This window comes from Lissotriton helveticus, chromosome 11, assembly GCF_964261635.1.
Source record: "Lissotriton helveticus chromosome 11, aLisHel1.1, whole genome shotgun sequence".
Classification (NCBI taxonomy): Eukaryota; Metazoa; Chordata; class Amphibia; order Caudata; family Salamandridae; genus Lissotriton; species Lissotriton helveticus.
In genome coordinates this window covers 352417144-352705501 of record NC_136072.1, presented here as the reverse complement: position 1 = coordinate 352705501, position 288358 = coordinate 352417144, and the positions used below count along the sequence as shown (strand labels likewise).

At 45.5% G+C, this 288358-nt stretch overlaps 1 protein-coding gene across 1 annotated transcript; it reads right to left on the bottom strand.

Annotated features, from left to right (window-relative positions):
• Window positions 1-57402: 57402 nt before the first annotated feature.
• NRROS (negative regulator of reactive oxygen species) lies at window positions 57403-167743 on the bottom strand. The gene is made up of 3 exons (XM_078665759.1): window positions 167571-167743; window positions 80140-80263; window positions 57403-60450 (listed from the first exon to the last, which is right to left on the bottom strand). The coding sequence occupies exons 2-3, from the start codon at window positions 80245-80247 to the stop codon at window positions 58480-58482; spliced, it is 2079 nt and encodes a 692-aa protein (XP_078521885.1). The 5' UTR covers window positions 80248-80263; window positions 167571-167743; the 3' UTR covers window positions 57403-58479.
• Window positions 167744-288358: the final 120615 nt, after the last annotated feature.

The window sequence follows — 288358 nt, the reverse complement described above, 5'->3', positions numbered from 1 at the left end:
TTATACCTTTGTGGGGGCCTCTTCTTGTACAAGTTCTTAATGCGAGTTGCAGTGCCGGATTCCTTCCCACTTGGGTAGAGTCTACCATTATTCCCATCTTCAAAAAAGGAGATAGGAATGATCCGGGCGGCTACAGATCGATCTTGCTGCTGGATTCCATCACGAAGGTAGCGGGCTGGGTTATATTAGAGCGCTTATTGGACTGGGCTGATGAAAATTCAATCCAATCTGATTTGCAATACGACTTTCGAGCGGATTAGGGACAGTAGAACAGGGTTTGAATCTCTCCCTACTGGTGAGAAAATACACGAGGGCCAAGAAAGGGAATTTGTTTTTAGCTTTTGTTGACCTCTCAGCCGCTTTCGACTGTGTGGTCCATTAGAAACTATGGAAATTGCGTGGAGATCTGGGGGTGGATGTGAATATTATTTATTTTCTTAAATGTTTTTATCGTGATGCCAAGGCACACATTCGCTACGGCCTGAAGGGCGAGTGTTCGGCCGCATTCCCGATTAGGAGTGGAGTCAGGCAGGGCTGTGTCCTGGCCCCACTCCTTTTTAATCTGTATATAAACGGGCTTGAGGAAGCCTTGTGTAAAGATAACCAGGACTTTCCTCAGGCAGATGGCCATCCAATACTAGCCCTATTGTATGCGGATGACGCTGTTTTAATGTCACGTACACAGGTGGGATTGCAACGAGTCATGGATAGCTTTACCCTTTTTATGAAAGAGTTGGGATTAAGGGTCAACTCCACAAAAACTTTTATTATGCGCTGTGGCAGAGGTTTTAAGATAAACAAAGATATATTTATTGCAGGACAAAGGATTGAGGCCACTAAAAAATTCTCCTATCTGGGTATTCTTTTTTCACAGAATGATTCTTGGGTACAAGCAGTAGCTGCGAAAAAATTAACCCTTTTACGCACTACGTCTGCACTCACTATCTTTGCCAAGAAACTTGGCAAACACCCTCCTGAGGAATTAATTAAGATATATAAGGCTAAAGGTGTTTCTGCAGCTCTCTACAGGAGTGGGGTATGAGGGTTTGTCGATCTCTCCCCCATACAGGCAGTTGAAAACTCCTTTCTAAAATATATTTTAGCCGTACCTAGTGGTACCTCAGGGTGTGTCTGCCATGCTGAACTGGGTACACCGTTTATCTCCGATTTAATTAGGATAGAGCCTGTGCTATTGTGGCACAGGTTATGGACGAAATACAAAACCAAATTGAATAGAGACATTCTCTTAGACATCATGAAATTAGAAGGAGCAATGAGGATTCCCTGGCTGAGATATGTTCAATATTTCTTTAAGTATCTAGGTCACCTACAGTACTTTTTAAATCCTTCCTCCATGAATACAGTAATTAGAAAGGACTTGAGAAAAGAGTGTTTAACACTGCTGGATACCCTAAGAATGACCTCAGAGGTTTTAAAGCCCACTGTCTTGCACAATCAACTTATTTTAACTACTTTTAACATTCAACCCTATTTATCTTTCGTCCCCGGTGCCTATGACATGTTTTTATTGACCCGTTTTAGGCTGGGGACTTTCCATCGTTTAGTTACTTTTCCTGTTATGAATGATTGGACTCACGATCTCAGGCCCTGCCCTTGTGATTGCAATCGCAATGGAGCGCACACCGGTAGCCTCTCCTCCGGATCGCCCCTAGGGACTCTGGTACATGGAGTTCTTGAGTGTCTGGGGATACACGTGAAAAGAATACTGGTACTGGCACTGGCCAACAAACTGTAAGAACTGTGTGTGAAGCGAGTAACACTGAACCACATCAACCATGATGCATGAGGTAATTCGGCTGTGACGTGTCAGCAGGGTGCTCCAAATCCCTTTGACTGTTTAAGATGGCTCCCGTGGGCCGTGAGCTGACGAGCTCTGTGAGCACCTGCGCGCTGAGAGTGGCACTAACCATGAGGAAACTGCGGCAGCACGTCCAGCGACCTATGGACATTTTCCCCACTGATGAAAGAGGAATCTAGAAACACGTGTCTGGGGATACACTTGAAAAGAATACTGGTACTGGCACTGGCCAACAAACTGTAAGAACTGTGTGTGAAGCGAGTAACACTGAACCACATCAACCATGATGCATGAGGTAATTCAGCTGTGACGTGTCAGCAGGGTGCTCCAAATCCCTTTGACTGTTTAAGATGGCGCCCGTGGGCCGTGAGCTGACGAACCTATGAACATTTTCCCCACTGATGAAAGAGGAATCTAGAAACACGTGTCTGGGGATACACTTGAAAAGAATACTGGTACTGGCACTGGCCAACAAACTGTAAGAACTGTGTGTGAAGCGAGTAACACTGAACCACATCAACCATGATGCATGAGGTAATTCAGCTGTGACGTGTCAGCAGGGTGCTCCAAATCCCTTTGACTGTTTAAGATGGCTCCCGTGGGCCGTGAGCTGACGAGCTCTGTGAGCACCTGCGCGCTGAGAGTGGCACTAACCCTGAGGAAACTGCGGCAGCACATCCAGCGACCTATGAACATTTTTCCCACTGATGAAAAAGGAATCTAGAAACACGTGTCTGGGGATACACTTGAAAAGAATACTGGTACTGGCACTGGCCAACAAACTGTAAGAACTGTGTGTGAAGCGAGTAACACTGAACCACATCAACCATGATGCATGAGGTAATTCAGCTGTGACGTGTCAGCAGGGTGCTCCAAATCCCTTTGACTGTTTAAGATGGCTCCCGTGGGCCGTGAGCTGACGAGCTCTGTGAGCACCTGCGCGCTGAGAGTGGCACTAACCCTGAGGAAACTGCGGCAGCACGTCCAGCGACCTATGAACATTTTCCCCACTGATGAAAGAGGAATCTAGAAACACGTGTCTGGGGATACACTTGAAAAGAATACTGGTACTGGCACTGGCCAACAAACTGTAAGAACTGTGTGTGAAGCGAGTAACACTGAACCACATCAACCATGATGCATAAGGTAATTCAGCTGTGACGTGTCAGCAGGGTGCTCCAAATCCCTTTGACTGTTTAAGATGGCTCCCGTGGGCCGTGAGCTGACGAGCTCTGTGAGCACCTGCGCGCTGAGAGTGGCACTAACCCTGAGGAAACTGCGGCAGCACGTCCAGCGACCTATGAACATTTTCCCCACTGATGAAAGAGGAATCTAGAAACACGTGTCTGGGGATACACTTGAAAAGAATACTGGTACTGGCACTGGCCAACAAACTGTAAGAACTGTGTGTGAAGCGAGTAACACTGAACCACATCAACCATGATGCATAAGGTAATTCAGCTGTGACGTGTCAGCAGGGTGCTCCAAATCCCTTTGACTGTTTAAGATGGCTCCCGTGGGCCGTGAGCTGACGAGCTCTGTGAGCACCTGCGCGCTGAGAGTGGCACTAACCCTGAGGAAACTGCGGCAGCACGTCCAGCGACCTATGAACATTTTCCCCACTGATGAAAGAGGAATCTAGAAACACGTGTCTGGGGATACACTTGAAAAGAATACTGGTACTGGCACTGGCCAACAAACTGTAAGAACTGTGTGTGAAGCGAGTAACACTGAACCACATCAACCATGATGCATGAGGTAATTCAGCTGTGACGTGTCAGCAGGGTGCTCCAAATGCCTTTGACTGTTTAAGATGGCTCCCGTGGGCCATGAGCTGACGAGCTCTGTGAGCACCTGCGCGCTGAGAGTGGCACTAACCCTGAGGAAACTGCGGCAGCACGTCCAGCGACCTATGAACATTTTCCTCACTGATGAAAGAGGAATCTAGAAACACGTGTCTGGGGATACACTTGAAAAGAATACTGGTACTGGCACTGGCCAACAAACTGTAAGAACTGTGTGTGAAGCGAGTAACACTGAACCACATCAACCATGATGCATGAGGTAATTCAGCTGTGACGTGTCAGCAGGGTGCTCCAAATCCCTTTGACTGTTTAAGATGGCTCCCGTGGGCCGTGAGCTGACGAGTTCTGTGAGCACCTGCGCGCTGAGAGTGGCACTAACCCTGAGGAAACTGCGGCAGCACGTCCAGCGACCTATGAACATTTTCCCCACTGATGAAAGAGGAATCTAGAAACACGTGTCTGGGGATACACTTGAAAAGAATACTGGTACTGGCACTGGCCAACAAACTGTAAGAACTGTGTGTGAAGCGAGTAACACTGAACCACATCAACCATGATGCATGAGGTAATTCAGCTGTGACGTGTCAGCAGGGTGCTCCAAATCCCTTTGACTGTTTAAGATGGCTCCCGTGGGCCGTGATCTGACGAGCTCTGTGAGCACCTGCGCGCTGAGAGTGGCACTAACCCTGAGGAAACTGCGGCAGCACGTCCAGCGACCTATGAACATTTTCCCCACTGATGAAAGAGGAATCTAGAAACACGTGTCTGGGGATACACTTGAAAAGAATACTGGTACTGGCACTGGCCAACAAACTGTAAGAACTGTGTGTGAAGCGAGTGACACTGAACCACATCAAACATGATGCATGAGGTAATTCAGCTGTGACGTGTCAGCAGGGTGCTCCAAATCCCTTTGACTGTTTAAGATGGCTCCCGTGGGCCGTGAGCTGACGAGCTCTGTGAGCACCTGCGCGCTGAGAGTGGCACTAACCCTGAGGAAACTGCGGCAGCACGTCCAGCGACCTATGAACATTTTCCCCACTGATGAAAGAGGAATCTAGAAACACGTGTCTGGGGATACACTTGAAAAGAATACTGGTACTGGCACTGGCCAACAAACTGTAAGAACTGTGTGTGAAGCGAGTAACACTGAACCACATCAACCATGATGCATGAGGTAATTCAGCTGTGACGTGTCAGCAGGGTGCTCCAAATCCCTTTGACTGTTTAAGATGGCTCCCGTGGGCCGTGAGCTGACGAGCTCTGTGAGCACCTGCACGCTGAGAGTGGCACTAACCCTGAGGAAACTGCGGCAGCACGTCCAGCGACCTATGAACATTTTCCCCACTGATGAAAGAGGAATCTAGAAACACGTGTCTGGGGATACACTTGAAAAGAATACTGGTACTGGCACTGGCCAACAAACTGTAAGAACTGTGTGTGAAGCGAGTAACACTGAACCACATCAACCATGATGCATGAGGTAATTCAGCTGTGACGTGTCAGCAGGGTGCTCCAAATCCCTTTGACTGTTTAAGATGGCTCCCGTGGGCCGTGAGCTGACGAGCTCTGTGAGCACCTGCGCGCTGAGAGTGGCACTAACCCTGAGGAAACTGCGGCAGTACGTCCAGCGACCAATGAACATTTTCCCCACTGATGAAAGAGGAATCTAGAAACACGTGTCTGGGGATACACTTGAAAAGAATACTGGTACTGGCACTGGCCAACAAACTGTAAGAACTGTGTGTGAAGCGAGTAACACTGAACCACATCAACCATGATGCATGAGGTAATTCAGCTGTGACGTGTCAGCAGGGTGCTCCAAATCCCTTTGACTGTTTAAGATGGCTCCAGTGGGCCGTGAGCTGACGAGCTCTGTGAGCACCTGCGTGCTGAGAGTGGCACTAACCCTGAGGAAACTGCGGCAGCACGTCCAGCGACCTATGAACATTTTCCCCACTGATGAAAGAGGAATCTAGAAACACGTGTCTGGGGATACACTTGAAAAGAATACTGGTACTGGCACTGGCCAACAAACTGTAAGAACTGTGTGTGAAGCGAGTAACACTGAACCACATCAACCATGATGCATGAGGTAATTCAGCTGTGACGTGTCAGCAGGGTGCTCCAAATCCCTTTGACTGTTTAAGATGGCTCCCGTGGGCCGTGAGCTGACGAGTTCTGTGAGCACCTGCGCGCTGAGAGTGGCACTAACCCTGAGGAAACTGCGGCAGCACGTCCAGCGACCTATGAACATTTTCCCCACTGATGAAAGAGGAATCTAGAAACACGTGTCTGGGGATACACTTGAAAAGAATACTGGTACTGGCACTGGCCAACAAACTGTAAGAACTGTGTGTGAAGCGAGTAACACTGAACCACATCAACCATGATGCATGAGGTAATTCAGCTGTGACGTGTCAGCAGGGTGCTCCAAATCCCTTTGACTGTTTAAGATGGCTCCCATGGGCCGTGATCTGACGAGCTCTGTGAGCACCTGCGCGCTGAGAGTGGCACTAACCCTGAGGAAACTGCGGCAGCACGTCCAGCGACCTATGAACATTTTCCCCACTGATGAAAGAGGAATCTAGAAACACGTGTCTGGGGATACACTTGAAAAGAATACTGGTACTGGCACTGGCCAACAAACTGTAAGAACTGTGTGTGAAGCGAGTAACACTGAACCACATCAACCATGATGCATGAGGTAATTCAGCTGTGACGTGTCAGCAGGGTGCTCCAAATCCCTTTGACTGTTTAAGATGGCTCCCGTGAGCTGACGAGCTCTGTGAGCACCTGCGCGCTGAGAGTGGCACTAACCCTGAGGAAACTGCGGCAGCACGTCCAGCGACCTATGAACATTTTCCCCACTGATGAAAGAGGAATCTAGAAACACGTGTCTGGGGATACACTTGAAAAGAATACTGGTACTGGCACTGGCCAACAAACTGTAAGAACTGTGTGTGAAGCGAGTAACACTGAACCACATCAACCATGATGCATGAGGTAATTCAGCTGTGACGTGTCAGCAGGGTGCTCCAAATCCCTTTGACTGTTTAAGATGGCTCCCGTGGGCCGTGAGCTGACGAGCTCTGTGAGCACCTGCGCGCTGAGAGTGGCACTAACCCTGAGGAAACTGCGGCAGCACGTCCAGCGACCTATGAACATTTTCCCCACTGATGAAAGAGGAATCTAGAAACACGTGTCTGGGGATACACTTGAAAAGAATACTGGTACTGGCACTTGCCAACAAACTGTAAGAACTGTGTGTGAAGCGAGTAACACTGAACCACATCAACCATGATGCATGAGGTAATTCAGCTGTGACGTGTCAGCAGGGTGCTCCAAATCCCTTTGACTGTTTAAGATAGCTCCCGTGGGCCGTGAGCTGACGAGCTCTGTGAGCACCTGCGCGCTGAGAGTGGCACTAACCCTGAGGAAACTGCGGCAGCACGTCCAGCGACCTATGAACATTTTCCCCACTGATGAAAGAGGAATCTAGAAACACGTGTCTGGGGATACACTTGAAAAGAATACTGGTACTGGCACTGGCCAACAAACTGTAAGAACTGTGTGTGAAGCGAGTAACACTGAACCACATCAACCATGATGCATGAGGTAATTCAGCTGTGACGTGTCAGCAGGGTGCTCCAAATCCCTTTGACTGTTTAAGATGGCTCCCGTGGGCCGTGAGCTGACGAGCTCTGTGAGCACCTGCGCGCTGAGAGTGGCACTAACCCTGAGGAAACTGCGGCAGCACGTCCAGCGACCTATGAACATTTTCCCCACTGATGAAAGAGGAATCTAGAAACACGGGTCTGGGCATACACTTGAAAAGAATACTGGTACTGGCACTGGCCAACAAACTGTAAGAACTGTGTGTGAAGCGAGTAACACTGAACCACATCAACCATGATGCATAAGGTAATTCAGCTCTGACGTGTCAGCAGGGTGCTCCAAATCCCTTTGACTGTTTAAGATGGCTCCCGTGGGCCGTGAGCTGACGAGCTCTGCGAGCACCTGCGCGCTGAGAGTGGCACTAACCCTGAGGAATCTGCGGCAGCACGTCCAGCGACCTATGAAAATTTTTCCCACTGATGAAAGAGGAATCTAGAAACACGTGTCTGGGGATACACTTGAAAAGAATACTGGTACTGGCACTGGCCAACAAACTGTAAGAACTGTGTGTGAAGCGAGTAACACTGAACCACATCAACCATGATGCATGAGGTAATTCAGCTGTGACGTGTCAGCAGGGTGCTGCAAATGGCTTTGACTGTTTAAGATGGCTCCCATGGGCCGTGAGCTGACGAGCTCTGTGAGCACCTGCGCGCTGAGAGTGGCACTAACCCTGAGGAAACTGCGGCAGCACGTCCAGCGACCTATGAACATTTTCCCCACTGATGAAAGAGGAATCTAGAAACACGTGTCTGGGGATACACTTGAAAAGAATACTGGTGCTGGCACTGGCCAACAAACTGTAAGAACTGTGTGTGAAGCAAGTAACACTGAACCACATAAACCATGATGCATGAGGTAATTCAGCTGTCACGTGTCAGCAGGGTGCTCCAAATCCCTTTGACTGTTTAAGATGGCTCCCGTGGGCCGTGAGCTGACGAGCTCTGTGAGCACCTGCGCGCTGAGAGTGGCACTAACCCTGAGGAAACTGCGGCAGCACGTCCAGCGACCTATGAACATTTTCCCCACTGATGAAAGAGGAATCTAGAAACACGTGTCTGGGGATACACTTGAAAAGAATACTGGTACTGGCACTGGCCAACAAACTGTAAGAACTGTGTGTGAAGCGAGTAACACTGAACCACATCAACCATGATGCATGAGGTAATTCAGCTGTGACGTGTCAGCAGGGTGCTCCAAATCCCTTTGACTGTTTAAGATGGCTCCCATGGGCCGTGATCTGACGAGCTCTGTGAGCACCTGCGCGCTGAGAGTGGCACTAACCCTGAGGAAACTGCAGTAGCACGTCCAGCGACCTATGAACATTTTCCCACTGATGAAAGAGGAATCTAGAAACACGTGTCTGGGGATACACTTGAAAAGAATACTGGTACTGGCACTTGCCAACAAACTGTAAGAACTGTGTGTGAAGCGAGTAACACTGAACCACATCAACCATGATGCATGAGGTAATTCAGCTGTGACGTGTCAGCAGGGTGCTCCAAATCCCTTTGACTGTTTAAGATAGCTCCCGTGGGCCGTGAGCTGACGAGCTCTGTGAGCACCTGCGCGCTGAGAGTGGCACTAACCCTGAGGAAACTGCGGCAGCACGTTCAGCGACCTATGAACATTTTCGCCACTGATGAAAGAGGAATCTAGAAACACGTGTCTGGGGATACACTTGAAAAGAACACTGGTACTGGCACTGGCCAACAAACTGTAAGAACTGTGTGTGAAGCGAGTAACACTGAACCACATCAACCATGATGCATGAGGTAATTCAGCTGTGACGTGTCAGCAGGGTGCTCCAAATCCCTTTGACTGTTTAAGATGGCTCCCGTGGGCCGTGAGCTGACGAGCTCTGTGAGCACCTGCGCGCTGAGAGTGGCACTAACCCTGAGGAAACTGCGGCAGCACGTCCAGCGACCTATGAACATTTTCCCCACTGATGAAAGAGGAATCTAGAAACACGGGTCTGGGGATACACTTGAAAAGAATACTGGTACTGGCACTGGCCAACAAACTGTAAGAACTGTGTGTGAAGCGAGTAAAACTGAACCACATCAACCATGATGCATAAGGTAATTCAGCTCTGACGTGTCAGCAGGGTGCTCCAAATCCCTTTGACTGTTTAAGATGGCTCCCGTGGGCCGTGAGCTGACGAGCTCTGTGAGCACCTGCGCGCTGAGTGGCACTAACCCTGAGGAATCTGCGGCAGCACGTCCAGCGACCTATGAACACTTTCCCCACTGATGAAAGAGGAATCTAGAAACACGTGTCTGGGGATACACTTGAAAAGAATACTGGTACTGGCGCTGGCCAACAAACTGTAAGAACTGTGTGTGAAGCGAGTAACACTGAACCACATCAACCATGATGCATGAGGTAATTCAGCTGTGACGTGTCAGCAGGGTGCTGCAAATGCCTTTGACTGTTTAAGATGGCTCCCGTGGGCCGTGAGCTGACGAGCTCTGTGAGCACCTGCGCACTGAGAGTGGCACTAACCCTGAGGAAACTGCGGCAGCACGTCCAGCGACCTATGAAAATTTTCCCCACTGATGAAAGAGGAATCTAGAAACACGTGTCTGGGGATACACTTGAAAAGAATACTGGTACTGGCCTAAAAACTGTAAGAACTGTGTGTGAAGCGAGTAACACTGAACCACATCAACCATGATGCATGAGATAATTCAGCTGTGACGTGTCAGCAGGGTGCTCCAAATCCCTTTGACTGTTTAAGATGGCTCCCGTGGGCCGTGAGCTGACGAGCTCTGTGAGCACCTGCGCGCTGAGAGTGGCACTAACCCTGAGGAAACTGCAGCAGCACGTCCAGTGACCTATGAACATTTTCCCCACTGATGAAAGAGGAATCTAGAAACACGTGTCTGGGGATACACTTGAAAAGAATACTGGTACTGGAACTGGCCAACAAACTGTAAGAACTGTGTGTGAAGCGAGTAACACTGAACCACATCAACCATGATGCATGAGGTAATTCAGCTGTGACGTGTCAGCAGGGTGCTCCAAATCCCTTTGACTGTTTAAGATGGCTCCCGTGGAACGTGAGCTGACGAGCTCTGTGAGCACCTGCGCGCTGAGAGTGGCACTAACCCTGAGGAAACTGCGGCAGCACGTCCAGCGACCTATGAACATTTTCCCCACTGATGAAAGAGGAATCTAGAAACACGTGTCTGGGGATACACTTGAAAAGAATACTGGTACTGGCACTGGCCAACAAACTGTAAGAACTGTGTGTGAAGCGAGTAACACTGAACCACATCAACCATGATGCATGAGGTAATTCAGCTGTGACGTGTCAGCAGGGTGCTCCAAATCCCTTTGACTGTTTAAGATGGCTCCCGTGGGCCGTGAGCTGACGAGCTCTGTGAGCACCTGCGCACTGAGAGTGGCACTAACCCTGAGGAAACTGCGGCAGCACGTCCAGCGACCTATGAAAATTTTCCCCACTGATGAAAGAGGAATTAGAAACACGTGTCTGGGGATACACTTGAAAAGAATACTGGTACTGGCCTAAAAACTGTAAGAACTGTGTGTGAAGCGAGTAACACTGAACCACATCAACCATGATGCATGAGATAATTCAGCTGTGACGTGTCAGCAGGGTGCTCCAAATCCCTTTGACTGTTTAAGATGGCTCCCGTGGGCCGTGAGCTGACGAGCTCTGTGAGCACCTGCGCGCTGAGAGTGGCACTAACCCTGAGGAAACTGCAGCAGCACGTCCAGTGACCTATGAACATTTTCCCCACTGATGAAAGAGGAATCTAGAAACACGTGTCTGGGGATACACTTGAAAAGAATACTGGTACTGGAACTGGCCATTAAACTGTAAGAACTGTGTGTGAAGCGAGTAACACTGAACCACATCAACCATGATGCATGAGGTAATTCAGCTGTGACGTGTCAGCAGGGTGCTCCAAATCCCTTTGACTGTTTAAGATGGCTCCCGTGGACCGTGAGCTGACGAGCTCTGTGAGCACCTGCGCGCTGAGAGTGGCACTAACCCTGAGGAAACTGCGGCAGCACGTCCAGCGACCTATGAACATTTTCCCCACTGATGAAAGAGGAATCTAGAAACACGTGTCTGGGGATACACTTGAAAAGAATACTGGTACTGGCACTGGCCAACAAACTGTAAGAACTGTGTGTGAAGCGAGTAACACTGAACCACATCAACCATGATGCATGAGGTAATTCAGCTGTGACGTGTCAGCAGGGTGCTCCAAATCCCTTTGACTGTTTAAGATGGCTCCCGTGGGCCGTGAGCTGACGAGCTCTGTGAGCACCTGCGCGCTGAGAGTGGCACTAACCCTGAGGAAACTGCGGCAGCACGTCCAGCGACCTATGAACATTTTCCCCACTGATGAAAGAGGAATCTAAAAACACGTGTCTGGGGATACACTTGAAAAGAATACTGGTACTGGCACTGGCCAACAAACTGTAAGAACTGTGTGTGAAGCGAGTAACACTGAACCACATCAACCATGATGCATGAGGTAATTCAGCTGTGACGTGTCAGCAGGGTGCTCCAAATCCCTTTGACTGTTTAGATGGCTCCCGTGGGCCGTGAGCTGACGAGCTCTGTGAGCACCTGCGCGCTGAGAGTGGCACTAACCCTGAGGAAACTGCGGCAGCACGTCCAGCGACCTATGAAAATTTTCCCCACTGATGAAAGAGGAATCTAGAAACACGTGTCTGGGGATACACTTGAAAAGAATACTGGTACTGGCACTGGCCAACAAACTGTAAGAAGTGTGTGTGAAGCGAGTAACACTGAACCACATCAACCATGATGCATGAGGTAATTCAGCTGTGACGTGTCAGCAGGGTGCTCCAAATCCCTTTGACTGTTTAAGATGGCTCCCGTGGGCCGTGAGCTGACGAGCTCTGTGAGCACCTGCGCGCTGAGAGTGGCACTAATCCTGAGGAAACTGCGGCAGCACGTCCAGCGACCTATGAACATTTTCCCCACTGATGAAAGAGGAATCTAGAAACACGTATCTGGGGATACACTTGAAAAGAATACTGGTACTGGCACTGGCCAACTAACTGTAAGAACTGTGTGTGAAGCGAGTAACACTGAACCACATCAACCATGATGCATGAGGTAATTCAGCTGTGACGTGTCAGCAGGGTGCTCCAAATCCCTTTGACTGTTTAAGATGGCTCCCGTGGGCCGTGAGCTGACGAGCTCTGTGAGCACCTGCGCGCTGAGAGTAGCACTAACCCTGAGGAAACTGCGGCAGCACGTCCAGCGACCTATGAACATTTTCCCCACTGATGAAAGAGGAATCTAGAAACACGTGTCTGGGGATACACTTGAAAAGAATACTGGTACTGGCACTGGCCAACAAACTGTAAGAACTGTGTGTGAAGCGAGTAACACTGAACCACATCAACCATGATGCATGAGGTAATTCAGCTGTGATGTGTCAGCAGGGTGCTCCAAATCCCTTTGACTGTTTAAGATGGCTCCTGTGGGCCGTGAGCTGACGAGCTCTGTGAGCACCTGCGTGCTGAGAGTGGCACTAACCCTGAGGAAACTGCGGCAGCACGTCCAGCGACCTATGAACATTTTCCCCACTGATGAAAGAGGAATCTAGAAACACGTGTCTGGGGATACACTTGAAAAGAATACTGGTACTGGCACTGGCCAACAAACTGTAAGAACTGTGTGTGAAGCGAGTAACACTGAACCACATCAACCATGATGCGTGAGGTAATTCAGCTGTGACGTGTCAGCAGGGTGCTCCAAATCCCTTTGACTGTTTAAGATGGCTCCCGTGGGCCGTGAGCTGACGAGCTCTGTGAGCACCTGCGCGCTGAGAGTGGCACTAACCCTGAGGAAAATGCGGCAGCACGTCCAGAGACCTATGAACATTTTCCCCACTGATGAAAGAGGAATCTAGAAACACGTGTCTGGGGATACACTTGAAAAGAATACTGGTACTGGCACTGGCCAACAAACTGTAGGAACTGTGTGTGAAGCGAGTAACACTGAACCACATCAACCATGATGCATGAGGTAATTCAGCTGTGACGTGTCAGCAGGATGCTCCAAATCCCTTTGACTGTTTAAGATGGCTCCCGTGGGCCGTGAGCTGACGAGCTCTGTGAGCATCTGCGTGCTGAGAGTGGCACTAACACTGAGGAAACTGCGGCAGCAAGTCCAGCGACCTATGAACATTTTCCCCACTGATGAAAGAGGAATCTAGAAACACGTGTCTGGGGATACACTTGAAAAGAATACTGGTACTGGCACTGGCCAACAAACTGTAAGAACTGTGTGTGAAGCGAGTAACACTGAACCACATCAACCATGATGCATGAGGTAATTCAGCTGTGACGTGTCAGCAGGGTGCTCCAAATCCCTTTGACTGTTTAAGATGGCTCCCGTGGGCCGTGAGCTGACGAGCTCTGTGAGCACCTGCGCGCTGAGAGTGGCACTAACCCTGAGGAAACTGCGGCAGCACGTCCAGCGACCTATGAACATTTTCCCCACTGATGAAAGAGGAATCTAGAAACACGTGTCTGGGGATACACTTGAAAAGAATACTGGTACTGGCACTGGCCAACAAACTGTAAGAACTCTGTGTGAAGCTAGTAACACTGAACCACATCAACCATGATGCATGAGGTAATTCAGCTGTGACGTGTCAGCAGGGTGCTCCAAATCCCTTTGACTGTTTAAGATGGCTCCCGTGGGCCGTGAGCTGACGAGCTCTGTGAGCACCTGCGCGCTGAGAGTGGCACTAACCCTGAGGAAACTGCGGCAGCACATCCAGCGACCTATGAACATTTTCCCCACTGATGAAAGAGGAATCTAGAAACACGTGTCTGGGGATACACTTGAAAAGAATACTGGTACTGGCACTGGCCAACAAACTGTAAGAACTGTGTGTGAAGCGAGTAACACTGAACCACATCAACCATGATGCATGAGGTAATTCAGCTGTGACGTGTCAGCAGGGTGCTCCAAATCCCTTTGACTGTTTAAGATGGCTCCCGTGGGCCGTGAGCTGACGAGTTCTGTGAGCACCTGCGCGCTGAGAGTGGCACTAACCCTGAGGAAACTGCGGCAGCACGTCCAGCGACCTATGAACATTTTCCCCACTGATGAAAGAGGAATCTAGAAACACGTGTCTGGGGATACACTTGAAAAGAATACTGGTACTGGCACTGGCCAACAAACTGTAAGAACTGTGTGTGAAGCGAGTAACACTGAACCACATCAACCATGATGCATGAGGTAATTCAGCTGTGACGTGTCAGCAGGGTGCTCCAAATCCCTTTGACTGTTTAAGATGGCTCCCGTGGGCCGTGAGCTGACGAGCTCTGTGAGCACCTGCGCGCTGAGAGTGGCACTAACCCTGAGGAAACTGCGGCAGCACGTCCAGCGACCTATGAACATTTTCCCCACTGATGAAAGAGGAATCTAGAAACACGTGTCTGGGGATACACTTGAAAAGAATACTGGTACTGGCACTGGCCAACAAACTGTAAGAACTGTGTGTGAAGCGAGTAACACTGAACCACATCAACCATGATGCATGAGGTAATTCAGCTGTGACGTGTCAGCAGGGTGCTCCAAATCCCTTTGACTGTTTAAGATGGCTCCCATGGGCCGTGATCTGACGAGCTCTGTGAGCACCTGCGCGCTGAGAGTGGCACTAACCCTGAGGAAACTGCAGTAGCACGTCCAGCGACCTATGAACATTTTCCCACTGATGAAAGAGGAATCTAGAAACACGTGTCTGGGGATACACTTGAAAAGAATACTGGTACTGGCACTTGCCAACAAACTGTAAGAACTGTGTGTGAAGCGAGTAACACTGAACCACATCAACCATGATGCATGAGGTAATTCAGCTGTGACGTGTCAGCAGGGTGCTCCAAATCCCTTTGACTGTTTAAGATAGCTCCCGTGGGCCGTGAGCTGACGAGCTCTGTGAGCACCTGCGCGCTGAGAGTGGCACTAACCCTGAGGAAACTGCGGCAGCACGTTCAGCGACCTATGAACATTTTCGCCACTGATGAAAGAGGAATCTAGAAACACGTGTCTGGGGATACACTTGAAAAGAACACTGGTACTGGCACTGGCCAACAAACTGTAAGAACTGTGTGTGAAGCGAGTAACACTGAACCACATCAACCATGATGCATGAGGTAATTCAGCTGTGACGTGTCAGCAGGGTGCTCCAAATCCCTTTGACTGTTTAAGATGGCTCCCGTGGGCCGTGAGCTGACGAGCTCTGTGAGCACCTGCGCGCTGAGAGTGGCACTAACCCTGAGGAAACTGCGGCAGCACGTCCAGCGACCTATGAACATTTTCCCCACTGATGAAAGAGGAATCTAGAAACACGGGTCTGGGGATACACTTGAAAAGAATACTGGTACTGGCACTGGCCAACAAACTGTAAGAACTGTGTGTGAAGCGAGTAACACTGAACCACATCAACCATGATGCATAAGGTAATTCAGCTCTGACGTGTCAGCAGGGTGCTCCAAATCCCTTTGACTGTTTAAGATGGCTCCCGTGGGCCGTGAGCTGACGAGCTCTGTGAGCACCTGCGCGCTGAGTGGCACTAACCCTGAGGAATCTGCGGCAGCACGTCCAGCGACCTATGAACATTTTCCCCACTGATGAAAGAGGAATCTAGAAACACGTGTCTGGGGATACACTTGAAAAGAATACTGGTACTGGCGCTGGCCAACAAACTGTAAGAACTGTGTGTGAAGCGAGTAACACTGAACCACATCAACCATGATGCATGAGGTAATTCAGCTGTGACGTGTCAGCAGGGTGCTGCAAATGCCTTTGACTGTTTAAGATGGCTCCCGTGGGCCGTGAGCTGACGAGCTCTGTGAGCACCTGCGCGCTGAGAGTGGCACTAACCCTGAGGAAACTGCGGCAGCACGTCCAGCGACCTATGAACATTTTCCCCACTGATGAAAGAGGAATCTAGAAACACGTGTCTGGGGATACACTTGAAAAGAATACTGGTACTGGCACTGGCCAACAAACTGTAAGAACTGTGTGTGAAGCGAGTAACACTGAACCACATCAACCATGATGCATGAGGTAATTCAGCTGTGACGTGTCAGCAGGGTGCTCCAAATCCCTTTGACTGTTTAAGATGGCTCCCGTGGGCCGTGAGCTGACGAGCTCTGTGAGCACCTGCGCACTGAGAGTGGCACTAACCCTGAGGAAACTGCGGCAGCACGTCCAGCGACCTATGAAAATTTTCCCCACTGATGAAAGAGGAATCTAGAAACACGTGTCTGGGGATACACTTGAAAAGAATACTGGTACTGGCCTAAAAACTGTAAGAACTGTGTGTGAAGCGAGTAACACTGAACCACATCAACCATGATGCATGAGATAATTCAGCTGTGACGTGTCAGCAGGGTGCTCCAAATCCCTTTGACTGTTTAAGATGGCTCCCGTGGGCCGTGAGCTGACGAGCTCTGTGAGCACCTGCGCGCTGAGAGTGGCACTAACCCTGAGGAAACTGCAGCAGCACGTCCAGTGACCTATGAACATTTTCCCCACTGATGAAAGAGGAATCTAGAAACACGTGTCTGGGGATAGACTTGAAAAGAATACTGGTACTGGAACTGGCCAACAAACTGTAAGAACTGTGTGTGAAGCGAGTAACACTGAACCACATCAACCATGATGCATGAGGTAATTCAGCTGTGACGTGTCAGCAGGGTGCTCCAAATCCCTTTGACTGTTTAAGATGGCTCCCGTGGAACGTGAGCTGACGAGCTCTGTGAGCACCTGCGCGCTGAGAGTGGCACTAACCCTGAGGAAACTGCGGCAGCACGTCCAGCGACCTATGAACATTTTCCCCACTGATGAAAGAGGAATCTAGAAACACGTGTCTGGGGATACACTTGAAAAGAATACTGGTACTGGCACTGGCCAACAAACTGTAAGAACTGTGTGTGAAGCGAGTAACACTGAACCACATCAACCATGATGCATGAGGTAATTCAGCTGTGACGTGTCAGCAGGGTGCTCCAAATCCCTTTGACTGTTTAAGATGGCTCCCGTGGGCCGTGAGCTGACGAGCTCTGTGAGCACCTGCGCACTGAGAGTGGCACTAACCCTGAGGAAACTGCGGCAGCACGTCCAGCGACCTATGAAAATTTTCCCCACTGATGAAAGAGGAATCTAGAAACACGTGTCTGGGGATACACTTGAAAAGAATACTGGTACTGGCCTAAAAACTGTAAGAACTGTGTGTGAAGCGAGTAACACTGAACCACATCAACCATGATGCATGAGATAATTCAGCTGTGACGTGTCAGCAGGGTGCTCCAAATCCCTTTGACTGTTTAAGATGGCTCCCGTGGGCCGTGAGCTGACGAGCTCTGTGAGCACCTGCGCGCTGAGAGTGGCACTAACCCTGAGGAAACTGCAGCAGCACGTCCAGTGACCTATGAACATTTTCCCCACTGATGAAAGAGGAATCTAGAAACACGTGTCTGGGGATACACTTGAAAAGAATACTGGTACTGGAACTGGCCATTAAACTGTAAGAACTGTGTGTGAAGCGAGTAACACTGAACCACATCAACCATGATGCATGAGGTAATTCAGCTGTGACGTGTCAGCAGGGTGCTCCAAATCCCTTTGACTGTTTAAGATGGCTCCCGTGGACCGTGAGCTGACGAGCTCTGTGAGCACCTGCGCGCTGAGAGTGGCACTAACCCTGAGGAAACTGCGGCAGCACGTCCAGCGACCTATGAACATTTTCCCCACTGATGAAAGAGGAATCTAGAAACACGTGTCTGGGGATACACTTGAAAAGAATACTGGTACTGGCACTGGCCAACAAACTGTAAGAACTGTGTGTGAAGCGAGTAACACTGAACCACATCAACCATGATGCATGAGGTAATTCAGCTGTGACGTGTCAGCAGGGTGCTCCAAATCCCTTTGACTGTTTAAGATGGCTCCCGTGGGCCGTGAGCTGACGAGCTCTGTGAGCACCTGCGCGCTGAGAGTGGCACTAACCCTGAGGAAACTGCGGCAGCACGTCCAGCGACCTATGAACATTTTCCCCACTGATGAAAGAGGAATCTAAAAACACGTGTCTGGGGATACACTTGAAAAGAATACTGGTACTGGCACTGGCCAACAAACTGTAAGAACTGTGTGTGAAGCGAGTAACACTGAACCACATCAACCATGATGCATGAGGTAATTCAGCTGTGACGTGTCAGCAGGGTGCTCCAAATCCCTTTGACTGTTTAGATGGCTCCCGTGGGCCGTGAGCTGACGAGCTCTGTGAGCACCTGCGCGCTGAGAGTGGCACTAACCCTGAGGAAACTGCGGCAGCACGTCCAGCGACCTATGAAAATTTTCCCCACTGATGAAAGAGGAATCTAGAAACACGTGTCTGGGGATACACTTGAAAAGAATACTGGTACTGGCACTGGCCAACAAACTGTAAGAAGTGTGTGTGAAGCGAGTAACACTGAACCACATCAACCATGATGCATGAGGTAATTCAGCTGTGACGTGTCAGCAGGGTGCTCCAAATCCCTTTGACTGTTTAAGATGGCTCCCGTGGGCCGTGAGCTGACGAGCTCTGTGAGCACCTGCGCGCTGAGAGTGGCACTAATCCTGAGGAAACTGCGGCAGCACGTCCAGCGACCTATGAACATTTTCCCCACTGATGAAAGAGGAATCTAGAAACACGTATCTGGGGATACACTTGAAAAGAATACTGGTACTGGCACTGGCCAACTAACTGTAAGAACTGTGTGTGAAGCGAGTAACACTGAACCACATCAACCATGATGCATGAGGTAATTCAGCTGTGACGTGTCAGCAGGGTGCTCCAAATCCCTTTGACTGTTTAAGATGGCTCCCGTGGGCCGTGAGCTGACGAGCTCTGTGAGCACCTGCGCGCTGAGAGTAGCACTAACCCTGAGGAAACTGCGGCAGCACGTCCAGCGACCTATGAACATTTTCCCCACTGATGAAAGAGGAATCTAGAAACACGTGTCTGGGGATACACTTGAAAAGAATACTGGTACTGGCACTGGCCAACAAACTGTAAGAACTGTGTGTGAAGCGAGTAACACTGAACCACATCAACCATGATGCATGAGGTAATTCAGCTGTGATGTGTCAGCAGGGTGCTCCAAATCCCTTTGACTGTTTAAGATGGCTCCTGTGGGCCGTGAGCTGACGAGCTCTGTGAGCACCTGCGTGCTGAGAGTGGCACTAACCCTGAGGAAACTGCGGCAGCACGTCCAGCGACCTATGAACATTTTCCCCACTGATGAAAGAGGAATCTAGAAACACGTGTCTGGGGATACACTTGAAAAGAATACTGGTACTGGCACTGGCCAACAAACTGTAAGAACTGTGTGTGAAGCGAGTAACACTGAACCACATCAACCATGATGCGTGAGGTAATTCAGCTGTGACGTGTCAGCAGGGTGCTCCAAATCCCTTTGACTGTTTAAGATGGCTCCCGTGGGCCGTGAGCTGACGAGCTCTGTGAGCACCTGCGCGCTGAGAGTGGCACTAACCCTGAGGAAAATGCGGCAGCACGTCCAGAGACCTATGAACATTTTCCCCACTGATGAAAGAGGAATCTAGAAACACGTGTCTGGGGATACACTTGAAAAGAATACTGGTACTGGCACTGGCCAACAAACTGTAGGAACTGTGTGTGAAGCGAGTAACACTGAACCACATCAACCATGATGCATGAGGTAATTCAGCTGTGACGTGTCAGCAGGATGCTCCAAATCCCTTTGACTGTTTAAGATGGCTCCCGTGGGCCGTGAGCTGACGAGCTCTGTGAGCACCTGCGCGCTGAGAGTGGCACTAACCCTGAGGAAACTGCGGCAGCACGTCCAGCGACCTATGAACATTTTCCCCACTGATGAAAGAGGAATCTAGAAACACGTGTCTGGGGATACACTTGAAAAGAATACTGGTACTGGCACTGGCCAACAAACTGTAAGAACTGTGTGTGAAGCGAGTAACACTGAACCACATCAACCATGATGCATGAGGTAATTCAGCTGTGACGTGTCAGCAGGGTGCTCCAAATCCCTTTGACTGTTTAAGATGGCTCCCATGGGCCGTGATCTGACGAGCTCTGTGAGCACCTGCGCGCTGAGAGTGGCACTAACCCTGAGGAAACTGCAGTAGCACGTCCAGCGACCTATGAACATTTTCCCACTGATGAAAGAGGAATCTAGAAACACGTGTCTGGGGATACACTTGAAAAGAATACTGGTACTGGCACTTGCCAACAAACTGTAAGAACTGTGTGTGAAGCGAGTAACACTGAACCACATCAACCATGATGCATGAGGTAATTCAGCTGTGACGTGTCAGCAGGGTGCTCCAAATCCCTTTGACTGTTTAAGATAGCTCCCGTGGGCCGTGAGCTGACGAGCTCTGTGAGCACCTGCGCGCTGAGAGTGGCACTAACCCTGAGGAAACTGCGGCAGCACGTTCAGCGACCTATGAACATTTTCGCCACTGATGAAAGAGGAATCTAGAAACACGTGTCTGGGGATACACTTGAAAAGAACACTGGTACTGGCACTGGCCAACAAACTGTAAGAACTGTGTGTGAAGCGAGTAACACTGAACCACATCAACCATGATGCATGAGGTAATTCAGCTGTGACGTGTCAGCAGGGTGCTCCAAATCCCTTTGACTGTTTAAGATGGCTCCCGTGGGCCGTGAGCTGACGAGCTCTGTGAGCACCTGCGCGCTGAGAGTGGCACTAACCCTGAGGAAACTGCGGCAGCACGTCCAGCGACCTATGAACATTTTCCCCACTGATGAAAGAGGAATCTAGAAACACGGGTCTGGGGATACACTTGAAAAGAATACTGGTACTGGCACTGGCCAACAAACTGTAAGAACTGTGTGTGAAGCGAGTAACACTGAACCACATCAACCATGATGCATAAGGTAATTCAGCTCTGACGTGTCAGCAGGGTGCTCCAAATCCCTTTGACTGTTTAAGATGGCTCCCGTGGGCCGTGAGCTGACGAGCTCTGTGAGCACCTGCGCGCTGAGTGGCACTAACCCTGAGGAATCTGCGGCAGCACGTCCAGCGACCTATGAACATTTTCCCCACTGATGAAAGAGGAATCTAGAAACACGTGTCTGGGGATACACTTGAAAAGAATACTGGTACTGGCGCTGGCCAACAAACTGTAAGAACTGTGTGTGAAGCGAGTAACACTGAACCACATCAACCATGATGCATGAGGTAATTCAGCTGTGACGTGTCAGCAGGGTGCTGCAAATGCCTTTGACTGTTTAAGATGGCTCCCGTGGGCCGTGAGCTGACGAGCTCTGTGAGCACCTGCGCGCTGAGAGTGGCACTAACCCTGAGGAAACTGCGGCAGCACGTCCAGCGACCTATGAACATTTTCCCCACTGATGAAAGAGGAATCTAGAAACACGTGTCTGGGGATACACTTGAAAAGAATACTGGTACTGGCACTGGCCAACAAACTGTAAGAACTGTGTGTGAAGCGAGTAACACTGAACCACATCAACCATGATGCATGAGGTAATTCAGCTGTGACGTGTCAGCAGGGTGCTCCAAATCCCTTTGACTGTTTAAGATGGCTCCCGTGGGCCGTGAGCTGACGAGCTCTGTGAGCACCTGCGCACTGAGAGTGGCACTAACCCTGAGGAAACTGCGGCAGCACGTCCAGCGACCTATGAAAATTTTCCCCACTGATGAAAGAGGAATCTAGAAACACGTGTCTGGGGATACACTTGAAAAGAATACTGGTACTGGCCTAAAAACTGTAAGAACTGTGTGTGAAGCGAGTAACACTGAACCACATCAACCATGATGCATGAGATAATTCAGCTGTGACGTGTCAGCAGGGTGCTCCAAATCCCTTTGACTGTTTAAGATGGCTCCCGTGGGCCGTGAGCTGACGAGCTCTGTGAGCACCTGCGCGCTGAGAGTGGCACTAACCCTGAGGAAACTGCAGCAGCACGTCCAGTGACCTATGAACATTTTCCCCACTGATGAAAGAGGAATCTAGAAACACGTGTCTGGGGATAGACTTGAAAAGAATACTGGTACTGGAACTGGCCAACAAACTGTAAGAACTGTGTGTGAAGCGAGTAACACTGAACCACATCAACCATGATGCATGAGGTAATTCAGCTGTGACGTGTCAGCAGGGTGCTCCAAATCCCTTTGACTGTTTAAGATGGCTCCCGTGGAACGTGAGCTGACGAGCTCTGTGAGCACCTGCGCGCTGAGAGTGGCACTAACCCTGAGGAAACTGCGGCAGCACGTCCAGCGACCTATGAACATTTTCCCCACTGATGAAAGAGGAATCTAGAAACACGTGTCTGGGGATACACTTGAAAAGAATACTGGTACTGGCACTGGCCAACAAACTGTAAGAACTGTGTGTGAAGCGAGTAACACTGAACCACATCAACCATGATGCATGAGGTAATTCAGCTGTGACGTGTCAGCAGGGTGCTCCAAATCCCTTTGACTGTTTAAGATGGCTCCCGTGGGCCGTGAGCTGACGAGCTCTGTGAGCACCTGCGCACTGAGAGTGGCACTAACCCTGAGGAAACTGCGGCAGCACGTCCAGCGACCTATGAAAATTTTCCCCACTGATGAAAGAGGAATCTAGAAACACGTGTCTGGGGATACACTTGAAAAGAATACTGGTACTGGCCTAAAAACTGTAAGAACTGTGTGTGAAGCGAGTAACACTGAACCACATCAACCATGATGCATGAGATAATTCAGCTGTGACGTGTCAGCAGGGTGCTCCAAATCCCTTTGACTGTTTAAGATGGCTCCCGTGGGCCGTGAGCTGACGAGCTCTGTGAGCACCTGCGCGCTGAGAGTGGCACTAACCCTGAGGAAACTGCAGCAGCACGTCCAGTGACCTATGAACATTTTCCCCACTGATGAAAGAGGAATCTAGAAACACGTGTCTGGGGATACACTTGAAAAGAATACTGGTACTGGAACTGGCCATTAAACTGTAAGAACTGTGTGTGAAGCGAGTAACACTGAACCACATCAACCATGATGCATGAGGTAATTCAGCTGTGACGTGTCAGCAGGGTGCTCCAAATCCCTTTGACTGTTTAAGATGGCTCCCGTGGACCGTGAGCTGACGAGCTCTGTGAGCACCTGCGCGCTGAGAGTGGCACTAACCCTGAGGAAACTGCGGCAGCACGTCCAGCGACCTATGAACATTTTCCCCACTGATGAAAGAGGAATCTAGAAACACGTGTCTGGGGATACACTTGAAAAGAATACTGGTACTGGCACTGGCCAACAAACTGTAAGAACTGTGTGTGAAGCGAGTAACACTGAACCACATCAACCATGATGCATGAGGTAATTCAGCTGTGACGTGTCAGCAGGGTGCTCCAAATCCCTTTGACTGTTTAAGATGGCTCCCGTGGGCCGTGAGCTGACGAGCTCTGTGAGCACCTGCGCGCTGAGAGTGGCACTAACCCTGAGGAAACTGCGGCAGCACGTCCAGCGACCTATGAACATTTTCCCCACTGATGAAAGAGGAATCTAAAAACACGTGTCTGGGGATACACTTGAAAAGAATACTGGTACTGGCACTGGCCAACAAACTGTAAGAACTGTGTGTGAAGCGAGTAACACTGAACCACATCAACCATGATGCATGAGGTAATTCAGCTGTGACGTGTCAGCAGGGTGCTCCAAATCCCTTTGACTGTTTAGATGGCTCCCGTGGGCCGTGAGCTGACGAGCTCTGTGAGCACCTGCGCGCTGAGAGTGGCACTAACCCTGAGGAAACTGCGGCAGCACGTCCAGCGACCTATGAAAATTTTCCCCACTGATGAAAGAGGAATCTAGAAACACGTGTCTGGGGATACACTTGAAAAGAATACTGGTACTGGCACTGGCCAACAAACTGTAAGAAGTGTGTGTGAAGCGAGTAACACTGAACCACATCAACCATGATGCATGAGGTAATTCAGCTGTGACGTGTCAGCAGGGTGCTCCAAATCCCTTTGACTGTTTAAGATGGCTCCCGTGGGCCGTGAGCTGACGAGCTCTGTGAGCACCTGCGCGCTGAGAGTGGCACTAATCCTGAGGAAACTGCGGCAGCACGTCCAGCGACCTATGAACATTTTCCCCACTGATGAAAGAGGAATCTAGAAACACGTATCTGGGGATACACTTGAAAAGAATACTGGTACTGGCACTGGCCAACTAACTGTAAGAACTGTGTGTGAAGCGAGTAACACTGAACCACATCAACCATGATGCATGAGGTAATTCAGCTGTGACGTGTCAGCAGGGTGCTCCAAATCCCTTTGACTGTTTAAGATGGCTCCCGTGGGCCGTGAGCTGACGAGCTCTGTGAGCACCTGCGCGCTGAGAGTAGCACTAACCCTGAGGAAACTGCGGCAGCACGTCCAGCGACCTATGAACATTTTCCCCACTGATGAAAGAGGAATCTAGAAACACGTGTCTGGGGATACACTTGAAAAGAATACTGGTACTGGCACTGGCCAACAAACTGTAAGAACTGTGTGTGAAGCGAGTAACACTGAACCACATCAACCATGATGCATGAGGTAATTCAGCTGTGATGTGTCAGCAGGGTGCTCCAAATCCCTTTGACTGTTTAAGATGGCTCCTGTGGGCCGTGAGCTGACGAGCTCTGTGAGCACCTGCGTGCTGAGAGTGGCACTAACCCTGAGGAAACTGCGGCAGCACGTCCAGCGACCTATGAACATTTTCCCCACTGATGAAAGAGGAATCTAGAAACACGTGTCTGGGGATACACTTGAAAAGAATACTGGTACTGGCACTGGCCAACAAACTGTAAGAACTGTGTGTGAAGCGAGTAACACTGAACCACATCAACCATGATGCGTGAGGTAATTCAGCTGTGACGTGTCAGCAGGGTGCTCCAAATCCCTTTGACTGTTTAAGATGGCTCCCGTGGGCCGTGAGCTGACGAGCTCTGTGAGCACCTGCGCGCTGAGAGTGGCACTAACCCTGAGGAAAATGCGGCAGCACGTCCAGAGACCTATGAACATTTTCCCCACTGATGAAAGAGGAATCTAGAAACACGTGTCTGGGGATACACTTGAAAAGAATACTGGTACTGGCACTGGCCAACAAACTGTAGGAACTGTGTGTGAAGCGAGTAACACTGAACCACATCAACCATGATGCATGAGGTAATTCAGCTGTGACGTGTCAGCAGGATGCTCCAAATCCCTTTGACTGTTTAAGATGGCTCCCGTGGGCCGTGAGCTGACGAGCTCTGTGAGCATCTGCGTGCTGAGAGTGGCACTAACACTGAGGAAACTGCGGCAGCAAGTCCAGCGACCTATGAACATTTTCCCCACTGATGAAAGAGGAATCTAGAAACACGTGTCTGGGGATACACTTGAAAAGAATACTGGTACTGGCACTGGCCAACAAACTGTAAGAACTGTGTGTGAAGCGAGTAACACTGAACCACATCAACCATGATGCATGAGGTAATTCAGCTGTGACGTGTCAGCAGGGTGCTCCAAATCCCTTTGACTGTTTAAGATGGCTCCCGTGGGCCGTGAGCTGACGAGCTCTGTGAGCACCTGCGCGCTGAGAGTGGCACTAACCCTGAGGAAACTGCGGCAGCACGTCCAGCGACCTATGAACATTTTCCCCACTGATGAAAGAGGAATCTAGAAACACGTGTCTGGGGATACACTTGAAAAGAATACTGGTACTGGCACTGGCCAACAAACTGTAAGAACTCTGTGTGAAGCTAGTAACACTGAACCACATCAACCATGATGCATGAGGTAATTCAGCTGTGACGTGTCAGCAGGGTGCTCCAAATCCCTTTGACTGTTTAAGATGGCTCCCGTGGGCCGTGAGCTGACGAGCTCTGTGAGTACCTGCGCGCTGAGAGTGGCACTAACCCTGAGGAAACTGCGGCAGCACATCCAGCGACCTATGAACATTTTCCCCACTGATGAAAGAGGAATCTAGAAACACGTGTCTGGGGATACACTTGAAAAGAATACTGGTACTGGCACTGGCCAACAAACTGTAAGAACTGTGTGTGAAGCGAGTAACACTGAACCACATCAACCATGATGCATGAGGTAATTCAGCTGTGACATGTCAGCAGGGTGCTCCAAATCCCTTTGACTGTTTAAGATGGCTCCCGTGGGCCGTGAGCTGACGAGTTCTGTGAGCACCTGCGCGCTGAGAGTGGCACTAACCCTGAGGAAACTGCGGCAGCACGTCCAGCGACCTATGAACATTTTCCCCACTGATGAAAGAGGAATCTAGAAACACGTGTCTGGGGATACACTTGAAAAGAATACTGGTACTGGCACTGGCCAACAAACTGTAAGAACTGTGTGTGAAGCGAGTAACACTGAACCACATCAACCATGATGCATGAGGTAATTCAGCTGTGACGTGTCAGCAGGGTGCTCCAAATCCCTTTGACTGTTTAAGATGGCTCCCGTGGGCCGTGAGCTGACGAGCTCTGTGAGCACCTGCGCGCTGAGAGTGGCACTAACCCTGAGGAAACTGCGGCAGCACGTCCAGCGACCTATGAACATTTTCCCCACTGATGAAAGAGGAATCTAGAAACACGTGTCTGGGGATACACTTGAAAAGAATACTGGTACTGGCACTGGCCAACAAACTGTAAGAACTGTGTGTGAAGCGAGTAACACTGAACCACATCAACCATGATGCATGAGGTAATTCAGCTGTGACGTGTCAGCAGGATGCTCCAAATGCCTTTGACTGTTTAAGATGGCTCCCGTGGGCCGTGAGCTGACGAGCTCTGTGAGCACCTGCGCGCTGAGAGTGGCACTAACCCTGAGGAAACTGCGGCAGCACGTCCAGCGACCTATGAACATTTTCCCCACTGATGAAAGAGGAATCTAGAAACACGTGTCTGGGGATACACTTGAAAAGAATACTGGTACTGGCACTGGCCAACAAACTGTAAGAACTGTGTGTGAAGCGAGTAACACTGAACCACATCAACCATGATGCATGAGGTAATTCAGCTGTGACGTGTCAGCAGGGTGCTCCAAATCCCTTTGACTGTTTAAGATGGCTCCCGTGGGCCGTGAGCTGACGATCTCTGTGAGCACCTGCGCGCTGAGAGTGGCACTAACCCTGAGGAAACTGCGGCAGCACGTCCAGCGACCAATGAACATTTTCCCCACTGATGAAAGAGGAATCTAGAAACATGTGTCTGGGGATACACTTGAAAAGAATACTGGTACTGGCACTGGCCAACAAACTGTAAGAACTGTGTGTGAAGCGAGTAACACTGAACCACATCAACCATGATGCATGAGGTAATTCAGCTGTGACGTGTCAGCAGGGTGCTCCAAATCCCTTTGACTGTTTAAGATGGCTCCCGTGGGCCGTGAGCTGACGAGCTCTGTGAGCACCTGCGCGCTGAGAGTGGCACTAACCCTGAGGAAACTGCGGCAGCACATCCAGCGACCTATGAACATTTTCCCCACTGATGAAAGAGGAATCTAGAAACACGTGTCTGGGGATACACTTGAAAAGAATACTGGTACTGGCACTGGCCAACAAACTGTAAGAACTGTGTGTGAAGCGAGTAACACTGAACCACATCAACCATGATGCATGAGGTAATTCAGCTGTGACGTGTCAGCAGGGTGCTCCAAATCCCTTTGACTGTTTAAGATGGCTCCCGTGGGCCGTGAGCTGACGAGTTCTGTGAGCACCTGCGCGCTGAGAGTGGCACTAACCCTGAGGAAACTGCGGCAGCACGTCCAGCGACCTATGAACATTTTCCCCACTGATGAAAGAGGAATCTAGAAACACGTGTCTGGGGATACACTTGAAAAGAATACTGGTACTGGCACTGGCCAACAAACTGTAAGAACTGTGTGTGAAGCGAGTAACACTGAACCACATCAACCATGATGCATGAGGTAATTCAGCTGTGACGTGTCAGCAGGGTGCTCCAAATCCCTTTGACTGTTTAAGATGGCTCCCATGGGCCGTGATCTGACGAGCTCTGTGAGCACCTGCGCGCTGAGAGTGGCACTAACCCTGAGGAAACTGCGGCAGCACGTCCAGCGACCTATGAACATTTTCCCCACTGATGAAAGAGGAATCTAGAAACACGTGTCTGGGGATACACTTGAAAAGAATACTGGTACTGGCACTGGCCAACAAACTGTAAGAACTGTGTGTGAAGCGAGTAACACTGAACCACATCAACCATGATGCATGAGGTAATTCAGCTGTGACGTGTCAGCAGGGTGCTCCAAATCCCTTTGACTGTTTAAGATGGCTCCCGTGGGCCGTGAGCTGACGATCTCTGTGAGCACCTGCGCGCTGAGAGTGGCACTAACCCTGAGGAAACTGCGGCAGCACGTCCAGCGACCAATGAACATTTTCCCCACTGATGAAAGAGGAATCTAGAAACATGTGTCTGGGGATACACTTGAAAAGAATACTGGTACTGGCACTGGCCAACAAACTGTAAGAACTGTGTGTGAAGCGAGTAACACTGAACCACATCAACCATGATGCATGAGGTAATTCAGCTGTGACGTGTCAGCAGGGTGCTCCAAATCCCTTTGACTGTTTAAGATGGCTCCCGTGGGCCGTGAGCTGACGAGCTCTGTGAGCACCTGCGCGCTGAGAGTGGCACTAACCCTGAGGAAACTGCGGCAGCACATCCAGCGACCTATGAACATTTTCCCCACTGATGAAAGAGGAATCTAGAAACACGTGTCTGGGGATACACTTGAAAAGAATACTGGTACTGGCACTGGCCAACAAACTGTAAGAACTGTGTGTGAAGCGAGTAACACTGAACCACATCAACCATGATGCATGAGGTAATTCAGCTGTGACGTGTCAGCAGGGTGCTCCAAATCCCTTTGACTGTTTAAGATGGCTCCCGTGGGCCGTGAGCTGACGAGTTCTGTGAGCACCTGCGCGCTGAGAGTGGCACTAACCCTGAGGAAACTGCGGCAGCACGTCCAGCGACCTATGAACATTTTCCCCACTGATGAAAGAGGAATCTAGAAACACGTGTCTGGGGATACACTTGAAAAGAATACTGGTACTGGCACTGGCCAACAAACTGTAAGAACTGTGTGTGAAGCGAGTAACACTGAACCACATCAACCATGATGCATGAGGTAATTCAGCTGTGACGTGTCAGCAGGGTGCTCCAAATCCCTTTGACTGTTTAAGATGGCTCCCATGGGCCGTGATCTGACGAGCTCTGTGAGCACCTGCGCGCTGAGAGTGGCACTAACCCTGAGGAAACTGCGGCAGCACGTCCAGCGACCTATGAACATTTTCCCCACTGATGAAAGAGGAATCTAGAAACACGTGTCTGGGGATACACTTGAAAAGAATACTGGTACTGGCACTGGCCAACAAACTGTAAGAACTGTGTGTGAAGCGAGTAACACTGAACCACATCAACCATGATGCATGAGGTAATTCAGCTGTGACGTGTCAGCAGGGTGCTCCAAATCCCTTTGACTGTTTAAGATGGCTCCCGTGGGCCGTGAGCTGACGAGCTCTGTGAGCACCTGCGCGCTGAGAGTGGCACTAACCCTGAGGAAACTGCGGCAGCACGTCCAGCGACCTATGAACATTTTCCCCACTGATGAAAGAGGAATCTAGAAACACGTGTCTGGGGATACACTTGAAAAGAATACTGGTACTGGCACTGGCCAACAAACTGTAAGAACTGTGTGTGAAGCGAGTAATACTGAACCACATCAACCATGATGCATGAGGTAATTCAGCTGTGACGTGTCAGCAGGGTGCTCCAAATCCCTTTGACTGTTTAAGATGGCTCCCGTGGGCCGTGAGCTGACGAGCTCTGTGAGCACCTGCGCACTGAGAGTGGCACTAACCCTGAGGAAACTGCGGCAGCACGTCCAGCGACCTATGAACATTTTCCCCACTGATGAAAGAGGAATCTAGAAACACGTGTCTGGGGATACACTTGAAAAGAATACTGGTACTGGCACTTGCCAACAAACTGTTAGAACTGTGTGTGAAGCGAGTAACACTGAACCACATCAACCATGATGCATGAGGTAATTCAGCTGTGACGTGTCAGCAGGGTGCTCCAAATCCCTTTGACTGTTTAAGATAGCTGCCGTGAGCTGACGAGCTCTGTGAGCACCTGCGCGCTGAGAGTGGCACTAACCCTGAGGAAACTGCGGCAGCACGTCCAGCGACCTATGAACATTTTCCCCACTGATGAAAGAGGAATCTAGAAACACGTGTCTGGGGATACACTTGAAAAGAATACTGGTACTGGCACTGGCCAACAAACTGTAAGAACTGTGTGTGAAGCGAGTAACACTGAACCACATCAACCATGATGCATGAGGTAATTCAGCTGTGACGTGTCAGCAGGGTGCTTCAAATCCCTTTGACTGTTTAAGATGGCTCCCGTGGGCCGTGAGCTGACGAGCTCTGTGAGCACCTGCACGCTGAGAGTGGCACTAACCCTGAGGAAACTGCGGCAGAACGTCCAGCGACCTATGAACATTTTCCCCACTGATGAAAGAGGAATCTAGAAACACGGGTCTGGGGATACACTTGAAAAGAATACTGGTACTGGCACTGGCCAACAAACTGTAAGAACTGTGTGTGAAGCGAGTAACACTGAACCACATCAACCATGATGCATAAGGTAATTCAGCTCTGATGTGTCAGCAGGGTGCTCCAAATCCCTTTGACTGTTTAAGATGGCTCCCGTGGGCCGTGAGCTGACGAGCTCTGTGAGCACCTGCGCGCTGAGAGTGGCACTAACCCTGAGGAAACTGCGGCAGCACGTCCAGCGACCTATGAACATTTTCCCCACTGATGAAAGAGGAATCTAGAAACACGTGTCTGGGGATACACTTGAAAAGAATACTGATACTGGCACTGGCCAACAAACTGTAAGAACTGTGTGTGAAGCGAGTAACACTGAACCACATCAACCATGATGCATGAGGTAATTCAGCTGTGACGTGTCAGCAGGGTGCTGCAAATGCCTTTGACTGTTTAAGATGGCTCCCGTGGGCCGTGAGCTGACGAGCTCTGTGAGCACCTGCGCGCTGAGAGTGGCACTAACCCTGAGGAAACTGCGGCAGCACGTCCAGCGACCTATGAACATTTTCCCCACTGATGAAAGAGGAATCTAGAAACACGTGTCTGGGGATACACTTGAAAAGAATACTGGTACTGGCACTGGCCAACAAACTGTAAGAACTGTGTGTGAAGCGAGTAACACTGAACCACATAAACCATGATGCATGAGGTAATTCAGCTGTGACGTGTCAGCAGGGTGCTCCAAATCCCTTTGACTGTTTAAGATGGCTCCCGTGGGCCGTGAGCTGACGAGCTCTGTGAGCACCTGCGCGCTGAGAGTGGCACTAACCCTGAGGAAACTGCGGCAGCACGTCCAGCGACCTATGAACATTTTCCCCACTGATGAAAGAGGAATCTAGAAACACGTGTCTGGGGATACACTTGAAAAGAATACTGGTACTGGCCAACAAACTGTAAGAACTGTGTGTGAAGCGAGTAACACTGAACCACATCAACCATGATGCATGAGGTAATTCAGCTGTGACGTGTCAGCAGGGTGCTCCAAATCCCTTTGACTGTTTAAGATGGCTCCCGTGGGCCGTGAGCTGACGAGCTCTGTGAGCACCTGCGCGCTGAGAGTGGCACTAACCCTGAGGAAACTGCGGCAGCACGTCCAGTGACCAATGAACATTTTCCCCACTGATGAAAGAGGAATCTAGAAACACGTGTCTGGGGATACACTTGAAAAGAATACTGGTACTGGCACTGGCCAACAAACTGTAAGAACTGTGTGTGAAGCGAGTAACACTGAACCACATCAACCATGATGCATGAGGTAATTCAGCTGTGACGTGTCAGCAGGGTGCTCCAAATCCCTTTGACTGTTTAAGATGGCTCCCGTGGGCCGTGAGCTGACGAGCTCTGTGAGCACCTGCGCGCTGAGAGTGGCACTAACCCTGAGGAAACTGCGGCAGCACGTCCAGCGACCTATGAACATTTTCCCCACTGATGAAAGAGGAATCTAGAAACACGTGTCTGGGGATACACTTGAAAAGAATACTGGTACTGGCACTGGCCAACAAACTGTAAGAACTGTGTGTGAAGCGAGTAACACTGAACCACATCAACCATGATGCATGAGGTAATTCAGCTGTGACGTGTCAGCAGGGTGCTCCAAATCCCTTTGACTGTTTAAGATGGCTCCCGTGGGCCGTGAGCTGACGAGTTCTGTGAGCACCTGCGCGCTGAGAGTGGCACTAACCCTGAGGAAACTGCGGCAGCACGTCCAGCGACCTATGAACATTTTCCCCACTGATGAAAGAGGAATCTAGAAACACGTGTCTGGGGATACACTTGAAAAGAATACTGGTACTGGCACTGGCCAACAAACTGTAAGAACTGTGTGTGAAGCGAGTAACACTGAACCACATCAACCATGATGCATGAGGTAATTCAGCTGTGACGTGTCAGCAGGGTGCTCCAAATCCCTTTGACTGTTTAAGATGGCTCCCGTGGGCCGTGAGCTGACGAGCTCTGTGAGCACTTGCGCGCTGAGAGTGGCACTAACCCTGAGGAAACTGCGGCAGCACGTCCAGCGTCCTATGAACATTTTCCCCACTGATGAAAGAGGAATCTAGAAACACGTGTCTGGGGATACACTTGAAAAGAATACTGGTACTGGCACTTGCCAACAAACTGTAAGAACTGTGTGTGAAGCGAGTAACACTGAACCACATCAACCATGATGCATGAGGTAATTCAGCTGTGACGTGTCAGCAGGGTGCTCCAAATCCCTTTGACTGTTTAAGATAGCTCCCGTGGGCCGTGAGCTGACGAGCTCTGTGAGCACCTGCGCGCTGAGAGTGGCACTAACCCTGAGGAAACTGCGGCAGCACGTCCAGCGACCTATGAACATTTTCCCCACTGATGAAAGAGGAATCTAGAAACACGTGTCTGGGGATACACTTGAAAAGAATACTGGTACTGGCACTGGCCAACAAACTGTAAGAACTGTGTGTGAAGCGAGTAACACTGAACCACATCAACCATGATGCATGAGGTAATTCAGCTGTGACGTGTCAGCAGGGTGCTTCAAATCCCTTTGACTGTTTAAGATGGCTCCCGTGGGCCGTGAGCTGACGAGCTCTGTGAGCACCTGCGCGCTGAGAGTGGCACTAACCCTGAGGAAACTGCGGCAGCACGTCCAGCGACCTATGAACATTTTCCCCACTGATGAAAGAGGAATCTAGAAACACGGGTCTGGGGATACACTTGAAAAGAATACTGGTACTGGCACTGGCCAACAAACTGTAAGAACTGTGTGTGAAGCGAGTAACACTGAACCACATCAACCATGATGCATAAGGTAATTCAGCTCTGATGTGTCAGCAGGGTGCTCCAAATCCCTTTGACTGTTTAAGATGGCTCCCGTGGGCCGTGAGCTGACGAGCTCTGTGAGCACCTGCGCGCTGAGAGTGGCACTAACCCTGAGGAAACTGCGGCAGCACGTCCAGCGACCTATGAACATTTTCCCCACTGATGAAAGAGGAATCTAGAAACACGTGTCTGGGGATACACTTGAAAAGAATACTGATACTGGCACTGGCCAACAAACTGTAAGAACTGTGTGTGAAGCGAGTAACACTGAACCACATCAACCATGATGCATGAGGTAATTCAGCTGTGACGTGTCAGCAGGGTGCTGCAAATGCCTTTGACTGTTTAAGATGGCTCCCGTGGGCCGTGAGCTGACGAGCTCTGTGAGCACCTGCGCGCTGAGAGTGGCACTAACCCTGAGGAAACTGCGGCAGCACGTCCAGCGACCTATGAACATTTTCCCCACTGATGAAAGAGGAATCTAGAAACACGTGTCTGGGGATACACTTGAAAAGAATACTGGTACTGGCACTGGCCAACAAACTGTAAGAACTGTGTGTGAAGCGAGTAACACTGAACCACATAAACCATGATGCATGAGGTAATTCAGCTGTGACGTGTCAGCAGGGTGCTCCAAATCCCTTTGACTGTTTAAGATGGCTCCCGTGGGCCGTGAGCTGACGAGCTCTGTGAGCACCTGCGCGCTGAGAGTGGCACTAACCCTGAGGAAACTGCGGCAGCACGTCCAGCGACCTATGAACATTTTCCCCACTGATGAAAGAGGAATCTAGAAACACGTGTCTGGGGATACACTTGAAAAGAATACTGGTACTGGCCAACAAACTGTAAGAACTGTGTGTGAAGCGAGTAACACTGAACCACATCAACCATGATGCATGAGGTAATTCAGCTGTGACGTGTCAGCAGGGTGCTCCAAATCCCTTTGACTGTTTAAGATGGCTCCCGTGGGCCGTGAGCTGACGAGCTCTGTGAGCACCTGCGCGCTGAGAGTGGCACTAACCCTGAGGAAACTGCGGCAGCACGTCCAGTGACCTATGAACATTTTCCCCACTGATGAAAGAGGAATCTAGAAACACGTGTCTGGGGATACACTTGAAAAGAATACTGGTATTGGCACTGGCCAACAAACTGTAAGAACTGTGTGTGAAGCGAGTAACACTGAACCACATCAACCATGATGCATGAGGTAATTCAGCTGTGACGTGTCAGCAGGGTGCTCCAAATCCCTTTGACTGTTTAAGATGGCTCCCGTGGGCCGTGAGCTGACGAGCTCTGTGAGCACCTGCGCGCTGAGAGTGGCACTAACCCTGAGGAAACTGCGGCAGCACGTCCAGCGACCTATGAACATTTTCCCCACTGATGAAAGAGGAATCTAGAAACACGTGTCTGGGGATACACTTGAAAAGAATACTGGTACTGGCACTGGCCAACAAACTGTAAGAATTGTGTGTGAAGCGAGTAACACTGAACCACATCAACCATGATGCATGAGGTAATTCAGCTGTGACGTGTCAGCAGGGTGCTCCAAATCCCTTTGACTGTTTAAGATGGCTCCCGTGGGCCGTGAGCTGACGAGTTCTGTGAGCACCTGCGCGCTGAGAGTGGCACTAACCCTGAGGAAACTGCGGCAGCACGTCCAGCGACCTATGAACATTTTCCCCACTGATGAAAGAGGAATCTAGAAACACGTGTCTGGGGATACACTTGAAAAGAATACTGGTACTGGCACTGGCCAACAAACTGTAAGAACTGTGTGTGAAGCGAGTAACACTGACCCACATCAACCATGATGCATGAGGTAATTCAGCTGTGACGTGTCAGCAGGGTGCTCCACATCCCTTTGACTGTTTAAGATGACTCCCGTGGGCCGTGGTCTGACGAGCTCTGTGAGCACCTCCCCGCTGAGAGTGGCACTAACCCTGAGGAAACTGCGGCAGCACGTCCAGCGACCTATGAACATTTTCCCCACTGATGAAAGAGGAATCTAGAAACACGTGTCTGGGGATACACTTGAAAAGAATACTGGTACTGGCACTGGCCAACAAACTGTAAGAACTGTGTGTGAAGCGAGTAACACTGAACCACATCAACCATGATGCTTGAGGTAATTCAGCTGTGACGTGTCAGCAGGGTGCTCCAAATCCCTTTGACTGTTTAAGATGGCTCCCGTGGGCCGTGAGCTGACGAGCTCTGTGAGCACCTGCGCGCTGAGAGTGGCACTAACCCTGAGGAAACTGCGGCAGCACGTCCAGCGACCTATGAACATTTTCCCCACTGATGAAAGAGGAATCTAGAAACACGTGTCTGGGGATACACTTGAAAAGAATACTGGTACTGGCACTGGCCAACAAACTGTGAGAACTGTGTGTGAAGCGAGTAACACTGAACCACATCAATCATGATGCATGAGGAATTCAGCTGTGACGTGTCAGCAGGGTGCTCCAAATCCCTTTGACTGTTTAAGATGGCTCCCGTGGGCCGTGAGCTGACGAGCTCTGTGAGCACCTGCGTGCTGAGAGTGGCACTAACCCTGAGGAAACTGCGGCAGCACGTCCAGCGACCTATGAACATTTTCCCCACTGATGAAAGAGGAATCTAGAAACACGTGTCTGGGGATACACTTGAAAAGAATACTGGTACTGGCACTGGCCAACAAACTGTAAGAACTGTGTGTGAAGCGAGTAACACTGAACCACATCAACCATGATGCATGAGGTAATTCAGCTGTGACGTGTCAGCAGGGTGCTCCAAATCCCTTTGACTGTTTAAGATGGCTCCCATGGGCCGTGATCTGACGAGCTCTGTGAGCACCTGCGCGCTGAGAGTGGCACTAACCCTGAGGAAACTGCGGCAGCACGTCCAGCGACCTATGAACATTTTCCCCACTGATGAAAGAGGAATCTAGAAACACGTGTCTGGGGATACACTTGAAAAGAATACTGGTACTGGCACTGGCCAACAAACTGTAAGAACTGTGTGTGAAGCGAGTAACACTGAACCACATCAACCATGATGCATGAGGTAATTCAGCTGTGACGTGTCAGCAGGGTGCTCCAAATCCCTTTGACTGTTTAAGATGGCTCCCGTGGGCCGTGAGCTGACGAGCTCTGTGAGCACCTGCGCGCTGAGAGTGGCACTAACCCTGAGGAAACTGCGGCAGCACGTCCAGCGACCTATGAACATTTTCCCCACTGATGAAAGAGGAATCTAGAAACACGTGTCTGGGGATACACTTGAAAAGAATACTGGTACTGGCACTGGCCAACAAACTGTAAGAACTGTGTGTGAAGCGAGTAACACTGAACCACATCAACCATGATGCATGAGGTAATTCAGCTGTGACGTGTCAGCAGGGTGCTCCAAATCCCTTTGACTGTTTAAGATGGCTCCCGTGGGCCGTGAGCTGACGAGCTCTGTGAGCACCTGCGCACTGAGAGTGGCACTAACCCTGAGGAAACTGCGGCAGCACGTCCAGCGACCTATGAACATTTTCCCCACTGATGAAAGAGGAATCTAGAAACACGTGTCTGGGGATACACTTGAAAAGAATACTGGTACTGGCACTTGCCAACAAACTGTAAGAACTGTGTGTGAAGCGAGTAACACTGAACCACATCAACCATGATGCATGAGGTAATTCAGCTGTGACGTGTCAGCAGGGTGCTCCAAATCCCTTTGACTGTTTAAGATAGGTCCCGTGGGCCGTGAGCTGACGAGCTCTGTGAGCACCTGCGCGCTGAGAGTGGCACTAACCCTGAGGAAACTGCGGCAGCACGTCCAGCGACCTATGAACATTTTCCCCACTGATGAAAGAGGAATCTAGAAACACGTGTCTGGGGATACACTTGAAAAGAATACTGGTACTGGCACTGGCCAACAAACTGTAAGAACTGTGTGTGAAGCGAGTAACACTGAACCACATCAACCATGATGCATGAGGTAATTCAGCTGTGACGTGTCAGCAGGGTGCTTCAAATCCCTTTGACTGTTTAAGATGGCTCCCGTGGGCCGTGAGCTGACGAGCTCTGTGAGCACCTGCGCGCTGAGAGTGGCACTAACCCTGAGGAAACTGCGGCAGCACGTCCAGCGACCTATGAACATTTTCCCCACTGATGAAAGAGGAATCTAGAAACACGGGTCTGGGGATACACTTGAAAAGAATACTGGTACTGGCACTGGCCAACAAACTGTAAGAACTGTGTGTGAAGCGAGTAACACTGAACCACATCAACCATGATGCATAAGGTAATTCAGCTCTGATGTGACAGCAGGGTGCTCCAAATCCCTTTGACTGTTTAAGATGGCTCCCGTGGGCCGTGAGCTGACGAGCTCTGTGAGCACCTGCGCGCTGAGAGTGGCACTAACCCTGAGGAAACTGCGGCAGCACATCCAGCGACCTATGAACATTTTCCCCACTGATGAAAGAGGAATCTAGAAACACGTGTCTGGGGATACACTTGAAAAGAATACTGATACTGGCACTGGCCAACAAACTGTAAGAACTGTGTGTGAAGCGAGTAACACTGAACCACATCAACCATGATGCATGAGGTAATTCAGCTGTGACGTGTCAGCAGGGTGCTGCAAATGCCTTTGACTGTTTAAGATGGCTCCCGTGGGCCGTGAGCTGACGAGCTCTGTGAGCACCTGCGCGCTGAGAGTGGCACTAACCCTGAGGAAACTGCGGCAGCACGTCCAGCGACCTATGAACATTTTCCCCACTGATGAAAGAGGAATCTAGAAACACGTGTCTGGGGATACACTTGAAAAGAATACTGGTACTGGCACTGGCCAACAAACTGTAAGAACTGTGTGTGAAGCGAGTAACACTGAACCACATAAACCATGATGCATGAGGTAATTCAGCTGTGACGTGTCAGCAGGGTGCTCCAAATCCCTTTGACTGTTTAAGATGGCTCCCGTGGGCCGTGAGCTGACGAGCTCTGTGAGCACCTGCGCGCTGAGAGTGGCACTAACCCTGAGGAAACTGCGGCAGCACGTCCAGCGACCTATGAACATTTTCCCCACTGATGAAAGAGGAATCTAGAAACACGTGTCTGGGGATACACTTGAAAAGAATACTGGTACTGGCCAACAAACTGTAAGAACTGTGTGTGAAGCGAGTAACACTGAACCACATCAACCATGATGCATGAGCTAATTCAGCTGTGACGTGTCAGCAGGGTGCTCCAAATCCCTTTGACTGTTTAAGATGGCTCCCGTGGGCCGTGAGCTGACGAGCTCTGTGAGCACCTGTGCGCTGAGAGTGGCACTAACCCTGAGGAAACTGCGGCAGCACGTCCAGCGACCTATGAACATTTTCCCCACTGATGAAAGAGGAATCTAGAAACTCGTGTATGGGGATACACTTGAAAAGAATACTGGTACTGGCACTGGCCAACAAACTGTAAGAACTGTGTGTGAAGCGAGTAACACTGAACCACATCAACCATGATGCATGAGGTAATTCAGCTGTGACGTGTCAGCAGGGTGCTCCAAATCCCTCTGACTGTTTAAGATGGCTCCCGTGGGCCGTGAGCTGACGAGTTCTGTGAGCACCTGCGCGCTGAGAGTGGCACTAACCCTGAGGAAACTGCGGCAGCACGTCCAGCGACCTATGAACATTTTCCCCACTGATGAAAGAGGAATCTAGAAACACGTGTCTGGGGATACACTTGAAAAGAATACTGGTACTGGCACTGGCCAACAAACTGTAAGAACTGTGTGTGAAGCGAGTAACACTGAACCACATCAACCATGATGCATGAGGTAATTCAGCTGTGACGTGTCAGCAGGGTGCTCCAAATCCCTTTGACTGTTTAAGATGGCTCCCATGGGCCGTGATCTGACGAGCTCTGTGAGCACCTGCGCGCTGAGAGTGGCACTAACCCTGAGGAAACTGCGGCAGCACGTCCAGCGACCTATGAACATTTTCCCCACTGATGAAAGAGGAATCTAGAAACACGTGTCTGGGGATACACTTGAAAAGAATACTGGTACTGGCACTGGCCAACAAACTGTAAGAACTGTGTGTGAAGCGAGTAACACTGAACCACATCAACCATGATGCATGAGGTAATTCAGCTGTGACGTGTCAGCAGGGTGCTCCAAATCCCTTTGACTGTTTAAGATGGCTCCCGTGGGCCGTGAGCTGACGAGCTCTGTGAGCACCTGCGCGCTGAGAGTGGCACTAACCCTGAGGAAACTGCGGCAGCACGTCCAGCGACCTATGAACATTTTCCCCACTGATGAAAGAGGAATCTAGAAACACGTGTCTGGGGATACACTTGAAAATAATACTGATACTGGCACTGGTCCAACAAACTGTAAGAACTGTGTGTGAAGCGAGTAACACTGAACCACATCAACCATGATGCATGAGGTAATTCAGCTGTGACGTGTCAGCAGGGTGCTGCAAATGCCTTTGACTGTTTAAGATGGCTCCCGTGGGCCGTGAGCTGACGAGCTCTGTGAGCACCTACGCGCTGAGAGTGGCACTAACCCTGAGGAAACTGCGGCAGCACGTCCAGCGACCTATGAACATTTTCCCCACTGATGAAAGAGGAATCTAGAAACACGTGTCTGGGGATACACTTGAAAAGAATACTGGTACTGGCCAACAAACTGTAAGAACTGTGTGTGAAGCGAGTAACACTGAACCACATCAACCATGATGCATGAGGTAATTCAGCTGTGACGTGTCAGCAGGGTGCTCCAAATCCCTTTGACTGTTTAAGATGGCTCCCGTGGGCCGTGAGCTGACGAGCTCTGTGAGCACCTGCGCGCTGAGAGTGGCACTAACCCTGAGGAAACTGCGGCAGCACGTCCAGCGACCTATGAACATTTTCCCCACTGATGAAAGAGGAATCTAGAAACACGTGTCTGGGGATACACTTGAAAAGAATACTGGTACTGGCACTGGCCAACAAACTGTGAGAACTGTGTGTGAAGCGAGTAACACTGAACCACATCAACCATGATGCATGAGGTAATTCAGCTGTGACGTGTCAGCAGGGTGCTCCAAATCCCTTTGACTGTTTAAGATGGCTCCCGTGGGCCGTGAGCTGATGAGCTCTGTGAGCACCTGCGCGCTGAGAGTGGCACTAACCCTGAGGAAACTGCGGCAGCACGTCCAGCGACCTATGAACATTTTCCCCACTGATGAAAGAGGAATCTAGAAACACGTGTCTGGGGATACACTTGAAAAGAATACTGGTACTGGCACTGGCCAACAAACTGTAAGAACTGTGTGTGAAGCGAGTAACACTGAACCACATCAACCATGATGCATGAGGTAATTCAGCTGTGACGTGTCAGCAGGGTGCTCCAAATACCTTTGACTGTTTAGATGGCTCCCTTGGGCCGTGAGCTGACGAGCTCTGTGAGCACCTGCGCGCTGAGAGTGGCACTAACCCTGAGGAAACTGCGGCAGCACGTCCAGCGACCTATGAACATTTTCCCCACTGATGAAAGAGGAATCTAGAAACACGTGTCTGGGGATACACTTGAAAAGAATACTGGTACTGGCACTGGCCAACAAACTGTAAGAACTGTGTGTGAAGCGAGTAACACTGAACCACATCAACCATGATGCATGAGGTAATTCAGCTGTGACGTGTCAGCAGGGTGCTCCAAATCCCTTTGACTGTTTAAGATGGCTCCCGTGGGCCGTGAGCTGACGAGCTCTGTGAGCACCTGCGCGCTGAGAGTGGCACTAATCCTGAGGAAACTGCGGCAGCACGTCCAGCGACCTATGAACATTTTCCCCACTGATGAAAGAGGAATCTAGAAACACGTATCTGGGGATACACTTGAAAAGAATACTGGTACTGGCACTGGCCAACTAACTGTAAGAACTGTGTGTGAAGCGAGTAACACTGAACCACATCAACCATGATGCATGAGGTAATTCAGCTGTGACGTGTCAGCAGGGTGCTCCAAATCCCTTTGACTGTTTAAGATGGCTCCCGTGGGCCGTGAGCTGACGAGCTCTGTGAGCACCTGCGCGCTGAGAGTAGCACTAACCCTGAAGAAACTGCGGCAGCACGTCCAGCGACCTATGAACATTTTCCCCACTGATGAAAGAGGAATCTAGAAACACGTGTCTGGGGATACACTTGAAAAGAATACTGGTACTGGCACTGGCCAACAAACTGTAAGAACTGTGTGTGAAGCGAGTAACACTGAACCACATCAACCATGATGCATGAGGTAATTCAGCTGTGACGTGTCAGCAGGGTGCTCCAAATTCCTTTGACTGTTTAAGATGGCTCCCGTGGGCCGTGAGCTGACGAGCTCTGTGAGCACCTGCGTGCTGAGAGTGGCACTAACCCTGAGGAAACTGCGGCAGCACGTCCAGCGACCTATGAACATTTTCCCCACTGATGAAAGAGGAATCTAGAAACACGTGTCTGGGGATACACTTGAAAAGAATACTGGTACTGGCACTGGCCAACAAACTGTAAGAACTGTGTGTGAAGCGAGTAACACTGAACCACATCAACCATGATGTGTGAGGTAATTCAGCTGTGACGTGTCAGCAGGGTGCTCCAAATCTCTTTGACTGTTTAAGATGGCTCCCGTGGGCCGTGAGCTGACGAGCTCTGTGAGCACCTGCGCGCTGAGAGTGGCACTAACCCTGAGGAAAATGCGGCAGCACATCCAGCGACCTATGACCATTTTCCCCACTGATGAAAGAGGAATCTAGAAACACGTGTCTGGGGATACACTTGAAAAGAATACTGGTACTGGCACTGGCCAACAAACTGTAAGAACTGTGTGTGAAGCGAGTAACACTGAACCACATCAACCATGATGCATGAGGTAATTCAGCTGTGACGTGTCAGCAGGGTGCTCCAAATCCCTTGGACTGTTTAAGATGGCTCCCGTGGGCTGTGAGCTTACGAGCTCTGTGAGCACCTGCGCGCTGAGAGTGGCACTAACCCTGAGGAAACTGCGGCAGCACGTCCAGCGACCTATGAACATTTTCCCCACTGATGAAAGAGGAATCTAGAAACACGTGTCTGGGGATACACTTGAAAAGAATACTGGTACTGGCACTGGCCAACAAACTGTAAGAACTGTGTGTGAAGCGAGTAACACTGAACCACATCAACCATGATGCATGAGGTAATTCAGCTGTGACGTGTCAGCAGGATGCTCCAAATCCCTTTGACTGTTTAAGATGGCTCCCGTGGGCCGTGAGCTGATGAGCTCTGTGAGCACCTGCGTGCTGAGAGTGGCACTAACACTGAGGAAACTGCGGCAGCACGTCCAGCGACCTATGAACATTTTCCCCACTGATGAAAGAAGAATCTAGAAACACGTGTCTGGGGATACACTTGAAAAGAATACTGGTACTGGCACTGGCCAACAAACTGTAAGAACTGTGTGTGAAGCGAGTAACACTGAACCACATCAACTATGATGCATGAGGTAATTCAGCTGTGACGTGTCAGCAGGGTGCTCCAAATCCCTTTGACTGTTTAAGATGGCTCCCGTGGGCCGTGAGCTGACGAGCTCTGTGAGCACCTGCGCGCTGAGAGTGGCACTAACCCTGAGGAAACTGCGGCAGCACGTCCAGCGACCTATGAACATTTTCCCCACTGATGAAAGAGGAATCTAGAAACACGTGTCTGGGGATACACTTGAAAAGAATACTGGTACTGGCACTGGCCAACAAACTGTAAGAACTGTGTGTGAAGCTAGTAACACTGAACCACATCATCCATGATGCATGAGGTAATTCAGCTGTGACGTGTCAGCAGGGTGCTCCAAATCCCTTTGACTGTTTAAGATGGCTCCCGTGGGCCGTGAGCTGACGAGCTCTGTGAGCACCTGCGCGCTGAGAGTGGCACTAACCCTGAGGAAACTGCGGCAGCACGTCCAGCGACCTATGAACATTTTCCCCACTGATGAAAGAGCAATCTAGAAACACGTGTCTGGGGATACACTTGAAAAGAATACTGGTACTGGCACTGGCCAACAAACTGTAAGAACTGTGTGTGAAGCGAGTAACACTGAACCACATCAACCATGATGCATGAGGTAATTCAGCTGTGACGTGTCAGCAGGGTGCTCCAAATCCCTTTGACTGTTTAAGATGGCTCCCGTGGGCCGTGAGCTGACGAGCTCTGTGAGCACCTGCGCGCTGAGAGTGGCACTAACCCTGAGGAAACCGCGGCAGCACGTCCAGCGACCTATGAACATTTTCCCCACTGATGAAAGAGGAATCTAGAAACACGTGTCTGGGGATACACTTGAAAAGAATACTGGTACTGGCACTGGCCAACAAACTGTAAGAACTGTGTGTGAAGCGAGTAACACTGAACCACATCAACCATGATGCATGAGGTAATTCAGCTGTGACGTGTCAGCAGGGTGCTCCAAATCCCTTTGCCTGCCCTTGTGATTATTCTTCCCCCCAAACTACGATTCATGTTATTTTATTCTGTAAATTCTATTCTATCGAAAGGCAATTGATTTTAGTCCCCATTTTAAAGAGGTCTGGATTACGTCAATGTCGCCCGGCTCTATTGTCTCTACAGTTATTAGTGAATGAAAGTAGTGTTCTTAGAATCTTAGCCTTTTTGAAAAAAGTGCTTTATCTCAGGAAATTTATGATTACTTGAATGCTCGTTTTGCACAGTAATGATGGTTACAATTTTATGACTGTCACAATGTAATTCTTTTAATTGTTAATATTCGTATTGTTTTTTAATCATGAATTTTCTGATGAAATTGTTTTCGCATGTTATTATTGTGTGCTTTTATGATTGTTACTTAACAATCCAATAAAGCTTTTCTTGAACTTGAATAAATACAAGCAACGCATAACTTACCTCAGCACTGGCGAGGCCCTCTCTCTAGGAGGAGGATGTGCCTTTCTTTCCTAGAAGTCACAGCCCTTGGTGGGGCAGAATATTTCCTTATGTGGACTGTCTCTACACTGGGGTTCTGTCTCCTAGCTGTTTCCCACGAGGCAATGTATGCATCACTCTGAATAAGTCCATGCCTGTGCTGTTACTCAGCGGCATCGTGGACCCCTTGCTTTAGCAGCTAGAGTGGGGGCTGCCACCGGACCCAATGCCCTGGTAAAACGACCCACTAAAAGGTTTATTAGTTTAGTTTTGGATTCTGCCGCCAAAAAGCTCATAAAGCGCATTAAGGAGATACCAGACCAAGAATGCGACTAGGGGCGAGGGTTACTGTGTGCACCAAGTTTATTTAAGGAGACAAAGAAAGAAATGATGAAAACATCGAAAATGGAGAAGCAGCAAACAGAAAAAGGAGAGAGGAGAGTAGAGGGAAAAGAAGATTGGGGGTAGACAGTAGAAAGGTCGTGATACAGGGTAGAAAGCATAAATGAAGTATGAAAGTAGTAAAATATGACCAAGTCAGGAAGAAAGGAAATGTGAAAGAGTAAAGGAAAGAAGGATGGGCTGAAAAGAAAAAAAGAAGATAACATTGGATGGATGGATTGATAGATCAAAGGGTATTTAATAGAATGGTGGACGGAAGGATGTGTGAAAGGATGCATAAATGTGTGAACGTATGTCTAGAATTGTGAAACGATGGATGTATGTGCGAATTGATGGAAGGATGGAAAGTTGAAAGGATGCATGAATGAAGGGGGGATGAAAGGGTGTGAAAATGAACGAATAGACGGGTGAATGTAGGGTGAATACTGAATAGAGCTATTCTGGGAAGGGCCGCTTTGCTCACTCTCTGTCATTCAGGGCTGGAGTATGCTTTTGCTTTTTGGAGGGTCCATAGGGGGTTGGTGCAAGTTTTATTTTGAGGTGAGGCCTTCTTGAAGCGGTTTATTTACGCAGAGGCAGGTTTTGTATCGGGAGGCTAAGTGCTCATCATTTCGAAGTTTCATGGTCACTCAAGGGATGTTTACAAGTCAGGTGCATGGCTGGGCCCAGTCATGACTCATTGCAAATGTAATGTGACCGTTACCTCACCTCAGTAACCTGTCTCACCCACGCGCACATTTGTACTTGTTCAAGGGCCGTGTCAACATCCTGAGTGGTGAACCTGGACGCATAACGTCGGAATTCACTCGAACAGCAGTACAAATTAATTAAGGTCCATTACTTTGCCTCTTAACATTCATTTTCGTGTCGGCACATTTGATAAAGAAAAACTGCATGATGACGAACATTTTGCAAATAAAAGACAAAGAAAAGCACTTGATCTGCATAGCTGCAGCATTAACCATTAAAGAAAGCAACACAGAGCACCATAGCTCGGGTCAACGCAGATCCCAGAATCATAGGAGTCCAGAGCCTCGGGGGTCATACAAATAGTGAAACACAGTAGTATTCTAATGCACTTAACATGGAGGGACTGAGCCATCAGGGCTGGACTTTTAACATTCACCTTCATCTACATCACACTGTTGCACGACACCTGCTCCGCTGTAGTCAGGCGTTGAAGCACAACCAGGCGGCATTCGGCTGCCTGGTTGGACCCCGATGATGAAGCATGACACCAACCAGGTTGGTGTGTGAGGGGTTTATTAACAAAACCAATTGAGTCCAGCCACCAGGCCATCAGCCATAAGTGACCAAGTGACCAAACACAGTGGGCCAGTCCACATTGATTCTATATATTACATTTGGGGACAGGACGCGCCCCTAAAAACCCTAGCTCTCTCTTGTGATTAATTGTACCTAGCTGATTGTCATCCTCTGCGGGGATTTTTACTGTTTCTTTCTCCATCTTTTGGGTTTGGTTAATATCTTCTCTGCTGTGATGGCAGCAGCTGGAATGTCTCAACCTGTCTCATGGCAGTTCGGGCTGGACTGTTCCCATGAGGCACAGGGTCAGACTGATTTGCATATGGCCATGTCTGAACTGGAGTGGCAGAGTGGGCTAAAGAACCGTGATGGATTAAACCCAGATCTGTTGACTGGGTGTGAGTGTTTGATTGGTTCAGATACTCTGTCCATCGCCACCCCCTTTTGTACCACTTTGTTCGCCATAAGTTGCCAGGGTATGCTCAGACGTGAGTCCCTTGCTCACTTTGCCACTGAATTCAAGCAAGCCGGACTGAAGACGGCTGAAATGCCAGAAACCGGTCCTCGGAAGCTTGTTTCCGGTCCAGGGACGGCATGGCTTGGCTGTTCGGGCTGAACTGTTTTCATGAGGCACAGGGTCAGACTGATTTGCATATGGCCATGTCTGAACTGGGGTGGCAGAGTGGGCTAAAGAACGGTGATGGATTAAACCCAGATCTGTTGACTGGGTGTGAGTGTTTGATTGGTTCAGATGCTCCGTCCATCGCCACCCACTTTTGTACCACTTCATTTTTACATGAGGTTGGGGAGCCTAGTATTCCATGGAAAGAGTGGGCGAACATTTTTGAGTCCTACTTAATAGCCAACGGGGGTGAAAAGTTTAGTCTAGTCAGAAAACAACATATTCTTCTCTGTAATTTAGGTGCTCATGGGAGGAGAGTTTATGATTCTCTTCCTGAACCAGTAATTGCAGAGGAGGATATAGTTGATGAGCTGGATGTATACAGAATTATTTTCCTCAAGTTGGAGAAGCAGTTTGGTGATAAGATTAACATTGCGTTGGAATGTCATCAATCTTTCTGCTGCTTGCAAGGTAAGCAGGTAAGTGTGTTGAACTAAGTTGCTGCACTCAGAGGGTTGAGCAGTTTATGTGACTTTCAGGAATTGAACGACTCACTCATTAGAGATCAGTTATTACAGAAACAACCTGATTTGCATGAAACTGTGGAAATTGTTAAGTCCATTGAACATACAGCTGAATGCCTAAAAGAAATCAGATCCTCTTCCTCTGCAGATCAGGTATTAGAAATAAGGGAGGTGACATCTGAAGATGAGGCATTTAAAATAAGAAATATAAGTGTAACTAAATCTAAGTTTGATGGGGAGAACAATAAGTTAAAATGTTTGAGCTGTGGTAGTAATAACCATCTTAACAATTCTCCATTCTGTCAGGCCAGAACTGCTACATGCAGGAAGTGCAATAGAAAACGTCAATTTGCCAGAGTGTGTAGAGATCTTGCCAGTAAAGACAAGCGCTGTGACAACAAAGACCCTGATGAGATCACACAATCTTTCAAGAAAATTATTTTACAAGTAAAGGATCTGAGCGTGGTTCATTCAGCTAGTTATCCGGAATGTAATATTAATATGGTTGGTAACTGTGTTAAAGTTTATGTGGATTCATGCTCTCCTAATACTTTCATACATTTTTCTGAATTTAACAAAATGAAAGTGGCAAGGGAGGGGGACCTACAGGTTCTGGACATTGCTACCAATGGGTACCATAGATATCCTATTCCCCTCAAGTGTATGCTCAAACACCTCATTAACTTCAAGAATAGCTGAACGGTGGGCAAGGTGTACATAGTTCAAGAGGGGTACAATTTGTTGGCTTGGAACCATCAGAAGGAGCTAGGAATAAAACTGGATCCTAATATTCCTGAGCAAGTTTTGATCGTCAGACAGTCTATTACAGATGACAAATAGGGCTTGTTGAAAAATTTCCAACACAAAATTAAGCTAAAGTCTGACTCTAAACCTGCTGTTTATTACACCAGATCTATTCCCCATCTCATAAAAGAACATTTTGAGAAGGAACTCAATAGATTGAAAGGCAGGGGATCGTTGAACCTATTGAGAGTTTGGATTGTTTGGCACCCATTGTTATAGGCAAGAAAAACCATGGTAACAATATTAGGCTTTGTGTGGACCTTTAGGACCTCAACTGAAGCATATGGATTGCTAATCCATTGTGCATTGCACAATGTTACAATAAATGTAACGTGGGTAAGGTTACAAAAAGGCTCACTCTGGTACCAGGAGATAAGGCTTTATTAGTGGTCTCCACTGCTCCATATCACAAATAGCTTTTGCCTCACAAGAACAAACCTAACATTCTATGTCTAGCTCCAGACCTAACTGTAGGAACATTCTAAGGTGCTAAGGGGAGGAGAGGAGAGGGAATGTACCAAGTGGGTATATAACCAGAGCACAACAGATAGCTCACCTGTTGGCATCTCAGTTCCGCAGTTATGGGTGCCAACATCTGTCTCTTGTTGAAAGTACTCTGGGAGATTTTCTGGAAGAGGACTTTAGTCTGATCCAGGTGACAGCAGTCATTTTTCTGGCTTATCATTATCATGTTTTTTAGAGACAAAGAAGCTAATTTCACAATTATGCCCCTTGGGCGGGCCCCTGGTCTCATCATATACAGTAAGGCAGCCACCATGTCCAATGTCAGGGCTTGCATATGGGTGGTGACCATATTGGAGATGTTGTTGTGGACGTCAGTGAGGCATGTCTGCAGGTTCTCCTTTGCCAGGGGAATTGGGGCACCCTTTTTCGGTGTCATCTTCTCAGAAGTGTTCTCCAGCCCAGTGATCCCAGACACATCTCTCTTGTCCACTCCAGTAGTTGACCAGTCCCTTTTGCTTCCTTGGCTTCTTGGGTGACATAACAAGAGGTGACAGCATCTCACCTTAGAGGATGCTGATACATTTCACAAGGAAAAGCCCAGGTGCTGTTATGGGGCGGCAATGTATCTCTTTCTGCTCCGCTCTGCTTTACCCTCCGAGTACTGCCAGGTGAGGGGCCAGTCCCCAGGGCAAATCAGGAGACAGTTCCTCTCCTTCCTCTGTGACTGGGAGTATTAAATGGCAGATCCTCCCCATATGTACCACCCCGATCCTCAGGTACAAGGCTACCTGCAGTTGGGCTGCAGTCCAAAGCAAGCTGCAGGATCTGGAAGAGCATGTTGGCTAACCTCAGTTTTTACCTAGTCACCAGTGTTAGGGCTCAGCAGGCCCTTCCCTGCATCTGGCAGTCTCCTCCTATGGCCCCCACACCACATTAGTAACACTGCAGAAATTGAGGACAGCCTTATTCTGGAGCCTGCGTCTTCTGTCAAGATGGCTAGCATCTACTTGTGAGCCAAGTGATGATAAGCGGTTTGCGCCTCCTCCACCAAAGTCGTTACCTCTCAGCCACTTGGCTTACTGCGGGCACCGCTGGACAGGCTCACGTTCCCTGGGTTCCCACTGTTCCTGCCATTATTTTGGAAGGCAAGAGGGGCCTAGGTGAGGAAAGCCATGCTGGAGCTCATCAGGAAGACATCATGCACATCCCCCCAGAGGTCACATTTATCTTTATAGTCTTTATTTGATGTATAGGTGATGAATGATCTTGCAACACACAGCTAAAGCTGTGTATAGCAAGACCTGAGTGCAAAAAATGTCAAATTATTCTTGTTACACTTGCTTTCCTGGCCAGGCAATCTAGCCTAGGAAGGTATGATTTGAACCAATGAATTCCTTTGATAGTACAGTATTAGGAAATATAGGGTTTTCCCAGTTCCATTATAGCCCGATATTGAGCAATGTCACCAATGTCACCAAATAAGAAGTGCATAAAAGACATTTGGCAGTCACTAATAATACATAATTGATACATAATATTACACACTTGTCAGTGCGGAACAAAATATAGATAGATAGATAGATAGATAGAAAGATAGATAGATAGATAGATAGATAGATAGATAGATAGCAAATGGTAAAGTGACATTATGTCATTTGAGATGCCATCAGTGACGTCATCAATGATGTGATTTAACATGTCATAAGTGATGTAGACTTTAGTCACAAGCAATGCTTGACATGGGACAGGTTAAAGTTAGCTCTGTAATTTATAACTGATGGATTTGAGTTTGCTTTTTGTTTTTCTAACTTTAAACTTAATATTTCTGAGTATAACATCACTTTAACCTTTATTTTTTTAATTGAAATTCAAGGGTCTTTTTAGCTTAAGCTAACCCCACACCCAGAAAAAAGAGTTCCTACTCTATTCACCTTAATGGGACCACCCTCAAAAAGAGTTCACATGACATGCACTTTTAGGGCAAGAGGTTGATAGGCATACATTTACCACTGATAACATACCTTCTTCAGAGCCTATGGCTAATCCTCCATGCTAAAATACACAACACACATTTGTGAGATGAGCACAATGGCATACAACCTTAGAGCCATGCTTACAACTCCAGTGTGAGTTAATCCACCTCTACACATTGGTGATGTTTCACAAACATGCCAGAGGTAATGGAAGTGGCATTACATACTCTTTGACCTTAGTGACATCACAGAAAGTGACATTGCATAAAAAGGGTGCTCACTGGGTAGTGCATGGGTGCCCTCATGCAACCGCCCATGGGTTTGATGTCAAAATAGTTTGACTACTCAATGCAGACATAGTTAGGGGAAATGTTTTAATTTCTCCTTGTTTTCCAACTTTGCACATGTGATGCATTGCACAGCACGAATGCAAAGAGGGAAAAGCCTTCAGCATTGTTTTTGTACAGGTAAGAAACCCTTTTAGTATAAAACCTAAGCTTCAGAGAACACACATTCCCTTGCATTACAGCGCAAGAGTATGCTTGTTTGTGTTTGTGGCTGCCAAAAAGTACACCAGTGGACAGGGAGAGGAACAATGCACCATATCTTATAACATATGGTGCATTTTGTACCTTTCCTATTGATGCAATGCAGCGCAGCATCTTTGGTGCAGCACTGCCTTGTATCAAAGTATAGTAAATATGGACCCCAGTCTCGCAGAATGTCACTCACTACTTGTCACTGACTCGCACTCACTTTCACTCACATATGGACATATGCTCACATACACACACTCTTTCACACTTAAACATACTCTTACACAACATACAGTTAAAAACATTTGTACTTACCACAGCTGCCACCAATGCGTGTTTCTTTTTTATTACACTAATAGTGAATAATAAAATATTATTCACTCCGAGTATGAAAAAAACCAGACAGAAAATAAGGAATGCATGGACACCCCTGTGTTCTTGGCACTGATGTTGCCACCTGTAAGACTACGGTTCACAAAGGCAGTGCCAGGGGTTTCAAGGGCCAAGCCAGGGGTTACAGCTGGAACCCCTTAATGACGTCCATGCTCCTAAATTCTAAATTATTCTGCAATTTACAATACCTCAAAATCTTCAGCAAAGTTCTGGGAATAAACATCCACACCTTGTAAATGTCCTCGTTACATAAAATATGTCTACAGCATTGTATTACAATTGTTTAACAGGCCCGTGTTCAGACATCCACTGGTGGATAATCTATTGTCAGCAGACGTTTTGGCGTTTCTCATAGACTTTTTGCAAGAGGATTTGGCTTTAAGGGAATTCATCCCAAACTTTACCGGTTTCTAAACGGGGCAGTATCAAACTTTCAACATGCACTCGAGGGGTTGTAGTTCGGGAACATCAAAACAGAATATATAAGGGTAACAATATCATGACTAGCATATTGAGGGATGAAATATTGAAAAGTAAGTTTATGTAAATTATCTATACATAACTTCATAAATATATATATATATATATATATATATATATATATATATTACCTACTGGCGGTCGCCAGTAGGTAGTTATAGTTAGGATTGATTTCCATAGGGAAATTGCAACATTCTATTGGGAATAACTTTGGCGCCGGTTGAAGAATCTGCCTGAATTTTTCCTCAACTTTGCCTCGCGGCTCTCCGCTCCTTCCCTGAAAGTTTGGGGGGGATTCGTCAATCGGGGGCTGAGATAAAAGGGGGGTCCCAAAACGTGTTTTCCCCATGTTAATTTCCATAGGGCGGTCGGACTCACTTTTAGCTCGAACGGCTGAATGGATTTTCACCAAACTTGGCAAAATTGTAGGGACTGGTAGCCCGATGTGCCTTTGCTATGTCTCAAGATATGTGCTCCAGAGGATTTTGAGTAATTTGGGTTTAAAAAAATATATATATCTATAAGCGTGCCCCGGTACGCGCTCCGGGGAGCGCACCGGGCGCGCTACGCGAATTGCGCACGGAAAGCTGATTGGCTCTCTGGTGTCTGTAAACATTCGAAACAGTCCGCAGCGGCCGCCATCTTGTGTCTCGGTAGGATCGAGACACAAGAGGTGGAAAAAAACAAAGGGGGAAATGACCAAAAGGGGGCAGGGTACACCCCCCCTGACCCCCTAGGTTTGATGTGGGGGAACGCCCGGTACGCGCCCCGGGGTGCGTACCGGTACGCGTACTCTGCAGAAAAAAGATTGACAGAGATTCTTTAAAACTATAGGTTTATTTTTATAAATTAAAGGTAGTTCTAAAAAGAAGTTTTTTTTATTCTTTTTATTGTTTTATATTTTTTTATTGTTTTTTGGAACATTTTTTATTTTTTTTGGCTTTTCTGAAGTTTTATATTTTTTTGTATTTTTTAAGGGGAGAAACAAAAAATAGGGAATTCTAAAGGGCTCAACAGGAGCAACAAAAAAGGTGGGAAAAATCAATGTTTCTTTGGGCACTTGTGGTTATCCCAAGCAAGGTTAATAAGTGTGATGCTTTGCTGTCCATAGCATATTGTTTTGCCACAGAAAATACAAACCATTTTTAAATTGTGAAACTTTCTCTGTATGGTGGAGCACATTTCCCTAACTTCCGGTCCCGATGGGGTGGGATCATTAGTTTGGGAGGTGCTGGCAAAAGATTGGACAGGGTTTCTGGCCAGTTCCCTGACCTCTGCCCTAGCATAGTTATTTGGATGCCTGCGTAGCATATGCCTGATCATGGTGTGGTTGCCAAAGGAGTACTTTTTGTTGGGATTCCCCTTTGACAGCTCCTGATGACATATTAAGCAGGTTGCCTTAGGCGCATTTCCTTTTTTCTTGTCATTGGGGATTGAAAAAAACTGCCAGATGATGTGCTCTTTAGGTTTGTAGGTAATATTGTCCTCTCGGACGAATCTCCTCTCCTCCTCCTCCTCCTCATCCTCCTCCTCTTCTTGATCTCCACCACTGTGAAGTTGTGGTGGTCCTTGTGGTGGTGGTGGTGGTGGTGGTGGTGGACCAGAAGCTCCAGCAGCTGCAGCTAATGTAGCCATTTTCTACTGAAATAACTGCAGGTCTTCCTCTCTCAAAGCACAAAGGTAGAATGAGGAAAAAAGGTGGGGTCTTTTATCATTTGGAAAAGAAAACTGTTCTGAACCAATGAAAAGTGTTATTTTTAGGTCACATGACCTGGCCTTACATCATTAGGAAACCAAAAGTGAAATGAACCAATAAAAAGTTTTATTTTCAGGTCACATGACCCGACGCGCTTACGCAACGCGCCCCGGGGCGCGTAGCGTAAGCGCGTCAGGACGTTGCGCGATCGTATGCGCTCGCGTGCTTCCGGGTGCGCTTACGCAGTGCGTCATATGACGCATCAAGCGGCTACGCGAAACGTCACAATGTTGTTTTCGTTCGCGGGAATAGCGCTAACGGGACGCTCCCCGGTACGCGCCCCCCGGGGCGCGCCGTAACATTGCGCTTACCCGTGCGTTCACCGGTACGTGCCCCGGGAGCTCTCCGGGGCTATTAAAAAAACATTGAAATTCACTGAAAAAACCATAGGTTTCACACCAGTTATAGTTAGGAATTAGCATTTAAAACACCTATTAAATTCACTGAAAAAACCATAGGTTTCACACCAGTTATAGTTAGCTGGAAATTTTACTCGCATAAAACCATTGAAATTCCCAAGTTATAGTTAGTTGGACTCACTATAACTTGCGCGTGCAATGCACTGCTGATGACGTCACATATTACATCACTCATGACATGGTCAGTGACATCACTCATGACATCACTGATGACACCATCCAGTGAATGTGTGTCTTTCTGAAAATTAAATATTAGTGAGTAATGTTTAAATATTTAAATATATGTATTAGTGTTTCACTTTGTGTTTTAGTGGCTGCATGGGTTGGTGAGTAGCTACATGTGTATGTATATGGGTTATTAGATGTTTTTCTTAGTATCAGTATGAGTGTTTGTATGGTTTGGTGGGGGTATTACTTAGCACATAGATGCATGAATGACTGACTCTCTCTTTGTATGTGTTTTGAAGACAGCATATGTGCAGGACTGTATGGGTGGATGAGTGTGTATATGTGTGTGTTACTGAGTGAATGACTGTCTCACTAGTGTCTTTATCAGTAACTACATATGTTTTAATCTAGTATATGTAAATATTGATGTATATAAGTGAGTATATGTGAGAGTGAGGGATTCTAAGAGTTCCTGTTTAAATTAGTATATGTTTCTAGAAGTGATTGTTTAAGAGAGTAAGTATGTGTAAGTTTCCTTAGAAGTAAAGTGGTAGTGTGTGTATAGCTGTATATGCAAATAAATGGATGCTGAATAGTTTATTTGCATGTGTGAGTATGTGTGTGAGTAACTTTTGGATGACTGTCGGCGTGTAACAGGATGTATAGGTGTATCACTACATATGATGAGTGAGTATATGTATGAGTGACTACATACAACTGTTGGTGAATGAGTAGATGTGTATAAAGATGGTTGAATTACTGAAGTGGTTGTTGTAACTGATATGGGTATCTTCATTTTTTTGAAAATTGTATTTTTTTTATTTTTGAATATGTGTTCAAGGGTTACATTACAGTGAAAGGAGGTCTGTCACTCTGTCACAAGGATGGTGTCATCAGTGATGTCATGAGTGATGTCACTGACCATGTCATGAGTGATGTAATATGTGACGTCATCAGCAGTGCATTGCACGCGCAAGTTATAGTGAGTCCAACTAACTATAATGTGGGAATTTCAATGGTTTTATGCGAGTAAAATTTCCAGCTAACTATAACTGGTGTGAAACCTATGGTTTTTTCAATGAATATATATATATATATATATATATATATATATATATATATATATATATCTTCATGTATAAATGTGGAGATAGGGAAGGGATAGTAAATTATACTTCCCTCGGTTCACTTTCGTCTTTGATATTTTGTCTGTCAATATTCTGGTCAACATATTGTGATCCTTCGATATTCTGCCTTCGATATTCCCTAACAAAATCCCTCCTGGGTTTACACAATTTCATTCAATGCACCTATCCGTGCACACGCAGTAACTCTATGATGTTATCATTGATGTCATTTGAGATGTTATCAGTGAAGTCATCAATTATTTCATTTAACATGTCATGGGTAATGTTATATGAGAGAAGATAAGCATTGCATGGCAGGGACAGAAGTTATAATTAGTCCACTCTACTGTAACTGGCGAACTTTGTGCTTTTTCTTTTTTTTAAATGTTGAAAACAGACGGTGGCACTGGAGTCCACAAACACACCTGAAGCCAAAGCAACCAGAAAATGATAAGCTTAAAATGGTAGTTCATGCAAATCCTGAAAAGCTTCATGTCCTGAAGAGTTTGAAGGCAGTAAGTATACTTTGCGCTTTTTCTTTTTGACATGTTTTAGATATATAGGATCTCACAGGTGCTCAACTATTTTGCCTCATATTGTGTTTCTTTCTTCTGATGTTGGTGGTGATGACTGTTGGAGGTCATGCACTGCTTTAGTGTATCCTTATTAGTAAATGCTGTAAAAAGTGAAAGGGATGAAGTGATAATGGACTGGTTTATTTCTGGTAATTTCATTATGGACTTTGACATGTTCTTGTTACAATCCTTGAGTTCATCTTCCTTCACAGTATGAGCTTAGTTGGGTATTTGACAGGCCGCTATGTACCAGCCGCAGCACATGCAGGTAAGAGTGGTGGGGCTGGGTGGGAGGAATTCAACGGATGATGACGAGGGGAAATGAATTATTTATTTAATTTCCCCCGTTGTCTGTCTAAAAAACCCCACCCATCCAGCACCAGTGCCCAACCGCTCTTCCCTGCACGTGCCGCGACTGTCGCTGTGTAATCTACAGCAACTCTACAGTGGTAAGTTGTGATTTGAAGGTATATATGTAACATACAGTTACACAAATATGGGCATTTGCAGGAAACTAACATAATGAAATAGGAACGTCCTCAAGGCCATCACAAGTGGAGGACTGGGAGGACTTTATTTCTCAAGACCCACCATTTTACAGGATTCCTTATACATACTGGAAAATTAGCTTTAAAGTATGCTGGCATTTATCAAGGGTGAAGCAGATAGATGCCGACAAACCACTAGAAGCCGTGTTTTCTCTTTCCCTTAAGAATACCTTTTTATATGTAGAATTAAGTGCTCCTGCCACCTGGCATAAGTGGAAAAATCATCAAGGGGAACTCACATGAAGTTTTGGACCCAGTCCCCACAAAACACTTCTGAGCGTCCATGTCTATGTAAACACATGGATTCTTACCTCACTAAGCACCGCAAAATCAGGGGCTATGTTAAAACCCTATGACTTGAGGGAAACTAAAAAGGTAAACAAGGGAAACAAATACACCTTTCATAAGTAAAGATCTTTAAATGCTTTTTAGTTGGGGCTTACTGTTTCCTTCTCTTGGGAAGCCACATATATAATTACCCTAACATGCCAAAAATAGAAAATGTAAAAATAATAGTCTGACTAACGTAGGGTACTAATGGAAAATGCTCTTGTTTGTGCAGGAAGTGTTAAATCTTGAGGACAATCACCTAGTCAAATGTTCTCCACACTTGGGATTGGACGGCGAAATAAATTCTGCAACACATTCATCTTGGATTTAGCATTTCCTTCACAAACAAAGATTTTTTATTTCTACTCAAATCTTAATCAGGCCCTTGGTATCAAACCCTATTGACACATGTTTCTTCATCAAGTGAACAGAGCCAGTGTCTGGATACATTACATGGTAATGGCAGGGGGGATTCAGTTTTGACTTTTGATATGTATGTGGGCAGCGGACAGAGAGAGGGTTTGGGTTTGGAAGAGTAGGGAGGAGTGCATGCCAATGTTAGATGAGGAAGACTTACAATCAATGGTAGCAGAGCAGAGCAATGATGGGGAGCATTGTAAGACACACTGTAGAGGTGCGTAGGACACAAGAGGGAGGAGAGTGGGGCTTTTGTGAGGGGTGAAGAACCTCAAAAAGGGGGCAGTGCAAGTTATCAGTAAATGGAGGGCTTGGATAGGACACGAAATGGAGGATGGTGTTGAAGCAATGAGGAGAATGGCATGCGATGGACAGTGGAAGGAGACAGCATTGAGTCACTGCATAAGATACAAAGGTAGCAGTGGATGGTCAGACTGGCACTAAAGGAAAAAGTAAGAAAGACACTGAGGCACAGGATGGCTCTTAGAGGTCTCCCCATTAAGTACTAGTGTCCAGTGTCAAACTGTTTCAGGTGTCATATATTTATTTATGTTATATTCCACATTTTAATACTAAATGTGCTAACCCATGAGTCCTTTAATAGACCATGTTAAAATGTTAAAAGCAACAATAGACGATTCTGTATTTCACAGCCTGTAATACTTGGCCAAGGGTGCCTTGAGCTAAGGGAATGTGTTAGAAGACCATCATATAAGCAAGCTAGTTTCAGATGACAGCCTTTGCAATATACTGTATTTCATGAATGGGAGCTTGCAAATCATATGTGATAAATCACTCCTTTTATTCCCTCCTACATTTCGGATGACCACTGAAAAATCTCACTATATTTAACTAGGTTAATCATTCCCCCCTTCACAGCACCGCATCACATTTGCATGCTACACATTTGCAAATTCAACCTCACTCAGCATTGAAAGTCTGGTCTGTGACCTTATGGTTCTATTTCAGAACTATATAAAGTCAGTAGCTTCTAGAAGTCCTGCACCGTCGTTTCACAACTTTGAGTATGCTGTCTTTGAATGTGAGAAAGACAATGACTAAAGCAACCACTAGAGTTAGACTGGTTGGAAGAATGAGCACTAGATACATCAAGGTAGTGTCTGTCATCTTCCACCGGCAACTCTGCACAATGTTCTCTGGTAGCTGCATAACTGGCAAAATATTAGAAGAATGGTTGCAGGTCACTAACCAATTGTCAGCTATATGTACAGTCCTGAGATTCATGAGGAAATTCCACCAGGTCATCTTGCAACAATCATAAGGGTTCTGGCTGAGGTAGAGTGTGTGCAGGCTTTTTCCAAGCTTCTGTTGAGCCATTTGCAGTGGGAAGGACTGAAGGTTATTGCTTCGGACATTTAGAGTGCGTAGTTGCAAGTTACTCAGAGATTGGGGAAGGTGTGCTAAGGAATTCTCAGACAGGTCTAGAAATAGGAGGTTTTGGAACCTAGAGAAATCAATGTCTATGCTGTTGGATGAGAGGCCTGTATTACTTAAAGATAAATATTGCAGTGTTGAAGCCACATCTTGCAGTGGGCGTGTACCCAATATTAGTGCCCCATAGTTATTAGAAAGGTCTAAATGGGTGAGTGAAGTTCCAGTAAAAGCATGGGTTACTACCAGACCACACCCCGCAAGGTAAAGATGCTTCAGTGATATAACGTTCCTGAAGTCAGTGCAAGCCTGATCCTCGCCCTTGTCAGCCTGGACTATCTTCGGACAGAGGTCCAGATGATTGTAGCTGAGGTCAACTGTAGTTATGTGCTTCATGTGATTAAAAAGTTGTGCTGGTAGCCTATTTAACCTGTTGGTGCTTACATTCAAGGTTCGAAGATTTGGCAAGACATTTTTTGAGTTTGGGTCCACCTGGACTTTTTTAAGCTGGTTCTGGCTGAGATCCAACTCAACTAGTGACCCAGGGGGATTCAGTTCAGTTAAATGGATACTTTGAAAACAGTTCTGGTTAAGCTTCAATTGAGACAATGAAGTCATCATTGCCAGGAATCCTTCAGGAAGATACCAGAACTCATTTCTGCCCATGTCAAGTAAGTTCAGAGAAGATACATTCCCCAGTGTAATATCTTCCCAAATATTGACAGCTGTTACGTTGGTGATATTGTTGCTAATGACAATGAATTTCACTGTGCCATCCTGCATAAATGTGGCATTAGAGAGTTTTTCATAAAAATTCATCCGGTTATCTGATAGGAGAAGAGAGCGTAGTTTGTTGCGTTTAGGCAGTAGTGGGAAAAAAAACAGTTGGTTGCTGGACAGATCCAGTGTCTCCAAATCAAACTCATTGCTTGATTCATCTGACAGAAACCACTCAATGCTGTTGTAACTGGCGTTTAACACCCGCAGCTGAGTAAGGCTGAAGCCCACAATACAGGTTATTTGGTTGTAGGCCAGATTTAGCCTCTGCAGCCTCTGCATGGCCGTGAATGTTCCTGCCTCTATCTCATATATGTAATTTCTCTCCAAACTGAGCTCCCTCAGGTCAACCAGATCAGCAAACGTCATTGCATCCAACCTCATGAGAACATTCCTGGCCAGTGATAAGGTCTCCAATGTGGACAGGTTCTGGAGCAGTGTAGTCGCCATATCCTCAGTGAGATAGTTCCCAGACAGATCCAAATTCCTTAGAGTTGGGACACCACGAAGAGCAGCAGCTGTCACAGTGTAGTTTACAAAAACACAATTGCCTTTTAGGTTTAGGACTGAAAGCCTTCTGCTGACCAGGAAGGTCCTCGGCTCAATGAGTTCTAGTTTGTTCTGGCTCAAGCTAAGGCTCCACATTCTGCCATAGTGCTGCAAGGAAGAATCTGTAAGAGTCCGCACCTCATTAAAGTCTAAGAATAGCTCCTCTGTGTTAAATGGAAGGTCCTGCGGGACTGCTATAAGATTCTTCCTATTGCAATCTGCTGCTCTGTGGACCTAGGAAAAAAGAGACTTATTAGTTGCTTATAGGTACTGCAGAGTAGATAATAGTATATAGACAAATCTGCAACATGCCTTTAGTGATTGACACAATTGTTCAATCTCTACTGAACTTATTTCTTTAAGCACACCCAGCCTTTTTGCAAAGTTCATTCAATTAACATTTTTTCTCTTCTTCCCAAATTCTTTCAGATGCTTTCATAGTATTCTGCCTCATTTAAGTTCAGTAGTTCTTTCCTTGGTACCAATAGAACTCTAGCTAATGACTTGCAAATATGAAATCTGTAGGATGGACTGTCACACCGAAAATGAAATGCTAAGAAAACCCCAGAACTGGACTGGCTACTCACACATGGACATGGGAAGCTTGAGTGCTCTGGATTTAAGATCATTAAATACTCTTACAGATGTGTGTAGGGCAATGGGGTACTTATCTGTGACTTGCTTTTTGCTGCAAACTCCGTATCTTGTTTTTCAGAATTCACAAGTGGAAGTGTTATGTACGATATAGATCCCGGTAGCATGCACAAATTGTAGGTGTAGTCATGTTACCCAACCTGCATGGCCCCTGCAGCTGACAACACATATGCAGGCAGAAAGAAGTGCAGAGCTGGAGCATGGACAGAAATCCAGGTCAGAAGTAAGCAGCAAGCAGAGGTTGACCATCACAGTAGCTTGTCGTGACCAGTCCTACTGCATTTCCAGTAATTATTTATTTATTTATTTATTTATTTTATTTACGCTGTTGATTACTTAAGTCCAGCCCTGAAAATAGTTAGAAATGTGTTCTGGAGTATCCATCAGAAGGTGTGTAAATCACAGGTTCTTAGAAATGCGCTTGAAAAACTTTTGTCAGTACGTGAAAAAAGCCTTCTTATTCGTATAAAATTCACATTTTGCGCAGAACAGGCATCGCTGTACATACTTGTAAAAAGGGTAAATTACACCTTGCAGCTGAACTTACACTTCAAAATGACTATGAATCATTCTCCTTGTATACAGTACTTTGGTGGCAATCACTGAAGTAGTGCTGCATGATATGTACTGTTTTGTGTGCTGCTTGAGGGTGCAATTTATTTTTGTCACCATGCAGCCTGTCACCTTAAAAACAGTCCGAGACCTGAAGACTGCTGGGCTCAGCAGACCACCATGTCTCGGACTGCTTTTAGATAAAGCAGTTTTTTTTAAATGCATCTCGTTTTCCTTAAAGGAAAACGGAATGCAATTTTTTTTAAATGAAACATTTTTGTTGCCTTTATTAAGGGTAGGTAGTAGTCCCTGGGGCTACTGCCTGCCCCTAAAAAATATTTCCCCCTGCATTTGCAAAGGGGAACGCGTCCCCTGGGGACCCCTTCCCATTTGCAAGTGAATTACCATCCTCTTGAAGGGGAAGGCAGTCGCAAAACATTCAAACATGGGGTAGAGAGTCGCTATTAGGAAGGAACGCCCTTTAAACGCCCTTTCCGAATAGCGAGTCGCGATTCCTATTTAGCGATTTGTAGGAATTGTACATGGCCCTATTCATTTTTGCATGCGCAATCGGTTCGCTAACCCGTTTGCCATGAAATTTAGGGTCGTACATCTGGCCCCATGTTTCCCAAGAAGGAAGATCTGCTGTTGGTTCGGCATTTGCGTTGGGAAGGCCAGAGCTTCTTACCTTCTGTACATAATCATGGGGTTCTAATTGTTTGGATAAACTATAGGATTCTGTGAAAGATTAGAGTAACATTTTGATATTCCCTAAAAATATTACTATACATACTGGCACATGCATCAACCAAATTAGCTCCCGGTAAAATAGCGAATCGGTAAAACAGGCCATTACCGAACACAAAACCTGAATTACCAATGCATCAACCCAAATACCGAAATAAAGAAAGAATCGTAAAAAAAAAAACCTCGGTAAATTACCGAATCGCAAAATAGCAAATCGGTAATACCGAGAAAAACATCAGCCCCGGGAAATACCGAATTGCTATTAAAAAATTGCAACGAAATGCATCAAAATTCGCAAATACCGAAATTCACCCAAATCGCTTTTAGCATGAGCAAAATAAGGGGAATCTCAACCAGGAGGTAAAGTTTTACCTACAGGTGGATTCAATCAGAAAACCCTCAAATATGCCTCTGGAGACCCTGTATGTCTTTCAAAATGGCTGCCCTCTATGTGCTTGCTAGGAGGATGAGAATCAATGCTGCAGCACAGCGCAGGTGGAGGATCCAGGAAAGGGTATTCAGGGTGCGCATCACATTGCTGGGCTAGACTGAGGAACTAAACTATGACAAGTACAGACTGAATCGTGCCATGATCATGCGCCTCATTGCTGACCTGGAACCACTACTGCAGCATCAGACCTGTAGGGCCAGTGCCATCCCTGCCCACGTCCAAGTCCTATGCAGCCTGCACCTGCTGGCGTCTGGAAGTTTCCAGGGGGTCGTAGTATTTGCCGGAGGCGTATCGCAAAGCGCACTATCACGCTTCTTCTGAAAATTCCTAGATGCCATGCTGACAATGATACATACCCACATCACCTTCCCCACAACCCCACAGCAGTTGAACAGCACCAAACAGGACTTCTACCAGGTGGCACAATTTCTCCATGTCATTGGATGCGTTGACTGCACGCATGTCCCCATCTACCTAGGCACTGTGATTGGCCTGGGGGGATGGGCATGGGTATACAACACGCTGCGTATCAGCACAGGCATGCACCTTACCTTGTTCTCCAGTCACAGCGCCGGAAGTGTCCAATTGGGTGACCCACGACTGCCTCAGGCTCAATGGTACCCTCAACGAGGTCCTCCAGGGCTGTGTTAGGAGTGACTGTGGATGTCGCCCCTCCTGTGGCAGCTGCATCCTTCACCCTTTCAGCAATCCTCTCCTTCGCCCTTTTTCTGAGGTCATACCACCTCTTCTTCAGGTCGTCTATGCTGCGGTGCGCGACTCCAACCACATTCACCCTCTCCTTGATGCGTAGCCAGATCTTGCGCTTCTCCGCCTCAGGCACCTTTAGTAACAGCTTACCAAACAGCTTGTCATGCTTGCTGCTCTGATGTATGACGGTACGACACGTACCGTCACAACGCGTTCTCTTACAACACGTCCCTTACAACGCAAGTCGTTACAACGACTTGCGTTGGAGGCGCGGATTTAGAATAGTATAATTTGCTATTCTAACACCAGTCCCCGTGGACACTAGGGAAGGTGTTGGAATAGTAAATTTACTATTCTTAATCCTGTAGCACCCTCCAGCGCAAGTCGTGGTTACGACTTGCGTTGTAACGGACGCGTTCTAAAAGCCACGCGGAGTAAAATCCGCGTGGTAAAGGATGTTTCCCTTGCTGCTCACCCCCTCAATCAGAAGTTCCAGTTACTTGTCAGAAAACTTCCTCTTCCTCTTTCTGGGCGTGTCTGTGTTTTGGGGTGCATCCTTCTCCATCCTGGATTGCAGTGGTGTTGCTGGTTTGTGGGAATAGTGTTTCTCTGCTCAGCTCCTGTGCTCTGCCTCCTCCTCTGAGCTCCTCAGGGCACTGAATGAAGCATGGGCTGGATGACTACCTGGTTGTGATGTCATCAACCTGCTTCCAAAAGCGTCTCTTTTTTTGCGAATTCGCTAATACCGAAATCGCAAATACCGATTCGGTATTTGCTAATTCGGTATTAGCTAATCTTTATTTTGCACTCTCGCTTTCGTGGTTTCGGTATATTTTAACGATTTTTTGCGATTTGGTAAATAATACCGAATCTGTTGATGCATCGCGGAAAACGATTCCTCATTTGCAGTTCCTTATTTATCGCCAATAAGGACTGGTTTTACCGAATTTTGATGGATGGACCCATATGTCTTTAGGAGGAAGGAATATTTGCTCTAATCATTAGATTTGTTGCAACCTTACATGATCTTGCTGCGTCTTGTGAGTTCAATAAATATACCGCCTAACTAACAAGGCATCAGTTGTATGATTTAGCCAAAAACTTTCAAGGTCTTACGAGAGTATACCAATGTCATTAATAATGACATACAAAAGTATTGCATCCACTACATCGTCTACCACAATATCATCATGAAAAGTATATATTTGCTAAACAGGTGTGCCCCCTGAATATCGATACATAATATTGTGTTACGGAAACATCAAGGACAAAATATAGAAACCAAAATTTCAAAAGGTTGGTATAGAATTTCGATACCTATCTACACATATGTGTACCTTGACAAGAAATATATCTACAAGGTGCATAGATGTGGAGTTAGTAATAGTAAATCTGTACTTCTTTTATATGCACTTACCTTTTGATATTTTGGTCATTGATATTTTGTTCACGATATTCTTATATCATGATATTTCTATGCTCGATATTTAATAGAACAATCTGTTATTCATAACTGCACATCAATTTACACTACTTTTTTTTTTTAAGTTTTAAAAAACCTTTATTTACGTTCATAATCATAATACACAGCGTGTAGCCTACAACCCGGGGGCCGGCAGCAAATTTTATACTGTTGTTCCAACGTATCTGGTCACTTCTTACATAGCCAATTAGCCGACACCCCGGAGGTTCGGCGGCCTTCAATTACCCTGTAATTCAACTGTCTACGTTATAGCAGCAGATCTGTAATGTCGGGGTCGGTTTGCCCTCCCAGCTTGCGGGGGTGCCATGGGTTGTTGCTGCCCACGGGGCTACCTCACTAATATGCTTGCCTGTAGTAGTTGCTAGTACCTCTAACTATAAAACTATAAAAACTATCCCCAACTACCCCCCTCCCTCAACATGCCAGACTCGTACCATCTCAGCCCATCCTCATACACCTAACCCTAACTACAGTCTTCCCCCTTCCGTCCCAGGGGAAACCTATCTATACGTGTGTTCTGTCCTTATGACATCCACGCCAACATAATTCTACTCTCCCTACACGTCATTGCCTTAGTGTAAGCCACTGGAAAGTAGGATTACCCTCTGTCTCCCACCTCACTTATTTATTATGCTTCGCTACCCCCAGACTTCCTACCCGCCTTCTCCATCCCAAGGAGCCCTCTATATTTCCCCTTGTTCTAGACCTATCTCCTCTTCTATCAAGCCCTGTCCATCCCAACTCCGTCCCGACGCTTCCTCCTTCCTTTCTGCATTGTACTAGTCCTGTTCTCCACTCGCTGCACCCTGTGTGGTTGCCTCATCACCCCCGCTTGCATATGTTTCCTGTATAGACTCCAGAAGTCTTTGGGTCGGACCTTAGGTGGGAGTAACTCACTATAAATTTCCGACTGCGTGCTGCAATACAGCATATCCCTCGCCCACCTCTTCGTCGTAGGTAATGGGCCCCTCATCCAGCACACAGCCACCCCCCGCCTATCTATCAGTAGGCCCATGTCCACTAGTCGTCGCTGTGCCGCTGGTAATGGCCTGGAGTACCCCAGTAGAGCCAGTGCCGGATTAGGTGGCATCTCCATTCCCAGGATCACACTCATTTCCTGGAACACTTCTTTCCAAAATGTATTAACACCAGGGCAACTCCAAGCCATATGCATGAAGTCTGCCTCCTGCTCATGACAACAACGCTCACATTCAGCAGTCTGTCGAAGCCCATGCCTATGTAGTCGCTCTGGAGTGTAATAGACCCGTTGCAAATATTTAAAGTGGACCAGCCTGTGCCTTCCATTGAGAGACAGCCTTCTAGTGTTCGTACAGCAGTATTCCCACATTTTGTCATCTATTTGCATTTGTAGATCGCGCTGCCACGCAATCCTAGCCTTGGAGGGTTGTTGCCCCCGTTGTTTAACTCCTAGTCTAGTTAGGTTTGTAACTAACTTATGAGGGGCCGCCGTCTTAATTACATAAGTGAGCTCCAGTACCTCCGGAGGCTCCGCCAGCTCTGCGCCCAATAATTCTAGGAGGGCACTGCGCACCCTGTGAAATTGGAATTGTAGCAATAATGTGACTTCGACTCCCGAGGAGCAGATCTGCTCCCAGGTTTTAACCACTCCATCAATAAATAAGTCTCCCATCTTTGCGACGCCTAGTTTGTTCAAGGCTAGCGTGACACCTTTCTCCTTCAGAGGGGCAAGCCATATCGCCCATTCTATCGGCATAAGTGGGGAATACAGCAGCACACCGTCTTTCTCCTGCAGAAGCGCATGCCACGCATGATTCGTGGCTTTAATCGAGTCAAGTTTACCAACACTGCGATCAGACAGGTAGAACACAATGGCTGGCAATGGAGCAGGTCCCGCAAACAGGCGCTCGAGAATCATATGGAGAACGGTAGAATCCCTGTGTATCTATGTATGCAGATGAGCCGCCTGTGCAACTCGATAATATCTTTCCATATCCGGTGCCCCCAGTCCGCCCATCTCATAAGGCAGCATTAGAGTTTTCCACTGTACTCTTGGTTGTTTACCGCCCCAAGGGAGCTTAATAAGCACCTGAGTCAAGTTTTTGAAAAATACCTTAGAGAGTACTATTGGAATGTTAGTGAAGAGGAACAGAAACCGTGGCAACACTACCATCTTCATGATAGCTATCCTACCCATTAGTGATAAGGGTAACTTGCACCACGCGTCCACATCATCGACCAGTTTCGCAAAAGCCACCCCGTCATTTTCCCGTATTAAAACGTCCGGGTCCGTATGGAGCTGGATCCCCAGGTATCTGACCAGTTCCGTTGTCCATTGCAACGGGTACTCCATGTCAAACTGTAGTGTCACAGGCGTTAATGGGAACGCAACCGATTTGGTCCAGTTCACCTTCAGACCTGAGAGAGCTCCAAACCGTACAACTTCTCTGAGGACAGAGGAAAGGTTCGTTTCCTGGTCACGGACATATAACAGTGTGTCATCCTCATAGGTAGAGATACCGATCCGGTATGTTGGAAAGTTAATCCCCTCTTGTCTATGGTATTCCCTAATTGCGCATGCTAAATGCTCCGCGACCAGCGCATACAGCAAGGGCGAGAGAGGGCAACCCTGTCTCGTACCTCTACTGATGTTGAACGCTTCCATGACATTATCTCCCAAGCGTAATCTCGCCGTGGGTTTATAGAATAAGGCTCCTATCATCTGCAAAAAGGGTTCCCCCAGCCCCAGTTTACGAAGTACCCTCAGCATGAAGGGCCACTCCACCGAGTCGAAGGCTTTCTCCATGTCAAGGAAAATTGCTAGAGCTTTGTTTTCCTGACGTACATCTTGCATGGTCCCTAGCACCGTGCGTATATTATAGGTGAGGTTTCTTGCAGGTATGAATCCTGCTTGTTCCGGAGCAACTAGTTCTGGGATAAGTAACGCCAGACGCGTGGCTAGTACTTTTGCATACAGTTTCGCATCTACATTCAGCAGCGAGAGTGGCCTGTAGGAACCACACAGATTAGCTGGTTTCCCAGGTTTCATAATCGTGACAAGCAGGGCTTCCCTCATAGATTTAGGCATGCTACCCTCCGTACAGATGTCATCGAAAAGTGTAGATAGATGTGGGACTAGTTTATCTTTAAAGGCTTTATAAAAGCCCACCGTCAATCCATCTACTCCTGGTGCGCTACCAGAGCGCATCCCGTCTAGAGCCTCCACGATCTCATCAGGGTGTATGAGCATCATCAAGAATTCCCTTTGAGAATTGGTCAACAGTGGCATTTTAATGTAGCTTAGATAATCATCTATTTCCTCCTCTACCCGGACAGATCTGGACTCATAGGTCCAGCATAGTAGTTTCGAAACTCCTCAAGTATTTTCGGACCCTCTGTGAGTACGTCCCCCGTGGACCCCATCAGCTCATCCACTACCAGAGGCCGTCTTTCATTCCGCAGCATTCTAGCCAGCAGAGAGCTGGGTCGCTCCCCCTCGCCGTATGTGCGTGCTGTGGCATATTTGCCCAAGTGTTTAACTTCCCTGTCCGCCTCCTCATTATATTCAGTTATTAGTACTTTAATCTGCTCTGCCGTGTCAGGATCAGTGTTACCCTGCTGTTGACTTTCTAGTGTCGCTAATTGAGATTCAAGATACTTCAGTCGTTGTCTAATAGCTTTGAGCACGCTGGAGTGTTTAGACATTGCTATACCACGGATGTAAACTTTAAATGTGTCCCAAATGGTTTGGAAACTATCAACTGTACCAATATTTGTTTCAAAGAAGATGTCTATGTGTTCCGCCATTTCTCCTCTGAACACTTCATCCAGTAACGAGTAAGGGGGAAAGCGCCATGTAAATGGGGGGATTCTTTTTATCGGTGTTTCCAATACCAGTAGTAGGGGGGAGTGGTCTGAAAGGGTGCGTGGTAATATCATGCAGTCCCTGATACTCTTGACAGCAGATTGAGATGCCACCCAGTAGTCTATTCTAGTGTGGATGTCATGGTCGGCCGAGTAGTGTGTATATCCACCTTTCATGGGGTTCCTCTGCCTCCAGACATCCACCAAGTCCAATTTAACAAGTTCTGCCTTCAGTTGTAAGGCCGCAGCCGCTGGCCGCCGCGCTGGCCCCGCTGACCTGTCTACTTCCGGGTCAAATACTAAATTAAAATCGCCCCCTCATAAAATCCTAGAGCAAACATAGGGTCTACACAGCGTTGCCAGCTCCTCGTAAAACTCCGGAGGGTCGTAGTTGGGGACATAAACATTAACCAAAATAAGGTTGTGGCCCTTACCAACACACCTGGCTATCAAGTATCGGCCTTCTGAGTCCGCTCTTAGTGTAGTCAATTGCAGTTTTGACCTAAGATTGACCCACACCAGTACCCCTCTGGCATGTGTAGTAAACCCCGCAGCCACACTATTTCCCTTCAGACCCCTGGCTGTAAGCATTCTGCTTGTTATTGGGAGATGCGTCTCCTGGAGAAGCGCTAAATCGACGTTGTGCCTGTGCAAGTAAGATAGAACTTTCCTAAGCTTGCGGTAATCGTTAGGACCTCTCACAATCCAAGTCAATGTTCTCAGTGACTCAAAGGCTCTTTCATATCTCACATCACTGCAATCATCCATCTGTAAAGGTAGGTAATATGGTCATCCAATGTATATTCCCCAGCCCTAGGTGTCACCCTCCTCTGATCGTCAGCCAACTGAGCTGTAATAGGAGAATAAAAACTGAGTAAAGTTTCGTCTGGCGTAACAAACAACTTCCATTTCCCCAAAATAGGCCCCCCGCCCCACCCCAACCTTCCCCTCCCACAGCCGACCTCCCCCAACCTAGCCTGGCAGTACCCTGTCTCATCCCCCACCCGCTCCTCCCGGGAGCCAACTTGAACAACCCCTAAACTGGCCTCCACAGGAACCGTTATAGCCAAAAGCGCTAGGGCAGAGGTCGCCAGCACTAAAACACAACAGTACTTCTGCATTACAGTTCTCATATTCGCCCCAACTCTGTCACCCTCTGAGTGTTCATTAACGGGAGGCATAGGCCAAAACAGGATGAAGTCTCTAAGGGTCTCGCCCTTCGCTGTCCCCCCCCCCCAAGGCGCACATATCGTTTACACTGTTCGAGTATCAGCTGATTTAGTGCATATTTTAACACCATGCCCACAAACAGTCTGTTATCTGCTCCTGCCTGCAATCCGGCCCATACATATTAAAAAGGTCTCACCCATCCGTGATGCCTCATGTCTATCGCCGGCCTCTCCGTACCCAAAGTTCGGCAGTTCTGGACCACCATAGTTCACTTCGAGACAAGTCTCAGTAGAGACAGCGTGGCTCAGTCACTAGTCGGCCAATCAGCGTGCAGTTCTGAGTAGCGCCCAGCAGGTTATTCCTGTTCGTCCAATTGGCTGTGCTCACCCTGCTCCTCATCCTGACCCCTGGGGCTACTTCTCTGCTCCTTGGACCATATCTTTAATGATTTCTGAAGTTCTCTTGGGTCTGTAAAGAAGTGTGAGTGACCTCGTCTATTTATCCGCAGGTTCGCCGGATACAACATGGCGTAGTCCAATCCTAGTTCCCGGAGTTGCTTCTTGTATGGGGCGAAGTGTCGCCTCTCCTCCTGCACCTTCGCAGGGAAGTCAGGGTACAGAGAGACCTCCATGCCTTCGAACTGTAGCTTCCCTTTGTCTCTTGCAGCCTTCAACGCCGCGTCCCGATCCCGGTAGTTCAAGAGCTTCGCTATTATCGGCCACGGAGGTGCGCCCACGCGCGGTCGAGGGCCCAGAGTGCGGTGTGCTCTTTCCACTATAAACATCGGCGAGAATACCTCCTCTCCCAGTAGCGTGGTCAAAAGTTTCTCAACGAAGAGTTCCATCTTCCCCGTCTGCGTCGTCTCCGCTATCCCCGTAATGCGGATGTTCGAGTGCCTCGAGCGAGCCTCCAAATCCTCCGACTTGACTTGTATAACTTGAAGTAGCCTAGTGAACTGCTTGCGGTTTTTGTCCCATTCAGACTGTGCTTCTTCCACTTCCGTGATCCGTCTCTCTGGCATGTCCAGTCTCTCCGTGTGCTTGTCTACTCGCTCTGACATGCGGTCCATTCGGTATGTGAGGGCATCTATCTTCGAGCCAATGGACGCCATACTATATTGTAGTCCTTGCTCCATGGTCACCAACACATCCTTTATATCCGCATATAATGAGCCCTCTTGAGCTCTGCCTGACGGGGATGGCTCGGGGACCTGAGTGTCTGGTGGTTTAGATCGTCGCTGGTCAAAAGCCAATTTGGTTTGTGTTTTATCGTTTTTGCCCATGGCGAAACTTCAGTGTCCAAATCTATCTGCCACCCAGCACGTGCACAGCAACTGAGTTTTACCACCGCCCTGCAGCTACCAAGAACACGTAGTCGGCTCCCTCAGCGCAACGTGGATCTCTCACACCCCCACACTCCAGAGCAATCCACCAGTGAATGAGCCTCACACGGTTCCTTTTCACTGTATGTCCTGTTGAATCCCAATGAGCGTACCCCACGCTTGTAGATGCCTCTATGCTATCTCGTTCTCCCACTGCCGACCCAGGGGTGGAGTCCGGACCAGCTGAAAGGAGGCCCTTCGCAATATCGTCAGGGAAGAGGCTATCCCAATGTGGTAGCACACTCGTAGCTCTGAGTGTCCGCGGCTTCACAGTGGTCAATAATATCATTGTATCTGTATATAGTATCCAGAATGCACTTCCCCCTCGCGGCCTTCTCCGGCCCTCGTTTGCAGCACAATTTCACAGGTCTGAACCCCCACCACGCACTCAGCAGTGTCCGTTGCGTTAGCAGAGACAACCCGGTGGATACTGTCCACAGGGGTGTTCCTCAGTGCGATCCAGCAGGACGCTCCCCAGCTGCGGGATTCTACTTGTGCCTGTCCGCTCTGACAGTCTGTATTTCGACTCAGCAGGTATAGGCATCCATGCGGGTGCTCGCACCACACTATAGTCCGCGGGGGGGATGCTGGCCCCACTAGGTGTGCCGCAGCTGCCCACTCCTCCAGTCGATCACCTTTCAGAAGGCTGCACCGTCCGATGTATCACTCCTCCAGGTTCTTCCCGCCGCGTAGCACAAGCTGCAGTGGGGGTGGGGGTGGGGGGGGGTGGGAGCGCTCGTTACAACAAGTTGGCACTTGGTGTCAGTGCGATGGCTCCAAATGTAGGTCTTTAGTGTGCCTAAATCCAAACTAGTACCCTTAGGGCTGCCCCTCGTAAGTACAGCTCGCTGTCAATCTGCCGCTGTTGCTACGCCGCCATTACTCCATCCGGGATCCACGCCGACCTACGGGTTGTGAGTCCCCCGCCTCCGCACTCCAGCGCCGTGCAGCGTGTCACTCCCTTACTGGGCTGTGGCTCATGCGGTCTCCCCCTCACCTGGCGTCGTCTCTCTCCGCGACACTGCCCAAACTCGGATCCGGTCGCCGCACCATCAGGTACGGGTCTGCAGCTCTCCTGTCTGCCGCAAGCAGTGTTATGTACGGCGGCCCACAGCTTAGGCGAGTCTGCGGATCAAGGCCTGGCCCGCCAGTAGTCTTCCGAGTGTCGCGACAGCTCCGTACCTTGTCTGGTGTCGGCGGGGCGCCCGTCAGATGTTCTCCTCCATCACAAGAGCTCGCGCCCACACCGCAGGGGGGAAATTCCTCCGTTAAAGCAGGATATTTTTCAGGATTTTGGTGGCAACAGCGGAGCTCAGCTCCCACGCGTCCTACATCGGCGCTGGCTAGCTCCGCCCCCCCCCATCAATTTACACTACTTACCTAGCAACAGAGTGGTTAGATTAATGTAATGAATGCACTTATATTGTCAAGCGATATAACACATGGTATGTAGTAGAGGTTTACCTGTCAAAGAACACACTCTATTGATGTAGTCAAGAGTTTAGAACAATCTGAGGGATCCGAGAAAACTCCTGTTTCAGCAAGATGGTCATCTTGGGTGTATTGTGGAGCGGAGTCAGGATCAGAAAGGATGCAACATGTTTTAACAGTGTATGTAAAGGGTGAAAGAATGAAGGATGTATGCGACATGGAGATCATTCACAATGGAAAAAATGCTAAAAGTTTTCCAGGCGTGAAAGCTAAATATCAGGCTTGTTATTTCTTTATGCTTTTTGCTACCGTTTGCAAGACAATGTTTGTGATGGAGCCGTGATATGTGCTACTGATGATGTTGATAGGTTATGAGAGTGTGGGAATGTGTAGTGCTCACTGTTATGGGCTTGGCCATATGTGAGGAAGTGTGTGAGGATCTTCATGTTAAGGGGAAGACTGGAGACAAGACTGACAATCTACTGTCTGATTTGGGCTCAGCTTTACAGTAGAGTCAGTAATCACATTTCATGCAATGTGGAGTGATGCTTAGTTCATGTCACGTGATATCTCTCTTGGACAACATGGATGTTTGAATATTTTGGTTAAGAGATTGTAAATAAAGATATGTGTATTAAAAGAAAAAGTATAAGTGTCTCTCACATGGGTAATGAACACTAAGGAGGAGGCACCAAGGCAGTTTAAGGTTTTGAGGCATGCTAGACAGATAGCAAAGATGAGGAGTAAGTGCTAAGTAAGTAGGAAGCCTATGCGTGTAAAGGTTAAGGGGTTCAGGGATGCCATCAGGGCCAGACTGGCGTTTCCCCGGTGGGCCTGAAGGGTGGGGTCCCGTTTTGTACTGGTGGGGGCCGTTTTTGTTGGTGGGGGGTGGGTTTTGCAGCAGTGCTGCAAAATCAGCCCCTTGTAACAAAAGCACAACCAGATTCACCCCCTGCACCACCATGAGGCCAAGCACACATAATTGCCAGGGTTGATTTGCGATCCCAGACCACCACTGGATGCCATTGGGTTCAGAAGTGGGAGAATAGAAGTCAAGCACTGTGCCTGGAATGGGCCATTTGGCTTATGTGTCGCGTGCCAAGTATAATGAAGGCATACCTGAGTCCATAGGGTCTCCTTTATGGTTACCTCCTTTCTAGTTAAAAGGAAAGGCAAGCCGAACAGGTGGTTGGATTTGTGCAGTCTAAACAAGTTTGTTTGACTTACCTGCCATATCCTTCCCCTAATAACCATTGCCTCCCGTGGAGATGCGAGTCTTTTTCAAAATATGAATTATAGTAGATGTACCTTCAGGTGGAGCTGTAGCAGCAGTCACAGCACATTACTGCCTTTATTATCCCACATTGTATCTTTACATTTTTCTGAATCCCTGTTAGTTTGTTCTTACCATCACCTGTTTGAAGCGGCTGCTGTTCCACATATCTAGGAATTTCATTTTGCTGGTGTCATTCGAACATAATATATAAGTGTGTGTGCAAACTTCGAAAGAAAATAATGGTGGGTTGGATAAAGTGATGTCTATTTTGGAAGAAAGAGGGATTATTCAGAGAAAGGAAGGGTGTGTTTTTGTCCGAAGAATTTAGATTTTTTAGAGCATGTGATGGTGTCCAGCGATAGGGTGGGTTGTCAACAATGATTGGTGTATAAAATGTGTGTTCTCCTCCACCACCGAGTGGAGAACAGATGACATCTTTTTTGAGGTTTATATGACTTTTATGCCAAATGTTTAAAGAACTTTGCAGGTGAGGCAGGATATCTTAAATAGTTTATGCGCAGCGTAGAATGTATCTTTAAATAGCTAAAGGCATGACTGGCATGAATATGTGAAGAGTTAAATTACATTGTGCCTGTACTGTAGTCATTTGTTGCTGGGCTGTAGTGTTGTATCATGGTAGATGCCAGCACATATGGTCTAGGGCGGTACTGATTCTGGTGCAGGAAAGGTCTGAGTACATACTGGTTTTTACATCAACAACTTGGAGACCTTCTCGTTCATTGAGAGGAAATACTGTTTATGTTGGGACAGTTGAAAGGTTCAGATGCCACCTGTTTGAGGGACATTTCATATGTGCACAGATGATAAACCACTCACATTGAGCAACGCTGTGTTGACAACATAGAGGAATCCAAAGCTTTGTTAAATGAAGCTGATAGTTGAAGCATGGCCACCATAGCAGAATGCTGGAGTTGGGTTGCAGCCATACTGGAAGACAGCTCATTAACTATCCAGTGAGAATGATGTACTCATGTGGTGTGATACACTTCTCCCTCGCCTGTTTCCGAGGCCCAAGGTAGCAGTATTAGCCCAATAGCGACATTTAGGCGTAACCCTAACTCAGAAAATAAGCCATGTAGTTTACTAGAGGTCTTTTCTGGATGGTAAGCCTTTGTATTTAGAAATCTCTATAATGGCACACTTTTTTCCACTCATTGAATGGTCACTGTTTCGTATGTTCATTATTCTGCGATCTGCTATTGGATTAAAAGGATGAATCTGCAACGTATCAAATACATTTTTCCATGTTTTTCTAAAGTGGAGAGTTACAATTAGTCAATGGCACCCTTGCATCCCAATGCATGTTGGGTTGGGCATGCAACAGCTCTACTTCTGAGGGTCAATTTATCACTTGCATCTCGGTGGTTTAACCTCTGGGCCTGATCCATCTGTTTAGGTCTTTCGATGATCGAGAAGCGTTAAAGGCATTAGCTAGCCTTCCTCATAAGAATCCAAACGGATGGTTCAGACACACTAGTTTACACAATGAAGCTGAGTTCGAAGTGAAAAATAATGGCGTATGCACCTGTGGGTCGGAAGACAGTGCATGATGAGCCACATATTGAGGAGAACAACAGCATGTAGCAAGGACTGGATGTATTGCTAGACTAGGATTGCAATCTATTTGTGCAGACTGCAGGAGCGCAAATGCAGGAACTGGAAGACACATGTGAGTGAAGCATAAATGCTACGAAACCTCAGAGCCCTCGCCTTCAAGATAAGGGAGACCCCAAACCTATTCCACTAGCTGCCTTCTCCCTGGTTTTCTTCCTACCACAATGTGCACATTTTTGAAAAACAGATGCTCAAAAATAATTTAACAATTTTGTAAAAATCTGGTAACCACTATTTTTTCTTCAAAATTAACCTTTTCTATCTAGGTGAGTTTTGTTTAGCTTGATCCCATGCTACTTTTGTAGAGGATAAAAGTGGCATGGGGTGAAATCAAAACTTCGAAGTCTTGATATTTGACATCCTGTTATGTAGGCTTTAAAGGAAAAACTTTGGGCCCGCACTAATTCTTTTTCAAATTAGGAACTTCTGAGAAAATTTGCCAGCCTTTGGCCATTCCGGTTTTGTGGGTTTTCCAGATTTTAATAATTTATCTTTTAATGTAAAAGTTCTCAGAGTAACTATTATTGATCATAGGCAAGCCAATATGGGATTTGGCGTTTTGAAAGAAGTGCATATTTATTTATTTATTTTATTATTTATTTAGACGTTTTTTATAGCGCTAGCTGGACCCGGGGGCATCAGAGCGCTTCACAGCATATACAGTAATGAGCAAACATATGGTACAGGGGAATGGTAGAACATGAGGGTTCAAGCAGGAAAGGGAACAAGCGTGTGGGCGAAGGGGCAGAGGAGAAGAGGGTGCATGCCAAGTCTAATGCTCATCCGAGTGTAATAGACAATCAAACTGCTTATGCATAAAAAAAAGGTAAACGTTTTCTCGATCCGAATAAGTGTCGTCAGTCACGAGTTTTGAGGTAAGGTGGAGTGTCGACTAAGGAGTTACCTGGGCTCTATCGGTACGCTCGAGATCGGTCGAGGAAGAGGGCTTTGAGTAGGCTCTTGAATTTTGGAAACGAGTGGGTTGTTCTGATGTGTCCAGATTTTTGGAGCATTACCGGCAAAAGATTTGGCTGAGGTTTTATGCTTGTGAATTCTTGGTGGGATGGGTAGTAGAGAGTTGGAGCTCCTGAGATTTCTTGACTGGCCTGCCCTTTTGAGTTTGTCTGCCAGGTATTCCGGTTTGCCTGTGTGCAGGGCTTTGTGAGTGAGGCAGGCTGTTCTGAAGCTGGCTCGCAACTCAACTGGGAGCCATCTGAGTTCTCTCAGAGCTGGCGAAATGTGATCGAATTTCTTAATTCCAGGGACCATTCTGGCAGCTGCATTGAGGGTTGTCTTCAGGGGGGTGAGGGGGGTTTTTGCTGGCCCCGTCAAGGTAGCGATCCCGTAGTCTATTCTGGAGAGGACCAGTGGTTGGGTGGCTTGTTGAAGGTTCTTGGGTGGGAGGAAGGGTCTAATTTTGTAAAGTAGTTTTAGGTTGAGAAAGGCACTTTTGGCAGATCTTGTGATGTGTTTCTTCATGTCCAGTTTTTGTTTCCTGGGTGATCCCCACAGATTTTACCGAATCCGCTAAGGTGGGGTTGCCATTGAGGGCGTCAATGGCTTTGAGCCATTTTTCAATTTGTGGGTTTTCGTCTTTGTTGGAAATGAGGAGTATTTCCGTTTTTTCTTGGTTGAGTTTCAGGTGATTGTTTGTGAGCCAGTGTTGAACCTCCTTGAGCGTGTTGTTAAGTCTTTGGATATCGTCAATTGAGGTGGTTTCCAGATAGAGTTGCGTGTCGTCTGCATATAAATGAAAGGGGATGTTGGATTTCCTGAGTAGAGAGGTAAGGGGTTCCATGTAGATGATGAAGAGCTGGGGGAGAGTACTGATCCTTGAGGAACACCTCTGATGACGGGGTGTAGGTCGAACTCAAAGTTTTTGATTTTTATTCTTTGTGAACGGTTGTGGAGAAAGGAAGAGAACAGTGGCAGACCGTCTCTTGAAGACCGGCCCTTTCTTGTAGAACCTTTATGAGTAATTTGTGGTCAACTGTATCGAATGCGGACGATAAATCTAGGAGGATGAGCAGGAAGCATTGATCCGAGTCGAGTGACTTGAGTAGGTTGTCTCTGACGTTGAGGATTGCTGATTCTGTACTGCATCCCTTTCTGAAGCCTGATTGATGGGGATCTAGTAGATTGATGTTATCCAGGTGTTGGGTCAACTGTGGGAGTACACATCTTTCCATGATTTGGATAGAAAAGGTAGGTTCGATACAGGTCTGAAGTTGTTCAGATCAGCAGTGTCTAGACCTGTTTTTTTTAGCAGTCGAGTGACTTGTCCTACTTTGAGGCAGTCAGGTACGGTTCCGGAGCTCAGTGAACTGTTGAGGATCTTGCACCATAGTGGGGCAAGGACGAGCTTCAGGTCGTTGGTCAGTTGAGGAGGAAGCTGATCCAGGGCATGAGATGAAGGCTTGGCATTGGAGATTAGTTTGACTATCTCTGCTTCCTGGATTGGAGAGAAGTGGGACCACTGTTTTGGAGAGTTCTGGGGGTTCTAACAGGAGTTTCGGACGCTTTGTCAAGAAATAAAGTGGATACCATTAAACTTCAGCCATTAAATCCACTATGTCACACCAAGCAATATCAGATTTGATCTTCTATTAAATATCCTGCTGACGTTGCTTAGATGAGCAATATCTGTTCTTCATTAATGCCCACTTTCTCGTCAACTTCTTCAGTCATGTATTCAGGTTGTCGGGTCAATTGCCCATTCATATAACTGATCTTTTTGTGCAGTTTGAAAGCCACAGTTATTTCTGACATGACCCGTCCTTGTTTCTGCCATTAGTACCAAGATTTCCTACTGGGTGTTTTGGGGATATTAATCCATCATAGATGTGGGGAATGAATAGCAATAACTTAAGTTTCAAACAGGACTCTTCTCATAAAGCAAGAGATAGGTAGTTCACTGTCCATTTGGGTCGGAGGCCACAGAGTCAAAATACGGTGTAGTCAGAGCTGCCCATACCTGTTAATAGGGTACATTAGAGTGTACCTATGTGCACTGTTCTAGAACATATTTCTACCAGATATTCTGGGACACATCAGCAAAGGAAACCTGTCTTGGTCTTCTTTCAGTTTAATAGTTGTGGGGCACTTGGAAGATCTGAATCAATGGTTCCTCATTTTTGTTGACCAACTGTCATTGATATTGTACCACTGGTCTTTGTAGTAGGTCTTTCTTGTTGTTCTTCAGATTCCATTATTGTAGTACTATGGCAGGACAGCAGTAGTTTTTAAAAAGCTAAGCTAATCAGGCCACAACAATACTGCACTTCACTTGAATGGGAGCTTGCGGTTGAGGTGTTCTGCTGAGAATCTCAAACTCTGAGACAGGCAAAGAAATGAAGATGTCAGGGAGGTCGCCCCTGCTGAAATAACTATAATTTGCAGGCTCGCCATCCACTGTTATGTTATGTTACGTATATTTTTAGAGAGCACATACACCAGATGGTTTCATGGCACTAGGGTAACAGAAACTGATAGTTTACTTGAATGCTCCGCTGCTTATTACCTTACATATTACATCACTCATGACAAGTTCTATGACATTATCGGTAACATCAACGTCATATCTGATATGGCATCATTGATGACAACACCGTGCATGGCGTGGGTGCAAACTATAGTCACTTCAGTTAATTATGACGGGTGAATTTAGGTCTTTTTTTTCGTTGAAAATGTAACGACTTTAGATGACATTTCCAGCTAACTATAAAGCCATGTTAACCTTTGTATTTTTCAGTGAATGTCTATACACACATACATACACACACACACAGATTTAATGAATTGAAAAATATTTAAAATAAATGTAATAATAAGCTCAATTTAAAAAAAGAAATTCTCCTTTAAATGAAACAATTTGTTAAATCAATTAAATATGTAACCTTCAGCTAATGTAACAAAATATAAAATAAAAGTGATAGTGAGGAATATTTTAAAATTATAGTAAACAAAAACATATTTATATATATATACATTTAGTATAATGTATTAATTTTATTATTGAAAACACATCAAATTGAAACGTTAATTTGCTACAAAATTGTATTTTAATATTGGCATGTTAATATTTAATATTTAAATTAATTTACATTAATGTTGTACATTAGAATATATATAAAAAAATTAACTGTATTAAATGTTTTCTATAAGTAAAATTACACATAAGTGTAGTAGCAAATATACATGTGAATATACACACATATATTTACCTTTCCAAATTGGACCCATAATGTTTCCCTTTGAGATCCAACCTCAGTTTTGTACCGAACCTCACAGAATCTGGTAGTCCCTTTCTCTCCTTTTCATTTTTGATGCCCAGCTTATTGATAAGTATGCTAGGGAACATGTGTGTTCCCAGCTAGATTCAAGCCCTCATCAGAGCTTTAAAGGCTACAGAATCGATCAAATGTTTTCTAGCCTCTATCATAGCAAATGGAATCCTCCCATCAATCCATATGTCTAAGCTCACCTTCTCTGTTACAATATCTCCTCCAAGAGCTCTCTGTAATTTCAACCTTCGATAAATCAACCCACCTTATTCTTGAAAGTTTAAAAAACAAGTATTGATGAACACTCACCAGTTTGCAGGGACCCTGGTAACCTGGCAGGACTGCCATCACCTTGCTCCTCCATGCCACAGCCAAAAAGGTGAGACCCAGGGAGAAGCAGAAAGAGACAATCTCCATTTCAGAAGTGATGCACCTGTCAGGAATAAAGACAAATAAAAGACGATTAGATATGCTCACATGCATAGGCAATGACAAAGGAAATCTAGATCTCTACTGGTCAGGACAGACCAATCTTACAGAACAGCAGCCAGACCCTCCAGCATTTCGCGATTCACGAAAAAATTGCGAAATCAGCTGGCAAGCGCTACGGACGCGATATTTGCCAAACTGCCCGCGAAAAAAACTCTCCCGGTAGGCATGAAAAAATGATGCTATTTTATTGGCTGTGCGCCCATACGTCACCCCGTGAAACGGCGCTTTACAGCCATATTAGCTGCTTGCTTCCACGATTATTTTCAATAGTTATAATTAAAAGAGGAGTGAGAAAAGCAAAGTATTGCTTCTCTTGTCTCCAGCTTGCAGGCTCGACTGGAAATAATTAGGATTCCAGAGCCGGGATGGGAGGGGCGCGCAGATAAGGAAAATTACTGTCTTTTCCTTCTTGCGCACAGAATACACTGACTGTGTCTGCTCTGCCGCTTCAACTGCCCTCCCCCTTTCTTTCTTCCTCCATTTTCTTCCCTCTCTTTGTCTAGCAGCTTCTCTTACTGAAATCCCTGACTTCAGAAACTGTTCTCCCCCTGTCTTTTCTACGTTCGTTGATTTGTTCCTTTGTGAAATGGATCCAAAAAAGAAAAACATTGTAATTGCCATCTTTTTGTGATATTTTATAATTCCAAAGCAGTGCTTGAAATGGATAAATAGAAGTGCAGGTATTCTGTAACAGAGTACCTGCTTGTTTCCGAGAAGTGCCGGTACTCTCTCTCTCAATATCAAAAAGTGCCGGGTACTTCCTACTGGACAAGACCGGCCCAATGAAAGCAATGTTCCAAAGTGTAGCTGCGGGAATAAAAGGTTCAAAACATGAAAAATAACTGAATAAAGCCAAACAGAGTGATAGCAAAGTGGGCAGATCGTAGAGTGGCGCAAATGTGTTTTGGGTATGAATAAAATCAGAGCTTGCCAGTGAAGCTCTACTTTTGTTTACTTGTCTTTCTTTGAATAGCGTGTTTTCCCCGGGGCGGGGAACTAGTGCACGAGTGCTGGACGCACTGCAACAAGTGGATTGGAAAACAAAATGTGTAATGCGTCTCGGTGTTTAGGGAATTGGTCTTTTTACTATACTGCTTACATTCTGTACGGATATAAGCAATGGACATTGAAATGGGTCCATTCCGTGCCCTGTAGTCATGTCCTTAACTTTTCAGGCAAAAGCACTCACTGATTTCTGAATAGTGAGTGTAAAAGCGTTAAAGTAACCATGTTTTTCCTGCTTACATTTCACATGCTTTACTTAATTTTGTATTCCTTATGAGTATTTGCGTTTTCTGCAAATCTTCTTGGGGGCATTGCAACTTACCTTGGCAGTCACAAACTCCCTGACCTCCTGATTTTGGTGCTGGTCATCTTGTTCCCCTCCCGCCGCCGCTGTTTCCTACTCTGCGGCCGCAGTGAGGAGGGGGACTACACCCCCCAGGCTCCTTTGCGGCGGAAGCCGCCGACACTGTGATTTCCGCGCCCGGAGGCGCTTAAAAACATCGGACAGCCCCCGCATCGCGGGAACGCGCGCGGGCTAAGCCCGGGCAAAGGGCGGGCCCTCTTAGGCCCTCACAGGCCAGAGGAGGCCGGGCTGGGCCCCCCCTCTGACATCGCCACTACCAGGGGGTGAGCCATTATCATCAACATTAATACGACTTTGCTTACGGATTGATATACTTGGTTGACAAGACTGTTTGTTTTAAACTGGGATTAATATATCCTCTGAGATGGCTAAATCCTTAACTAAAGGAAGCTCTGTGGGTGGGGGGGTTGAGACATTGGACGCTTTCCTGAAACGTGCAGAAACAGCTGTGGCCAAAGAAATTGAACTCTTTGAGAGAAGGCTATCGTTTGAACCACTCTGTCAAATACCTTTGCCCGTAGTAACCATAGAGCCCCCCCCAGACACTAATGTTCCCCCTATCCGCCATATTACAAACGGGGCTGCTGTTGATGTTAGTCTGTCTATTGCCTCTAATTCATCTCATGTATCTAGCTTACTAGCCTCTCCCATAGTCACATGTACTAGGCAGTTACGGTCTACCTCAGTTACCAACAATAATGATGCGCCAGGGAAAAGAAAGGCAAGTGACCCCCTTAAAAGTACTTGGCGAAAAGCTAAACAGCCCAGGAACAGTAAAAATAAAGGTATTTCGTCTGGGAGGGGTAGACAGGATGAAAGTATCACAAAACTGACTGTGGAAGATAGAAGGAAGGGAGGTCCAGAGTTAGGTAATCATGTAAATGACAAGACGGGGGAAAATATGGGCCACTTTATTACAATAATGGAAGAACGGTTGAAAGTATTTCTTACCCCAGTCATGGATGAATTGGTGAAAATAGGCGGAAGACTAGATACTATTGAAAAACATCTCCCTAAACAGAAAGTTCCAATGCAAGGGGAAATTCAACATGATACACTCTCTTTAAGTGTAATAACAACGAGGGTAACTGACCTTGTAGACTCCATGATGGTCACTGTACCCCAAGTTATAGTGCCAACTATTCCTGCGTTGGCTGTGGGTGGGGGGGACAGTCAAGGATCAAAACAAGGGCCATTAGGCCAGTCAGGGAGAATAAGCCTTTCTGTTCGGGCCTTTCCTCGCGAAGCACCGCTACACCTCCCCCCAGAAGCCAGTCCTTACTCAATAATTTTGGCAAATGTTCCGAAAACAAAGGATGGTAAAGAGGAACACTGGACCACCCTTAGAAATAAGGCCCTGCAATATTTGAGTGTTAAAACTGTTTTGGATGAACATCTGTTTAACAATTTTAAAATGGTGAGAAGGGTACCCTGGGTGGGGAAAACAAAGAAAACTCTCAGTGGTGACTGTGTAATTGTAAGTTTTGGCTGCCCAATATTGGTTGATCATATTCTGAAGCCGGCAGGCTCACATAGGATAAATCCTGATTATGTTAATGTTTTTCCCTTGGGCTTTTTCTATCCCCCAAAGAATTTCGGAGGGTATGGGGGGACAGGGAAATTACTCAGTTAGCTCCCCTCGCTGGGCCCATTGAACTGACCAATAGGTATGAGGCATTAAGTGGCTTAAATACGAATGATTGACTCTGTGGTGCGGAGACCCTAGACCCAGGATCAACCAGCTCTGTTGATGATCGTAAAGTGCGCTTATCCACAGAACTGGATTTTCAGGATCGATTTCGCACCCAAATGATAGATAAGACTACTCTCTCTCCTGATAGATTTCAAATTTCTCAACCAAATGAGGTGGTTCCTGAAAGAGTTGACCATGAGGTGCAATTTGTAGGAGACGGGTCTTTTGATGAAATGGCTGTTCAGACCTTAAGGTCCACAGAGGTTTATGGAGTTACTAACTCAGCGACATCAAATTGGGGGGTTGTTGAAGCGGGTGACTCTAAGAAGTATAGAGCCAACTTGAATAAGAATAAGATTGCGTTTCTATCTTGGAACATTGCGGGGTTGCGCTCAAAAAGGGGGGACCCAAACTGGGAGGCTACGCTATCTCCTTTTCATATAATTGCACTGCAGGAAACCTGGGACTCCGAAGAAGGTTATCATCTGGACGGTTATCAATCATTTAATAAATTTGCAATACCGTCACCAATGGGGAGATCCAGGGGGGGCTGTTGCTACTACTTAGCCTTAAATTACTGTAAAGAGCTGAGTTAGTGGTGTCAAGCTCCCCAAATATTTTGGCGGTTAGATTGGAAGGTGAAAACTTGCCCAAAATTCTGGTGGTAAACTTTTATAATTCCTTCACCAGGTTTGATGAAATGGAACATTTGAGAGCACTGTCAGTATTTCTGGAGGATTATGATACGGGTAACGAGGTACATTATAATCTTATAATTCTTGGCGATTTTAATATTCATGTTTGTCCCCTTAAGTGTTTGCAGAATGTTGATTATGAAGTTGACCCGTGGGGTGGTACTCATTTTGAGCACACCAGAAGCGGGATGTATCTTGAGAGTCTTTTATCTGAGTTTTATTTGGTTGCCCTATCACAAGGGGATGTTTTGTGTCCTGTCCCGACTTTTGTTGGTCAAGGTCACCAGTCCACTGTGGACTATATCTTTGTCTCATCCCCTCTAATGGATAGCATAGGTTCGTTCAGTGTAATACAAAATGGATTTAGTGATCATAATCCCCTTAGTCTGGATATCAATATCAGGGCTCTTAAAGGGGAAAATGCGCTGGCTCCTATTAAAAATTCAAATATAGTTTCTATATGTCAGGGGAGGAGAATAAGGTGGGAAGCGGTTACCCCTATGGACTTTTTAGAGGATCTGTATAGGTGTAATGCGGAGCAACTGAATGTATGTATAGGAGTAAATTCAGACCCAATTGAAATTCTGGGTGCTTTTAATTGTATAACAACTCATGTAGCAGAAAAGCTATGTAGGAAAAGCAAACCCAGAAAGAAAAAATTGGAAAGTTGGTTTGATCAGGCTTGCAGTAGCACGCGTGTAGCCCTGTTAGAGGCTCTGAAAGAGTGTGATAGGGACCCACATAGGATTGCTGTAGCGAGAAGGGCCTATAAAAATGCCACCAAACAGAGAAAAAATTAGCTAAAAAATATGGCATGGGAAGAACTAACCAAATCGAGCGTTCTGAAAAGCAGCACTCAATTTTGGAAAGTGATAAACAGTCCATTGTTTAATGAGACAGATAATACAAACAAGGACTACCTCATTGCCCCAGAAAAATGGGTGGAGCATTTTAGTGGTCTTTATGCTGAGATAACCACAACTTCCGTTACATCTAGTGACGGTGACGGGGTGAATATACAAGCTGGGAAAATCATTTTCACCGAGGAGGAAATATTAGAGGCAATTGAGTCCACTGCAAATGGGAAAGCTCCAGGCCCGGATGGGGTCCCTGCGGACCTGTACAAGGCGGACCCGAATTACTGGGCAAAGATTTTAACTTCTGTTTTTAATGCAGCTGTTAAGGCTGGCATACCAGCGTCCTGGGGTAGAGCAGTTATTGTCCCAATTTTCAAGAAGGGCTCGAGGGAAGATCCGGCATGTTATCGGCCAATCTCACTCTTAGACTCGGCTACGAAAATTATGGGAAAAGCTGTTTTAAATCGATTATCAGACTGGTTGGAAGAGAATAATGTTGTCTCGGACCTGCAGTATGGGTTTAGAAAAGGAAGAGGTACCGCTAGCCAATGTCTAAATTTACATCTTGTCATAGGGAAATATACAGCCGCAAAGCAGGGGGACATACACCTAGCATTTATGGATCTGTCGACTGCTTTCGATCTTGTAAATCGACAAAAATGATGGACTTCCTTGTGTGACATAAGGCTGGATCCTGTATTAATATCCTTCCTAGCAGAAATCCACAACAATACCAGTGCAGCAGTCCGCTACAACGAGAATAGAAGTCTGACCGATGCATGGCCTGTAGAGCGGGGGGTACGGCAGGGCTGCATTCTGGCGCCCCTGTTGTTCACGCTTTATATAAACAATTTGGGTGATGCTTTAACCCTAGTAAATAAAGATATTCCGAGAGTTTGTTCAAAAAAATTCCAGCTTTACTTTATGCGGATGACGCTGTTTTGCAAGCAAGAACGGCAAGAGGCTTGCAATCTCTTTTAGATTGTTTTATCTATTTTATGGACTCTCTAGACTTAACAACAAATTTAAAAAAACACACGCTATGTCAATTGGTGGAGGGCGGGCAAAGAAGGCGTCTTTTTTCTGTAAAGGTCAGGCTCTCACTAAAGTACCTACATTCCCGTATTTAGGTGTTGTCTTTGATGATAGAAGGTCGTGGGTTGCGCAACGTGCATTGAAAAAGAATATATTAGCGAGAGCAACAGGTGCTCTGTTAGGGTTTGCAAAACGATTGGGTTGTAAGCCCTTACCGGCTCTTGTGAAAATCTACGATGCCAAGTGTGTACCCATGGTCCTTTTACGGGAGTGAAGTCTGAGGTTATTTGAACATGTCTGAGATCCAAACCACAGAAAATGTATTTTTAAGAAAATTGTTGTCGCTCCCTCAAACTGTAGCTGCTTTTAATGTTCATGAAGATCTAGGGGTGGGTTATATTTCAGATCAGATTGCTGTAGCCCCGTTGTTGGGGTGGCTCAGAGTATGGGCGCAGCAAGCTCCGAATTTAAACCAGTTAATTATCCAAGACTGTCTGTCTCTAGACAGGGCCCTGGACATCCCTTGGATCAGTTATATTAAAACTCAAACTGATTTAATGGGTTGCCGCGAACTGTTTACGAATCCTATGGCTTTAAGCAAAACTGCCATTAAAGATGTAAAGGCCCTGTTTCTGAACAGGATACAGTCACAGAGAGAAGAAGAGGAACTGGTGAAACCATCGGTGAGGAGTTTTGTAATGTTGAGTATATGTAAAGACATTCAGCCGTACTTAACTTATATAAACAAGCCGTTCCATCGCTACGTGCTGATAAGGTTTAAGTACAATATGCTCCCATGGTTGTTATCCTACCCAAAAGGCTTTGCGAAAGTTGGGACATTGGGGCATTGCCCATGTGATAATTGTTCTGATCAGAATACCCTTCATATGATCTTTTTTTGCAAGTTTTATGTACCCCATCGTAAAAAATTTATTGTCCCATTGTTTCGGGGCCACAATTTTGAACAAGTCAGACCGGCTCTGACCTTTTTACAAATGCTTGGGTCTCCGGTGGTCTGTTTTGGGGTGGCAAGTTACATTATTGGGGCGATCAGGAGCCGAAACAAAACATTGTTACCTTAATTTTTCTATAGCCCCCCTGTGTCTGGGTGCATTTTGAGTAAGTTTCTGCGGGTGATTAAGTGTTTTTAATTGTATTTATTTTAGCCAAATTTGTAATTTTGTAATGTATTCAGAGGTACCTGTTGTCTGTATATAATCATCTAAAATGTGAAAACTGTTGAATGAAATACTGTACTGTGCTTTGATGGTTTTACATTTTTTAACCGAATAAAGAAACTTTGACTTTGACTTTGAGTATTTGCTTTTTCCAGGAAGATGTTATTTTTTTTTTGTAGGCAGCATATTGCTCTTTTGTAGTGCATCATTTAAATTGAGCCACATGCAGGTGTTTATAGCGGGCACAATTTGGTTATAGTTGAGGCAGTGCGAGTTTCTCTCAACGGGCGTTATGGTGTTTAGTGGGGGAGAGGATGACACACAATGGTCAGAGCTACTGAATTTGGAACTGGGGAACCTGGTTCTGAAGGATGATTATTGCGAGATGTCTGCCCTGTCAGCACTACCTATAAAAGGGAGTCAGTGCACACGACACAAGAGGAAGCTGTACCTCTGCACCCAGGGAGCGATGGGGGTCTGTATGACTTCACCCAGGGAGCAAATGGGGGCTGTGTGACTGCACCCATGGAGCAAAGGGGAGCTGTGCAACTGCACCCGGGTAGCGGTTAAAGTGGTGCCCCGGCAGGGGTGCACTCATGGACACTAGAACATCCCAGGGAGAAATACGCCCTCTCCCACAAGGTTAGTAGGTCAGGAGATTGGAGCTGTGCTTCTGTAGAGCTGCAGAAACTTTAAACATGCCTATTTCAAAGAGGAATACTATGCTAAAACAGGTTCCATTGATTTAGGGCTGAAAATGAATGATTACGAGTAAAATAAAGTGCCTCAATAATGCCGCTAAATTTACAAATTTGTGCCGCTAAATTTACATTTTTGTGCCGCTAAATTTGCACTTTTATGCCGCTATATCCTGGGGGGTCTGGCAGCACAGAATGACCCAGGACTATTTGATTGGTCAATTTGGAAATGAGATCACTCACAAATATTGAGATGTTTTAGGGACAGGCTTGATAAAGGTCTTCTGGCTGAGGAATGTAGCCAAGCATGGTGTAGCAATTTCATTTAGCTTTGTGGACGTCAAAGTGTGTGTGTGTGGACTTGGGCACTGTGTGCTCAGGTTGTGGTGTTATCTAATAGTTGCTGCTTATTAGTCTGTGGCAGAGAGAGTCCACACCAGTTCTTTCCCATAGTGGGTATAAACTAATTAGGGATTTTATTTGTTTTCCTATAATGAGCGTGTAAAGGCAAAGAAGAGAGTAGTCGATTTCAACCCAATTTCCAACCTTTTGACCATAGTAGTTTTTTTATTGCCAACATTCCAGGATTATGGATGAGCAAGGCCTCTGAATGATTTTGAAAGAAAACTGTTTCTATGAATCTTCATATAACTCACATCAAATAGTGAACATGAGTTATTGTATCAAGCAGTTGACACACATCAACCTTTCTTTAAATTTGCAGTTTACCACCGAGCATAGGAGTGTCTTGTAACCAATGTTGAAATCTAAAGAAAGAATTAACATTCAAATAATTTATTGAGTCCCATGGCTGACACCGTATTAAAAGTCACAGAGCCCTTCTTACCTGCATCCCATGTCCTTATTGAAGTAAAGAAAAAGTAATGGAGGGAGCATTGTATGGTCAAGAATATTAAGAGTAATGCTCTCACTAGATTGCAAATCTCTTCCACTGGCTCCATGTCTACAGGTTATTCTGATAAATCTCCAAGTAGACAAATCATAAAACTTTCACCATCAGTCACATGCCAATTACTTTTCATTCTGCCTCATACACCAGGTTGACTGGAAAGTGACCAGACATCAACTTCTAAGGTCCCAAATCAATATTTAAATAAATATTTAATAATCTATTGATGGATGGGGTCTTAATGAAAGCAAACGAAATGGTCCAAAGCCAAAGCCCATGAGGCGTGGAGTATGTTAACACCCACGGAAATTTGAGTAATGCAAAGACCCCATCCATCATTGGATTATTGCAAATTTATCGATTCTCTAAATTTTATTCGATTACACAAGTAACCATAAAAGTACAAACGTACATAAAATAATTAAAATACTTAAAAAGACATTTACACCCGGCAGCATATACAACAAAGATAATAAAACCAATGCGATCATAAAAAAGTAAAACAGCTATGGGCTAAGCACTTCGAAAACAGTCATCGAATATCGGGCCCTCACTGCCGTTTTCAGAAACAATCCAACATGAAAGATGCATTTCTCATTATTTCATTGAAGCAAGGTCTCATAGGCTTCACAAAAATCTGTATTGCAGTGGCAATAAATACATTAAATAAAAATCACACAACAGTAAAAAATGTCTCATCGATTGACCTGATCTCCCGTTGGAAGGACAGGTACAAGAGTCTAGACATCTCCAGAAACCTCCCCATAGTATTAATTCTGATCCTCACTTTCATGTCCTTGTGCAAATATGCGAGAAAGTGCACAAGGGCTTTATCCAATCCTAGGAATATTAAAATGGCCCACAGCTTTGAGCAATTCATGCTATCAAAAGCGGTGGAAAGATCCATAAAGGCCAAATAAATTGGGGACTTCTTAGCTACGGTATACTTAACCTATTAATAAGCTTAACTTAAGGCACCCCACTACTGTGCCAACTTTGGCTCTGAAGCCATAATGATTGGGATAAAGTATGGAGTTCTCTTTGACCCACTCCTTTATACGTTTATATAGGACCCATCCTAAGGTTTTTAGGGTGGCATCGATTAAGGATATGGGCCTATAACAACTAGGCAAAGAGCGATCCGCTTTTTTTAAAAATAGGGACAATTATGGAATTAGACCATGTATGTATGAGGTGCAGGTACAAAGGCAAGGCTATTAAACACATTTAAAAATAGAGGTGCTCAAGACTCAGGGTTATATTTTAGGAAATCTATGGGTACCCCATCTTGCTTCGGAGACTTTCTCTCAACACTCTGATGTAATGCCTCCTCTATTTCTTCAAGGGTAAATAATACTAAAGCAAAGTCAGGCTCAGGCAGAATGTAAACATCTGGTTGATCCAGGGCATATACATTAGTAAAATGTGCCTCCCAGTCCTTGTTAGTGATATTGAAGCTTATCTGAGTCACTTTTACGTTTGATTGTTTCATTTCTTTAACGGCATTACAGAAAACATTATTATTATTGCTAGCCGCTGTAACTACTGAATCCCACTGTCTATTTACCAATTCCGCTTTCCTGACTGAAATAACGTGCTTATATTGCCTACGTACTTCGACCACTATCAGAGGGTTCCTTGATGATGCCTTGAGGGCACATCGCAGCTGAGGACTCGCAACAGAGCACGCCCGATTGAACCATCTGGGCTTGTCTGAAATTGGAATACTTGACACCATAAGCTCTTTTTTAATTTTAATACAAATGTGAGTGAAAGAAGCGACTGTGGGGTTGACATTAACAGTCTCAGCAAGGCATGCCTTAAACAGGGGAAGAATTTCACCAATCCTTTTTTTTAAAGTGCTCAGAAGCTACTGCTCTCCATTTTGGTCTTAGTCCATCACTGGAAGCTGGCAGGCCCAAATCTCCTTACTATATAAAGGTTTGGGAGACATAACAAAAGATACTGCAATGGGGTCATGATCACCATAAAAAGAAGGTATCACTTCACCATGAAGTAAAAAGTCAGCAAGGTCAGAGGAAACAAAAATGTAATTAATTATGGAGGAATGGCCTTTGGCCCTGAAGGTGGAAGGTTGTTCTGTGCCACTATATGTAACTTCCAAGGCATTTTTTAATTCTTGGGCGACCCAAAAAGAGGTCAACTCGCCCTATTGCATCAAAGCTATTTAGATCAGAAATACAATCAGTAAAATTGCAGATTGGGTCCCTGTAATGGAGGGGGAGTGAGATCACTGAATTAAGTTTGCATCAAGGCTATTTAGATCAGAAATACCGTCTGTAAAATTGCAGATTGGGACCCTGCAATGGAGGGGGAGTGAGATAATTGTATTAAGTCTAGCATTAAAATCTCCTATACAAAAACCTGCGAGCTGACTGTTATTCCTAACAAATTTCTGGATTGAGGATATATTCTTAGATAAAGATATACATTTACCATTGGGTAAACCTGTAAAATCGTTGTTATAAAAATTTGTAAAATTAATGTTAAACCTCGTTTTTAACTGTCTGTCAGGTAATTTGCATCAATTATCTGAAGGGCCTTAACACTGCAACCAGCTTTAATGTTTACCCAAGTTGCCTACCCCCCTATCACTCGCCCAAACCTTGATGACGATGCTGGGTTATAACAGCATACAAAACTGGCAATATAAACAGTATTCTTCAACCAGGTCTCCTGGAACATTAATATATCATATTGGCTGACAAAAGAGAGCCAATCCGAGCAAAGCAACTCTGTATGAGAGTAGGGTCTGCTTTCCTATGGTCACCCCACTTTTTGCTTTTTTCTTCACTGGTTTTTGACTTAATGTGGCTGTGGGCCTGCTAATCAGACCCACAGCCCTGCTGTTCTCTCTCTAAATTCAACCCCATGTACTTTAGGTACATCACCAATTGGTATTTGGGTCACTCTTGTGAGTCCCTGTACAGTGTGCCATAGGCATCCAGGGCATAGAGGCACCCAAGGCCTACCAGGGGCTGCAGAATATCTTTTGCCAGCCCTGGCTGGCCTTCCAATTTGACAAAACTGGCTGATCACTCAGCTGGGGCAAGGTGGTGTAATCACCCCTTGCTTAGATATAGTATTCCTATATCTACCTTTACATATAGACACATATGCACCTATAAGTCACTCCTATGGCAGGCCTTTACAATCCTGAAGGCAGAGTGCTTGGTTTTATGTGAGATGGTGCTCTAGCATGAGCTGAGCCTGTCTGCAGCTTTCGGAACCATGTCCTTATAGCTGTTCTATGATATTGCCATACCATATACGCTTAAGTGCATTATGAACCTCGCTGTTAAATGTTATCTCTGGTTTGGCTTTATCGAAATATGTCGTGTAAGGTGTCATACGCTTTGGAATACTACCCCCTCGCCATTCCTGGCGACGGGGGTAGCATTCCACCCTTCTAGAGGGAGACGACATGTTACTTTCCTTAAACGCGGTTAAAATCAACCAGAGCCCCAGCATCACAAAATGGATGCTGCTGCCACAGACACAAGTCTGACCTCCTGCTGCTGGCGCCCTTCCAGCACGGGAGGCTTGGACAAAAGGTTTCCTATCACAGGGAGGTGCTAGCACCATCCCAGACAGGAGATAGTGGATTGAGGCAGGGAGGGATGAAAGAAACAAGACATGCCTGGGGCGCACAAGGCCAGTTCAAACCGGTGCAGGGGCACGCCAGCCCCAGCTCTGGCGCGAAACTGGACAAAGGGAAAGGGGTGTAACCACCCCCTTCCCTGGTCCCACCCATAGGAGGGACCTAACAGGTAAACCAGCCCCTTGATTTGGAATGAAGGTAGGAGCTGCGTCCTAAGACATCAGATTATCCGGACTGAAACTTTGAAACAGAACTCTGGACCTTCTACCATCTACTTTACAAGAAGATACTGAAGAATCTCCCTTGTGGCCAAGGAGTGGCCATCCTACGCAAGCAGGCACCATCAAGCGCTCAATGACTTGCTTTCTCTGATGCTCCCGCCGGAGCCCGACCTCAGAGCCTGACAAGACCTGGACTTCCAGACTTCCTTCAGCCCGATCCACAGCCACAGCAAAGCTGAGACCAGTAGAGGCGACGTGAGACGTGGGACCGGCCATCTTGAAAAGACTGCGAGACGCTTCCTGTGCAGCACCCAAGGCACCCTCGAAGCTGTGCATTGGGGATTGAGAAGCCCTAGCCCCGAGCATTAACTGCACTGAAGCTCACCCCTCCACACTCACCGAGTGCTGTGTGGGGCCCTTTTGCATTTTCCTCCTCGACGCGTCTGTCCAGTCACTTGCCTGTTGGCTAGTGGCCTCTGTGACAACGAAACCCAAAATCTACACTGCTGGTCTGGTTGTTCCAGACTGGCCCTTGCTTTCCTGCGAAGGAGAAGCCCCTCAGTCCTTGCTGGCCTGAGTAAGAAGCCTTCTTCAGTTACTGCGTGGGTTGCCTTTGCCAAGGCTTGTTGACTCCAATCCGGAAGCCGACAGCGAGAACATTTGTGGGACAGTCCTTGCCCAGCTCCTGGTTATCGTCAATGCCTCCTGGTCCGTGTGGCAGCAGAGACAAGCTTCGCGACAACCACCTGATTGCGCCCGACATCGCCTGGTTCCTTCCTGGTTCCACTCTGGTCACTGGCTAGTGACCCAGACTCTGTCCCCTCTGCTTTCAGGTACTCTACATCTTCGATCCACCCTTGGATCCAACCGGACTCTTCTCTCCTGGTCGCCTGCAGCATCTGTTCTCCAAGGCTCTATAGAACTCCACGATGAAACCCTACACACTTTGACACCTATGCACCCGCTTCCTGTGGGTGAGGTAACGCGAGTACTACGGTGCTCGTGTAGAGATTTACATCCCTAGTGTCCTAGTTTTAAGTGGTTAAGTTCTAGTCCAGTCGGAAGACTTCTAAATCTGCAACTTTCTAACTTTTACGCACCATTGACTTCTATTGGTGCACACGTGTGCATTTAGACACTGCACCCGCATCCTGTGGGCTTCCTACGTCCTAACTTCTGTTAGTCCAGTGTAGCCCCAGCGATTTCCAAGGCCCTAGGCCTTAGCATTGTTCGTGACGTGGTTCTTATACCACTATTTTAGGATATGGTTTTACGGGCTACCAGGGCCTATCCATAATTGTGCTGCTTATTGTATGATATTACGTTCTTTGTTTAAACGCTTGTGCTTCTGCCCTCATAAAGAGTACAGAGGTTTATTCTAGTAATAAAAACATATATTTTTATAATATATAACTTGTGTGGTGTCCTTTCATTTGGTATTAAAGGGATAGCATATGGTCAAACAGCTGGCTTCACATGCCCTCTTGAGTTAAGCCTAAGACTGCTTTTGGCCATGCTACAATTAGGATAGCTTGTCTATAAGGTTGACTTACAACCAATCACCATAAGGGTTGTTTGGACTGGTGCAAGGTGCTAACTAGAAAAGTGAACATCATATACCAGGCCAACTTCTCACAAACTCAGAGTGCAAACCAAATATATTCCAACTCAAAATGTTCAATTCGTGATTTTCCAAGTTGCCATTTGTACTTGGTTTGATTATAGCTTGTGATACTGGATCAGTGGTCAAATTACTTATGGCCATAGTTAGGTGGCCTAAAGGGGTAAGCCTTAGTCATTCGAGCCCATCAAGGCCCTCTAAGCTTGGAAATATATAGGGTGGGGGCAAGAGCCCTCGCAGGTGATGGTTTGTAGAAGTAGCCTAAAGGGAGGCAACAGATGTTAGTATCGAGGTCGGATCACTGAAAGAATATCGACTACCACAATATCGAGTACCCAAAATATCGAGGTGAAAATATCTACTACAAAAATATCGAGTTTGTATGTACAAACAGGTAAGTACAAAAATATCGACTACAAAATATCGTTTACAAAAATATCGTTGTAAAAAATATCGACTTTACTAAAAACAATGTTTAATTACATTAATATAAAAAATTAATTACTAAAATATAATTAACAATACTTAAAATAACTTTTAATAATTAAATATTTAATGAAAGTAAAAAAAAAAAATATTTTTAATCATATTTCTTAAAACATATATATATAGTAACAACATTTAATTAAATAATAGGCAATATTGTATATGTACCCCAAAAACCCAAAACTGACCCTGAACCCTAAAAATACCCCTTTACCCAAAAACTAAAAACTGACCCTGAACCCTAAAAATAACCCTTTACCCAAAACTGAAAACTGACCCTGAACCCTAAAAATACCCCTTTACCCAAAAACTGAAAACTGACCCTGAACCCTAAAAATACCCCTTTACCCAAAAACTGAAAACTGACCCTGAACCCTAAAAATACCCCTTTACCCAAAAACTAAAAACTGACCCTGAACCCAAAAAATACCCCTTTACCCAAAAACTGAAAACTGACCCTGAACCCTAAAAATACCCCTTGACCCAAAAACTGAAAACTGACCCTGAACCCTAAAAATACCCCTTTACCCAAAAACTGAAAACTGACCCTGAACCCTAAAAATACCCCTTTACCCAAAAACTGAAAACTGACCCTGAACCCTAAAAATACCCCTTTACCCAAAAACTAAAAACTGACCCTGAACCCAAAAAATACCCCTTTACCCAAAAACTGAAAACTGACCCTGAACCCTAAAAATACCCCTTTACCCAAAAACTGAAAACTGACCCTGAACCCTAAAAATACCCCTTTACCCAAAAACTAAAAACTGACCCTGAACCCTAAAAATACCCCTTTACCCAAAAACTGAAAACTGACCCTGAACCCTAAAAATACCCCTTTACCCAAAAACTGAAAACTGACCCTGAACCCTAAAAATACCCCTTTACCCAAAAACTAAAAACTGACCCTGAACCCTAAAAATACCCCTTTCATTTAACATAATTAGCAATTAATCAATTAAATAAAATTAATTACCAATTACATTTTAATTAATTAACAAACATTTTTTAATTAACAATTAATTAAATATTACTACCAATTATTAAATTAACATATTTAATTAATTATAATTAAATTACTTCCCACCCTATTCCCCTATAAACCCACAACCCGCTAGAGAAAATACATTATTTTAATTGACATAATTAGCAATTAATCAATTAAATAAAATTAATTACCAATTAAATTTTAAATAATTAACATATATTATTTAATTACCAATTAATTAATTATTACTACCAATTAATAAATTTACATATTTAATTAATTATAATTAAATTACTTCCCACCCTATTCCCCTATAAACCCACAACCCGCTAGAGAAAATAAATTATTTTAATTGACATAATTAGCAATTAATCAATTAAATAAAATTAATTACCAATTAAATTTTAAATAATTAACATATATTATTTAATTACCAATTAATTAATTATTACTACCAATTAATAAATTTACATATTTAATTAATTATAATTAAATTACTTCCCACCCTATTCCCCTATAAACCCACAACCCGCTACAGAATTAAATTACACAATAATTAAAAAAATAATTAATTAAAAAAAAAAAAAAAAAAAATTGACACTTTTCACACATATTATAACATAAACACACTATAAATAATTAAATATTATTTAAAAAACTATATTTTTTACTATCTAGATTATATACTTGGATATTTTCACTGTCTATATTATTTACAGTCGATATTACTTCACTTACCTTAAAAACGATATTTTGGCTGTCGATATTCTGTCTAGTCGATATTTTCTCCAAACGATATTTAAAACTCGATATTCTGTCCAGACGATATTTTGGAGTCGATATTATGTCTGTGCACCATCGAGGTCATTAGCGGCCTCCTGACAGCTGAGTAGATTGCGTACAATTGCAGGCCTGCTAAAGTGAATACTAATACAATCACCTTTGATGTTTTTCTCGGAGCGACTCCCACCCCACCCTCGTTACCATCAATACATTTTTACTTTGGGCAAGTCTACAATTTGTATGTTTACTAAGCCAGTCCACACTTTTATTGCGCAGCACCTCCCAGGATTCTCTTTAGCAACCCTCAGAGGCCGTACCCCGGCTAGGACCACAATGTAGGGACAAGATGCAGGTTGAAGATCCAGAATGTCCATGCTTGTGTCGGCCTCACGGCCTATTAAAGAGCTTTCAGGATCGTTATTAGTTTAAATGGCTTTATGTTCCGGTTTACAGGTGGTACTGCAGTTGTCATCGGTCTGGCCTTTCTAAAGGGATTTAGTGTCGATTATTGAGATATTTCCTAGTGAAGTACAAATGGTACTTGAAATATGTCTGATTTGGGAGTTATGGAGGGCCTTAATTTCAGCAAGGGGGTCAGTTCCTTGTGTTGTATTATCGCATCATGTGGAAAGCATAAACGATGCAGTTAAAGGGGTAACACAAGTTCCATTTCCGGAGATCTTATTGACATCCAACACTGCAGGGGGGGGCGAACAGAGTCTAATTTCCTCTCTATGTTTGTAAAACGCCCCATTAATGGTTTAAGCATGTAATCCAAGGTATTACTGATTCGACTGCACAGGACTTCATGTGAGAGAGAGTCATTACTGGGTAGAAGAAAATTAGGGAGTGCACTACCGCTCAAGTCAATATTTTCAGGATTCTGAGATAAAGACTGTTGAGTTTTGTCAGGTTGGGAGGGCTGAAGTGGCTGTGCCCATGTAAGGAGTTGGTTGTTTCCATTTATGGCTCTGTCAGGTTGTTTTCTTTTGTTAACTACCTGTTTATATTGTACTCTTTTCCTTTCTGTTGCTGTATTTTTGGAAGAAAGGTGATCTGCTGTTGAATGGCCGCATGGGACTGGATTGTTGCTAGCTCTAGGGATTGGGAATGGGGTTGGAATAAAGGTTCCACTTACGTTGGTGCAGGGTTTAGCACTAGAAGGTTCAATATCAACCTCCGATGCAGCTGCATTTTTTGCATTTCCCCCAGATACTTTTCTCCTGTAGCAGTCTCCCCTTATTTCCATAATCAAGTGATAGATGTCAGTCAATTCAAGTTCGTTGGTTACAATCCCCACCACTCTCTCCAGCATAGACTCGATAGACACAGAGGGGGGGAACAACACAACTCCCTTCAATCCTCTGTTTCACCATTATAATAAAATTGTTACTCTCATCTTACTAATGAATACGTTTGTGGTAGGATCCGGAGTGACGAGATAGAACCAAGAGGAAGGGACCGGCCTCGTGCAGCCGCAGACAGGTACAGACGGGAGTCCAGCAGGGAAATTATAGGTGCATCCGGGCGCAAGGATTGACGTAGCGGCTCCTGCTGCAAAGGAAACTGGTGCTGGCAGTCCGCCCCAACAGCTGTTCATTTCTACCATGCTGTGGGAGTCTAGCAGGGAAATTATAGGGGCGCAAAGATTTATGCTGAGGCTACTGCCACAAAGGAAACTGGTGCTGGCAGTCCGCCTCACCGGCTGTTCGTCGCTCCCAGTGATGCATTGATTGTAAGAAATATATTTTCCATACATTTTATGCCACTCAAAAGCACTTCTAAGGGTGGTATGCAGTCTCTAAATTCCGACATTTTGTCTTGAATGATCTGCCAACTTGAAGAACAATCTCACTGTGTATTTATTTAAGTATTGATTTGAGAACTTAGAAGTTGAAGTTTGGTCACATTCCGGTCATCCAGATTCTTCTACTCTTGGATTGGTTTGCAGGAACTTTTAGTGTATATACAGATTATTTGAACATTGCACTATCTAGCGCTCTTGACTCTTGAGTGTAGAACATTCCTTTGAAATTCTGAGGATATGTATTGAACGAGCCCTGAAAAAGTGCTATTGGACAAAACTCGTTGGCTGCAGCAAAAATCCAAGATGAAAATGAAATGTTTTAATGAAAGAATTAATGAATAAAAAATATCTTTTGAATAAGAAAAATATTCTGGGGGTGTGTGAATATTGCTGACCAATTACTGCTGTTAATAATCAAGTTGTTACCAACTATGAAATTGTTGGGGTATGGGTGAGAATCACATTTTCTTTGAATTTGAAGGAGATTTTTCTCCTGGCTTTGCAGACAAAGATGGCTGGTCCTCATGACTCGAGCACCACAATGGTTTGAATTACAAGCAACCCTTGTATGTGTTGTGTGTGGTATCTTTGTACCTCAACCTCTTCTTTATAAATAACCTTGTCCCACACTGCATCACGGTCAGCCTGAACTTGTGATGTTGCCACCGTTCTAGCAGGTCCAGATGACCACAAGTGACAGATGTTTTGCAGTCAATTCAGTTTTGTTGGTTACAATCCCCACCACTCTCTCCAGCATAGACTCGATAGACACAGAGGGGGGGAACTACACAACTCCATTCAATCCTCTATTTCACCAGTATAATAAAATTGTTACTCTCACCTGACTAATGAATACCTTTGTCTTAGGATCCCGAGTGACAAGATAGAGCCAAGAGGAAGGGACCGCCCTCATCCGCAGACAGGCATCAGACGGGAGTTCAGCAGGGAAATTATAGGTGCATCCGGGCGCAAGGATTGATGTAGCGGCTCCTGCCGCAAAAGAAACTGGTGCTGGCAGTCCGTGCTCACTGGCCGTTCATCGTTCAGCTGTTGCAAGAGTCCAGCAGGGAAATTATAGGTTCCTCTGGACTCAAGGATTGACGTAGCGGCTACTGCCGCAAAAGTAACTGGTGCTGGCAGCCCGCCCCCCGAGCTGTTCGTTTCTACCCCGCTGTGGGAGTCCAGCAGGGAAATTATAGGGGTGCAAAGATTGATGCTGCAGCTCCTGCCACAAAGGAAACTGGTGCTGGCAGTCCGCCCCCCACCGGCTGTTCGTCGCTCCCAGTGATGCAGTGATTGTAAGAAATATATTTTTCATACATTTTCTGCCACTCAAAAGCACTTCTTCAGGTGATATACAGTCTCTAAATTCCAAATGTACTCTTGAATGACCTGCCAACTTGAAGAACAATCTCACTGTGTATTTATTTAGGTATTGATTTGGGAACTTAGAAGTTGATGTTTGGTCATTTTCCGGTCATCCAGTTTTTTCTACTCTTGGATTGGTTTGCAGGAACTTTTAGTGTATATACAGATTATTTGAACATTACACTATCTAGCGCCCTTGACTCTTGAGTGGAGAACATTACGTTGAAATTCCGAGGATATGTATTGAACGAGCCCTGAAAAAGTGCTATTGGACAAAACTCGATGGCTACAGCAACAATCCAAGATGAAAATGAAATGTTTTAATGAAAGAATTAATGAATACAAAATATCTTTTGAATAAGAAAAATATTCTGGGGGTGTGTGGAAATTGCTGTCCAATTACTGCTGTTAATAATCAAGTTGTTACCAACTATGAAATTGTTGGGGTATGGGTGAGAGTCAAATTTTCTTTGAATTTGAAGGAGATTTTTCTCCTGGCTTTGCAGACAAAGATGGCTGGTCCTCATGACTCGAGCACCACAATGGTTTGAATTACAAGCAACCCTTGTATGTGTTGTGTGTGGTATCTTTGTGCCTCAGCCTCTTCTTTATAAATAATCTTGTCCCACACTGCATCACAGTCAGCCTGAACTTCTGATGTTGCCACAGTTCTAGCACGTCCAGATGACCACAAGTGATAGATGTTGTTCAGTCAATTCAATTTTGTTGGTTACAATCCCTACCACTTTCTCCAGCATAGACTCGATAGACACAGAGGGGGGGGGACTACACAACTCCCTTCAATCCTCTGTTTCACCATTATAATAAAATTGTTACTCTCACCTGACTAATGAATACCTTTGTGGTAGGATCCCGAGTGACGAGATAGAGCCAAGAGGAAGGGACCGCCATCATGCAGCCGCAGACAGGCATCATAAGGGAGTCCAGCAGGGAAATTATAGGTGCATCCGGGTGCAAGGATTGATGAAGCGGCTCCTGCCACAAAGGAAACTGGTGCTGGCAGCCCGCGCCCACTGGCTGTTCATCGTTCAGCTGTTGCAGGAGTCCAGCAGGGAAATTATAGGTTCCTCTGGGCTCAAGGATTGACGTAGCGGCTCCTGCCGCAAAAGTAACTGGTGCTGGCAGCCCGCCCCCACCAGCTGTTTGTTTCTACTCCACTGTGGGAGCCCAGCAGGGAAATTATAGGGGCATAAAGATTGATGCTGCAGCTCCTGCCACAAAGGAAACTGGTGCTGGCAGTCCGCCCCCCACCGGCTGTTCGTCGCTCCCAGTGTTGCAGTGATTGTAAGAAATATATTTTTCATACATTTTTTGCCACTCAAAAGCACTTCTTCGGGTGATATGCAGTCTCTAAATTCCAAATGTACTCTTGAATGACCTGCCAACTTGAAGAACAATCTCACTGTGTATTTATTTAGGTATTGATTTGGGAACTTAGAAGTTGATGTTTGGTCATTTTCCGGTCATCCAGTTTTTTTTACTCTTGGATTGGTTTGCAGGAACTTTTAGTGTATATACAGATTATTTGAACATTACACTATCTAGCGCCCTTGACTCTTGAGTGGAGAACATTCCGTTGAAATTCTGAGGATATGTATTGAACGAGCCCTGAAAAAGTGCTATTGGACAAAACTCGATGGCTACAGCAAAAACCCAAGATGAAAATGAAATGTTTTAATGAAAGAATTAATGAATAAAAAATATCTTTTGAATAAGAAAAATATTCTGGGGGTGTGTGAATATTGCTGTCCAATTACTGCTGTTAATAATCAAGTTGTTACCTACTATGAAATTGTTGGGGTATGGGTGAGAGTCAAATTTTCTTTGAATTTGAAGGAGATTTTTCTCCTGGCTTTGCAGACAAAGATGGCTGGTCCTCATGACTCGAGCACCACAATGGTTTGAATTACAAGCAACCCTTGTATGTTTTGTGTGTGGTATCTTTGTGCATCAGCCTCTTCTTTATAAATAATCTTGTCCCACACTGCATCACAGTCAGCCTGAACTTCTGATGTTGCCACAGTTCTAGCACGTCCAGATGACCACAAGTGATAGATGTTGTTCAGTCAATTCAATTTTGTTGGTTACAATCCCCACCACTCTCTCCAGCATAGACTCGATAGACACAGAGGGGGGGGGACTACACAACTCCCTTCAATCCTCTGTTTCACCATTATAATAAAATTGTTACTCTCACCTGACTAATGAATACCTTTGTGGTAGGATCCCGAGTGACGAGATAGCGCCAAGAGGAAGGGACCGCCATCATGCAGCCGCAGACAGGCATCATAAGGGAGTCCAGCAGGGAAATTATAGGTGCGTCCGGGTGCAAGGATTGATGAAGCGGCTCCTGCCACAAAGGAAACTGGTGCTGGCAGCCCGCGCCCACTGGCTGTTCATCGTTCAGCTGTTGCAGGAGTCCAGCAGGGAAATTATAGGTTCCTCTGGGCTCAAGGATTGACGTAGCGGCTCCTGCCGCAAAAGTAACTGGTGCTGGCAGCCCGCCCCCACCAGCTGTTTGTTTCTACTCCACTGTGGGAGCCCAGCAGGGAAATTATAGGGGCATAAAGATTGATGCTGCAGCTCCTGCCACAAAGGAAACTGGTGCTGGCAGTCCGCCCCCCACCGGCTGTTCGTCGCTCCCAGTGTTGCAGTGATTGTAAGAAATATATTTTTCATACATTTTTTGCCACTCAAAAGCACTTCTTCGGGTGATATGCAGTCTCTAAATTCCAAATGTACTCTTGAATGACCTGCCAACTTGAAGAACAATCTCACTGTGTATTTATTTAGGTATTGATTTGGGAACTTAGAAGTTGATGTTTGGTCATTTTCCGGTCATCCAGTTTTTTTTACTCTTGGATTGGTTTGCAGGAACTTTTAGTGTATATACAGATTATTTGAACATTACACTATCTAGCGCCCTTGACTCTTGAGTGGAGAACATTACGTTGAAATTCCGAGGATATGTATTGAACGAGCCCTGAAAAAGTGCTATTGGACAAAACTCGATGGCTACAGCAAAAATCCAAGATGAAAATGAAATGTTTTAATGAAAGAATTAATGAATACAAAATATCTTTTGAATAAGAAAAATATTCTGGGGGTGTGTGGAAATTGCTGTCCAATTACTGCTGTTAATAATCAAGTTGTTACCAACTATGAAATTGTTGGGGTATGGGTGAGAGTCAAATTTTCTTTGAATTTGAAGGAGATTTTTCTCCTGGCTTTGCAGACAAAGATGGCTGGTCCTCATGACTCGAGCACCACAATGGTTTGAATTACAAGCAACCCTTGTATGTGTTGTGTGTGGTATCTTTGTGCCTCAGCCTCTTCTTTATAAATAATCTTGTCCCACACTGCATCACAGTCAGCCTGAACTTCTGATGTTGCCACAGTTCTAGCACGTCCAGATGACCACAAGTGATAGATGTTGTTCAGTCAATTCAATTTTGTTGGTTACAATCCCTACCACTTTCTCCAGCATAGACTCGATAGACACAGAGGGGGGGGGACTACACAACTCCCTTCAATCCTCTGTTTCACCATTATAATAAAATTGTTACTCTCACCTGACTAATGAATACCTTTGTGGTAGGATCCCGAGTGACGAGATAGAGCCAAGAGGAAGGGACCGCCATCATGCAGCCGCAGACAGGCATCATAAGGGAGTCCAGCAGGGAAATTATAGGTGCATCCGGGTGCAAGGATTGATGAAGCGGCTCCTGCCACAAAGGAAACTGGTGCTGGCAGCCCGCGCCCACTGGCTGTTCATCGTTCAGCTGTTGCAGGAGTCCAGCAGGGAAATTATAGGTTCCTCTGGGCTCAAGGATTGACGTAGCGGCTCCTGCCGCAAAAGTAACTGGTGCTGGCAGCCCGCCCCCACCAGCTGTTTGTTTCTACTCCACTGTGGGAGCCCAGCAGGGAAATTATAGGGGCATAAAGATTGATGCTGCAGCTCCTGCCACAAAGGAAACTGGTGCTGGCAGTCCGCCCCCCACCGGCTGTTCGTCGCTCCCAGTGTTGCAGTGATTGTAAGAAATATATTTTTCATACATTTTTTGCCACTCAAAAGCACTTCTTCGGGTGATATGCAGTCTCTAAATTCCAAATGTACTCTTGAATGACCTGCCAACTTGAAGAACAATCTCACTGTGTATTTATTTAGGTATTGATTTGGGAACTTAGAAGTTGATGTTTGGTCATTTTCCGGTCATCCAGTTTTTTTTACTCTTGGATTGGTTTGCAGGAACTTTTAGTGTATATACAGATTATTTGAACATTACACTATCTAGCGCTCTTGACTCTTGAGTGGAGAACATTCCGTTGAAATTCTGAGGATATGTATTGAACGAGCCCTGAAAAAGTGCTATTGGACAAAACTCGATGGCTACAGCAAAAACCCAAGATGAAAATGAAATGTTTTAATGAAAGAATTAATGAATAAAAAATATCTTTTGAATAAGAAAAATATTCTGGGGGTGTGTGAATATTGCTGTCCAATTACTGCTGTTAATAATCAAGTTGTTACCTACTATGAAATTGTTGGGGTATGGGTGAGAGTCAAATTTTCTTTGAATTTGAAGGAGATTTTTCTCCTGGCTTTGCAGACAAAGATGGCTGGTCCTCATGACTCGAGCACCACAATGGTTTGAATTACAAGCAACCCTTGTATGTTTTGTGTGTGGTATCTTTGTGCATCAGCCTCTTCTTTATAAATAATCTTGTCCCACACTGCATCACAGTCAGCCTGAACTTCTGATGTTGCCACAGTTCTAGCACATCCAGATGACCACAAGTGATAGATGTTGTTCAGTCAATTCAATTTTGTTGGTTACAATCCCCACCACTCTCTCCAGCATAGACTCGATAGACACTGAGGGGGGGGACTACACAACTCCCTTCAATCCTCTGTTTCACCATTATAATAAAATTGTTACTCTCACCTGACTAATGAATACCTTTGTGGTAGGATCCCGAGTGACGAGATAGAGCCAAGAGGAAGGGACCGCCATCATGCAGCCGCAGACAGGCATCATAAGGGAGTCCAGCAGGGAAATTATAGGTGCATCCGAGTGCAAGGATTGATGAAGCGGCTCCTGCCACGAAGGAAACTGGTGCTGGCAGCCCGCGCCCACTGGCTGTTCATCGTTCAGCTGTTGCAGGAGTCCAGCAGGGAAATTATAGGTTCCTCTGGGCTCAAGGATTGACGTAGCGGCTCCTGCCGCAAAAGTAACTGGTGCTGGCAGCCCGCCCCCACCAGCTGTTTGTTTCTACTCCACTGTGGGAGCCCAGCAGGGAAATTATAGGGGCATAAAGATTGATGCTGCAGCTCCTGCCACAAAGGAAACTGGTGCTGGCAGTCCGCCCCCCACCGGCTGTTCGTCGCTCCCAGTGTTGCAGTGATTGTAAGAAATATATTTTTCATACATTTTTTGCCACTCAAAAGCACTTCTTCGGGTGATATGCAGTCTCTAAATTCCAAATGTACTCTTGAATGACCTGCCAACTTGAAGAACAATCTCACTGTGTATTTATTTAGGTATTGATTTGGGAACTTAGAAGTTGATGTTTGGTCATTTTCCGGTCATCCAGTTTTTTTTACTCTTGGATTGGTTTGCAGGAACTTTTAGTGTATATACAGATTATTTGAACATTACACTATCTAGCGCCCTTGACTCTTGAGTGGAGAACATTCCGTTGAAATTCTGAGGATATGTATTGAACGAGCCCTGAAAAAGTGCTATTGGACAAAACTCGATGGCTACAGCAAAAACCCAAGATGAAAATGAAATGTTTTAATGAAAGAATTAATGAATAAAAAATATCTTTTGAATAAGAAAAATATTCTGGGGGTGTGTGAATATTGCTGTCCAATTACTGCTGTTAATAATCAAGTTGTTACCTACTATGAAATTGTTGGGGTATGGGTGAGAGTCAAATTTTCTTTGAATTTGAAGGAGATTTTTCTCCTGGCTTTGCAGACAAAGATGGCTGGTCCTCATGACTCGAGCACCACAATGGTTTGAATTACAAGCAACCCTTGTATGTTTTGTGTGTGGTATCTTTGTGCATCAGCCTCTTCTTTATAAATAATCTTGTCCCACACTGCATCACAGTCAGCCTGAACTTCTGATGTTGCCACAGTTCTAGCACGTCCAGATGACCACAAGTGATAGATGTTGTTCAGTCAATTCAATTTTGTTGGTTACAATCCCCACCACTCTCTCCAGCATAGACTCGATAGACACAGAGGGGGGGGGACTACACAACTCCCTTCAATCCTCTGTTTCACCATTATAATAAAATTGTTACTCTCACCTGACTAATGAATACCTTTGTGGTAGGATCCCGAGTGACGAGATAGCGCCAAGAGGAAGGGACCGCCATCATGCAGCCGCAGACAGGCATCATAAGGGAGTCCAGCAGGGAAATTATAGGTGCGTCCGGGTGCAAGGATTGATGAAGCGGCTCCTGCCACAAAGGAAACTGGTGCTGGCAGCCCGCGCCCACTGGCTGTTCATCGTTCAGCTGTTGCAGGAGTCCAGCAGGGAAATTATAGGTTCCTCTGGGCTCAAGGATTGACGTAGCGGCTCCTGCCGCAAAAGTAACTGGTGCTGGCAGCCCGCCCCCACCAGCTGTTTGTTTCTACTCCACTGTGGGAGCCCAGCAGGGAAATTATAGGGGCATAAAGATTGATGCTGCAGCTCCTGCCACAAAGGAAACTGGTGCTGGCAGTCCGCCCCCCACCGGCTGTTCGTCGCTCCCAGTGTTGCAGTGATTGTAAGAAATATACTTTTCATACATTTTTTGCCACTCAAAAGCACTTCTTCGGGTGATATGCAGTCTCTAAATTCCAAATGTACTCTTGAATGACCTGCCAACTTGAAGAACAATCTCACTGTGTATTTATTTAGGTATTGATTTGGGAACTTAGAAGTTGATGTTTGGTCATTTTCCGGTCATCCAGTTTTTTTTACTCTTGGATTGGTTTGCAGGAACTTTTAGTGTATATACAGATTATTTGAACATTACACTATCTAGCGCCCTTGACTCTTGAGTGGAGAACATTCCGTTGAAATTCTGAGGATATGTATTGAACGAGCCCTGAAAAAGTGCTATTGGACAAAACTCGATGGCTACAGCAAAAACCCAAGATGAAAATGAAATGTTTTAATGAAAGAATTAATGAATAAAAAATATCTTTTGAATAAGAAAAATATTCTGGGTGTGTGAATATTGCTGTCCAATTACTGCTGTTAATAATCAAGTTGTTACCTACTATGAAATTGTTGGGGTATGGGTGAGAGTCAAATTTTCTTTGAATTTGAAGGAGATTTTTCTCCTGGCTTTGCAGACAAAGATGGCTGGTCCTCATGACTCGAGCACCACAATGGTTTGAATTACAAGCAACCCTTGTATGTGTTGTGTGTGGTATCTTTGTGCATCAGCCTCTTCTTTATAAATAATCTTGTCCCACACTGCATCACAGTCAGCCTGAACTTCTGATGTTGCCACAGTTCTAGCACGTCCAGATGACCACAAGTGATAGATGTTGTTCAGTCAATTCAATTTTGTTGGTTACAATCCCCACCACTCTCTCCAGCATAGACTCGATAGACACAGAGGGGGGGGGGGACTACACAACTCCCTTCAATCCTCTGTTTCACCATTATAATAAAATTGTTACTCTCACCTGACTAATGAATACCTTTGTGGTAGGATCCCGAGTGACGAGATAGCGCCAAGAGGAAGGGACCGCCATCATGCAGCCGCAGACAGGCATCATAAGGGAGTCCAGCAGGGAAATTATAGGTGCATCCGGGTGCAAGGATTGATGAAGCGGCTCCTGCCACAAAGGAAACTGGGGCTGGCAGCCCGCGCCCACTGGCTGTTCATCGTTCAGCTGTTGCAGGAGTCCAGCAGGGAAATTATAGGTTCCTCTGGGCTCAAGGATTGACGTAGCGGCTCCTGCCGCAAAAGTAACTGGTGCTGGCAGCCCGCCCCCACCAGCTGTTTGTTTCTACTCCACTGTGGGAGCCCAGCAGGGAAATTATAGGGGCATAAAGATTGATGCTGCAGCTCCTGCCACAAAGGAAACTGGTGCTGGCAGTCCGCCCCCCACCGGCTGTTCGTCGCTCCCAGTGTTGCAGTGATTGTAAGAAATATATTTTTCATACATTTTTTGCCACTCAAAAGCACTTCTTCGGGTGATATGCAGTCTCTAAATTCCAAATGTACTCTTGAATGACCTGCCAACTTGAAGAACAATCTCACTGTGTATTTATTTAGGTATTGATTTGGGAACTTAGAAGTTGATGTTTGGTCATTTTCCGGTCATTCAGTTTTTTTTACTCTTGGATTGGTTTGCAGGAACTTTTAGTGTATATACAGATTATTTGAACATTACACTATCTAGCGCCCTTGACTCTTGAGTGGAGAACATTCCGTTGAAATTCTGAGGATATGTATTGAACGAGCCCTGAAAAAGTGCTATTGGACAAAACTCGATGGCTACAGCAAAAACCCAAGATGAAAATGAAATGTTTTAATGAAAGAATTAATGAATAAAAAATATCTTTTGAATAAGAAAAATATTCTGGGTGTGTGAATATTGCTGTCCAATTACTGCTGTTAATAATCAAGTTGTTACCTACTATGAAATTGTTGGGGTATGGGTGAGAGTCAAATTTTCTTTGAATTTGAAGGAGATTTTTCTCCTGGCTTTGCAGACAAAGATGGCTGGTCCTCATGACTCGAGCACCACAATGGTTTGAATTACAAGCAACCCTTGTATGTGTTGTGTGTGGTATATTTGTGCATCAGCCTCTTCTTTATAAATAATCTTGTCCCACACTGCATCACAGTCAGCCTGAACTTCTGATGTTGCCACAGTTCTAGCACGTCCAGATGACCACAAGTGATAGATGTTGTTCAGTCAATTCAATTTTGTTGGTTACAATCCCCACCACTCTCTCCAGCATAGACTCGATAGACACAGAGGGGGGGGGGGACTACACAACTCCCTTCAATCCTCTGTTTCACCATTATAATAAAATTGTTACTCTCACCTGACTAATGAATACCTTTGTGGTAGGATCCCGAGTGACGAGATAGCGCCAAGAGGAAGGGACCGCCATCATGCAGCCGCAGACAGGCATCATAAGGGAGTCCAGCAGGGAAATTATAGGTGCATCCGGGTGCAAGGATTGATGTAGCGGCTCCTGCCACAAAGGAAACTGGTGCTGGCAGCCCGCGCCCACTGGCTGTACATCGTTCAGCCATTTCAGGAGTCCAGCAGGGAAATTATAGGTTCCTCTGGGCTGAAGGATTGATGTAGCGGCTCCTGCCGCAAAAGTAACTGGTGCTGGCAGCCCGCCCCCACCAGCTGTTTGTTTCTACTCCGCTGTGGGAGCCCAGCTGGGAAATTATAGGGGCGTAAAGATTGATGCTGCAGCTCCTGCCACAAAGGAAGCTGGTGCTGGCAGTCCGCCCCCCCACCGGCTGTTCGTCGCTCCCAGTGATGCAGTGATTGTAAGAAATATATTTTTCATACATTTTCTGCCACTCAAAAGCACTTCTTCTGGTGATATGCAGTCTCTAAATTCCATATGTACTCTTGAATGACCTGCCAACTTGAAGAACAATCTCAGTGTGTATTTATTTAAGTATTGATTTGGGAACTTAGAAGTTGATGTTTGGTCATTTTCCTGTCATCCAGTTTTTTCTACTCTTGCATTGGTTTGCAGGAACTTTTATTGTATATACAGATTATTTGAACATTGCACTATCCAGCGGTCTTGACTCTTTCGCGGAGAACATTCAGTTGAAATTCGGTGGATATGTTTTGAACGAGCCCTGCAGAACTGCTATTTGACAAAACTTGTTGGCTACAGCAAAAATCCAAGATGAAAATGAAATGTTTTAATGAAAGAATTAATGAATACAAATATCTTTTGAACAAGAAAAATATTCTGGGGGTGTGTGCATTTTGCTGTCCAATTACTGCTGTTAATAATCAAGTTGTTACCAACTATGAAATTGTTGGGGTATGGGTGCAGAGTCACATTTTCTTTGATTTTGAAGAAGATTTTTCTCCTGGCTTTGCAGACAAAGATGGCTGGCCCTCATGACTCGAGCACCACAATTGTTTGAATTACTAGCAACCCTTGTATGTGTTGTGTGAGGTATCTTTGAGCCTCAGCCTCTTCTTTATAAATACCCTTGTTACACACTGCATCGCCGTCAGCCTGAACTTGTGATTTTGCCACCATTCTAGCAGGTCCAGATGCCCACAAGTGGCACTTTGTGCATTTAGGTGCTATGCTTAGCTAAACCTTTGAAATTGCTTATTTCCATTTTTACTCATTGAAATTTTGTTGTCTTTTGCTTTAATTAGTATGGGATTTTTCTTGTGTTGTGTTTACATTTTATTTCTGTTTGTGTGCTGCATAAATACTTTATAAATTGCTTTTAAGTTAAACATGCATGCTTTTGTGCCAAGCCACCAGAAAATTAAGCACATGTTAATTTAGTCACTGTGGTTCCCCCTGAGAGGGATTTTGATTGTTGCTTGAGATGGGTCTTTACCCCTTCAATTGAAAACCAAATTTCCTGCAGCAATCATAAAGTAGGAAAACACAGTCCATCCAGGCGAATCTCTGATTCCACTCACTCCTTTCCTTTACACCTGCTATTTCACCGGTTCCTTAAAAACTCAAGAGTGTAGAAAAACACAATAACCACACCTCGATGGCCACAATGCACAGAGAGATACCTCTCATATAGGCAGAAATCAAACACAACAAACTTCTAACCTCACACCCACGGGCGTAGCATGATAACCTTGCAGTTTCTAAGATCATGCCGCTTCTATTGATTTTGGTTGCCATGATGTTCACACGCCCATGTTCTGTTTGTACTTGAATATTTATGTATGCTAAATGTTGCAATTTAAAGCTAAGGCAGGTGGGGCGTGGCTTACACGCCGTGGAAGAATGGCGGCTCCCGTGTGGGCTCCGCTTTGGTGCGGGACTCTTCGTATCTTTTTGAACATCTTCTGCCACCTGTTTGGATGTGCTGTGGTGGGCCTCTACTTCGGATGCTGCGGTGAGTCCGAGGAACGTTTCCTGAAGGACTCTCATCCCACTTTCAGCCTCTTCGTCGTTCCGGTAATTTTACTGACGTTAGGACGCGAGCGGCCGCCATTTTAGGTCGCTGTGCTCGCGTCCTTCCCATTTCTTCAGTTCCTCGACGAAATACCATTGTGGAATGATTTCTTCAGGTTGCAACTAGCTCTTGGGCCTCTTTCATATTATTTGGCATCCTTTCATTGGATTTTAATGCAGTATTTCGTCCTTCATTGACTGTAATATAATGGTTTACTTCTGCCTCAGACGAGGGTGGCCGCCATTTTATGGTCGCTGAGCTCTCGTCTTTTGCTCCCTCCATTTCACCTTGCTGCCTCCGCTGCATCTGAAATTAACCCTGCTATGAACCATAATGCCTAGTGCTGTTGTCTACCTCGATTTGCTCTATAAAGGCATTGGTTTCATGTGTAATGTCATAACCCTCCTCAAGGCTTTCATTAATATGATGCTCCTCATTGACTATTAAATCGCCTCTATTAGCATATTGATATATCCTCTACATATGTTCTACTGACTTTTTGTATGCTGTGCCACCTCACCAAAGTCTTCATTTAACATGATGCTCTTGATATTATGCTAGTGTCGCCTTTTTTCTAACATGCTGTGACTATAGGCGGCTTTGTCTTAGTCGGAAGCTTTACACTGGTCTTGTGTCATATCCCTTCAGTTTGCCTCATGCTGGCATCGACACTTTGAGCTATTGGAGCATCTTCTCGTCAGCTTTTTATATGCTATGTGAATATTTCCTTATCCTTCACTGGGTATTTTTTACATTGTGAAGAATTCGCTGCACGTTCTTGTTGCATCTATCTTCCTGTCATCTTTTTGGTGATTTAACTTACGTTTCACTATGGCAAATGACCTGCACTCTGCTAGATCTTGGGTTACAGGCACCAAACCAAAAAGGCATAAAAATTACCCGCCTTCTCCCATTCATGTTTCTCAAAATCCTGTTTTGGACTCCAAACTTGAAGAAGTTTGCGGCCTTCAACCCTTTATGTCTACAACCAACGAAAAATTGAAACAGATTGAAGATCGATGGATTATTATGGAGGGCAAGGTATTGGAGCTGGAACAACAGGTCAGTGAATTACAGGATATCTCTACAAAGGTGCCTTTATTGAAACAGGAAATCCACAAATTAAAAATTCACACTGAGGACCTTGAAAATCGTAATCGTAGGAATAATCTGCGCCTTTATGGTTTACCCGAAAATATTGAAGGTCCTAACATGGTGTAATTTCTACAAAAATTCCTCCCGGAACTTCTAGGCCTTCAACCTTCATCGACTCCCCTCAACATACAAAGAGCGCATCGTTTGGGTCGCCTCAACTCTAATGCTTCTAAACCACGTGGAATCATAATGCTCTTTCTTGAATTTACTGAGTTGATGCTTGTTTTGAAAGCAGTTAGACTTAAACGTCGTCTCACTTTGTCTATTCATAATATTTTCATCTCCCAGGATATTTCCAATGCAACAAATGCTCGCCGCAAAGAATTCTTTGCACTACGTCCTCAAATGCGTCACCTTAACATCTAATATGGTATTCTTCATCCCTGTGTCTGCAAGATAACTGGTTCCTTTATGGATGCCTTAATTGTTATCATACCCAAACCCGATAAAGACCATTCTTACTTTAAAAATTACTGTCCCATATCGTTAATTAATTATGATTGGAAAATTTTTGCCAAAATCTTTGCCTCCCAACTTGACACTATAATCCCTCTTCTAATCAAAACTGATTAGGTTGATTTTGTAAAAGGCAGGTTGGCATCTGATAATGCTCGGATGTTTGCTAATATTATTTCATATGGCAAAAAATATAAATCTCCCCTTGCAGCCTTGTCTTTAGATGATGAAAAGGCATTTGATTGTATTATTTGGCAATTTATGTTTCAAACTCTCCAATGGTTTGGTTTTGGGCCCTCTTTTATTTCCTATGTAAAACTTTTATACTCTTGTCCTCGGGCCCGCATTTTTGTTAATAATCATTTCTCCAAATCTTTTTCTTTGTCCAGAGGTACAAGGCAGGGTTATCCTCTTTCCCCTTTATTATTTATCCTATGCCTTGAACCATTTTTAGAACGTATCGTATTAATTCCCAAATTGCTGGCTTCAAACATAATTTTGTAGAAACTAAAATATCTGCCTATGCAGATGATATATTGATTTATATGTCCAATCCTGCTGAATCTCTCCCTCATTTTTTGAATGAAGTTTGATTGTATTCTAGTATTTCTGGCTACAAACTCAACCTTTCAAAGACAGAAATCTTACATTTAAATTCTATATGCTATCAATTTATGTTTAGTGACGCTAATTTTGCTTGGTGTCCTCTAAAAATTAAATACCTTGGAATTTGGTTCTCCTCATCTCTAAGTGATACAATTAAATTCACGTTTACTGCATTAATAAATAAAATCCAATCACTCCTCACTATATGGTCCCCCTTGTATCTCCCCCGGTTGGGGCAGGTTAGATACTATTAAAATGATGATTGTACCTCATGTTTTATATACATTATCCCACACAAAATTGGGTGATCTGTTGAACGGGATTATATTCCGGTTTGATTTGCATTATACAAACGAACCGTGTACCCCCCAGGTGGGTTTTCAGCCAACATTTAATGGACGAGGGTGCAATTCTATTATTGATTTTATATTGACTTCAAAATATCACTATAGAAAGGTAACAAGAGAACAGGGGAACCCAATAAACCCTTGTAGGTTTGGGCAGCTAACGTTTGAGGTCAGTGTGTACTACAAGGGGTTTGCTTAAGAGTGACAATCAGTTATAATTAGGAGTAGTATAAAAATATCATCCTCCAGTGAATCAAATTTGATTTTACACTTCAAAGCTAGAATTCATCAAGCAAGGAATGGAAGGAAAAGGAAACATGGAGATAAATGAATTAAATGCAAAAAAGTTATTGCAATTTGACGTCTGCAAAGTGACGTCAAATTGCTTGTCCATGTCAATGGTTGCCGTGCTCACGACATTTTTCGAAATAACTGTGCCTCCATTTGAAGTGTGTACAGAGTCCCATTTGGGCGGATACAATACTACTATTAGGAGTTGTCTCCCTTTGGCTGTTTTTCAGATTATCTTCACTCAGCTGTTTCACACTGCAATTCGTCTCGATCTGATTCTTCGCTTCACACTTCCATCTCTCTTCAGATACAGGGGGTTGTCCCAGCAACGATCTATGATTGTCCTGATGATGGTCTTCTTGACGACAGCAATATAAGACTGAAACGTCGACACTTCCACCATCTCCAAGAAACGTTGCATTGACACCAACAGACGACCATCTTTAATTAATTTCTTTGGTTGTTTGTGAATTTCACCAGGAGTTGATGTTTTTGTTATGAACTTATGAGTTGTTTGAATCCATACCTTTGTTCATAACATTGTTTTTGCTTGATTAATTTTATGTTTCTCCCCATAAGATGCTTTGACACTGAATATAAAATACCTTTTTTGCATTTAATTCATTTATCTCCGTGTTTCCTTTTCCTTCCATTCCTTGCTTGATGAATTCTAGCTTTGAAGTGTGTAATCAAATTTGATTCACTGGAGGATGATATTTTTATACTACTCCTAATTATAACTGATTGTCACTCTTAAGCAAACCCCTTGTAGTACACACTGACCTCAAACTATAGAAAGGTGGCAGATTTTCAAACCATCCAGATGGTGTTGAGTGACCACTATCCAATCTGCTTTTGGTTAGAGCTGGAGACCACAAAGATTGCAGTAGATGGACAAAAACGGTACCAGGTGGAAATTAATCTTGCCAGGGCAAATGGTTATGTAGTAAAGTGGGAAAAAGTCGAACCAACGCTCTTTTTACAAAACTTGATGATGGAATGTAAAAAAGATGTTAAGGTCTGCTTAGATTTAGGAAAAAACGATACTGAGGTTCAAATATCCTTCGGAATGATTGCCCAAAAAATCTAATACTTGTTATTTGTTAACCAGAAAAAGAGGAACAATAGAGTGGGCAGCTGGTTTGATAAGGCATGCTCAGCAGCCCATAAAAACTTAAAGAACGCACTCAAAGAAAAACCCAGAAACAATAGCACAGTAAGATTGACTAGGACTGCGTACAAACAGGCATTGACAAACAAAGACTTAAAATAAGAAAGGAGGCATGGCAGAATTTACATGAGGCTTGCCTTAATAAGAACAACACAATATTCTGGAGGGTGGTAAACTCTCCACTATTTTTCAGGGATGATATCAATGTAATAGACGTGGCAATCACAGAGGACTGCTGGGTGCAATACTTCAGCAGTCTGTATAGCGATAATCATGACACTGGGATGTACGCACAACACGAGTCACAATCAGATACAAGACCTTTCCCGTTGGAAGTGTCCTTCTCATTGAAGGAAATTGAGGACGCTATTCGAGAAAGTCCCTCAAACAAAGCTCCCGGGCCAGACGGAATACCGGCTGATGTCTTCAAATGTAATACAGACCTCTGGGCTCCATTGTTACAAAATGTATTTAACAGATGTTGTACCTCGGGTCTTATAAATACTTGGTCAGATGCGGTGGTCATACCAATATTTAAGAAAGGAGATCGAAATGACCCCAAATGCTACAGTCCGATTTCGCTTTTAGATTCTTTCTTGAAAGTGGTGGGGCGTGTCATTTAAAAAAAACTACAATATTGGGCTGAGGAAATGAAAGTTTTATGCAAATTTCAATATGGGTTCGAGCTGGTCTCGGGACCATTGAACAGGGTCTGATTCTTAACTTAATTATCTCGAAATATACTATAGCAAAGCAGGGTAATCTGTTTTTAACATTCATAGACCTAAGCTCTGCATTTGATTGTGTTTTACATTGCAAATTATGGGTAATTTTAAATGACATGGGCATCGATAAAAAAAATTATGTTTTATCAAAGAGCTCTACAGAGATGCGGGAGCTATGGTTAGATATGGGGCTGGAGGGGAGTGTACAAAAAGGTTTAACATTCAAAAAGGTGTAAGACAAGGGTGCGTACTTGCACCTTTTCTTTTCACCCTATATATAAATAATTTGGGTAGCCACCTTGCGAACCACCCGAATGATTATCCGCGTATAAATAGTAAACAAGTACCCATTCTTTTATACGCGGATGACGCTGTCATAATGTCAATGACACAGATAGGGCTGCAAAGAGCTGTGACACTCTTCGTTGATTACATGGAGGATAGGGGCCTGAAAGTAAATACCTCCAAAACCTATAGCATGAAATGTGGGACTAAGTTAACAAAGAAATGTAACATCTTAATCAATGATAAAGTAATTGAAGCTGCAGAAAGATTAGCATATTTGGGTATCAGTTTTCAACAAACAGGTTCCTGGTCAGCGGCTATAGCAGCACAGAAATTTGCATTTGCCAAGGCAACTGGGGCACTTAGATGCTTTGCTCGTAAATTAGGATGTAGACCCATTGTAGAGCTGGTAGCCGTTTACAAGGCTAAATGTGTACCAACCGCAACCTATGGTGCGAGTTTATGGGGCTATAATGATGTGTCTTCTGTTCAGGTCTGTGAAAATGATTTCTTTCGATATTTGTTACGGATACCCAAATCATCATCTCATTACGTATCCCACTCAGAAATAGGTCTGGGATATATTACGGATTATATTAAAATGTGCCTACTACTTTTATGGATCAAGATATGGAAAACTGAGGAAGCAGTTTTTAACCGTGAAGTGATTCAGGACTGTTTGGGGTTGGACAGGGCTCTACTTATCCCATGGTTAAAGCACATTAGGGATGTAGCCCATACCCTGGGACACTGTGAATACTTTGAGAGCCCCGACTCACTCCAAACAGTCACAAAAAAGGGCATAAATTAGAATACGACGCTTATCTTCGGGAGAAGCGTTGGGATACTGAATGTGTTAAAACCTCGGTAAAGGAGAATAACTGTATGTTAGTCTCTATAGGCATTCAGCCATACTTATGTTCTGTGACTGCTGGCTATGACAGAATGTTATTGACACGCTTCTGTATGGGGATTATACATCGATGGATTACTTTTCCAACAAAAAACAACTGGTCACAAATACTGGAGCCCTGCCCATGTGATTTCATCTCTACAAACTCTACTTTGCATGTGACTTTCTTCTGTAAATTTTATGCACCCACTAGAAAATACTATCTTTTACCAATTTTAAAAAAGCAAGGGCTAAGACAATGTAGAACTGCTTTTTTATGGTTACAGTGTCTAGAAAATGAGTTAGTTTCGTTTTCAATGGCGTGTTACCTGAAAAATGTAATGAGAATGAGAGATACTATTGTGTTATAGGTTGCATTATATGTGCTCTTTCCCTACCAAATGTATATGAAATGCTGTTTTTAACAATATTAATTCTGTAGAGTGGGGATACTTTTTATTATAGATTGTATATATTGTTTTTATGTGTGCTTTTGTGATTTTGACAAGAAATTGAATAAAGTAATTTTTTGATTTGATTTGATTTGATATACATTATCTATGCTCCCTATTAGAATTTCCAATGTATATTTTTCTTGAATTAACTCTACATGTATCACATTTTTGTAGGACAATAAACACCCACTTATTGCTTTTAATAAACTCATTCATCCTAAGAATGAAGGAGGTGTGCGTTTCCCAAACTTTAAAGCTTATCATTCAGCTTTTTTGATTAAACAATCTTTTGCATTAGCTTATGATTTTGTGGATATTCCTGTCCCCAGATGGCTCCTTTTTGAACGATCCTTATTAAAAGATTTTTCTTTTCAACATGTCATCATTATGTCAAACTTCACCTTTTAATCCACTAACCCAATTTTAAAATACTCCCAAACCTTACTGTATAACACATTTTCTAAGGCTTTTACTCCTCTTGAATGCTTTTTATCTTCTACTGTATGGTATAATAAGTTTCTTAAATATAAGGGCAAATCATTTTATTACAAATACTGGAAACTCTATTGTTCCCTTTCATGGCTTACAAATTTGTTATCAGTTACCCGATTCTTCTCTCACTGAATACAATATTATAGTTAATGCCATACAATCTCATCTCGCTACTTTCCCCCTTCCACCTCTCACACCATCTATATCCCCATCTACTCCCCTATACCCCTTATTCTCGACCCACAGACCTAAAGCCGCTCTTGTATATAAGTTATTGTTATCACATGCTATTGAAGGACCTAAGTCCCATATTGAGCTTGCATGGGAAGCAGACTTGTTCGTTTCTTTTCGTATAACAACCTGGGATAATCTTTGGTCCAAGCTTTTTAAAACCTCTGTTGCTGCCCGTATAACCCAATCTTTATATTTATCAAAGAGCTCTTATTACTCCTGTTAGTAGTTGTAAATTCTCACCAACCTCTTCTCCATTATGTTGGTAATGTTCCACTGAAACGGGCACGTTAACGCATCAATTGTATGATTGTTCTAATGCTTTATCCTTTTGGAAATCTGTATGGAATATTTGCATGTCAGTTTTTAAATTCAATTCTATTTTAAGATTACAAAATGTTTTTCTAGGTTCCTTATTACCTGATATAGATGTTTTATCTTCTGTTTCTAAATTATTTGATCTTTTTATAGCATTAGCTTTTAAAGTTATTCTATCATCCTGGAAAGATAACTCTAAAATGTCTCTACTAACCTGGTGGAATTTTGTTTGTGATGAACACAGGATTGCTTCTGTTTCCTCTTCTTCTATTAATCAAAAAATTAAGTCTGACCTTCTTTGGCTTTCTTTCACTACGTATCTTTCTTCTCACCCTCCTATACACTAATTTTTCTGTTTCTTTCTTTTTCTTCATAATCATCTACCACACAATTTTGGCCATTCTGCTCTTTCCTTTCTCTCTCTCTCTCTTTCTTTTCCTTTTTCTCTCTTTCTCTCTTACTTTCCCTTTTCTCCTCTCTCCTTTTGCTTATAATATTTTCATCTTATCATTTGTTTACTGCCTAATTGTATTATTTTAAATATGCAATGTATGTTTTATAATGGCTTTTTCTCTCCTTCATTTTATTGTCCTATTTTCTCTTAATCTTATGTATCTGAAAACTTAATCAAAATTTCTTACACAAAAAAAAAGCTAAGGCAGACCTCAAACGCATGTTTACAAGAGACAGAGAAATTACAAACATCGTTTTGCCAGTTTCTCGCATTAGGAGTATTAAAACGCTAAAACTAAACTTGTGTAACACGATTCTAAGCCCACTTTCAACACTATGAGCATATTTCGAAAAGAATTTCCGATACAAATAGTTTCTAAAAATCTGGTTTGCAGTCGACACAGACCAGACACTCCCGCCACCCCCTCCCCCAAGGCATATTCCTACCGAGGAGGCTTAAAATAGGTCTGGCATTTTATCATCAGTTTGAGGCAGCTTGCACGCTATTAATGATCTTTAAAACCACACTGGGTTTATAGGAAATGTATTCTGGCCTATACGCTGTTTTATATTTTAAATAGCTGCAATTTCCAACAAACAAGTCACGTCTTTTTTTATTCTTCGTCAGTCATTTTTAAAATTTAGCCTTTAAAAAAAGGCAAGCATGAAATATTCTTTCATAAACCACTATCGGGGTGTAGCTGTCAACAGCTCAGCAGGTGCTGTGCAAAGGGCCCAAAAGATGCAAAGGTCCCCCTCCATATGGCTGTCTTCTAAAATTCAGCATGAGATTTTGTGTGCTCGAGGCCAGAGGCATTTTTCTTGCTTGCGTTAGGATCCAAGGTAATTTTTATGCATCTCTGGATGGTTTTGTTTTCTGTAAGCTATAATATTGATTCCAACTAGTTCAGGTATATAAGACATTAACCCCAGTGTTGTTCGTTTTTTTATGTTCTTTGAGTTACAATATGATTCTGTCATGAGAACCTTATATTCCAGTCCTGGACTTTCCTTTTGCATATCATTGTTCTCATGTGTGGTCTTTCGATGTGTTCAATTGAACAACTAAACCAGAACTACAAGACCCAGAATGCACTTGTGCGGTAAAGGAAAACTTAAGGTTGGAAACAAATTGTTCTTTTGGCATGCACAGTAGCCCTCTTTCCGACCCAGAACCCCTTTTTAGGTCTCGACCTAAAGCATTGCCAGTAAGCGGACCGAAAAGTCTGCCAAAACGGCAGATTAGACACTGTTCATGTGATCTATGCACATGCACAAACCAGCTACGTCACAAACCACCATTTGTCTGTGTCTCGCATCAGACTGCAAAGCTGCCGCTCCCCTCCTCCCCCATCAGATTTCAAAGGAATGTGCTCCAGCTCCGCCCCCACCACAACAATGCCGAGAGCTTGTTTACTTTTAGGGCGAGGAGCGCGCGCTTCTTTTAACCGCTTCAGCGCGGCGCGAATTTTCACGCTGTGCTAAGCGTTCTAATGAGCCAAAGGGCTCATGACGGAACGGTTCTGTCATGAGCACAGGCTAACTGACGCTCATGATGGAACCGTTCCGTCATGAACATGGAAGGGGTTAAATGGTTGCTTTGCACCCTTAAACCCCTTTCGTTTTCACCTCTTTCTGGTGCACAGTTTAGTCGCATTGTATTTTATCACTTAATGCACATTCAACTTCTGGCCTCTCTGCTGACACTGCCTGGAAGATTTAGACTAGACACTTCCGGATCCTAAGGAAGTGTGACAGCTGCCACAGCTGGAGGGCCGCTACCAGTGATTCTCATGGCAAGTAGCTCAACTCTGCTTCTTCACCTCCCTTACCATTCCAGAAGGTTCCATCTCAGGAAGATGAGCTGCTGCCACTTATTTAGTAATTGTGGGCTAGCTTCCGTCCTGGCACAGTTAACATTTAAATTGCGTCAGGATACCCAGCATAATGTTGGGAATTTTGGTAAAAGCTTGTTACGTGCGACTTTGAAAGTTACACTATCATGCTACCTCCCGTACGTATGCGCCATTTGCAATAAACTTTTAATACAAGCACACAGAAATACTTCCATCTAGGGCACAATTCTCTTCCATTCTCTTTACTCACCAATACCCCGTATCCCATCGTTTTCCTTCTCTCATTCCTCTCCACATCTGTTCATTGTCTAGTCTTTCGCCCTCTCTGTGCTTTGCGTTCCTTCTCCCCCACCACTTACTCCAGCACAGCAACCCTCTTTTCATTATTACTTTTGGTTGCACGCTGCACGCCACACACTGCTGAACGCCTCACACTGCTGCACGCCTCACACTGCTGCATTACTCATACTGCTGCATGCTGCACACTGCTGCATGCCTCACACTGCTGCACACCTCACACTGCTGCACCCCTCACACTGCTGCCTGCCTCACACTGCTGCCCGCCTCACACTGCTGCACGCCTCACACTGCTGCACACTGTTGCATTACTCACACTGCTGCATACTGCACACTGCTGCACGCCTCAGACTGCTGCCCGCCTCACACTGCTGCACACCTCACACTGCTGTACGCCTCACACTGCTTCACACTGCTGCATTACTCACACTGCTGCATACTGCACACTGCTGCACACCACACACTGCTGCACGCCACACACTGCTGCACGCCTCACACTGCTGCACACCTCACACTGCTGCATGCCTCACACAGCTGCACGTTACATACTGCTGCACGCCACACACTGCTGCAAGCCTCACACTGCTGCATACCACACACTGCTGCATGCCACACACTGCTTCACACCACACAATGCTGCACACTACACACTGTTGCATGCCTCACACTGCTGCATGCCTCACACTGCTGCACGACGCACACTGCTGCATTACTCATACTGCTGCATGCTGCACACTGCTGCATGCCTCACACTGCTGCACACCTCACACTGCTGCCCATCTCACACTGCTGCCCGCCTCACACTGCTGCACGCCTCACACTGCTACACACTGTTGCATTACTCACACTGCTGCATACTGCACACTGCTGCACGCCACACACTGCCGCACGCCTCAGACTTCTGCCCGCCTCACACTGCTGCGCGCCTCGCACTGCTGCCCATCTCACACTGCTGCACAACTCACACTGCTGCATACTGGTGCATTACTCACACTGCTGCACGTCACACACTGCAGCACGCCACACACTGCTGCACACCTCACACTGCTGCACGCCTCACACTGCTGCACGCCACACACTGCTGCATGCCTCACACTGCTGCACGCTGCACGCCACACACTGCTGCACACCTCACACTACTGCACGCTACACGCCACACACTGCTGCGCACCTCACACTGCTGTATGCCTCACACTGCTGCACGCCACACACTACTGCTGCATACCTCACACTGCTGCACACCTCACACTGCTGCTCGCCACACACTGCTGCATTACTCACACTGCCGCACGCTGCACACTGCTGCACGCCTCACACTGCTGCACGCCTTACACTGCTGTACACTGCACACCCCTGCATTACTCACACTGCTGCATGCCTCACACTGCTGCATGCCTCACACTGCTGGACGCCTCATACTGCTGCATGCTGCACTGCTGCATGCCCAACACTGCTGCACGCTGCACGCCACACACTGCTGCATGCCTCATACTGCTGCATGCTGCACGCCAAACACTGCTGCACGCCTCACACTGCTGCACGCCTCACACTGCTGCACGCCACACACTGCTGCACACCACACACTGCTGCTAGCTGCATGCTGCACACTTCTGCACGCCTCACACTGCTGCACGCTTCACCCTGCTGCACGCCTCACACTGCTGGACACTGCTGCATTACTCATACTGCTGCATGCTGCACATTCCTGCACACCTCACACTGCTGCCCATCTCACACTGCTGCCCGCCTCAGACTGCTGCACGCCTCACACTGCTGCACACCTCACACTGCTGCACACTGCGGCATTACTCAGACTGCTGCATACTGCACACTGCTGCACACCACACACTGCTGCACGCCACACACTGCTGCACGCCTCACACTGCTGCACACCTCACACTGCTGCACGCCTCACACAGCTGCACGTTACATACTGCTGCACGCCACACACTGCTGCACGCCTCACACTGCTGCACACCTCACACTGCTGCACGTCTCACACAGCTGCATGTTACATACTGCTGCACGCCACACACTGCTGCAAGCCTCACACTGCTGCATGCCACACACTGCTGCATGCCACACACTGCTTCAAACCACACACTGCTGCACACCACACACTGCTGCATGCCTCACACTGCTGCATGCCTCACACTGCTGCACGACGCACACTGCTGCATTACTCATACTGCTGCATGCTGCACACTGCTGCACGCCTCACACTGCTGCACACCTCACACTGCTGCACCCTTCAGACTGCTGCCCGCCTCACACTGCTGCCCGCCTCACACTGCTGCACGCCTCACACTGCTACACACTGTTGCATTACTCACACTGCTGCATACTGCACACTGCTGCACGCCACACACTGCCGCACGCCTCAGACTGCTGCCCGCCTCACACTGCTGCCGCCTCGCACTGCTGCCCATCTCACACTGCTGCACAACTCACACTGCTGCATACTGGTGCATTACTCACACTGCTGCACGTCACACACTGCAGCACGCCACACACTGCTGCACGCCTCACACTGCTGCATGCCTCACACTGCTGCATGCCACACACTGCTGCACGCCACACACTGCTGCATGCCTCACACTGCTGCACGCTGCACACCACACACTGCTGCATGCCTCACACTGCTGCACGCCACACACTGCTGCATGCCTCACACTGCTGCACGCTGCACGCCACACACTGCTGCACACCTCACACTACTGCACGCTACACGCCACACACTGCTGCACGCCTCACACTGCTGCATGCCTCACACTGCTGTACGTCACACACTGCTGCATGCCACACACTGCTGCATACCTCACACTGCTGCACACCTCACACTGCTGCACGCCACACACTGCTGCATTACTCACACTGCCGCACGCTGCACACTGCTGCACGCCTCACACTGCTGCACGCCTCACACTGCTGCACACTGCACACCCCTGCATTACTCACACTGCTGCACGTCTCACACTGCTGCATGCCTCACACTGCTGGACGCCTCACACTGCTGCATGCTGCACACTGCTGCACTGCTGCATGCCTCACACTGCTGCACGCCACACACTGCTGCATGCCTCATACTGCTGCATGCTGCACGCCAAACACTGCTGCATGCCTCACACTGCTGCACGCCTCACACTGCTGCACGCCACACACTGCTGCACACCACACACTGCTGCTAGCTGCACGCCGCACACTTCTGCACGCCTCACACTGCTGCATGCTTCACACTGCTGCATGCCTCACACTGCTGGACACTGCTGCATTACTCATACTGCTGCATGCTGCACATTCCTGCACACCTCACACTACTGCCCATTTCACACTGCTGCCCGCCTCAGACTGCTGCACGCCTCACATTGCTGCACACCTCACACTGCTGCACACTGCTGCATTACTCAGACTGCTGCATACTGCACACTGCTGCACACCACACACTGCTGCACGCCACACACTGCTGCATGCCTCACACTGCTGCACACCTCACACTGCTGCACGCCTCACACTGCTACACACTTTTGCATTACTCACACTGCTGCATACTGCACACTGCTGCACGCCACACACTGCCGCACGCCTCAGACTGCTGCCCGCCTCACACTGCTGCGCGCCTCGCACTGCTGCCCATCTCACACTGCTGCACAACTCACACTGCTGCATACTGGTGCATTACTCACACTGCTGCACGTCACACACTGCAGCACGCCACACACTGCTGCACACCTCACACTGCTGCACGCCTCACACTGCTGCATGCCACTCACTGCTGCACGCCACACACTGCTGCACACCTCACACTACTGCACGCTACACGCCACACACTGCTGCGCACCTCACACTGCTGTATGCCTCACACTGCTGCACGCCACACACTACTGCTGCATACCTCACACTGCTGCACACCTCACACTGCTGCTCGCCACACACTGCTGCATTACTCACACTGCCGCACGCTGCACACTGCTGCACGCCTCACACTGCTGCACGCCTTACACTGCTGTACACTGCACACCCCTGCATTACTCACACTGCTGCATGCCTCACACTGCTGCATGCCTCACACTGCTGGACGCCTCATACTGCTGCATGCTGCACTGCTGCATGCCCAACACTGCTGCACGCTGCACGCCACACACTGCTGCATGCCTCATTCTGCTGCATGCTGCACGCCAAACACTGCTGCACGCCTCACACTGCTGCACGCCTCACACTGCTGCACGCCACACACTGCTGCACACCACACACTGCTGCTAGCTGCATGCTGCACACTTCTGCACGCCTCACACTGCTGCACGCTTCACACTGCTGCACGCTTCACACTGCTGGACACTGCTGCATTACTCATACTGCTGCATGCTGCACATTCCTGCACACCTCACACTGCTGCCCATCTCACACTGCTGCCCGCCTCAGACTGCTGCACGCCTCACACTGCTGCACACCTCACACTGCTGCACACTGCGGCATTACTCAGACTGCTGCATACTGCACACTGCTGCACACCACACACTGCTGCACGCCACACACTGCTGCACGCCTCACACTGCTGCACACCTCACACTGCTGCACGCCTCACACAGCTGCATGTTACATACTGCTGCACGCCACACACTGCTGCACGCCTCACACTGCTGCACACCTCACACTGCTGCACGTCTCACACAGCTGCATGTTACATACTGCTGCACGCCACACACTGCTGCAAGCCTCACACTGCTGCATGCCACACACTGCTGCATGCCACACACTGCTTCAAACCACACACTGCTGCACACCACACACTGCTGCATGCCTCACACTGCTGCATGCCTCACACTGCTGCACGACGCACACTGCTGCATTACTCATACTGCTGCATGCTGCACACTGCTGCACGCCTCACACTGCTGCACACCTCACACTGCTGCACCCTTCAGACTGCTGCCCGCCTCACACTGCTGCCCGCCTCACACTGCTGCACGCCTCACACTGCTACACACTGTTGCATTACTCACACTGCTGCATACTGCACACTGCTGCACGCCACACACTGCCGCACGCCTCAGACTGCTGCCCGCCTCACACTGCTGCCGCCTCGCACTGCTGCCCATCTCACACTGCTGCACAACTCACACTGCTGCATACTGGTGCATTACTCACACTGCTGCACGTCACACACTGCAGCACGCCACACACTGCTGCACGCCTCACACTGCTGCACACCACACACTGCTGCTAGCTGCATGCTGCACACTTCTGCACGCCTCACACTGCTGCACGCTTCACACTGCTGCACGCTTCACACTGCTGGACACTGCTGCATTACTCATACTGCTGCATGCTGCACATTCCTGCACACCTCACACTGCTGCCCATCTCACACTGCTGCCCGCCTCAGACTGCTGCACGCCTCACACTGCTGCACACCTCACACTGCTGCACACTGCGGCATTACTCAGACTGCTGCATACTGCACACTGCTGCACACCACACACTGCTGCACGCCACACACTGCTGCACGCCTCACACTGCTGCACACCTCACACTGCTGCACGCCTCACACAGCTGCATGTTACATACTGCTGCACGCCACACACTGCTGCACGCCTCACACTGCTGCACACCTCACACTGCTGCACGTCTCACACAGCTGCATGTTACATACTGCTGCACGCCACACACTGCTGCAAGCCTCACACTGCTGCATGCCACACACTGCTGCATGCCACACACTGCTTCAAACCACACACTGCTGCACACCACACACTGCTGCATGCCTCACACTGCTGCATGCCTCACACTGCTGCACGACGCACACTGCTGCATTACTCATACTGCTGCATGCTGCACACTGCTGCACGCCTCACACTGCTGCACACCTCACACTGCTGCACCCTTCAGACTGCTGCCCGCCTCACACTGCTGCCCGCCTCACACTGCTGCACGCCTCACACTGCTACACACTGTTGCATTACTCACACTGCTGCATACTGCACACTGCTGCACGCCACACACTGCCGCACGCCTCAGACTGCTGCCCGCCTCACACTGCTGCCGCCTCGCACTGCTGCCCATCTCACACTGCTGCACAACTCACACTGCTGCATACTGGTGCATTACTCACACTGCTGCACGTCACACACTGCAGCACGCCACACACTGCTGCACGCCTCACACTGCTGCATGCCTCACACTGCTGCATGCCACACACTGCTGCACGCCACACACTGCTGCATGCCTCACACTGCTGCACGCTGCACACCACACACTGCTGCATGCCTCACACTGCTGCACGCCACACACTGCTGCATGCCTCACACTGCTGCACGCTGCACGCCACACACTGCTGCACACCTCACACTACTGCACGCTACACGCCACACACTGCTGCACGCCTCACACTGCTGCATGCCTCACACTGCTGTACGTCACACACTGCTGCATGCCACACACTGCTGCATACCTCACACTGCTGCACACCTCACACTGCTGCACGCCACACACTGCTGCATTACTCACACTGCCACACACTGCACACTGCTGCACGCCTCACACTGCTGCATGCCTCACACTGCTGCACGCCTCACACTGCTGCACGCCACACACTGCTGCACACCACACACTGCTGCTAGCTGCACGCCGCACACTTCTGCACGCCTCACACTGCTGCATGCTTCACACTGCTGGACACTGCTGCATTACTCATACTGCTGCATGCTGCACATTCCTGCACACCTCACACTACTGCCCATCTCACACTGCTGCCCGCCTCAGACTGCTGCACGCCTCACATTGCTGCACACCTCACACTGCTGCACACTGCTGCATTACTCAGACTGCTGCATACTGCACACTGCTGCACACCACACACTGCTGCACGCCACACACTGCTGCATGCCTCACACTGCTGCACACCTCACACTGCTGCACGCCTCACACTGCTACACACTTTTGCATTACTCACACTGCTGCATACTGCACACTGCTGCACGCCACACACTGCCGCACGCCTGACTGCTGCCCGCCTCACACTGCTGCCCGCCTCGCACTGCTGCCCACCTCACACTGCTGCACAACTCACACTGCTGCATACTGGTGCATTACTCACACTGCTGCACGCCACACACTGCAGCACGCCACACACTGCTGCACGCCTCACACTGCTGCACGCCTCACACTGCTGCATGCCACACACTGCTGCACGCCACACACTGCTGCATGCCTCACACTGCTGCACGCTGCACACCACACACTGCTGCATGCCTCACACTGCTGCACGCCACACACTGCTGCACGCCTCAAACTACTGCCTGCTGCACGCCACACACTGCTGCACGCCTCACACTGCTACACGCCTCACAGTGCTGCACGCCACACACTGCTGCACGCCACACACTGCTGCATGCTTCACACTGCTGCACGCCTCACACTGCTGCATTACTCACACTGCTGAATGCTGCACACTGCTGCACGCCTCACACTACTGCACGACTCACACTGCTGCACACTGCTCCATTACTCACACTGCTGCACGCCGCACACTGCTGCATGCCTCACTTTGCTGCACGCCTCACACTGCTGCATGCTGCACACTGCTGCACTGCTGCATGCTGCACACTGCTGCATGGCACACTTTCACACTGCTGCATGCCTCACACTGCTGCATGCCTCACTGTTGCACGCCTCACACTGCTGCACGCCTCACACTGTTCCACGCCACACACTGCTGCACGCCACACACTGCCACACGCCACACACTGCTGCACGCCACACACTGCTGCACGCCTCACACTGCTGCATGTCACACACTGCTGCACGCCTCACACTACTGCACGCTGCATGCCACACACTGCTGCATGCCTCATACTGCTGCATGCTGCACGCCACACACTGCTGCACGCCTCACACTGCTGCACGCCTCACACTGCTGCACGCCACACACTGCTGCACACCACACAGTGCTGCTAGCTGCACGCCGCACACTTCTGCACGCCTCACACTGCTGCACGCCTCACACTGCTGCACGCCTCACACTGCTGCACACTGCTGCATTACTCATGCTGCTGCATGCTGCACACCTCACACTGCTGCCCATCTCACACTGCTGCACACTGCTGCATTACTCAGACTGCTGCATACTGCACACTGCTGCACACCACACACTGCTGCACGCCTCACACTGCTGCACGCCTCACACTGCTGCACACTGCACACCCCTGCATTACTCACACTGCTGCACGCCTCACACTGCTGGATGCCTCACACTGCTGCATGCCTCACATTGCTGCATGCTGCACACTGCTGCACACTGCTGCACGGCACACTTTTACACTGCTGCACTCTGCGTGCCACACACTGCTGCATACCTCACACTACTGCACGCCACACACTGCTGCATGCCTCACACTACTGCATGCTGCACGCTGCACGCCACACACTGCTGCATGCCTCACACTGCTGCACGCCTCACACTGCTGCACACCTCACACTGCTGCACGCCTCACACTGCTGCACGCCTCACACTGCTGCACGCCTCACACTGCTGCACACTGCTGCATTACTCATGCTGCTGCATGCTGCACACCTCACACTGCTGCCCATCTCACACTGCTGCACACTGCTGCATTACTCAGACTGCTGCATACTGCACACTGCTGCACACCACACACTGCTGCACGCCTCACACTGCTGCACGCCTCACACTGCTGCACACTGCACACCCCTGCATTACTCACACTGCTGCACGCCTCACACTGCTGGATGCCTCACACTGCTGCATGCCTCACATTGCTGCATGCTGCACACTGCTGCACTGCTGCATGCTGCACACTGCTGCACGGCACACTTTTACACTGCTGCACTCTGCGTGCCACACACTGCTGCATACCTCACACTACTGCACGCCACACACTGCTGCATGCCACACACTGCTGCATGCCACAAACTGCAGCACGCCTCACACTGCTGCACGCCTCACACTGCTGCATGCCTCACACTGCTGCACACCACACGCTGCTGCCCGCCACACACTGCAGCATAACTCACACTGCTGCACGCCTCACACTGCTGCACGCTGCACACTGCTGCATTACTCACACTGCTGCACGCTGCACACTGCTGCAGGCCTCACACTGCTGCATGCCTCCCACTGCTGCACGCCTCCCACTGATGCACTCTGCACACTACAGCACTGCTGCATGCTGCTCACTGCTGCACTACACACTGTTGCATGCCTCACACTACTGCATGCTGCACGCTGCACGCCACACACTGCTGCATGCCTCACACTGCTGCACGCCTCACACTGCTGCACACCTCACACTGCTGCACGCTGCATGCCAAACACTGCTGCACACCTCACACTGCTGCACGCCTCTCACTGCTGCACGCCTCACACTGCTGCACGCCTCACACTGCTGCACGCCTCACACTGCTGCACGCCGCCCACTGCTCCATTACTCATACTGCTGCATGCTGCACACTGCTTCATGCCTCAAACTGCTGCACGCCACACACTGCTGCATGCCACACACTGCTGCATGCCACAAACTGCAGCACGCCTCACACTGCTGCACGCCTCACACTGCTGCATGCCTCACACTGCTGCACACCACATGCTGCTGCCCGCCACACACTGCAGCATAACTCACACTGCTGCACGCCTCACACTGCTGCACGCTGCACACTGCTGCATTACTCACACTGCTGCACACTGCTGCAGGCCTCACACTGCTGCATGCCTCCCACTGCTGCACGCCTCCCACTGATGCACTCTGCACACTACAGCACTGCTGCACGCCTCACACTGCTGCACGCCACAAACTGCTGCACGCCTCACACTGCTGCATGCTGCACGCCACACACTGCTGCATTCCTCACACTGCTGCATGCTGCACGCCACACACTGCTGCACGCCTCACTCTACTGCACGCCACACACTGCTGCACGCCTCACTCTACTGCACGCCGCACACTGCTGCACACCTCACACTGTTGCATGCCTCACACTACTGCATGCCTCACACTGCTGCACGCCTTACACTGCTGCACACTGCTGCATTACTCATACTGTTGCATGCTGCACACTGCTGCACGCCTTACACTGCTGCCCGCCTCACACTGCTGCCCACTTCAAACTGCTGCCCACCTCACACTGCTGCCCGCCTCACACTGCTGCACGCCTCACACCGCTGCATGCCTCACGCTGCTGCATGCCTCACACTGCTGCACACCACACACTGCTGCACGCCACACACTGCTGCATGTCTCACACTGCTGCACGCCTCACTCTGCTGCACACCACACACTGCTGCATGCCTTACACTGCTGCATGCCACACACTGCTGCATGCCTCGCACTGCTGCACGCTGCACGCCACACACTGCTGCATGCCTCATCACAACTGCACGCTGCACGCCACACACTGCTGCAGGCCTCACACTGCTGCACGCCTCACACTGCTGCACGCCTCACACTGCTGCACGCTGCATGCCACACACTGCTGCACACCTCACACTGCTGCACTCCTCACACTGCTGCACGCCTCACACTACTGCATGCCTCACACTGCTGCACACCGCACACTGCTGCATTACTCATACTGCTGCATGCTGCACACTGCCGCACGCCTCACACTGCTGCCTGAATCACACTGCTGCCTGCCTCACACTGCTGCCCGCCTCACACTGCTGCATTACTCACACTGCTGCATGCTGCACACTGCTGCACGCCATAACACTGCTGCACGACTCACACTGCTACACACCTCACACTACTGCACGCCACACACTGCTGCACGCCACACATGGCTGCACGCCACACACTGCTGCACGCCACACACGGCTGCACGCCTCACTGCTGCACGCTCACACTGCTGCATGCTTCACACTGTTGCACACCTCACACTGATGCACGCTTCACACTGCTGCATGCCTCACACTGCTGCACGCCTCACACTGCTGCACACTGCTGCATTACTCACACTGCTACACGCTGCACATTGCTGCACGCCTCACACTTCTGTACGCCTCACACTGCTGCACGCCTCACACTGCTGGGCGCTGCACACTGCTGCACTGCTGCATGCTGCACGCTGCTGCAAGCCACACACTGCTGCATTACTCACACTTCTGCATGCTGCACACTGCTGGATGCCTCACACTGCTGCATGCCTCACACTGCTGAATGCCTCACACTGCTGCATGCCTCACACTGCTGCATGCCTCACAATGCTGCATGCCTCACACTGCTGCACGCATCACACTGCTGCATGTTGGACACTGCTGCATTACTCACACTGCTGCATGCTGCACACTGCTGCATGCCACACTGCTGCACGCCACACTCTGCTGCACGCCACACACTGCTGCACGCCTCACACTGCTGCACGCCTCACACTGCTGCACGCCTCACACTGCTGCACGCCTCACACTGCTGCACGCCTCACACTGCTGCACATCTCACACTGCTGCATGCCTCACACTGCTGCACGCCTCACACTGCTGCATTACTGTAGGAGAGTAGGGTCTGCTATCCTATGGTCACCCCAAATTTTTGCTTTTTGCTTCACTGGTTTTAGACTACTGAGGCTGTGGGCCTGCTAATCAGACCCCCAGCCTGCTGTTCTCTCTCTAAATTATTGATACATGTGCTATAGGTACATACCATAATTGGAAATTGACTCCTTGTCAGCCCCTGTACCATGCACTATAGGTGCCCAGGGCATAGGTGCCACCAAGGCCTACCAGGGGCTGCAGCATATCTTTTGCCACCCCTGGCTGGTTCTTAAATTGACACAACTGGCTGATCACTCAGCTGGGGCAAGGTGGTGTAATCACCCCTTGCTTAGATATAGTATACCTATATCTGAACCTATATCTGGACACATATAAACCTGTGAGCCACTCCTATGGCAGGCCTTAGCAATCCTGGAGGCAGAGTGCGTGGTTTAATGTGAGATGGAGCTCTAGCATGAGCTGAGCCTGTCTGCAGCCGTCGGGAACAAATCCCTAAGCTGTTTCAGGATAATGCCATACCATATACTCTTAAGTGCATTATAATCCTCGCGGTTATATAGCAACTCTGGTTTGGCTTTATCAAAACATGTCGTGTAAGGTGTCATACGATTTGGAATACTATCCCCTCGCCAGTTCTGGCGACGGGGATAGCATTCCACCCCTCTAGAGGGGTGAGACATGTTACTTTACTTAAATGCGGTTAATTTCTAAAAGGGCCTCGGATCCACAAAATGGATGCTTCTGCCACAGACACGAGTCTGACCCCCTGAAGCTGACCGAAACTCAGCCCAAGGGGCCTGGACAAAGGGTTTCCTGTCGCAGGGCGGTGTTACAACCCCCAGACAGGAGATAGTGGATTGTAGCAGGGAGGTTTGAAAGAAACCAGACAGTGCCTGGGGAGCACCAGGCTGCCCCTTGCATAATCTGGCCAAACCGGTTCTGGGGCACTCCAGCCCCCGTCCCAGCGCGGCCAGGATCAAAGGAAGGGGGTGTATCCACCCACTTCCTGGGTCCCACCCATAGGAGGGGACCTAGCAGGTAATCCAGCCCCCCAGATTCGAATAAGAGTGGGAGCATTGCCAATGCACTTCAGATTATCCTGATGAAACATAAGAAACAAAACTCTGGACCCTTCGACATCCTACTCAACGTAGAAGACTGAAGAATCTCCCTTGTGGTCAAGGAGTGACCACCCTGTGCAAACAGGCACCATCCAGCCCTCGACGTCTGCTTTATTGCAGTTCCCGCCGGAACTCGAGCGACAGAGATCAACGAGATCAAGCTTGCCTGCCTTCTAACAGCCCGATCCACAGTCCCTGCAGAGCTGAGACCCGTGGAGGTGACCGGAAGCGTGGAGCACGCCATCTTGAAAAGACCACGAGACGCTGACCGTGCAGCCCACGAGTGACCCTCGAAGCTGTACAACGGGGTTTGAGAAGCCCCAACCCTGAGTCACTCTTGCACCGAAGTTCAGCCCCCTACACTCGACGAGTGCTGCGTGGGGCCCTTCTGCTTCTCTTTGGCTCACCGCATTGGCCAGTCCCTTGCCAGCTGGCTTGTGGCCCCTGTGCCGACGAAACTTGAAATACGACTTATGGTTCTGGTTGCTCCAGATTTGCACCAGCTCCCCTGAAAAGGAGCCCCCACTCTGACCCTCCTGGTCCGAGTGAGAAGCAATCTTCCAGTTCCGCGTGGATTGCTTTTGACAAGTGTTGTTTGCTCCAATCTTGAAGCCGACAGCGCCGACGGCGAGAGCCTGCATGGGACAGATCGTGACCCGCTCCCCAGAGCCCACGTGACAGCAGAGAGAAGCTCCTCGACAACCACCTGATTGCGCCCGACATTGCCTGGTTCCGTCCTGGTTCCACCCTGGTCACTGCTGAGTGACCCAGACTCTGTCCCCTCTGCTTTCAGGTACTTTTTGACTCGAGTCCACCCTTGGACTCCACCGGACACTTCTCCTTCACCTCGCCTGCAGCCCTTTCAGCTCCAAGCACCAAGAACCTGCGTGACGAAACCCGACTCAACTTCGACCCTGTGCACCCACTTCCTGTGGGTGAGGTAACATTGCAACGCCGGTGTTCCCACACTGGTACACACCTCTAGGGTCTGTGTCTTAAGTTTTGTTCCTCTAGGTTCAGCGGAAGTGTCCTTAAACTCTAACTTTGTAACTTTTACGCACCATTGGTTAACATTGATGCATGCGCGCACTTTCTGCACTGCACCCGAATCCCGCGGGCTTTTCCCGACTTCAGCATTGCTTGTCCCGACTGCTCCCAGCGATTCCCTAGGCCCTAGGCCTAACCACTGATCGAATGGTCTCTCTTATACCATTTTTTTAGTATATGGTTTGAGTGGCCCCTTGGCCTCATCCAAAATTGTGCAACTTTGTATGTTATACTGTGCTTTTGATTTAACGCTTGTGCCCCTTTATTCATAAAGAATACTGGGGATTGTTTTTAGTAATAAATACATATATTTTTATAATATATACTTGTGTGGTGTCCTTTCATTTGATATTACAGGATTGTATGTGGTAAAACAGCTCGCTTAACACGACCTCTTAAGTTAAGCCTTTAAGGCTGCTTAGTCCATGCTACCCCTAGGATAGCTTGTCTAAATAAGGTTGACTTACAACCAGACACCATAAGGGTTGTTTGGACTGATACAAAGTGGTTCCAGAATTGGAAACATTATATATCAGGCCAACTTCTCACATTGGTGAGCAGCAGTGCGGATTTGAGCTTGCTGTTTGTTTTACCATTGCAATCTTTTTATCAAATTGAAAGATCACATCAAGTACCTCTAGGTACATATAAATCAAAAGCTTAGCATATTTAAGTTCTACTGAACTTAGTAGTTGTAGATTAAAGGGATTAGCACACCCTGACTACAACTCACTAGCAAGGTACAGTAGGGAAACACTTAGTGTAGGTAGGTGCATCACTTACACCACACTAGAGTCATGTCTGACACAGGAAAAGCCTCAGGGTCTGTTCCTGTGACAGTTGACCTTACCCAGGCAACTTCCAGCTATGACAAACTAACCCACAAAGACTTGGTTGCCTTGTGCATCTCAAGAGGGTTAAAAAGGGGCAGAAGTCCCACCAGTCCTTCCCTGATAGCCATTCTAGAGCAGGATGACTTGGAAAAGGCAAATGCAGTTTCCTTAGAATCAGGAGAGGGAGTGGACCCCACAGCCACTGAGACCACCCCAGAGGAGGAGGAAGAGGAGGTAGAAGAGGAGGAGGACTCAGAGGTAGAGGACCCTGAAGATCAGGATCAAGGGGTTAACCAGGTTGTAGTTGCCAGGCTTAACCAGGCCAACTTAAACCTACTGGGAAATGGAGAGGGCCAGCACCTCCCCAGATCCCACCAGAGCATTCACCCAGGCAACAGAAGAGTGAGATCTCCATCAGGGGACTCTCATATTTCTAGTGCCTCAAGAGAATCTCAGAGAGGCATGACTGCCTCACAAAAAATAGAGCATAAGGCCAGGATGAGAGCTGTCAAACTCCAAATAGAGAGGGAGGAGGTAGCCCTGGCCCAAGCTAGACTTGCCTTGGCAAGAGAGCAGAAATTGTGTGGCTTAGATGTCACTGGTGGCAGCAACATTCCTAGAGAAAAAGACAGGAGCTATGATAATAGAAACCTGACAAAAATTGTGGCCCCCTACAAGGAAGGGGATGACATCCACAAATGGATGACTGCTCTTGAGAGAGCCTGCATGGTACAGCAGGTTACTCAGGATCAGTGGGCTGCAATTTTATGGTACTCCTTTTCAGAGAAAGGGAGGGACAGGCTCCTCACAGTTAGACCTGAGGATGCCAAAAACTACTCTGTCTTGAAGAGTGCTCTTATTGAAGGGTTTGGCCTATCCACTGAGCAATACAGGTTGTTGTTCAGAGACACCCAAAAAGCACAGACTCAAGACTGGACTGATTTTGTAGATTGTGTCACTAAGGCTCTGGAGGGTTGGTTGCAGGGAAGTAAAGTTTCAGACTATACAGGATTGTACAATCTTATCATGAGAGAACAGATCCTTAATAACTGTACAAACCAGCTGTTGCATCAATACCTTATTGACTCTGATTTGACCTCTCCCCAAGAATTGGGAAAGAAGGCAGGCAAATGGGTCAGAACAAGGATTAAGCAGAAACCCCAGAACCAAGGTGGTGACCAGAAGAAAACAGACCAGAAGGGTGGAAATCAGAAAGATAAAGAAAAGGACCAGAAGTCTTCAGGCCCCCAAAATAGTAATAAGGAGGGTGGTTCCCAGAATGGAAACAAGAAAAAGAAGAATAATGGCCCAAAGAAGCCTTGGTGTAATAACTGCAAATCAGTTTCACACTGGGGCAGTGAATGCACCAAGACAAATCCAGTCCCCACCACTGCAGCTCCTAAAGCACCTGCACCCCCTAGTACAGTAAGCAGTGGTGGAACACAGCCAAAGGGTGTAGTAGGGTTAACCCTGGGTACTGAAGTAGGATCTGGCCTAGTCAGAATCCCTACTCAGGCAGTTCTCCTATATGATGTGGACTTAGCTTTGTCCACTACAGTGAGTCCCAGTAACCTGGGCAAATATAGGCAGACACCTTTAATCAATGAGAAACTGGCTCAGGCCTACAGGGACACATGTGCCAGTGTCACCATGGTGACACCTGACTTTGTGGACCCTGGACAGATTGTACTAGGTGAAAGTTACCTAGTGACCAATGCAAGCAACTCCACTACTTCCCATAGTGTGGCAGTTGTGAACTTCTCCTGGGGAGGGGTAGATGGCCTAAAGAAAGTTGTTGTGAGTGCAGACCTGCCAGTAGACTGTCTGTTAGGCAATGATCTTGAAAGCTCAGTTTGGTCAGAAGTGGAGTACAGGACTCATGCAGAAATGCTAGGGATTTCAGCTCATGTCCTTGTAGTGACAAGGTCTCAGGCTAAGAAGTGCCTTCCTGAACCAGTGGTGGATCTGGAAACAATAGACCAACCACAACCCATGAGAAGGAGCAAGAGAGGAAAGGCTGAGCCTTCCCCCCTGCCCCAGGTTGAGGATCAGGTTTCACAGGAAACTGATTCTGCAGTCCAAGAGGAGACTGTCTCTGAGGAACTTGAACCTGACCAGGTTGAGTTTCTGGGGACAGGGGGACCCTCAAGGGCAGACCTGAGGCAGGCTCAATTAGATTGCCCTTCACTTGAACCCCTCAGACAGCAAGCTGCTGCTGGGGATGCCCAAGGTACCCATACTGTGTATTGGGATGATGGACTCCTTTACTTAGAGGCTAGAGACCCCAAGCCTGGTACAGCCAGGAGGTTGGTCATACCTCAGAAGTTTAGGGGCTTCCTTCTTACCTTGGCCCATGATATTCCCCTTGCAGGACACTTAGGCCAGAACAAAACGTGGGACAGGCTTGTTTCACACTTTCACTGGCCTCATATGTCAGAAAATGTCAAGGAGTTTTGTCGCTCCTGTGTCACTTGCCAAGCCAGTGGTAAGTCAGGTGGCACAACAAAGGCCCCCCTAATACCACTACCTGTGGTGGGGGTACCCTTTGAAAGAGTTGGAATAGATATTGTGGGTCCCATGGATCCTCAAACAGCATCTGGGAACAGATTTATACTGGTGGTAGTGGATCATGCCACCAGGTATCCAGAAGCTATTCCCCTGAGGACCACCACAGCACCTGTGGTGGCAAAAGCCCTCATTGCAGTTTTCTCAAGGGTGGGCTTTCCAAAGGAGGTATTATCAGACAGAGGTACTAACTTCATGTCTAGTTATCTAAAAGCAATGTGGAAGGAATGTGGAGTAAACTACAAGTTTACCACACCCTATCACCCACAGTGCAATGGGCTTGTGGAGAGATTCAACAAGACCCTCAAGGGAATGATAAAAGGGTTACCAGAGAAGCTTAGGCGGAAATGGGACATCCTTTTACCCTGCTTGCTCTTTGCTTACAGAGAGGTCCCACAGAAGGGGGTTGGCTACAGCCCTTTTGAACTTTTGTTTGGCCACCCTGTGAGGGGTCCACTATGTTTGGTAAAGGAAGGATGGGAGTTACCTCTCAAAAAGCCTAAGCTAGATGTAGTGGACTATGTACTTGGTCTCCGCTCCAGGATGGCTGAGTATATGGAAAGAGCATCCAAAAACCTGGAGGCCAGCCAAGAATTACAAAAAGCTTGGCATGACCAAAAGGCTGTTCTGGTTGAGTTCCAGCCAGGGCAGAAGGTGTGGGTGCTGGAGCCAGTGGCCCCAGCAGCACCCCAGGACAAATGGACTGGACCCTACCCTATCATTTAAAAGAAGGGAGAAGTCACCTACCTGGTTGACTTTGGAACCCCTAGGAGCCCCCACAGGGTGCTCCATGTGAATCGTTTGAAAGCATTTGTGGACAGGGAGGACATGAGCTTGCTCATGGCCACAGATGGGGAACAGGAGGAAGAGAGTGACCCTCTCCCAGACCTGCTTTCTCAGAACCCTGATGATGGTTCAGTTGATGGAGTAGCCTTGGCAGGCAGCCTCACTGACCAGCAGCAGATGGACTGCAGACAAGTTTTGCAAGCCCACAGACACTTGTTTTCACTCACACCCAGCCAGACAAACTGGTGCACCCATGAGGTGGACACTGGTGACAGTCTGCCTGTCAAGAATAAGATCTACAGGCAACCTGACCATGTCAGGGATTGTATCAAGGCTGAGGTGCAAAAGATGTTGGAGCTTGGAGTGATTGAGCCATCAGAGAGCCCATGGGCCAGCCCAGTAGTCCTTGTGCCAAAACCTCATACCCAAGATGGAAAGAGAGAAATGAGATTTTGTGTGGACTACAGAGGTCTCAATGCTGTCACTAGGACAGATGCACATCCCATTCCAAGAGCAGATGAGCTCATTGACAGATTGGCTTCTGCCAAGTTTCTGAGCACATTTGATTTGTCAGCTGGCTACTGGCAAATCAGACTAGCTGAGGAGTCAAAAGCCAAGACAGCATTCTCTACCCCCAGTGGGCATTATCAGTTTGTGATGATGCCCTTTTGTTTGAATAATGCACCTGCCACCTTCCAAAGGTTGGTGAATCAAGTCCTTGCTGGGTTGGATGACTTTTGTGCAGCATATCTAGATGATATTGCTGTCTTTAGCTCCACCTGGGAGGATCACCTGATCCACCTGAAGAAGGTTCTGGAGGCCCTGCAAAAGGCAGGCCTGACTATCAAGGCTACAAAGTGCCAGATAGGGCAGAGTAAGGTTGTGTACCTGGGCCACCTAGTAGGTGGAGGTCAGGTTCAACCACTGGAGAGCAAAATCCAGACCATACAGGACTGGGCTCCTCCAGTTACCCAGACACAAGTCAGAGCCTTCTTGGGCCTGACTGGGTATTACAGAAAGTTTGTGAAAAACTATGGGTCCATTGTGACACCATTAAATGACTTGACATCCAAGAAGATGCCAAAAAAGGTTCAGTGGACAGTTAGCTGTCAGAAGGCATTTGATGACCTGAAGAAGGCCATGTGCTCTGCACCTATCCTGAAGAGTCCTGACTACTCCAAACAGTTCATTGTACAGACAGATGCTTCTGAGTTGGGGGTGGGAGCTGTGCTCTCACAACTTAATCAAGATGGTCAAGACCAGCCCATTGCTTTCATTAGCAGAAGGCTGACCCCCAGGGAGAAACGTTGGTCAGCCATTGAGAGGGAGGCCTTTGCTGTAGTTTGGGCCCTGAAGAAGTTGAGGTCCTACTTGTTTGGAACTCACTTCCTGGTTCAGACAGACCATAAGCCCTTTGTGGCTCAATCAGATGAAGGGTGAAAATCCCAAACTGCTCAGTTGGTCCATTTCCCTACAGGGGATGGACTTTACAGTGGAGCACCGCCCAGGGACTGACCATGGTAATGCAGATGGTCTCTCCAGGTACTTCCACTTAGAACATGAACACTTATCTGGTCAAGGTTAGTTTAATGTCCCTGCGTTTGGGGGGGGGTTGTGTAGGAGAGTAGGGTCTGCTATCCTATGGTCACCCCAAATTTTTGCTTTTTGCTTCACTGGTTTTAGACTACTGAGGCTGTGGGCCTGCTAATCAGACCCCCAGCCTGCTGTTCTCTCTCTAAATTATTGATACATGTGCTATAGGTACATACCATAATTGGAAATGGACTCCTTGTCAGCCCCTGTACCATGCACTATAGGTGCCCAGGGCATAGGTGCCACCAAGGCCTACCAGGGGCTGCAGCATATCTTTTGCCACCCCTGGCTGGTTCTTAAATTGACACAACTGGCTGATCACTCAGCTGGGGCAAGGTGGTGTAATCACCCCTTGCTTAGATATAGTATACCTATATCTGAACCTATATCTGGACACATATAAACCTGTGAGCCACTCCTATGGCAGGCCTTAGCAATCCTGGAGGCAGAGTGCATGGTTTAATGTGAGATGGAGCTCTAGCATGAGCTGAGCCTGTCTGCAGCCGTCGGGAACAAATCCCTAAGCTGTTTCAGGATAATGCCATACCATATACTCTTAAGTGCATTATAATCCTCGCGGTTATATAGCAACTCTGGTTTGGCTTTATCAAAACATGTCGTGTAAGGTGTCATACGATTTGGAATACTATCCCCTCGCCAGTTCTGGCGACGGGGATAGCATTCCACCCCTCTAGAGGGGTGAGACATGTTACTTTACTTAAATGCGGTTACTTTCTAAAAGGGCCTCGGATCCACAAAATGGATGCTTCTGCCACAGACACGAGTCTGACCCCCTGAAGTTGACCGAAACTCAGCCCAAGGGGCCTGGACAAAGGGTTTCCTGTCGCAGGGCGGTGTTACAACCCCCCAGACAGGAGATAGTGGATTGTAGCAGGGAGGTTTGAAAGAAACCAGACAGTGCCTGGGGAGCACAAGGCTGCCCCTTGCATAATCCGGCCAAACCGGTTCTGGGGCACTCCAGCCCCCGTCCCAGCGCGGCCCGGATCAAAGGAAGGGGGTGTATCCACCCACTTCCTGGGTCCCACCCATAGGAGGGGACCTAGCAGGTAATCCAGCCCCCCAGATTCGAATAAGAGTGGGAGCAGTGCCAATGCACTTCAGATTATCCTGATGAAACATAAGAAACGAAACTCTGGACCCTTCGACATCCTACTCAACGTAGAAGACTGAAGAATCTCCCTTGTGGTCAAGGAGTGACCACCCTGTGCAAACAGGCACCATCCAGCCCTCGACGTCTGCTTTGTTGCAGTTCCCGCCAGAACTCGAGCGACAGAGATCGACGAGATCAAGCTTGCCTGCCTTCTAACAGCCCGATCCACAGTCCCTGCAGAGCTGAGACCCGTGGAGGCGACCGGACGCGTGGGGCACGCCATCTTGAAAAGACCACGAGACGCTGACCGTGCAGCCCACGAGTGACCCTCGAAGCTGTACAACGGGGTTTGAGAAGCCCCAACCCTGAGTCACTCTTGCACCGAAGTTCAGCCCCCTACACTCTACGAGTGCTGCGTGGGGCCATTCTGCTTCTCTTTGGCTCACCGCGTTGGCCAGTCCCTTGCCAGCTGGCTTGTGGCCCCTGTGCCGACGAAACTTGAAATACGACTTATGATTCTGGTTGCTCCAGATTTGCACCAGCTCCCCTGAAAAGGAGCCCCCACTCTGACCCTCCTGGTCCGAGTGAGAAGCAATCTTCCAGTTCCGCGTGGATTGCTTTTGCCAAGTGTTGTTTGCTCCAATCTTGAAGCCGACAGTGCCGACGGCGAGAGCCTGCGTGGGACAGATCGTGACCTGCTCCTGGACTTCGTAGATGCCCCAGAGCCCACGTGACAGTGGAGAGAAGCTCCTTGACAACCACCTGATTGCGCCCGACATTGCCTGGTTCCGTCCTGGTTCCACCCTGGTCACTGCTGAGTGACCCAGACTCTGTCCCCTCTGCTTTCAGGTACTTTTTGACTCGAGTCCACCCTTGGACTCCACCGGACACTTCTCCTTCACCTCGACTGCAGCCCTTTCAGCTCCAAGCACCAAGAACCTGCGTGACGAAACCCGACTCAACTTCGACCCTGTGCACCCACTTCCTGTGGGTGAGGTAACATTGCAACGCCGGTGTTCCCACACTGGTACACACCTCTAGGGTCTGTGTCTTAAGTTTTGTTCCTCTAGGTTCAGCGGAAGTGTCCTTAAACTCTAACTTTGTAACTTTTACGCACCATTGGTTAACATTGATGCATGCGTGCACTTTCTGCACTGCACCCGAATCCCGCGGGCTTTTCCCGACTTCAGCATTGCTTGTCCCGACTGCTCCCAGCGATTCCCTAGGCCCTAGGCCTAACCACTGATCGAATGGTCTCTCTTATACCATTTTTTTAGTATATGGTTTGAGTGGCCCCTTGGCCTCATCCAAAATTGTGCAACTTTGTATGTTATACTGTGCTTTTGATTTAACGCTTGTGCCCCTTTATTCATAAAGAATACTGGGGATTGTTTTTAGTAATAAATACATATATTTTTATAATATATACTTGTGTGGTGTCCTTTCATTTGATATTACAGGATTGTATGTGGTAAAACAGCTCGCTTAACACGACCTCTTAAGTTAAGCCTTTAAGGCTGCTTAGTCCATGCTACCCCTAGGATAGCTTGTCTAAATAAGGTTGACTTACAACCAGACACCATAAGGGTTGTTTGGACTGATACAAAGTGGTTCCAGAATTGGAAACATTATATATCAGGCCAACTTCTCACAATTACTCATACTGCTGCATGCTGCACACTACCGCACGACTCACACTGCTGCATGCCTCACACTGCTGCACGCTGCTGCATTACTCACACTGCTGCATTACTCACACTGCTGCATTACTCACACTGCTGCATGCCACACACTGCTGCACACCACACACTGCTGCACGCCACACACTGCTGCACGCCACACACTGCTGCACGCCTCACACTGCTGCACGCCTCACAACACCACCACATCACTCAGGGACACCACCATATCACTCTAGGACACCACCACATCACTCTAGGACACCACCACATCACTCTGGGACACCACCACATCACTCTGGGACACCACCACATCACTCTGGGACACAACCACTTCACTCTGGGACACCACCACATCACTCAGGGACACCACAACATCACTCAGGGGCACCACCATATCACTCAGGGGCATCACTCAGGGGCACCACCACAGCACTCAGGGACACCACCACATCACTCACAGACACCACCACCTCACTCACGGAACACCACCACATCACTCACGGAACACCACCACATCACTCTGGGACACCACCACATCACTCTGGGGCATCACTCAGGGGCACCACCACATCACTCAGGGGCACCACCACATCACTCAGGGACACCACCACATCACTCACAGACACCACCACATCACTCAGGGGCACCACCATATCACTCAGGGGCATCACTCAGGGGCACCACCACAGCACTCAGGGACACCACCACATCACTCACAGACACCACCACCTCACTCACGGAACACCACCACATCACTCACGGAACACCACCACATCACTCTGGGACACCACCACATCACTCTGGGGCATCACTCAGGGGCACCACCACATCACTCAGGGGCACCACCACATCACTCAGGGACACCACCACATCACTCACAGACACCACCACATCACTCAGGAACACCACCACATCACTCTGGGACACCACCACATCACTCTGGGACACCACCACATCACTCTAGGACACCACCACATGTGGTTCTGAAAATCTGGATTCGTGTAATTATTCTGGACTCGAGAATTAAAACTTCGTCGAAACATGACGAATTTGGTATCAAAAGACCGAGAATGACGAGTACATCATGTACATATATTTTCAGCATATTCGAGTGACGATTTCACCTCGAAATCGTCATTTACATTCTGAACCCTTGGCTTCCATTTATGTGTTGCCCTTTACATAGGCCTTAATCCAGCTGAATTCGATTCCACAAGGACACATACTCCTTAATCGACTTTTCCATGACCTGTACAAGTTGGAACCATTGCCCCAGGCCGAACTCGTTAGGTCAGTTCCCCTCCCAGTGGCCGAGCAAGATAGCATCTAGGCTCAACAAACCATAAAACCATTTCAGCGCGCACACCTGCCATATCTCGCTCACATCTATCTCCACTCTTTTGCTTCACTTACTTTATGGTGGGGAGGTGCCCGTTTTTATTAGGGGTCCAGTGATATCTGATGAAATGTTGGGCCTTGCCAAATGATTTGTTGTAGGCAGCACGAAGTGAAATATGGACATGTCATCATGACTCTGCTTTCTCTTTGTACTAGAAATATGTTAACGATTTACTTTACAACCAAGAATGCCTGAAGCCCAAAATTGTGTATAATTGTGTATAAGAAGAGAAGCCTGACTTTGTAAAAGTGTGCGGTCTCCTGAGAATATACCCGTATTGTACTTCTAGGACACTTGTTACCTTGGTTGCAGCCAATAAACTAATCTTTGACTTCACCTAGAAGACTCTGAGTTTCTGTGGTCTGGATCAGGAAGAACCTGAGGTCTCTGGGTGTGTATTCCCTGGCACCGCTGGGTTACCGGTGTCTGTGCCGGTTCTTAAAAACCCAGTACCTCAGCTGGCGCCCAACGTTTGGGGCGATTCCAGTGGTACCAGTCAGCCTGAAGATCGTGAGGAGCTTCGTATGGAAATTCCGGAGGACGGCCAACCACCTCATCGACCCCTGCATGTCGACGTGGTCCGAAGGTCTTTGCTGTGAGGTTCCCCGCTTCCCGACGGCTACAAGGACTGCTGCCCTGGCTATCGCCCTGATTTGGACCCTTGAAGTTTGGTAGAGCGAAACACTAAGACGAGTCTTCTGGTGACGTCATCGATATTTCAGTTAAGTATAAGTGGAGCGTCTCCCAGTCCTTAGTTGGACTTAGTTTTGGGTATCTTTGGGATACAAAGTTTTGTGTTGGTACTTGCAAGCACCAAAACCGAAGGACTCGTGTATTCACGAGAAATATCGTAATCGATAATCCTTTGAAGTTTGGAACTAGACTAGAGAGCGAAGATGCCTAGTCTTAGACTTGGGAATTTGTTTTGTCTTGGTGGTAATAATAGGGACTCCCGATTGGAGGACTCATGTCCGGTTCCTCCAGTTGGAACTCCGACTTACGAGCTATATGTAAAACATGGGGTAGGCCCCATCACCTACAACGAAGTATGGATTAAATACACCAGGAAAGATGGTGTTTTAAAATGGCCCCAATATGGTAGCTTTGATTCTGAAATCTTAGACAACCTCGAAGTTAAACTCTTCAAAAAGAAAGCCCGGCCGGCGATGTTTGACTCTTTCCGCTTATGGCGTAAAGAAGCCAAACAAAAAGAAATTAAATTAGCTAAGAAAAATAAGAGAGAAGGGGGACTATCAGTAATGCAAGCTGCTGTGCAGTTTAAAGATAATGAAGAAGAGCAGATGAATGAGCAGTTGCACAGGCAACGTAAAATGGCAATAGATAAGTGTTATCCAGTTTTGCCGTCTCTTCAGCAAGAGGCAGCAAAAGAGCATGAAAAAGACCCATTAATGTCGCATTTACTAAATTCACCACCCCCTATGCGCAAAATGCCACAGCACCCCCTCAACCTTTAGTTGCGCAAACTACGCCTCCTGCTCCTCCACAGCACCCACCAGCTGTTCTTCAGCTGGCTCCTACTTCTTCGGTGCAGCCTCCTCCAGGCCCACCGACCACCTCTGTTTCACCTGTGTTTTCTACGATTTTACCTACTGTACTTTTTACGTCTCCTAATGCTCCCTCTACGATTTTGCCTAGTGCCCCCTCTATTTCCCCTAATACCTCTTCTGCTATCTCTACCCCTACCTTATCTCACCCCGTTTTTCCATCTGTTTGTCCTTCAGTTTCACCTTCCATTCGGCAGAAAATGGCCAGCACTGTTACTAACCTTCTTTTACCTCTTTTCGGGTCGCCTACTACGACCCCTAACATGGGAAGAAGACAGTTGCGAAGTCAACTACCCGATTATCAAGAGAGAGATTCACTGAATAGTTTAGCACGGAAATGGGTCATGGACACCGTAAAATATGATGTACAGTCTGTCATGGAAGTCTTCCATCAATGGGAAGCAGCGACACAGAGATATGTTTTCGAACAGATGTGTGTTTTCCTTTGCGAGGATTTAGAAGACAATGATCAGGAATGCATCCCACGAGAGATGTGTCGTGTACGGTTTAAGTTCGGGGAGGGTATGATTGTAGGTCCAGAGGTGGAGAAAGCAGTTGAAATGTTGTTATCATATCGGAGTAAGGGAAGCAGTTCTGGGTCACCATCTGAATCTAATACATCCAGTAGGAAAAAGGCGCGACAATACCCTATGAGAGAAGTTCCCCCACAATGGAGGGAGGGTGACACGACTGCTGTCCCATCTATTCTGCCACACTTTCAGCGTGTATGGGTACATGTCCCATGGAAGCGAGCTGAAGTTTTAGCACTAAAAAAACATTACCCGATCCGCGTAAAAATCCTGCAGGGTACTATAAAGAGTTGTCACAAACTGCTGGGTCATGTATAATGAATTTAGCCGACATCGATATGTTATTTGGGAATGTTGTTCCACAGCCTTTATGGGGTAAAATTCGTCATATAGATCATGACCAGGAATTAGGTGACACATGGGCTAATATTACTGCTGCAGATGCCCGACAAGTTGGTGGTGCCAAGCCTGAGCCTTTGATAGCAGAACTCCCTGGTAAAATAGTAGATTACATGAAAACGATAATGCCTGCAATACGTGTAAATTGGGATAAGTTGTCTGTATGCAAGCAGAAGAAAGAAGAAACAGTCTCAGACTTCTTCACCAGATTTGAAGAAACATTCGTTGACCACAGCGGTCAAGATATGACCACAGAAGGTGGTCAGAGATTGTTTGTCGATAAATTCGTGCACAATCTGCTTCCAGAATTGTGTAAAAAATTAAAAGATTCAGAAAGTTCTTGGGCAGTCTCATCTTCAGCCCAGATATTGGCTACTGCACAATATTACGAGAATAGAGACAAAGATGAGAAAGATAGAGTAGAAAAGAAAACTAGAGAACTAAAAACGAAGGTTTTGCTACAACAAGCCTATCCGCCACGTGGTGGTGGTAATCAGAATAATGGTAGCCAGAATCACTACCAAAATACTTTTCAGCAGCCTCAACAGTATCAGAGAAACTCGCAAAGAACCGAGTATACTCAACCCCGTGTACCTGTAGGCCCCAACCAGTGTTTATATTGCAAACAAGAGGGTCATTTCAAGTATAATTGTCCTATTCTATTACAACGTGCGAATGGAGTTTCTGGTGTTAGAGGTCGTGGCAGTCAGCAAGCACCTAGAGGTAGAGGGCGTGGAAACGCCCCTCAGAACACACGTCCCCTTCCACCACAAAACTCTATGAACAGGTTTGATCAGCAAAATAACGTATCTGACAGGACAGCTCAATACTACGTTGATGATTATTACACAGAAGATGAGCAGTGGGAGAATAATGATTGCTAGGACAGCCATAGACAAAGAGAGGGAGTTGTTTCAGTTCCAGTAGATCAGAGTGGACCTTACGTTGAGGTGATTACATCAGGTGTGTCAGAGCCTTTTCTGTTGGATACTGGTGCTACAAAGAGTTCTATTATGCACTCCAAGCTCCCTGGCGCACCTTTGTCTGGCGAAATGAACGTTTCTGTAGGTTTTTCTGGTGCCCCGGTTAGAAATCCGATTTCTGACCCTTTATCTCTTTCTGTTGGTCCTTGTGAATTCGAAGCACCCCTTATTCTGACGACAGGTTGTGGTGAAAATTTGCTAGGATTGGATTTGTTAAAAAGATTGTATGCGACTTTGTACTGTTCTCCTTCAGGAGTACAACTTACTTTAGGTAAGAAAGTGGTTTCTCCCATGTAATTGTCGAGAGATGCACTTCCAGCGGAATTGTCTCTTCTCCCAGATATTCTTTGGGCCACTGGTCCTAATGATGTAGGTCTTTTAGAAATTCCACCATATGTTGTAACATTGAAGTCCAATGTCAAAATGCCACGAATTCCCCAATACAAAATATCTAATGAGGGTGAAAAAGCTTTGCTAGCGATCGTTTACGAATTGATTGAAAGGATGTGATTGAGGAAACACGAGGCAACGTTTGCAATAGGGGGTAACAAGAGAGTGTACAGAGTTCCCCAAAGGGGTGAGTTAACTACGGGAGGGGAAAGGACAGTAGCTCTCTCTAGAAAGGATAGCAACGTGCAGCAGGGAATCAAGTGAACCCTTAACGGAATAAAGGATGCCTCACACAATTAAAAGGCTGGACAACTGTAGCCATCCGACCTAATGACTGTATTGTGTCATCATTGGCCTCCTGCTCCAGCGACAGGCTGGCGGTGCAATGCCTGCCGGGTAGCACGTCGTGCTACTCTTTTAGCGGAGTTCTTTTATTCCTGGCCAATGGGTGCATGCGTGTGAGGGACCTAGGGAGTGCAGTAGTGAGCGTGAGTGGCAGATTAAAATAAGTCAGTAGAGTCCATTAGGACAACTTTAATGATATGGCTCACTGCTTAATTAAAATTGGTAAAGGGAGGGGTTGCGAAGCACAACGGGTAAGGTAATTTGGCCTCGTTCAACCCTCGCCTATGGTGTGGTCAACATGTTTCATGCCGTAAAGGCAATTCTTCAGGACCTATGGAAGCTCATCAGTTAGTGCGAAATTTCAACCTAATTGAAGAAAATTTCATATACAACCTGTGTATCAGGGCAGGGAATGATCCTGCGGTGGTCCATGCCCCTTAATCCCTGGTGGCCGGGCCCCACGAACCGTCCTTGGGAAGGCCTGAGCAGCGAGGAGTCCCCTGAATTGCTTGAGGCAAAGCGGGTCAGCACCTACCCATCCCACGGCGGCGGTACTGCCGCCGTGGGATGGGTAGGTGCTGACCCGCTTTGCCTCGAGCAATTCAGGGGACTCCTCGCTGCTCAGGCCTTCCCAAGGACAGTTCGTGGGGCCCGGCCACCAGGGATTAAGGGGCATGGACCACCGCAGGATCATTCCCTGCCCTGATACACAGGTTGTATATGAAATTTTCTTCAATTAGGTTGAAATTTCGCACTAACTGATGAGCTTCCATAGGTCCTGAAGAATTGCCTTTACGGCATGAAACATGTTGACCACACCATAGGCGAGGGTTGAACGAGGCCAAATTACCTTACCCGTTGTGCTTCGCAACCCCTCCCTTTACCAATTTTAATTAAGCAGTGAGCCATATCATTAAAGTTGTCCTAATGGACTCTACTGACTTATTTTAATCTGCCACTCACGCTCACTACTGCACTCCCTAGGTCCCTCACACGCATGCACCCATTGGCCAGGAATAAAAGAACTCCGCTAAAAGAGTAGCACGACGTGCTACCCGGCAGGCATTGCACCGCCAGCCTGTCGCTGGAGCAGGAGGCCAATGATGACACAATACAGTCATTAGGTCGGATGGCTACAGTTGTCCAGCCTTTTAATTGTGTGAGGCATCCTTTATTCCGTTAAGGGTTCACTTGATTCCCTGCTGCACGTTGCTATCCTTTCTAGAGAGAGCTACTGTCCTTTCCCCTCCCGTAGTTAACTCACCCCTTTGGGGAACTCTGTACACTCTCTTGTTACCCCCTTGTAGGACACGTACATTGGACCCCGGTAAAAATTGTCCCTCATTGTCCCCCTTGATTGCTAACAACGTTTGCAATAGCCCTGTTCTGCCTGTTTTAAAACGAACTGACCCTTCTCAGCCACCTGTGTACAGATTCGTGATTGATCTTCGAGAAGTAAATAAGATAGTTGTGCCACAATTCCCAGTTGTCCCTGACATTACCACATTATTGACTATGATTCCAGCTTCTGCTTCGTGGTTTTCGGTGATTGACCTAAAGAATGCTTTCTTCAGCATCCCAATTGCTGAGGAGAGCAGGGATATATTTTCCTTCAGTTTAGGAGGTCGAAGCTTCCGCTTTAAACGCGCTCCTCAAGGCTACTGTGAAAGCCCATCAATATACAGTCAAGCCCTGAAAACACAGCTTGACACGATTGTTTTACCTAAAGGTGCTACTCTTGTACAATATGTGGATGATTTACTCATTGCTGCAGATACGAAGAAAATTTGTAAAAAGGCCACGTTGACATTATTGCGCCATCTGTGTGATCTGTATCACAAGGTGTCACTTTCCAAGCTTCAATATTGCCGACAAGAAGTGACCTACTTAGGTCACCTCTTATCGAAGGAGGGAAGGAAACTGACCCCAGAAAGAATTCAGGCAATAGCGAAATTGAATGTACCAAGAACACAGAGAGAAGTGCGTGCTTTCTTGGGCATTACATCGTACTGTAGACAGTGGATTCCAAATTTTTCGTTATTGGCCAAACCCTTGGTGGCATTAACGTGTAAAAATACACCCAATTCCATTCCTTGGTCTGAAGAGTGTCAGAAAAGTTTTCTCGAATTACGCACAGCATTATGTTCGGCTCCTGTGTTAGGTACCCCCAACTACAGTAAGCCTTTCACATTGTATGTCCACGAGAAGGAAGGCTGTGCATTGTCTGTGCTGACTCAGTTATTTGGAGGTAGACAGCGGCCATGCGCCTATTTTTCGTCAACTTTGGATCCGGTAGCACAAGCATTGCCAAGTTGTTTAAGGGCCACAGCAGCAGCAGCTGTTTCTATTCGACAGTCTGCTGGTCTAGTAATGAATAATACACTAATCGTGATGGTCCCGCATGCAGTGGACACATTGTTAAATAGGACCAAGACACAGCACTTAACTAGTGCTCGACTGTCCAGTTACGGATTGACGCTGCTAGCGAGCCATGTGCACATAAAAAGGTGCAGTACCTTAAATCTAGCCATGTTGTTACCAATTGCAGAGGAATCAGATGCTTTAGAACAGCACGACTGTTTCCTCACAACAGAGGAAGAGACAAAAGGGAGAGTGGATTTATTTGACACTCCTCTTGCTGAATGTGATGGTACATTATGGGTGGATGGTTCATGCTTTAAGCTCCCAAATGGTAACGTGACTGCAGCATATGCTGTCACAACTTTGCACACAGTCGTTGAAACTGCACGAATACCACATGGTTCAGCTCAAGCCGCAGAATTAGTTGCACTAACGAGAGCATGTATATTGTCAAAAAGGAATGAGAGTGACTGTCTACACTGATAGTCAGTATGCGTTTGGAGTGGCTCACAGTTTTGGACGATTGTGGAAAGAACGTGGGTTCCTGACTTCGCATGGAGCTAAGATTCAGCATGGTCAGTTGGTGAATGAGCTTCTTGAATCACTGACCTTGCCTCTGCAAATTGCGATTGTGAAATGTAGTGCTCACAAGAAGGTGACTGATGATGTTGGTCGTGGGAACTCGTTTGCTGATGAGATCGCTAAAGAAACGGCAAAGAATGTGATGTGCCGAATGTATGTTGCAGGCCCTGAAAAATGGACTGGTGATGTTGGAATATGTGAGGACACGATAGAGAGTGTGAAGTCCATCCAAGCTGAGGCCACAGAGAAAGAGTTGAGCACGTGGAGAGAAAGTACAGGTAGAATGGATGCAAATGGTTGTTGGGTTGAATTGACAGAGCATCAGAGATGGTTGTTACCCGATGCATATGTGCTTGCAGTGGTTACAATGGCTCATGGAATGGCTCATATCAGCGTGAAAGGGATTTGCGAGTTGTTGGCCCCAGTATGGAAGAATTCAGGGATTCCCAAGTGTGCAGAGAATGTTGTCAAGAATTGCATGGTATGTCTGAAACACAATCCTGGTAGGGGAACCCCAACTCCAGCTGGTCATTTTGCACCTCCTACGTATCCGTTCGAGGTTTTGCAGCTAGATTTCATACACATGGAGAGGTGCAACAACTTAAAATACGTGCTCGTTGTTGTTTGTGCCTTCTCAAGATGGGTAGAAGCCTATCCCCTAAAAGACAATACTGCCTTGTCCACAGCAAAAACCCTTGTAAAAGAGTACTTCCCCAGGTTTGGAATGCCTAGAATGGTCTGGTCTGACAACGGAAGTGAATTTGTGGGTCGTGTGATGAAAAGAGTGTGTGAAGGGCTAGGCAATAGGCAGAAGTTCCAGGCTGCAAATCACCCCCAATCAGCTGGATTAGTAGAATGTTACAATGGCACTTTAAAACTTAAATTGGCCAAAATCCAAGCAAGTACAGGTCTTAAATGGCCTGACGCTCTACCCTTAGCACTCCTATCCACCAGAATGACTGTGCATTCGCGAGTGAAACTCAGCCCTTACGAAATTGTCTTTGGCCGGCCAGCCAACATATGGGGAGTGCCTAGACCCACAAAGTTCAGCGAGCTAGAACACCCTATTTTGCTTGATTACTTGTATGAATTGACGGCTAAATTGCGTGTTTTGCATCAACAGGTCCACAACACCCTGCCTCCGGTCTCTGAGACTCCAGGTTACTCCATTGTCCCTGGATCCTGGATTCTCGTGAAAAACTTTCAGAGAACAAAGAACGACCAGCCCAGGTGGACCGGGCCGCATCTCGTCCTTCTTTCCACGAGGTCAGCCGTTCGAGTGGAGGGGAAGGCCAACTGGATCCACGGGGTCCACTGCAAAAGAATCCCTTCACCTCCGCCACATGACCAGTGGGTCCAGAAGGGTGTCACTGACTCAGACCTTACAACTGTGCCACGTGTCATACCTGTCAGCGATGACCGTGTAAAAGAAACTAACCCTGAATGTGAAAGCGAGGACATTTTTCGAGAGACTTTGCCACCATCAGAACAATTGAACTCTTTGGAGCCTGAACTCCTGTTTCAGGACCAGACAGTACCAGGAAAAAGACGCTACAATCTGAGACCGAGAAAAACAGACTAATAAAAGTGATTCCTTTTTATGATTTGAGACCAAGACCTATGGACAAATAAATATATCTCTTTTCCCCCAAGTACTATTTTTTTTGAAAGTGCAGATCTCCCATCTAGGTAACTTGCTTATTTTTTTTGTTTTTCGAACCGCCATCCAGGTTCTGCTGCTAGGGCCGCGGTTGATTAAAGTCTTTTGGGTGCAGCTGACGACGTTAGGTCGGTAGTTCTGGTCAGTCCAAGGGAGTTGCCCTAGACTGACGGAAGCATCCTTTAGCAGAGGCAACCTCCCACCGCGGGCAGCACTTTAGAGAGGATGGAGTTTCCTGATGTGGAGAGACCTGCCAAACAAATGAACTGTAAGCAGAGACTGTGTAACACGATGACAAAGAAAAGTTGTATAATATTGTGTATTTTTATGCTATCCAGCGTAATGATCTTTTTGATAAGTTATGTTTTATTCTCTTTCCATGTAACATTTGCGCCCACTGCATCACCCATACCTCCTCCTACTGTTTCCTCTCATTCTTTCCACCCTCTGCCCGACCACGAATCAAATAGGAGATTAGAGTTCGTAAATAACTCTTTTGTTCAGTTATTACACCAACACCAACTTGTAATGAACACAACTAACTGTTGGGTGTGCGGTCTCATGCCTCACACAACGGATAAAGGTATTCCCTATTTGGTCCTGCCATTTAGTCACAATGGTTCAGTATGGGCATATAGGACAATGTTCATATATGCACGAGAAGTCCAACCCCTACGTTCTGTAAAAGACAACCTCAAGACTAGCGCCCTAGTCAAAGGTATAGTTGACATGATCAAGGAAGTAACTTCCTATGAAGATACTCCGGATGATGAGATACTTGCATATGTAGGTTGGAACGTGTCCGGATATGGCACTACTTTAAGTGAGAAACAGCAAGCCAAAAGATCCTCCCCTATCTGGATCGTACCCCATCAGGGTCACCTGTGTCTGCAAGGTATTGGCAAGAATCCCAGAGCTCAGCTAGGGAAGAGTATCTGTACAGAAACGTATGTTTTTGGATCTCAGACTTCCCCTGCGTTTTTAGCTGCTAAGGGTACTTATTTCATCTGCCATGATAGAGCCTACACATGGTTGCCCCCTGACTTCTCGGCTCATGTTTTGTTTCATTCCTGTTGCCTCCCACCTACACAGCAGCGGCGGATTACCACCGGACAAGGGTAGTTAGAGGTGTTTTGAGTAAAGAAGACACTGCAGGTCAAGAATTTGGGGACTTTGCAAAGGGTTTTCTGCCGTTCTGGGGATCCATGGCTAACAGCAGAAACATAAGGCAATTAACAAGGGTAGTTGAGTCCACCGTGACTGAAACTGCTGGTGCCCTTAGTAACTTGACTGCTGAGCTCCAGTCGGATCGACTTATGACCCTTCAGAACAGGGTCGCTTTGGATGTTATACTTGCAGACCGAGGTGGGGTATGCAAATTGATCCAATCTAGTTGTTGCATTTTCATCCCAGATAATGCTCCAACCGTGTACAGGGCCATCTCCAAACTGCATAAGATTTCCAAATCTATTCATGTGGATAAAGGAGATTGGTCGTTAATGGGATGGTTCTGGGAACTGATATCTGCCTGGGGATGGAAAATTCTGATGGTCATTGGGATGGTCTTAGCCATTTTTTCCTGTTCTGTCTGTGCATACAGTGTGCTCCTGCAATATGTGGCCTCTGTGTTACATCATGTGTAAGGAAGCCTGTGTCAAGAGATGAACTAAGTACTAGAATGATGTTACAGCAACATCTCAATGACTTTAGGAATATAGATCTGGACTCAGACTAACATGAGGATAGATTAATTGCCTATGTAAGGGCAAAAGGAGGGATTGTGGTTCTGAAAATCTGGATTCGTGTAATTATTCTGGACTCGAGAATTAAAACTTCGCCGAAACATGACGAATTTGGTATCAAAAGACCGAGAATGACGAGTACATCATGTACATATATTTTCAGCATATTCGAGTGACGATTTCACCTCGAAATCGTCATTTACATTCTGAACCCTTGGCTTCCATTTATGTGTTGCCCTTTACATAGGCCTTAATCCAGCTGAATTCGATTCCACAAGGACACATACTCCTTAATCGACTTTTCCATGACCTGTACAAGTTGGAACCATTGCCCCAGGCCGAACTCGTTAGGTCAGTTCCCCTCCCAGTGGCCGAGCAAGATAGCATCTAGGCTCAACAAACCATAAAACCATTTCAGCGCGCACACCTGCCATATCTCGCTCACATCTATCTCCACTCTTTTGCTTCACTTACTTTATGGTGGGGAGGTGCCCGTTTTTATTAGGGGTCCAGTGATATCTGATGAAATGTTGGGCCTTGCCAAATGATTCATTGCACCATCAGGATTCAAGCAAGCCGGGCCGACGACGCCTGAAATGGCAGAAACCGGTCCCCGGAAGCTTGTTTCCTTCCCAGTATAAGAATTGGCTTGGTAGTTTGGTTTGCCCTGTTCCCATCATGCACTGGGACAGGAACAGACTAATTTGCATATAGCCAAGTTCTGAGCTGGGATGGTGCAGTGAGCTAAAAAACGGTGATGGATCAAGCCCTGATCTTTGGACTGGGCAAGAGTGGTCTGCTTAATTCAGGCACTCTGTTCATCACCACCCCCTTTTCTGAATCATTTTGTCCACCATAAGCGTGGAAGGGTATACTCAGATGTGAGTCCCTTGCTCATTGCACCATCAGGATTCAAGCAAGCCGGGCCGACGACGCCTGAAATGGCAGAAACCGGTCCCCGGAAGCTTGTTTCCTTCCCAGTATAAGAATTGGCTTGGTAGTTTGGTTTGCCCTGTTCCCATCATGCACTGGGACAGGAACAGACTAATTTGCATATAGCCAAGTTCTGAGCTGGGATGGTGCAGTGAGCTAAAAAACGGTGATGGATCAAGCCCTGATCTTTGGACTGGGTAAGAGTGGTCTGCTTAATTCAGGCACTCTGTTCATCACCACCCCCTTTTCTGAATCATTTTGTCCACCATAAGCGTGGAAGGGTATACTCAGATGTGAGTCCCTTGCTCATTGCACCATCAGGATTCAAGCAAGCCGGGCCGACGATGCCTGAAATGGCAGAAACCGGTCCCCGGAAGCTTGTTTCCTTCCCAGTATAAGAATTGGCTTGGTAGTTTGGTTTGCCCTGTTCCTATCATGCACTGGGACAGGAACAGACTAATTTGCATATAGCCAAGTTCTGAGCTGGGATGGTGCAGTGAGCTAAAAAACGGTGATGGATCAAGCCCTGATCTTTGGACTGGGTAAGAGTGGTCTGCTTAATTCAGGCACTCTGTTCATCACCACCCCCTTTTCTGAATCATTTTGTCCACCATAAGCGTGGAAGGGTATACTCAGATGTGAGTCCCTTGCTCATTGCACCATCAGGATTCAAGCAAGCCGGGCCGACGACGCCTGAAATGGCAGAAACCGGTCCCCGGAAGCTTTTTTCCTTCCCAGTATAAGAATTGGCTTGGTAGTTTGGTTTGCCCTGTTCCAATCATGCACTGGGACAGGAACAGACTAATTTGCATATAGCCAAGTTCTGAGCTGGGATGGTGCAGTGAGCTAAAAAACGGTGATGGATCAAGCCCTGATCTTTGGACTGGGTAAGAGTGGTCTGCTTAATTCAGGCACTCTGTTCATCACCACCCCCTTTTCTGAATCATTTTGTCCACCATAAGCGTGGAAGGGTATACTCAGATGTGAGTCCCTTGCTCATTGCACCATCAGGATTCAAGCAAGCCGGGCCGACGACGCCTGAAATGGCAGAAACCGGTCCCCGGAAGCTTGTTTCCTTCCCAGTATAAGAATTGGCTTGGTAGTTTGGTTTGCCCTGTTCCCATCATGCACTGGGACAGGAACAGACTAATTTGCATATAGCCAAGTTCTGAGCTGGGATGGTGCAGTGAGCTAAAAAACGGTGATGGATCAAGCCCTGATCTTTGGACTGGGTAAGAGTGGTCTGCTTAATTCAGGCACTCTGTTCATCACCACCCCCTTTTCTGAATCATTTTGTCCACCATAAGCGTGGAAGGGTATACTCAGATGTGAGTCCCTTGCTCATTGCACCATCAGGATTCAAGCAAGCCGGGCCGACGACGCCTGAAATGGCAGAAACCGGTCCCCGGAAGCTTGTTTCCTTCCCAGTATAAGAATTGGCTTCGTAGTTTGGTTTGCCCTGTTCCCATCATGCACTGGGACAGGAACAGACTAATTTGCATATAGCCAAGTTCTGAGCTGGGATGGTGCAGTGAGCTAAAAAACGGTGATGGATCAAGCCCTGATCTTTGGACTGGGTAAGAGTGGTCTGCTTAATTCAGGCACTCTGTTCATCACCACCCCCTTTTCTGAATCATTTTGTCCACCATAAGCGTGGAAGGGTATACTCAGATGTGAGTCCCTTGCTCATTGCACCATCAGGATTCAAGCAAGCCGGGCCGACGACGCCTCAAATGGCAGAAACCGGTCCCCGGAAGCTTGTTTCCTTCCCAGTATAAGAATTGGCTTGGTAGTTTGGTTTGCCCTGTTCACATCATGCACTGGGACAGGAACAGACTAATTTGCATATAGCCAAGTTCTGAGCTGTGATGGTGCAGTGAGCTAAAAAACGGTGATGGATCAAGCCCTGATCTTTGGACTGGGTAAGAGTGGTCTGCTTAATTCAGGCACTCTGTTCATCACCACCCCCTTTTCTGAATCATTTTGTCCACCATAAGCGTGGAAGGGTATACTCAGATGTGAGTCCCTTGCTCATTGCACCATCAGGATTCAAGCAAGCCGGGCTGACGACGCCTGAAATGGCAGAAACCGGTCCCCGGAAGCTTGTTTCCTTCCCAGTATAAGAATTGGCTTGGTAGTTTGGTTTGCCCTGTTCCCATCATGCACTGGGACAGGAACAGACTAATTTGCATATAGCCAAGTTCTGAGCTGGGATGGTGCAGTGAGCTAAAAAACGGTGATGGATCAAGCCCTGATCTTTGGACTGGGTAAGAGTGGTCTGCTTAATTCAGGCACTCTGTTCATCACCACCCCCTTTTCTGAATCATTTTGTCCACCATAAGCGTGGAAGGGTATACTCAGATGTGAGTCCCTTGCTCATTGCACCATCAGGATTCAAGCAAGCTGGGCCGACGACGCCTGAAATGGCAGAAACCGGTCCCCGGAAGCTTTTTACCTTTCCAGTATAAGAATTGGCTTGGTAGTTTGGTTTGCCCTGTTCCCATCATGCACTGGGACAGGAACAGACTAATTTGCATATAGCCAAGTTCTGAGCTGGGATGGTGCAGTGAGCTAAAAAACGGTGATGGATCAAGCCCTGATCTTTGGACTGGGTAAGAGTGGTCTGCTTAATTCAGGCACTCTGTTCATCACCAGCCCCTTTTCTGAATCATTTTGTCCACCATAAGCGTGGAAGGGTATACTCAGATGTGAGTCCCTTGCTCATTGCACCATCAGGATTCAAGCAAGCCGGGCCGACGACGCCTGAAATGGCAGAAACCGGTCCCCGGAAGCTTGTTTCCTTCCCAGTATAAGAATTGGCTTGGTAGTTTGGTTTGCCCTGTTCCCATCATGCACTGGGACAGGAACAGACTAATTTGCATATAGCCAAGTTCTGAGCTGGGATGGTGCAGTGAGCTAAAAAACGGTGATGGATCAAGCCCTGATCTTTGGACTGGGTAAGAGTGGTCTGCTTAATTCAGGCACTCTGTTCATCACCACCCCCTTTTCTGAATCATTTTGTCCACCATAAGCGTGGAAGGGTATACTCAGATGTGAGTCCCTTGCTCATTGCACCATCAGGATTCAAGCAAGCCGGGCCGACGACGCCTGAAATGGCAGAAACCGGTCCCCGGAAGCTTGTTTCCTTCCCAGTATAAGAATTGGCTTGGTAGTTTGCTTTGCCCTGTTCCCATCATGCACTGTGACAGGAACAGACTAATTTGCATATAGCCAAGTTCTGAGCTGGGATGGTGCAGTGAGCTAAAAAACGGTGATGGATCAAGCCCTGATCTTTGGACTGGGTAAGAGTGGTCTGCTTAATTCAGGCACTCTGTTCATCACCACCCCCTTTTCTGAATCATTTTGTCCACCATAAGCGTGGAAGGGTATACTCAGATGTGAGTCCCTTGCTCATTGCACCATCAGGATTCAAGCAAGCCGGGCCGACGACACCTGAAATGGCAGAAACCGGTCCCCGGAAGCTTGTTTCCTTCCCAGTATAAGAATTGGCTTGGTAGTTTGGTTTGCCCTGTTCCCATCATGCACTGGGACAGGAAAAGACTAATTTGCATATAGCCAAGTTCTGAGCTGGGATGGTGCAGTGAGCTAAAAAACGGTGATGGATCAAGCCCTGATCTTTGGACTGGGTAAGAGTGGTCTGCTTAATTCAGGCACTCTGTTCATCACCACCCCCTTTTCTGAATCATTTTGTCCACCATAAGCGTGGAAGGGTATACTCAGATGTGAGTCCCTTGCTCATTGCACCATCAGGATTCAAGCAAGCCGGGCCGACGACGCCTGAAATGGCAGAAACCGGTCCCCGGAAGCTTGTTTCCTTCCCAGTATAAGAATTGGCTTGGTAGTTTGGTTTGCCCTGTTCCCATCATGCACTGGGACAGGAACAGACTAATTTGCATATAGCCAAGTTCTGAGCTGGGATGGTGCAGTGAGCTAAAAAACGGTGATGGATCAAGCCCTGATCTTTGGACTGGGTAAGAGTGGTCTGCTTAATTCAGGCACTCTGTTCATCACCACCCCCTTTTCTGAATCATTTTGTCCACCATAAGCGTGGAAGGGTATACTCAGATGTGAGTCCCTTGCTCATTGCACCATCAGGATTCAAGCAAGCCGGGCCGACGACGCCTCAAATGGCAGAAACCGGTCCCCGGAAGCTTGTTTCCTTCCCAGTATAAGAATTGGCTTGGTAGTTTGGTTTGCCCTGTTCACATCATGCACTGGGACAGGAACAGACTAATTTGCATATAGCCAAGTTCTGAGCTGTGATGGTGCAGTGAGCTAAAAAACGGTGATGGATCAAGCCCTGATCTTTGGACTGGGTAAGAGTGGTCTGCTTAATTCAGGCACTCTGTTCATCACCACCCCCTTTTCTGAATAATTTTGTCCACCATAAGCGTGGAAGGGTATACTCAGATGTGAGTCCCTTGCTCATTGCACCATCAGGATTCAAGCAAGCCGGGCTGACGACGCCTGAAATGGCAGAAACCGGTCCCCGGAAGCTTGTTTCCTTCCCAGTATAAGAATTGGCTTTGTAGTTTGGTTTGCCCTGTTCCCATCATGCACTGGGACAGGAACAGACTAATTTGCATATAGCCAAGTTCTGAGCTGGGATGGTGCAGTGAGCTAAAAAACGGTGATGGATCAAGCCCTGATCTTTGGACTGGGTAAGAGTGGTCTGCTTAATTCAGGCACTCTGTTCATCACCACCCCCTTTTCTGAATCATTTTGTCCACCATAAGCGTGAAAGGGTATACTCAGATGTGAGTCCCTTGCTCATTGCACCATCAGGATTCAAGCAAGCCGGGCCGACGACGCCTGAAATGGCAGAAACCGGTCCCCGGAAGCTTTTTACCTTCCCAGTATAAGAATTGGCTTGGTAGTTTGGTTTGCCCTGTTCCCATCATGCACTGGGACAGGAACAGACTAATTTGCATATAGCCAAGTTCTGAGCTGGGATGGTGCAGTGAGCTAAAAAACGGTGATGGATCAAGCCCTGATCTTTGGACTGGGTAAGAGTGGTCTGCTTAATTCAGGCACTCTGTTCATCACCACCCCCTTTTCTGAATCATTTTGTCCACCATAAGCGTGGAAGGGTATACTCAGATGTGAATCCCTTGCTCATTGCACCATCAGGATTCAAGCAAGCCGGGCCGACGACGCCTGAAATGGCAGAAACCGGTCCCCGGAAGCTTGTTTCCTTCCCAGTATAAGAATTGGCTTGGTAGTTTGCTTTGCCCTGTTCCCATCATGCACTGTGACAGGAACAGACTAATTTGCATATAGCCAAGTTCTGAGCTGGGATGGTGCAGTGAGCTAAAAAACGGTGATGGATCAAGCCCTGATCTTTGGACTGGGTAAGAGTGGTCTGCTTAATTCAGGCACTCTGTTCATCACCACCCCCTTTTCTGAATCATTTTGTCCACCATAAGCGTGGAAGGGTATACTCAGATGTGAGTCCCTTGCTCATTGCACCATCAGGATTCAAGCAAGCCGGGCCGACGACGCCTGAAATGGCAGAAACCGGTCCCCGGAAGCTTGTTTCCTTCCCAGTATAAGAATTGGCTTGGTAGTTTGGTTTGCCCTGTTCCCATCATGCACTGGGACAGGAACAGACTAATTTGCATATAGCCAAGTTCTGAGCTGGGATGGTGCAGTGAGCTAAAAAACGGTGATGGATCAAGCCCTGATCTTTGGACTGGGTAAGAGTGGTCTGCTTAATTCAGGCACTCTGTTCATCACCACCCCCTTTTCTGAATCATTTTGTCCACCATAAGCGTGGAAGGGTATACTCAGATGTGAGTCCCTTGCTCATTGCACCATCAGGATTCAAGCAAGCCGGGCCGACGACGCCTGAAATGGCAGAAACCGGTCCCCGGAAGCTTGTTTCCTTCCCAGTATAAGAATTGGCTTGGTAGTTTGGTTTGCCCTGTTCCCATCATGCACTGGGACAGGAACAGACTAATTTGCATATAGCCAAGTTCTGAGCTGGGATGGTGCAGTGAGCTAAAAAACGGTGATGGATCAAGCCCTGATCTTTGGACTGGGTAAGAGTGGTCTGCTTAATTCAGGCACTCTGTTCATCACCACCCCCTTTTCTGAATCATTTTGTCCACCATAAGCGTGGAAGGGTATACTCAGATGTGAGTCCCTTGCTCATTGCACCATCAGGATTCAAGCAAGCCGGGCCGACGACGCCTCAAATGGCAGAAACCGGTCCCCGGAAGCTTGTTTCCTTCCCAGTATAAGAATTGGCTTGGTAGTTTGGTTTGCCCTGTTCACATCATGCACTGGGACAGGAACAGACTAATTTGCATATAGCCAAGTTCTGAGCTGTGATGGTGCAGTGAGCTAAAAAACGGTGATGGATCAAGCCCTGATCTTTGGACTGGGTAAGAGTGGTCTGCTTAATTCAGGCACTCTGTTCATCACCACCCCCTTTTCTGAATCATTTTGTCCACCATAAGCGTGGAAGGGTATACTCAGATGTGAGTCCCTTGCTCATTGCACCATCAGGATTCAAGCAAGCCGGGCTGACGACGCCTGAAATGGCAGAAACCGGTCCCCGGAAGCTTGTTTCCTTCCCAGTATAAGAATTGGCTTGGTAGTTTGGTTTGCCCTGTTCCCATCATGCACTGGGACAGGAACAGACTAATTTGCATATAGCCAAGTTCTGAGCTGGGATGGTGCAGTGAGCTAAAAAACGGTGATGGATCAAGCCCTGATCTTTGGACTGGGTAAGAGTGGTCTGCTTAATTCAGGCACTCTGTTCATCACCACCCCCTTTTCTGAATCATTTTGTCCACCATAAGCGTGGAAGGGTATACTCAGATGTGAGTCCCTTGCTCATTGCACCATCAGGATTCAAGCAAGCCGGGCCGACGACGCCTGAAATGGCAGAAACCGGTCCCCGGAAGCTTTTTACCTTCCCAGTATAAGAATTGGCTTGGTAGTTTGGTTTGCCCTGTTCCCATCATGCACTGGGACAGGAACAGACTAATTTGCATATAGCCAAGTTCTGAGCTGGGATGGTGCAGTGAGCTAAAAAACGGTGATGGATCAAGCCCTGATCTTTGGACTGGGTAAGAGTGGTCTGCTTAATTCAGGCACTCTGTTCATCACCACCCCCTTTTCTGAATCATTTTGTCCACCATAAGCGTGGAAGGGTATACTCAGATGTGAATCCCTTGCTCATTGCACCATCAGGATTCAAGCAAGCCGGGCCGACGACGCCTGAAATGGCAGAAACCGGTCCCCGGAAGCTTGTTTCCTTCCCAGTATAAGAATTGGCTTGGTAGTTTGGTTTGCCCTGTTCCCATCATGCACTGGGACAGGAACAGACTAATTTGCATATAGCCAAGTTCTGAGCTGGGATGGTGCAGTGAGCTAAAAAACGGTAATGGATCAAGCCCTGATCTTTGGACTGGGTAAGAGTGGTCTGCTTAATTCAGGCACTCTGTTCATCACCACCCCCTTTTCTGAATCATTTTGTCCACCATAAGCGTGGAAGGGTATACTCAGATGTGAGTCCCTTGCTCATTGCACCATCAGGATTCAAGCAAGCCGGGCCGACGACGCCTGAAATGGCAGAAACCAGTCCCCGGAAGCTTGTTTCCTTCCCAGTATAAGAATTGGCTTGGTAGTTTGGTTTGCCCTGTTCCCATCATGCACTGTGACAGGAACAGACTAATTTGCATATAGCCAAGTTCTGAGCTGGGATGGTGCAGTGAGCTAAAAAACGGTGATGGATCAAGCCCTGATCTTTGGACTGGGTAAGAGTGGTCTGCTTAATTCAGGCACTCTGTTCATCACCACCCCCTTTTCTGAATCATTTTGTCCACCATAAGCGTGGAAGGGTATACTCAGATGTGAGTCCCTTGCTCATTGCACCATCAGGATTCAAGCAAGCCGGGCCGACGACGCCTGAAATGGCAGAAACCGGTCCCCGGAAGCTTGTTTCCTTCCCAGTATAAGAATTGGCTTGGTAGTTTGGTTTGCCCTGTTCCCATCATGCACTGGGACAGGAACAGACTAATTTGCATATAGCCAAGTTCTGAGCTGGGATGGTGCAGTGAGCTAAAAAACGGTGATGGATCAAGCCCTGATCTTTGGACTGGGTAAGAGTGGTCTGCTTAATTCAGGCACTCTGTTCATCACCACCCCCTTTTCTGAATCAAATGATTTGTTGTAGGCAGCACGAAGTGAAATATGGACATGTCATCATGACTCTGCTTTCTCTTTGTACTAGAAATATGTTAACGATTTAATATACAAACAAGAATGTTTTGCCTGAAGCCCAAAATTGTGTATAAGAAGAGAAGCCTGACTTTTCTAAAAGTGTGCAGTCTCCTGAGAATATACCCGTATTGTACTTCTAGGACACTTGTTACCTTGGTTGCAGCCAATAAACTAATCTTTGACTTCACCTAGAATACTCTGAGTTTCTGTGGTCTGGATCAGGAAGAACCCGAGGTCTCTGGGTGTGTATTCCCTGGCACCGCTGGGTTACCGATGTCTGTGCCGGTTCTTAAAAACCCAGTACCTCACACATCACTCTAATACACCACCACATCACTCTGGTACACCACCACATCACTCTGGGACACCACCACATCACTCTAATACACCACCACATCACTCAGCCCAACCACAGCTGCGTCACTCAGCACCACAACAGCACTGTCCTTGCTTGCTACCAACAAGCATTGCCATAGCCAATAGGACTAGCATTAGGAAAGTGTAAGCTATTGGCTTTGTGAATAACAATGCTATTAATTTATATATTTTCAAAGCCAACACATATTAAAAAAAAAAAAAAAAAAAAAAACTTGTTTTTGTTCTGAAACAAAAAAAAAAAAAAACTTGTCATTTACAATACCAATAGCTCACACTTTCCTAATGCGAGACCTATTGCATTGCAAATGCTTGTTGCAGGTCTTGGTTTTGTCCAGTTAAGTTTTGAGCGCCAAGATCATCTTCTTAACTACGAGAAGCGAAGACCCTGCAAATGTAAACTCATTTGACGGGAGCCCCCAAGATTTCTATGTCCTTCGATGAGTAGGCCATTGAGTCTAGGTTTTTGCTTTGCATTCTGGAACGTGTAGTTATGATTGTATAAAGGACCAAACTGGACTACAAGCACCAGAAAGCAATGCTAAAACCTGGACTATTCAAGCACACACACAAAATGTATTTCCAAATATCTCTGGCTAAACACTTATAAGGTCCCAAAGGCGAGACCTATTGGCTATGCCAATGATTGTTGTTTATAGACACCTTTCTTTAACAGATCTATTAGGAATGCTGCTCACTATTCTGGGCCGCCCTTTAGATTCTGTTCAGTGTGGAGATTTGAATCGATAGTGTGCCCTTGCAAAATTCCACATTTGTAGCATGGATTGGTGCCAAAGAATGGTAATTGACAAATGATGGATATTGATCAGAGAGCGAGTAGGGATAGCAAGTTGATGGCCACCAATGCGTAGTTATGAACTGGTAACTATTGTTCAACAATACTTACTTAAGATAAATCCTGGCCGGCACAAGACCACAAAGGATATGGACAATGGATTTATTTACTCCAAAGACTGCAGCAGCATTAGTGATCTGTAGACACCAAAGACCACATATTGACAGGTGGACAAGAAAGACCAGTTACTTGTTGTTGGACACTAGAGACTGGAACTGGTCAGATGATTGGTAAACACCACAATCAAGTTATTAAATATGTATAGTTGATTGGAGTATAATGAAGATAAGCTATGGACCAGCAAAGGTTAGAAATACCAGCTAAGAACGTGCTTTAGGGACACCAAAGTTCCATTATGCACATATGAAAGACGGATACGAAAGGCTTTGTTGTTAACATGCAACAGGTGGATAATAAAACAAGCCAAAGATCTCTATTGGGTTGATACTAAAGACCATTTACAGACAGTCGGAGGATTGACACAGGTAAGTAGATGAAGATTAAAAAAAATTAAAAATTGTGTTTAAGAATTCAAAACTTTAATATTTTTCCATACACTTTCCCACAGGCGTATCTCTGCCACAGAGGTAGTCGTATCTTTATACTTGTAAATTCAGCCATGAACTGAGGAGGTGGAAACATCTAAGTCTACACTTGTGTGGACATCTAGATTCAGAAATGGTGATTAGAAAAAACGTGTGGGATTACACCTTGGTGTAGAAGCAAATATACACGTATGTTTAGATTTGTAAATGGGGTCTGAAGTGTTTGCGCTAGTATGCAAGTATTACAGATGCCACCGCACTGTGATGTGGCACAAAATCAAACCACTGCTGAAATTTGTGATGGGCCGTCTCCAAAGACCAATTCTCTTGAGTTTAAGTTGGTGAATGATTACCTGGGAAGGACAGACAAGGGCAGATGATGGATTTGCACCAAAAACTGTACATGGTCAGGTGACATTTCTGCACCAAAGACCAGCTATACTCGGGTGATGAACGGACAGTTTTGGGTAGGTGTGCACCAAAGACCCATAATGGACACTAACGAGCAGTTATCAGTAGGAGCTATAAGGGGGCCAAAGATCACACATTGACAGAACTTAGGTAAACTTTTGGGGAATTAGTGGATGGATGCCAATGAACAGGTATGTATATGTGTGATGGATGACTATGATAGGTTGTGTATGGCCAGATGGCAGTGGAACACCTATTGTTTGGTATAGAAAACAGCACTGGGGCGGCCAAAGGCCTCTTATGGATGTTTTAAATAGACAAAAGTCTGACTGTAGACTGAGAGTGGATGGAGTCTACAGGATGATTAAGAAAAATGTGTTCTAGGCACAAGACGCCGAAAGATGTCAGGTGTTAGACAGTCACAACTAGAGGTGTCCGACAGTGATAGCCTAATCATGGCCAGGAGAGGTGGAAGGACCACCACATGTGGCAGATGGGCAATATGGGCGTATTGTGCATCAATGTTTAATGGAAAAGAAAAGCTAATTGGGGTCACTTTGCATAACCCACTGAAGGTGCCCGAGTGGGTAAGAGACTTTTAGGCTAAATATGGATTACATGATTGACAAGCATGTCAGACCGATTATGTAGTAGATGGAAACGACAAGCTGATATTAAGATATAGTCGCTGCAGTTTAGAAAATATATTTTTTTACATTTAGTAAGAAGTACTATAATGACCTCCACTAAACGTTATCCTAGTTAGACTAATGAGTATAGTTTTCATTAAATACCCTCTAGTAAGATGTTTTCTGTCGATATTCGAGTCACACACTTCCCATCAACCTGGATATGCTTCCCCCTGATTCCCGCAGCTCTACCTGAAGGCACTGACGGGAAAAGTCCTAGCCAAACACTAATCTAAGCTTTCCTTTGACTCGGATCAGCCCCAGAGGCGGTGATGTCAGCATAATGGTGCGACCGGTTTATCTCCCTGAAGCCTTTGGTTTGCGGCTTGCATCCCTGCACCGGGGCTCGTGTACAACAGGCACAACCTCCTCTCTTTTTTTTTGCTCTGTTGGTCACCCACATCCAGTCCCGCAAAGGCGTTGAGTAACAGCGTCACTCACCGTACACAGCCATGCAGGCAGCTTTCCCGGGCTGGCCCTGGTGATGACGATGGGCGCACCACAGGGATCGCACCTGCGGCTCATCCCGGGTCATCAAAGATGGTGCGAGGGGTGTTCAGAAAGCCCGTGCATCATGACGCGGCTCACTCTCTGCAGGACGACTGCTGTGCCTTTTTTTCTCTTACTCCGATATAATTTAAGAAGTTGCGGAAGGAAGTACCGGAAGTTAAAGTCACATGGACTGCAGAGCAAGCAGAGCGCAAGTCACTTGCTTCTGTGCCTCGAATCTACTCGACAAATAGTAAAACAAACTTTAACCCAATCACAAAAATACTCTAAACAGGAATTAAGGATTATGGTTTACTTAGTAGACAGGCGAATATGTATGTGCTGAATATCCCGTGGTGTTATTTCAAGTTATTATTTAATAAACTCGGTGCTGCTTCTTATCAGCACAACTAATGTCACGGGGGATGGTAGCAGCGAAAGGAACTTCTCAACTTTGCTTCCTGTCGCCTAATAGCCCTTACAGATTATCGGATTCCGCTGGCCTAAACACTGGAGGGAGGAACTTTACGAAGGGGCTTTCTTGATACACGGTGTATTTGATAACAGCTTGGAGGCAGACTTTACGGATCGGTTAAAACTAGATGCAACGTTCATTTCATTTCAAAATTCTTTATTTCGGCATGAATTCCATAAAAGAGTCACAGCACAATCAATTCATTACATTAGTTTAAACATTTTTATCAAAAGGTTTTAAAACATCAGTAAAAGTACATTTCTTAATACAAATAAATCTAAGCACAACCGTTTGTATGTACCAAAGATCCCCCTATAGTTACTAGGGCACATTCTAGTTCTGTTTTTAGGGATATACTTCATTTATAGCTGTTGCCCCTTTTTTTTCTTAGGAAAAAGATTGAGTGTAAGAATCGACTAACACTAAATACTATTGTTCAGTCAGTCAGTCAAATGTCTTTATTCGGTTAATTAAAACCATAAAAGCAGTACACAATATATTTTAGACATACATACATTATACAAATAAAATTACAAATATACAAATATACACATGATTGCATATTGTTTGATTTGTATTAGTTTTAAGTATTCTCAGGGCCTGGTTGCATGATCTCAGGCCTAACAATAGGCATAGTAGTTTGATCCACCTTATTCTAGCCAATACATAGGCGGGGCAGAAAAAGAAGATGTGAGTCTCGTTTTCAATCTGGCTACAGTCACACATAGCACAAATTTCATCAGCCACTTACGATGAGGCATTAGACCTCCTCGACCAGCATGCTAAGGTTGTTTTGGTCAAAAGATTACCATATCTTAATTTTAAAAATAAGGTTTTAGCAAGTGGGGGCTCTATCTCATCAAGAAAAGTCTCAAATAGTGGCTCATCCTTGAAGCTGAGAAAATTTGTTACTAAAGTTCCAGCAGCCGAATCATTTGTTGCCATGTTAACCATAAAACTCCAAAAGGCCCTTTTTAGTATTAGTTTTGGGTTGGACGGTAGATGTTCTGGATTCTCCCAGAAATGTTTTAAACCTATTTTGGTGAGCCAAGTTTTAACATGTTTTAGCCATGGGATAGTTATTGAATTATCAAACCCCATGATTTCTTTTAGCCCATCCCTGTAGTCCTGCAATTCAGGCACCCGCCACAATCTAACCCATAACATCAGTGGGCGAATTATGGTGTAATGGTCAGTTCTTTTGACATTTAGATCCAATTCAAGGGGCACTAAAGGAGTGCCTCTTGGGACCCTTACCAGACTTCTCATAAAATTATTGTCCAGAACACGAAAAGTATCTTTTGACCCTGGCCCCCAGATTTTTGCACCGTACAACGCTGCTGGTTGAACCTTAAATTTTAAAAGCTCAACTACTGGAGACACTGCTTTACTAGTACTCAGACTTTGTTTCCTAAGAATTGGCTTTACATTCTGAGGGAATGCCAGCTTGCTTTTTTCCATTTGGGCTCTCCAAGAGAAGTTAGAGTCTAAAGTAACCCCTAAATAAGAGAAATGTGAGACAGATTCTAATTTAACGCCATTCAGTGTTAAACAGACTTTGTTAGTTTTTGGTGGATTAAGGGTCATACATTTAGTCTTTTTCCCATTTATTTCCAGACCTTTCTTGCTACAATAATCACTAAAGGAATTAAGTAGTGCCTGGAGACCTTTCTTAGTTTGGGAAATCAGGATAGTGTCGTCTGCAAACAATAGTGATGTTACCCTTTCTCCATTGAATTTTGGTGAATCGTTTATACACCCCTCTAGATGTGTAGGGATGTCGTTCACGAAAAGGGAAAAAAGTGTGGGGGCCATTACGCAACCTTGGCGAACGCCACGCTCGATAGGAATTTTTTGGGTCACTTCCCCACTTGGGCCCCATCGGATTTTCGCAAAATTCCCTTAGTGCAGCTCTTTTATCTGGACCAATAGGCTATTTGGCAACCCTACAACATTCAATGTTTTCCATAAAAGATTGCGTGGCACTAAATCGAACGCTGCTCTCAGATCAACGAAAGCAACGTATAGATGACCCTTTTTAATATGTACATATTTCCAATAGAGGCAGCAGAATCTAAATATCTGATCTATTGTGCTTACTTTACATCGGAAACCAGCTTGAAATTTGGTTAGGATTGCATTCTCCTCCATCCAGTCACTGACACGAGTTAATATATGTCGTGAGTAGATTTTCTGGAGAATATCCATCAGGCTGATTGGCCGGTAATTAGAGGGGTCCATCCGATCCCCTTTTTCAAAAATGAAAACAATTTCTGCTCCCCTCCAACTTTCGGGGAAATCTAAGCTAAGGGATAACATATTACACAAGTAGTTTATATATGGTGCCCAAACTTTTAGATCATGTTTGTATAAATCCCCAGGGATCTTATCCAGGCCTGGAGCTTTGCCAGTTTTTACTAGGTTAATTGCCATCTCTGTTTCAACTAGTGTGAAGTCCAGGCAGTCAGTGGGGTATTCAAGGTATAGAGCATCCACATCGGATTGGGCATCATCATACTTTTTATAGAGGGTAGTGAAATGGTTGACCCATGTTAGCTCGTCCAAGTGGACATCCTTGACCACTCTCCCTACATGGTTCCCATTGGCTACTAACCTCCAAAAACCTACGCTATCATTAGTTTTAACAGCTAGCAGCATGTCAGCCCATTTTTCTTCCTCCCAGTCTTTTTTGGAGGCCTTTTGTACTGTCTTATAGTTATTCCTTGCCATTTTTATATCAGATAATGTCTTAGATTTAATAGCTGATATAAGCGCCCTTTTAGATTCCCTACAGATTCTATCATACCATGGTTTACTATGGGACAGATTCTGTATCTTTTGTTGGTTTTTCTTGGGCATTTTGGTAACTAACATTTTTAAATCATTAAAAAAAAAATTGTGCAGTGACATAAAATAAGTAGAATTTTCCTCGTCTACTTTAGAACCTATGTATGAACCGAAGGTCCCTGCAAAAAGTGTATATATATCAGCCAGGATCTCACCATGGTCCAATATAAAAGGCCATTTGAGTACTCGTCTATTATTACTGATATGTATCTCAGTGTTATCTCCATTGTTTACATCTGCTGATGATGTGCCCGCTACTCCCTGAAACAAGGAAGCTTCTATTAAAAGGCTCAGGGGAAAGTGATCACTTTCTAACCTGTCCTTTACCTCGAGGTCCAGGATACTCGACCAAATAGGAATAGAGACAATCACAAAATCTAAATTGCTCTTGTAATTATTTCTACTGAAGGTTGGTCTTTTCAGATTATCAGACGGAAGCCGTCCATTGCAGGCCCTGAGACAATACTCCGCACATAATTTTGTTATTTGGACTGCCAAAACCGAACATTTAACCGGTTTGACATTCTCCAGTGCTGGGATTTTGTTAGCTTGGTCCTCATCTTCAAAAATGTCACTGAGCCCCAGGACTGGTTCATAATTACAATTTAGGTCACCAGCCAAAATGACATAATCCTCTTTGCCATCTAATCTACTTAGAAAAGAGTCTAATTTGGCTAGTGTGGGTGATTCTTGTGATAGGGATATTGGTCTATTATAGACATTTATTAGGAGGAATTTTTTCCCTTCGCATGTGATGATTTTTAGCGCTAATATGTCAGGAGAATTTACGTCTACCTCCTCAATCTGTAACCTCAAGTTAACTTTCACCCAGATTAATAAGCCCCCCGAGGGCCTTCCACTTTTGGATGGGGTGGCGCCTATTCCAAAAGACTTAAACCCTAGTCTGTGGGGCGTTTCCACCGATCAGGTCTCCTGTAACAGACAAAAATCATTGGTATCAATGAATCTTGCCCATTCGGGGTCCCTTAGGTTCTTTGAAACTCCAGCTATATTCCAGGAGACTAACTTTAGAGGCTCCATCACATCGGCCAGAGTCTCAGATTGAGCCACCAATGTTGTCTCCTCAATTGTTGACATTCGTGTCAACATTTCTTTTGCTGCTCCTAATACATTAGGACCTCTTCCACTCTCCCCCCTTGCACTTTCATCCCTCAGTGCCATATTGGCCATTGGTAAATTTGCTACAGTTAGACACCCTAGAATAACTCCTGTAGCTTGATCTTGACAATAACCCAAGGATCTCCGGTCTTCAGACTCATTGGGGGGTACCATTAGGGCCAAGTTATGTCGTAAGCAAACTTCATCATATATGCTTATGGGACCTGGGTGCTCATCGCACCCCGTGGGCCTCTGGATATTGTCAATCAGTCTCGGAGCTACCGTTTCTGTACTAACAATCGGACTACTTGAGATTATTGCAGTAGTTGAGAAGTTAACCCCAGGAGTCCCCAACCCTTCAGCTCCACTATCAATGCCATCCATACTGAGGGAATGAATTCCACTTCCATCATCCCCTAAGCTCACAAAGCGTCAATCGCAGTCATCTAGGCCGTTAAAAATGTCGAACCTATTTATGGTCTCCAATGGCGTAAATGGATTTAAGTGGTCCATTCTCCTGTTGGAGGTGGTATTGGACCTGGTTGGTACAAGGTTCCACCCATAAGGATCAGGGACCAGCAAGGGATAGGGCGCATATAGAGAGTTCCTGACATTTTGTGTAGTTGAAGGATAGGTATTAGGATGAGCTTGTATCTGCATATATTGAGGGGGTTGGTGCTGGGATGGAAAAACCACTGATCTTGGATAGAAATACGTCAGTGGTCGAGGAATAATGCGATTATTGGCATTACCTGAGGGCCAGTTTAATATAAAGTGAACAGCATTAGGATCCCTGAAGTTCACTACCACCACATCACCCTCGATATCCTTAGGTCTGCCCCCCAACCACTGAGTGCGGCGAACATGTGCAATGTCGCCATTGATGTTGCCTGCGATTGGCCTATTTAACCTAAGCCAATGAATTGACCTTGTTCTTCAGTTGAGCAAAACCTTCCCGCTTATTTTCTTTCAACACAGGGACCCCTGTAAGGACTACAACGAAAGGTACTGCTTCCGGTGAAAGTTCTGGAAGTGGGGCCCGATTTGATCTCCCCCAGATATGCCTAGTACTTTCCGCTTCCCTTATTGGTCTCCCCAGTGATGTATTACCTAGGCCCTTAGATGGTTTACTGACTAAAGCAGCCGGAGTCTGGTCGGGTTTGCTTTTTGGCAAATTAAGAGATGGATTATGTTGTCTATCATTTTTATTGTCAAGGGGTTTCAAGTTAATTGGATTCGTGTTTGAAGCTGGAATCGGGACAGATGTGGTGGGTTGGGTAGACAGTGTAATAATTTGCGTAGCATTATTTGCAGCTGTCCTAGTAGAGAATTCCTTTTTCCCCAGTTCCTGTTCAATTTTCCCTAGTCTTTCTTCCACCTTGTTCAGTCTCTCTATGATTGCTAGGGAATAGCTCCTAATTAAGCTTTCGATGCTATCCAATGTGACAGGGTTTTGGGCTGCTTGGGGCACAATGGCAACTGGGCGGGTATCAGTACTGGCCTACCTATCTATGTCCATGGTAGCTAACGGTCGGGACATTGAATTTGTAACCTCAGGTACAGCTATTAGGGCCTTGTCACTCCTAGTGGCAATCTTTGCCTTTTTGCCAAAGTGGGAGTGGCTCAACTTTTGTTGGTGAAGTTCCCCCCTTTTCCGCCTTTTTTTGGTAGGGGGTGGGCCATAATTTCTAGGAGGCGGCGTAATTTTTTTTTGCCCTATTCCGTGTATTTTTGCATACCATAGGTACAGGAGTGGTCAGTGCCTTAGTTATGCTAGGAGAACTATTGTGATTAGTGGGCGAAAGACCATTTGTATCTAACTTAAGGCAAGTACTGGGTGTCGACGGGCAATCTCTAAATACTAGAGGCAAGCTATCCAATAGTAGTAAACTTTCATTATCATTTTGGCTCCTTTCATCAATAGAGGCAACAGGTAAAGGTGACTGTGACATTAACCTATTCTTCACCCTCTCCACAGAACGACGGCGTTCCGCTCATCGTTCTGCTAAAGCAATTTCCTTGGAGACATCACCTTCAGACTTTGTAAAATAATTGTCCAGGGTTCCATTAAGCGTATCCCCTGACTTGTCCGACATGGCTATGTCGGTACTTGAGGGTGGCAATGACATTTGTAAAAATCAGCCGGCTATAAATGTTAGAACAAAGTGGACTTACTTAAAGTTAGCACAAAGATCAAAATCGGGCAAGGGGTTATGCCCCGTCCAGTCTCCTCAGGCCTCGGAGGGCCACAGAGGGCCCGCCCTTGTCCCGGGCTTCTCCCGGTCGCTCCCGCGCGCTCCCGCGCAGCGGGGGTAATGTCAGCCTTTAATAGGAGTAGAGATGAACAGGGGGCGTGTCCTGCAGGGAGAGCGGCCCAGGTGTAGACTGTTGGGCGCACAGGGACTCCTGGGATACGGAGTCCCTGTCTCACACTCGCAGCCCTGCTCCACGCCAATTCAGCCCAGGAAACACCTTGAACTCACACAATACCCCCGGCTACTCCCGCTGATGAGATGGCGCTGCGGGACCCGCGCAGCGGGTCCGGCGAGCCGTGGAGGTTACCACGTGCGAGGAACAAGAAGGCAGCAAGCTGGGTCCAGGTAAGCAGTAAAGAATCCCTAGATGCAACGTTCTAAAGTTTTATTAGCTTCATCCTCTCTGATTTTCAATAAGAAATGATATTAAGATGTTTTACATTATAGCTTGTTGGGTGGTTAGGAAAACCACTTCAACGTACATACAAAACCAAATAAAAACTCTAAATCCTTAGTTACGTTATTAAAAATATCAAAAAGTGCCTCAAAGTTCTTCTTACATGTATACCAGAATAATTGATATAGTTATGCCATCTATATGAATCATCATGTTCTGTATACTCCACATTGAACTTATGTATGTAAGTAGGGGCAAATTTAGGGGCATATTTATGAAAATAGTGGAGCAGGGCAGCGTAGCAAGTCTCCTTGCTTCACTAGGAAAGGGTAGGAATGGACCGTATTTAAGCAATATGATGCATTCATTTCGTATCCTTCTGCGCTAGTGCCGTTTTGGCAACCTAGTGCCAACGCAGGTACCCTTACACCATGGTAACAAGGGTGCCTGTATTGTAGGCAGGATTATTTTTGTGCAGGAAGGGACACCTTCCTGCACAAAAACAATAGAGGCGTTTTCCTCTTTCAAGTCTGCTGCAGAGTAAGGCAACGCAGCGATTTGCGCTCCGCTTCATTGCCTTGCTCCAGATTTATGAAGCCATTCAAAGCCACGCAGTCAAAAATCTTATTTAGAGATTAGCGTGCCACATTGCGTGATGCAAAACGTGACACAAGTGAAATATTACTTAAATTAATGTATCACACAGGTTTAATTAATTGTGAGGGTTTATTAATAACACCTCATCCATCAGCTACCAGGCAGCAACTGACAGATGAGAACATGCTTACATTCCAAGTTCTATGTTCTATAGAACTTTCATCATAAGAAATAAGAGAAGGAAGGCACCACACATCTCCCTTCCAATATTAAAATGAACAGATAATATAAACATGAGCATACATGAAGATAACCATACTATTCTAGAAAACAAACTGAGATAATACTTAACATATTTTTTAAGATAAAACGGAACAGTTGTCTTACGAATATTTAGTCTTGGATTTGAGCGGGAAAACTTATCTGAGTCATCAGATGGAATATTTTCAAGTACAGTTTTGTCAGAGTTTGGTCTACGAATGACAACACAATTTCAATTCCAAATGTTTCCATTTTCTAGTTTAACAGCATTTTTTAAACACTTAGTTACAAGAAAAGGAACAGTGAATTTAGACCAAGACATAGAACCTACAGGAGCTTTAACACAAATTAAATCACCTTCTTTCACAACAAGTGGTTTTACCCTTTTCCTTACATCAAAGTTCAATGTATTTTTAATTGTAGTCTTTCCTCTCTATTTCTCCAAATAACAACACTATTATCTTTTATACCTTTATCCCACGTCATCCAGCTTGGGCACGGCCTTGTGTTAGAAGTCCTTCCTTTGAATAATTCAAAAGGTGATTTACGAGTAGTGGTGTAAGGCATAAAACAATGAGCTAAAATACATTTTTGAAACTCTTCTTTCCAACTCAATGAATTAACTCTTGAAAGCTGAATATTTTCCTTTATCACCCTATTAAATCTCTCAACAGCACCATTTGTTTCAGGATGATAGATTGAGCACTTTTTGTGTGTAATACCACATGATAATAAGAAATTATTCATTTCCCCAGAACAAAAGTGAGGACCAATGTCTGACAAAATACTTTACGGAAAGCCCTCTCTTTTAAATACATCCTGTAGAAAAGATATAACACACGCAGAAGTCACGTTAGATACACATGATACCTCACCCCATCTGGAATACAGATCAATCAAAACTATTAAATAAGGTGTACGATGCTCTCCACTAAGAGGACCAACAATATCAATGGCGATGTCATCCCATGGATTATTGGGTAATTTACGGCAGACCATTGGCATGGTTCGAGGAGTATGACTTTTATCACTAACTTTACATTACAAACACTCTCTAACTTCTCTCTCAATTTCAATATCCATACCAGGCCACCAGAAACATGCTTTCAATCTTTAGTTTGTTTTTACTATCCCTCAGTGACCTAGATGTGCCTCTTCAATTAATCTTTATCTGAAAGAGACAGGAGGAATTAATTCAGTACCTCTCAACAAAATACCTTTATCAACATACAATTCATCATGAATAATACGCCAAATCTTGGACAAGGAATTGTCAAACAAAAATTGAGATTGAATCATGTTCATTAGTTTTAAAAGATCACCATCTTTTTGAAGTTCTTCTTTCCACTCATCCTCTTTTATAACACCAGAGGTTATTTCACATACACTCACCTCTTCATCCAAAACCTCATCCAATAAATCATCTTCTTCTATATCATAAACCAGACGAGACAGACAATCAGCAGTGGTATTATCAACACCAGGAAGATATTCTACCACAAAGTTGAATTCTTGAAGACTAATTACCCAACGTCTTATCCGAGAAGAAATAAAATCTAAACCTTTTTTGAAACATACCTATAAAACAAGTTCCCCAAACAAAATTTCGAAACTTATTAAGTGCCCAGTAAATAGCCAATGCCTCCTTTTCAATTACCGAGTAATTTATCACAGCTCCATGTAAACTCCTTGATGCACATCCAATGAGATATTCTTTTCCATCCCTAATTTATTTTAAAATAGCACCAAGCCCTTTAGAACTTGCATCAGTAACAATTGTAGTTAACTCTCCTGGAATAAAAGATTGCAAACTGGGGGCATTTTTTAAAGTCTCCTTCAACTCATTAAATTCATTTTGACATTCATGAGACCATATAAACTCTTTATTCTTACCAAGTAACTGTCTCATGTTACATGATTTGCTCGCTAAGTTGTTTACAAATCAAGCATATTATTCAATCATTCCAAGGAATGAAACAACCTCCTCTTTGTTTTTTGGAGATGCCAAATTACAAATAGTATCAACCAGTTCCTTCTTGGTAATAATAATTCATGTGGCTGTAATACAATATCCTAAATAATTTACTTCTTTGACTGAAAACTTATATTTTTCAAATTTTAAAGTGAGACCAGAATTTTCAAGTTTCTTTAAAACTTGTCTTACATTAACATAATGTTCCTGTTGAGTCAAACCAAATATTAGTAGATCATCTTGATAGTACTTGACCCCTTTTATACCTTTCAAAATAGAAGACATTACCCTCTGAAAAACTAATGCTGCCGACACCAGGCCAAACGGCATTCTCTTATATTTGAAAGCACCCACAAGAGTGATGAATGCCGTAAGATCCTGTGAGCACAGTGTCAGTGCTATCTGATGACAAGCCTGCATAAGATCTAAAGTTGTAAAGAATTTTGCACCACCCAAAGTATACATAATTTCATCTATATTAGGCAGGGGAAACTTATCCACAATTACCTCCTTGTTGAGTGATCTAAGGTCTACACAAAGTCTGATATCACCATTGGGTTTGTTCACGACCACAACTGGTGCCAACCACTCAGATGCTTCCACAGGAGTAAAGATATCTTGTTTGAGTAACTTTTCTAATTCATGTTTAACCTTCTCCTGTATAGCAATTGGAACTCTCCTAACTTTAGCCACAGAAGGTACAGCACCATTTTTTTATTTGATGCTATGTTTATAACCTTTCAAGCAACCTAAATTATCAAACAAAAGAGGAGCTCCTGTCAAAAAATTGTTTGACTTAACCACCTTGAACTTGTACTTGTGGACCTGCATTGTGGATCAGCATTGGGATTTAAAGTAACCTCCAACAAACATTGATGTGGCCAACCAAGTAACCCATCACCTTGTTTAGACACATACATTTTGCCAACTATCATCTTTTCTTTCATTTCAATACAAGCATCAAAGTACCCCAAAATACTAATGGGTTGACCTCCATAACCTCCTGGTTTCACATCCATTCTTTAAAGAGTATTTGTTCCTTGAAACCATTTACAGAAAGTTTCTTTAAAAATTATTGTGAGATGAGAGCAAGAGTCAAATTTCTTCTCAAGATCAACCCCATCAATCTTTATTCTTCCTATAGGATGATCAGTAGATTTTTTCTCATTGACTTGACAAATTATTTCTTTTATGTCTTTACTTTGAAATTTTCTTTGTTTAGATCTACAAAACTTAATGAAATGTCCCTTCTTCCCATAACCATGACAGACAAAACTCAACGCAGGACAAGTTTTCAAATTAGCTTTATGTCCTGACCTCTCACAACGAAATACTCAAAAGTAGCCTTAGAATCATCTTTTCATACTCCTTTAGACAATACTTTTTCATTTTTTAAACATTTTCCTGTACTTCTTCTACAGTTGATGGAGTCTTACTTTTTTCACACTTCAGTTCTTAAACACATTTAAGCATGTGTTCAACCCTTTTTGCTATGGATATTACTTCCTCCAAGGGTGGTTCATTTTTAAGCCTTAATTCTTCTCATATCTTATCTTCCCTGCACTTCAATACAATTTGATCTCGTATTCTTTCCTCAATAGTGCCCCCAAACTTACAGCTAGCAGCTAACTTTCTCAACCCTGTTAAGTAATCTTCTACATATTCTTCTTTTCCTTGCTCTCTTAAGCTAAAATGATACCTTTCCATAATGGTGCTGAGCCTAGGCAAATAATGTTTGTCCAATTGAAGAATGCACATTACATACTCATTTAATCCCCTTTGTTCCTCTGTGGTTAAATCAGGTACATTTTCTAAAACTTCCTGACCTTCACCACCTAGACAGTGTAAAAGCAAGGAATGTTTTCTTTCAGCACTTACATTTTTTCCACAAACCCTTGCATAATGTGCACAAATCTTTTTCCACATGTTCCATTTAACAAGTGGCTCTCCTGGATTAGGCAAGAAAAACGGTGGAGCAGTTACATTTTGCATGACTTACTTCGTATTTCTAAAATGCAACAAAATAAGGTATGACTATTTTGTACATATTATATATTATTGAGAAATAAAATGAGCAAAAAATTACTAATTGTAATATATATATTTTTTAAATAGTCACAATTGCTTTCAAAATAAATAAATAAATCTCATATAAATATTCAACTTTCTTTAAAATACTTCCTTGAGCATCAACACATTTTATTTTTCCCCACACAGAGTATTACTATTCCTTTAAAGTTGCTTTCCTAATTCCACTTCCTGGTGTGTGCATCACCGACACTGCCCACTGGACAACTGTAGAACAACCAGCAATGCTCCTCCTGATGTGCGTGTCACTAATGAAGTTCACATGATACACATCAATTCCACGCTTGCACTTACTGATGTGTGTATCACCGATATTGCCACTGTGACAACTTTTAAATTATCTGAGATGCACTACCTGGTGTGCGCGTCACCAATGATCTTAACGTGCCACATGCCAATTCCTAAATAAACTCTTCCAATCTGGACTTCCTGGTGTGCGCGTCACCGATGATCCACACATGACAAGCCCAGATTAACTTCTTGGTGTGCGCATCACCAATGATCTTCACGCAACACATGCCAATTCTTAAATGAACACTTCTGATCCTTCCGTCAGCTTTGCAGCTTCCTTGTACGACCACTGCGTTCAACTCTCCAAAAATACAGTATGTAATATTTCCATTATTTAAATCTCCCGCCTTCAATCTCTTCAATTAAAAGAAAGCTTCTCTCATGAAATGTATTTTAACTCTCTTGCAAACACAAGCGCGTTTCACCCACAGAGACTGAGCACAGCAAACAGTCTTCTTTTGCGCGCGTGCCAACCGAGCACACAATGCCAGGCTCGTGGCATATTCCACTTGCGCCCACAGTGAATTCCTCGCGCTGACCGAGTATTCAAACTCGCGGCGTCCTCGTACAGTGAACTCCAACCGCCAGCCCCTCCAAATCACCAGCAAACTTGAATACAATTAATTTTCTACAGTACCTTGCGGGTCCGATCCTCCCGCCTAACACAAGTAGTCATGAGTTCAGGTCTCATCACAATTCCAAGTAAAATTTTCTTAAATCAGTCACCATACCTTAGTAACCAATACTAAAATATTCTTTAGCTTGATGTTGAGGTGTCTCTTCATTTTCTGATCCCTCGCTCGTCACCAGTGAAACGTTTCTCAAATCAATTTATCACACAGGCTTGAGGGTTTATTAATAACACCTCATCCATTAGCTACCAGGCAGCAGCTGCCAGATGAGAACATGCTTAGATTCCAAGTTCTATGTTCTATAGAACTTTAATCATAAGAAATAAGTGAAGGAAGACACCACAAGACTCTCGTAAATATGCCTCTTAGAGTTTGATGGACAAAATACTCTGATGATCACACACCACAGAGCACCCTGTCCGCTAAACTCTCTATCTGCCACATTTAGCCTCTTCCATGCGTCGGACGGCCCCTGGCCATTTGATGTCATGGTGGGCATGTGCGTCGGACAGTCAAGGGCCGTCCGATTTGCGCACATGTAGAATTAGCCCGCACAGCGGGGAAATGTGCGCCGCATGGAAGCGGTTAGAGATGAGTGGACCTTACGCTTTATGTTGACAAAGCCCCTTTGGCTCCATCGACCCAAGCTTTTTGTTATGGTGGTTCACTTCAAGGTACAGAGATGACCTCTAGCCTGGCAGTCAACACTAAATTTGTTAGATAGTAGTCCGCCAGGATGGCAGAGGTAACTTCCTGTCAAACCATAAATCCGGCCCTTGGTCCAAACACAGTAAAAATACATAATAAAGCTTGATGAGATGGATGGAATTCCTACTGTTCCCAGACATTTTCTTTTCTTGCTTACAATTCTACACTATGAAGGAAGCTATAGTCTATAATAAAGAAAGGAACTCACCGAAACCTCATGGTCATAAAAGTCAGAATTTGGCTGTGGCTTTTCAAGGTATGTAGCATTTAATATATTTGCCCCACTATAATATGAGCAATTATGTCTGGACATTTACTTGGTGCATAAGGAAAGAAAATCAGCTTCATTTGTATAAGTCTTTGAATGGAATAATCCAAATAAACAGCATTTGAATAGTGGAAGCCACCATCTGAATTATCCATGTTGCTTATTAACAGATGCCAGTGGCGGCTTGCAGAGGGAGTGCTGAGGGTCAGTAGGGCATGGGAGGGGCAGGGTGGGGGGTAATGGAGTTGGACATGCAACGGCATGGAGTAAAGTAAGTAAATAAATAAAACTATTTACCTGTCTATTTTTCTGAATCGGTCCTTAGTTCAATCTGTCCGCTTTTTCTACCTTTTTCAAGCATGTATAGCACATGATGTTGGGCATTCCCTCCTCCTGTGTGCTTGGTGGAAAGGAATCTAGCTGATAGCAGCATATGTTTTGAAAGCTGTAGGTTTTCTAGAAGGTGCCTTCTGAAGCTTGGGTGATCATCTGTTCCGCTGAGCTGCAGTGTAAGGGAGTTCAAAGGTCAGCATGCCTCCAAGTATTATATTTTAGTACCTGAATAACAACTACTTTTATCTGGCTGATTTTGAAAAGAGGCTGGGAAATTGTGTTGAGTATTCCTACCATGTGAGGGAGGCCTTTCTGAAGCACAGATGTACTTTGGTCTGAAACGTGCACCCCGGTGAGCAAAAGCCCTGGATGGTGAATAGATTACTTGACAAATATAGCTGAGGAGGAGTTTACACAAACGCTGTGTTTCTGCGCAACCACTGTGGTTTCCGGTCCCTTGTGAAAGGCTGTACAGTAGGTTAAACATGGGTTCCCGATCTCGCATTGCTGCTCTCTGATGGATGTAGATCACCTAAGGAAAGCAGGGTAGCATGGCATAATGGTGTTGGAGGTGTTGAGGTTGTGGTCATGGTGGGAAAGATTAGTAAAAACAAAGAGGAGCCCCTTAAAACCAAAGGAATAGGGCACTGTACAGTAGAGAAAAGTAATATCCCTTGGACCAGATTGCAAATTCCAATAGTCAACCATTCTACACATTACATTCAACCTAGTATATGCTCTCCATTAAATCACATGCACACTTAAGAGGATTATGCCATATATTTCCCAAGAATAGTCGAGAATCATCAGATGTACAAAGATATGTAAATCGATTTGTTAATTAATAAGCAAATATTAGTAAAATTACACTAAAAAAGGGGGGGGACCACTGTACCTTATGAATACAATCTATAGATTTTCTTAATCAACAGTGATCACATAAGCTCAACAAACAATCACATATTTATACACAATTAATTAAAAATAGCACAACTAAAATAACCAAAGAGAGTACATAGCACGACAAGCTCAATGTGTCATTTGCGTGTTACGCATCCGTATTGCAGCAATAACTTAGGCGTAGATCCTGGTATCAAATACTCGTTGATCACAACCTTTCTCACAGATTGTGTTCTATAATGAGCGTCGACGCGTTTCGATGGATGAATTATAACACCATCTTTTTCAAGACAGAAGATTTGACTCTCTTAAACTTAAAAACATTTTTGGGAGAGTGATATCGATTTAAAACCACCTGAATGATAAAACATAATTATCAGTCAATTAGTCCCACAGAACAGCAACCACTAAACCAGCATGTTAAATCAGACTGTAAATATTCAGGACCTGTACTTATATAATAAATGGACCTACACTTGTTTAACATCATATAGTCATACCAGGTACTATACATATCAATTCTCACATATAGATAACTGAACCCACATTGCTTGCACCATATAATGGTTAAATCAAAAAATGTCATCAATCAGTTCTAAAACATGAAGGTCCCAAGAGATCTATGTGGAACTATATGGCAATCCTCTCCTTGTCTCCACTCTAGCGCTCTATTGGTTCAAAATCATTACTCATAACCACTAGGGCGCTCATACACAAGAAACGTAAAAACTAACATTCCCATACACACAACTCTTGCTCATTAAATTAACCCAAAAAGGGAAAAGAAGGGGGTTAAAATTATTTTCATTCCTCACCTCCTCTAGACAGTGCTAATCGTTTCAGCAATACTGGGCATACGATTCAAAGCATATTATCTAGACTATATGTCAACTATTCAGTCCAGGAACCTTGAGGAAATATCTGTGGATGCATAATAATATAGTGCTATTGATATCAGCATATTATAAGCTGGGGTAACATATTAGGCATACAAAAGTGCTAAAAAATAGAGCCTCACCTGAGTAATTAGGTGCAACAAACTATGGGGCCTATTAGGATGGCGGATGGATCGCCACCGCATCCATCCGCCATCCGTGCCTGTCTGCCACCTATTTCCCCCCCGCCATATTACAATGGCGGGGGGACCACGGCGGACGTAAACACCGTCTGCCGCTTTTCCGCCTCGGTCGCCTTGCGGCCGGGCAGAAAAGGGTTCATATGGCTGGCGGTGTCTTCCAGATTAGGATGGCCTCATGCAGATGCCTCTCCGTGGCGGCAATGCCACCATGGAAAGGCATGCGGTCTTTACTTTGGGGGCCCCCTGCGGGACCCCATGGTGAAGGCTAAGGGGGGTGGACATGGGGGGTACCTGTGGTACCTCCCTGCATTTGCATACACAAAGCGGCAGGCACCGCGCGGTGCCTGCCGCTTTGTGTTTGCAAATGCATGCCTGAATTTTTGACATTGCGGCGGGCGGTGCTTTCAGCACTGTCTGCCGCAATGTTAAAAATGCATGATGCGCCCGCCAGTGTGGTGGGCGCACCATAATTGGTATGGTGAGACCGCCGCCCACGTGGCAGACGGTCCCGTTTTCCACAGGGAGGGCGGACGGGCAAAGTCCGTCCGCCATCCTAATCGGCCCCTATATTTGTGCCATATATTGTGGATAATTGGTCTGTAGCATTCCGCTCCCGTTTATAAGCAGAGTCTAGAACACATATAAAGAATAGTTCAGTTGTTTGCATATCCGAGAGAAACTCTATTAGCTGTATTACGGAATTTATATCATACTCCTAATATTACCTTATTCAAGTCTTCCGCAAAAATAATTTTTGAAAATTTTTGTTGGGCCCGGGAGCTCCTTTCTCGGGGCGCTCATTCACTGCTTACCCCAGACGAGTTATTCAAATCTGCCATCCTCTACAAATCCCTCCTTATAATTAGTGTCTGTAGGAATAATAAGGAGCATTTATTTACTAATTGGGTTGCATGTAGTGTGTTGTTCAATACACATTATAAATTGTAGCCCCTATATTTCTAATTACTCGTGGGCATCAATATCAAGCTATTCTCATAGCCTAAGAATTACAAAAGTAATGACAAGGTAAAAATATATATATTTTTAAAAGCACTTGTTATTTGTTGAGGTGCTATAAAGCTCTTATTAATAACTTCACACTAATTCATTTATGCATGATGGCCGTTTTTTAAAAACGAGAAGACATTTTTCTTTTATTAGTGCTCCCCTCACAAGGCCCTGATTAGAGAGCTATCATAGATCAATGCAGATTCTTCCGATTCAGGAAAAGCCGACAGTTTCCACTCCAATTCTATCTTCCGAGTCCATGAGTGATACATGGCCCAGAAGTACACCTCCGGTATCTGGTATTCATATACACGGACAAACTAAACTAAACGAAAATTCTCTTTTGGTCTACATTAAATATCTCCGAGTTGCTCTAATTCGCTCTAAAACGGGGAAATCTAAACGATTGAATGGCGACGTAGCGCCAGAGCAGTAAAGTCATGGATGCACTCTTGCCTGAAATTAGTGCTCACTGCAACGTAGTAACGTTGTACCGGTGGGAAAGACAAATAGGGGTAATCCAATGTTCTGGAGGACGAATGAGTAGGTGTTAATGGTAGGTTGCACTTCCTTTACTTTTTTCTTGAGAAAGGAATGATAATGGCGACCTCCCTCAGAAGTCTTGCAACTGTCCTCCTCATTCCCTTAGAGAAAGATAAAGATACACCAAGCAACAGGCACCAAGAAGGTTGTACAAGATGGCAAAGGCAATGAAAGGGTACCTAAGAGAGAAAAAGCAAAGATGTTGCAGATAAAACTTTAAAAACATACACAAGAAAAAAAAACTCTTAACACAGTAACTCTAACCAGAACTCAGAAGAAAAGACTAGCAAAAAGCTTACCTCAAGAATTCTTACCAGAAAATGGAACACCATAACAAGGGAAGGAAGTCCAGTGAGTGAAGAGTGCAGCAAAAATGGGTCCTCAAACATTGAGAGCTATAGAAGATCAGGGAGCAAGATGGCCGCTAACTGACATCTGTGAAAGTCGCAGCAGAGACTCTCACCCCGAGAAAAATGGAGGATTAGGTATGGTGTGCCGTTATGCCACTCCGCACTTACCTGATTGATCGGCTGATCTTGTGGGAGCTGTACTGTGGCTTCCGCCTGAGATCCAGGGGACTGGCCACTGTAGTCTTGGCGCTGCTGCTGGAAATTGGGACCATCGCCAGGGCACTGCAGAAGGGTCCGACTTATGGGGAGATGATGGGCCCGAAAAGAAACAAGCCCACAAAGGAAAACCTACAAGATTCCTAGAAAGAGGCTACAGCTACCGCTGCGGGTGCTACGGCTGTGCGCGGCTCTGGCCAATCTTTGCCTGGGGCACTTCCAAAAAAGCCTGAGGAGACTGGCGGCAAGGCAAGGGACGAAGGCATGGAGGGATGGAGTAAGCTAGGAGGGCTCTCGACGGCAGCCAACGGTGGTTGAGGCTTTCCTGTCAGCATCAGTGGCAGCTGGCGGTACGGAGAACATCCTCAGCTGGACTGGGACTGGGACAAGGGAAGCAGCTGAGTCAGGATTGGCTCCACCTCTCGTGGCTACTTTGTTGCAGCAGCAGCCTGGACTGGAGCTGGGGCTGCAGGGAGAGGAGATCATGGAGACTGCTAACTGGTCTGAACAACAGGCTTCACTGCAGCTGCAGGAATCACCGGGAAGTATGCTAGACAGTGGTAGAGGTACATCCAAACCTGTTGGCTTGCCCCTTGGGACAGTAGCTGCTGAGAAAGGTAAAGACAATTTATCTACCACATCTGATGTACCTAATGTTGCTATGCCTCTGGCAAAGGCAACAGGCCAAAACATAATCCTGCTATGGTCTAAATCAGCTCTAGGATCCCCAGAGGGTGATACGTTTTGTTCACTTAATGGTGACACAGATTTATCGTTCACAAGCGAAGAGTCAGACTCAGGGTATTCTTCCACTACACAAAAGGTTCAATGCAGCAAGATCACTACCCAGAATTGCAGGGCTAAATCTAGAGCCAGCCTCCCTAAGCGGGACACTGCAACAGCCCGCAAACTTAAGTGGGATTACTCAGCCATCAGCCAGATATACGAAGATGAGGGGCAGGTATCAGCACAAGAGGGGCCTGCTAGTTCAACTGACTCTACTGCCCCATCTTCTCTAGATCTAGTGTATTCCACTGTAAAACAGATGTAGGGGTGAGGCCATACTGGAGAGGCACAGGGCTCATCAAGCCACAAAAAAAATGCAGGGATCCCTACGAAAAGTGAATAAACTCTGCACAGATATGGCAGAAAGGGTAACTCACGTAGAGGAAAGAATGGTTACTTTGAAGGAGGAGGTTGGAAAGCTGCAGGCATACAAGGAATCGCACGAGAAGCAATCAGAGGATATGATCTGGAAGCTTGAAGACTTCAAGAATCGGCAACGAAGAAATAATGTGAGACTGCTGGGCCTTGGCGAAAACATTGAAGGGGAAAACATTATGTCATTTGTAGTAACCCTTCTAAAGGGAGCATTTCCTGATCTTCCAGAACTGGAACACGGATGTTCAGAGGGTGCATCGCTTCCTGATAACACAACAGAAAGGCAACACAGCGGGGCGAGGGGAGCGGCCCAGAGCAATCCCAATCTATATTGGTAACTTTCTCCTTCGGCAGGCCATTTTGGACAAAGCAAGGCCAGATGCAAAACAGACATTTGAGGGCCACACATTTTTTGCACGGCCGGACTTTTGACATGCCAAGGTCGCAAGGAGATGGAGACTTCGGCAGAGTATAACTCCCTTCAAGGGAATTGGCTGTGAAGCATATTTGTTAATCCCTGCTCGCTCAAGGTTATCTCAAATGGGAGGGTGCAAATGTTTTTTCTGAAATTCAGGCACAGGAATATATGAATGAGCTGAAAGATGCAAAGGGGAGGGCTGGAGCAGTGCAGCTGTCTCAAGGGGGCCCTACAGTAGGCTGAGAACTTCCTATTTAGGAGGGGGTACAGCTCTGTGAAACATTTTTTTGATCAAAGTAGATGTAAAAGATTCTTCTTATTTTCATATATATCAATCAGGTGCGAACACAGTGGTGTATCTTGGGATCGGGGTGAAGGATTCTGTGGCGACTTGAGGTGTGAGCATTGGCTGCCTCTCCTAGGTCATGACTGACCTATTTGCTCTTAAGAGTTGTTGGGGGGGAGGGAGGGGGGCCAGACAGGCGGAGTGGGGGGGTCAGGGGAGGAGGGGCGGCTGAGGGCACAGTACAGCACAGCACTTGAGGTTTAATTTGATAAACAAGTACAGAAAGGGAAGAAAAATGATTTACCAAATAGCTGATTCAAGACGGCCAAGATATAATAAAACAATTCATTTGATAGGAAATGTGTTTAATACCAGCTAATGAGCCTGCGAGTAGCCTCAATTAACATATGTGGCTTAAACAACCAGGCCAAGAGACAAAGAGCTGCAATTGTTTTGAAAACACCATGTATAGACATATAATGTGTTCAAGAGACCCATATAGAGGGCACTAGAGGCAGTATCACGGAACAGTTAGGGTTCAAACTTATCGTTAACACCAAGCAAGGCACTTAAACAAGAGGGGTTGCCATCCTCTCCCGGTGAAGCGATATAACTTTTAGGAGGAAACTGTCAGATAAGTGGGGTCGCTGGGCGCTGGTAGAATATACGTTATATGATTATACATTTACTATATGCTCAGTTTATGGCTTGATCGGGGACAATCCTGATCTTTTAGAATTTATGGATACAGAGCTAGCACTATGGCCAACCCCAGTAATAATGTGCAGGGATTTTAACATCAATGGCTTGGTGGATTCTGGGGGGGAGGAGGAAATAGTTTTATGGGTCGGAAGAGAAAGGTTTTAAGGGCACTTACTAATTTAGTACAGAATAATGGACTCACAGATGTGTGGGCACACCTAAAGCCTGATGATCCTGGCAGCACGTTCTTTTCTGCTCCTCGTAAGTCAGTTTTAAGACTTGATTACTTTTTTGTTTCACACTTATTAATTTCCAGGTGCAGGATAGAGAAAACCCCCCAGATAATTTCGGACCATAATCCTTTAATTTTAACAGTTACCTTAGCGGGGGGAAAGCCAGAGTTGGTCTGGACCTTTGAAAGAGGGCTGTTGAAGGATCCAGAGTATCTGCTTCACATGAACAAATGGATTAAGGTATTCTGGGATATTAATAGGAAAAGTGCCAGTTCTGAGGTGGTTTGGGATAAGTTCAAAGCCGGGGTCAGAGGGGAGACACTGAGTTATAGTCTGCATCAGCAGAAGAGGGTGGTACAACGGGAGAAAATGCTTTACAAGATTGTAATTGAGGTAGAAGAGGAGCTCACTTCCACAATGGGAGGGGAACAACACAGCATATTCATAGGGTTATAACCCTGTTTGATGCAGCCGAATTCTCAGGGGACCCTATGACTCTGATGATCATTGATGCCGAAAAAGCATTTGATAGAGTCTCCTGGGACTATCTTTGGGCGGTTATGAAATGGTTTGGTATCGGTAGGGGTTTTATTAAGGCAATTCAGGCTTTATACAAAGCACTGACGGCCCGACTATGATTGAATGGGGTGTACACTGCACCACACTTAATTAAGCGGGGCACTAGGCAGGGCTGCCCGTGCTCACCCCTCCTCTTTGCCATGTATATTGATCCTCTGATCAGGAAGCTGGAGGCCAGTAATGGAATTAAGCCTATACGTTATCATGGGCTGGAAACAAAAGCCCTGGCCTATGCAGATGATATTGCTGTGGTCGCTTCTAACCCTCAATCCACCATAGCTGCAATTGAGGTGGAAACCAAGCTTTCAGCCAGATCTCAGGCGATGCATTAAATACGCACAAGACACAGATAGTCAAGAATAGGGGGGCTGATTTGGATGACCCTCGGGTGACAAATACGGCTGTCTACTTAGGCATCAATATTACACACAAACTGGGGAAGCTGGTAGAGATAAACATCGAGCCAGTAATCGGGAAAGCAAAAAAAGACTTCGACAGATTGAATAATTTCCATATGTCGGTGGTTGGCTGGTGTAATGTGGTCAAGATGGTCCTTTTACCTAAAATACTCTACCTCTTCAGGGCTATTCTGTTAGAATTTGAGAGACAATGGTTTATAGCACTTAAAATCATTGTGAATAGCTTCATATGGGCACATGGGAAAACAAGGAGGGCCTTAAGGTATATGTCGTTGCCAAGGGAAAGAGGAGGTTGTATAGTCCCAGATTTTAAAATGTACTATTGGCTGCCGTCTTTCATTACATGTGTGGGTTAATCGGTGGGAGTGTTACAGATCCCTGGATTAAAACGGGGTCACCAGATATATACAAGTTATTGCTAGGAGAGGATGCTGTGAATTGGTTTATGAAATTCAGTGAGCCCAGCTACTTAAAAAAAAACGATTCAATACTTTGATGGCAGCGTTTAAAGATCTGGGCAGCGTTCAAAAAAATGATTGGCTTAGGGAGAATTCATTTTTATACCTAGATGTATAGAAACCCCATGTTTCCAGGAATCTTTTCTGATTCTATAATGTTAGCATGGCAGGGGTACGGGCTTTGGAAAATAGGGGATCTCATAGGGCAAGAGGGTATCCACTCATTCAGTGATATCCAGGATAAATTTGATATTGAAAAGAGAAACTTTTTAAAATATCCTCAGCTACGTAGTTTCCTAGGCGGGAAAAAGGGTGGATTGAATGGCTTTAGGGAAGGTAAAATCATTGATGCTATAAGAGACAGTGAGAACTGCACCATTAAGAGAATCTACGCAGAACTTTCCTTACTCAAGCAGATGATCTTGATAAGCATGGAAAGAAATGGGCAGACAAACTTGGCATTGATCAAGCTAAATTTATCGATTCTCTAGAGTTGGGACAGACCGTCCTGTGTTCCGCGGGGTTGTAAGCTCAGCATGTTAAAACCATTTTTTCACTGTATTTGACTCCGGCTAGGACTTCACAATGGGGGGGGGGACAGGAAGGAACAGGTGCCCCTGCTGCAATAGCTTGGATGCTGATCTAATCCACATGTTCTCTACTTGCCCTTGGTTAGAGATCTTGTTGAGAGCAATAAAAAAATTCTTGGCACAAACATTGAACTTAAAAGTCTTGCTTACTCCTGCACTAATGTTTTTGGGGATTAATAGTAATGAAGTGTAAGATCCATCTCACTGCTTCCTTTTTCTAGCCATGGCTGTGTTGCAAATCTGCATTGCCTCTGCCTGGCTGGATCAAGCAGCCCCAACGTTTCAGCAATGGCTCGCCTGCCTGCTTGCTACTTATAATCTTGAAAAAGCGTTCTATGAGAGAAAGGGTAAAAGGTGGAGAATGCTCGGCAGGCGTATTTGGGCACCTATCTATAGATGGAAGGAAGACAAGGTTGATACCAGACCCTGGTGTATCTTAAACAGGCAGGTCTGCAATGTTTTTTTCCACACGCAAGTATTTGTTGAGATGTATTGGTGTGTCCAAAACAATAACTAATTCTTTTCTTTTAAGGATTTATGTTTTTTTTTCTTGCCTCAATATACAGATGGTTCTTCTTGAATTCTGTATGTATTATGGTTGATTGATTACTCCTCATGTATTAACTGTAAGTGTAATAATTGTGCTGCTTTAAAATAAAATAAAAATAAATAAAAGAAAGAGAGCTATGAAAGATCAGACTTCGAGCCCTTATATAGGAAACCAGGGCTCGCACCTCTTCCGCTGACCCAGGAAACAGCGTTCCACCATCTTGTATTTGACACATCGATTAACATTATACTTCCTGTCCCTGAAAATCATGTTTTTTGTCCCCCAACCACTAGATGTCCCTGGCCCTATGAATACACCAGCTGTAAACCTCTTTCCTTTTTTCCATTGTTCAAAGAAAGAATGGCCTCAAGGACTGTTGCCTGTAAGTAAGTGTACCTTGTTTCACAAAGTCTTTTGTTTGTTACCAGTGTTTCTAGAAGGCACATGAGATCCATGGATCCTGTTACTCAAGGCAACTGAGCGGGGTCTACAAAGACTCACGGTTCTAGTCCTTATTCGATGGGCCCGCAAAGGCTTGGGGTTCCTGTTCGGCAAGGCATAACAGCCGACCACTCTGGGGAGTAAATAGACTACAGTGAGACCTTAAGTAGCACACAACCAAGGAAACTGACATATGTGATGAACAACCTGGAAGTTGTGGAACCTCAGTAGTCTCTGAATTAATTCCAGCTGCTTCTACCATGACCCTGTGAGGCACCTGTGTTCGCATGGCTTTAGTAATGGGCATATGGAACCTTAACTGTGGCACAGAGCTGTGGCACAGAGCTTTACATTCCTTCACATAAACAAATATGTGTCAACTACAACAATGGTAAGATCCCACACCTCCCTTACTAGAGGAAAAAGGGAAAGCAGATACGTTCATGAAAACGCTTATAGAGTTAGACAAGAAACAAGGGACCATGGATATGGCATCTGGTTCAAGTGAGAAGCACGTGGCCCTAATGTCTCCACCAAAATTACCCTGTAATCAATTAAAGACCACCAGGACATCCTTCAAAGACAAAATTGATGGAATATGAATGAAAGTGCTTATGGATTCAGAATGTCTCATTTGTAGGGTTCAGAGTGTCCCAAGGCTTCAGAGTGAGGGACGGAAGAAACATACAAAAAAAAGAATAGTCAGCATACCAAAGGGAGTGGAATATAGTTATGTGGATATCTTCCTTGAGCATTGGCTCAAAACAATCATGGGAGAGAATGCCTGGTCACATTACTTGGTTGCTGAAGAGATACACAGGTCAGCTCCCAAGCCTCCTTCATGTGTATTTCTGAAGAGTGCTAATTTCAAAGTTCATGAAATAGAAAGATAGAGACTCTGCCCTGGAGACCCCTAGATAACATGACTAGTTACACTGTGACTCCTTCAGAGTATTTGTCTTCCCAGACCACATCAAAAACAAATGTTGTACATAACAAGGAGCCTTGTGAATGGATAGAAGAGTGTAGAAATATCATTTTTAAATCTTGATTCTGCAAAAACATATGCTGTCATAAAGCTGGAAAGAAAGCGACCATTAGAATTGTGAAGAAGTAGGACATGGCCGAGGGTTTCAATTTGGGAATGATGACTACAAACAATCAACAAGATGGAATGCCCCATAACAACACAACCTATGACGAAGTTACTATGACATGAAGTGATGAGGAGTCCTGAAGAATTCTGAACCACATAACAATGGAACAGACGTCTTTAGTGGCTCATTAGCAGGAAGTAATAGACCTGTGGACAATGGTAGCAGGTAGCGTAGAATTGTAAATGGAATATGGGCAAGGTTCATTTGAGGATGGACATCAACAATGTAGAGAGTAAACAATTTTATGAAGGCACAGGCATAGGGTTCAGCCAAACCAATAAACAATTGTTTCCCCTTACTTGTTAAAATCCAACCTTTCGCTATCTGGATGCCTAATTATCAACCTAAGAACAACCACAATATTTAGAATCTCATAAATACTTAACCCCTTCCATGCTCATGACGGAATGGTTCCATCATGTGCACAAGTTTAGTGTGCTCATGGAATATGTGATGTTCCAACGCCACATATTTCATCGCAGTAGGTAACAACGCGGACGTTACATCGTCCGTGTTGTTACCACGCATGGCATTGTTTTAATGCGCGCGATCGTCATTGCAATAAAATACAAAACTAGGCCTATGAGGTTGGAGAAGCTCTTCCCCACCTCCCCAGGCAAAAAAATTAAATGGGAAATTCCTCTGATGTCTGCAGCAGAGGGGTTTCCTGAGCATGTGCTTATGATGGAATGGTTCTGTCATGAGCAAGGGAGACAGCGTTTACAACGCTGTGAGTACCATGCGCATTACATCGGCCGCGTTGTTACCACGCATGGCATTATATCACAAGTCGTTTCTATGACTTGCACTAGATGGCCCGTTGGACTTAGAAATAGTATAAATTACTATTCCTACTCAAGTTAGCGCAACAGCAGGGAATTTGTTGGACTTAAAATCCAACACATTGCCTGGTGTTGCACGCGTCGCGGCGTTCCTGCGATCTGGGTTGTTGTCTCAGTGTTCCTCATCCTAGCTGATTTCCCGCAACCTACAGAAAAGAAGAAAAGAAAAAAGCACTAAGCAAGCTGAATTACCGGTTTTGACTGTAAAAGCGCGCTCGCGCTGACATTTATTTTTGAATATTTTGTTTATTAACACTTACCTGATCCTGTGTTCTTGATGATGTGGGGATCCGTCCCAGTTCATGCACCTAGTATTGGAGAAAGCAATAGAACTATTATTTACCTGACAAAAAGGGGTCTTATTTCGTTTGAAGACAGTTTTGGGAAAGTTCCTTACGCTAAAGTGTGTTTTAAAGGTGGGTTCTGGCATCTTCAGAGGTCATATATTATTAATTAACCCCCTTGTTTAAGCGGGCCCTTAGCTTAGCTGTTCCTCGTTCTTTTCCCAGCACCAGACAAATACGCCAGCCACAGGCTCTACACTCCAACTACCTACAGTATAAGGAAGAAGGGAATCTTTAAGGTAGGGAAGAGTACATTAGAGGGACTTAAGGGAATAGTATATTAGAGGGATATAAGGGATGGAGAGGGACTTTACTTTCTGTTAACTTGCTCTCTGTGCTTCTTTCTAGCCAATAGCGTTTCCTTGTTCTGACGGGTCCTGTTGCCATTTGTCTTCGACGTGGGGAATACCTTCTCCTTTTCCTTGTTTTGTTTCCCTTCTTCCCCAGGGTTACCATTGTCACTTTGACTTTGTTGGGTGCAATAGGTGGCTTAGGAAAGTTGGGGACCTTGCTTCATGTTCATGATGTTCCTGTGGAAATACTAATTGAAACCTTGACACCACTCACTAGCACCATGGATTGGGGAGAAGCCCTTTGAGCTAGGGACTTTGATCCCTCCATATTTGTTTGGTCTCAACAGCCTTTCTGCCCCGCTTGGGGGCAAATGGGGGCAGTAGCCCCCAATCTGCCCCCCCGGGGGAGGAGAGCCCACTAGAAACCAATGATTCTTTTTTTTATTGATCTTGGGGTGGGGCTGCCCAAAAAGGTCATGGCAATGCCCCCCCCCCCCCCCCAGATAAATGTCAGTCTTTCTCCCCACCCCAGGGGGGCAGATGAGGGCAGTAGCCCCCAATCTGCCCCCCCCGGAGGCCAGAAAGCCCACTAGAAACCAGGGATTTTTTTTATTGACGTTGGGGTGGGGGCTGCCCAAAAAGGGCATGGCAATGTCCCTCCAGAAAAATGTCAGCCTTTCTGCCCCATCAAGGGGCAGACAGCGGCAGTAGCCCCCAATCTGCCCCCGGGGGGCAGAAAGCCCACTAGAAAGCAGGGATTTTTTTAAATCGATGTTGGGGTGGGGGCTGCCCAAAAAGGGCATGGCAAGTGCCCCCAGAAAAATGTCAGCCTTTCTGCCCCCCGGGGGGGGGGCAGAAAAACCACTAGAAAGCAGACATTTTTTTATTGACGTTGGGGTAGGGGCTTCCCAAAAAGTTCATAGCAATGCCCCCCCCCAGAGAAATGGCAGTCTTTTTGCCCCCCCCGGGGGGCAGAAAGCCCACTAGAAAGCAGGGATTTTTTTTTTAAATTGATGTTGGGGCTGCCCAAAAGGGTATAGCAATGTCCCCCCAGAAAAATGTCAGCCTTTCTGCCCCACCAGGGGGCACACAGGGGCGGTAGCCCCCAACCAGCACCCCGGGGGGGCAGAAAGCCCACTAGAAAGCAGGGATTTTTTATTGACGTTGGGGTTGGGGCTGCCCAAAAAGGTCATAGCAATGCACCCCTCCAGAGAAATGGCAGTAGAAAGCAGGGACTGTTTTTTTAAATTAATGTTGGGGTGGGGGCTGCCCAAAAAGGGTCTTTCTGCCCCCCAGGGGGCAGACGGCGGCAGTAGCCCCAATCTGCCCCCGGGGCGCAGAAGGCCCACTAGACCAGGGACTGTTCTTTTTTATTGACGTTGGGGTTGGGGCTGCCCAGAATGGGCATGATAATGCCCCCACCCCAAAAACAATTACTGCAGTCTTTTGGCCCCTCCCTGGGGGCATATTGGGGCAATAGCCCCTTATCTGCCCCCGGAGGGGGGTAGAAAGCCCTCTAGGCCTCAGGATTTTGTGTTTTTTATTCAGGGTTGAGTTCAGCCCATTCAATGCCAATGCCAACATCTCCCCCAAAAAATGCCACAGTCTTCCTGCCCCCTACGAGGGGTGGATGGGGGCAGTGGTCCCTGATCTGCCCCCGGCGGGGCAGAGAGCCCACTAGGCGCCAGCGATTATGCAGGCTTTTGTGTGCATGGCGGTGGGGGCTGCCAAGAATGGGCATACCAATGCCCCCACCCACCAAAAACATAGCCACAGTCTTTCTGCCGAGCTCAGGGCCAAAAACTCATGGGACCACCCCATGCAAAACCAGGTTGTTTTGTTATAGGTAATTTTGAAGTCGCCTCAATAGGTTTTGGGCCCTTGCCTGTCGTTGGTACTTGACCCACCCACACAAGTGAGGTACCATTTATCTAGGAAGACTTTGGGGAATGCGGGATGGGTGGAATTTTGTTGATACACACAGATTCCAGAACTTTCCACCACAGAAATGTGGCGAAAATGTGTTTTTCTGACAAATTTTGAGGTTTGCAGGGGATTCTGGGTAACAGAACCTGGTGCGAGCCAGACAAGTCACCCCATCCTGGATTCCCATGGGTGTCTAGTTTTCAAAAATGTACATGTTTGCCAGGTTTTCCTAGGGGACGGCAGAGCTAGGGTTAAAAATCTACAGCTAGGTACTTTGCCAAAAAAGGGTCAGTTTTCACTGTGAAAATGTGTTGTGTCCACGTTGCTTTTGGGCCGTTTTCTGTCGCGGGGACTAGGCCTACCCACACAAGTGAGGTACCATTTTTCATGGACGACTTTGAGGAATGCGGGATGGGTGAAATTGTTTGGATCCACGCAGATTCCAGAACTTTTCAACTCAGAATTCTGAGGAAAATGTTTTTTTTTTACATAGTTTGAGGTTTGCAAGGAATTCTGAGTAACAGAACCTGGTGAGAGCCAGACAAGTCGCCCCATCCTGGATTCCCTGGGTGTCTAGTTTTCAACAATGTATAGGTTTGCTAGGTTTCCCTAAGTGCTGGCAGAGCTAGGGTTCAAATTCTACAGCTAGGTACTTTGCACAATAGTGTCAGTTTTCACTGTTAAATGTGGTGTGTCCACATTGTGTTTTGGGCCGTTTCCTGTCGCGGGCCCTAGGCCTACCCACGCAAGTGAGATACCATTTTTCTCAGAAGACTTTGGGAATGCGGTGTGTGGGGAATTTTGTGGATCTACGCTGATACCAGAACTTTCCACCACAGAAATGTGAGGAAAATATATTTTTTGGGATAAATCATTAGGTTTGCAAGCGATTCTGGGTAACAGAACCTGGGGAGAGCCAGTCAATTCACCCCATCCTGGATTCTCCTGGGTGTCTAGCTTTAAAAAATGTATAGGTTTGAATGGTTTCCCTAGATGCCGGCAGAGCTAGGGTTCAAAATCTCCATCTATGCACTTTGCGAAAAACTGGTCCCTTTTCACTGTGAAAATGTGTTGTGTGCATGTTGCATTTTTGGCTGTTTCCTGTTGCGGGCACTAGGCCTACCCACACAAGTGAAGAACCATTTTTCCCAGAAGACATTGGGGAAAGCCAAGTGGGTGGAATTTTGTGGATCTATGCAGATTCCAGAACTTTCCACCGCAGAAATGTGAGGAAAATGTGTTTTTTTAACACATTTTTAGGTTTGCAAGGGATTGTGGGTAACAGAACCTGGTTAGAGCCAGTTAAGTTACCCATCCTAATTCCCCTGGGTGTCTAGTTTTCAAAAATGTATGGGTTTGCTAGGTTTTCCTATGTGCCGGCAGAGCTAGGGTTCAAAACCTACAGCTAGGCACTCTACAAAAAAGAGGTTCCATTTTCACTGTGAAAATGTGGTGTGTCCCCGTTGCGTTTTGGGACATTTTCTGTCATGGGCACAAAGTCTACCCACACAAGTGAGGTACCATTTGTCTCGGAAGACTTTGTGAAATGCCGGGTGGGGAGAATTTTGTGGATCCACGCAGATTCAAGAACTTTCCACCACAGAAATGTCAGGAAAATATGTTTTTTTTAACAAATGTTATAGTTTGCAAAAGATTCTGGGTAATAGAACTTGGTGAGAGCCAGTCAAGTCACCCCATCCTGGATTCGCTTGGGTGTATATTTTCAAAAATGTATGGGTTTGCTAGGTTTCCCCAGGTGCTGGCAGAGCTAGGGTTCAGAATCTAGAGCTAGGCACGTTGCAAAAAAAAGGTCTGTTTTCACTGTGAAAATGGGGTGTGTCCATGTTGCATTTTGGGCCGTTTCCTGTCACGGGCACTAGGCCGACCCACACAAGTGAGGTACAATTTTTCTCGGAAGACTTTGGGGAACTCGGGGTGGTGGTACTTTTGTGGATCCGCACAGATTCCAGAACTTACCACCACAGAAATGTGGAATAAATGTGTTTTATTTTACAAATATTTAGGTTTGCAAGGGATTCTGTGTATTAGAACCTGGTGAGAGCCAGTCAAGTCACCCCGTCCTGGATTTCCCTGGGTGTATAGTTTTCAAAAATATATAGGTTTGCTAGGTTTCCCTAGGTGCTGGCAGAGCTAGGCTTCAAAATCGACAGCTAGGCACTTTGCAAAAAAAGGGTCAGTTTTTACTGTGAAAATGTAGTGTGTCCACGTTGTGTTTTGGGCCGTTTCCTGTCGTGGGCACACCAGTGAGGTGCCATTTTTCTCTGAAGACTTTGGGGAACACGGGGTGGGTGGAATTTTGTGGATCCACGCAGATTCCAGAACTTTCCACCACAGAAATGTGAGCAGGATGGGTTTTTTTGGACACATTTTGAGGTTTGCAAGGGATTGTGGGTAATAGAACCTGGTGAGAGCCAGTCAAGTCACCCTATCCTGAATTACCCTGGGTGTCTAGTTTTAAAAAATGTATAGGTTTGCTAGGTTTCCCTAAGTGCCGGCAGAGCTAGGGTTCAAAATCTACTGCTAGGCACTTAGGAAAAAAAGGGTACATTTTCCATTGTGAAAATGTGGTGTGTCCACGTTGTGTTTTGGGCTGTTTCCTGTCACGGGCACTAGGTCGACCCACACAAGTGAGGTACCATTTGTCTCAGAAGAGTTTGGGGAATGCCGGTGTGGGAATTTTGTGGATCCACGCAGATTCCAGAACTTTCCACCACAGAAATGTGAGGAAAATATATTTTTGGGGACATATTTGTAGGTTTGCAAGGGATTCTGGGTAACAGAACCTAGTGAGAGCCAGTCAAGTCACCCCATCCTGGATTTCCCTTGGTGTCTAGTTTTTAAAAGTGTATAGGTTTGCTAGGTTTCCCTAGGTTCCGGAAGAGCTAGGGTTAAAAATCTGCAGCTAGGCACTTTGCAAAAAACAGGTCCCTTTGCACTGTGAAAATGTGGTGTGTGCATGTTGTGTTTTGGGCCGTTTCCTGTTGCGGGCACTAGGCCTACCCACACAAGTGGGGTACCAATTTTCCCGTAAGACATTGGGGAACGCCGATTCCAGAACTTCCCACCACGGAAATGTGAATAAAATGTGTTTTTTAACACATTTTTAGGTTTGCAAGGGATTGTGGGTAACAGAACCTGGTGAGAGCCAGTCAAGTCACCCCATCCTGAATTTCCCTGGGTGTCTAGTTTTCAAAAAGTATAGGTTTGTTAGGTTTCCCTAAGTGCTGGCAGAGCTAGGGTTCCAAATCTACAACTAGGCACTTTGCAAAAAAAGGATCCATTTTACTGTGAAAATGTGGGCCGTTTCCTGTCACGGGCACAGGTCTACCCACACAAGTGAGGTACCATTTGTCTCGGAAGACTTTGGGGAATGACGACTGGGGGTCCAGGCAGATCCTAGAACTTGCCACCACAGAAATGTGAGGAAAATATGTTCTTTTTTACAAATATTTATGTTTGCAAGGGATTTGGTTTGCTAGTTTTCCCTAGGTGCTGGCAGAGCTAGGGTTCAAAATCTAGAGCTAGACACTTTGCAAAAAAGGGTCCGTTTTCACTGTAAAACTAAAGTTTGCCCACGTTGGGTTTTGAGCCGTTTCCTGTCGCGGGCAGTAGGCCTACCCACACAGTGAGGTACCATTTTTATTGACAGACTTAGGATAACAAAGTATTGTAGAGCAACTGTTATTACCTATTGACTTTCAATGCAATTGTGCCTTCCAAATGAATGACAATGTTTAAAAAAGAAGCCATTTTGAAAAATGACCTATAATTCTCATGCTAGTATGGGTACTCCCAATTTCGGAAATGTGCAAATATCTACTGTTTCTAAACTCTATATTTTGTTCCAATTTCAGAAATACATAGGTGTATTTCAAACCAAATTTTCCATGTATATATTTTCCCAAATTAATTGCTAAATACCCGGAACATAGTAAAAAACCATTGCAAGACGCTGCTCAGTTATTGGCTCTGGGTTCGTCGAGTTCTTGGTGAATGTACACGTCCTATATATCCCCACAACCAGAAAGATCCAGTGGATGTAATGGTATATTACTGTCAAACAGCTGTCATAATTAGTAGAAGTTTCAGGTGAAAACGTTGTCACAAATGGCTGTTTTTTTCAACTAATTTAAAATTTTTCCCATATTCAACGGTTAGTTTCTATAAAGAAACCTTGAAGGATCTACATAAATGGTCCCTTGCTGAATTTAGAATGTTGTCTACTTTTCGAAAATATATAGCTTTCCAGGATCCATTATTACTTTCTTACCCATTTCTACCATTAACTGGAAAGAAGTTGAAAGCACAAAAAATAGCAAAAATAGGCTAATTCCCAGAAAAATACCAAAACTGTGTAAAAAAGTTTTGGTTTTCTGACAAAAGTCTGCTTGTTCCTGAAAGCTGCGAAGATGGTGATTTCAGCACCACAACCCCTTTTGCAAGGAAAAAAAAACAGACGCTTTCATCTGTAGCCCTTTTTCCCATTAAAAAAAAATAAAAAATAAAAATGTACCTGTATTTTGGCTAATTTCTGGGTCCCATCCAGGGGTATACACAAACCCTGGGTACCTTTTGAATCCCCATGATGCTGGAAAAAAAGGATGCAAATTTGGCATGGATACCTTACGTGGTCAAAAGGTTACAGGTGCCTAAGCGCGAACTACCCCAAATAGCTAAAGAAAGGCTTAGCACGGGGGGGAGGCCTAGCAGCGAAGGGGTTAATAAAATACACATAAAATACTCTTGCCATTTGTTAATATAGTTCATCATCCATTGGGCCAGATACATTATCAAAAACATTTGGTCCAAAACTTACATGGAAAACAACTGTATACAATCAAAATACTAAAACAGTTATTGTGTCAACGCAAAATTTCGGTGGCTCCTTGACCTTTATCCCACCTTTTTCAGAATTGATAACTGAATTAAAACCAATGATATTCTCCAGGATTTTCTATCATGTATATTAAAGATGCCTTTCTTTTATTGTCCTTCACCCATAATAGTATGAACAATCTGTTTCTTTCCCAATGAGATAAGAAACAAATATTTAAGACTTTGTTATGTGTAAGCTGGCAGCTCAAATTTCGCGTGGGTAAACCAACTATGGCAAGTCTACAGTCCCTTTCCTGCCCCGAGCAAGACAACAGCTATGATAATGCAGATCGCATCACTCAATAAATTGCTCATTAAAGTGCCATTTTAAATTATCTGTCTAATTGGCGCAGTTCTCCCTGTTTGTTGTATCTGCTAGTTTACGAACCAACACAGGTCTTGCATTCTGCCCTGTGTTTCTTTTTAAAATCAAGGTCCAGCAAACACACAAACAATTGTTCCAGTTTTTTTAAATACATCAAAGTTATATCTGTTGGTCTTAGGTTGATACTTAAGCACCCACACAGCGAAAGTTTGGATTTTAGCAAATCCAGGGGAACATTTTTTGTATTTCTTTGGTTTGAGGATGAAACACCCTATTTCTGACAATGACACAAATTAATCTATGCATTTTTAAGTGGGCACATGGAGATAGATTGAATATTGGAGTGAAATTCCATGAAGGCTGGTTGGAGTTTCAGAACAGGCATGTGTGATGGCTGAATAAAGGGATGAAAGTTGAATAACAGTTAAAATTTAAATATTGGTTTGACACATACCTCTTGGAGGAAGTGTAAAATAAAGACGTTTTAAAGGAGGGAGTGTTCAGGAGGGGTTGTAGGAGAGTAGAATCTGCTTACTATGGTTACCCCCACTTTTTGCTGGTGTTTCACTGTTTTACGACTTTAGTCTGCCTGGGGCCCTGCAACCCAAGACCCCAGCCTAGCTGCTTCCTCTCTATATTGATTGCATGTACTATAGGTACACTCCAGTTTAGTTTCTAGGGTACCCTTGTGAGTCCCTGGTATATGGTACACTAGGTACTAAGGGCATAGGTACCCCAGAGGCCTACCAGGGGCTGCAGAATGTATTATTTCACCCCTGGGAAGCCTTCCACAATGGCACCACAGGACTGCTACTGCAGCCTGGGTAAGGTGGTGCATTCACCCCTTACTAAGATATAGGTTACCTATATCTACCTTTTATCACAGGCACATATAAACCTATCAGTCACTCCTATGGCAGGCCTTATCAATCCTGAAGGCAGAGTGCTTGGTTTTGTGTGAGCGGGTGCCCATGCATGAACTGGCCTCTCTGCAGCGTTTGGAGTCTATTCTCTGAGGCTGTTCTGTGATGCAGCCAGACCATATATTCTTAAGTGCATTATAACCTCGTGGTAAATGCTAACTTTGGAATGGCTGTATGCGGGGTAGGATTCCAAAGTGGTGTCAAACACTTTGGAATCCTACCCCCCGCCAGTACTGGCAGCGGGGGTAGAATTCCACCCTTCTAGAGGGAGAGACATGTACACACTGGTCTGCCCGGTAATAGTTTAAAAGAGCCCTGGCATCACAAAATGGATGCTGCAGCCACATACACGCATCTGACCTCCTGCTGCTGGATGAAACTCCGGCAGGGGAGGCCTGGGTAATAGGTTTCCTGTCACAGGGAGGTGTAACCACCTCCCAGACAGGCTTTCGTGTATTGGGGCTGGGAGTGCCAGAAAGTCTGCACTGTGGGCACATTTGGTGTCCCTGTGCATAGCCCAGTTCAAACCGGCTGCAGGGGCTACCAGCCCCTGCTCTGGTGCGAAACTGGACAAAGGAAATGGGTGTAGCCACCCCTTATTCCAAACCCTCCCATAGGTGGGTCCCCAGAGTATGTCAAACCCCTTTCTTCAGTATAAGTAAGGGACCCCTGGCAACAGGACTTTAGATTACACCTGGACGAAACTCTGAAACTAAATCCTGGAACTTCGACGCTCTACTAAAAACTAGAGGACAAAAGAATCTCCCTTGGGGTCAAGGAGTGACTCCCCTGCGCAAGCAGGCATCAACAAAGTATCTTGCCAGTCTGCATTTCCGAAGCTCCCACCACACTCCAAAGTATTTGCAACACAGGAAGAGGATTTCCAGACTTCTCAGAGGCCGACCCGAGTCCCCAGCAAAGCTAAGACTCGCAGCCGTAACGAGTGATGTGTTTTCGGAATTCCTGGACAGCGTGCATATTTGCTAGTGGATTAACTTCTCAACATCCCTTGAAGTTGTGCTTTGGGTTACTTGTAGCCCAAGCCCCGAGCACCATCTGCACCAAAGATTGTGGGCCTACACTCCATGAGTGTTCTGTGAGCCCGCTTCTTACATTTCCGCTTGAGGCTCCTTTGCGATCCCTGGTCCGTCGACTGGTGGGTCCCCTCGAAGGCAACTCTGATTTTCCTTGGGCTTCCCTAGTTGCTCTAGAAGTGTCGTGACTCTCCACTGTGTTGTGAGTCCCTCAGACCTTGCTGATTTGCACCGAAGCCTTTCTTTTATTCCTGCATGGGTTGCTGTTGCCAAGTCTTGTTGGGTCCAATCCGGGCGCCGACACCGCAGCACTCAACATATTTGTGGGATAGCTCGAATCCAGATCCTGGTCATCATCGACACCTCCTGGTCCTCGTGGTTGAAGAGTCAAGCTTCCCCTTCTTCACCTGAAATCACCCGACATCGGTGGGCATTAGAATATCATGCCCCTGGTCACTGGCAAGTGACCCAGACTCTGTCCCCTCTGCTTTCAGGTTCTTCTCATCTTCGATCCAGGCATGGATCACACCGGACACTTTCCACTTGGACGGCAGCAGCACTTTGAAGCAGATCACCATTGAAAACGACGACGGAACCCGACACCAAAAGACACCTATGCACCCGACTTCCCTGGGTGGGGTTGATAGAGATCGGGGGTCACCTGACCAATAATTTCACCATATAGTTCTCGGGCCCATAAATTTCAGTTCACCATATACATTAATCAGGCGACCTCACAAATCTACCATCAGCAACCCTGATTCCTTCCCATTGTATTCTAGTGTACCCGACTTACCATCCACCGTCACGGGTACCTAATGACTACGATAGATCAGGGAGCTAGCTGTAAAGGAAAGGCAGGCAAAATACAAAACCCAACTTTAAAATACCTTTGATATTCATAAAATGACCACGGACAACTGAGAAGTTTTAAAGGTTTTATCTAGAAATCAGTTTCTGTGAGTATTAGGCTTACAGTTAAAAGGCAAATTGATAATCAAGATAACAAAAAGAACATAACCATACAAGAAGAGTGTAAGGGCAATCATTTAGGTTTCTAAAATAATGAAACAGGGAACATGCTAAGTAGAAAAATTTTGAATTCAAGAATGGACATCTATTGAATGGGCAGACTTATGCACGTACTAAATTATACTATTTGGACATATTACATGAATAAAAATGGGAACTTTGGAATCCTTAAAAACTATAAAGGGTAAAGTGGAACACGCTATGACTCTAATAACGTTACTTCAAATCAGAGTTTCAGGAGGAAATTATAAACCACATTTATATTTCATAGACAGTATGGAAATAATGTGCTCTAAAAGGTAGGGTAACATAGGAACATGCTAAGAAAAATACAATAGGTTGTCATAGGGTAGACTGCGGAAAGCATGGAAAATATAACATGTGCAAAGGTATGTCTTTATTAAAGCAAAGACAGAAAATAGAAAGGTGCAGTATAGAGTTCTCAGCCCTATCTATATATTTACCTAGAATGGTGTGAAAACCAACCCTGGCCACGGATCAGTCAAGGACAGGAAATACCCCAAGGAATAGCAGTCATCAATGGGACAGCAGGTGCAGAATGGACACCCCAGGACAGGACAGGAAACCCAGATTAGGATCAGGACAGGACCACCAAGGCACGACCAGCACCCGCAGTTCGGAAGCAACGCCTGCGCTCCACCCTCTCTGCAGCTATTAGTCAGAACCCCGATTGGGTTAGCGAACTCTCCAGCAAAGTGCTCCGCCAGCACTTAAGGTTTAGTAAAACCTTTAAAAGTCTATGGTCAATTTCAGACAGAGTGCTCCGCAGCGCTCTGTAAATTCAGTCACCTATTGAGTGCGTTGGGTCAGTGACAGGTCAGCTATTCAGACAAGTCGGACAAATTCTATAGCTAAACCTAGGCTAGATATACTGTTTTCGGGTCAGTGTACCACCCCCCAATGTTGCAAAGTGTCAGAATCCCCAATTTCGATTGGTCCCAAAGTAGGCTAGGTTAACACACCAATCAGAACAGACTACTGCAAGCCTAAATTTACATTCTTGGGTACCGCCTAGCAAGATTGGGGTTCCCATGAGAAGTTGCACTGACTACAATAGGAAGAATACATTGTTAATAATGTAACAGATTTCGGTTTCTCTGGCTGGGTGAAGGTGCATCTTCCCAGGCACATCTTGGCAGCGACTTTTCTCTTGGCGCTGTGTCAATGCCACATCGCTACTTCTGATTCTGCGCAGTACTGCACTCCAGCACGGCCTCCCAAGCACCCCATCACCCCTCCGTACCGAGGATACATGAAAAGTAAGCGAAAACAAATTAAAACATAGAAATAAATGAATAAACTACATAACATGATTGTGTACTTATGAATTATCACTATAAAAATATACTAGGCAATTATTTATTAGTGCAATACACAATAACACGAGAGCATCTGCAAAGCTTCACCATGTTTATTACACAAGCAGCCATCTTGTGGCTATTACGCATGCGCACCCTTTCCCTCCAAAATTACCATTACGTCACGTCACGTGAGTGTGACTAACGCATGCGCAGAAGCAATATTCTAAACGGCGGCTATTTTTAAAGACACAAATTAATCGTATTAGTAAAACACATAGGCAAGCATCACTAGGATACATGTATATGGTAAAAATAAAGGAAATTAGTAAGACGTACAATTGGAGATTACAGAGTTATACATGAATCGAGGTTCTTGATTTCAGCAAGTCGCGTAATGTGCGAAATCTTGCTTCATCAATCCCCTCTTTGATGATATTTACTATCATCACAAATACAAATGGAACCAGATGCCAACTTTTCACACTTTATGCATCTCAATCTCTTCCAACAAGCGATTCAATTTCTCTTTCACATCTTTATCAGGGTGAGAATTTTTCACCTTTTTGTAAATCTGATTATTCATTTCTTCCAATTCAAGCTCATCCACACTCCGTTTCACACCCCTTCTATTCACAGTGTATTTCTTTGTGTGTTTGCGACATTTGCAACAGACGAATATGAGGAGAATGATGAGACCTATCACTCCAATTGGCATCAGTACCTTAAACAATAAACTTCTACCTAAATTAGCAAACCAATGACCTACATTGGAGAGACCATCGACAAGTCTCTTCCAGGCACTGTCAACCTCCAGTGGTTTGAGTTCTTTTTCCAAATTAGTAATGTTTTTCACACATTTTTTAATCTGTACACTTTTGTCCGGTATGTAAGTGCAACAATGTTGCGCCTTCAGCATCCGGCAGACTCCGCCCTCTTTTGCTAATAAGGTGTCTAGCGCAAGTCTGTTCTGCAAAACCATTGATCTGATCGCAACCATTTCGGTATTGACCAGCAGAAATCCATGAGCTATGTCAGTAGACAACACATCCACTATTGTGGATAATTTGCAAATTCTGTGTGTGTTCAGAACTACTCCCACTCCAGGTATCAGTGCACTAAAAATACTACCCATTATTTCACCTACACTTTCTCTTCTACTACGCACTAAGCCATTAGTGTTTTCATTGCTTCCAGCAATTTCTTTCACATGGTATATTTTTGGGAAAACAATGCCAAAGTAGCAGCTTCCATACCAGTGATCCGGCAATTTGAAATAAGCCTTGTCTCCACATATATAATAAATTCCGGGAAACACAGATTCTGACCCATTTTTGAAACCCCAACCTCCAATTACCTTGTAATTGTGCTCACATTGACTGGAACCAATGAAAATGTTATTATAATAACTAGTCTTCTCGCGATGAAGACAAAGTTTCCCTTTCCTTTCGAAATCCAGCAACAAAGCAGGACCACTCCCACCATTTGAGGTGCCTTCCATATTTTTAGCCCATTTAGGAGTTTTCTGTCTCTTGTCATTTGCCTTTCTTTGGAAACTCTCCATTCTTTTCTCTGCCATGTTCAAAAATATTTTTTCTTGTTCATGTAATGAACAGGTCAAGTTATCTCTGTGTGCTTCATTCAAGTCTATGGTACCTATAGTCAGAAAGTATTCTCCCATATAACGTGTAACGTCACTTTTGGTATGTACAGGATTCAAATTTCCACGTATAGGAAGCTCAGAAAAAATCATGTCTGAATTTGAATAGTAATACTGTAATGGTCCTCTTTTATAAAATAAGCTTGCTAAAATGCTACAGGAAATTCCATAGGTCAGGGGTAGGTGATGATAAGTCACGCCTTCAGCTACAGAAGTAGGTAGCTTCATGCAGACATAGCAGTCTTCTATTTCCGTAGTTTCTACATAGTGCACTAAAAGATTAGCGAAAACATTTAACTGTGTCTGGTTTCTAACTCCATGATAATGTAGTCCTTCCTCATCTGATGCTTCTAAGTCTCGTTTTGTTTGTCTGAGAGCTTTTTCACGTCTTCCTACACTTCGTGTTGTCAGTTCTTCAGTGTCAGTGGTCACAGTCTGAGTAGGGTCAATATTAGTATTTTTGCTTATCATAAAAGGAATGAAAACTGTTAGTCCTATCCAAATTATTATCACTATAGCTATACTACATATACATATTTTGCAGCATGTTTTGCAACAACTGCGTCTAGGCCTTCCATTCACGTTTGAATCAGACATTTTCGTTCAGAAGAAGATTTCTCAACCCCTCTCTGTAACTTTGCACAGTTAACTTACTCTGCGCAACTTCAGGTTAATTCGTCTTCCTCTTCGGTAGATTGATCAGCAATCGGTTCTCCGTCACTTTCGTCAGTTAAATCAAGATCCTCAAAATCCTCCAAAATTAAAAATGTCCATTCAGGATCTTGGTATTTCTCGTTCAGTCTTTTTATTCGATCACTCCTTCTTTTGGAGCTTTCTCCAGCTTGTTCTGCAATTCGAGGACTTTTTCTTCTTTCTGCAAGTTTTTCTTCTACTGTTTTTATTCTCAGTCTTAGTTTCTTAATATATCCTGGTTCAATATTTTTCTTTTTCTTGAGTCTTTTAGTGGGCACTTTGTTTTGGCTTTCTTCTAACGCTCTTTTATTTTCATTTGTTTGTGGCACTTCTGTTTCTGTCTCTTCCCTTCCTATCTGACTAGTCCCAGGTCTTGTATCTATTTCTTCTGCCTGGTTACTAAGCTGGCCTCGTTCATGTGAATTTTGATTTTGGCTTTCAAATGTCTCTGTTTCTGTGTCCTGAACACGTTCTTCTAATTCTATCTGATCCTGTTCAAGCACTTCGATCTCTTGATTTTCTTCTGCTCGAACTTTTGTACTAGTTCTAGTCTGTCCCTTTTCAATTTCAGGAGTCAGTGGAGGAGTATCGATCACCTGTTCTGTTCCTGTCTGACCTTCCTCTTCTTCCTCAGATTTGATGTGAATCTCAATGATCTGAGGGTCTTCGCCTGTGCCTATCTCTTCCTCTCTATTCCACTCTCTATCTTCCGCTCTCTTGTTCTGATTGGGTCTTCAGTTAAGTCGATTATGGGTATCCAATCATCTTGGCTGGTGCTCGGCTGTTCGTCATCAGCTACTTCAGGACCGGCGTCTGCAGACCCCTCAGCTGGACAACCTTCAGCTCCAGGTTCCTTGTCCGGAACTACTTTCTGTGTATGGCTGGCATGGATCCACTTAGGAACGCCTGCACACTTCACTGCTGTCGTGGTCACCAGTATTATCTGTCGCTTTTCTCCCCACCTTGGTGCAAGGCAATTTGAACGAGTATGCTTCTTGATTCTAACCCAGTCACCAGGAACCAATTTGTGAACTGGAGTTGTCGGGTTGGCGACGGCGTCTTCCCCAATCTGGCGAGAGATAGAACGCACTTGGTCACCCAGTTGCTTGCAGTATTCAAGTACCAAATCATCAGTAATGCTTAACAGTTTGTATCCTGGTAACCATGCTTGTCTCATCACTCTTCCCATTAGGATTTCATGGGGGCTCAGGCCTGTTTTCCGGTCTGGAATACTTCTGAGTCCCATCAGTACAAGAGGCAAAGCAGTTATCCAGTTCATGCCAGTAGAGTCACACATTTTTGCCAACCTCGATTTTATAGTGCCATTTATTTGCTCTACTACTCCAGAAGCCTCTGGACGATGTGCACAGTGAAGCTTTTGTGTAATTCCAAATGCTCTACAGAGCTGAGCGATTATCTCATTCTGAAAATGTCCGCCTCTATCTGATTCAATAATGACTGGAACCCCGAACCTAGGTATCAATTCTTTCAGTAACAGTTTGGCTACGGTTATGGCATCATTCTGTGTGGCAGGGTAAGCTTCCACCCATTTTGAAAACAGGCAGACAATGACAAGGACATACCTTTTTCCCTCACAACGAGGCATGGTGATGAAGTCAATCTGAATTCTTACAAAGGGACCCCCTGATTTTCCAATTTTCCCCAGTTCAACTACTGTTCTTTTACCAGCGTTGAACTGTTGGCATGTTAAGCACCTCTGGCAGAGTGATTCTGCTACCTTCCTGAACTTTGGATTAAACCAGGTCTGCTGAAACACCAGAACCATGGCATCCCTACCAGTGTGTGAACTTCCATGTATTAGTCTGGCCATAGAGGCAAGCAGGTGCCTAGGTAACACAGGCATACCATTTGGGCCCACAATGACACCATCCTCACGTCTTGGTCGACAACCAAGTTTCCTCCACTTCTCTTTCTCTCCCGATGGCACAGCATGCTGCCACTCTCTCACTTCATCCCAGGTAGGCACTTCTTCAAACACCATAAGTTGGCAGCTGTTTCCAGTCCCTCTCAGTTTGATATTTATGGACATGCGATCTTTAGCACACTGTTTTGCCACTTGATTAGCAAAATCATTTCCCATGGATACAGCGTCAAGGCTTCTCTTATGGGCAACACATTTGACTACTGCCAATTCTTTTGGTAATTGGATTGCTTCCAATAAATTTTGTACAACCCTTCCATTCCGAATGGGGGTACCTGATGAGGTCAGGAATTCTCTTTGTAGCCATAATTGGCCAAAGTCATGCACAACCCCATAACAGTACTGACTGTCAGTATACACTGTTATCTTTTTGTCTTTTCCCAATTTGCAAGCTCTTATCAATGCTATCAATTCGGCTACTTGTGCAGACTTTACTCCAAATAAACATGATGCTTTTTTAATGCTGTCTAAAGAGACTACAGCATAAGCAGCACTTAGGCCCACCAGTTTGTGTCTCATACATGAGCCATCCACAAAGAACTCCTCATCATGTACAGGCAAAGGGGTTTCTTTAATGTCTGGGCGGGGTTTAGTACTGAATTCTGTCAGGTCAATGCAGTCATGCTCGTTCTCTCCCTGGTCTTCTACAACCATTGAGTCAGGGAGTAGGGTGGCTGGGTTCAGTATATTACACCGAGTAATAACTACATTTGCAGCACCCACGAGAATCCTCTCGTATTTAGTCAGCCGACTAGGGGTGAGATACTGGGTCTTTGTTCGGGTCAGTAAAATTACAACTGCATGTGGAACATACACAGTTACAGGATGTCCCATTACAATGGATTCACTCTGCTCTAAGCTCGTGCAAGTGGCAGCTACCGCTTTCAGACACCCAGGTAATCCAGCAGCCACTGGATCCAAAGTGGCAGAAAAATAGGCCACTGGGCGTCTAATTAACCCATGCTCCTGGGTTAAGACTGACAATGCACAATTGTCTCGCGTGTCACAGAACAGGGCAAACTCCTTAGAATAGTCAGGCATTCCTAAAGCAGGGGCTGTACACAGGCAGTCTCGTAATTTAGTGAATGCTGTTAAGCTTTCATCATCCCATTCAACTGGGTCCTTTGCTCCTTTCTTGGTCATATTTATCAAAGGCTTTGCTAGGACTGCGAATCCCACAATCCATTGCCTGCAGTAACCTACAACCCGAAGAAACATTCTGATCTCTTTCTGAGTACGGGGTAACTGCATCTTTTGAAATATTCTGACTCTCTCTGAAGTGACTTTTCTGATGCCTTTTTCTATCTGGTGCCCCAGATATTTCACTGATTTCGAACAGAACTGTAACTTTTCAGGGGCCACTTTATGTCCCTTTTCACCTAGGTGATTCAGCAAGGCAATGGTGTCAATCACACAATCCCTATGACTTTTAGACGCCACCAAAAGGTCATCTATATATTGTACCAAAACAGACTTTCCAGGTAAGACTAAAGATTCGAGGCATTTTTTCAGGATCTGATTAAAGATAGAGGGGCTTTCTGTGTACCCTTGGGGGACCCTATTCCAAACGTACACGTGACTATTGAAAGCAAATGAGAAAAGAAATTTGCTGTCTGGATGCAATGGGATTGAAAAGAATGCATGACATAGGTCAATCACGGTGAACCACTCAGCATCCCAAGGAATCTGATACAGGATTACTGCGTGGTTCGGGACAATAGGACAGCAAGGAACAACTATCTTGTTTACCTTTCTCAGGTCCTGCACTACTCTATACTTGCCACTAGGTTTCTTGATTCCAATTATGGGAGAATTACAAGGGCTGCTCATCACTTCTTGTATGATGTTTGCTTCCAGTAATTTCTGTATTTCAATGGCAACTCCTGCTCTTACTTCGGCACTCATTCTGTAAGGCTTGGTATTGGGGTAAACTGCATTTTCTTTCATGGCTATTTGTATGGGATCTACATTTGCCATTAATCCTACATCCTTTCCAGTAAAGTCCCACACTTCTGATTTCACTGTCTTTTGAAGTTCTTCGGGTAAGTCTTGTACAGTCATTCGTTTAATCTCTGAGTCAGGTCTGATTAACATTAACTTATAGATGCCATCTTCATCTGGAGTCTGAATTTCGACGCCTTTTGGTGTGCAAAAGATAGTACAGTTCATTTTGCACAACAAATCACGTCCCAGTAAGTTTACTGGACTGGTGTCACAAACGACAAATCTATGCATTTCTTTAAAGTTCCCTATTGTAATCTCCATGGGCTCAGTAACTGGGGTACTAATCAATTGATTAGATACACCTACTACCTGGATTGCTTCTCCCGAGAGGGGTAGGTTTGGAACGTCCGCTGTTCTCACAGTAGAACGGGTAGCACCAGTGTCCAACAGAAAGGTGACATCATTTCCATCAACCTTTCCTTCAATGTATGGCCCTGACTGGTCTACCGGCAAGGAGGCGCCAAGTACACACTCCTTGTCCTCCCCTCTCAGGCCCCGTCAGTACTCGTCGTCACAGAGAAAAGTGTCATTTAACAAATACTGCGAAGTTGCTGCATTTCTGTTCTCATTACCTCCCCAGATTTCTATGTCGTCACCCTGCGGTGATTTTCCCTTAAAATTAGGTTTTGGCGCTCGGGGCACTTGGATTGTTTTTACCTGCTGCTGAGTCTTTCTTGGTCTTTCATTCTGCGTCTGTGGAATTAAATCAGGGGTTTGGGTATTATCATGCTGTAAATACGGACACTCGCCCCGCCAATGTCCAATTTCCCCGCACTGGTGGCAGGGGAATTCTTTTTAGCTTCTTCTCTGCTCTTTTTTACTTTGGGCTTTCCCCCACCCCCAGGGCCTTGATTTTGGGTACTTTTACTTAATTTACTGAATTGCTTTTCCTGTTGTTCTGCGAGCTTTACCTGTGCCCACATCACCTTTTCCTTGAGGGCCTTTTTCTTATCTGCCATCTCGTCCTCACAGTATTTTGCATACCGTAGGACCTCGTCTATTTTCTTGGACTGCCAACAGATTTTGTTATCTTTGATCCACTGACAAATTTCGGCTCTTAGACCGTTTACAAACCTGTAAATGAAGTGAGTCATATCCTTCATCTCGATGTTATCTATGCCGCTGTATGTTTTAAACACCTGTAACAGTCTTTCATAAAAGGAGTGCACAGTCTCGTCCCTTTCCTGCGTGGTTCTATCTATTTTTGTCCAATCAGTTTCTTTTGCGGGCACTTTTAGCTTTAAATGTTGAATTACTTGTTCGTATTTTCTCATCACTTCTTTAGAGGGTTCCCCTGTCCTAGAGTCCCTCGGGTACTCCTCACTAGGCCAATCTATGGCTATTTTACATTCGGTCCATAAGTCTACCGGAACTACGATATCAAAGAACCCATCCAAATCTTTCCACAGGCATTTTTGAACCTTTACAAACCTTTCCACCTGCCTGTACCAGTCCACAGGCTTCTCTCGTAATTTTGGGAAATCATTTGTAAAGGACACAATATCCTGTCTGGACCATGGAACATGTACGTATTTTCCACCTGGCACTTCACGCATAGGACATAACTGTTCTGGTTTATCAGCTTCTTTTAGAACGAATTGAGGAGTCACTTGTTTAGATCTAGCCTCCTCTTTCTTCTTGGCCCACCTGGCTTTCCACCTGTCCACATCTCCCCATTTCTGTAATACTGTTAATAACTCTTTGACCTGTGCCTTCTTCCCTGACAAGTTCAGGTTCTCCAAATCCTTGTCTGAGAAATCTGCTCTGTACGGTTTTTGCAAAGGTTTTGATTTCGAGATATCTATTCCCATACTAGCTGCAGTGTCAGTTAATTTTTCATGGAGTACCCTGGCATTTCGAGTAAGGCTCTTGCAGATAAACAACAACTCTTCTTCTGTGTAGGTATTTAATCGATCTAATCCTACATTTCCTGCCATAAGTTCTTCTATTTCTACTCTCAGTTTGTAGAGATCTAGAGGTTTTGACTGAAGAGTTTGTTTTTCTAATTCTCGACTCCATCTCTCAATTTCTTCTGGAGTTACTACCGTGACACTCTTAGTATCCGAAGTCGATTCCATTTGAATCTCCATCGTATTGAAAGGATTATGTCTTTTCTGCATCCTTTTTCCTGGTTCCCTAATGGGCAAATCCATTAGTGAAACTTCAGACTCACATTCACTTGTTAAGTCGTCTACAATTAAGGGCTCTGATCTCGGTTGGGCTACAACTGGGGTAATAACTGGAGTTCTTGGACTTCCCTGCCGATCCCCATACAAAGGAACCACTGGTCCAATAGTAACCGGAATTGTTAAAGACTCAGGACTTGCATTTAACTGAGAAATCCTCTGAATTATTTCAGCTCTCTGCTTAGCTAGTGCTTCTCGTTCTCTGTCCTCCAATATCCTTTCGACTGCATTGTCATGTAATACTTGTGGGGTTAAAGTTGGAGCACAACTCGGGGCAGTGGGAAGTGTTTCTCTGGGTCTCTCACCATAACTAGGTCTAGGGGGCAAAGTACCTGTGCCTAGGGATCTTAGTTCTTCCTCATATGGAGGGTTCAGGAACGGCATTCCTGAACCGGATGGTCTTGCCTCACCTTCGTAGGGAGATCTAGAGCAAAAGTCTCTTTCCCGGGAGTATCTTGCGTCCCCACTAGCTGGCATTCTTGGATAAATATCCCTTGCATCTACGGGACCTAAACTCTCGGTATAGGGAGGCATGAAGCAACCCCCTCCCACACTGGCAGATCTGGCCTCTTCCTCGGGCGGAGGTCTTCGAGAATTATCCCCCTCACTGGAAGGTCTATTTCTTTCATTGTAAGGAGGCGGACTCCTCATAAACAGGTCATCTAACAATTCATCATCCGATTCTCCAATAGGTACCCAATGTTTACACTTTTCTGTCTTCTTTTCCCCTGCAGGAGGATCACCCACTGGCATCATTGGAAACAGTCCTTCTACTATCATATTCTGCCTCCACTGTTTCATCTTTTTGTCTCGATTCTCTTGTTTTAGTTTCGGATAAAATTTAGTTAACCCTTTATCCATCCGGGGTTTATCTCTTTCAAAAGCCTCAATCTCCCACAATTCTAGTGCTTCATACTGCGTTAATCTAGGTCTGGGATGTAAGTCATTCATTCGGGTTCTCAAATTAAATAAAATTCTGCCATTAAATGTACCTTCTAACGGAAAAGCCAATACTCCGTCATCCTTGGTGTACTTCACCCAATTCTCCAACCATACACAGGTATGGTACCCTTTGTCAAACAGCATGAAAGATGCGGGAATATTCGGTGGCGGAATGACAACACCTTCCCTAGTCTTAATCAGTTTGTCTTTTTTGAAATAATTCTTTACTTTGTTTACAAGGGACAGTTTTCTTTTGTTTCCGTACATAATGTCGTTTTTAACACCTTTCCACTGATCGTTCTCAAACCCTAGATGTCGCGGATCAGGTCTAGTATGCGGTCTGTACGAATGCCACATACGATTTCTTCGAGTGACTTTGTTTACAAAATCACCCCAATCCAAGTGCGTCTCTTATTTTCGTGCGACCAATGAAAAGCACGAATTCAAATATTCTCGACCAATGGGTGCGCGGCCTTTCGCGAGACAGTTCTCACGCTTCGGCACTCACCCCTCCTTCACAATTCCAGCTCCTCTATGCACCCGCTGCGTCTACCAATCCCAGCGCGGCACAGAGTGACGTCAGAGCAGCTTCGCGACTGACTCCCTCCTTCACAAGGTAACGGAAACTTTCTTTCTTTCTAAAGTGCTAGTGCTTGGTTATTTAACAACGAATACACATTTGCCACTGTACTCAAGTGTCTAGACAGGAAAGATTTGTTTCACTGCAAGTAAACTACTTCCATTTACTTTTCACACACTACGGATAGATCTCTTCTGCCTACCCTTCACACAAGCATTGGAGAACCTGCTACTTCCCTAGACTCATCCACCTTTCCGGGATATATCCAAGTCTAAAGTTTCACCAGCGAGCCCCTTTGCTATCACTCAAGCTCCGACGAACCTGCTACTTTTCCGGTGTGACCCTCACTAGGTTATGCCACAATAGGAATTTTGCCAATGAACCTCGTTGCTAACATTTATTCAATCATATATTCAGAAAACCCTAGTTAGTGCTTCCAGTTCTACCTAACCTGCACTAACCTTCCTGGAGTAAGTGACCTCAAAACAAGTGGATTCTCTTCACCACTCGCTATTCAATTCCCCGGGGATTCCCAACAACATAGAAGACGTTTTACGAACGAATGGATTAATACATATAACAGTATAATAACAAGAATAACGATTTTAAAACATTTCATAATATTTCAAAGTAAACATTTCAAGTGAGTGATCAAATCACCCGAACTGCCTACCCTCTTAGCAGCAACAAGGTTTGTTACTTAGCAGCATCCAACTTATCTAACTAACTTAACTAGTCCTACTTAACCGTAACTAGTCCCTAACCATCCTCTCTGCTACCAGAAAATTACTGATATAGATCGGGGGTCACCTGACCAATAATTTCACCATATAGTTCTCGGGCCCATAAATTTCAATTCACCATATACATTAATCAGGCGACCTCACAAATCTACCATCAGCAACCCTGATTCCTTCCCATTGTATTCTAGTGTACCCGACTTACCATCCACCTTCACGGGTACCTAATGACTACGATAGATCAGGGAGCTAGCTGTAAAGGAAAGGCAGGCAAAATACAAAACCCAACTTTAAAATACCTTTGATATTCATAAAATGACCACGGACAACTGAGAAGTTTTAAAGGTTTTATCTAGAAATCAGTTTCTGTGAGTATTAGGCTTACAGTTAAAAGGCAAATTGATAATCAAGATAACAAAAAGAACATAACCATACAAGAAGAGTGTAAGGGCAATCATTTAGGTTTCTAAAATAATGAAACAGGGAACATGCTAAGTAGAAACATTTTGAATTCAAGAATGGACATCTATTGAATGGGCAGACTTATGCACGTACTAAATTATACTATTTGGACATATTACATGAATAAAAATGGGAACTTTGGAATCCTTAAAAACTATAAAGGGTAAAGTGGAACACGCTATGACTCTAATAACGTTACTTCAAATCAGAATTTCAGGAGGAAATTATAAACCACATTTATATTTCATAGACAGTATGGAAATAATGTGCTCTAAAAGGTAGGGTAACATAGGAACATGCTATGAAAAATACAATAGGTTGTCATAGGGTGGACTGCGGAAAGCATGGAAAATATAACATGTGCAAAGGTATGTCTTTATTAAAGCAAAGACAGAAAATAGAAAGGTGCAGTATAGAGTTCTCAGCCCTATCTATATATTTACCTAGAATGGTGTGAAAACCAACCCTGGCCACGGATCAGTCAAGGACAGGAAATACCCCAAGGAATAGCAGTCATCAATGGGACAGCAGGTGCAGAATGGACACCCCAGGACAGGACAGGAAACCCAGATTAGGATCAGGACAGGACCACCAAGGCACGACCAGCACCCGCAGTTCGGAAGCAACGCCTGCGCTCCACCCTCTCTGCAGCTATTAGTCAGAACCCCGATTGGGTTAGCGAACTCTCCAGCAAAGTGCTCCGCCAGCACTTAAGGTTTAGTAAAACCTTTAAAAGTATATGGTCAATTTCGGACAGAGTGCTCCGCAGCGCTCTGTAAATTCAGTCACCTATTGAGTGCGTTGGGTCAGTGACAGGTCAGCTATTCAGACAAGTCGGACAAATTCTATAGCTAAACCTAGGCTAGATATACTGTTTTCGGGTCAGTGTACCACCCCCCAATGTTGCAAAGTGTCAGAATCCCCAATTTCGATTGGTCCCAAAGTAGGCTAGGTTAACACACCAATCAGAACAGACTACTGCAAGCCTAAATTTACATTCTTGGGTACCGCCTAGCAAGATTGGGGTTCCCATGAGAAGTTGCAGTGACTACAATAGGAAGAATACATTGTTAATAATGTAACAGATTTCGGTTTCTCTGGCTGGGTGAAGGTGCATCTTCCCAGGCACATCTTGGCAGCGACTTTTCTCTTGCCTCTGTGTCAATGCCACCTCGCTACTTCTGTTTCTGCGCAGTACTGCACTCCAGCACGGCCTCCCAAGCACCCCATCACCCCTCCGTACCGAGGTCACATGAAAAGTAAGCGAAAACAAATTAAAACATAGAAATAAATGAATAAACTACATAACATGATTGTGTACTTATGAATTATCACTATAAAAATATACTAGGCAATTATTTATTAGTGCAATACACAATAACACGAGAGCATCTGCAAAGCTTCACCATGTTTATTACACAAGCAGCCATCTTGTGGCTATTACGCATGCGCACCCTTTCCCTCCAAAATTACCATTACGTCACGTCACGTGAGTGTGACTAACGCATGCGCAGAAGCAATATTCTAAACGGCGGCCATTTTTAAAGACACAAATTAATCGTATTAGTAAAACACATAGGCAAGCATCACTAGGATACATGTATATAGTAAAAATAAAGGAAATTAGTAAGACGTACAATTGGATTACAGAGTTATACATGAATCGAGGTTCTTGATTTCAGCAAGTCGCGTAATGTGCGAAATCTTGCTTCATCAGGGTAACTCGGGTACTCCAGTGCTTCTGTGGGTGTTGGCTCTAGAACTCCCTAAGTCTAAAGGGGTTTGCTCCAAGTCCTCTCCTACGTGTCCTTTACCTTTAAAATTCCAACCGCGACTTTCCCCATAGAAGTTAATGGTGATTCGCGGCTGTGTTCGCACTCTGCACGTGTACCCATGGGTTCCCTCTGTCACCACCTTGGGTGGTTTCTGGTGTCCCCAGTAGTTCTACAGGCTCTAGGCCGAGTGTCTATGCAAGTCGTGATTTTTATATCACTTTCTTAATATATGGTTTGGTACGTCCCTAGGGCTCAACGTATATTGTGCTAATTTACTGTGTGATATTAAGTTTACTGTATGTACTTTGCCTCTAGCCTCATAAAGAGACTAGTGGGATGTGTTTAGAATAAATACATATATTTTATATATATACCTGGTGTGGTTCTCCTTTCATTTGGTCATTCACAAGATTATAGACTGGTAAAACGAGCTGCTTTACATTCCTCCAAGACTTAGCCTGAAGACTGCTCTCCACAGCTACCACTAGGATAGCTGTCTATAAAGGTTGTCTTTAACCTACCATCAATAAGGGGTCGTTTGGACTGTTGCAAGGTGCCCACTAGAATAGTGGACAGCATTAGCCAGGCCAACTTCTCACATTGGTGTTCAACGTGTGGAATTCCAGCTGGCCACTGACTTACCCAATAATCTCAAGTGTCTGACTAAATGAAAACCACTAACGGTACCAGAGGTACATATATTATAAGCTTAAATACAGTAAGTTCTACTGAACTAAGAGTTGTGTGTCAAGAGCTTAGCACACTCTTTCTACGACTCAAGAGAGTTTAGTAGGCTACAACTAGAGTAGGTGGGTGCATACACCACACCTCACTATTAATGTCTTCAAGGCCAGGAACCAGTGGGTCCCCGCCAGATGTCAGTATATTACAGGCATCAAAGTATGACACATTCCCATTCCTAGAATTAAGGGTTCTGTGTACTATGAGGAAATTGAAGACAGGCAAAAGTGCCAACACCCAACACCTCAGAAAGGTACTACTGTTAGATGATCTTCAGAAGGCTTCAGAGCATGAGGGGTCAGGCAGTGTGGATGGGGCAGCAGAGAAGGAGGGGACCGGTGGTACAAACCACCAGGACTCAGACTCTGATGCTGACCAGGGAGGTGACAATGACCTTGACCTGGACAGTGCAGCTCCTACTGGAAATAAGAATGAAGGCCAGGAAGTCCCTATCTTTGTCCACCCAGGAAGAATTGGAGGTACACCTAGAAGGTCCACAGCTCCTATAGGGACCTCTGTCTCTTCTCATAGGCGGGCAACCTCCCAGGAGAGGAGAGAAAGGCAACTCAAGTTTGAGTAAGCGCAGCTGAGAATTAGAAGACAGCAGGTAGCCTTAGAAAGGGAGTCTTGAAAAAGCTAGAAAAAAAATGGGTCGCGAGTCCTATGGTGGCAGCAACTTCCCTAATGGTAGAGAAAGATCTCATGACCATAAGAATTTAAACACGATTCTCCCTCCCTACCAGAGTGGGGATGACATCCACAAATGGATAACTGCACTAGAAGGCAGTGGGCAGCTATATTGTGGCTCTCCTTTGCAGACAAAGGTAAAGACAAGCTCCTCGCTGTTAGAGAAGAGGATGCTGATGATTATACAGTCCTGAAGAGTGCTCTGATTGAAGGGTGTTTGCCTAACCACTGAACAATACATGCTAAAGTTCAGAGATACCCAAAAGGCTCAGACTCAGGACTGGGTTGACTTTGTAGATTGTGCTACTAAGGCTGTGGAGGGCTGGTTACTTGGCAGCAAGGTGTGTGATTATACAGGATTGTACAACTTAATTATGAGGGAGAAGATCCTTAATAACTGTCGGAATCAGCTGTTGCATCAGCACCTGGTAGACTCTAATCTGACCACTCCCCAAGATTTGGGAAAGAAGGCAGACAAATGGGTCAGAGCCAGGGTGAAGCCGAAGGCACAGAACCAAGGTGATGACCAGAAGAAACAAGATCCTAATAAGGGTGGGGAGAAGGGTAAAGACCAGACGTCTTCACAAGGTCCCCATAAGTCTTCCAATGGTGGGGATTCCCAATCACCCAAAAAGAAAGGCCAAAAGAAACCATGGTGTAAAGTTTATAAAAACAACAGCAATTGGACTAGTGATTGTAATAGGTCCAAAGACTCAACTTCCGCCACCATTGCCCCTAAGGCAACTGTTCCCCCTAGTTCAGCTCTAAGTGGTGATACTCAGAAAAGGGTGTAGTAGGGTTAACCCTGGGTTATGAGATGGACTCTGGCCTAGTAAGAGTTCCAACTCAGGCTGTCCTGATCTGTGATGGAGGCATGGATATGTCCTCCTTTGTGAGTCCCAGTAACTTGGGCAAATACAGACAGCAGCCTTTAATGGAAAAGAGGCTTTGGCATTCAGGGATACAGGGGCAAATGTCACAATGGTGACACAAGACCTTGTTGAACTTGGCAGATCATGGTTGGTGAACTTTACCAAGTGACCAATTCTAGCAATGTCAGGACCAACCATGCCCTGGCAGTTGTTAATTTCTCCCGGGGTGGGGTAACTGGCCTCAAGAAAGTTGTGGTAAGTGCAGACCTCCCTGTTGAATGCTTGCTTGGCAATGATTCAGAGACTTCAGGCTGGTCTGAAGTGGAGCTCAGGACCCATGCAGAAATGTTAGGAATCTCTGCACATGTGTTTGCTATGACAAGGTCACAGGCCAAAATGTCTAAAACTGAAAAGGCCCTGGATCCTGAAAGAATGGACCCGGTGCCTCCCTGGAGAACAACTACTTCCTTTACAAAAATGACCACTATCTACAAATCAAGGGAGTATCTATGGGCGCATGCTTCGCCACAAATTTTGCCATTCTCTTCATCTATAACCTGGAAAAGTCACAGATACTCACCCCTACAAACCCCTACCAGACACAAATACTTGTCTGGGGAAGATATATTGATGATATTCTTTTGCTATGGGAAGGTGGCCCTGATACACTAAACAACTTCGTGGAATGGCTCAACAATTCCCAACCCCACCTCAAATTTACTATGGAGTACAGAACCTACGACCTCCCCTTTCTCGATGGCACAATTCACGCGGAGAATGATTTGATCAGGACAGCCCTGTACCGCAAGCCTACAGAATGTAACACACTACTCCACTACACAAGCTATCACCCAAGAGGCCTCAGGGATGGACTTCCCTTTGGTCAATTTCTGCGTATATGCAGAAACTGCAAATGGCGAAAGGACTATTTTAAAGAATCAGACATTCTGCAGAACAAACTGATCTCAAGGGGCTACCCTGTACGGCTCATGATACAGGCACGCAAAAGGGCATGGTACTGCCACCGAGATGATCTGTTGACACCCCAACCCAAAAAAACAAACAACCGGATTCCCTTTGTCACAAGGTTCAGCCCCTCGAGCAACCAAGTCAAGAAAATCATTACATGCAACTGGCCTATCCTGAGGACACAGGGTCCCTTCCTTGAACCTCCATTGTTCTCCTACAAGCGAGGCCAGAACCTTGCTAATCACCTTGTACATGCAATTACCTGGCAAACTGAACCTACGGTACCGACCACACTCACTGCAGCTCGGGGACTACCACCGATGATTGGACACTACGGATGCCAATCCTGCATTGTTTGCGACTTAACTGTCAACACCAAAGAGTTCAAACACAACAACAAGACCTATCCCTTGAAAAGCCTCACGAACTGCAGATCTCAAAATGTGATATACGCGATACGCTGCCCCTGCAGTCTACTGTATATCGGCCAGACTACTCAGATGATAAAACAAAGGATCACCCAGCATAAGAGCAGAATCCATTGTAAGATCCTGACCGCTTCACTGGTGTCCCATTACGTCGCAAAAAATCACACTGAACTTGAAATGACCTGGCAGGTGATTGAACAACCATTTTTACCCCTCAGAGGTGGCAACCTCCACAGCCTCCTAAACCGCAGAGAGTGTAGATGGATTTCCATCTGCGACACGGTACACAATGGGTTAAACACCTTTGAGGAGTTGAATAATACCATCTGAGTCCAGCCAGTCCATCCTTAATCCCTCCTATGATGGCCTGACACCATTTCTGAATCTAGCCAATTTCTGCCCCATCTTACATTTGTGCAATCGGGATTTGGAGACCCACTGTCGGAAGACCAGAGGTGAATGGTACTGAACAGCATCGGGAGAAAATATTTGCTTCTAGCGCGAGGACGGAGTGATTAGTAGAGTTCATCTGCACCAGCCCACCTCTCGCGGTACCCGCTCCGCGGGTCCCGCTTCGTTTTGGGTGGATTCTGTGCCCTTGACGTGGGGTCGGCGTTTGGCGAAGGAGAGTGACAGGCGGGGCTGCGAGTGAAGAGCAGGCGCAGGAGCGGGACTACAGCTCCCAGGAGCGCCTGCCTGCCCAAATTGTGACCACCTGGGCCGCTCTCCCTGTCTGCTCCTCCCCCTCCCATTACATTGTATATAAATTGACACTGCCACCACCGCTGCGCGGTAGCGCGCGGTAGCGCCGGGAGAAGCCCGGGACAAGGGCGGGACCGTCTGTGGCCGTCAGTGGCCGAAGGTGGCTGGGCTGGGACACCCCATTAACATCTACAGTGCTGGTATTGTTATAATTCATTTGCTTAGCAACTGTATTTAGATTTGTTCGTATATTGTTAGGTAGTAGGGGGGCTTTGCTTCTTGGCTTGTTCAACAAGTATTTCCACCCTGCTGCCTTCTACGGGCGAGGTGGAGACAGCAGTTATGGGCCCGCTTGATACATATTTTAAATGATTACCCCAGGATATTGATAGGGAGATTGCCCTGGCAGAAAGACGAGCCGGGCGTAGGCTGTCGATTGAGCTTATGAAAACCCCTCTCGAGAAACATCAAGGCCAAAGCTTCCCTTCATTGGTTACACCATTATCATCCACTGTACTACCAGTTACTCACGATATTTTGCATGATTCGTTTCTATCTAATGAGTCGTTGGGTACTTACCCCCTAGACCCTGTAGTTAACATTATCCCTGCAGAGCATTTAAATGCTTCTAGTCAATCATCCAATGGGCAAAATGTAACACAAAAAGCCTGCGTGCAAGCGCAGGCTATGAAACCCAAACCATGCCCCAAAAGGAAGAGGGGTACTACTGTTAAAAAATGCCAGCCTCCAAAACCTGCACGAAAGTATAGGAAGTTGGGTAATAAATCACCCCCAAGCCATGTTCATGTAAAGAACTGTGCTGCATTAACAACGGGAGAGGAGGAAGCTCTCCCAGTAGGTGTAGACTCCACAATGTTGGTACCCCCTATGACCCCAGTATCCCCAGGTATAGATCCTATCGTTATAGTATCCCCGGGGCCACTAACACCCAATCCTGATTTCCTTCTGGAGGTGGAAAAACTATTACGTTCCCTCTTAAACCCCTTTGAGCTTAGACTCAAAAAGCTAGCAGACCAACTTGATCATCTAGAGCAGGCAAGCTTAGATAATTTCTTTTCTATAAAATCTTTAATCAAGTCTGGCAATAAAATGGGTGAGAATGGGAAAAACCAACAGATAGTTGAACGAGATGCCGGTGACATGTTGGTTGATCTACAATCTCCAATTGAGAGTGGTGTTTCCATCCAGCGGAATAATGGACAGAGTTGTAAGAATATAGCTGAGCCATCGCTTACCGCAAGTAAGAGCAATTGCGGGAAAATCAAGCCCAATAGCATTACAGCTAAAGGCAGAAGGGATAGCCCAAAAAACTCTGCCACCACCACTAACAAATTTATTCCACCCCTGCCGACCACCTCGGATGCAAGACTTGGCGTTTTGCCAGGCAATGATAACATCCGCTGCAATAATGGCACTGGGAAAAATACGCTGGTAACTCCACTGATAGCAACTAGGGGTGGTTCTGTAAGGGATGGGAACATCATAGCTGATAGAAATAATGCTATTGTAGCATTGGAAAATGCTGCCCCACCGCCCCTTGTTGTTCCAGAACACTCCCAACCAATACCACATGTGACTAAACCCCCAATTAGGACACCCCCAGTACAGCTCACCCCTGATTCCTACCCCTATGTGGCAATCCTCACCAATGTTCCACCCTTATTGGAAGGTCAAAAAGAAACCTATGTCATGTTAAAAAACAAAGCCATGCATTGGCTACGGGTAAATAGGCCTTTGCCAGGGGGAGAGGATGGTCTGATTATTGGGGTTAGAAGGGTCAATTGGCTAGGGAATACCTTAAAAAAACAGGGAGGTGAGTGTATTATAATCAACTTCCAAGACCCAAGGGTAGTAGGGTTAATCACGAGACCGGGTTGGAATGTTAGTATTGGTGGGATAGGTGTGGTGGATCTTACCTTCTTCTACCCAAGACCTGTGGCTATTTATCCTGGGGGGAGTAATGAGCAATTGAGATCTAGTCTCTGTCCTTGGCCAGAGGCTAGCCCCTTCCCTGCCCCTATCCCAAGACCAAATGAGTGTTATAATCAGGCATATAACCCCTACAATGGCCAAGGGTACATGAGATGGGGATGCTGACGGAAACCAGTTGAACAAACTGATTCTAGGGGAAAAATGGCCAGGGGATACATTTTGGAGGTAACATTGGCATTTAAAGGGGATGTAATGTGTAAATTAGAAGAAGTGGTTATTGATAGGGAATGTGTAAATACGAGGGGACTGGTAGATTGGGGGGGTGAACCCAGACTCCCACCAAGTACCGGTACAAACAAGGGTAAAGATGTAATATGTATAGATATTGTGCCGGGAGAGGATGTTGATTGTGAGAGGCTGTCTGACTCACCGCCCATGGTAGTTAACGAAAGTGGGCCCTGTAAAAGTGACACCGTGGGGGGGTTTCTTTCATGGAATATAGCAGGGCTGGCCACTAGATTGTTGTCCCAACACTGGATAGATTTCGTAACCGGGTTTGAAATGTGCCTATTTCAAGAGACGTGGGCCTGTGATCCAATTTACCTCCCAGGTTACTTAAATTTTAGTATACCAGCAAGTAGAGGCCCTAGGGGCAGACCTATGGGAGGCCTAACAGCCTGGATCAAGCAAAACTCAAAAGCTACAATCAAAGTGATTGATATAGGCTGTAAGGATATACAACTGCTGAGGTTATCATTAGGAAAGGGGGGTGTAATAGACATTTATAACATTTATGCCAGAGGTGCACCTGCTGGGAACTCCCCCACCCTAGAAGCCCTATCCACCTCTCTAGAATCACAGTCACTGGGAAATAGAGTGATTGTGGCCGGTGATCTCAATAGGACATTTGAGCCTTTAGAAAACACGGAACATCCAGTGGGGCAGGAGGAAGATGCCCAATGGGGTGTCCCAAATCTAAATCTTATGCCAGTAAAGCGGTGGACAAAAGATATATTGTTGTTGAATGCGTTATGTCTGGAACATGGTCTGAGAGCCCTAAATGGCAGGACAAAGAGCTACCAAGGAGGACATTGTACATTCGATAATGGCCACAATAAAAGCAGGATTGACTATGTCATCTGCAGTCTTGAGTTATGGTGCGGAGTGGGTGATATGGAAATAAAGGGCAGAATAGAAAGCGATCATAATCCCCTCTGTGTTACCCACTCATGGTGGAATGTGGCACCTGATAACCCAGAGCCATGTAGTGAGATCGTACCTGTTTTGGCTAATGACTCAAGAAGGGTGAAATGGCCAAACGTGCTGGCCAATTTGGCCACCTTGGATCACATTAATTTGGAAGTTGACAAAGCTATCGCCTTTATGGAAATAGCAAGTCCTGTAATACCAGGTTCCTCCTTAATAACCGATGTACATGACACATTCTTTTCTTTGATAAAGCCGCATTTTATTAAAATAGTTAAGGCAAACAGGAAAGCACCTATCAAATTGGCGAGGTGGTTTAACAAGCAGTGCAGGTTAACTAGGTTGGAGCTGGGCAGGGCAATTAAAAGTAGAAATAAGGCTTGTAGTAGAAATTCTTTATTTAGATATAACACAGATATCTTTAAAAGAGGATTACATAGTTCACGTTGTATACAACTTATTAAAAATAAAAACAACAAGACAGTCAATTAGCCAGGCATGATAAAAATAGGGGTCTTCCGCATCCTCAGCCTCCTAGGTCCATAAAAAAAAATTATTTTTATAAAGGATAAGAACCAGAAGAAAAAATAAAAAAAATAAAAATAGTACAAAAGTTAAAATCTAATATACTGGGAACTTCACCCCATTTTCTTTACTCTCACTGAGTTGGATATCAAACAACTAAAAAACGACCCAATTCTCCTAGGGGTACTACTCATATTCTTTTCGTTTCATCCCCCTAGAAATTTGGGATGTATCGTAAGGGTCATTAAGTAATAAAAAAGAAAAAGGAAATAAGAGGGAGGATTTAGCAGGACCTCTTTAAGTTAAAATTACGATAAGCTTGCTGGATGAACTTTGTGAGTCTGATATTCAAGTCAGTGTTTTCAGGGTTCAGAGCCACAATGATGGCTTGCCTGCAGGTTCGGGCGCCCAACCTATTCCATTCGGGTTTTAGTTTGCACCTGCGTTGGAGGTTAAAGGCTGGGCAAAGGCAAACCACGTGTAGCAATGTTTCGGCTGTTTTACCGCACCCTCTGCAGGTTAGATCTTCCACTGTCCGTCTCCAAGGAGGTAAATCTTGCAGAAAACGCCAATCACCCATTCTAATGGCTATAAGGGTTCGTTTTAGATACAGTGGATATGTGCAGGAAAAGTAAGCGGCGGGGAATAGCCGACTGTAAGAATTTACAAGGGCCCAAGAATGGCTGCGTTTTGAGAAGAGTGCTTTGTCTGTGATGAGTGATCTCATTCTTACACATTTTTTGATGGCGATTTTAAACGCTGTCTGACTGGGGTTAAGAGCCCATAGGTCACCTGCTGACATTTGTTGAATGTAGTCCTTAAAAAGGCGACCAAACGTTCCACCTGGATTTTTCTGGGAGATTTCCAGCCAGACTAGAGATTCTAGTGAGCCTGGGTTAGCCTGCCTCAGCTTGTGACACAAGTTTAGATATGCACCAATATTCAAAACCTCATAGTTTGGTAGCCCCATCTCCAGTCTTATCTGTGCAGCAGATGCAGAAGTTGGCAACTGGAGGACCTTTTTATAGATTTTGGTGGTATGTTGATTTAGGGCCGTATTCAATTTACCCTTGAATGACTCTATCCCGTATGATAGGGTGGGGCCGATTTTCGCTCTCAGGACTTCCAGGAGGGGCGAAAGGGTTGGACCTGAGAGGTTTTTCGAAAGCTTGGTTAAAGATACTGCAAGGGTCGTGGCTTTAACTGCAATCTCGTGACGCTGTTTTAAAAGGTTGCCCCTTGAATCCAGGTGGACACCAAGATATTTATACGATTGACCAATCGCGAGGCTTATGTTGTTGAAAGTCCACCCACCGCAGACATGTCGTTTCTTCCCAAAGGGGACTACTTGGGTTTTCTTTAGATTGACTTCTAATTGATTCGCTATTGTGTAGCGAAGCAGTGTGTCAAGGAGCCTTTGCAGCCCGACCTTGGTGAGGCTGAAAAGAACTAGGTCATCGGCATATAACAGATTGCTGAGTGCCGTGCCGCCCACCTTTGGAGGATGACTATTAGTTTCATCCAGGGTCTGTGACAGATCTGCTATAAACAGATTAAAGAGAAGGGGGGCCAGCACGCATCCCTGTTTTACACCTCTCGTTGTCATAATTTTCCGGGAGAGATGCGTGCCGGACCCTAACTTCACTCGTACCCAGGTACGAGAGTGAAGTTGAATCATGGCCTCCAGTAGTTTGTCAGGGATTCCCCACTTCCTTAGCTTTTCCCATAGGGCCGCCCTAGGAACCCTATCAAATGCTGCTTTGAAATCGACAAAGCAGCATAGCACTGTCCTGGATGTTAAGAGTGCTTTGTCGACGATGGTTGACACTGCTAGGAGATTGGTCATAGTCCCTGAGTTGGCAACAAACCCCGTTTGATTCATCGGGATCCGGTTGTGTTCCGTTGCCCAATGCTTCAGGTCCTCCAAGAGGAGGCCTGCATAGTGCTTAGCCTCAATGTCCAAAAGAGCTATGAGTCTGTAGTTGTTAGGGGCAGCGCGAGATCCTGATTTATAAATTGGATGTATTATTGCACCCCGCCATGAATCTGGGATGGTTGTGGTTCTCAGGGCGTAGTTAAAAAGGTTTGTTAGAGTTCCTGACCAAAAAGCTACATCAGATTTGAAAAGGTTCTGTGGCAGGCCATTTGGGCCCGGTGCTCCATCTGATCTTGCTTTAGTCACAACCGTCGCTACTCTGTCTTGGGACACCTGAAGATCCATATTGAGTGAGCTTGATGGCTCATTGGGTGTGTTCCGCTGGGTGCTGGCCCCGATCGCGGTCTCTCTCAACGGTCCACATCCTATGGGTCCTAGATGTTCTGGGGAACTGAAATGGTCTGTGAGGAATGATGCCCATTCAGACTCTTGGATATTTGCTGATCCGAAGCTGGTGGTGCTCGAATTGGTGTGGTTTATTAGGGCCCAGAACTTTCTTGGGTTTTTGCTCTTACTCTCCCACACCAGTTTGCACCAAAATTGATTTTCGTGGTTCTGTTTGTCTTTGAAGGTCGCCAACCTAAATGACTTTTGGGCAGCTTGATAGAGATTTAAACATTCGCTGTTCCCAGGATTTTTTGCAAGTGACCGCAGGGCCTTATTCCTGGCTTTCTTAAGTACCTTTGACTGTAATGAAAGTTTGAAATTGTGAGGCTGAGTTGTCCTTCGGGCCTGCTGTATTACTGGAAAACAGTTGGTCAGATGGGAGCACAGCGTTGTCCATATTACGATAGGGGAGATATCTTGATCGTTTCCACCTTTTATACGTTCCATGCATACCTGTAGGATAGTTGGGCTGATATCATCGCTCCACTTAAGGCGCTTAAGATTTTCCGTATATGTTCCCAGACACGCCGAGGGTGCGGGTTTGTGCTTCACTGTGTTTGTGTTAAGGGATATGACCTGGGGTCTGTGGTCACTTTCAGAACGTGGAAGGATACAGAAGCTGGTCAAACAATGAAGCAGGTCCGCGTTACAGATGGTGTAATCCAGATAAGAGTGTTTGCTACCGTTAGACCAGGACCAATTCGGGGGGATATCCCCCGAAGACCTGCCATTCATTACCAGGTAGCCGGCGCTGTATAGTTTCATCACACAGATCTCACCCAGACCGCAATAGGCTTGATTGGTTGGTTTGATTTGTGTCAGGGCCTCAGTAATGGGGAATAAGAAAGGCCCGTCGGTGTCTGCTAAGTCCCCCTGGAATAAGTTGGTGTTAAAATCCCCCGTGACAATGCAGTCTGAGTCGGGGTGTTCCGCAGCTATGTCGCTCATTATTTCCGTTAGGCGTGCCAAGTGATCTTTTTTTGTACGTGTATTGGGGTTGATATATACATTAAAAAGAAGAAGTGGGCGCTGTTTTCGCCACGAGTTAATTTTAACCCCGAGTAGCCAATCTTCCTTGGTACTTAGTCGTGAGATTGGGCCTTTTAGGTTATTTGATATGTATATTGAAAGGCCACCTTTGGCGAGGCCATAGCGGCTGTCCCTGAGTGCGGGTTTCCATAATTCAATATAGCCAATGACAGGAAATCCTTCTGTAGCCCAGGTTTCCTGTAGGGCTATTACGGCATGTTCGCATAGGAAAGAAAAAGTGTCAGGGTGCGTAATTTTCTGGTGGAGGCCGCTAATGTTCCAAGAACATATAAGAAAAATTGGATCAGCTTCTGGAATTGGAGCGGTTGTAGATGAAACTACTGGTGGAATTGGCATTGCTTGGGGTTTGTAGTTGTCGGCAGAAAGCTCTACTTCGGAGGGTCAATCTGAGCTTTTGGTTGACAGGATTGCTGGAAGCCATTCCCAGCCTAGACTTGTGTCGACGTTGGAGACCACCGTTAGGGGAATATTATATAGTTCCTCGGATCCTGCCGCGTTTTTTAAGATCGAATACGGTCTGAGATAGGGCGCTGGTCTGGTAGTACCAGCATTTCGAGTAGGTGTCGGCTGGATTAGTAGGGAGGTGGGGTAACCTGGAGTGGAATATGGATACACTCTGATGCCCCAGTCCCGAAAGGTGGTCTTATGGTTCAAAAAGACTCCTGCCCAGCTGGCCGACTTGAGTGACACTAGCGTTACCTCGGACGGTTGGGTGCCTCTTGGTGGGAGAAATTCGATAGATTCTATGTCCTCCGATGCCAGGCCTGCGAAATAAGGCTTTTATTAGTGTTGCCAGGAAAAAATATAACGATAACATCCGCAAGGCCAAGAAACAGTGGGATGAGGAGTATTGGGAGGAGCTACTCGAGGCTTCTGGTTCAAGAGATTCCAGACTTTTCTGGAAAATCGTGAAATGGGGCAGAGGTGGCGCACCCAACAACCCAGACAACAATGTTAATGAGGCATCATGGGTTGAGTACTTCAAACCGCAGTATGCTGAGACTCGGGACATGTTGGCCTCAGAATCTATCCCAGTGGTATTTTGCAAGGGTGACTTATTTTCATGTAAAGAAGCTGAACTTGCAATTTCAACACTGCAAGGGGGGAAAGCCCCGGGGCTAGATGGAATTCCCTCAGACATGTTTAAACATGATAAGGTTCGGTGGGCAAAGTATGTGTCCGTGCTTGGAAATGCACTCGCCAAAGGTGCCAAAATCCCAGATATATGGAAGGGGGCAATAATAATACCGATCTTTAAGAAAGGCGATCGGTCACTACCGGCAAATTATAGACCGATAAGTTTGTTGGCTACTATCCAAAAGGTGGTGGGGAAGATGGTGGTCAACAAACTTATGGCCTGGGTGGATGAGAACAACGCTTTATCCCCCTACCAGGCAGGATTTAGGCGGGCGACGAGCACGGTAGATCAAATCTTCCGATTCACCATGCTGCGGTGGGGGACTGTACTCCTTGGCGAGGGCAGCCTTTATGTAGCTTTTGTGGATCTGAGGGCTGCCTTCGACCTGGTGCCTAGGAGTAAGCTATGGGAAGTTCTGAGAAAGATAGGGGTCCCACTTGAGTTGCTTACGTTAATTATGCGTCTCCACGAAAGTAACTTTGCCAAAGTTCAGTGGGGGAAGAACGGGGAATCTACCACTAATTTCCCAGTTGACCGGGGGGTGCGGCAGGGATGTGCCATGGCACCCCTGCTGTTCTCTTTGTTCATTAATGGTATAGTGGATAGGATGTTGGATACAGTGGTAGACGCTCCTTCGCTAGCGGGCATCAGGATCCCGATCCTGATGTTCGCCGACGACACCCTGATTGTGTCCAAAACCCCGGCAGGACTGCAGCGAGCCTTGAACATATTTGATATGTTTTGCAAAGAACAAGGTCTCGAAGTCAATGTAGGCAAAACAAAGTTGATGGTCTTTGGACAAAGGCGCCAATCCCACCCAAGGGTATCTCTGAACAATATAAAATTAGAGGTAGTAAATGTTTTTACATACCTAGGGGTGGAGATATCGAGCAAATTTGGTTGGTCGAGGCACATTGAGAAGGCGGTACTGAAACACCAGCAGATTTCAGGAGCACTCCGTGTCGAACAAGTAAAATCTAAAACCAGGCCCATAAGACCGGTCCTAATGGTCTATGACGCAAAAGCATTGGGTGCAGCCCTGTATGGGGCGGAAGTCTGGGGTTTTGAGAGGCTTAACACCCTCCAAAGATCTGAGAACAGGTTCCTGAGAGGTATAACAAGTCTCCCTCAGAGCACTCCATTGATACCACTTGGTCTGGATCTAGGAAGGAGGTTGGTTAGTGATCGTGCCCTATTAAGGCCTATCCTCTACTGGAGACGGCTATGGACGACCCCAGAAATTAGACATTATGCAGAGGGGTTTCTTGCCTTAGTAAAATCAGATGTCTTCCACAAAATTACATGGTTGAAGATGCTTAGGAATGTTCTTGCTGAGCTTGGACTCTCCAAGCTCTGGGAAAATCCACTAGAAGAAGTATTTCCTAGTAAAAATGTAATAAAGGCCATATACTGGGATAACATTGAACAGAAGCTCTGGAGGAGCGCAATCACTGAATCTATGGGGGGTAGATTTTTGGAAATCAAAACAAGGCCTGCCCTAGAACAGTATTGGGATACTATAACTGTTCCACTAGATAGGAAATTATTTTTCCAGTTAAGGGCAGGTTCCCTACCCCTAAGGTCACTGACGTCTAGTTGGAGAACTGGTAATAGTTCATGTTGTCCGACATGTGGTGCCACTAACGAAAGTATCGCACATTTTCTATTCTTGTGTGAGGCCTATGTAAGCCCGAGAAAATCTTGGTTGGCGCCTGTTTGTAGAAATCTAGGTGTATTAAGTGGTGTTGAGGGGTTGAGAATTATCTGTACCTCCACCGATATGTCCATTGTAGTAGGAACTGCAAAATACCTGGGGTGGGCATGGTCCATAAGGCGGAGGGCCATATCTCCCGACACGCATTGAGTCCAACCACGTTATTAGAAAGCTTGTATTAATTATTACTGTTTTGTATTTTATGCGCATGAATTGCGAATTTTTACTGTAATATGCTGCCAAATGCATGTAAAGAGTACTGTTTGTATAAATTTGGTCATGGATCATAAGGCGGAGGGTCCCATCTGTCAACATGCTTTGAATTTTAGCTTTTTTGGGGGAAAGCTTGTTTTAATTAACATTGTTAAAATATTTTATATTGTTGCATTATGAATTTTTAATTGCAATATGTTGCTTTGTGCATGCAAAGTATTTGGAATGTATAAAATAACATGTTTGTGCTTTTATGAGTGTATAACTCGAATAAAGCTTTCAATCAATCAATCACATTTGTGCCCCTTGACACCCAAATATCTGTACCAATGCCCATCGGTAGTTTACTCCCTTCCTTGACTGGGCTCTTTGTCCAGTATCTCCCCTTCATGGACCACTCGGGCTGTAAACAATCCGATGTACTACACCCCACCTTGGCCCTTCCAGCAATTTCTACACGGGGATCGCCTCTCATATCCCATGGGATATTAGCAACTAATGTATGCGTAAAACTATTTGTACTATTGTAGCCGTTCATTAATGTTCCTTCCAAATGATTGGGTCAACAGATTCTTGTGTACAATAATGATTGACAAACTGCCATTTTGTGTCAATACCTTTTTATGTTTCACTTCGCTATCCATTACCCTTCAATTTGTTCATCACCGGCAAACATAGCCTTTACCCATACGACACTTACACTGTTCAGCACGAGTAATGGTGCCCAGAATCATTCAACGAATCTCAGACATGCGCGTTTATTCACCTACGTTCATTCCCCCGAGTGCCTCCACACCTGCCGTAGCGACCTAGCATAGCCACGTCCCCACCCACCGCCCTAACCTTGGCCACGCCCACCCCAGAAGTATCTTAACCGGGCTGCCTACCTGTCGCGCGATCTCTTGACTAGACACGGATTGCGGCAACTCAGCTGCCAAACAACCGAGCCCAGGCACCCGTACTCCGATGGTTGGCCTATCCATTGCCGAGGTAAGCTCAAGACTCCTCCGGGGACGACCCCATTGTTTGCCCCCTGTTTTTCAACATCCTATCCAACGCCACTCACGGCTCATTCTCCCCCTTCTCCGACTCCCTTGATTTCGGAAGTCGCTCACCTACAAAGGGGATCAACCCGGACAACCCTTCCTTCTGTCAACTCTACCTGACTGAGACGCTCCAGTCATACCTGGCCCGCTCGGGGCTCCGAGCGAGTGCCCTCCCTTGTCATACAATTGTGAGTCATTTACCTTCCCCTCTCCTCCCTCCCACCTCCCCCCCTTTTTTCACCCCTCTCCTTTCCCCCTCCCTTTTCTCCCCCTCCACTCCCTCCCCCTCCCCCTCTTCCCCCCGTTCCTCATCCGACACGGCCTCTCCTCATGCCTCCTTCCTCATTTTTAAGACCACGACAGCAAAGTTGCTAAGGCTCACCCCCCGTGGACCATTGCATTCACCCACACCGGACCGCTCCTTCCAACCCACGTGGACGCCCACCCGCCTACTGTCCGGAACAAGAGGAGGTTTCCTATGCAGCAGGCGCGCGACGCACTGCCCCTATCCCCGCCAAAGCCCTTCTCTCACACGCGAATCCACCGCACCCCACCTGCTCCATGAACCGGCACACATCCTGCTACCTTACCTCGATGGACCTGGGTGATTAAACGCTCTTGCCATGTGCCTTTGCCCTAGTTGTCCCTGCCCTTCTTTCTGCGTGTATGGGTCTTGCTACCCAACCGCTGTCTTCGCCTCTTCACCCTCTCGATAGCACCGCTAGCACACCTACCCCTTAAGGACACATGAGTCCGACGTTCTTGCCAACTCTGTCGGGCCCCTGCTCTTGCTTTAAGTTGAGCTTCTATGTTGGCTCTCCACCCACAAATCGAGGGCATCCCTGCTCCACCTTTGGCCCTCGTGCCTGCCCCCCCTTCCTTCCAGAGGCCTTCCTTTTCCCCACATGCCCATATCCTGACAAGTTATCCTCTGCGGCTTACGCCTCCCATAGCCCTACACGTTGAGGGTCCTCCCGCTACCCCCGGATCCATTTTGTTCTTGACACGGCATCAACAATTGCATTCGGTTCCACCACAACTTCCGTGTCTTAACCCACCCCCTTGCCCCTTCTTGTGCCTCCTTCCAGCAGCCACACCGTGTCCCCAGTCCATTGCCCAGCCCTTACTGTTCCTCCTCTCCCCCAACAGCACTACCTAAACTGGCAACCCAGTACTGATGAATATCCTCAACTAAATAGGATTGAAACGCCACCGACCCTCCTACAGCGCGACTCGTGGCGCACTATCAACTTTGGTTCCCTACACTAACAATTATTACTCATTCTCGAGTAAGAACCATTGCCTTTGCATATATTTTTTTCACAAGTGTCACCTTGCGTCTGTCGCTGTCTATACCCACCTCTCACCTTCACCGTCACTCTTTGCTTCACTATCACTTGTGCACAAAGCCCCCCCAGGGTTGCCTCCGCATTTTGTGACCACAGTGCTGTTCTAACTGTTGTGTATGAAATGTTTATTTAAAAAAAAATGATGCTATATGCACTTTTAAAAAACTAAAATTACAGTCTCTTACCTTTTTTTCCTGTTTTCTTGCAATCTTGTACATACACTTTCATTTGTCCCTCCTACTTAATCCGGTTGAGATATTGTTGCCTAAATACATTCCAAGAAAAGGAGCAGTAGGGTGTGCTCCTGAAGAAGGAACTGTCCCAGATGAGCTTGAGCCTGATCAGGTTGAGTTGTTGGGGAAAGGGGGCCCTTACAGGGCAGATCTGAGTCAGGACCTTCTCTTGAACCCCTCAGACAGCAGGCTGCCGCTGAGGCTGCTGGGAATGCTAGTGGTACTCATAAGATTTATTGGGATGATGGACCTCTGTACTCAGAGGGTAGAGACCCCAAGCCTGGTGCAGCCAGGAGGTTGGTTATACCTTTGAAGTTCCGGGGCTTCCTATTGACACTAGCCCATGATATTCCCCTATCAAGACACCTGGGCCAAAACAAGACTTGGGACAGAATTGTCCCTCACTTTCATTGGCCCCACATGTCTGAAAACACCAAGGAGTTTTGTCGCTCCTGTGTCACCTGTCAAGCGAGTGGTAAGGCAGGTGGTACAACAAAGCCCCCCCGATACCACTACCTGTGGTGGGGGTTCACTTTGAGAGGGTTGGGGTTGATATAGTTGGTCCCACGAATCCTCAGACAGTATCTGGGCACAGGTTTATCCTAGTGGTGGTGGACCATGCCATTAGGTACCCAGAAGTAATTCCCCTTAGGACCACTACAGCAGCTGTGGTGGCAAGAGACCTCTTGTGAGTGCTCTCAAGTGTGGGTTTCCCTAAGGAGGTAGTATCTGACAGAGATGCAAACTTTATGTCTAGCTACTTGACTGCAATGTGGAAGGAGTGTGCAGTGAATTACAAATTCACCACACCCTATCACCCACAATGCAATGGTTTAGTTAAAAGGTTCAACAAAACCTCAAATTGTATGATCAAGGGTCTCTCAGAAAAACTTAGGCAGAGATGGGACATCCTACTACCCTGCTTTTTATTTGCATACACGGAGGTTCCCCAGAAGGGGGTTGGTTACAGCCCTTTTGAACTTCTGTTTCGACACCCTTTCAGAGGTCCATTGTGTCTGGTGAAGGAGGGATGGGAGTTGCCTCTCAAACCCCCTTAACAGGACACAGTAGACTATGTACTTGGTCTCCGCTCCCGGATAGCTGAATACATGAAAAAGGCAACCAAAAACCTTGAGGCTAGCCAGGAATTGCAAAAGGCCTGGCATGACCAAAAGCCTGTGCTGAGTGTTTACCAGGCAGGACAGAAAGTGTGGGTGTTGGAGCCTGTGGCCCCTGCAGCCCTCCAAGCAAGTGGAGCGGCCCCCATACCATTGTTGAACAGAATGGAGAGGTTACCTATCTGGTAGACTTTGGAACTCCCAGGAGCCCTCATAGGGTGCTTCGTGTCAACAGACTGAAACCTTATGTTGACAGGGAAGACATGGGCCTACTCATGTCTACTGATGAGGGACAAGAGGAAGAGAGTGACCCACTCCCTGACCTGCTCTCACAGAACCCTGATGATGGGTCAGTTGATGATGTAGCCTTGGAAGGCAGCCTCACTGCTCAGCAACAAGCTGATTGCAGACAGGTGCTCAATCAGTATAGGAACATGTTCTCACTCACTCCAATTCAGACTACCTGGTGCACTCATGAAGTGGACACTGGGGACTGTCTGCCTGTTAAAAATAAGATTTATAGGCAACCTGACCATTTCAGGGACTGCATCGGGACTGAAGTCCAGAAGATGTTGGATTTGGGAGTTGTTGAACCTTCCGATAGCCCTTGGGCTAGTCCAGTGGCCTTGGTACCTAAACCTCACACTCAGGGTGGTAAGAGAGAGATGAGGTTTTGTGTAGACTACAGGGGTCTCAATGCAGTCACTAGGACTGATGCCCATCCAATCCCAAGAGCAGATGACCTTATAGATACTTTGGCCTCAGCCAAGTTTCTGAGCACATTTGATCTTACTGCTGGCTACTGGCAGATCAGATTAGCTGATGATGCAAAGACCATGACAGCATTTTCTACCCCTAGTGGGCACTATCCATTTTTGGTAATGCCCTTTGGTCTGAAAAATGCACCTGCTACTTTTCAAAGGTTGGTGAACAAAGTCGTAACAGGCCTGGAAGACTATAGTGCAGCATATCTAGTTGATATTGCTGCCTTTAGCTAAAACCTGGGAGGATCACCTGACCCGCCTGATAAATGTTTTGGAGGCCCTGAAGAAAGCAGGCCAAACTATCAACGCTACTAAGTGCCAGATAGGGCAGAGGCAGGTTGTGTACCTGGGCCACCTTGTATGTGAGGCCAGGTTCAACCATTACACAGCAAATTCCAGACCATCATGGACTGGGTTGGTCCAACTACCCAAACTCAGGTCAGAGCTTTCTTTCTTGATACTACAGAAGATTTGTCAAGGAGTATGGATCCATTGTGACACCCCTGAATGACTTAACCTCTAAAAGAATGCCTGAGAAAGTTCAGTGGACAGTCAGCTGTCAAAAGGCATTTGATGACCTGAAGCAGGCCATGTGCACTGCACCAATTCTGCAAAGTCCTAACTACTCCAAGGAATTCATTGTCCAAACATATGCATTTGAGTTTGGGGGAGGGGCTGTGCTGTCACAATTGAATGATGAAGGTCGGGACCAGCCAGTAGCTTTTATTAGCGGAAGGCTGACCCCTAGAGAGAAACGTTGGTCAGCTATTGAGAGGGAGGTTTGGGCTCTGAAGAAGCTGAGGCCATACTTGTTTGGAACTCAATTCACAGTTCAGACTCATAAGCCCCTCTTAAGGCTAAAACAGATGAAGGGTGAAACCCCCAAACTTTTGAGGTGGTCCATTTCCCTACAGGGGATGGACTATACAGTGGAACATTGACCTGGGAGTTACCATGCCAATGCAGATGGACTCTACAGATATTTCCACTTAAAACATGAAGATTCAACTGGTCAAGGTTAGTTTAATGTCCCTACGTTTGGGGGGGGGGGGGTTGTGTAGGAGAGTAGGATCTGCTTACTATGGTTACCCTCTCTTTTTGCTGGTGTTTCACTGTTTTTTTAATTTAGTCTGGCTGGGGCCCTGCAGGACCCCAGCCTAGCTGCTTCCTCTCTAAATTTATTGCATGCACTATAGGTACACTCCAGTGTGGTTACTGGGGTACCCTTGTGAGTCCCTAGTATATGGTACACTAGGTAGTAAGGGCATAGGTACCTCAGAGGCCTACCAGGGGCTGCCGCATGTATTATGCCACCCCTGGGAAGCCTTCCACAATGGCACCACAGGACTGCTACTGCAGCCTGGGCAAGGTGGTGCATGCACCCCTTACTAAGATATAGGTTACCTATATCTACCTTTTATCACTGACACATATAGACCTATCAGTCACTCCTGTGGCAGGCCTTATCAATCCTGAAGGCAGAGTTCCTGGTTTTGTGTGAGAGCATGAGCTGGGCCCCTCTGCAGCATCCCGAGTCTATTTTCTGAGGCTGTTCTGTGATGCAGCCAGATCACATACTCTTAAATGCATTATAACCTATCAGTAAATGCTATCTTTGGAATTGCTGCAAGGAAACATGTCGTGTTTGGTGTAAAACAATTTGGAATCCTACCCCCCGCCAGTCCTGGTGGCGGGGGTAGAATTCCACCCTTCTAGAGGGAGACATGTACACACTGGTCTGCCCGGTAATAGTTTAAAAGAGCCCTGGCATCACAAAATGGATGCTGCAGCCACAGACACGCGTCTGACCTCCTGCTGCTGGATGAAACTCTGGCAGGGGAGGCCTGGACAATAGGTTTCCTGTCACAAGGAGGTGTAACCACCTCCCAGACAGGCTTTAGTATATTGGGGCTGGGTGGGTGCACTCAGAGAGTGCCAGAAAGTCTGCACGGGGGGCACATTTGGTGTCCCTGTGCATAGCCCAGGTTAAACCGGTTGCAGGGGCTACCAGCCCCTGCTCTGGGGCGAAACTGGACAAAGGAAATGGGTGTAGCTACCCCTCATTCCAAACCCTCCCATTGGTGGGTCCCCAGAGTATGTCCAACCCCTTTCTTCAGTATAAGTAAGGGACCCCTGGCAACAGGACTTTAGCTTACACCTTGGTGAGACTCTGAAACTGAATCCTGGAACTTTGACGCTCTACTAAAGACTAGAGGACGGAAGAATCTCCCTTGGGGCCAAGGGTAGACTCCCCTGCTCAAGCAGGCACCAATGAAGCATTTTGCCAGTCTGCATCTCCGAAGCTCCCGCCGGACTCCAAAGTATTTGCAACACAGGAAGAGGATTTCCCAACTTCTCAGAGGCTAACCCGAGTCCCCAGCAAAACTGAGACCCACAGCCCTCACGAGAGATGTGGAACCGGAACTCCTGGACACCGTGCACATTTGCTAGATCATTGACTTCTCGACATCCCATGAAATTGTGCTTTGGCTTACTTGTAGCCCAAGCCCCGAGCACCATCGGAACCGAAGATTTTAGGCCTACACTCCATGAGTATTCCGTGAGCTTGCTTCTTGCATTTCCACTTGAGGCTCCTTTGCGATCCATGGTCCGTCGACTGGTGGGTCCCCTCGAAGGCAACTCTGATTTTCCTTGGGCTTCTCTGATTGCTCCAGACGTGCCCTGACTCTCCACCGCATGGTGAGTCCCTTAGACCTTGCTAGTCTGCACCAAAGCTTTTCTTTGATTCCTGCGTGGGTTGCTGTTGCCAAGGCTTGTTGGGTCCAATTCGGGTACCGACACCACAGCACTCGACATCCTTTGTGGCACAGCTCGAATACAGATCCTGGTCATCGTCGATGCCTCCTGGTCCTCGTGGCTGAAGAGTCAAGCTTCACCTTCTTCACCTGAAATCACCCGACATCGGTGGGCATTCGACTATCGTGCCCCTGGTCACTGGCAAGTGACCCAAACTCTGTTCTCTCTGCTTTCAGGTGTCACGATGTCAGTAGCACTTAATAAGATGTTGCCAATAACCTCGGAAGATCGCCAGCAGGACTGATGTTTAGCAGAAAGGCCCCCCTACTCCCCTGTGCGCAACCCTACACAGAGTGAAACTAACACTACTATGTACAAATGCGCCCCGGGGAAAAGGGAAGTGGGTAAAATAATAAACACTGCGGACCCCACGGTTCTTCCTAGCCCTGTTTCTGTTATCTGACATGCAACTTTCAGAGCAGGAGCGTGGGTTGTCTTGTGGAGGCAATTATCTAAGAAATGAGACAAGAAGCCAGGGGTTAGGCAAGAATACATAAAGAACCAATCATGCCAAACTCAGTGACAGTTTACAACAAGGGGTGGTGATGGACAGAGTCTCTGAATTAAGCAGAATACTCTCACCCAGTCAAGAGATCAGGGCTAGATCCAACACCGTTTTTTAGCTCATTGCACCATCCCAGTTTCAGAACCTGGCTGTATGCAAATTAGTCTGTCCCTGGCCCAGTGCATCATGGGAACAGGGCAGACCAGACTACAAAAGCCAATTCTTACACTGGGAAGGAAACAAGCTTCCGGGGACCGGTTTCTGGCATTTCAGCCGTCTTCGGCCCGGCTTGCTTGAATCCTGATGGTGCAATGAGCAAGGGACTCACATCTGAGTATACCCTTCCACGCTTAGGGTGGACAAAATAATTTACAACAAGGGGTGGTGATGGACAGAGTCTCTGAATTAAGCAGAATACTCTCACCCAGTCAAGAGATCAGGGCTAGATCCAACACGTTTTTTAGCTCATTGCACCATCCCAGTTTCAGAACCTGGCTGTATGCAAATTAGTCTGTCCCTGGCCCAGTGCATCATGGGAACAGGGCAGACCAGACTACAAAAGCCAATTCTTACACTGGGAAGGAAACAAGCTTCAGTGACAGAACACACTTACTCACACGCTCCACACATCAGCACTCAACAATACTGTAAATGAAGTTGTTCAGCAGAAAGAATACATCTACAGGACACCGTCCTTCCTACTTGCGAACACCAGCAGTACTGAATCAATAGTCCTGAAATATGAATCCAGCTCAAAAACAATAACAAACACGCAGGTCCTTCAGCACTAGTTTGTTCATGAGAACTAATAAATCAGCAAGGCAAAAAATCAGAAAGGTAATAAATCAGCAAGGTAAATAAATCCATGGAAAGTGCTTGTGTGCAGCGTCTTCCCACAAACAACCTAAAAACCTGAATTCTGCGCGCGTTGAAAAGGATCCGATGTTCTATACATAACAGCACACCGCTCCAGTTTCCTCACCCAATCAGCATTTGAAAACACCCGCAACACGCAGGCAGACAAACAAAAAGGCTCCGTCTGAACTGCGACGACATCCAGGAATGGGAGAGTCTGATACTCGGCACTCCTGCGGGGAATACCTTCCACGGCCTGAGATCATGGACTCGAATCCTCCCATCAGCGGCAGTCGGAAAGTGGGAACTCAGGGACACTGAAAACAGGAACGAATTTGGCACGGACCTTCGGCGGGAGACGTCCTCTTTTAGAACTCGGAGAGCAAACGGAAAGTTTGTCAAGCCCTGATCCCTGGATGAGGAAGGGCTTTGTAGCCTCTGTGTGGACCGAAGCGCCGGATTCTACTTCCGGCATTCTGAACATTAGGCTTCTGGGATTTGTAGTGCCTAATTTGTTGCTCGCCCCCTAGTGGTCCCTCATTCAGAATTCTCTCATACTCGGTCATTCTTTTGGTGACGGAAGGAGAGGGAAGCGTGCAAAGCACCTTGTGGCCTCGGAAACGGTACGTGATCACTACACCAGGTTCTTCTGATCTTTGATCCAGGCTTGGATCACACCGAACACCTTCCATTGGACGGCAGCAACACTTTGCAGCATATCGCCATTGAAAACGACGACGGAATCCAACACCAAAAGACACCTATGCACCCGACTTCCCTGGGTGAGGTTACTCGAGTACTCCGGTGCTCCCGTGGGTGTTGGCTCTAGAACTCCCTAAGTCTAAAGGGGTTTGCTCCAAGACCTCTCCTATGTGTCCTTTATCTTTAAAATTCCAACAGCGACTTTCCCCATTGAAGTTAATGGTGATTCGCAACTGTGTTCACACACTACACGCGTCCTCGTGGGTACCCTGTGTCACTACCTTGGGTGGTTCCTGGTGGCCCCAGCTGTTCTACAGGCTCTAGGCCTTGTGTCTATGCAAGTCGTGGCTATTATACCACTTTCTTAATATATGGTTTGGTACGCCCCTAGGGCTCAACGTACATTGTGCTAATTTGCTGTGTGATATTAAGTTTACCGTATGTACTTTTGCCTCTAGCCTCATAAAGAGACTAGTGGGATGTGTTAAGAATAAATACATATATTTTATAGATATACCTGGTGTGGTTCTCCTTTCATTTGGTCATTCACGAGATTATAGACTGGTAAAACAAGCTGCTTTACATTCCTCCAAGACTTAGCCTGAAGGCTGCTTTCCACAGCTACCACTAGGATAGCTTTCTATAAAGGTTGTCTTTAACCTACCATCAATAAGGGGTCGTTTGGACTGGTGCAAGGTGCCCACTAGAATAGTGGACAGCATATGCCAGGCCAACTTCTCGCAGGGGTCATATCTTTAGTTGGTTATAGTTACATCATAGTGACATGTATTAATCAAATGTTCTATATGTGGGAAATGGTTTGTGTCATGATATGTAGGGCACACTCAGCAATCACTCTTTTGTGTTGGAATGAAAATAGTAGACTCAGGGATAAGATCTATATATGTTCTAAACTTTGGAAGAAGAATCAATCTGCAATGTTCTTGCTATGAGAGACAATCCTAGTGAGTCAAATTACAGACAGGTGATGGCCATGGGTTGCACTAATCGTTTTGAAGGTGCAGCAATACTTAAAAGTAAACACATGCCCTACTACTGCAGAATTTATGGATGGTCAGACAAGTATTTTGTGGTACGATAGTGATAACGTGTAACTGTAACTTCATCATCAGCAACGATTATGCTTCCCCCACCACAGAGGGTCTCATTATGAGAGCCCCAAAAATTGGCTGGTAACTCCACCCCTTGGAGATTCCAAAACCAAGGTTACTAGTATCTCGGGGGTGGAGTTTTTGGCCAAATACAAGTTTGCCCTGAGGGTCCCTTTACAAGTGAGAAATTACTGGGGAAATTTGTAAATCTTCATCCAACCTCCATGATAATTCCTTTTTCTTCTGGGTTTCCTCTCAGAGATTTCAGGTGACATATCAGAGCTGAAAATACTGGGAGCCCTTAAAATTCCAATGGGGCTGGTATCCAGACTTAACAGCACAACTGTAATTAAAGGGCAATTTAGAATGAGGCTTTGAGTGGGAAATGTCTTGGCTCATGAAAGATGTACTTATGGGAGTCAAATCAGAGATTGTAGGTTGGATAGCTTTAAAATAATTCTGGAGAGCGAGAGTATGCTACTCAAGATCTGCAAAGCAATAGGGGTGAATGGTGTGTGGAGGTGTTAACACCCAAGTGAGAGGGCATACACATTTGACTTGTTAACTCACAATTCCTTTATATTATATTGATAAATACCATTGCCCAATGTCTCAACCTTAATTTGATACTGGCACGATCAGGTACCATTTATCTAGCCTTCATGGACCTGTCCTCCGCGTTTGAACGTGAGAATAGGACAAATCTGTGGCAGTCCATGAAGGACATTGGGGTAGATGCTTCTGTCATGTAAATGTAAATGTAGTTGAGCTTATATAGCGCACAGCTACCCGCAGTGGGTTTCCCGGCACTTGCTTAGGGAACCCTTCCTGGTATTCCCCTGTGAGATAGCAGGGTATCCACAAGGTGAAAGTCAGGCATTCCGCCACGAAGGGCTGTTGTGGAGATTAAGCAAGCTTTTGCCCAGAGTCGCAGAGTGTGAACCCGTGAGTCGAGGAGGCACCGGGGCGAGAATTATCGAGTCCATGGAATTTTTAGCCCAAGACCCGCCGAGGCAGGGAATTGAACCCTGGTCCAGGACCGATCTCAGCTTCCGGGTCTGCTGCCTCTAACCCCTGAGCCACACTTCTCCACACAGCCACACACATCCATTTTGTGGCTGACCTTCACCGGGCTACTAAGGCTACCGTTAGATTTTCAAATGGGCTCCAGGTGACCCAGAATTTTGATATTAAAAGAGGTGTACACCAGAGGTGTATCTTGGCGCCTTTCTTGTTTTATTTTTACATTAATGATCTAGATAAAGCTCTTCTTTTTTAACCGGGGTAGATTATTCCCACGCAGGCCGTCGAGGCCTCCCTTTTTTTAATTTATGTGGATGACGCAGTCCTTATTTTTAGGACGGTTTGGGGGCTCCAATTTCTGCTCATCGCTTTTTCTGATTTCATGTCGGAACGCGATCTAACTATTAATAGCTCAAAATCTTTTGTTATGGAAGTAGAGATACGCCTGAAAAAGAGTTTTCAATTCAGGGTAGGAACAGTCAAGGTACCCTGAACTAATGTTTTTTCCTATCTCTGGGTTATCCTTGACGACCAGCTTAAATAGGGTCCACTTAATCAAAGGAAGAAGGGGGACCTGGCGAGGGTGAACACATCTATTTATAACTTTGCCTCCAAACTGGGCAATAGACCTATATCTGCCCTGTTGACAATCTACCAGGCAAGAAGTGTAGCCACAGCCGCCTATGGGAGTGAACTGTGGGGGTACATTGCTACAGATGTTTTTCAGGTAGCCGAGAATTCCTTTCTAAAACGCATGTTGGGTGGGCCCCAGGGTACACCCAACCTGGTTGTACACGAGGAATTGGGGGTACCATATCTAAGCAACACACTGGCACTCAGACCCCTGATTTTTTGGATAAAAACCTGGTTAAGCGAGGGCCTAACACTTTGTCATTTGAATTTAAAGGATTGTATGTCCCTGGACCAAGCGAATAATATACCATGGTTCAAATACATTAAGAGTAGCTTTGAAAAACTGGGACGAGCTGAACTTTTTACTAATTCTGACTCTATAACCAATAAGGATGTGAGGATAATAAGGGAGTCCTTTATCAGTTTAAGAAAATTGGAAAGGGAAGAGCGGGCGCTGCAGAAACCAAGCATTCCCAAATTGTTTATGCTTAAGACGACCCTTTTAGCTGAGCTGTATCTCCTGGGACTTTTATGTGTCTATAAACGATTTGTGTTGACAAGGTTTCCCTTGGATCTTTCCTGCTTGCCTTCCCCAGGGGGTGCAGTAGAGGTCAGCAGCTTGCATCCTGTGGCTGCAACGGTGAGACTCCACAGGACTTGCTACATTTGATATTTTTCTGTAAATTCTATGAGGTTCTGGGGAAGTCTTTTTTAGTTCCTATTTTAAAGAAGCTGAATTTTGCACAGGCGCGCCCAGCTCTCCTGTATTTACAACTGCTTAATGACAATTGTATTTTCTTCATTGTTGGTTACTTGAAATCCATGTTGAAGTCCAGGGCTTGTCTTGATTAAACAGTGTTACCTTTTTTAAGCTCTACTTGTTTTTTTATAAAATATGTCTCTTCCATTGAGGGAATTAATTTAAAGAAGCAAATGTTGGTCTATGAATTGTAAATTGCTGTCACCAAACAATCGGATTCATGGTATACCGTCGTTTTATAATGTCTAATGGTGCTGACCTTTTAAATTCTACAATACCTTATGGTTGTGTTACTCTGTTTTATGGATATTACGTCAGAAGCGACCATGGGAACACTGACGATAAATTGTGCTGCTATTCTGAACATTTTTAATTATTTTATGTTTTGTAACTTTTATGGTTTTATCCTTCAAAAACCGAATAAAGTTAATATTTATTTATTGATTGATTGATTGATTGATTGATAAATACTCAATAGAGAGACTCGCCAAGCCATAGCCATGCATATTCAATCCCTCCCCAGGCCATTTTCCTGTGATGATAGAGACCAGATTTCCAGACAGGAAATATTAGACAATGTTGGCAATGAATGAACAGCTTGTAATAGATAAAAATCAGTATCACATTTCTTGGAAGATTGTTTTATGGTACCAGTATCAGTAACTTCATATAGTGTACTGCTGGGTGCAGACAAACTGACTCTGTGTGGCTGGACAATGAACAACCACTTCGAAAATTGTAAATATTGAGAACTTAATCGTGGAGTGGGGAGATAATAAAGCAGACACGATAGCAAATTACGACCATGCAGCTATGGCATTATGTTTGGACAGGAAATTGAAAGACTTTGTTAAGGATTTATAAACTTATTTCAAAATAAGAAGAGCGGGAAACATTTGACCCTTACATATCTTTAGAGGAATTAGAATAACAAGACTCAGATGTTTAAAGTAAATATTGAGAAGCATAGAATTCAGGATGATCTGAGAGGGCAATCATTGGTGTGTTCTTAAAGGTCGGGAGGCCAGCTTGCTTCATTGCAGCTGAACTCACTGATGAAGTCTTGGCGAGGGTGATACTTAATAGGTTAATGATGGTACCAATGATAATGATATGCAATTATCAATGTGACTTCATACGCGATAGATCAACCTGACTCAATGTCATAATGCTTTAAAACAGCATGGCGACATTGGGGATGATTAATGGTCCACTGGTGATTCTGGTGTATATGGTTTTAATGATAAGGTTTTTAAGTTGGGAACAGTTCTCATTTTATATGATGCAAAGAGGTTTTAAATGTATCTGTTGTCTATATTGCTGTTACCTATAATGGAGGTTTAGTGGTTTTAGCTTTAATATTATAATGTACTGTAAAATGCATGGTTATGAATTCTTTTGCACTTTATATGCTATGAAATTTAGTGAAATAAAGACTTTTGTTTGATTGATTGATTGGTTGATTCTGGTTTTAGATTCTAAAAGGTGTTACACTACAACAGGCATGGATATATGTTCCATATCCTTACATTTTCTATAAGTATACCAATTCTTTAAACCTAATCTGAAGGCATTGCTAACTGCAAATGTATTACTGACTTAAGAATTACCCCCATATTTACAGCGGAGTTCATAATGAGCACTGACAATGATTGGTGAGGGGCATGTCCAAGTTTGCTAGACATAGTCACACTGCTGTTAATAGATGAATTGCTAAATTAAAAAAATGTTTTTACTTCCACAAATAACTCTCAAACCTCTTCAGTCCTCACCTGTGTCACCCCTGGCCTGTGCTGCTACATCTGTGCTTTGAGTTACACACAGTTTAGCTAGTGACCTTAAATTCTGACTTGCACCACTGTATTGAATTTAATACATGGCCCCATAGTGTAAATGCTCCTTCTTCATTATCTGGAGCATTCCCTGCAATTTCAGTGTTAAAATATATGCACAGCTCATCCAAAGTGCCCAATTTTCTGACCCATAACACTATCTGTAACAGACTAGGGACCCCCAACAGCTTTGTCAATGCATTTGTATCCTGAAGTGCCAAAAACCTGCGCCTTCACACCATTGTTCTGTTACTGAAAATCCACAATCACCACAGAGCGGAATAAGTACTACTGGTTACTCTACTATACTGAGTACCACACAGAGTTACGCCAAAGCTTTTGTAGCTCCACCAGGGTAACTGGTCCTGACATTAAAGGTGAGAAGTGCAGGGTCTTATTCTCTGTTGCTTCTTCACTAGAAGACAAGTACTATTAAGCCTCTGTTCAATCTCAGGCCTTTAGAGGACAATCCCTCTTTTTTTTGGGTCACCAAACATCTGCCCCTCAAACTCCTAACACTCACCTACAGTCTTCGATCCCTGAATGGCAGCACCTTAATTGCCTGCATACTCCAGATGCTTTCTGCATTTGGAGCTGGCGTTCATTGGCCATACAGGCTTCAGATTAATCAGAAGTTCCTTCACAGTACAGAGATGAGCTCTCAGTGCTTCACATCACTTACAAGTTCCTTCACAGTACAGAGATGAGCTCTCAGTGCCTCAGATAACTTACAAGTTCCTTCACAGTACAGAGATGAGCTCTCAGTGCCTCAGTTCACTTACAAGTTCCTTCACAGTACAGAGATGAGCTCTCAGTGCCTCAGATCACTTACAAGTTCCTTCACAGTACAGAGATGAGCTCTCAGTGCCTCAGATCACTTACACGTTCCTTCACAGTACAGAGATGAGCTCTCAGTGCCTCAGATCACTTACAAGTTCCTTCACAGTACAGAGATGAGCTCTCAGTGCCTCAGATCACTTACACGTTCCTTCACAGTACAGAGATGAGCTCTCAGTGCCTCAGATCACTTACAAGTTCCTTCACAGTACAGAGATGAGCTCTCAGTGCCTCAGATTGCTTCCAGGTACCTTCACAGTATGAAGATGAGCCAACAGTGCTATTTAGCGCAGATTAGGCACCCCCAAGCATGTCCACCTGTAAGGTTCCCCGAAGTCAGATGTTTAGGGTTCTTTTCCTAGTCTCTCAGTCCCAGACATATGCAGATGGTAGCAAATATCGATTTTATAACTTGTTGCATAACCTCTGTTTGTCTTACGCTATGCAGAGGTAAGTATTGAGTATAAGGTGGGTGGCAGAAAACCATTTCAGGAACTCTACATACAGCTTGCGTTCTTAGCCATAGCCCCTTATCATCCAGTTTTGAACATCACTGAGAGAATAGTCATATTTTCTGATTTGGCTATATTTTTTGTGATGCTGTCATGTCAATAGGAGTACTATCTACATATAAGTTGAAAATAACTACCATGGATTTGAGGAAGGTGAAGAGGGACGTCTGTATGTATTGAAGGACTGAATAAACGTGATAAAACCCCAGTAATGTGTTTTACTGAGGTGATTGAATTGTGTTCTATGGTGAGAGCATTGGACCAACTTTCATGAACTGAAAGCACATGAAAAAGCGTTTTGCTGTGACAATTTGAACGCAGTGTAGAATAATTTGTTGGTAAAAAGTACATTTCAAATGGGACTTCCAGTATGATGGCAGCCAAATAATATCTCGGCCTCCAAGTTTCTTCCCGATTCACAGAGAATCAACCGAAAGCCTGGTCAGATCAGTGCCAGTATTTGGGATGAGTGCCAAAGCGGGTGGGCTGGAGGTTCTATGGGTCACGAAGGGAGGGAGCCAAAGTAGATAATAATACTTTTTTGAAACGTACCTTCAGCCGGCAGCGTCGCGCTCCTCTGCTCCTCTTCTTCAGGCCGAGGCTCCTAGAATGCCCTGCAGCCAATTCTAAAGCTACTTTCTCACATGAGAGCATCTACAAGATTTGCCTGAGTGCCCTCGATTAGCGCTTCAGGCCTGACTGGGAGTCTGTGCCTGCTCTCTCCAACCCCAGCAATTCAGCTGGGGTTGGAGAGAGCTTCACTGCCCATGACGGTTTGGCCGCCCGAGATAGCTGGCCAAACCGTCATGCGCAGTGATGGGAGGGCACTACCGCCACCCACAGCGCTGTCACCTCCAGGCCCCACCCCAAGACTCTGCAGGAAAGGAGAAATAAAACGAGTCTCATTTTATTATTAATTTCCTGCAGTTTTGGGGGGCAATGCTCCTCTGCCATAGCGAAGGAGCCGCTGCTGATCAGTGCCGGTTTGGCAGTAGGTGCAGGCAGAACGACATGTACTAGAGCAGATGTACAGTGCTCACAAAGATGGATTCAGCCTCAGGTTGATACCAGACACCCTGACAAGCCCAGGCACCCAAAAAGGTAATTAGACTGTGGCGAACAAAGCTGTTTGCACACAATGGGATATAAGGGTATTATCCCTAATAGGATGCCTCAAATCATCTGACGTGTAGAGCTGGAAATCAAGTTCAATGTGAAATTCAGCATAAAAAGCTTTTCCAAGGGGAAAATGCTCTGTGGTATTTTCTGCCCTGCAGGCTGGCGTGCATTTGTTGACACATTGTCGTTTTTAAAAGATAAGCAGTCAATTGTAACAATTTTGGAGTAATGCTAAATGAATTAAATGATTTTGATATTCAATTTACACACACACACATCACAGTGGCAGTGGTGACTGTCTAGTTATTGTTAGGTGAGAGTTTCCATAGGGAGAGCATTTTTCTTTTGCTACTTTCGTTGGTGCTGTTTGATGATAAATCTTCACAAAACCTTTTTTTAAAAGCGGGCCCACCTCAGCTTCGTCCTGGAAAGTTTTGGGTAATCTGTCAAGCAGGTAAAAGGTGGAGTCGCAAAATGCTTTCTCCCAATGCAAATTCCTTAAAGAATGTAGACAGTACTATCGACAAAACAACTGATATAATTACACCGAATCAGACACAAAAACTAGCTCCTTACCTCGAAAGCATGTTTTTTGAGATTTTGTGTGAACCTGTTTAGTAGTTTTTTAGAAATCAGGGCGCAAAATGTATAGATATATTTACAGTTTTTAAATAACAAATTCGCTCCTGCTTAAAAAGAGTGGTGAATGGCCAAGGGAGCCTTTTCTCCTGTCTGCCATTTCACTGCCTCTGAAATAAGACTGCTCTCACGAGGGTCTGTGCTATGATTGGCTAGCTACAACAGTTGAAACAAATGTTGGAGCCACCGTTACAGGTTACAGGTCACAGGAACTCGGTCCAAGTTACTTGACAAAAAACAAAAAAACATATAGAAGGTGCAGGGTGGAGCACCCTGACCCCCTGGGCATTTGGGGTAGTAGGGGCTTGCTCAGTGTGCATACTGTGCATAGACCCCACTCCCTCCAGCGATCCAAGTCCCATTAGGTGGGGAAGCCGCTACTATACACAGTCTGCACTCAGTGGGCATACTGTGCATAGAGTACACTCTTTCTTGAGACACCCAAGCACCCTTACTACGTACAGGCTGCGCTATCTGCACCACTCTTCATAGAGTGCGTACTCCCACCAGACATTCAAGCCCAATCAGGTGGGTGAGCCACTAATACGCAGAGGCTGCGTCCTCCAAGCAGCTCTTCAGGGAGAACTTCCTCCCACCACATACTTAAGCATCCTTGCATAGCCCAGGGCCTACTACTTACAGTTAGGAATATTAGTAATATTTTATTTTACCTTAAAAAAACCTAGAAACTCACTGAAAAAAAAAAACAAGGTTAGAGTAACGTTATAGTTCAGTCTGGTAGTCATATCTTAATTTAAGTTAAAGAAAAGCCTTAGAAGTTCACTGGAAAAAAGGTTAAAGTGAGGCTATAGTAAGGTGAAAATGTCAGTTAAAACATACTGAAAATAAATACTGAAATTCATCATTATAGTTCTCTAATCTAATTATAATCTGTGTCTGTCATTCACTGCTTATGACCTCACATATTACATCGTTCACTCCATGTTCAATGACAAAATTGATCGCATTATTGATTACATCTCAAATGACATCTTTGATGACATCACGCATGACATTATCAACAGGACATTTTCAATAGTGTCTCTACTGCTAATGACTGTAAGCTTTTGCACATCACCATTTAACTATTTAACTATGAATATTTCATGTCATGTTGGAGTTCCAATATTTCATTGATTGTAAGGATTATGCCTCCCCCCCTCTCTCTCTCTCTCTCTCTCGCTCTGTCTCTCTAACTCTGGCGGTCGCCAGTAGGTAGTCATAGTCAGGACCTAGTTTCCATAGGAAATCCGCAACATTCTATTTGGAATAACTTTGGCGCCGGTTGAGGAATCTTCGCGTAATTCTCCAAGAAGATGGGGCGGTCCGATCCGCTCCATCCCTGAACGTTTGGGGGTGATTCGTGAAGCAGGGGTCGAGAAAAATAGGGGGGTCCCAAAATGTGTTTTCCCCATGCAATTTTCCATAGGAACCTTTACGTGAGGCTACAGCCCGAACTGCTGAACGGAATTACACCAAATTTGGCGAAAAGGTAGGGTTTGGTTCGCAGATTACGCTTTTTGTTAAATGGTGTAGATTCGTTTGGTAGTTTCTGAGAAAATCAAAATTAAATTCCTAGATATATCTATAGACGAAGTACCGTGCGCGTACTGACCGAGGATAGTATGCGTACCATTACAAGCACGAGCTGCATGCTAATTGGCTGTTGACGGTCTGTCAACACCCCAAACCAGGAAGTGTTGGCAGCCATCTTGTGCCTCGGTAGAACCGAGGCACAAGAAAGCAGCGAAAGAATTGTGAAAAACACGCAAAGGGGCGGGGTAAAAAAAGTCGCGGTATACTCGTAGGGTACGTGTACGCCGTGACAGAAAAAAAAACAAAGCCTGCTTTATTGTTAATTAGTCCCCAGGGGGGCTAAATCCCAGGGGGAATGTTTTTATTTGTAATGGGGGGCCCAGAGGGGGGCCCACTCTTCTGACCAGGCCTTCTCCGAAATCCTCTGTATTCACATAACCAGACAAGAAGCACACCGTTCTCGTATATGATGGCCAAGACCTGGAAAGAACTCCCCCTCAGTATCAGATGAACCCCCACACTGAAAGCATTTAGGATGAGTCATATCACCCACCTTTTCGAATGACTGAAGCTGCACAAATCCCCCCACATACTCCCCCAGCGCCTGGAAACCCTCACAGTTGAATAGTGAGCTCTATACATCCCTAATTGATTAATTCATACGCCACCACAGTTTGTGTTTGAGTGTTATGAACAGGCCCTGTCATTGCTTTGGCTGTCTGTAACTCATAAAGGTAGTGAAATTAGTAGTACTAAGGGCCATATAATCAAGAAAGGGCGATACATTATCGCCGCTTTTATCGGCAGGAAACTGCTGCTAAAGCGGCGATAATGGGCTTGATAATATGCCCTTGTGGATACTAGTGTTACTAAAATAATAAGTAAAAAAAAAATGAAATTAATGTTAATACTCCTATTTAAAAAAATGAATCTATAGAAATGCTTTTATAATAAAAACAAGTTTAAATAAAGCATTTTAGAAATTATACGAAAGTTAAATAGTATGGAAAGTGGCACATTTACATAAATACGTGACGTGCTAAAACAGTGCAAATGAGAACACCTGTCAACTGAAAAACATGATTTAATAGTGGGAGGAGCAATAAATTGATCCCGTAGACTGTTATGTAACCAAAAAGTATATAAACCACACCCGTAGGATGATTAATTTCGTTTCAGAGAAACAATGCGTGCGAAGAAACTAGGAATGATTCGGAACTGCGAAAACATCTTCACATTATCTTTCATTTCCTCAGAGAGTACATATTGTTAATGTATATTTAAAAATACATAAAACCGTATGTACTTTCCAGAGGAGTTGGATGAATTTCTACGGAGGAAGGAAAGAATATCGAAGAGAGGTAAATTATCTGAATGGAAATATAGGTCATTTAACAAATTAGTATGTGCAAAGTATTGGTTAGGAGCGATGTCATAATCTTTCATTTCCACAGAGGGATCATATTGTTAATGTATATTTAAATTTATATATAACTTTATGATCCTTCAACTCGATTTGGATGACTATCAACAAAGATATTTTTTTAGTATGCAAGTATTTCTTTATGAGTGAACAATGTACTAAAAACAAAACTCTTTATCTTCTAGAGTGAAATTGGAATAAAAGTATTTATATTAAGTAGTGCTTTTTCCAATTTTCACTCGTGGAGAATAGGAGGATTATCTTGGAAAAGTACTTTGTAAAAAAAGTAATATAATTGGGGTTTAAAATGTTGTGATTGTTAAATGTAATTATGACATGAAATGTACATAAAAAAAGAAAGATGAAGTAGTGAGGGAGTGTTTGTCGTAGCACTTCTATTCTACTTTATCTGAAAATAAAAAAAGCCCAAACATTTATAAAAAGATGATGGGGCAGCACTTATATAATGTAAACATAAGGAATGAGTGCTTATGATAAAATAAAATAAATGTGGTCCAATGCATGATACCAATGAATGTAAACTAATTTTTGCATTTCACCTGTATGATGAATATAAAAGACTCAATAAAAATATTTTGAAAACATGAGCATTTTTCTTTCAAGGATGGTTTGAAGAATTTGTACATTTTATAAAAGAACATAGTACTCCACGCTAAAGGAGAAAAGTCAGTAAAATTATGATAGAATAGAAAATATAATCATATATATTTTTTTATAACTCTTTTTATTAAACATAAAACATAAAACAAAACAAGGCAATAAAGGACAATACAGCTGGATACGTGTTCAAAGAGGGAGGAAAGTGCATCACCGTGTAATACAAATCATTAGTGCAAAAAGGGGGGAGGGGGCAGGCGGGAAAACAGAGTCACAGTGCATTGAAACTTAGACAACACTAGGAATGTCGGGTCAGGGGGTTAGAGAGACATCCAGAATATCAGTGAGGGGAGGCGTACAGATTTCACCTCGGTATGAGTTCCACTGGCCCCAGATCGTGCCCCACTTCCTCGGTCTACCGCGTGCCACATACACCATTTTCTCTCTAAACATACACCAATCCATGTTCTCCTTCCAAGCCGAAACTGTGGGCGGTCTCAGGGAGCCCCATAATTGTGCTATATCTCTCTTGGCGACCATATTCCCAAGGGTCGCCCATCGAGTCTGCGAAACATTATAATCTGTAGGTTCCCACACATTCAGCAAACAACGCCTAGCTTCCGGCAGCAATGTAACACCCGTGACCTCATCCATCACTGCATGCACTCGATTCCAAAACACCACCACTTCCGGGCACTCCCAAATTATGTGGAGGAAAGTACCAAGCAAGCCACATCCACGCTTACACAACCCATCCACAGAATAACCCATCCGAATCAGACGAGGACCAGTTACGTAGATCCGATGCAGGATCTTAAGCTGCACGAGTCGGAGATGGGCCGAAATCGCGACCTCCTTGGGAGAGGATATCGCGGACTGCCAGTCTTCATCATCCAACTCCAGACCATCACTGGTCCAGAGCTCTCTAAGGTGCACCAGTAGGTCAACACGATCATTTATCAATTTCTTATATATCAGAGAAATGGTGCTGTCCGGAACATACCCGTCAAGCATCCGGTCTTCGAGAGGGGACGATTCCGGGATAACAACATCTGCAGGAAAAACAGAACTCAACGCGTGGCGGATCTTTACGTAACGGAAAAACTCCTTGTCACTCAGTTCATATTCTAGCTTCAACTCCTCGAAGGTCTTAATCCTGCCCTTGGCATAAAGGTCACCCACCTTGCAAATACCGATCATATCCCATTTCTCAAAGCCTTTCGTCCTCCACAAGCTGCCCAGTCTCTCAGATGCGTAGAGCGAAGTCGCCCGGGTCAAAAGACCCGTCCACCCCATTGCCGCATTGGCACAATGCCACACTCGCACCGCTGTCTTAGTGGGCCCCAGAAGTTCCCTGCCAGAAGGCCTAGAATAAAGCGCCCTATTATAATCTCCACCTGGTAGCTGTCACTTATCCATCTCGAACGCAGGGTTTAACACAGGTCCGTACATCCCGTGATTGATTGCTCCAAGCTAGGAGGCCCAATAGTACCGCCTGATATCCGGAAGTGCTATACCGCCGTCATACCAGGGAAGCGTCAGCTTAGCGAGGGCGATACGTGAGCGCCCACTCCAGAGCAGCCGCCTCTGCAAATGCTCCACCTCACAGAAATAACTCACCGGAATGACATCAAACGTGTTCTGAAGGGCATATAAAAACCGCGGCAGTAACATCATTTTGAAAAGAGCAGCACGCCCAAGGGGGGACAGTGGCAGCCTACTCCAGGCAACGACGTCGGATTTTAACCGCAGGAGCGGAGGAAGTAGGTTACGATTATAACGGACAACAGGGTCTGGTGTAATAAAGACCCCCAAATATTTAAATCCCGTCTGCGTGACTTGTATGGGGCAGCCGCGTGGCAAAGAGGGAGCGTCACCAGAGAGTACATAAATACAGGACTTAGCCCAATTAATCACTAGGCCGGAGTTCTTCCCAAACGAGTTCAGTACATCAAACAGCACATTCAACGACTTTCGAGGCGACGTAAAATGCAACAGAATGTCATCTGCATAAAGTGATATGCGATCCTCGAAGTCGGGGGTCCACTGAATACCTTTCATCGATGGTTCCCACCACAACTAAGCAGCCATGGGTTCTAAAGCAAGGGCGAAAAGTAAAGGAGATAACGGACACCCCTGTCGCGTGCCCCTTCCAAGAACAAAGGAATTAGAAACCCGACCATTCACCACAATCTGAGCCAATGGTTTCTCATACAGAAGTTTTACCCAGCCAATGAAGCCAGGACCAAAACCAAACTTTGCAAGAGCAGCCCAAAGATACGACCTTCGATGGTATCAAAGGCCATCAGAGCATCCAAGGAAACCAAGATGGCCGGTTCACGCAATGACGCAGCCCTCGCAAGGACGCCATGTAGGCGTCGCAAGTTCAAAGCTGTATTACGATGCGGAATGAAACCAGATTGATCCGGGTGGATCAGATCACCGATCACCTTTATCAAGCGATTTGCCAACATTTTTGCAAGGATCTTGGGCTCCGTGTTCAGGAGCGAAATAGGCCTATAAGATGTGCAGCGATCCCGCGGCTTCCCCTCCTTATGAATCACCACAATGGTTGCAAGACGCTGATCAAGGAAGGGAGCCGATGTCTCGCGATTCCATGAACATGTCGCGGAGATACAGCGCCATTTTGTCAGGACGCAGCTTGTAAAGCTCGACGGGGAGACCATAAGGGCCCATAGCTTTACCCGAGCGGACAGAACAAATAGCCATTGCAACCTCGTCAATAGAAAAAGCTGCATCAAGTAAATCCCTGTCCAAGTCCGAAAGGCTAGGCAACGCAATGTCTCTCAATAGCAGATGCGAGTCTTCCTTCGGTCTATCGGAGACCGGAGAATATACATTTCGGAAATGTTCAGCAAAACACTCCACAATCTCGACAGGATCAGTCACTCGCACTCCATCAGCTCTCTCAACCACCAGGACCACACGACTCGCTCTCTCCTTTCTGTCTAACAAAGCAATCAGCTTCCCAGCCTTGTCTCCCACATCATTCAGCCGTCCCTGCTGCTCTCTACTCATAACTTTAGCAGCGTCTGTGACCAGTGCCCTATACTCAAGTTGTTTTAGACTGAGGACATGAACTTTGTCATGGGTGATACCCAATTCCAAATCCCCTTGCAGCTCAGCTATTTCGGTCTCGAGGCGTACTACCGCCTCGTTTTTGCTTTTCTTGATGATAATGCCTGTCCCCGGATAACAGTCTTAAAGGCCTCCCACAGCGAAACAGACGAGGACACAGACCCCATATTTTCAGCAAAAAACAATCCAAAGACTGAACCAACTCCGCTCGGGTTTTGGGGTTACGGAGATACCAAGGATTAATGGGGGCTACTCGACCCTCAGCACCCAGCTTCATGTCCATCGAAAGCCACAGTGGGGAGTGATCTGAAATACCTCTGGCCAGGTGTCTAACTTCCCTAATCGAAGAGACTTGCGCTGCTGGCATCAATACATAATCAAGTCTAGAGAGACTACCGTGAGCCCCAGAGTGGAAGGTGTATTGCGTCTGTCCCGGATGCAGTAGCCTCCAACGATCTACCATTACCAGCGTCTCCAGAAAGCCACCCAACCAAGACTGTGATCTCGTGAGGTCCCTGGGGGGGTAGCGGTCCTCCCTACCAGAAACAACAGAGTTGAAATCCCCACCCACCACCAAAATGCCGTCAGGAAGCCCCAAAACTACTCTCCCCAAGTCAGCAAAGGTCGTAGTCTGGAGACCAGGTGGAACGTACACAGAAAGCAATGAAACAGTCTTCCCCTCCCACCTACCAGTAAGAGCAGCATAGCGTCCCCTATCGTCAAGGATTATGTCATCGACCTCCAGGGGGAGGGAGCTCCTAACTAAGATACCAACCCCTCTAGAACCAGTAGTGAAACCAGAGTGCACAATTAGGCGGTATCCTCGCCGATTCATAGCTTGGCATGTGTTTCCGATCAGATGCGTCTCTTGTAACAAAGCTACATCAGGGGAAAGGCGTCTCAATAGCTGCAACACTACCCCACATTTTATCCTATCCCCCAACCCGTTAACATTCCAACATAATATCTTCAACCCCCTACCCCCATCCCAGAAGTAAGTGCAAAACACCCCGCCACCCTGCACCCCTGCGTTAGACTCAAAAGCCACCCCAACTTGCAGTGTGCCTGTCGCCCTGACATTAAACTAGTCTACAAAAAGAAACCCGGAGGAGGAAAAAATCCCATTCCCCCCCGCCACCTCTGGGTAGCCAACCATAAGTAACGCAAGTGTAAAAGTCATCGAACCACAGCTGCCAGTTCTGTACAATGTCCGGGAACCAGAAACCACTTCTCATTCTTGTTCCGATGGGCCGCCTTCTGCTCCTCCAGAATGTTCTGATCGATCACGTTGTGTAGGCAATGTATCAAGCCAGTCACTCCCGCTCTCAGGGCGGTCAAAGAAAAATGTCCGATCCTTGTATTCAACACGTAGCCGGGTTGGAAAAAGCATCGCATATTTCATACCCATGTCTCGCAATCGTCGCTTCACCCCCTGGAACCCCATCCTTTGTTTCTGAAAGGACTGGGTGAAAACAGGGTAGAAGCTCACCGTAGTGTTTTCAAACTTCATGGGGCCGCCCACCCGCCCACCCGCGATGCCTGCAGGATAGCGTCTCTATCTCTGAAGTTGAAAATTCTGGCGATTATAGGCCGCGGAGGGGCGCCCAGCTTCGGCTTCCCGCCCGGCACTCTGTGTGCACGCTCCGCCGTGAAAAATGTACTCAGGCTTTTGGGGGCGAGGTGATTTAGGATGAGGTCCTCCACTATGAGATCCGCGGCTGGCTCTTCCGATTTTTCAGGGACCCCAATAATACGTACGTCATTGCGTCTGGCCCAACTTTCAAAATCCTCCAGCCGACGAGCAAAGAGATCATTGGAGGATCGTAGGTTGCGAACCTCCGTCTGTAAATCGGACACATCGGTCGTAAGGCTGGAGGTCTTCAAATCTAGGGATTTGACCTTCTCGTTAGTCTTTTGATAAGTCCGCCCTGATCAAGTTGACCTCAATTGCCACGGTGTCAAGCTTTAGGGCCAGGGCCTCGTATTGTTGGCCAATGGAGGTCTTCATGCTGGCAATGGCGCCCATGACATCATGCAGGGTCAAATCATCCGGTGTGGCTGAGCCGTCACCCGTCTCATCCAAAGACCTACTCGCACCACCGGGGGATCCTTTAGGATGGGTATAGCGATCCATAATATTCGATTGAATGGTGCCTCCCCTGGTAATGGTCTTGGTCCTTCGTTTCTCGCTGTCGGGTTTGCCCGCCATATTGAATGTCGCACCCCGAAGGGGCCTTTGAGACCTGGTAAAAATGACTCCTCACGATTCACACCACCGGGATCTCCAAAAGCAAGTTCCAGCAGGGTAGCCCACGACCAGGAACACTCATTAGCTGGCGCACTGTGAAGTTGCGGGTTCAGGCTGCATCCCAGGATGCCAGAGCGGTGTTGAGATAAGAGGAGGCAGATGAACCAAAAACGAAACCGAAAGTTAACTGCAGGGTCGTGGGCAGGACCCCTCAGGCCGTTGTTGTTCAACTAGTACCTGGGCACCACAACGACTCGAGCCCCGGGGGGATTTCATGGAGCAGGTCACAAAAAGTTCAAAGAATCGTAATTTTGGTTCCCGGAGTCCAAATCGATTTCTGAGAGCAGCTATTAGGTCAGCTGGGCTGCGTCTTCAATAACCCGTCGTCGTGATCAGGATAAAAGTCAGGATAGATGCGGGAGGCGGCGAGGGTCTCGGGAGCCCTGTGCTCACGCGGCCATCTTGGTCATGCGCGAAGCTCCTCCCTCTATAATCATATTTTTAAATTATTTTACAGTCAACAAACTCGTAAGTAGAGTACACAGTTTAAGTTAAAAACACTCTACCACAACTAGTTTTTGAAACGCATAGTAAAATAAAGTGCGTTACAAAATGGGCTACATACATGGTGAGTGTATCATAACATCACATACAATAAAGAAAGCCAATCAAAATTAGCATCAGGAAGGTAGAAGTAAGTACACAACAGCCAATTAAATGTTTTTAAAAATCTGCGCAAGGAAAGGGATTGGTCGCTAATACGTCTTTTTACAATGCTTCACAAACATTCAAAAAGAGGTGTTGATAGTTTCTGTTTTTAACATACGAGCAAAACAGATATCTTTGAAGACCCTAAAAGACTTCTTTCGGAATAAGTACGCACTTCACTGCAAAACCCCATTTAATGATTATCCAGGCTCTAAAGCTTAAACACGTCAGAAATGATCTCTCATCATTTGTTTTTTTTTAGTGTATTGTGTGAGGCAGACTGCGTGATCCTATGCCCAGAGCCCTCGAAGGCCCTGGAGACTGCGACGCCCCACGACCAGCTCCTGCAGTGTCCCGGAGCCGCTCGGTCCCCCTCACAACATTTAAAAGCCCCTGGGGGAGGTGGTAAATTTATCGAGACTGAATACGTTAGTACAGCCCACTCCGCTTACGCTACCAGGAAAACACAACAACACTACATGGTCCAGATTTCCATTGTAGTGATTTCTTGGATCCAGGTCTAGTTGTCAGAACGGCACGCACACTCCCTCATGGCTGGTATACACCCACATCACACCCGTCCACCGCATACGTCACAACACACGTGACCCTACCTATAAAAAAGACGGATCGTACAATGCCCCCACGGTCCCGCCGACTCCTCGTGTCCTTCTGGGGCCGGCATTGCTTTTACACATGGGGAGATGCTAAGTTGCATGTGAATATGCAATCTTGTTTGGATTTTGAAAGTGAGAACAGATTTCACTGCTGTGTCTTTCAAAGTTCAAACTAAGTTTGCTATGGGAGGGCGGGAGCCGCCTTCTTATAGCAAATTTCAGTTTCCCGGGGGTAGGCACCCCGGGACACTGCAGGAACCGGCTCGGGGTGTGGCGGTCTCCAGGCTCTCGAGGGCACCAGGCGGTGGTCCACCGAGCCCCTGTCACACAATACAGAAATCTCCGGGGGATGGTTGTTCCTAGGGTTTGAGGGGCGTAATTGAGGTTCACACACTTTTAATTTTGTAGAGTGGGCCATGTACATGAAAGTGGCGCAAGGGGGTTGTAAATCTGGTACACAGTGTTTTGTTTTGCTTTGCTTTCCTTTCTGTCTTGCAGAGGATCCAGGGTAAATATAATGGTTTTTCAACGCTACTCTCAAACGGCTTTCTGCCTGTTACCATAGTAACAGTTCATGGAACACTTACGTGGGCATAGAGGTTAGAGGTTCACCACAATATGTTGCTAATTGAAATAGTTACTGTGCTGGAGATTTATATTTTTTTTCATAGGAACCGTTAGTCGTAGAAGAAGTCAGTGGAAAAGTGTTCTTAGCGATTCCTTGCTGTTCGGGGAGTATTAGGGTAACGTGCTCCAAGCGGGACTTTACAAAGCTTAATGTTCATTGGCTGTGAAGTATTAAAAGTATACGTTTTGGCAGTTATTCCTTCCTCCTGTGCGGAACAACATAGACATTTCATTGGCTAAAGTGTTCCGAGCACAAGTTTGCTCCTTATTGGGTGGGAACGGTTGACTGTTGTTAGTGATATTGTGACGCACTTCCAAAGGAGTATGGGAAAAGAAAGTGGTAGAGGTCAGGTTAGGAAGACTATTAACTCTGTACAGTGCCCATAAGGTGGTGGAGAGGGATTATGAGGGACAAAATTGTTTTTATATGTTTCAAGGGTCATTTATATAATTGACATGTGGTTTATAAATCACAGCGGGAAAAATGACAGTGTCTTGCGCTGTTTTTTTATCAAGTTTGCGGGTGACATACTTCTTAGGAGTACTATTTACTTCTAATGTGGTGTTTACTTTTCTGATGGGGAGGTGTGGTTGAGCAGCAAAATATTCAATCTAGGTTTGAAATAGTTTTTATTAAGCAAATACAAATAAACTTTCTTCAGAAACTGTTGCTGTATATATGAAAGGGGTGACAATTAAAAATGTAATTTCATAAAATATCAGTTAAGCGTGGCTATATCCTTCTTTTTTCTGCTACAGTTTGTAAAAGTGTTGCCCCACATTCTTGATAATGTAAGAGGGCATCAGTTACTTTTAGATAAAGTAGAATAGAAGTGCTACAACAAACACTCCCGCACTACATTATCTGAGATCACGAGAACAAGTAAAAAACAGTTAAATACAAGTGACTTCATATTACATAGAAATGTATGCATTATTATTTTTTGAATTTGTATTCTGTAGAATTCAGGAACGTTCTGTCATAGTGCTTAGAGGTTGCACACTGTTCCGCTAACAAATCATATACTCACTAAAGAATTTATAGGATGGTACTCTTATAATATATAGTACTGGTCCTATATATTCTTTAGGGAGAAGGTAAATAGGAACTGCAAATAAGAATAGAAATTAGAAAATACCATTCAGAAATGTAGGGTTTATTAAATATTTAAAGTAACAAAGTATGCATGAGAGCTATATTTTTCATTCTGCAGTTTTGTAAATTATGTTTCTTGAAAAAAATATCTGATCAAGTACGTTTTAATATTTGAAAGCTATATTACAGATGGCGCTGAAAAATCTCCTATTCCTCCTCTGTAACAATAGGACAATCTATTACAATATAATGACTGATACCATTGTTACAGTGAGAAGAAAAGGAAAATAAAGTTATGTACTTAACTGAACATCCATAATGAAATACTTTCGAGCGGCAATTACTTGCTGAACTTCTTTTCTCCGGGAGGTGAAAAAGTTTGATCTTCGTGGCGACGGGTCATAAACTCCTCTGAGATCATGACGGTGAGAATTATATATATATATTCTCACAGCACATGATCACAAGGGGGAAACAGACTGAAAACTGGAAGCCAGTAACGTTGCTTACATATCGTTACTCTTTGTGACGACGGATCATGAACTCCACTGAGATCACAATAGCTGTTAATGTTATAATATACATATTAACAATATATGATCTCTATGGGAAAACACGATAACAACTGGAAGATGGTGACGTTGATTGTAAATGTTTAGGGTTTGCGTCAACGGGTCATCAACACCTCTCAAGCGAAGTACAGTGTCAATATTATAATATAAAAAGTTACAATATATAAGCTGAAAGGAGCCAGAAAAGGAGCAATGTAATCTATCTGTTTCTAAAAACAAGCTGCTGACGTTACAGAGAAAAAGCGAAAAACACGCAATAACATTTATTTTAGATATAAATGTTTAAATATTGACAAATAGCCACAAATAATAACTAAGTATTATGCCTATGCCATATTGAAACAACGTACAACTCCAGAATATGTTTGTTGATGTAAAAAAAGAATCTGATGCTAGAAAGTGGAACCTGCATCACAGATTGGCGACTCAGAAATAACTCGGGAAAACAAAACTAATTGCACACTAGGTGTGGTTTATATAGTTTTTGGTTGTTAAGTAGTCTACGGAAGGAAGATGTGGCTCCGCCTATTTAGATGTCACGTTTTACAGTTTGTACATGCTCACGTTTTAACTGTTTTACTTCTGCACGTGTTGGGCCATGTAGTGTTGTTCTGTTTTCCTGGTAGCGTAAGCACTGTGGGCTGTACTAACGTATTCAGTCTCGATTAATTTACCACCACCCTCGGGGCTTTAGCGATATGTAAGTGGGGGTGTTCACAGCCCCCCCACAGCCCTGGGGACCGGCAACTCCCCTGGTCTCTAATCTTTTAATTGGGGGGTCCGTGATGGATCCCCCAGCCCCGGGGACCAACACCCTACGGGGCTTTACAAATGATGGGAGGGGGCCGCGTGGCCCCCCTCCTGGAGCCTTTGATGGCCCTGGGGGCCGCTACCCCCCAGGGCCGGTTCCTGCAGTGTCCCGGGGTGCCTACCTTCGATACACTGCTGTTTGCTATGGTAGGGTGGGAGCCTCGCCCTACCATAGCAAACTGCTTTCCTATTTGGAAGAGAGAGCAGGAAACCTGCTCTCTCTTTCAAAACGGAAAGCATATTGGTTTTCGTCAGGGGGAGCAGCATGTAAGCTGCTCTCTCTGATGAAAAGCAATGCCGGCTGCCGAAGGACGCGGTGAGCCGTTTGGGACCGTCGGGGTGTTGGAGTTCCCCTGACGGTCCCCAAAGTTTTATTTGAGCCCCGGGGGCCCGGATAATAAAAATTAGTGATAGGGGTTTTTTTTACGGTAAATTTACGGTACGGTTGCTTTTTAGAGTAGCTTTTTTGTTTTTTGGTACTTATAAGTAAGTACCGTTTGCAGAGTCTAAACTTGTTGAAGAAGAGTGTTTTACAGTGTGCTGATCTTTTGACCTCTGTGGACATTTGACTTTTGCATGATGTGTTGGGGGTACTCTTCCTTCTCTCCTCATATCTCCCTCACTCCTCATACGTCACCCATCCCTTTTTACTCCTCCCTCTCTTCATATTTTCTCTTTTCCATATACTTCTACTTCTCTCCTGATACTCCTCTCTGTCTCCTCATACTCCCCCCTTTCTCCTCACATTCTCCCTCTCTCTCCTTATACTCTCCCCTTTCTTCTGATATTTCCCCTCTTTTGTCATTCTCACCTCTTTCTCCTCATACTCCCCTCTGTCCTTATACTCCTCCCTCTATCTTTATAGTGCTCCTCTCGTTCCTCATACTCCTTGCTCTCCCTTATATTCCTCCTCTCCCTCCTTATACTCCCTCCTCTCTCCTGATATTTGTCTCTCTCTTCATACTCCCCCCGCTCCTCAGAGTTCACTGTCTCTCCTTTTACTCTCTCTTCTCTCCACATAATGCCTTTCTAGTCATATTCCTCCCTTTCCTCATATTACCCATTGCTGCAAAATCGGCCAAAAACCGGCCGACAAAGAGCTCGGCGGCACCTCCAAACCCCCCGAGTGTGGAGGGGGGCCAGCCAAGCTCTTTGCCAGGGCCGGTTGTGGTTCCCAGTCTAGCCCTGCATACTCCCCCCTCTTTTCACATTTCCCCCTCTCTCCTCTTATAGTTTTTTTTCTCCTTATACTCCCTTTCTCTTCATATTCTCTTCTTTCCTCATATACCCCATCTCTTCTTATATTTCTCTTTTCTCCATATTCTTCACCCTTTCTCCTCTTACTCTTTCTTCTCTCCTCATATCTCCCTCACTCCTCATACTTCCCCCATCCTTTCATATTCCTCTTTCTCTTCATATTCCCTGTTTTGCACATACTCCCCCTCTCTCCTCATACTGTTCTCTCTCTCTCTCCTCATACTCCTCCCTCTCTCCTCACACTCTCCCTCTTTCTTCTTATACTCCCCCTCTCTCCTGATATTCCCCCTCTTTTTCTCATGTTCTCCTCATACTCCTTCCTGTCCTCATACTCCTCCCTGTCGTCATACACCTCTTTGTCTCCTCTTACTCCTCCCTCTTTCTTTATACTCTCCCTCTCTCTTCTTATACTTCCTCCTCTCTCCTGATATTTCCCCTCTTTCCTCATTCTCACCTCTCTCTCCTCATACTCTTGCTGTCCTCATACTCCCTCCTGTCCTCATACTCCGCCCTCTCTCTTCTTACTCCTCTCTCTCTCCTTATCCCTCCCCTTAAAAATTCCCAGTTATTATACATGCATTGCTGCATACACTCTGGGGCAGATTTACAAGCCCCTTGTGTCTCTTTGTTGTTATATTGTGTCACTTTTTTATGTAATGTTGGCAAAAATAATGGAGCAAATTGCAAATGTATTTATAAAATGAGTCAGGGTTGTCCACTGAAATGTAATAGTTATATACATGGAATGTGTGCAATCACTTAATCGTTTTAGACTAATGTATGGTCTTATATTTTTGGTCTAGAATCAGACTGTGTATCTGTGTACATTTAGAAATGATAGTCGCCTTTTTTGTATATTCTCCTCCCTCTCTCTTTGTACTCTCTCATCTCTCTTCATACACACCCCTCTCTCCTTATACTCCCCGTCTTTCCTCACACTCTCTGTCTCTCTCCTCATACTATCCCTTCTCTCTTTATACTCTCACCTCTCTCCTGATGCTTTTCCCTATTTCCTTATACTCTCCCCTTTCCTCATATTCATCTTCTCCCCTCATACTCCCCGCCTCTTCATACTTCCCCCTCTCCTTATCTTTCATCCTCTTATCATACTCTCCCCTGTCTCCTCATACGCCCTTCACTCCTGATACTCCCCCATCTGCTGATACTCCTCCCTCTCTCCTCATACTCCACTCTCTGTCCTCATACACCGCCTCTCTCCTTATAATCCCCGTTTTTCCACATTCTCCCCTCTCTTTTGTCATACTGTCCCTTTTGTTTTTATACACACCTGCCTTTCTTTATACTACTCTTTTCTCCTCATACTCGCTCCTCTTTCCTTTTACTTACCCCTCTCTCTTTATAGTCCACCTCTTTCTCCTCTTACTCCTCCTCTCTAGCCTCACACGTCCTTTATCTCCATCTTCTCTCCTTATACTTCCTCTCTCTCTTCACATTTCCTCTCTCTCTGCTTATACTCTCCCTTCTCTCCTCATACTTCTACCTCTCTCGTCATACTCCTATTTGTATTTTCATACTCTTTACTCTCCACATACTCTCTCTCACCCCTCATACTCCCTCCTCTCTCCTCATACTCCACCCTCTCCTCATACTCCCTCCTCTCTCCTCTTAGTGATACAACAGTGGTGTAAAAGAGGCACAAGGGGCTTGTAAATCTGCCCCTAACACTTACAAATTCACCAAGGCAGTTTCACCAGCAGTGCAAAGGGAAGCATAGACTTGTAACATATTTATGCATATATGTCAAATTCAAGTGCTTCGGAAGTGTTACAGTATACTATAAGTAAACACCTTATAGATTTATGCTGTAGCATTTCCTTATAGTTCTGCACTTTCACCATACACTACTAATGTATTCATTCATTCATTTATGCACTACACATTAATTCAAACAAAGTTTTTCACACTATCATAGAAATATAGCTCTTTTTTTGACCAGTGAAGGTAGTTCTGAAAATAACTGTTTTTTCGTCTTTTTTGAAGTTTTGGATTTTTGGGGGATTTTTTGAACAATTTTTTTTCAACAGGAAAAAAAGGGAATTGGAGAAAAAACAGTCAAAAACTGGAACAAATAAAGGAAAAAAAAACTAATGGTGGGAGCAATGGTGATTCTGTTTCCATCTGCAAATGAAGTCTATTGATTGCTCACCATAACAAAGAGTTTCTTTGCAGAATTTACACAAAATAATAAGATCAGCAAAATCAGGGCGAATATCTGGGTGCGGACTTGATTCTCCAGCAGATGATGTAGTTGCTTGAGATGTTGGAGTCTCCTTACGTAATGTGCTGCATGCAGCATGAGCATAGGTTTTTTTTTTGTTGCAGTCTTATATAGCGCGAACTAGACCCGAACCGAATCGGGTATCAGAGCGCTTTACATAGCACCAGTTACGTTACATTAGGACACACATTCATTTTTGTTAGGCACGGGGAGATTAAGTGATTTGCCCTGAATCACAGTATGTTTGTGTTAGGGTGCATATTTTTTACGTGCCTCACCATACTCGCTGTTCCAAATGAATAGTGCTTAGCAGGATTTCCTCTGAAGAGCACTGTTGAACAAATTTTACACTTCACTTTTGCAGCATTGACTTTCTTTTCTCCTTCTGGAAAAGAGAACAATTTCCAGATCAATGCCTCCTTTCTCTTGGGGGCTGGATCCTCCATCAGAAATTCTTCATCTGAAGAATGTTCAGAGATGTCTTCAGGTTGCTGTGCAGCCATAATGAACAATCTTAGAAGAAACAGCTCCTTCTCAAATGTTTCTTCAGTGAAGAACACCTTAATCATGCTTTGCCGCATGATTACGGTGCGAGTACGTACGACGTACCGCCGCGATTTGCGTAATTGCTTTTAAAAGTAATATACGCTTATTAAAAGTAAAAAAAACCAATTTTCATGATTATCCCAGATAATGTCTTCCCTTAATATTTACAATAAATTCATTAATATATTTTTTTAAACAATTAGAAACTTTCGCGCAGTATGCGTACGGGTGCCGTACAAACAAACGTGACGTCACACGGAAGCGCCGATGTGACACGTAATGTCAACACGTATTCGTAACGTATGCGCGGGTACGTGCCCGTACAAAGGATGGTGCGATCACCGTATGCATACCGTACGATTACCCCCAAAAAATTAGAAAAAAGAAAATATATAGAATTTAATTTCAATATATCGAAAAAAAAATAAAAGTAATACAAAAATTATTTTGGAATTTTGATTTTTATTATTTTACACTAAAAATATATAATGTAACTGAAAAAATAAAATAACTAAAAGAAATTATTATAAAAATTTAAGAAATTAGTATAAAAAGAAAGAAATATAATAATTAATACATTTAAAAATGATCATTTACAAAACCTTTGAAATTCACTGAAAAAACCATAGGTTTCAGCCACGTTATAGTTAGGAATTAGCATTTTAAAAACCTAAGAAATGTACTGAAAAAAACCTAGGTTTCAGCCACGTTATAGTTAGAAATTAGCATTTAAAAAACCTTAGAAATTCACTGAAAAAAACATAGGTTTCACACATGCTATAGTTAGCTAGACATTTCACTTATACAAAACCATTGAAATTCCCCCGTTATAGTTACTTCAGCTAACTATAACTCGAGCGCCCGCAAGGCACTGCTGATGACGTCACATATTACATCACTCATTACATGGTCAGTGACATCACTCATGACATCACTGATGACATCTCAAATGACATCACTGATGACATCATCCTTGTGAAAGAGTGACAGACCATTTCTCACCCAAATATAACCTATGATACACACATTCAAAAATAGAAACTACAATTTTCAAAAAACTGGAGATATCAATACCAGTTACAACAACCTATTCAGTAATTCCAACATCTACGTACACATCCACTCATTCACCAATAGTTCTATATAGTCATGCATACATGTACTCACTCATCATATGTACTCATACACCTATGCATCCTGTTACACACCAATACTCATCCATAGAGTTACTCACATACATACTCATACATGCAAATAAACTATCAAACATCCATTTACTTGCATATACAGCTATACACACACCACTACACTTACTTCTACAGAAACTTACACATACTTACTCTCTTAAGCATTCACCTATAGAAACACAGACTAATTTATACAGGAACTCTTCCAATCCCTCACTCTCACATATACTCACTTATATACATCAATACTCACATATACTAGCTTAAAACATATGTAGTTAGTCATAAAGATACTATTGAGACAGTCATTCACTCACTAACACACCCATACACACACTCATCCACACATACAGTCCTGCACACATACTGTCTACAAAACACATACAAACAGTGAGTCACTCATTCATGAATCTGTGCGCTAAGTAATACCCCCCACCAAACCATACAGACACTCATTCTAATACTCAAAAAACCAACTAATAACCCATATAGACACTCATGTAGCTAGTCACCAACCCATGCAGCCACTTATACACAAAGTGGGAAACTGATACAGATATTTACATATTTAAACATTACTCGCTAATACATGTATTCACTAAGATACACTTAATAAGTCAGTTATACAATCAATTTAACAAAAAAACATGCATTTAGACACTTATTTACCCATTTATTCTTCCATCAACTTTTAGATATACATATATAAAAAATATGTATTTTTCAGAAAGACACACATTCACTGGATGATGTCATCAGTAATGTCATCAGTGATGTCATTTGAGATGTCATCAGTGATGTCATGAGTGATGTCACTGACCATGTCATGAGTGATGTAATATGTGACATCATCAGCAGTGCATTGTGGGCATGCAAGTTATAGTTAGCTGAACTAACTATAACAGGGGAATTTCAATGGTTTTGTATAAGTGAAATATCTAGCTAACTATAACATGTGTGAAACCTACGGTTTTTTCAGTGAATTTCTAAGGTTTTTTAAATGCTAATTTCTAACTGTAACATGGCTGAAACCTATGGTTTTTTCAGTGAATATATTTATAGATAGATAGATAGATAGATAGATAGAGAGAGAGTGAGAGAGAGCCTCAGGATTTTTTAAAAACCTGGGGGCATATTAGCAAGAAACTCATTAAAATTATCGCCGTTTTAGCGGCAGGAAACTGACGCTAAAACGGTGATAATGGGCTTGCTAACACGCGTTATAGAATTCCAATAGAAGTCCAGGTTAGATGCGAAGGACATCTAACATGGGATTCTATTGGAATTCTATAACGCATATTAGAAAGCCCATTATTGCTGTTTTAGCGCCAGTTTCCTGCCGCTAAAACAGCGATAATTTTAACAAGGCTCTTGCTAATATGCCCCTCGCTCCTTAGATAGGCTTATGGATAAGCTTTGAGTCCCTTGAAACCTTTTTGGTGTACATGCGCTTTATAAATACATTGTAACATAACTTAAAATATATATATATATATATATATATATATATATCCGGTATGTATCTCCCTCCACAGAAAGAAAGAGCAGGATCCCAGGGAGACAGTTCAGAGAGGCTTTATTGAGCAGGCAAATGATACGGTGGCGGCGAATGCATTTCGGCGTTGGCCTTCTTCAGCGCCCAGCACCGTCTCCATGCACCATCAAGATAGTCCTTTCTTGCTGCCTGTGAAGTAATGCAGGCTGGACCGCTCCTCCCCCGCTGGTGAATGCACACACCTGGTGTGGTCCGTCGTACTTCTTGGACCACAACACCCACAATGCCGTGTTGCAGCAGTGTAGGTTGATGAAAATAGCAGGGGTAGGTGAGTGAGTTCTTTTTGCGGTCCCCGGTATCAGCAGACTTGATGGGACACACAGCGCCAATTGACCGCTCATCTGGTCTCCCCTTGTGTCCCCCAATACTGCCACGCCTCGGAATATGATGTCTAATGCGCAGGGGAGAAAGCGAATAGCGTTTCACCCAGAAGAGGCATAATGCCTCGAAACTGCTCACCGCAAACAAGTTCAAAAGCAGGAACCAGATTGTGTCCGTACCCGGACCAAAGTAAAGTGCCTGGCGGCGTGCCATTTAATATCTGGTCCCAAAACGGCAGGGGATTCCTGGAAGGCGCTATTGGCAAGCCCGAAAATGTCCGGTATGTATCTCCCTCCACAGAAAGAAAGAGCAGGATCCCAGGGAGACAGTTCAGAGAGGCTTTATTGAGCAGGCAAATGCTACGGTGGCGGCGAATGCATTTCGGCGTTGGCCTTCTTCAGCGCCCAGCACCGTCTCCATGAACCATCAAGATAGTCCTTTCTTGCTGCCTGTGAAGTAATGCAGGCTGGACCGCTCCTCCCCCGCTGGTGAATGCACACACCTGGTGTGGTCCGTCGTACTTCTTGGACCACAACACCCACAATGCCGTGTAGCATATATATATCAATCACCTACTAGCAGTCGCCAGTAGGTAGTTATAGTTAGAACCTAGTTTCCAAAGGAAAAGCATTTTTTGATTTGCTAATAACTTTGGCGTTGTTTGACAAATCTTCGCGAAATTCTCAACAAAAAAAAGGTCTATCCAGGTCAGCTCCTATCCTGCAAGTTTGGGGGTGATTCGTCAAGCGGGGGCTGAGTAAAAAGGGGGGTCGCAAAAAGTGTTTTCTCCATGTTAATTTCTATAGGAAACTTTAGCAAAGGCTACAGCCCAAACTGCTGAACAGAATTACAGTAAATTTGGCAAAAGGGTAGCGCTTAATATGAGAAGTTGGCCTGATATGTGATGTCCACTATTCTACTGGGCACCCTGTATCAGTCCAAACAACCCTTATGGTGATTGTTGTAAAGTCAACCTTATAGACCAGCTATCCTAGTGGTAGCATGGACAAAGCAGTCTTAGGCTAAACTCAAGAGGGCATGTGAAGCCAGCTGTTTTACCATATGCAATCCCTTTAATATCAAATAAAAGGCCACCACACAGGATATATATATAATATATGTGTATTTATTACTAAATTAATCCTCTGAACTCTTTATGAGGTCAGAGGCACAAACACATAACAAGATACTTAATCAACATACAATAAGTTGCACAAAATACAGTAATGCCCTAGGGGCACTTCAAACAATATACTAAAATAGTGGTATAAGAACCACGTCACAAACAAAGGATAGGCCCAGGGCCTGGAGAATCGCTGGGGCTACGCTGTACTACCAAAGGATAGGGAGCAGGAGTCCCACGGGATGCGCGTGTAGTGTCTTTACACACACGCGAGGTACCATAGAGTTAGAATGGGAACGAAAGAAATGGAAACTAGTTCTTTTAGGTCACTTCCGGATGGACAAGGAGAAAGCTACTTGAAAGTTAGACATTAGGATAGTAAATACCCACAGGAGCACCGAAGTGCTCGCGTTACCTCACCCACAGGAAGCGGGTACTTAGGTGTCAAAGTGCGTCGGGATTCGTCGCTGAATCCTATGGAGCCTTGAAGAAAGATGCTGCAGGCGACCAGGAGAGAAGTGTCCGGTTGGATCCAAGGGCGGATCGAGGATTAAGAGTACCTGAAAGCAGAGGGGACAGAGTCTGGGTCACTAGCCAGTGACCAGGAAGGAACCAGGAAGGAACCAGGAAGGAACCAGGCAATGTCGCGAAGCAATCAGGTGATGTTGTGAAGCTTGTCTCTGCAGCCACGTGGACCAGGAGGTGTCGACGACAACCAGGAACTGGATTCGGACTGTCCCACAAAGGCTCTCGCTGTCGGCAGTGACGGCTTCCGGATTGGAGTCAACAAGCCTTGGCAAAGGCAACCCACGCAGGAATCAAAGATGGCTTCTGAATCAGACCAGCAAGGTCTGATGGGCTTCTCCTTTGCAGGGAAGCAGGGGCCAGTTTGGAGCAACCAGACCAGTGGTGTAAATTTAAAGGTTCATCATCACAGAGGCCACTAGCCAATGAGCAAATGACCGGACAGACGCATCGAGCAGGAAAATGCAGAAGGGCCCCATGCAGAACTCGTGGAGTGTGGAGGGCTGATCTTCAGTGCAGTTGATGCTCGGGGCTGGGGCTTCCTAATCCCCAATGCACAACTTCGAGGGTGCCTCAGAAGTTGCACGGAAAGCAATTCGCTGGCTCTCCAAGATGGCCGGTCCCACATCTCTCGTCGCCTCCACGGGTCTCAGCTCTGCTGTGACTGTGGATCGGGCTGTTGGAAGTCTGGAAGTCTGGGTCTTGTCACGCTCTGTGCTCGGGCTCCGGCGGGAGCATCGACAAGGCAAACTGTTGATCGATTGGTCACTCCTTGACCACAAGGGAAATTCTTCAGTCTTCTATATTCAAGTAGAACGTCGAAGGTCCAGAGTTTCATTTCAAATTTCAGTGAGGATAAATCTAAAGTCTTGGGACTCAGCTCCTACCTATATACCAAATTTAGGGGCTGGATTACCTGCTAGGTCCCTCCTATGGGTGGGACCAGGGAAGGGGGTGGTTACACCCCTTTCCCTTTGTCCAGTTTCGCACCAGAGCTGGGGCTGGAGTGCCCCAGCACCGGTTTGAACCGTACTATGCATGGGACACCTTGTGTGCCCCAGGCAGTGTCTCATTTCATTCAGCCCTCCCTGTCCCAATACACTATGGCCTGTCTGGGGTGGTGCTAGCACCTCCCAAGACAGGAAACCTATTGTCCAAGCCTCCCTCGCTGGAAGGACTCCCATCAGCAGGAGGTCAGACTTGTGTCTGTGGCAGCAGCATCCATTTTGTGATGCTGGGGCTCTGGTTAACTTTAACCGGGATTAGTAGGAACAACATGTCTTCTCCCTCTAGAAGGGTGGAATGCTACCCCCGTCACCAGAACTGGCGAGGGGGTTGTATTCCAAAGCGTATGACACCTTACACGACATGTTTTGATAAGGCCAAACCAAAGTTAGCATTCAACTGCGAGGATTATAATGCACTTAAGAGTATATGGTATGGCTATATCATAGAACAGATATAAGGACATGGTTCCGAAATCTGCAGACAGGCTCAGCTCATGCTAGAGCCTCATCTCACATAAAACCAAGCACTCTGCCTTAAGGATTGTTAAGGCCTGTCATAGGAGTGACTTATAGGTGCATATGTGTCTATATAATGGTAGGTATAGGAATACTATACCTAAGCAAGGGGTGATTACACAACCTTGCTCCAGCTGAGTGATCAGCCAGTTGTGTCAGTTTGGATGGCCAGCCAAGGGGTGGCATAAGATATGCTGCTGCCCCTGGTAGGCCTTGGGTGCACCTATGCCCTGGGTACCTATGGTACACTGTACAGGGACTCACAAGAGTGACCCTATTCCCAATTGGTGATGTACCTAAAGTACATGGTGTGAAGTTAGAGAGAGAACAGCAGGGCTGTGGGTCTGATTAGCAGGCCCACAGCCACATTAAAGTCGAAAACCAGTGAAGAAAAAAAGCAAAACAATGGGGTGACCATAGGAAAGAAGACCCTACTCTCCTACAGCTTGGTTCAGCAAGCGACCTTTTTTTTAAAATGGTGTAAACCCGTTTAGTAGTTGCTGAGAAATTCGAAAAATAAATGTCAAAAAATCAATTTCCCATTGGAAACTTTAGCCAAGGCTACAGCCCGAACTGCTTAACGGAATTACAGCAAAATTGTCAAAAAAGGTAGTTCTTAGTTCAGAAAGCGACCTTGTTTAAAATGGTGTAAATCCGTTTAGTAGTTGCTGAGAAAATCAATGAATAAAAATATCGATGTCTAGGGGCACGGTGGGTTCGAGAACCCGCCCGATCACGAGCTTCACTGTGATTGGCTACCAACACTCCAAACCAGGAAGTGTTGGCAGCCATCTTGTGACTCAGTAGAACCGAGGCACAAGAAAACAGTGAAACTAAGATAAAAAACAAGAAAAGGGGGCAGGGTAGAAACACCCTGGCCCCCTAGGCCTGCTCAGGGGGTCCCACAAGTACCCTCAGGGCCAATAAAAGCATTTTAAAAACAATTTCGGTCAAATTCATGCTGGGGTCGCGAATCCCGCCAAAATTATTTTAAAAAATGTAGCGCGGACTCCCGCGCTTCATTTAAATGAGGCCCAGGTGGGCCAGGTCCCGGGGGCATTGCCCAATTCCTAATTTAAATATTGTGGGGGCCCGCAGCCCCGGTGACCGCTACCTCCCCGGGGCTATGTTAATAATACTGTGAGAGGCCACGTGCCCTCTCACAGCCCCGGGTACCGCCACCCCCGGGTCTTGTTTTTTAATGTGTGGGGGGCTCTAAGGCCCCCCTGGGACCACCACCCCCGGGGAATTAAAAAACAAAACAAAAAACTCTGGGGGGACTTGAGCCCCCTACACACCCTGGGGATCGCCACCTCCCTGGGGCACTAAAATGCAAATGCGGCGGTCTGTTACAGACCCCGAGCCCCGGGGACCACCACCTCCCTGGACCGTTACTCACATTGGGAGAGGGGCCGCACGGCCCCTCTCCTGGAGCCCTTGATGGCTCTGGGGACAGCCACTCCCCTGGGCTGGCTCCTGTAGTGTCCCAGGGTGCCCACCCCCAGGACACTGCTGTTTGCTATGACAGGGTGGGAGCACGGCTCCCGCCCTGTCATAGCAAAGTTGCTTTGGATTTTGGAAGCAAGAACAGGGAAACCTGCTCTCACTTCCAAAATCCGAAGTAGATTGCTTTTCCACATGGGGAGCTGCATGTCAGAAGCTCCCCATGTGGAAAAGCAATGCCGGCACCAACAGGAGGTGGGGAGCCGGCAGGACAGTGGGGGAATTGGGGTCCCCCCACGGTCCCCAACGGATAGGGCTGGCCCCGGGGAATGCGGTCCCTGAGGCCATAAAAGGCCTGAGGAGGGGGGGCCACGTTACCCCTCTCCAAATATAACAATAAAGAAAATAAATACTGGTCATGCCCCGGGGGATGGGGTCCCCGGAACCGAAAATGGCCTCTGGAGGGGGGCTCCCTTCCATTTTTTTAATTAAAATACACAAAATAGGGGTCAGGCCCTGGGGGATGGGGTCCCCAGGGCCCAAAAAACAGGAAAGGAAGGGGTGCCACACAGCCCCCCTTCTAAAAAAATAAATAAAATAAAAAAGCCTGGAATCCTGAGGGTCCCTTGGGTCCACTTAGCCCATCAGGTACCTCCAGTAAGTGTCACATGGCTGTGTTGCAGAGAGGTGTAAAAAGGGGTGTGGCCGTGGACCACCTCTCTGCAACGCAGCTTTGTGGCGCTTACTGGAGGTACCTGGTGGGCTAGTTGGCCCCCAGGTACCCTCAGGATTCATCCCCCAACTTAAAATCCCCCAGGGGGCGCGTTTGCACAGTGGTGAAGGGAGGGGGCGGGCTTGATGTGACATGTGTGTACTTATCCAATCGCTCCGCCAAAACTCAAGCACTTATAAATTCACCATGCACTCTTCTTGCAGTACTCTAATCATCCAGTCAGTACCCATGCACTCATGTAATAACCCATGCACTAACTCATGCACTTCTACAATACCCTGAGCACTACCCATGCAGTCCAGCCATCGCTCTGTCGCCCTGTCACTAACCATGCACTCCTCCAATCACCCAGCGAGCACCATATACTTATCCAATCACTCCACCAAACCCCAATCACTTATAAATTCACCATACACTCTCCTTGCAGTACTTTAAACATCCAATCAGTACCCATGTACTCATGCAATGACCCAGGCACTAACACATGCACTGCTACAATCCCTGTGTACTACCCATGCAGTCCTTTAACCACCTACACACTTCTCATTCGCTCCTTCAATTCCCCTGGTAGTACCCATGCAGTCCAGCAATCACCCTGTCACTCCCTGTGCACTCCTCCAATCACCCAGCCACTACCATGTACTTATCTAATCACTCCGCCAAAACCCATGCACTTATAAATTCACCATGCACTCTCCTTGCAGCACTCTAAGTGTGCAGTCACTATCCATGTAGTCATGCAATCACCCAGGCACTAACACATGCAGTGCTACAATCACATGTGCACTATCCATGCAGTACTCTAACCACCTACACACTATTGATTCACTCCTCCAATTACCCAGGTAGTACCCATGCAGTCCAGCAATCACACTGTCACTCCCTGTGCACTCCTCCAATCACCCAGCCAGTACCATGTACTAATCCAATCACTCTGCCAATACCCAAGCACTTATAAATTCACCATGCACTCTCCTTGCAGCACTCTAAGTATCTAGCCACTATCCATGTACTCATGCAATGACTCAGGCACTAACACATGCACTGCTACAATCCGCTGAGGACTACTGATGCAGACCAGCCATCTCCTTGTCACTAACCATGCACTGCTCCAATCACCAAGGCCAGCACCATGTACTTATCTAATCACTGCGCCAAAACACAAGCACTTATAAATTCACTGTGCACTGTCCTTGCAGTACTGTAATCATCCAGTCACTACCCATGTACTTATGCAATGGCCCAGGTACTAACACATGCACTGCTACAATCCCCTGAGTACTACCCATCCAGTCCAGCCATCTCCCTGTCACTGTGTATGCGCTCCTCCAATCACGCAGTCAGCACCATGTACTTATCCAATCACTCTGAGAAAATCTAAGCACTTATAAATTCACCATGCTCTCTCCTTGCAGTACTCTCATCATCCAGTCAGTACCCATGTACTTATCCAATCACTCCACCAAACCCAAGCACTTATAAATTCACCATACACTCTGTTTGCAGCACACTAATCACCCTGTCACTACCCATGCACTCATGCAATGACCCAGGCACTAACTCATGCACTGCTACAATCCCCTGAGCACTACCCATGCAGTTCAGCTATCGCCCTGTCACTACCCATGCACGCCTCCCATCACCCAGCCAGCACCATGTACTTATGCAATGGTCCAGGCACTAATACATACACTGCTACAATCCCCTGAGTACTTCCCATGCAGACCTCTAACCACCTACACACTATTGTTTCACTCCTCTAATTGCCAGGTAGTACCCATGCACTCCAGAAATCCCTCTGTCACTACCCATGCACTCTTCTAATCACCCATCCAGCATCATGTACTTATCCAATCACTTCGCCAAAACCCAAGCAGTTATTAAATCACCGTGCACTGTTCTTGCAGAACTCTAATCATCCAGTCACTACCCATATACTCATGCAATCACCCAGGCAGTAACACATGCCGTGCTACAATCCCCTGAGCACAACCCATGAAGTCCAGCCATCTCCTTGTCACTCCGTGTGCACTCTTCCAATCACCCTGCCATCACCTTATAGTTATCTAATCACTTTACCAAAACCCACTTAGAAATTCACCATGAACTCTATTTGCAGTACTCTAATCATCCATTCAGTACCTATGTACTCATGCAATGACCCAGGCACTAACTCATGGCAATACAGAGGAAGTCATGCTAATCACAGGGGTACCCCAACGCATAGTGTTCCCTACTGTATGTAGGTGTTTTCACTGTATTCTAAGTGTCTTTTAGCATAGCACTGGCTCTAGGCCTGGTTAGTCAGAGTCAGTTACCACCAGTGCCCGTCAGCAAAACATTGGGGGCACAGGAGGACTTTCTGCTCCTCTGTTGGTTCTTTCTGCACATGTCTTGCTTCTTCCTGCACTTTGCATCATCTTTCTGGACTTCTGTTGCCTCTTTCTGCCTTTGTTTTGCTTCTTTCTGCGCTTTTCTTCCTCTTTCTTCATATGTCCTACCTTTGTAGGCATAGTTAGAAATTAGCATTTAAAAACCTTTGAAATTCACTGAAAAAACATAGGTTTCAGGGACGTTATAGTTAGAAATTAGCATTTAAAAAAAAACTTTGAAATTCACTGTAAAAACTGTAGGGTTCTGGAACATTATAGTTAGAAATTAGCATTTAAAAAACCTTAGAAATTCACTGAAAACAACACAGGTTTCAGGGACATTATAGTTAGTTGGAAATTTCACTCGTCCAAAACTAGAGAAATTTAGCCATTATAGTTAGTTCAGCTAATGACATCACTAATGACATCTCAAATGACATCACTGATGACATCACTGATGACATCATCCACGTGATAATCTGATGCACCTCCTCATACCCTAATATAACCTTTGCTACACCCACTCTAAAATACAGACTACTATTTTCAAAACCTTATACACACCAATACCAGTTAGTACATACCTACTCATTAATTCCTAGGTCTACACACACATCCACTTATTCACCCATACAGTCACTCATGCATGCAATCAACCAACAATACGGCATTATCATGTGCACTCAAATATCTATACAGACACTCACACACCACCACTCATCCACAGAGTTACTCACACACCTAGTCAGTAATGCAAAGAATCAATCCAGCACCCCATCTTAGCTCGACCCTCCGTCCTGCTTCCTTCCAGTGCCCCATCTTAGCGTGACCCTCCGCCCTGCTCTGGAATTCTCTCTCTCTCTCTCTCTTTAACGTAGACCGGTCCTCTTCCACTTCTCTTTGACCTCCTCCACTCGGCGTTGTGACAGTTGTTCTAGTATTTCTTCCAGCTTTATGTCTGTATTATCTATGCAGAATGTTGTCTGACATTCTCTTAGGAATGTGAACCAAGAATGTTAGAGAGATTCTACGGGAGTCAGTGATCACTGAACTGTTTTTTGGATGAGGTGAAATAAATCCATTGTGCTTATACTTGATATTGTCTTCCTGGTGAACTTTATTTATGGAAAACACCACATTATTATGGCGACGAGCGGGCAAGAAGACTTCACCTCAACAATGAAGTAGAAATAAGAGGATTCACTTCATCAAAATTCAAAGTTAAGGTATTTGTTCCCAGCGGCAAGAAAAAACAGAAAAGCAAAATTTTCAATTTTTCCAGCGGCGGCATCACATGATTGACACCGGGGAGTAAATGAATAGAAAGTCACGCATACTCATGGTGATGAGGAAGGAGGGAGGAATCTCCAGCGGTGTGTGTGTTCTCAGTGCGTTCCATGCACTGTTGACTCTGATGTTGGAAAACCATTTTGGAACGTCTTTGCGGTCCAAGGGAGTGTTTCAATCTTGTCATTTCATGACATCTTAGTGACAGTATTACGCTTGTTTTATTGACGGCATAACTTTCTCGATTCTGCATGGGAGACGCAATGCATGGAATGCATATACATCATCTAGTCTCATTCTCAAAGTGAGGCTTGGATGTTGACCAATAAGCTTGTGACACGTCACGACGTGACTCCATCTTGTGAGTTTGGGATTCTTTTAATTCACTTTTGTTAATTTCCACGACTTCGTCATTGTGAGTGTTCTGACTAACGCTTCTTTCGGGATAAAGAAAAATAAATAAGGATTTGTGAGCACAAAGTGAGTTTCATGTTATTGCTTTGTGAGCTCAGTGTCAAACAATTTTTTGTATTTATCGGTAAGATACTCGGAGTCTGACTCTTCCGATTTAAACTCAATTCATTACGCTACTGATCTCATTTGCCAGCAACTATTACTACTGATCTCATTTGTCAGCAATTAGTCAGTGACTGGCACACTTAAATTTCATGTTATAAAGCCATTTTAAAGCAATCAGCCAGCATAAAATCAGTGACTGGCACACCTTTTGTGGAAAACAGTGCACAAGAATTCTTGGTTAGAATATTGTTCAGTGACTGGCACACTTGTATGTTTATTTTTGTGTATATTTTAAAGTTATTTTTTGCCAGCACAAAATCGATGACTGGCACATCTATTTGACCATAGTTATTTTATGTCAGACTTGTTTATTAGGGTAGTTGTGGACTCTTATTTGCATTATTTTAATATTATATGGGTATGTACTCACTGATACTATACAGTTATTGGGTAATGTCTAAGAATTATTTATGAAGATATTATTAGTACAGATTTAAAGTTGGTAGGATTAGTTCAGATTGGATTGTAGCATAGAAATTACTTAAAAATGCAAAATGTAACTCAACCACCGTTTTTTGTAACGAGTCCAGGTGAACCAAATGTAAAATGGCAAAAATGGAAGAAGATATTTGTAAATTATGCTAGGGTTTGTGGTACTAATTTAAGTGTGGAGCGTAAACATTCTTTACTTCTACGTTATCTTGCAGGTGAAGGTCAAGAAGTGTTAGAACATCTTCCAGAACTAAGTGCAGCTGAACAAAGGAATCTCAATGAATATGAGATATGTATTCTTCAGTTAGATCGTCACTATCTACCACGTCTTAGTACTATAATGGAGTGATATCACTTTGGTCTGAGAGAGCAAAAAAAAGATGACTCAATGGAAGATTTTATTTCAGCTTTGAGAAAGCTTGCATCTTTGTGCAAGTTTGGTCCTGCATTAGAAGAAAGAATCAGAGATCAATTTGTTTTGAAGGGCGCACATAATAACATCAGAAAAGAACTTTGGTTAAAAGATGAACCTCCTTTAGATGAGGTTATCACCATTGCAAAACAAGTTGAACATATGATGAAGTGTGTAGATGAACTTAGTGGTGAAAAGAATAAGGTGGTTGCTGTAAAAACGAACACTGAAGAAGTAGTATGTCAAGTGGAAAAGAAAAATTCCACAGAGAAAGAGAAATTTAATGTTGTATCTAGTAATATGAATCATTTTTCAAGTGGAGGTAAGCCAACCTGTTTCAGATGTGGTCGTTTTGGTCACTTAGCAAATTCCTCATTCTGTCTTGCCTTACGTGTTGTGTGTAACACTTGTGGACGTAGAGGGCATTTTGCTAAAGTTTGCAAAAGCAAAGTTAATAGAACTAAATATGTATCTAACAAAAAACAGCCAGAAGTGAAAGTTGTTACATTTCAAGTCAGTGAAGGAAAAGTAGAACATCCTTCACATTTAGTAGACATTGAGGGAGTTTCACTTAATTTTAAATGTGATTCTTGTTCACATTTAACTATGTTGGGTGAATATGTTTTTGAACAACATTTGTCTGACAAAGTGAAACTTGAAAAGTGTAAGGTATCTCCTTTGGGTTATGGTGGCATTCCTATTAAAATGTCAGGATGTTTTATGGCTACTATTGAACTTGGAGGAAAAGTGATTACAGGGAAAATGTATGTGGCCAAACATGGAGATGCTCTTCTTGGTTGGGCACATCAACGCTTGCTTCGGGTACGACTTAATCCCAATGCTAATCCACAGGTAGAAGTCCAGGAGGTTAATGATCTCGCTTCCATGTTTGGTGAACAATACAAAGATGTTTTTAGAGACAGTCTAGGCTGTCCCAAGGGTTATAAACATCACATTAAAATAAAAGAGAGTGTTATTCCTGTTGTAGCAAAAGTCAGGATGATTCCAATAAATGAGCAAGAAAATGTACGAAAAGAAATGTATAAGATGATTGATTTGGGGGTCATAGTACCAGTAGAAGCCACAGAATGGTTGGCCCCCATTGTGGTTGCCAAGAAGGCCAATGGCGACATACGCTTATGTATTGATTTGTGTTCTTTAAATAAGGAAGTAATCATTGATACATTTCCTTTGCCCAATATCGATTAGATGATCAGTACTTTGGGTGGTGCAAAGTATTTCATCACTCTTGATTTGGCGTCAGCCTATCATCAGGTTGAATTAGATTAATCTTCTCAAGTGTTGACAGCCTTTATAACTCCCATGGGAAGATATAAGTTTCTCAGGATGCAATTTGGCCTCATTTCAGCTGCTTCGGTGTTCCAGCGTATCATGTCTAGAGTTCTTAAAGGACTTGGTGGTATCAAATGTTACCAGGATGATTTACTGATTTTTGGAAACTCAATGAAAGAACATAATGTACAAGTTAGTGCTGTGTTGGAACGTCTACGAGATTCAGGTTTATCTTTAAAAAAAGATTAATATAAATTTGGGGTAGAAGAGGTAAACTATCTTGGTCACAAGATTACTGGAGAAGGATTTTTTCCTAAAAAAGAACTAGTTGATACCATAGTCAACATAGCTGAACCTCTTAATAAAGATGAGCTTCTCTCATTTCTTGTGATGGTTGAATTTTACAGTAAATTCATACCTGATTATGCAAAGAAAACATATAATTTGAGGAAATTTACAGTTAAAAATTGTACATTTCAGTGGTAAGTTGAGTGTAGAGAAGAGTTTATGTCCTTAAAAGCTGAACTTGGTAATGTGTCCTCTCTTCAGGCGTTTAATCCAAGTGATCCAACTTTCAGAATGACTGATGCTAGTGATAAGGGACTTGGTACAATTCTTATTCAGAAGAAGCTTGGAAAAGATTGTTGGATTGCATGTGCATCCAGATGTCTCAGGGGGTCAGAGCTCAATAACTCTGTCATTGAGAAAGAGTCTTTAGCCATATTTTGGGCATTAAGGAAGTTTAAAAATTTGATTTGGGGTATAAAGGTCAAAGTGCTGTCTGACCAAAAACCGTTGAAGGAAGTCTTTTTAAAAAAGGGTCTGGATGCCATTTCGTGAAGAATAAAGAAGTGGATAATTTCTCTGCAAGAGTTCAATTTTGAAGTGGACTATATTCCAGGTGTGGTTAACAAATCAGCTGATTGTTTGTCAAGATTAGTAAAGGTTGATGAATGTACTGATTATGAAGTCAGTCAGGATGATGATGTAATTAACATGTGTGCGGTTACACAGGGAGCTGTTAGTAAGGTTGATTGGAGGAGTGAAATAGAGAAAGACAGTGAGATTAAAAATGTTATACAAATGTTGAAGAATAAAGTGAGATTAGGCAAACCTCGGTCTCTTATTGATGATGAACTATCTGTTGTAGGTGGTTTATTAGCCAGAGGTATTAAATTAGTTCCACCTGAAGGTGTAAGGAAAAGATTGCTTGATTTTGCGCATTGTGGTCATCTAGGTATTGTGAAAACAAAAGAATTATTAAGACAACAATTCTGGTGGCCAGGTATGGATCTGGAGATTGAGAGAAGGGTTCGTGAGTGTGTGGAGTGTAATGCGAGCGATAAAATTCTGAAGACTAGACAATCTCCAATGGTGTGCAGGAATCTTTCTATCCATCCTTGGGATGAAATTGCAATTGACATTGTAGGTCCCTTACATGGAGTTAGTGATACTCCGTATCTCATAGTTGTTCTAGACCTATATTCTAGGTGGATTGAAGTTGGTGCTGTTAGAGAGATTTCCACTGATTGTGTTATTAAGTTTTTAGATGATATTTTTAAAAGAGAGAGTTTTCCTAACAGCATTCTTCCTACAATGGTCCTCAGTTCTGTTGAAATGAGTTTAAATGTTTTCTCTCAAACATAGGTATAGTTCATAAAAGGTGTTCCATATATCACCCATTAAGACATTAAAAGAAAGTATTCAACTTGCAAGAGTTAATGGTTTGAGTTGGAAAGAACCCCTCCAGGATAGGTTTAGTGCCTATCGTTTATCTCCCCATTTAACCACTGGAAAATCGCCTTTTGAATTGTTCAAGGGTAGAATTCCTAACTCTGTTATGTGTCCTGGTTGGATAAATCTTAACAAGGGTTTTGTGGACAATACGACAGGAGACTGGAGAAATAGGGAAATTGCAAAACAAGTTGATAGGGAGTTGTATTTTGATGAAAAGAAAAATTCTCAATTTCTTGAGGTGAAAGTAGGTGACCTTGTCAAGATCAGAGCTCCTGTTGGAGCTAGACCTTGGTCAAAATATACCAATGTTAGACCTGTTGTCAAAGTTTTCAAAAATGCCATTACAACTAGTGATGGGAGAATTTGGAACAAAAGTCGAGTTGTCTTAGTTAAAAGTGACAAGTCTGTAACTCGTGAGAATGATATTTCTTCAGACAAATTGTACAATGCTTTACCTTCCACATCAAAGTTTCCTCATGCTCCAAATGTGATCAGGAAAAGAAGTTAAAAAGTACGCAGACTTCCAGTGTATATGAAAGACTATGTATGAATGATCAGTTAATAACTTTCTTCTGGTCATTCATGTAGTTAATTATTATTCTAAGTCATTGCAGCTATATATTGTTGTTGTTTTTTATTGCATTTTTCTGTTATTGTTTTTTGTTGAAGGGGAATAAGTGTGACATTTGCTCTAGTATTTCTTCCAGCTTTATGGCTGTATTATCTATGCAGAATGTTGTCTGACATTCTCTTAGGAATGTGAACCAAGAATGTTAGAGAGATTCTACGGGAGTCTGTGGTAGTAGTAGAAAAGCTTTATTCGATTTCACAAGTTTATAAAATCATAAAAGTGACATTTCATTCACAAATTAATACACTCCCACAAGTTACAGTTCATGAAACTTTTACATCTGAAAAAAAGTTTAAGAACATATTAAACTTTTCCTTGTCCTCAAGGTACTTTTTTAAAAAACGATTATTATACCGACACAATACATATCATTTCGAAATTATAAAAACAGTAGGGCCGGTCGGCATTGGCGCCATGTACCCTGCTTTAAAAAGGTTTGATCCATCTTGCCCTTTCTGCTGAATAAAATTTGCAAAAAAATAACACGTGCAATGTAGATTGGTCAGATAGGTTATCGCACAGACATTTACAGAGATTTCTAGACCAGTCGTTAGTTTTAGGAAATGTGATTAAACGAAAAAAATAGTCAAATATAAATCTGGTCAGAATGAACCTATCAAACCGCTCTTGACACCAGACCAGGTATGGTTGAATTGAGGGTGAGACCAAAGTAAGTTGGTGTTGTATTACAGTTTTCTTGTTTACCTCCACTCCTAGTCTTAAGGATTCGAGGTGGTACCAACAAAGTGCCTTTAGGTCTTTCCTGGATATATTGACTAAGGAGTCTGGGTTATCGTAAAACTCGGGTCTCCCCAAGTCAATAGTAAGGTTGTGAATATAAGTCAACCATGGGATCTTTGTGGCCTGGTCTAAGCCCAATGAGTCTCCGATAATTTCCCTATTTAGGATTAGATCTGTTGGGGTCCATACTCTGTGCCATAGCAGTAAGGGTTGCATGCTAATTAGATCGCTGATGTAACGTACCCCCAGTTTGGAATGCAGATTAAAAACAGGTGAGCTTTGAGGAATGGCTAAAATAAACCTTAAAAATGCATTTTTTACCCTTTGAATAGGTGATGTGTCAGAGACTCCCCATATGCCTGCTCCATATACAGCAACGCTGATACACTTAGCCTTTTACATTTTCAATAGGATTTACGGGGGCCGTTTTCCCATCTTTTTGTTGAATAACATTAGTGCTGCTGTTGATCTTCTAAACAGCAGTGTTCTATTGTTTATGGCTGGTCCCCAACATCCTGATTCCTCCAAAACAATCCCTAGATAGGAGAATATTTTGGTGGATGCGATGTTCTCAGTCCCGGCAAATAGGGGACAGGATCTCTTTTTTCCTTGCCCACAGGACATAACAAAGGTTTTTTTCACGTTGAGTTTCAGGCCCTTATTATCCATAAAATTTAGGTAGGTATCAAGTGCTGTCTGTAAGCCGAGTTGGGTCCTCGCCATTAGAACGGCGTCATCAGCATATAGTAGTGATACCATCTGTTTGTTTTTAGCCTGAGGTGCGTCACGTACACTGGCCACTAATTCCCGTTCCAAATCATTGGTATATAAAGTGAAAAGGAAGGGGGCAAGGACAAAACCTTGTCTAACTCCCTTTCTCACAGGGAAGGGCTTGGTACACTCTCCTTTTGAGCCGAATCTCACTTTACCCATTGAGTCCACATACAATTGTCTTAGGTAACGTATTAGTGACTGATCTACCTTTAGGTCTGCTAAAATCTGCCATAATTGTTCGTGAATTACACTGTCAAATGCCGCGGTTAAGTCGACAAATACTGCAAACAATTTACCATTCTTGGCCTGTATATATTTACCATGTAAAATGGAAAAATTTAGCACCTGTTCTACCGTGCCCCGTCCCTCCCTGAACCCATATTGGACTGGGCTTAGGACATTATTGTCTTCCGCCCAGAGTTGGAGGCGGTTCAAGATGACCCTGCCTGCGACTTTCATAAATAGGTTGAGCAGGGATATGGGGCGGTAGCACGCAGGGTTGTCCCTATCCCCTTTTTTAAAAATGGGGATGATTATCGACTCAGACCAGAATTTAATGAAACCCTTCTCACAACTTGCTTTGAGGACTCGGGTTAATAATGGGGAGCAAAGCTCAATCGAATATTTATATAGATCGATCGGAATCCCATCCGGGCCCGGCGCTTTGCCTCCCTTGCTGTCTTTTATAGCAGCCAGTACTTCTTCGTTTGTAAAGTTAATGGGAATAGGTACGATTTTTTCCAGCCCCTCCTGGATGACATGACCGGTAGCTACTGTTTTGTCTGTACCCCCTGGATTGTACACTTCTGAGAAGAAGTCGATCCATGAGTCTTCCGGGATGGCCACTTCAATTCTTGGACCGTCCCCTACTCTGAAGAATGGTGCCTTAACAGCTACCCAGAAAAGGGAGCAGTCCCTCATTAGTGATGCTTCATGCAAGTTAGTCCAAGCCTGTTCTTTAATTTCCTTCTTGCGCTTATTTCTTGCTAAGTTATAATCATTCCTGCACCTCCTAACTTCCTCACTGTCCCTCAAAGTTCTTTGAAGTG

Bases quoted from the DNA above. Each gene is read 5' to 3' on its own strand.
- NRROS (XM_078665759.1), bottom strand. From the start codon at position 80,247: ATGGAGATTGTCTCTTTCTGCTTCTCCCTGGGTCTCACCTTTTTGGCT. The intron at 60,451-80,139 runs GTGAGTGTTCAT...CTTTTTTCCTAG, and splicing joins ACCAGGGTCCCTGCAAACTG to GTCCACAGAGCAGCAGATTG.